The sequence below is a fragment of the Saimiri boliviensis genome, chromosome 13 (assembly GCF_048565385.1).
Source record: "Saimiri boliviensis isolate mSaiBol1 chromosome 13, mSaiBol1.pri, whole genome shotgun sequence".
Lineage (NCBI taxonomy): Eukaryota > Metazoa > Chordata > Mammalia > Primates > Cebidae > Saimiri > Saimiri boliviensis.
Window position 1 is genome coordinate 101,057,828 of NC_133461.1, and position 288,358 is coordinate 101,346,185.

The following is a 288,358-nucleotide window of genomic DNA, read 5'->3' on the forward strand; positions in this document are numbered from 1 at the left end:
CCCCATATACAGGGGCTTCCCTGGAGAAATGGGTCTTTGATCTTGTGTCACCTGCAGCTTATGGCTCAACCAACCAGGCAGCACAATTTGCCTGGGACAGTTAATGCTTTTTGTCATGTGGTATTTATTCACCTTTTCCCTTTTCACTCTTCAGAGTCTCCTAGTTTAAGCAATGCATTGATGTGCTTACCCTACTCACGGCAGCTTTGTTTGTGAGAAAAATGGCTGTTTTTAGGCAGTTGTAGACAAACGTGGACTTGACAAACTCTACCTGCTGGAGTGAGCAAACAGGCTGCTGGGGTCTTAGTTAAACCCACTTCATGATGGCTACTGTAAGTACTGCCAGGCACTAAGTAGGCATAGTGAGGCACTGTCACATTCAGGCATCAGTGGGCAGAAGTGTGCTTGCAGCGACGTGGATCTTAGACAGGACTTCAGGCTCAGAGTGTAGATGACATGGTCAGTGCATGATCTACAGAGCACAGAGGTGTCCTGCCTGCCTCGGCCCAGCAGGGCAGGCTCAGGCATCCTGGCCTGTTTCTTTGCATCATGTCTGGATGGGTGAAAAAATGTGGTTGGATTCACATGGCTTGTTTGCACATTCAGGAGTTCACCCCAAATTTGACTCTCAACTTGTTAAATATGTCAGCACTGACCCAAATTTTAGATGTTGGGACCCGAACTGTGGCTTATGCCGTCGATCTTTCTCTTTCCTTCAAATATTGCAGGTGCTCTGGCAACACTCAGTACTGGATTCTCAAAAAAAGCAGTCTGCTCAAAAGCCTGCTTTGGTGGCTGGGGATTTCTTGCAGTTCTGAATTTTGTGGAATATGAGGCTGAGGCTATAATAATCTGATGTGTCCTATTAACTCTTTGAACTCTTTAAAAAATGTGGCTCGTGGCAGGGAGTGGCGGCTCATGCCTGTATTCCCAGCACTTTGAGAGGCTGAGGTGGGTGGATCACGAAGTCAGGAGATCCAGACCATCCTGGCCAACGTGGTGAAACCCTGACTGTACTAAAAATACAAAAATTAGCCGGTGTGGTGGCACACCTATGTAGTCTCAGCTATTCAGGAGGCTGAGGCAGGAGAATTGCTTGAACCTGGGAGGCAGAGGCTGCAGTGAGATTGTGCCACTGCACTCCAGCCTGGGTGACAGAGCAAGACTCTGTTTTTTAAAAAAAGTATATATATATACACACACACACACATGTGTGTGTGTGTCTCATGAGAGGCCATGAAGGAGCCATACCCGTTCCCACAAAAGGCAGTCCAGGCTGGGGCTGCTACAGACATCAGACCCAGGCCCCCTGATACAGACTCTTCAGAACTGAAAATTGGGCCGGGTATGGTGGCTCACACCTGTAATCCCAGAATTTATGGAGGCCAAGGTGGGTGGATCACTTGGGGTTAGGAGTTTGAGACCAATCTTGCCAACATGGGGAAACCCTGTCTACTAAAATACAAAAATTACCCAAGCGTGGTGGTGAGCACCTGTAATCCTATCTATTCAGGAGGCTGAGGCACGAGAATCACTTTAACACGGGAGGTAGAGGTTGCAGTGAGCCAAGATCACACCACGCTTGCTCTAGCTGACAGAGCGAGACCCTGTCTCAAAACAAACAAACAACAACAACAAAAAAACCTGGAAATTGGGAGATGAAATTTTGGACATTGTTTTGTGTATCAAGTCACAGGAAAAAAAAAATTTGTGTAGGACTCTATGTTCTTTGGAATTTGAATCGTACATTAAGGAAATTTAACCTTGGGTTTTAATTCTTTGGAATCTAAACTTTGGACTTTCCTTAGAAGTTGTTTTGATTTTTGGATTTGAAGATCTCACTTGGAATTTCCAGATGAAAGGAAGTTTATATTCAAATTTCGTCTCCTCTGCGATGCTGGAATTCAATTACTGAGTATTTTATATTGTTATTTAATTACATTGCAGAACCTCCCCCCAAAAAATATTAGATGATGTAGCTGAACATTTTGGTGGCGAGGAGGGAGCAAATGACTAGGAAGTGAATTTGCCCTTACGTTAGTTAAATTAATGTATTCTTTGGATCCATCCAGAGGCTTCTGAGGGACGTTCCTTAACTGTCCAGCTTTAATCCCAGAAGGATTCTCCAGAGGAACTGTGGCTAGTGTCAGGGGACTGGACTTGGAAGGATGGGAGTGGCACTGTGAGGACAGAGTTCCCCCAGAGAAATAGCCACGATCTTGGGTGACCATAAGCTTAATGGTTAAACCCAGTGGGTTAGGAGAACAAAGAGCTGGGATGCTTTAAGAGAAATCTCCTTTTATCCTTTTTGTATGCTTTCATGAGTCATGAGTAACACTCTTGGCGCCCTGGCCCCTACCCGACGTCCCCGTGAGAAGGAGGGAGCTGTAGCCTTCGGCAGATAGGATCCGTTGGGCAGAGTTCATCTGGCAAAAGACTGTCAGCATGAGGGATTCGCTCTCTTCCCTCTTGTCTTGTGTTCTTAGTTCATGTGTCTGCTGCGGACCCACACTTGCACGTGGATGGGCCACCCAGGGTCTACGCTAGTGTCTGTCGTGTGTGCCTGTGGGGAGTGGGTTGGGTGTGGAATGTTAACAGGCTCATAGTGTACCTTGGTCATGCTCCCCAGTATCACGTATTAGTAATAAGGTCAGCGTTTTCCTCTTCGTTTGCCCGACTCCTGTTCTGCCTGCCAGTAGGTTCTAAACTTGAGCAAGAACTGGTGTATTCGTTGTTTCCTTTACAGAGCCCACAATGAACCTCATCTTTAAAATCTAAATACGCCACACTGCTACTCCCATCCTACGCAGCTGTATTTAAAGGTTAAGTAGATAGATAATGGATGTAAAAATACTCTGTCAATTGCTTCTCATTCTGTAGTTTGGTCTGTTTTCATTGTTACTTTTATTAGTTCTAAGATAACCATCACCTGTTTCGTAAATCAGAATTTAGCATGATGCTGCTCACTGCAGTGTACTCATAGTGTGAATAGCTCCCACATCTTGACTTCCTGTTCTGTGCTGGGAAGTAAACATTTCTCACTCTGAGCACTTCTTGCTTTATTATCAGTGTCACAATTTTTCTCAGAATGTTGGAAAGGATATGAAGTTCCTGGGGGAACAGTGCAGTGGATGCCAACGGGAGGCCCTGGGTGTCGTCACTCGTTACCATTTTTCATAAATCCAGAAAAGGAATCACCTTTGTTACGGCTATTGCCTTATGCAAGCAGAGTTGTGGGCAGGGGCTACCGCTACTCTGTATTCTTCTTCGAGGTTGGATGGGGGCATAGGGTTACCCGCTTTCTCTCTTCCAGGTGGATATCTCTGTGTGTCAACTTGCCATTAGCCATTCTGTCGACACCCCCAGTACAGTCCCAGCTGCCTGTGAACCCTATCCCCCAAGCAGAGATAATGAGACAGTGTTACATGTCTAACCTGGTCTGATTAGAGTCTTGGATCTTTGCACCTCACCAGCTGTGTGTTGTCACCAATGGAAATTTTTAACTCGTCTGCCAATTCCCTCGTTGCCCAAATAAGTGGCTGAAAGAGTGGCTGCTGTTTCATCGTTTATTAGAACGGAATTTAGGTTCTGATAAACCCTAATGCTGAAAATTAGCTCCGAGGACACTCTGGCTGCCGTTCTGGGTCTCTGGCTGATAGGAACACATTAGAATGTATTCAGGTGGGTTTTGTTTTTTTTTTTTTAAATCCTGTAGCCAGTTCAGCACTCAAATTACTTCTGAGCTATTTTTAAAAACGTAATAGGACCAATACTTAGGAGAGCCAGATGCAGTGTGAGGAGGATCAGAAAGCATCTATTACGGGCTCGACATTCGCTCTCCCACAAAGCCTCGGATGATATTGGAAAAGCTCTTCCTGGTCTTCCCGGCGGCTTAACCGTGTGGCTGGAACCCTCCGGGTGCTCGCAAGACTTGCCGTGGGTGGAGAAGCCATTTCGGCTCACGGAGTCATGTCGGAATTAGCCTTTTGACATCGGGAAAGTCACGGGCGTCACGGGCTTTTCGGACCGAGTTACATGAGATGTCGCCCCCGGGACTCGCGGTGTGCCATCCACCCTTTCAAAATGCGGGCACCTGAGCCTCCTTTTTGGTAGCGTGTTCATCTCATACCCATTTCAGACAAAGGCAGAAAGTGACTTTTCAAGTGCGTTGTAGGATTTTTCTTCTTGTTCTGATACCATGGAGCGTGAAGCCTCTTTTCACCCCCAGTTTCCTCTGATACGCAGGATTCTTGGAGGTTGTCTTTGGTTCTACTCCCTGGGCCTTTCCCTTTTCAGACTAAAATGAGCAACGGTCCGAGCAGAATACACTGTGTTCCCAGCGGGGGAGCAGAAAGGAAGGGGAGGGGCTGGCCATCCGGTGAATAAGTTCTTCCATTTTTCCCCCAGCAGGAGAAATTCTCTTTTTTCTCCCTCAGGCCGTTGCTCAGTTTGGCCATGACCTTCCCACACCTTTCCAAGTTCTCTCAATTCCTTCTTCATTTCCAAAGCTCGGCTTGACTCTCGTATAGAAAAACAATCTTATTTTAAAAGATTTTTTAATTAAAAAACGATAATCTTTTGCTTACGTTATTTTAAAATTAAAGTGGGAAGTGGGCATTGCTTGCGGGCAGGGACAGATTCTGGCTCTGTCACCACTTGGCTCCGAGACTTCTGGTGACATCCCTAACCTGCCTCAGCCTCCATTGCTGGTAAAACGTGGATAGCAATGGCCAATTTCGGGCTTGGTAGGAGCATTAGTGGCTAAGTGTGGGAGGCTCCTTGCACTTTTTTTTTTTTTTAAGTAGAAAGTTAAAAATATCTGAATCCTATTGTTTTTTTATGAATTAAAATGACACAGGTCCATGGTTTTCATCAACAGCAGTAGTGTACACAGTGCTGTGTCTGTTCATTTCTCAGCTCTTCCTAGGCAGGGCGGAGTCTGTCATTCCAGCTCCCACAGCCCCTGGCTCATGCCTGTTACCCAGGATGGGCCATCTTGCAGCCTTGTGTTGATAAAGCTGCCTCTCCCACGCACTGCAAGGCTCTTCAAGCATTGCTGAGCATCCCCGCCTCTGTGTACTTGCATGTTGGCTTTGCCGCTTATGAAGTGTGTTCATATGGCCGTAGAGAATGGTATGGTAAGATAATGGAAACTCAGAAGGGTGAGGAGGTAAGAGGGAGACAATGATGAGAAATTGATTAGTGGGTACAAAGTACATTATTCTACTGATGGATACCCTAAAAGCCTTGTCTTGTTCACTTCGAAATCTGTGTACACCGCAAAAGTGCACTTGGACCCCATACATTAGTACAAAATAAAAAATAAAGCATATTCACAGGCACCGTGACATTATTATCTCATTTCAGCCCTACAGCAATGCCAGGAGCTAGTTCCTTAGGCCCATTTCACAGATGACAGAATGAGCTGAGCAAAATCAAGTCATTTTTCCATGGTCAAAGAGCCCATGAACTAAGTCACTTGAATGTGAGTCTCAGCTTTTTTTTTTTTTTTTTTTTTTTTTAAGGTAAATTTTGTGTTTCTGTCACCTCTCAGCCCCACTGCCCAGGGGTTCTGTTTCCTGCATCTAGCACTGTCTCTTACATACACAGAGTCAACACCCTTCTCTGCAGTCAGGAATTTAAATCATCCTCATGTACTCCTGGGATGCAAGAGAAAAGACCATGTGAGGACAGAGTGAAGGGGCGGTTGTCTGCAAGTCAAGGAGCAAGACCTCAGAAGAAACTCACCCTGCTGACAGCTTGATCGTGGAATTTCAGGCTCCAGAACTGTGAGAAAATACATTTCTGTAGTTTTTGCCTCAAAAAAACCTGTCATCTCCAGGTAACCTGGAAGCTCCAGCAATCCCCAGGTTTGTGAATTCCTGGAGTGCCATTCACTTTGCTGCCAACTCTGATGTAGGAATCAGGGTACAAGACCATGACCTGCCGGGAGAGTGCCAGGTCAGCCCTAGGAGTCTGACCAGCCTCCCTTCTTATCTAACTCTGGGCACCAGAACCTCTTCTGAAATAATTCTGAGGGATCTATGGAAACATCCTGAGTGGTCTTATACTCCCAAACACCACGTGGACGAGAAAAGCATAACTAAGAATGGCCGACGCCACTCAGTGGAGCAGACTCCTGGTCCATGGCCGTGAATAAATCCCTATGGTGGCTCCTGACATGACGCTGTGCTTCCTCTTCCCCGCAGCTCTTAGCATGTGCATATGACAAGCCGGTCTTCATGCTCACCTTGACCATAGCTTTTTTGTACGTTCTGTTCTCCACTGTGTCTGTATCGTCCTCCTTGTCTTTCCTGGGACACACCTGGGTGCTTTTCCTTAGCCTTTGCCAATAGATGGACTTGCTCAAAGTTCTGTCTGAGCAGAAGCTTCCTGCCTGAGTTCTTAAAGAAGCATAGTTGACCCCGCTGTGCTGAGAAATTCTTTCTGCTTAATCATCTATCAGTGAGAGGGAAACAGCTCTTTCTTTTGACTCTTGATCCTATAGTTTTACATTTCGGTTGACCCTGGAAGCTTGTGTTCTCTGACCAGCTGTGCTTGTGCCACAGGAAGAGGACAGATGCTCTGTGTCCTACTCCTTTAGGACAAAACGCTGATTCCAAGATAAATTGATTCCCAGGTTTTTGCAAGCAAGGACACTGCGACATTGTTTCTGTCAACTTTCTTTCTGCTGATAGAAGGCTGGACCTTCACTGTTTTCCTACTTTACCTCTAGTGATGTATGGGCTCACTGTGTGTCCAGGAAGCCATTCCTTGCTGGCATCTTCACCTGAATTAGAGGAGGAATGGGATGCCTCCAGAATACTCAAGGGTGGGCCTGCATCCACTGGGGACGGGGTGTTTCTTTCCATTCCCTGATCTTTGGGCAGCCTAAGGACACCAGGGTAGAGCAGGAGGAAGAAGAACCATGGTGGCAACATAAGCCACATCTGTACTGAGGCTCAGACAGTTTCCCCTTTGGCTTTGCCCTTCTGTGTCTCTTGAAGAAAACACTTGTTAAGGTGAATCAACATATAATTTACACCTATGTAAAGTGCACACTTTGGTAAGTTTGGGCCTGTGTAAATGCCCATGAAACCATCACCACAATCAAGTGATGAATATATTCATCACTGAAAAGTTTCCCTAAGCCCACAATAGAATATAGAAAACTACATACTATATGATTGCATTATAATATAGAATGATTCTATATAATCGATACTATATGATTCTATATAATGGAATGATATAGTATGTAGTATTCTATATTCTATAGTGGGCTTGGGAAACTTTTGAAAGTGATGAATATATTCACCACTTGATTGTGGTGATGGTTTCATGGGCGTTTACACAGGTCCAAACTTTCCGAAGTGTTTTATTTTTATTTTTTAATTTTTTATATAAATGGAATAATATAGTATGTAGTGTTTTTTAAATTATTATATAATTTACAATAAAATTCACTTGTTTTAAGTATATATGTTTGTCAGGACTCTCGAGAGAAACATAACCAATTTGTGTGTGTGTGTGTGTGTTTATGCAGAGAGAGAGAGAGAGAGAGAGAGAGAGAGAGAAGAAAATATTCAGTCTTGTATAGGAATTAGCTGACAAAATTCTGTGGTCCGAAATTTGTAGGGCAGTCCAGCAGGTTGAAAACTCAGGCAGGATTTGCTGTTACAGTCTTAAGACAGAAAAGAATTTCTTTTCTTGGAGACCTCAGATTTTGCTCTGAAGACCTTTAACTGATGGAGTGAGGCCAACCCACATTACTGAGGGTGTTTTTACTGAAAGTTGTATGCCGCTGTCATCCCAATCTAATTTTAGAATGGTCCCATCACCCCAGGGCTTTAAACGCTTTTCCCTTTGGATTTATCTTTCTGTGTTTCTTTTATGCCATTAAGATCAGTACAAAAGGAACTAGACATCTCTAGTCTAATTCTTCAACTCTTATAATCTCATTTTTTCCCCTTTATTTCCTCTAAAAAAAAGGGGGGTTGGGGATACATGTACAGCACGTGCAGGTTTGTTACATAGGTACACACCTGCTATGGTGGTTTGCTTTACCTATTGACCCATTCTCTAAGTTCCCTCCTTTCACTCCCTACTCCCCAAAGACCCCGGTGTGAGTTACTCCCCTCTCTGTGTCCATATGGTCTCAATGTTCAACTCCCATTTATGAGTGAGAACACATGGTGTTTGGATTTCTGTTCCTGTGTTAGTTTACTGAGGATGAAGCATCATCCATGTCCCTGTGAAGGACATGATCTCATTTTTTAATGGCTGCGTAGTGTTCCATGATGTTTACGTGCCACATTTTCTTTATCTAGTCTATCATGGATGGGCATTTAGGTTGGTTCTATGTCTTTGCTACTGTAAATGGTGCTGTAATAAACATATGTGTGCATGTGTCTTTATAGCAGAATTATTTATATTCCTTTGGGTATATACCCAGTAATGGGATTGCTGGGTCAAATGGTATTTCTGGTTGTAGATCCTTGAGGAATCACCATACTGTCTTCTACAGTGGTGAAATTTATGTTCCCACCAAGAATGTAAAGCATTCCTACTTCTCTACAGCCTTACAAGCATCTGTTGATTCCTGACTTTTTAATAATCACCATTCTTACTGGCATGAGATAGTATCTTGTTGTGGTTTCGATTTGGATTTCTCTGATGATCAGTGATGTTGTGCTTTGTTCGTATGTTTTTTGACCATGTAAATGTCTTCTTTTGAGAAGTGTTCATATTCTTTGACCACTTTTTGATGGGGTTGTTTCTTTCTTGTAAATATGTTTAAGTTCATTATAAATTCGGATATTAGACCTTTGTCAGATGGGTAGATTGCAAAATTTTTCTCTCATTCTGTAGATTGCCTGTTCACTCTGATGTTAGTTTCTTTTGCTGTGTGGAAGCTCTTTAGCTTAATTAGAACCCATTTATCCATTTTGACTTCTGTTGCATTTGCTTTTGGCATTTTTGTCATGGAGTCTTTGCCCATGCCTATGTCCTGAACGGTATTGCCTAGGTTTTCTTCAAGGGTTTTTATGGCTTTGGGTTTTATATTTAAGTCTTTAATCTGTCTTGAGGTAATTTTTGTATAAGGCATAAGGAAGGGGGTCCAATATTAGTTTTCTGCATATGGTCAGCCAGTTTTCCCAGCATTATTTACTGGATAGGAAATCCTTTCCCCATTGGTTGTTTTTGTCAGGTTTGTCATAGATCAGATGGTTGTAGATGTGTGGTGTTATTTCTGAGGTCTCTGTTCTGCTCCATTGGGCTATATGTCTGTTTTAGTACCAATACCATGCTGTTTTGGTTACTGTAGCCTTGTAGGATAGTTTGAAGTCAGGTAGTGTGATTCCTCCAGCTTTGTTCTTTTTGCTTAGGATTGTCTTGGCTACACAGGGTCTTATTTGATTATATTTTAAATTTAAAATAGTTTTTTTCCAATTCCTTGAAGAATGCCAATGATAGTTTGATAGGAAATGCATTGAATCTAAAAATTGCTTTGGGCAGTATGGACACTTTAATGATATTGATTCTTCCTATCCATGAGGATGGAATGTTATTCCATTTGTTTGTGTCCTCTCTTAATTTCTTGAGCAGTGGTTTGTAGTTCTCCTTGAAGAGTTCCTTCACACCCCTTCTTAGCTGTATTCCTAGGTATTTTATTCTCTTTGTAGTGATTGTGAATAAGAGTTCATTCATGATTTGGCTCTCTGTTTGCCTATTGTTGGTATAAAGGAATGCTTGTGGTTTTTGCACATTGATGTTGTATTGTGAGACTTTGCTGAAGTTGTTTATCGCCTTAAGGAATTTTTGGGCTGAGATGATGGGGTTTGCTAAATATAAAGTCATTTCATCTGCAATCAGAGACACCTTGACTTCCTCTCTTGCTATTTGAACATCCTTTATTTCTTTCTCTTGCCTGGTTGCTCTGGCCAGAATTTCCAATACTCTGTGGAATAGGAGTAGTGAGGGAGGGCATCCTTACCTTGTACTGGTTTTCAAAGGAAATGCTTCCAGCTTTTGCCTGTTCAATATGATATTGGCTGTGGTTTTGTCATAAACAGCTCTTATTATTTTGGGATATGTTCTATCAGTACCTAGTTAATTGAGAGTTTTTAACATGAAGGGAGGCTAAATTTTGTCAAAGGTCTTTTCCGCGTCTATTAAGATAATCATGTGGTTTTTGTCTTTGGTTCTGTTTATGTCATGGATTACATTTATTGATTTGCATGTGTTGAACCAGCCTTGTATCCCAGGGATGAAGCCGACTCAATTGTGGTAGATAAGTTTTTTTTGATGTGCTGCTGGATTTGGTTTGCTGGCGTTTTATTGAGGATTTTCACATCTATGTTTATCAGAGCCTGAAGTTTTCTATTTTTGTTGTATATCTTCCTGGTTTTGGTATCAGGATGATTCTGGCTTCATAAAAGGAGTTAGCATTGAAAAGAAGAGAGGAGTCCATTCTCTTCAGTTGTTTGGAATAGTTTCAGAAGGAATGTTACCAGTTCCTCTTTGTATTTCTGGTAGAATTCAGCTGTGAATCTGTTGGGTCCTGAACTTGGTTTTGGTTGGTAGGCTATTAATTACTGTGTCAGTTTCAGATCTTGTTATTGTTCTATTCAGGGATTCAACGTCTTCTGGTTTAGTCTTGGTAGGGTGTATGCATCTAGAAATTTATTCATTTCTTCAAGATTTTCCAATTTATTTGTGTAGAGGTGTTCATAGTATCTCTGATGGTAGTTTGTATTTCTGTGGGGTCAGTGGTGATAGCCCCATTATTTTCTATTTTTTCCTCTCTCTTCTTTATTAGTCTAACTAGTGGTCTATTTTGCTAATTCTTTTAAGCTCCCGGATTTGTTGATTTTTTTGAGGGTTTTTATGTCTCTATATCCTTCAGTTCTTCTCTGATCTTAGTTATTTCTTGTTTTCTAGGTTTTGGATTTGTTTGATCTTGCCTCTCTAGCTCTTTTAATTGTGATTTTAGGGTGTTGATTTGAGATCTTTGTAGTTTTCTGATGTGGCATTTAGTGTTACAAATTTCCCTCTTAACACTGCTTTAGCTGTGTCCCAGAGATTCTAGTACATTGTCTCTTTGTTCTCATTGGCTTCAAAGAAACTACCAATTTCTGCCTTAATCTCATTATTTATCCAGGAGTCATTGAGGAGCAGGTTGTTCAATGTCTATGAAATTGTATGCTTTTGAGTGAGTTTCTTAATCCTGACTTCTACTTTGATTGCACTGTGGTCTAAGAGACTGTTTGTTATGATTTCAGCAGTTTTTTCATTTGCTGAGGAGTATTTTTACTTCCAATTATGTGATTGATTTTAGAATAAGTGCCATATTGCACTGAGAATAATGTATATTCTGTTGCTTTGAGGTAGAGAGTTTTGTAGAAGTCTGTTAGGTCTACTTAATCCAGAGCTGAGTTCAAGTCCTGGATATCCTTTTAAATTTTCTCTCTCGTTGATCTGTCTAGTACTGACAGTGGGGTGTTAAAGTATCCCACTATTACTGTATGGGAGTCTAAGTCTCTTTGTAGGTCTCTAAGAACTTTTTTTTATGAATCTGGGTGCTCCTGTATTGGGTGCATATGTATTTATAATAGCTTTTCTTGTTGAATTGTTCCCTTTACCATTACATAATGCCCTTCTTTTCTGGTTTAAAGTCTGTTTTGTCGGAGACTAGGATTGCAACCCTGCTTTTTTTGCTTTCCATTTGCTTGGCAAATTTTTCTCCATTCCTTTATTTTGAGCCTGTGCGTGTCTTTACACACAAGGTGGGTCTCCTCAATACAGCACACCAGTGGGTCTTGACTCCTTATCCAGTTTGCCAGTCTGTGTCTTAATTGGGAGGATTTAGCTCATTTACATTTAATGTTAGTATTGTTATGTGTGAATTTGATCCTATTATGATATTGGTTGGTTATTTTGCACACTGGTGGAAGCATCTCTTCATAGGTGCTTTTTTGTGCCTTATGCCATAGAAATCTGTATGTCCTGGATTTGTCAAGACAGCTCCAGTTTCAGATATATTTATACTTGTCATAAGTTCTTATTGTTGGCTTACAAAATACGATCACCTTGGTTACAGGTGAGCCTGTGCTATGTGAGGTCATTTTCATAACTAATTTTTCTTGGATGGCATCAAACACGACTGAGTTCTACCAAGCTGTATACTAAATGAGTCATATTACTGAGATGATACAGTGCAGTTACCAGGTGGTGCTGGTAATAATTAGAAACACATTTCTATATTTCATAGGACCAAGGAAAGGAAAACATCACCAGGAAAATGTTACATGTGGGGACAATTATTCAATAGGCCCTTGGCTGGGATTTGTGGATATGAACATAATTCAGAGGTAAAGTGAAATACTAGAATAATACCTGGAGATTTCTATTATTGGTACAGAACTGCAGAACACAGAAATCAACTTTCAGCCAAGTTTTGAGTATTCAAGGAATGATGACCCAATTTGTTGATTGCTAAGACTTTTCCTCCCTTTTCTCATTCTCATAGTTGAGTGCTCCTCAAATTTGAGTAATATATTTCAAAAATAAAAATCGAGAATTAAGAAAAAAAAGTCTAAACCTTTAAAAGACTAAGGTGTTTCTTAAATTATTTGTAAATTATTTGGAATTGTATTAAAATTTACCCAAAGCTAAAATTTAAGATGCAATTCACATGTTTTATATGTGCTTGTTTTAATAAAAATAATTCACAAAGTAAAAATCATCAAAACCACTAAATGAATAAGTTCAATATTAACAACATTAATTTGCAGTGATGGATGATGTTTTGGTGGAAGTTTAATCTTCCCATGTGATCAGGGGCAGAGGAGAACCAAATATTGCAAATCAGTGTTGGGGAGTCATAACTTCCAGCTCCTCCACTAGGAGGTAATATCTGTGAACCCCAGCTTGGGGAACATTGCTTTTGCCATTTATGTAGAACTGATTTTCTTCCTCCATCCCTGTATTCTAAGATCTTCCAGGGAAAGGAGACAATAGGAAACCAAAATCCACCAGATACCCTTGCTGTTGCTAAAGGAAATTTAGGGTTATTTGTAGGTTTCTATTAGATAAACTTTTGACCTCCTTTCTGGTTTCTCATTGCCATGGCTATTAAAGCAGGGGTAACCAGTCCCTGCGCCACGAACTGGCGCCAGTAATGAGACCACACAGTTGGAGGTGAGCAGCAGGTGAGTGAGTAAAACTTGGTCTGTGTTTACAGCTGCTCCCCTTGCTTGCATTACTGCCTGAGCTCCATCTCCTGTCAGATCCGTGACGGCATTAGAAACTCATAGGAGCACGAACCCTATTGTGAACTGCACACGTGAGGGATCTAAGTTGGGTGTTCCTTATGAGAATCTAATGCCTGATGATCTGTCCCTGTCTCCCATCACCCCCAGAAGGAACCATCTAGTTGCAGGGAAACAAGCTCAGGGCTCCTCTGATTCTACATTTGGCGAGTTGTATAATTAGTTTATTGTATATTATTAATACAGTGTAATAATAGTAGAAATAAAGGGCACAATAAATGTAATGCATTTGAATAATCGAAAACCATTCCCCTCTTCTGGTCCGAGGAAAAATTGTCTTCCATGAAACAGGTCCCTGGTGCCAAAAAAAGTTAGAGATCACTGTGTTGGCACATTATCCATCTATTGCCTCTTCAGGATTGCCTGACTACTGCATTGGACTGGCTGTAGCACAGCAGGCAGGCACATACCTTTTCCAGAGACTTGCACATTGGTTTTTGAATGACAGGAACACATCCATTAGGCCTGCCTTACATTGTAAGTGGATCCACTTGAAGAAGCAGCCAACTCGTGTATTGTGATGTAAATGGTGCTGTTCTGCACTCAGCACTTTCATCTTCTAAGTGTTTCACAAACACTGGCTAATTAATAATCTTCTTTTTTGTGCTGCCAGGGAGGAGTTGTAAGGAAAGAGTGATGGGTGGCTTTCCAGATAAACACATGTTAATTTTTATCCCAGGCTAAGGGGAAAGAAACATACATATACAGCCGAACACTTACTGTGTCTGCCACTATGACATTCATTATTGTATTTAAACCTCACAACAATCTTGGCAGGCAAAGAATCTTGGCATAAAGGTCTTCTTATCACCATTTTTACAGATGGTGAAATTGCAGCTTGTAAAAATAATTATAGGGATGGAGGTAGGATTCGAACTCATGTCTGCTGGTTTCCAATGCTCACACTCATTCTGCTACTCTACAACGCAAAGAGTGGAAGTTTAGGATTTTCACTGTATTAGTCATTATTATCAACAAGTATTATTAATATTTAATCACCATATTTCAAATTTATGTAGCACTAATTTTTGAGACACTTAGAGTTCTAAGCAACGAATTTGCTCTTTCTTAGTTCAAAAGTGGTAATATTTGGATTTTGTATTAGAAGTCATTTTGGTCTCATTCCTGTTATAAGAGCAATTTTTCATGGGTTTAAACCTTTAGACTTGTGAACATCTGGAATTTAAACAATGCTTGCTTTGTCCTCAAAAGTCATAGCCATGACACACCAGATGTTCTAGTCTCTGATAAAAAATTCCTGTTAACTTTTAATGGAAGAAAATGGACTGCTGGTTAGGACACATCCTTTTCTTCTTCCCCCACCCCCACCCCATATAATCCCTTACAAAGATATGGGACTATGGTTTCTTCTGGCTGTACCACTCACTTCCAAGCACCCTAAGTGTTTTAGAACTATTTCCTGGGTATGGAGCCCATTGTTCTAACCTAATTCTTACTGTTGGATCAAAGGATATCCATGGCCAAATAATGTCCTATTGCTAGTCACTTTTTTGTCCGCAAATGAACTGGGATGCAACCAGTATGTGGACTGCTTTCCTTTTTAGCACCCATCAAATAAGCAGCTGGGGCTACTGAGAGGAAGATGTTAACTGACCCCCAAGATAGGACCACGTGCTAAAGACCTGCCCTTTCAAAGATGATGAACAAGAGAATACCATGTCACTGCTTGGTCCATTTCTGTACTGGTACTGGCAAGTGGGAAAGCCGGGATCCAATTTCAAGTCTGAATCTCCAAAAACCCATGTTGAAGCTGTTCTTGTTGCTGAAATTACTGAACTGCTATCACAGATAGGTATTTTACATACTCAACAAATTGTCAATTTTTTGTTGTGTGCCTGTTTTTGTCAGCTATTATGCTATGCTAGGTGCTAGTAATATAGTAGTGCAGGAAACAGCCAGATAAATAAATTCAACCTTCATTGAGCTTAGAGTCCCTAAAGTACATGCACTTTTAAATTTAATCCTAATAACTATTTGTGTGTTTGCATGTAGTTATACGTATACACACATATGGATGTATCTAGACATATATGCATGTAGTTGTTCTTGTTTTGCACTTGAGAACAAGTATGCAGTGATTTATTCAAGATTGCTTAATTATGGATTGTAGAATTGAATTCGAATCCAGATCTCTGCATCCTGCATAGTTCCAGGTAATTACACGGTCTTCTGTTCATAAAATGAGCGGAAAATAAGGCCTCCCTCCCTGAGTAGGCGATACATAAACCGAGGCCTGAAGGATGAGAAGGCAACGGCCACGCGGAGAGTGAAGGGAAGAACGTCCTTCCAGACAGAGAGCTAGTTTACCCTGAGAAAAGCAAAAATGCAGTGGCTTTCTCAGTTCAGTGTTTGGAAACAGCACTGCATCCACTTATGTGAGGAGGGCAATCCATGTGGTTTGAAGATATCTGTACCCTCCTAAAGAAAAATGAGATAATCCAATTTTAAGTATACTTGTGAATGGAAAAATCACATGTAGGATCCAGTTCTCCTAAGTGTGCTTTGTAAATTTCCCTTTGCATGTCTTTATGTTGTCCTTCCTATCTCGAATGCTCACCACTAACCTCATTCCTCTACCGCAAAATTCCTGCTGCTCTTTGGAGGCCTGGTCCAGCCTTGCCTCCTGTGATGAAACTCTCTCTGACAGCTCCAACCTTCTGTGCTGGGTGTCTTTTCTGAGCCTCTGCACCTGCCTTGTCTTCCTGAGTGAGCTATTGCCTGTGTAGTATTTTCTTCCATGGGTACACATCTCACTTGTTTCCTATGATTTAAGAAGAGACGTGAAGTCTTTGTGTTCTAGCCTGCGATTCTTCACCCAGTGTCTGTTGGCTCAAGTTATAACATATGTTCAACAAGCAATTTCAAATCAGGGGAGACTGCCCACCTACCTCAGGAATTCTATACAGCCAAAATCCAACAGAGCAAATAGGATCCTTTCTGTTTTGAGGGTTTTTTTTTAATGAATTAATTTGAACAGATGGATATATAGATGAATAGGTACAGAAAAATGAACAAAAGTCATATTCTCTCCTTTAAGGGAGTAACTTACTACATATTCCATGTAAGCAAAATCTATAGTAAGATTTCCTCAAATAGAACTCGGGGACCAGTGTTATGAGAACATTCCTAACGTTAAGAACAAATCCCAAACTACCACTCCAAAAAACTAAAAAGCAAAGGTCCACTCATTTTTACAGTACAAAAATTTTATTTTTTTTTTGTTAGGATAATTTAAAGTTTAAAACTGAAGTAGACATATTCATTTTACAAACAAGATACTCTTTAAGTAAGACCATTAAAAACAGTAAACAAAAAAGCTCTTTACAAAAAGCTCTGTGCATAGCAACTTTATACTGTATATAACTGACAAAGCAAAACAATAAAATGAAACTGTACAGTTTGAAAATGAGACTTCACTGTACAAAAGGGTAGAGAAGTTAATGGTTTTAAACCATGCATATTGAAGTGTGCAAAGAAAAACAGAAGAATTACAATGCTATAACAAAAGAATGATATAAATAATGAAGTAAATTGTCCCTTTAAATGAAAAAAGAAATCTTACACAGCTCCTGTTACAAACATAGGATAGAGTTTGTAGTTAACTATAGAAATACTCATATTCCAAGTGGCACAAAAATAACCTGGGGAATGACTGAACAGCAATGGCTAATGAGGACAGGGTAGCTTTGTTTTTAATTTATTAGTACACTAAAAATAATCCTTACACACATTTGTACAATTAAATAGGTATGTTGCTGCCAGGGTTCTAGCTGAATGGTCAAGGATGTCTGGTATTTAGTTACACACATTTTTCGGTGTAAAGCTACCAACAAATTCTACAATCATTTTGAAGACAGTACTGCACTCATCTTCATGCAAGAGGAAAATTCACAGGTTCTAAAAGCAATGCTACTGAAAAAAAACATTTCCTTATGTTGGATTGGCTCAAATCCAGGGCTAAACATGCCTAATTTTGTTCTGCCTTCACTTTTGGAAGGTAACGTTTGTATTCCACACATTCTTCCCCTTCCATCAATCAGTCTCACTGGGGAACTTTTTCTCTTATGTTTCCGTGTATTTTGACGCTTTAAGCCCTGACTATGAGGGACTGTCAGCAGTAGTTACAAGCATGCCAGGTTTCTAAAACCTTGGATTCTCATGTGCGTAGAAATAATATAAGTCATACTGGGTAACTCCAGAATGGATTAAAGGCAAATAAGACTGGTGGGGCTGGATAGGTGTGGGGCTGCATCCATGGGTCAAAGAGAAAGTATGCAGAATTAATGAAGTCATCTAAAATTGGCTCAGATGCACTCATGATGTTTTTCTGTGAGTGCTGTGTCTGTTTCTAATGCTGAAATCCCAACCAAGAACCCCAGACTATCCGTGTATAGACTCTACCGTGGTGCTAATGAGTCGGGAGAACCCCAACGTGGAAACAAGTGACATCCTCATTGGCAATCCAGATATGCCTGGATATGTCTCTAGGATCACATGGGCTTTCAAGAATCAACCACTGTTAGCAGCTAAGGCAAGGTTCTTCCTCCCTAAGAGCTAGTCACAGAAAAACGAAGAGCCCAGCAAAGGGCTGGGTAACTGTGCTGCATAGAACACAGATGCCCCTAATCTCTAGATCTCCCCAAACCGGGTCTTCCCTTTCTTTCAACAAAAGAAGAGGGGATTAGGGCTTTTAATATCCCTCTCCCACACCCCATTTCATTCTTGACTAGAAACCATGACGAGTAGGATAGCTATGTTGTTCAAGAGAGTTTAATGCCATTAAAGAGGAAATTTACAGAGAGAGGAAAAGACCTGGATGTTCTGAGACTGACTCTTAAGAGGCCATGAAACAGAATTATCTTCTCCAAGTCCTGTTTCTGCAGTTCTATGGGGCTATGTACCTCTGTACTGAATCAGGCACCCAAAGAGGAGGGAGTGGTGGGGTTCTGGCAAGGAAAAATTTCCAAAGGGTCCCTTAGTTAAGAGTAGTCTGTGGTTTTGGCTCTGCTAGAAGGTGAGATGCTTCTTTCCTTGGGATGCTGAAAGCCTGAGACACACTCAGACATGGGAATTCTCTGGAATGCTCAGGGGAAAATGTTGAAAGCTAATAGGAATTAAAAAATAGATTCACAAAGCCTGTGGACAACTTAGAAATCAGACGGAGCTGGGAATGAATTGATGGGTTGGAATATTTTTTGCATGTGCTAGAGTCTCCTCTGTTATGTTGTTCTGTTCTTGGGTCAATAAAATGATGGCAATGGGGGGATGCAGGACAGGGGTAAGAATCTAGTAAGTAACTGCAGTAATAATCACACACCTTTAAAACTCGGTACTACATGTTCGCATCATTTTCATTTTACATCAGGAAGAGAAATCGCTTTCTCTTCCAAAAAAAAAAAAAAAAAAGGTCTTAATTTCTACCTCTACTTACAATAAGTTACACGTTTATTTATTTAAATAATTGTAAAACATTTTAAATTTTTTCCCTTTTTTTGTTCATTTTCTGTTTAAAGAGATTAAGCTATAAGCAAACACACATACAACATGTCATCATTCGATTCAGGTTTCGTTTTAACAAAGTCTTCCATGCTGGTACCCTGTTTTGTTCAATTTTTTTTTTCTGCATAAACTAAATTGGTATCTGAAAGGCTTCATAGAAAATAGAAACTTTCAACTTTTTTCCTACAAAGAAAAACAAATAGTATCCAAAATATTAAGCATTAATTGTTTGCCAATTTTTATCTTAAATATTTTACAAACATAGGAAGGTGGTTTTCATAATGTTCATAACAAAGAATTGCATTTCTGCTTTTAGCACTGACTACGTCAATGACATCTTTTGTCCTTGTCCCCAAGAGGGTCAGTTTGTGTAGCCACCATCAGAGCTTTAGGAGGACGTGGGACCAAGATGCCGGCTCCTTGCAGACCCAAGTGTGTCCATCGTGTTCATGTGGGGGCACTGCTCCCCACTTCAAAGAGCTGATAGTGCTTTCTTCATTACTGGTCCATCAGAGTAAGTAGTTTTGTGCTATAAGAAAGCAGGTCTTCTTTACATCGGGGGTACAACGAGTCCAGTCATGGCTGCAAGGAAAGAGTGGCACAGGAATGAGATGTGGTGACTTTTTATGATCGAGGCTATGACACAGAGTGAGGGACATGGGATGGGAATGATAGAGTCTGATGCCATCCAGGGAGACGGTGCCCTCAGCTGATATGAGGACCAGTTCTCCAGGTTTGGTCTAGCAGACAGCCCATTAAAGGCACTGAAGCATTATGGAATCACTGAAGTACCAGGAAACCTTATTGAAGTTTTGCCTGGGAGGCCAGGAGTTACACTGTGTTTTATATTAATGGGTTGTATAAATGAGAGAACAGATGTAAACATGTAAACTAAACTGTAATATATGCATGATATATTTTTTTATTTCACTAAAATACCAGATTATACTGCTTCAAATCACTTAGTTGGAACAGGAAGCGGAAGTCCACGTGCCGAGCCTGTTGATTTACCAGGGCATCATTTATAACAAATCAGGCTTTTTATCCACCCTACGCTTCTTCGGTGAGTGCTTTGCTTTTTTTTTTTTTTTTTTTTTTAAGCTCATCTTCCTTTGGTGCTCACTGCAGATGTGTGATGCTCGCTGCTAATGAATGCTGATTACTGCAATAGAAGACTTTATTTAGTTTATCAATTCCCAGTCTTTTTTTTTTTAGGCAGAACCTTGCTCTGTGACCCAGGCTGGAGTGCAGTGGTGCCATCTCAGCTCACAGCCACCTCCTGGGTTCAAGCAATTCTCCTGCCTTTACCTCCTGAGTAGCTGGGACTACAGGTGCATGCCACCATGTCTGGCTAATTTTTATATTTTTAGTAGAGACGAGGTTTCACCGTGTAAGCAATTCTCCTGCCTTTACCTACTGTGTAGCTGGGAGTACTGGTGTGTGTCACCATGTCTGGATAATTTTTAGTAGAGGGCGGTTTCACCATGTCGGCCAGGCTTGTCTTGAACTCCTGGCCTCAGGTGATCCACCCACTCTGGCCTCCCAAAATGTTGGAATTACAGGTGTGAGCCACTGTGCCCAGCCCCCAGTTCCCATTTTTCATCACCCTATATAAATGCAGTAGTCCAATTATTTCTCCCTCCATTGAGTCAAGAGGATTCGGACAATGCCCATCTGAAGGGAATGACTTCTCAGGGTTTTCCTAGGTGTGGTAAATAAAGCAGCACCAGCACAATGTGGAAAAATCCCACAGCAAAATGTATTCCTCCGACTTCGGCTTTCAGAACATGAGCCCGTGGGATTGTCATGTTCTTGGAAAATGGCAGAATAGTTTCCTCGCATCATAATCTTTAAAATCATATCTAGCGTTTGATTCTTTGCATTTTATTATCTACATTGCACTGAAGGAATTATTCGATATAATAGAAGCATTTTGCCGAGTGTTGCTTACTAAGCTTCCAAGGAAATGGCTGAAATTCTCTCTGTGTTTCTCAACCCTTCCCTCTCTCTCATACTCTGCCTCTCTTTTTCCACATGACCTAGTCCTCTCGGGCAAAATTGTCAGCCATCTCTTTCTCTGCCCATACAGCCTTTATTGAATGTTTGGGAGATCTGGATTAAGGTCTTACACAGCTAGCAAAGCCTTAATTATTTTTGCCTGTATTACTATATATTGAATCAATGTAACTTTTCAATAAAGGCGGTTCAATTCTGGACACTCCCTGATGATTCAGAGATACAGCAACCCTAGTAATAATTATCCCAGAGTGTAAAAGGTTTTTTTTTTTTTTTTCTTGGAGAAACTGGAAAATGAATCATAGTATGTAATATTATCTCAACGATCTATGCTCATCAACTGGAAGTGTCTGATAAATGAGGTAGGAGGTGGAACAATGAATGCTATATGTGGAGCTCTCTGGCAGTGGATTTCTGACTCAAATTCTGAACTTAAATTTGTCTATTCTATTTAAAACTCCTGGTTGGGCATGGGGGCTCATGCCTGTAATCCCGGCACTTTAGGAGGCTGAGGCAAGAGGATTGCTTGAGCCCAGGAGTTTAAGACCAGCCTGGGCAACATGGCGAAAACCCATCTCTACGAAAAATACAAAACTTAGTCAGGCATGGTGGCACATGCCTACAGTCCCAGCTACTCAGGAGGCTGAGGTGGAAGAATCTATTCCTGAGCCCAGGAGGTCAAGGCTGCAGTGAGCCATGATGGCACCACTATACTACAATGTGAGTGACAGAGTGAGACCCTATCTCAAAAAGAAGAAAAATCCTTACGCCATTCCTTTTTCGGGGTGCTCAGAGAGATACCAAAAGGGCTTATGAAACAGCAGAGATGCTCAAAGAACAAGATCCCCTATATAACCCTTTCTAGTCCCACATCCAGACTGGGTAGGCTTGAGTTCTGCTAGGTGGGGACTCTGACTTTCTGCTTGTAGAAATCATAGCCAACAGTCAGAAAGCAATAATCTCCCTTTGAACCAGGTGGAAAGTAGGTATGGGTGTAGGGTAAAGAGAAGAATTTCACTATCACTGTCCTGGAGACACAGTGGGCTGCCAGGGCACAGGCTCTGGAGTCCAGATGTCTGGGTTCGAGTCATCAGATACTTCCTGTGTGGCCTTGGGTGAACCGCTTAACTAGGAATCATGACAATGGCATGAGTTGAAAGAGATACTTCTTGTAAGACACTCAGTTTGGCACCTTGCCTGTAGTGCTCAGGATAGTTAGCAAGCTGCAGAGAGTATGGGCAGCACATGCCTTTGCACACAATGCTGTCTACAGAATGGCCCCTCCCCAACCTGTGATCACCCAGGCACTCGGCCCCCATTTTCACCCTCCCACTGTCTATCTCTAAAGAGATGGAGCTCCCTGTCCAGCAGGACTCTGAGAGCCCAGGAATTTTTTTGTTCAGTGACTGTGTATTAAACGTCAGCTTGATTTCTTCCCTCTACTCCAGGGAACTTCAAAATGCTGGACATTGAGCTTCCATGCACCTGGTCTAAAACAAGGAAGAGCAGAAGGTAAGATTTCTGAGGACATCCTTCATCAACCCATGCCTCCTCCCGGCCAGGCTGTGGGAAATATCTGTTGTCTTGCCTAGACCTTCACATAAATTAAGTCTGTAACAACCTTTGCGGATAGCTATTGATTTTCTATTTAACATACTGGGAAAATGAGGCTCTGAGAGGATAATGGCATACACAGATTCACACGGCCTGGAAAGAGCTAAACTAGAACTCAGCACATGACTGGTGACGTCATGGCCAGTGCTCTTCCCGTGGCTAATACCTTTACGGTTGTCCTCAGGATTCTCTTTTACTTCTCCACACATCGCTTAATATTTTCATACATTTTTTACAATTTCTTTTTAGGCTGTTGCCCTAAATTGACAGGTGCTTTTATTTCTCTCTTCCCACACCTCCTCCAAAAATTTTGTATTTTAAAAAGACTACATGTGGGGTATAGTGTATACTGCACAGGTAACTGGTGCACCAAAATCTCAAAAATCACCCCTAAAGAACTTATCCACGTCATCAAACTCCACCTCTACCCCCCAAAATTATTGAAATTTTCTTTAAAAATATGAAAGAAATATTTATCTTTTAAATTTGAGGTCTTGCTGTGTTGCACAGGTTAGGCTCAAGTGATCCTCCTGCCTCAGCCTCCCCAGTATCTGGGACCATAGTTGTGTGCCGCCACACCTGGCCGCTTCTTTTAAAGGTTCAACTCACCAGAGGAATGTGGAGGGAACGGAAGGACTCAAATGACGTTCGGAACCTTGCCGTGACTCTAGAAATGAAGCTAGAGCCTAGGGCCTGTGCCTACATGCAACTCACCAAATCATTGCTCCAATAAACCTATCCGTCAGGAACGTGCTGCTCAGCCCAAGCATCCCGAGGGGTGGTGACCAGAAGTTTGGGTAGCTGGGGACCCTGGAGAAGGTCTTCTGGCTGTTTCTGCTGCAGCTGCCCGCAAAGTGAACCTAAGACCAAGCGAGGTTTCCTTCCAGCTCTTTGGGCTGCTTCAAACCTGACTTCAGGAACACCACAGGAGCCTTGCTCAGGCAGGAAGAGGTGGGGTGGGTATGACAGGCCCTGGGAGTCTGTACAAAACTGGTCCTGGCCACCCTGTAGGCTGAGAGCCGGGCAAAACCGATGGAGAAGCTCTGAGAAAACCAGCTCCACCTCCCTGCGAGAGAGGAGGTGGGGAAGGGGTGACAAGCGGAAGTCAAGTATGCTTTTTCCCTTTAAGTGAACCTGAACATATCTGCTAAGTGGCCAGGAAGGAGGAAAGGGTTGCATCCATCCTGTCTTCCTCCCATCCAATGCAGAGGAAAGCCTTCACCCCTCCTTGGTCTGTTCCAATCTGCATTTTTGCCAGTAAGACTAGTTGGGTCTCCACTCAGTTTAAGGTCCATGAATAAAACCAGAGGACTTAAAAAGAGGAAACATCAACAATGAAACGATCGGAAAGTACAGTGAATGTTCAGCAATCATTTTCATTCCCCCACTTGGAGATGAAGGCATCATGGAAAAAACTCTGGGCACATCCCCTAAGAAGGGGATGGAAGCCACTGGTCTTTGATGAAAGACAGAGCAGGTGGAGACACTCACTCAGATACAGGCTCAGCCTGTTTCTCTATGAATTAGACATCTGGGGGAAAATCCCTGCCAACAAAAATCCATCAAATTTCCAGATGTTTTCAACTACCCACACACTGGGTGGCATATAGACCCAGCTGCTTTATCTAGTTAGAAAGGAAAGAATTATCAGCAATGTTTCTGAGTGCTGGGTTTTTCATTCTGGTTTTGACAGTTTCTTTATCATGTCACTTGACTTCCAGAAGACACCATCCTCTCCAATGCTGGGATGGCGCAGGAACCGAAGGTTACTCCCAGAGCTCTGCTCAGCCACAAGAGGAGAATGACCTCTTACAAGTGTCCTAGAATAGTCAGGAACTTACACTCTACCATCAAACCACCAGGCAGATGCCATTCCAAGGACAGCACAGCCCATCCAAGGTTCCCCATCAAGCACTGCTGACCTCACAGTCTTTGATTCATGGGGGGTTAACGAAATCTCTTCCCTTTTTAGTTTTACCCAACGCTGCTTGTTGTAAACGTTTTTGTGTCAAGACATGAGAGGAGCAGCCTAAAGGTAAAGTGGGTTGCAAGTTAGCCCCAGTCCTCAGCAGTTTCCAATTTGCTCTTTGGCTGTTGGCGCCCCTCATCCATGATGAGACGATTTGACTCTCATATACTCATTACATTTGTGTTATGTCATGCCATGTTATATTTTAGAACATTGCTCAAAAACGGGTTTGATAGATGACATTAATTTTTGTTCTTAGAAACTGTATGTCTTTTCCTCTTTTTTTCTCTACTCTCCACAGCCCCCTACTCAGGCACCTGCTATCAATTTGACTTGCATGTAACTAGAATTCGCAGAACTTGTTGGTTGCTCCTGCTGGCTCCTGTCCACATGTGCCAAGAGGACATGCAGGCACTGTGACAGTAAGCAGAAAGCACCACATGGCATCCTGTGGGGTGGGTGACTGAGAGAGAGCAGATTGGCTTCATGGACGGCATAGGGCTAGGAAGTCCAAACACTCCTCAATTGTATGTATGGCTCTACCATGGTTAATTCCATGACCTGCAGAGTTTGCTCATGTCTGTTTTCCCCCATCTTGCTTTGTGTTACTATTTTTTGAGATGGAGTTTTGCTCTTGTTGCCCAGGCTGGAGTGCAATGGCACGATCTCTGCTCCCTGCAACTTCCACCTCCCAGGTTCAAGTGATTCTCCTGCCTCAGCCTCCTGACTAGCTGGGATTACAGCACCCCCAGCCACAACCGGCTGATTTTTGTATTTTTAGTAGACATGAGATTTCCCCATCCTGGTCTTGAACTCCTGACCTTCAAGTGATCCATCGGCCTTGGCCTCCCAAAGTGCTGGGATTACAGGCATGAGCCACTTCACCTGGGCCCATCTTGCTTTTAGATGGAACCCTTGCCTGGCTGTGTGAGTCATTCATGTCCCATGGTGAGAAGAGCAAAGCATCTCTTTGGAGATAAATGGCTGGAGCTATACAATGATGTACTGTTGGCTCCTACTTTGCCAACACTAGGGTACACTGTGTGGTGTGTATCCCCAAAGTAAAACCCTCACCTACCTCTGAATCCATTTCCATTGCCACTGGAGCAGGCAGGTGAAGGGGAGCCTTGGGGCCTGATGACAGGGGCAAAGGCACTCTTCTGTTTGACAGCAGGAAAAACTGAAGAGGAAAATGGGAGGATGGAGGATGTACTGGAAGATCCAACGGTGGGACTCGATGACATGACTGGAAAGCAAACGCACAATCCTCATTTAGAACTTAAGATCTTCCTTCAGTTCACACATTTGGCATACATTTATTGAGAAATCGTTAATTTCCAGGCATTGTTCCAGATTGCAGGGATTAAAAAACAAAAAAAAGTTGAATGTGACAAGATTCCTACCCTGTCCAGTGGGAGGAATAGACACATAAAACAACTAATATGGTAATGATCCTATTAGCAGAAGGTACCCAATGCCCAGGAGATGCAGGCAGCAGAGGGCTCTTCCGCTTCGGAGAATTAGGAAGGTGTCTTCAGGAAGTGATGTGGGACCGGGTCTTCATTCAGGAGTAGAAGCTTGGCAAGAGAGAAGAATGACACCAAACATGCCTGAAAAATCATCAGATCTACCCAGCAATGGAAATCACTTTTACACCCTACAGAAAGTCCTATCTGGGAGCTATGTGCCTCCTCGGTAACTCCTAAGGCTCTAGGGGTTTGGTCTGTAGGGTTAATGTCTTCTGAGAGCGCCATCTCTGTGGGCCACTTCCTCATTAAATGTAAAAGTTTATTAACATTCATAAGATTGCCTTCCTCTCCCATACTTTCAGTGCTCCTGGGAAGTATAGCTGCAAGTCAGTCTCCCCTGACACGATGTTTAGAAAAAAGCACCAATATTAACGACATTACCATTAAAATGACTTAAGGGAAACCAAAAGCTGAGCGCTGTAATTTCCAAGAATAATAAAAGCAGTTTACATGATGGAATACTCCACCAAGTTACATCATGCAAGATGACAATTTTATGTTCTATGTTCAACTTAAGAGAGGGGTAAATACACAAGGGTAAAACTCTTAGATACAACACCTTATAGTATAAGGTCAAGTTTTAGGCACTTGGTTAGCATAATTCCCAGAATTTTAAACTGTCCACGTCACATGACCTGATAAAAGTATTCCTGGAGCATAATGGCAAAGCCCAGCGGTGCTAACTCTAGCTCTGTATTTTCAGTGGACCAGCTGTCTTTGAGGACATGGGCGAGACTTAGGACTGAAAGACCAAGTACAAGGTGAACTAGAGGTCAGATGTCCATGAACAACTCTACCCTAATTTCCCCTCCCTCCCTACAAAAATACGTTTTGGGCCACGTCTACCCAATTGCCTGTATAAAGCACTTAGATATCACACCTCCCATATGATGTCTTTTGTGGCTGAACTAAAATCCAAAGACTTCAAAAGAAGAGCTTTCTCTAAAAACTTCTTATCCTTAAAGTAGTCTTGATTAAAGGAGCTCTGCATGTCAGTACATAGGGGAGCATCACACACTGGGGTCTGCTGGGGGAGCTAGGGGAGGGACAGTGGGGTTGGGGAGGTTGGAGAGGGGATAATATGGGGAGAAATGCCAGATGTGGGTGACAGGGGGATGGAGGCAGCAAACAGCATTGCCACGTATGTACCTATGCAACAAGCCTGCATGATCTGCATATGTACCCCAGAATCTAAAGTACAATTAAACTGCAGACGAGAACAAAGTTCTGGAATAATCTCATACAATACTTGAACATGCAAATGAATAAAAGCATTGTTGGGCTAACAGGACACAGGGTTAAGCATTAGGAGTGGGGCTTATTCATGATTCTGAGCAAAATCTCTTCTAGCCTTGGGTTTGGCATTAGTGAAATAGAAAAACAAAAGACCAAAATAAAAAAAAAAAAATCCAAAGCAGAAAAGCCCCAACTAAGGCACAGAATTAGAGGCCAAAGAGAAGCTGAGGCTTAGTAGGCCCTGATTCTACTATGGTCCAATATCTGCGATACTACGTAATCCACGTGTCCCCCAAATGGTGCCTCGGTTTCTGTGTCATCAACAGCAGAACCTCCTCTCAGACGTCACCATGGAAGAGGTGTTTATGATGTGACTTAGGCATTCCCACACACTCCATTCCATTTCTATTCAGCAAATGACTCACTAGTACAGATAATTATTTTCTAATAACAGATTTCAATGGAAAGTAGGGCCCATTAGATCAAAATGGTTCCCTCGCAGTGGGAGGGGAAACACCTCAAGCTTTACTAAGTAGCGTGAAGGAATTGTTGCTGTGTTGAATAAATACTTGCCTGTTTTAAATATTTCTTACAACAATTTCATAAAAATGCCAAATGCATTCAAATTAAATTTTGATGAAAATATAATAAAACTAGTACAAGTAATTTGAATTTGTACATTTTGGTAAACACAATTACTGTGCTTGTTAACACTGTAAGAGACAGGAAGCTTTGTTTAAAAATTTTCTTACATAGTAAGAAAGCACTTATCTTAATCTGTGAAATCACAGTTGTACTAACACAGAAATAGTTAGATCTTTAGAGCACCACAGAGTTCAGAAACAGACCTGGGTATAGATGGGAATTAATACTTAAGGTGACATTTCATATTAATAGGAAAATAAATGCATGGAAAAATACACTAACCATTTGGAGACTAAGTTTAGAGTACTTCCTCATGTTAAACACTGAAGTAAAGCTGAATAGATTAAAAGGTTATTTTTAAAAGCAGAAAAAAGTGCTAGTAGAGATATTAGGATGGTTAGAAGTTTACAAAATGCATTTGCCGCATAATGAAAAACTTCGACCTCAAACGCAAAAAGGCAAATGACAGATTAAGAAAAATATTTGCAACACTTATTTAGATATGCTCATATCCTCAATAGCTCATAAGTTTTCATAAGTTAACTGGAAAAAGACCACTCCAAGAGAAAAATGGGCAAAGGACATGCAAAAAGAAAATCAGAAATAAAAATGACCAAGAGAGATCCATATAGAAACACTCAAACTGATTCGTAACAAAATGCTAAACAAGACAGTAACAAGATCTTATTTTCCACTTACTAAATACATAAAGAAAAAATTAACAGGGTGGAGAAACATACATTCTTTCCTTTCTGAGGGAAGAATTAACCTCTCTGAAGGGACATTGGCAATATATATCAACATATTTTAAAATGTGCACATCCTTTGACCCACTAATTCAATCCCTAGAAATTAATCCCAAGGAGATAGTCATGACTGTGCCAAAAATAATAGGTTCAAGGGAATTTTTATAATAATGAAAAATTGGGAAGTAAGTGACCCACAATAGGGTACATAATATTTAGTGTATGCAATAGAATGCGATGTCAATATTAAAACTAATGTTGTAGAATACTTAATCACATGGAAATAGACACCTCTTCAGATGAGAAAAACAGATTACATAACACACATATTAAGCTCCCTTTACTTTTTAAAAATAAATATAGCAAAAGTCTAGAAGGATGGGATACACATCCAAAATTTTAGCAATGGTATCTCTGACTGATGGGATTATGAATATCCTTAAATGTATTGCTTTCACTTGTCCATATCTTCAGAATTCTCTACTTGAATATCCTTAAATGTATTGCTTTCACTTGTCCATATCTTCAGAATTCTCTACAACAAGCATATTACTTTCAATACACAGTAGGAGAAACCAGTAAAGGCTATTACATTTTAAAAAGACAAAATCTCTATTTCTTTGGAAGAAATAAATAATACAATCCTTAGCAATAGGCATAATGGCATTTAAAAATAATTTTAACTTTTCTCTTTCACTTACTGCCTATACACAAAGTTGTCTGTTAAACGCTGTAACACCACTCCCCACCCCCTGCCCCCCACCAAGAAAGCAAGAGACAAATAAATCCTCACATTCCTGGAAAACGCTTGATAATTGCAGTCAACTTTTAAAAGCACACATCACTCCTCATATCTCTGTTCCCCATTCTTATGACCCGGGCCCGTATCACTGATGGATTTGATGAAGCCCAGCTTCCTCTCTGTGACTCTGGTAATTTTACTGCTTTTCTTCCACCCTCTCTTTCATTGATGTTATGGCAGAATCTCATTAGTTGTGCATCAGAGCAGACACTGCAATTTTCAGAATGTATCTATCTATGACTGGAAGGCTATCCTTTAAAAATTAACAATGGTTACCTCTGCATAGACACAGTGTGTCATTTTTCTTTCCTCCTTTTTACTTCTATGTGCTTTTCAAGATGTCTGTAATGAGAATATTACTATTTTATTAGGTTTTCCTTTCTGAAGAAGTAGAAATATATCAGAATTCAAAGAGATGGTTCTTACGGTGAGAGTATGCTTTCTTTTAATAATTATTTTCATACGTTCTATGTTTTCTATAATTTTACTATTTTACTATAGAAAAATGTCTTAATATTTTTGAACCTATAAAATGATAGAAGCCCAGAGCATGGTCTAAGCCTCTGAATGTAATGTAGGAATCTATGAGGACAGGTTGGATTCCTGCCTGTATGGATTCTGTCCCAAGCTCTGCATAGGCTTGGTGGCTATTCTGCTTTGGAAGAAGTGGTCCCCATGGGTGTTACAGGCTTGTTAAATAGACAATCTTTTGGGACTGCAGAGAGAACCATTTTAGGAAAGTTGATCGCATGTACTTCCAATTGAGAATTTCTCTGGACATCTATCTCTCTATGGATAGGGGCCAAAGTAAAGGCAAGTATGTCTGGCCCAGAAATCTGTGTGAACATGGGGAGTTAAGGAAAAACCACTTTTCTTTGCACAAGGATTGATTGGCTTGCATAGTCTCGGCTGGAACTCACCAGGCACATATCCTCCTTTGCATCCAGCCATTGCATTTTTTGGAGCTAAGGGGTCTGTCAGCATTTCATTATAACCCCTTATTGTCAGGAGTTTAGAATTCGGCTATAAAAACTTGCACTGAGCTGGAACTTGGCACACTGCTACTGCCAGGAAGTGAAGTTTGTATGTAAAATTGAAAAAACATCTGTTTGGCCATTTTGTGAAGTAGTGCAAGAGCAAAAACAGTAAAGATGCAGGTTTCTGATACTCTACATAGGCTGTCATGCAAGTCAAACTTGACCAAGAAGCTTGGCTCTATTTCTTTCTTTTTTTAGTGTCTCTGGCAGGTATTTGCTCTGTGGCACGGTCCAGCCACGTCAGATGCATTAAAAAAAAAAAAATCATAGAATTGTGTTTTCAGACACAAGCAACTGAATTGACAAAAGGTTTTCCCCTGGGCTTTTCTTTCTTATATTTCCCAGAGAAGTAAAGACTTGGCCGGCTAGAAATACAGGTCAGGTGCTATTGTAATGAACTCCACTGGGTATTCATGGAGTAGGGGAATTTGATTGTAATGAATGCACTGTTTGGAATTTCATTGCTATCTTGCAACTCCTTCAGACCTTCCCTCCAAAAGTGAAGGTGGAAGCCATCACACTAGATCCAGCAGGTACAGGGAGGAGGTCTTTTCCAGTCTCTCCTTCCCTCTCCCAGTTGGGCAGGGTGCCTTCCTCTTTTTTCTATTCTGTGTCCACCATCTCATTTTAATCGGTAATTTGGCTGTTAGTTTTCTTGTGGCAGTGGGTTTGAGTGATCATGAAAGAGCAGTAGAAGGAAGTTGTCACTGATGGGTGTGGAAAGGGTTTCTCTCTACCAAATGAATTATTTAGGAAGAAATATTAAGCAATTAACACCTAACTGTGCATTTTCATTCATCTTTTTTCTCTCCTTTCTTCCCCATTCTCTTCACTATCACACTACATACTGTATTATAAAAGTGATCATTTTTTATGTACAAGAACAATTGATTCAACCTCATTCATATATACATAAATTAGGAAATTTCCACTTTTGTAGACCAAAAATGGCCAAATAGAGGGAATTTCACATGGTTTAACCTAATATTACACTATAAATATGTTAAATATTTCTTATATTATTGAATAATTTAAAAACATAGTATTCTGAATGTGATGATGTATTCTAGTCCCTTTTTTACTGGCTATGAACTCTTAAGTTATTTAATAGCTCTTCCTCTCTTACAAGGGAAAATGATAATGATAATAATGATTGTATCGATGTCACAAGGTTGTTGTGAGGCTCTGACTGGACTCTAGATGTCAACATGCTTTTTAAGCTGTAAAGTGGAATGTAATTAATCTTATTGATGTCCCTACTGTAACACTGTTTACACATCATTTGTAGGAGTTGTTAAAGATGTGGTCTCTTTACCATACCAGACACCTTCTCCAGGAGGAAGCATGGGAAAGACCTCCCCAACATCTCAGTGACAGAAATAGCCACATTTCTCCTGAGTTACTTTGAAAACTAATGTGTGGACATAAAATCTTATAACAAATAGTGATTCTCTCTTTGCTTTAGCCTCTTGTAAACTCAGAATAAAATAAATGGCTCCCTTGAATAGACGAAATGGCATTAATGCTTGCCCTGGCATTTATCTAATTTCCTGAGCCACATTTGTTTCTTTTATCATATTTTCTTGTTAGATCCTGTTTTATACTTTCGTATTACCTATTTGACTGTGAGAATTCCCCCAAACACTTCTTGGAACAAGATAAGGTAAAAACAAATCAAGCAATCAGTTATTTGTCTAGAGTCTAGACTATTGTTATCTAATTAACTTGGGTCATCTGACAAGATCCAACACAGAACTCATGTCTTTGCAGTAAGAAGATTTTCATTGTACTAGAAGAACTGACCTCTACTACCTTTTGCTGCTTGGCTGTGACTTTATCTCATCGTGTAGTGTATGAATCCAACTGATAATCCAGAAATAACTCATACATGTGTGTCCCCAGGGAACCGAAAGTCCAAAGACTATGAAAGGCAGCTTCTGTGACATGTCAGTTCCTAGGCTATGGTGGACATGGCTGTATGCTGCCCTTGACATGTCCTTGCTCTTGGCACAAGGAAACCACTCTGGGCGAAAAGAGGGCAAGGTGCACACTTGCAACAAGACTCAGCATTTCAAGAACACTCTATTCAATCACTTCAGCCTCTCCATTTCAGCTCGTCCCCTGGCCTAAAGTATTCCCTGGGTAGGTTTGAGAACTGCACTCTCTCAGGCTCCTGGGACCATTGTGTAACTTCCCAGCATTACCTCCCAAGGCAAACCAAGTGGGGTTTTCACAACTTCCCAGAGCAGGGACTTTGCTACTAGACCACAGATTAAGATGAAGAGGTTCTGTCTCAACATATCACACGATTGCATGCAGTCAACTTCCACCTCTCTGGAAGTACTGAAGGGAGGGGAAAACCAGGTCGCAAAGTCAAAAAGAAGCATGGTGCGATATACAAAATAACTCAAAGTCATCGAGTCTATGCCCAAATTATTAACCTGCTCTGTTCTAGCTATGTGATCTTAAGTCAGAAAACTGCAGTGAAACCAAACTTCCTAGTCTATAGCATAAAGATCAAGTTCTTATCAGAAAGTTCTTATGGAGATTTAATATCACATCTGCAAGTGCCTAAGAGTACACATATTGTTAACTGAAATGGAATCTTAATTCCTTGCTCCCACTTACATAGGCCACACATGCTCGCTCTTTATAAAAAGGGAATTGTTTCAAACCTTTTCTTTCCCCAAAAGGCCTTGAGTAACCACGTAAGCCAAAGTCCAGCTAAGAGAAAAGAACAAAAAGCAGGAAGGACGCTTCATCAGGAAACTAGGCTGCTCTCTGACAAGTTAGAAAGATTTACAAATGCAGCTTTCTCCCAAAAGGCTGAATAGTCAAGCCCAGAGACAGAAAACCATGGAGGGCCAGAGGGATGGAGAGGTCACTTACTTCCATAAGGAGAACCAGTGGGTGAGCCATTTAGAAATCCTGGTGATCCTGGAACACCCAGGTTGGCCATGGGGACGTTGCTGTAGCCATTCATACTGTTGCTGGAGGTACTGTAATTAGACTGTTGAGGTGTGGAACTGGAAGAGTATCCCCGCGGAGAGATGCTGCTTGTGTTGCGGATGTATCCTTGGCAACAAAGAAAAAGCCCAGGTCAATCAACAGGCATACACCGGCAGGCCACATGTGGCCAGCACAGGTCCACGTTGGTCCCAGACTATAGAATGCCACCAGCTGCCCAAGGCAGTTGTGAGAAGTGTGCAGTCCGTCTTCAGCCTTTTAGACCTTCCTCTCTCCCCACATCTATGCAAGGCCATGCCCTTGACCCTCCTCTTCATTCAAACCTGCACGCAGCACCTCTAGCTCACACTAATGAGCAAATGGCTAATGGCAGTGTGGAGTTCCCTCTCCCAAATCATACTTCATATGACACTGGAGTCCAATGAGATATGATATGATTAGTGTCACTTAGAAAAGCATTCTGTGGTCAAGTTAGGCTGGGCAGATGTTACGCACTGTAGGATTTCTTGACGATTCATGCACAGAAGGCCTAGAGAATAAATAAACTGGTTTGACTTTGCTAGCCTAGTGTTTGCCAGATTTAACATGCCATAGCATCTCTTGGCAGGGCCTGCAGGGGAAGGTACCTTAACCTCTCTGGGGCCAACTGTATTCTATGGAACAGTTTTAGAAATGTTAGTTCAATGTAATTGCTATACCCTAGGTGCAAGTGGGGAATCATTTTCATTCAAAAAGTATTGATGAGTTTTCCTAAAATGTGCTACTCTTTGACCTAGAACTTTGGGGCATCAGCAGTGAGTGTGAGGGACCCAGTCTATACCTGGGAGGAGGAAAGGAGTGGAGAAACCACAGCACAGAGACATCGTGTCATATGTCCTGAAATAAAACCACTTCGGTGAACTGTCTCTAAAACAATTTAGGAAACAACCCAAATTTGTCACCAGATGACAAAAAATTTGATGTTTTGTCTATGGGCCCCATGTCTACAAAAACAAAAGTAATAATATGTCCTATCTACTTTTTTTTTTTGAGACAGGGTCTCGCTCTGTTGCCCTGACTGGAGTGCAGGGGCACGATCATGGCTCATTGCAGCTTCAGCCTCCTGGGTCAATCTCTCCTCCCACCTCAGCCTCCCAAGTAGCTGAGACTACAGGTAAGCACTACCACACCTGGCTAATTTTTGTATTTTTTGTAGAAATAGGGTTTCACCATGTTGCCCAGGTGAGTCCGAAACTCCTGAGTTCAGGCAGTCTGCCCACCTCAGCCTCCTAAAGGGCTGGGATCACAAGTGTGAGCCCCCCTACCTGGCCGACCTACTCTTTTGTAAAAACTTACCCTGGGCAAAAAAATGTGGAATTCTTTTCCAATGAATAAATAAAATTAGAGGGAGAAAAAAACTATCCCAATGTTAAGGACTTCATTAGGAACATTTACTCCTTTTAAAAATGATTCGTGACAGATTTAGACTTAGTGCTTCAATCATAAAATCAATCTCAATGCAAAGATCTTTACATGATCTGTTTCACATGTAAGAGCACAGCTGTCTTTACATTGGTTTGTTGTTATATATTTTCATATGAGATAATGCAAAATAGGAGTTACCAAATAAAACCAAGCCATTAGCCAGGCGCGGTGGCTCAAGCCTGTAATCCCAGCACTTTGGGAGGCCGAGGCGGGTGAATCACGAGGTCAAGAGATCGAGACCATCCTGGTCAACATGGTGAAACCCCGTCTCTACTAAAAATACAAAAAATTAGCTGGGCATGGTGGCGCGTGCCTGTAATCCCAGCTACTCAGGAGGCTGAGGCAGGAGAATTGCCTGAACCCAGGAGGCGGAGGTTGCGGTGAGCCGAGATCACGCCATTGCACTCCAGCCTGGGCAACAAGAGCGAAACTCCGTCTCAAAAAAAACAAAACAAAACAAAACAAAAAACAAAAAACCAAGCCATTCACTCTTGGTTACTAGGAAGAGAACTTTGAGTATCATAAATAATGGCAATAATCAGCTTCTTTCTAGTATTCAGTCTGATAATTACAATAGCAGAAGCATAAATTTCTTTTCAACTAATAGCTCTAAATCTGTTTTCCATAAGCTCAAATCCTTCTAAATTCATAATAGTCAATTCTTTCTTTTTTTTTTTTTTTTTTTTTTTTTTGAGACAGGGTCTTGCTCTGTTGCCCAGGCTGGAGTGCACTTTCACACTGTGTGTGTACTCACATTCAGCCTCAGCTCGTGCACAGGTGTGCCAGCACACCCCACTGATCACTATAATCTCCACTTCCCAGGCTCATGCAATCCTCCTACGTCAGCCTCCCAAGTAGCTGCAACTACAGGTACCCACCATGACACCTGCCTATTTTTCGTAGAGATGGATTTTTGCTATGTTATCCAGGATGGTCTCAAACTGCAAGGCTCAAGAAATCTACCTGCTTCAGAGTCCTAAAGTGCTGGAATTACAGGTGTGAGGTACCATGCTGTCATAATACTCAATCTTCTTAAATATTTCCAGACATTCTGCCTGGTACCTAAGAAGGTCAGACTCTAATAATGTATCATCTATAATCTGGAAATGATTGTACTGCCTATCTGTGGACACACTCTGTTGGACCTTTATGACTCAACCTCTGACTCCATCTGCTCCAGCAGAACTTACTTTTTAAATGAATCAGATATATTTGGATTTTGATTCTAAGAAAAGTGGTACCTTGATTATTTCCTTGTGTTGACTCTGAGATGCTGACCCCAAGCTGGCTGCCATAGGAGTTGATTCCCATCATGCCACTGTGTGCTGGGGAGCTGGAGAGGGCTGGAAGCTGGCTGGGATTCCTGGGGACACTGTAGAGGGCTTCAGCAATGTCTGCGGCTCGCTTCAAAATGATGTCCTACAAAACGTCAGGCTAATGTGAGCATTCTATCCAGCATAAAGTGCAAAACTCAATAAAGGGTAGGATGCGAGTATCTCACCTGGTTATTGTGTGGTGTGCCATAAAGGGCTTCCACTAGATCGGCAGCTCTTTTCAACAGCATTTCCTGGACAACAAGCAAGGGTGGGGTATTGTCAAAGGCAAAATCCAAAACGGCAAACAAAAGAAAATTATAGGCAAAAATGAGAAATCCACACATCCCTCCCAAAATGTAAGTAATTAGCCAAGAGGTCCTATATTTGGTTTGACAGGTAGAATACCATTTTACATATAAATCTCTCTATAAATACACGTCTTTAAAATTTGCCTCTATAAAATGGCACCATAAATGGATGTGTTACCAAAACAAAAAACAACTGAGAATGGAGTTGTTTAAAACAATTGAGAGTGAAGTTTGTTAAAATTAATAATGTCATGGAAGTTCTGTTAAGAGCTACTTTCAGCCCATTCTGTTTTAAAAATCTAGTCCTCTAATTAACCAAATATTCTTAAAATGATTGATGGATTTGAGTTTAGCTGCTTGCCAAGGAGTTGTCCAGAGTACTGAAATTATCTTGGCAATGCCTTCTGCAAAATTTTATTCTAATAAAGATGAATTCTTTCAATAATATTTCCCCCTGTACACTTTAACCAGAGAATTAGGAATCACGAATCCCTTTCCTCTCATTTTGCCTTTTCCACCTCCTGTTTTTTTACAGCCTTTGAAATTGCTATTAACCTACTTTCCAGATAGCATCTAATTTAATAGCGGGACTAGGGATTTTTCCAGGAGGAAAATAAAGGTGTGATGTAGAAGCAGCTGAGGTGCTTAAATTTTATTCACAGCATGGAAAAGAGAACACAGCATTTTCTAATTTGTGTGTTTAAAGTGCAAATACAAATGTGAAAATAGTCATCAGCTAAATGACAATAAACTGATACACTTTTTAAATAAAGCTAACATCGTGAGCCAAATTCGTAATTTTATAAGGAAGTTCACTTGAAAGTGATGTATTTCATAGAAATTTTATACAGAAGTATTTTTCTCCTCATTAGACACCTATGTACATAGTAGACCCTCAGTGAATAATATTGATTGTGGGTCCCTGCAATTATGGGTAAACAGAAACATTTAAATACAAAGGAGTGGAAGCTTATACTTTTAACCAATTATGCAAATATTTATTTTTATAAAGGTGGCCATGTTTTATAAGCTGAATACTCCTGTCGTGTATCTGTTTTATAGGCTCAACTGTTCAAATTTCATATTTCCTCAGAGATTAATAAATACAACCATAATATATTTCATAGTTAGCAGATATTTTATGTGCCTCTTGTATCTAAAGCTTAGCCAAATTTCAAGGCCTAATTAATTTTAATGGGACATAAATGCCGGGATTTGTCTAAGTTTGCTGAAATTCTACACAAATGGCTTCACATGTCAATTTCCAAAGCATGTTACCTTGGCTAATCTCTCAGGATCTCCAGGATGCCTGGGGATGACCTTCTGCAGTCTCTGGAAACCATAGTCTATAGTGGGTTCATTTAATGCTGAAAAAGAAAAATCCTCTCTCTCAGTTTGTATCCTGGCCATAAAGCAAACCTTCTTTTTTTTTTTTTTTTTGAGACAGAGTTTCACTTTTGTTACCCAGGCTGGAGTGCAATGGCGCGATCTCGGCTCACCGCAACCTCCGCCTCCTGGTTTCAAGCAATTCTCCTGCCTCAGCCTCCCAAGTAGCTGGGACTACAGGCACGCACCACCATGCCCAGCTAATTTTTGTATTTTTAGTAGAGACGGGGTTTCACCATGTTGACCAGGATGGTCTCGATCTCTTGACCTCGTGATCCACCCGCCTTGGCCTCCCAAAGTGCTGGGATTACAGACTTGAGCCACTGCGCCCGGCCTAGCAAACCTTCTAATTAATTCTTCCACAGGTGATAAGAAGGTTCTGGATGCATAATGGATGTAATCAGTTAGGGTTTTTGCTGTTGACACTGGTTAATTCACATCTAAATTTAGAATTTATAGTACTTTTATATTTTTCCATTAGAATATCATTTCAAAATTTCAGATTATTACAATGATCATTTCTGCTTTAAGTGTACATACTTAAACTTCTCTGTTCACTATCAAATAAAGAAATAACACAAGTAACCATATCTCAATTTCTTACGAAGTTAATAAACTATTTTTTTATTATTTGCCTTTTTCTCCTTCATCTCCTTCCTAAGTAGGACTGTATTGTCTATCACTTCTTCTAAATATCACTTTTCCTTAATCAGTCTCTTAAATATTTACATTCATACATATATAAACCTTCTATGAGCTTATTCTCATAAACACTGTTTTTATGCATACTATGATTCCACAATTTTCAATTATATTTAGTTACACCCACATCTGTTAAATGTCAGCTCCCCATCCCATCCCCACAAATACTGCAAATTTTATTCCACCACTATGCTCCCATTAAGATAGGGGCTGGCACATGGTAGGCACTTAGTGTCAGTAATTATAAACAAGTGAGCACATTAATGAATGGCATACTTTAGCATTCCCACTATTCTAAAGAGTTTTCAGCATGCTTTTTTTTTTTCTTTCTCCTTCTTCCCTTTATTTTTAAAAAGTTTCTTGTTTAAACTTCATGGTTTTAAAATTAATGCATGATTAAAGCAAAAGATACAAATAATAAAATAATATTCACCTGCATTGCTGTTATGCAAAAATAAACACAGTAATGTGTATTTCCTTTAATCTTTTTTGTATATATTTTATAATGTATGTATGTTGCTATTATTCTATCAAAACAATACCTTTTAAAAAAATATTAAAAACATTAAATATAGAAGAAAAAATTAGCATAAACCCACTTAAGAAATGAGCCGGATTAACATTTTTTGCTTATATCTTTTCAGATTTAAACCTACACATATACTTAAAATTATTCAGAGACATACTGTTCACACTGTGACATAAGCTACTGTTCATCCACTTAACAATATATCATAAACTTTCTCTCGGATCATTAACTATTCTTTTATGACATTATTTTAAATTCCTGCATATTTTTCTATGACATGTTCTATTTTATTTAAATGGCTTCCTAATATTGGGCATTTAATGTGACCCTAATTTCTCTCTATTATAAATATCAGAGAAATAATTATCCCTTGTGCATAACTTTAATTATTCCAATTGCAAAATTCCAAGAATTAGAATTACTGGACCAAAAATTATGATATATATTTTGGGCCTTTCAGACATATGGTCAAATCACTCCTCAGGAGAAAGGAGTTTAGTCTTCCTCCAGCAATGTGTCCGCTCATTTTAAATTATATTTTTTTACTTGAGGTTGAAGAATTTTTTCTTATATTTGCCAATCATGTTAATTTCTTCTTTTATAAACTGCTTATTAATACTTTCTGTACTCTTCTTTCACTTGTAAAAATATATGTTGAGATTTTTAATACTCTGGTATCATGTTGTAATATCATATCCCAATTTATCCTTAAGTATTTGATGCATAGAAAGACCACCTCTACTCCAAGAACTGGTAGGTACACAAACACACATACACATACACACACACACACACACACACAAATGTATATGTATATACACATATGTGTACACATATATGAATGCTTAAATTATTTAACTTAGGCCCAGCGCGGTGGCTCACGCCTGTAATCCCAGCACTTTGGGAGGCCGAGGCGGGTGCATCACGAGGTCAAGAGATTGAGACCATCCTGGTCAACATGGTGAAATCTCGTCTCTACTAAAGATACAAAAAATTAGCTGGGCATGGTGGCGCTTGCCTGTAATCCCAGCTACTCAGGAGGCTGAGGCAGGAGAACTGCCTGAACCCAGGAGGTAGAGGTTGCGTTGAGCCGAGATCGTGCCATTGCACTCCAGCCTGGGTAACAAAAGTGAAACTCCGTCTCAAAAAAAAAAAAAAAATTATTTAACTTATCTTTGCCACAACTTAAGTGTATTTCACAATTTATTGAATGATTTCTGGACATATATTCTGCTTTATTGATCTATGTTTCTATTCTGGGTAAAAAAAATTGCACTACTGTGGTTGTGATACATGTTTAATGTTTGATAGTGTAAGTGCCCTTCCACAAATACACAATCTTTTATAACTACATTTTCTCAACTATTCTGTTTTTTGTTTTTTGTTTGTTTGTTTGTCTGGAGACACAGTCTTGCTCTGTTGCCCAGGCTGCTGGAGTAGAGTGGTGAGATCTTGGCCTACTGCAACCTCCACCTCCTGGGTTCAAGAGATTCTCATGCCTCAGTATCCTGAGTAGCTGGGATTACAGGCATATGCCACCATGCCTGGCTACATTTTTTTGTGTTTTTTAGTAGATACAGGATTTTACCATGTTGTTCAGGCTGGTCCTGAACGCCTGGCCTCATGATCCCCCTGCCTTGGCCTCCCAAAGTGCCAGGATTACCGGTGTGAGCCACCGCGCCCAGGCTTCTCAACTATTCTTACCCATTTATTCTTTCCAGATTAATCTTAAGGAAATTTCCAAAAAAATTTCAGTTGCATTAAATCTACAACTAGAGAGAAAATGGATGGCTTTGCAATAGCAACGGTCCACCTTCCTCTTTAGATCCCTCAGTAAACTGTGTACTGCTCAACGTATAGGTGTTAAGTTTTTTGCTTTCCATTTTAATTATTTGCTGTCTATTTCACTGTGAATATGGCTGTTCCTTAATCATATTGTCCAAGAGTTTTATTAGTGTCTAGAAACACTTTTGTGTTTTACACATCTGTGCAGAAAGTCTACGGTATAGAGATTAAGACAATCAGCTTTAGAGTTGAGTAGATCTAGGGTCTGAATTCCAGCTCCACATTGTCTGTGAGCTGTTTAAAATCCATTTTATGGGTTGGCTGTCAAAATCAAATAATACTGTTTCTATAATGTTCCCAGCACTGCGCTTGGCATAGAAAATATCTTTTTCTTTTCTTTTGAGATGGGGTTTCACTCTGTTGCCCAGGCTGGTCTCAAACTCCTGGGCTCAAGAAATCTGTCCACAGCCTCCCCAAGTGCTAGGATTACAGGCGTGAGCCACTGCACCTGGCCCATAAAAGATCTTAACCAAAGGTAACCATTATTTTGTAACAAAAATCCCTGACAGATATCACTGTGTTTTTTTTTTCCTATTACTTCTGTTACGCCTGTACATTCATATTATCTACTTACAGTGATAATTTTGTCTCCTTTTGACACACATATTATCCCATTTAGTTCACTTAATCCTATTCTTGTGTTGACTAAAACTTCCCAAACAACGCCCCAAAATGAGGATAAAGTTGGATATTCTTGTTTTTCTCTGAATGGGAGTGACATATTTTACCACCAAATGTGATGTTGGCTATTTGAGATAGATATTATTGATCATGTTTCAATAAGGGTTATCAGGACTTCTTGGGGTTTTAGAAAATCACAGTCACAAGAATTTTCTCCTTTAGCCAAATATATATATATATACACACAAACTTTTGCTCTGTTGCCCAGGTTGGAATGCAATGGCACGATCTCAGCTCACTGCAACCTCCACCTCTCCGGTTCAAGCATTTCTTCTGTCTCAGCCTCTCTAGTAGCTGGGATTACAGGTGTGAGCCACTGCACCCAGCCTATATTATATTTTATAATATATTTTCCAGTATTTCAAAATTAAACATTAACTCATGGATGTAATATATGATTTTATTGGTATATATTTGAATTCAGTTTAATATTTCATTAACACAGCTGGCACAGGATTAAATCAATTAAGTTCCTAAGAACAGCACCTGGCACATGGTGAGCATGCAAGTGTCAGTTATTGTTACTGCTGTCAGGAATCTATGTGCACATATTAAAAACTAGGATCGTGTACCTGGCTCTGTCCAACTGATTGGTTTTTATTTTATACCAGCTTTGAAAACTATATTGAGAACTTTTCTATATTTTATCCTATGCTTTATGAATCCTATATAGCATGGATAGCAGCTCTTGGCTAAACACTTGAAAGAATGCTAGTAAACTTGTTCATACTAAAGTCGCCAATGGCATTTTTGCCAAACCAACAGGAACTTTTCCATTCTCTAGATGAAAAAGGAAGGATTTGAACCCCCAAAATTGGTTTCAAGCCAATACCATAGACCCTATGACTTTTTCAGCAAGATATTAGTAAAACAATTACATAACTTTGTCAAAGTTACATTATAGATCAGAAATCTATATATCTTAGTGGCAGCACCAGTTCAACTAGGCCTACAAAATGCTGCATCCCCCATTATAGAAGAACTCATCACGACCACGCCCTTATAATTATCTTCCTAATGAGCTCGTTAGTCCTATATACTCTCTCTCTAATGCTTACTACAAAATTAACCCATACTAGTACTGTAAACGCCCAAGAAATCGAAATAATCTGGACTATTTTATCCGCGATTATTATTCTTATAATTGCCCTTCCATCCCTATGATCCCTATGTATCTTATACATAACTGACGAATTTAATAAAGCCTACTTAACCCTCAAAGCAATTGGTCATCAATGGTATTGAGGCTACCAATACTCAGATTATGAGGACCTAGCCTTTGATTCTTACATTATGCCAACATACTTCCTTGAGCCAGGCGAATTTCGACTTCTTGAAGTAGACAACCGAACAACTCTGCCAATAGAAGCAGATATCCGTATACTAGTCTCATCACATGATGTTCTACACTCATGGGCCATCCCCTCATTGGGCGTTAAAACAGATGCGATTCCAGGATGCTTAAACCAAGTCATATTAGCTTCCATACGACCAGGACTATTTTATGGGCAGTGCTCAGAAATTTGTGGGTCAAATCACGGCTTTATGCCCATTGTACTAGAATTTATTTATTTCCAAGATTTTGAAGTATGAGCCTCATATTTATATATTGTATCACTGTAAAGCCATCTAGCATTAACCTTTTAAGTTAAAGACTGAGAGGACCTCTTCTCTACAGTGACTGCCTCAATTAGATATCTCACCATGACCAATGGTGATTTTATCAATAATTGTGACCCTCTTTTACATTATTCAACTAAAAATACTAAATTTTACCCCCATACCACTTCATTATCAAAATCAATCAAAATACAAGAACATAAAATAACCTGAAAACCAAAATGACCCAAAATCTATTCACCTCCTTCAACATCCCTATAGCCTAAGGAATACCCCTAACAACACTAGTTATTATATTCCCCTCTATACTAATCCTGCCCCCTAATAATAAAATCAACAATTGACTTTCCTCTCTTTAACAATGACTAGTCCAACTTACACTAAAACAAATAATAATGACCCATACCACTAAAGGACAAACCTGATCTCTTATACTTCTAACCTTAATTACTTTTATTGCTCTAAATAACCTTCTCGGACTCACACCCTACGCATTTACACCCACCACCCAACTATCAACAAATATTGGTATAGCAATCCCTCTGTGAACAGCAACTGTGCTCATAGAACTTCGATTTAAAACAAAAGCATCCCTTGCCCACTTCTTACCCCAAGGGACACCCACTCCACTTATCCCCATACTTATTATTATTGAAACAGTTAGCCTCTTCATTCAACCAGTAGCACTAGCCGTGCGGCTAACAGCAAATATCACAGTGGGCCACCTATTGATACATATACTAGGAGGTGCCTCATTAACTCTTCTATCTATTTACCTCTCTTCTTCTCTAATTACTATCATCGTTATTATCTTACTAATTACCCTAGGATTAGGAGTAGCCCTAATCCAAGCCTATGTCTCTATGTCTTTACACTTCTAGTCAGTCTCTACGTACATGATAACTCATAATGACACACCAAATGCATCATTATCATATAGTCAACCCAAGCCCCTGACCACTAACAGGAGCCCTTTCAGCCTTCCTACTAACTGCTGGCCTAATTATATGATTCCACTTCTACTTCACCCCCCTCCTTGCCGCTGGATTATTGGATAGTGCAATTACAATATTTCAGTGGTGGCGTGATGTAGTATGAGAGAGCACATACCAGGGCCACCACACCACACCTGTTCAAAAGGGCCTCTGATATGGAATAATTCTATTCATCATCTCAGAAGTCTTCTTTTTCGCTGGTTTCTTCTGAGCATTCTACCACTCCAGCCTAACTCCAACCCCCCAAACAGGAGGGCACTGACCCCCTACAGGTATCTTACCCCTTAATCCAATAGTAGACTTAATTCCACTTCTAAATACAGCTGTTCTACTAGCATCCGGAGTTACAATCACTTGAACACATCACAGCCTAATAGAAGCTAACCGAGAAGAATCAGCTCAACCATCGCACCAGGAATTTATTTTACCTACCTACAAATATCAGAATATTCCGAAACCTCCTTTACTATCTCCGACGGAATTTATGGCTCTACATTCTTTATAGCCCCAGGCTTCCATGGCCTTCATGTTATCATCGGAACCACCTTCCTTACAATATGTTACATTCGCCAACAACTGTACCACTTCACACCCAATCATCACTTCGGCTTTGAAGCCGCCGCATGATACTGGCATTTTGTAGACGTAGTATGATTATTCCTCTACATCTCTATCTACCGATGAGGATCCTACTCCTTTAGTATAAACAGTATCACTGACTTCCAATCAGTAGGCCTCGACAGACTCGAGAGAGAGTAATTAACCTAGCACTGACTCTACTGACTAGTATCCTACTAGCCCTACTATTAATTATCATCACATTTTGAATCCCCCAACTAAACTTATATGTAGAAAAATACAACCCATTTGAGTGCGGATTTGACCCTACAACCTCCGCTCGTCTGCCCTTCTCTATAAAATTCTTTCTAGTAGCGATCACATTTCTTCTTTTTGACCTAGAGATTGCCTTCCTACTACCTCTACCATGAGCAACCCAAACAAACAACTTAATGCTAACAATTAATATAATTCTTACCTTACTTATTATTCTTGCACTAGGACTAGCCTATGAATGGGCCCAAAAACGATTAGATTGAGTCCAGTGGGTGTATAGTTTAACCAAAACAAATGATTTCGGCTCATTAGATTATGATAAACCGTATACACCAAAGTACCTTTCATCTATATTAATACCGCACTAGCACGTCTCAGATCCCTGCTAGGATTATCAATTTACCGATCCCACCTAATATCATCCTTACTGTGCTTGGAAGGCATAATACTATCACTATTTATTATAACGACACTCAGAACTTTAAACCTACACTTAATACTAATGTACATAATGCCCGTTGCCCTACTAGGATTCGCCGCATGCGAAGCCGCGGTAGGTTTAGCCCTACTAATCCTAATTTCCAACCTATATGGCCTAGATTATGTACAAAATTTAAATCTACTGCAATGTTAAAAATTGTCCTACCAACAACCATGTTACTTCCAATAATATGACTCAAAAAATCACATATTGTGGATTAATATGACAGTCTGAAGTTTATTAATTAGCACTTTTACCCCTGTACTCCTACACATACCAAATAATTCACGTAACCTATCACTAACCTCCTTCTCAGACCCACTAACAGCACCCCTTTTAGCCCTAACAACCTGACTGCTACCACTAGCAATCCTAGCAACACAACAACACCTCTATCACAACTCCGCCCCACGGAAAAAACTATATATCTCAATACTAATCCTATTACAGATCTGCCTAATTATAACATTTACAGCTACAGAACTAGTCCTGTTTTATATTCTATTCGAAACTACCTTAGTCCCTACCCTAATCATTATTACCCGCTGAGGGTACCAACCAGAACGCCTCAGCACCAGCTCATACTTCCTATTCTGCACACTAGCGGGATCTCTCCCACTACTCATCACACTACTCTACCATCTAGACAACCTAGGATCCTTAAATGTACTAGCAATAATAATTGAGACCAAAGAACTATTGCCCTCCTGAACCAACAGCACTATGTGGCTAGGATGCATAATAGCTTTCATAGTCAAAATACCACTATATGGGCTTCACCTATGATTGCCCAAAGCCCACGTCGAAGCTCCAATTGCTGGCTTAACACTTGACACCGCTCATATTCTCCACTTCAAGAAACCCTCCCACCCAATGGCTTCCTGAACTCACACTGCCCCGCTTCCTTCCCATCTCTTTGGCCGTGTCAGATTACTTCGAGAACTGTTCTTTCTCCGCCTCTCTTGTAAATGACGCTTCTCAAGATTGTTGCCAGGCGGTCTTCTGCTTTGCTGCACATTCTCCTGGGCAACTTCACCAATTCCTCATGATTTTCACATGCAGCTGCATGCTAATAGTCATAAATCTTGATCTCTAGACTAGATGCCTGGCCTGAGATTCAGCTTTAAATATCCAACTGGTGGCTAGAAAATTCCACTCAGTTGTTCCATAGATCCCTCCTACCCAAGATACCCAAACTCAGGAGATTCTCTGTGAATTGCATTCTTATCCAGATGATTGACTGCCAATCAGAAACCTCAACTTCATTCTGTTTCTCAATATCATTGTATTTTTTCTAGAAAAAAAATCATCTATTTCATCAGGACTGTAAATGTTTTAGCATAGAATCTACGTTGTATTCGTTTAAAATTTCTCACCTATCTAGAGTTCCCCGACCCCTCATACCACTGAAATGTACACAAATTTATGTATATGTTTAAATTATTTAACTTATCTGGATTTTATTTTGTTGTGTAACATTAAGTACTTACCTTTGCCACAACTTAGCAAATTTCACAATTTTGTGCTAATTTGCTGATTAGTCTTATTTATAATTTTGACTTCCTTTAGTTCCAGAAAGAATATCCTAAACTTTCTAGGTAATTTAGTACTAAATTGTTAATTACTTACTGTAGTCAACTGCCCTGGATTCAAAAAGGTGTCCTTCGCAGTATCTGCCTTTTGGAATGTATTGAGTTTCTGTGAATTAGTACGTATTAGTTTTGTCTGCATTCCTGGGCAATGCTTTAAAGTCTTATTTCATATGTCTCTTTGATCACGTTATTTAACACATCCATTTTTGCTACTGTAAATTTGTCTTCCCACATTTTCATATTTCTAATAGTTTTAAATATATATACTTTTTTTTTTTTTTTGAGACAGGGACACAAACGCTGGTTCTGCCACCCAGGCTAGAGTACAGTGGTGTGATCATGGCTCACTGCAACCTCGCCTCCTGGGCTCAAGCAATTTTCCTGCCTCAGCCTCCTGACCGACTAGGACTACAGGCATGCACCACAAGCGTAATTTTTGTATTTCGGTAGAGATGCGTTTTTGCCATGTTGCCCAGGCTGATCTTAAACTCCTGAGCTCAAGCAGTGCGCCCACTTTGGCCTCTCAAAATGCTGGGACTATAGGCGTAAGCCACTGCCCCCTGTCTGTACACACTATTTTAATTTACAGAAGTGTCTTTAGATTTCTCTGAAAATGTTTTATTTTTCCTATTTGAGGTATTGAGTCACTCCATATAGAAGGGATTTTGCTTGCCTTCAATCTCCCCCCCTCTTTCTCTCCACTTACACATTTTTGTTGACAGTTTATCATTTCCAGCTCATTTATTATTCTTAGATTTTCTATGATCTGTACTTTTAGAAACTAATTTTCATGTTTCCACTAAGTCTCATCACCATATTAACAGTAATTTTTTAGACACTCTCTATTTAACTGCTTTCTCTGCCAACCACCAATCCTGTGATACCACAACTTTTCCTGTCTTGAATTCTTCATTGATTCAATTCTCCTGCAGTCAGGCGCTATCAGTAGGAATAAGACTCAAATTCTGTCTGGGCCATTGAAATAAGAGTATCTTTTTGTCTTTCTCACACATGAATGACAACTCTTCTGGATATAGAATAGTTAAGCACATTCTCCCATCTTTCTGCTTACGCCACTAGTTCTCTTTCCTTGAGGTGGGCACTAGGGAGCCCGAGGGTGGCTGTTGATGGTCTCCTCCATCACTTCCTTGCCCTAATGTTCTTTCCTAAGGGGGAATGATGAGGCAAGCTGGAGTTCACATATCCACCAGTATAACCCTCTCTGTACATGCCAGCACAATGGTGCAAAATTTCTCACATTTTAATGACTTTAGCCTAGCTTCAAGCATTAATACCGGATTTCCTTTATTTTTAGGTTTTCCTGAAAGTATCCTCTAATATATTCTGGGGCGGGGGCAAATTAAGCGCTTGCACTCACAAGACCGTCTTACCTAGAAACACAAGCAAGAACAACTGTCTGTTTAAGTAGAATCATTCTGTAAACTTCTTTTCTTCCACTTAGCATTGTCAGCAATTTGGGAAGACTTTTTCTTTAATAGTGTGATTTTTGGTGGTGGTAATATGCAATAATGAAAACCATTATTACCACCATTAGGACATACTGAAGCCTTACTTACGAGTACCCTGCTAAGCCTTTTGGATACAATAGCTCATTTGATTCTGATTGCAACCCTATAATGTGGGTTATATCCACAATTTCAGTGCAGTCTCAAGTGGTAAACGTGGGATCTGTATCCTGCTTCTCTAACTCCAAAACCTGTGCTCTTAACCTTTCCTACTGTGGAACCAGAGACGGTGATCCTTCCATCCCCCTCTGGGCTTCCTCCCCAGCTTCAAGTAAAGAGCTACAGATGCAAGAGCATGAATGAAGCCCTGCCTGGGTTGCCTGACTTCATCACTGAGACCAGAAGGAGACTCCATGCGGTATCAACCGGCAAACACAAACAGCTGCCTGGTGCTGCAGGGCAAACAGACTTGATGATGAAATTCTCAAAATTCATCATTACCTAATTTGTTTTTTTAAATATCCACCATTTCATTACCCAAAGTGCAGATTTTCTTAGAGAAAATAGGAAAATTGTAGATATGGGTACACTCACAACATGCTGAATACAAACTAAACAGATAACCCATTAGGTAGAAAATCTAACCCATCCCTGTCTCTATTTCTGTCCTTGTCCCTTTTCATCTGCGTGGCTGCCACCCACCCTGTCAAGTGCTCTACTTCTCCTAAAAGCACTGTTGGGGGACCAGCCAGGGACCCCAACCACCGCCCTCCTTATCCCTTGGTCCTTCTGGCTGCTTGCAGAGGAATTCTCTGGAGCTGGGCTCTAATCAGTGCACACAGGTGGGATGGAGATGAGTTTTTCTTTAATATAATTTATCACACATTTGCACTCATTTGTCTCCCGACCAGACTGCAAACCACCAGGATACAGGGTCATGTCTGGTTTCTCTTGCCTGCCCTTCCCTCCCCAGCTCCCAAATTAGACCTGGTAGAGTATTGACCACACTGGGTTAGCAATTCATGTTTTAAACTGAATAAATAGATAAGGCACAATTGTCTATTTTTATGTTGTTTCTTGGGAGGTCCTTCCCAGACTTCATAGGCATCAACTATGGGATACGTCTTGTGCATATCTAAGTGAGACAGGGGACAGTACAGATTATTCCCTGTCTGCACAGTTTTCTACGCAGACAGGGAATAATCACACTCACACATACACACACAGAGAATTTCATTTAATCAAATGCTCATTGGAAGTAGAAATCACGAAGGTGAACACACTCGAGCTCTGTTTAGCCAACACTAAACCATAAGAGGGACCTCAGCCTTTACGACATGATCGGGTTTGACAACTCTTTGGTTCCAGACTGACTTCCCAACTGACCAGTTGCTTTTGAGTCTTGTAGATTCAGCCTCACCTTGAATCCCAACTTCCTCCCTCCCCCTCCCCACCTCCCTGGGAGTTCTCTGCTTTTCAGCCCTGGTGTGAGCCAAGCAAAGCTCAATTAGCTAATGAGGTGCCCAAGACCAGCACCAAGACTGTCTCCAAGGGCCAACCAGGCCATTAACTGCCATCATCAGTGTAAATTTACAACCTTGCCTACCACATGGAGTGCAGGGATGCTGTGAAGTTCTGCCAGCCCTTTGGCTGACGGGGATACAGAGAAGTGCTGGCAAGCCAAAAACAGAGTAAATTAAAATATGCTTCAATCTATAGGCTCTATTTATCTATGTCTTTCTTTAGTAATATAACATTAAGGTAAAAGGTCATAGCCCCACTGAAATATAATTTATATTTACCTTTTATTAAATAATTATGGCATAGCATGAAGTTAAATATTACAGAAGCTAATCAAGAGGGAATTCAAGAGAGAAAACTCAGACATGAGAATTTCGTCTTTGCTATACATAGAATGTCTTAATCCTCCACTGGGAGTCATTCGGGTTTGCTTAAGGAGTTTAATAATACACATTTCAACTGCCACAGAATCTAAATCCCATTTGGATCAGCCTTGAAAAACTTTCATCAATACCTTGAGATTTCATAATATTTCTCTTGAGAGCCTGGATCTCATGTGCCATTTCTCATTTTGATTGCGGGTATAATATATGAGATTACTTACATATATCTTGGACCCAATAAATAAACTATAAGCAATGTGTGAATGTTTTTTTTTTAAGTAAATAGTATTTAAGTAAAAATATCTACTGGGAACCACTCTTTAAAAAAAATGGCTGGCTGGTGCTCAATATTAATTTTCCCAAAGGATTAGTGAGAGATAAAATTCTATATGGTTTTAATTTTCTTTCCTTAAGAGGAGGCACAGGGAGCAGATAATGCTTACCCCATCTTATGCTTCTACTTCTGTTTTACAAAAATGAAGGCGACACTGGCTAACATGGAAAGGGGGCTCTTTGTTAGAACCCTGCTCAGCCTTAACAATTACGGCCTTGACGTTGCAGGCTGGAGCTCATTGATGCTCTTGACCAGCAGGGATACTGATCACAAAGATGGCAACATCAAGTCCTGGTTGCTTTTTTTTTGCAAAAAAATATGAGAGAAGATGATGGATGAGGGAAGATCTGAGTTCTCAATGTGGCTGCCACTCTGGGGATGTTGGTGGGTCACACCACTGGCCTCGGTTGCAACTTTACTCACCAGTCAGTCTTCCCTTGGATGCTAGGATTACCATGGAGTCTAGATGGTCATCAGGAGGCCAAAAAAGTGGAAATTCTCATCCTGGCCAGCAGGGTGAAACCCCGTCTCTACTAAAAATATAAAAATTTGCTGGGCATGGTGGCATGTGCCTATAGTCCCAGCTATTTAGGAGGCTGAGGCAGGAGAACCACTTGAACTCAGGAGGCAGAGATCGCAGTGAATCCAGATGGCATCACTGCACTCCAGCCTGGCGACAGAACAAGACTCAGTCTCAAAAAAAAAAAAAAAAAAAAGAAAAGAAAAGAAAAAAGAAAAAGAAAAAGAAAATAAAGAAAAGAAAAGAAATTCTAAACCTAGCCATGTGTTTGTGCATCTGTGCTTTATCTGCAGCAAAGGAGCTTCATTTTATCAGATGTTCACAGAGCCCATGGCCTGGTCTCCTAAGGGTAACACCCACAGAACTGGAGGATCCCTACAGCCTTAACTCTAAATTCCAACTTTCTCCAAGAATAAGGAAAACCACTGAAAGGTTTTCTTTGCATTCTAAGAAACAAAGCAAAAAAAAAAAAACAAAAAAAAAACAAAACAAAAAAAAACAAAAAAAAAAACACACACCTTAAATCTGGATCATGTGACTGCCATATAAACACAAGACCAGAAGATAGACATTGACCAGCAATAGAAGAGAAAACATGCTTTAACAATACCTGCCACTGGCTTTGGCCAAGGAGAATTACTCTCTGTTGACAGCACAAGAAGCCATGAAACGATCTGGCTTTGGGAGGAGTTTAAATAAACACAGACGAGCTTCTGCCATCATGCCACTTTAGGACCTCTTCGTCCTCTTCCCTTACATAGTGCTTTGCTCCCACGTGTTCATTCCCACAGTCTGTCTTCCGTGTGCTGGGATTTTGGTTCCCTTCTCCCTCCCTCCTATTATCCTCCCAATTTCCTTGTCCAGTCATCTCCCTCCTGCCCTATTCCTCAAGTGTCCAGCATTCAAAGGCTATGTTAAATTCACACTTAAAGGCTTCTAAGCTTTTCATTGAATATGACGGTGTGATGGGATAAAGCTGGTCCTAGCTTGGGATCTGTCTTAGTTCCCAGCGCTAACAAATGACACCATCTTCACTGGGTCACTTGGCCAGGTAAGGCTTTGGTTTATTTCTCTGCAAAGACAAAGGATTGGGGTAAATGGCTTCAAAGACCCCTTTCAAACTTTTACGTTTCATGATTCTAAAGCTTTCACTGATTGGGAGCAGTGGCTTTCTTCTCTGAGGAGTAGAGATGGGTGGAGCTGAAGTCAAGGGCTGTGGAATTAAGTTGTCTTTAACCTTGGCTACATTGAAATCTCTCCCCACATCCATTTGTTTCAATGCAGTGAAAGTTCAGTGTCACCAATTTAAAAACAAAAAGGAACAAAGATAATATAGAAACGCATTATTAAGAGGCAGGAGCTGCCTTTGTGGACACAGGAACAAGAATACGAGAAGGGAACCGACAGTGCACAAGCGGAAGATTAGACCGAAGCCTCTGATATTTAATTTTAAATGAAATATTAATTTAATATTTAATTACACTTTGGTTTCCAGAAAAACTGCAGCAGCAAGACAGATTGTTTGAAGAAGGGAATAATATACATGGTTAAGGAGACAACTGTAAAAATTAAAGATAAATTTCAAGGGTAAATCTAAATGCCACAATGGAGCAGTTATAAATACGCTCTTGCTCTCTGTAATGTGTATTTAGAATATTATAGCCCAGCACGCTGGTCCATTAAGGGGCTGGGATGTCTCCAGTGAAACAACAGCCCCCTATTCTGGGGTAGCCATGGACACATCATTCTTCAGACTCAGCTGAATGATGTATCTGAATTTCACAAAAGGTGGGAGTGGAGGCAACGTGGTAAAAGTGCAGGCTGCCAGGAGGGCTATTGACTCAACCTGTCTCCACTCTGAACAGGGAATAGTTGTACTCGGGCCAGTTTCTGATGTCTGAATTGGGTATTTTTAACTAAAAATCAGATTCATTTCTTCAATGGGATTTTTTTTTTCCAGGATAATGCTATACTGGGGAAAAAAATGCGAAGTGGATGAGCTATTAACATTTGAAATCCAGTTTGCACATCTGTGCGTGCAGCTCTATGAAGGCAGGCCCCACGATCCGCGCAGAGCCCTGGGGAGGAGGCTGTTTGGGGTATGACTTGGGGGTGTGTGGAAAAACCCAGGCTTCTAACTTTTCCTCCCAGCTGCTGCCTGTTCTTGCCTTAATCCTGTTGATGAATACTTTCTCCCAAATAATGAACAGGAAAAAAAATTGTTTTTGCTAAAATAAAAGATCAGAAGGGGTTAGTTAGCATGAATTCTTTGGTTTCTTGGTGCGTCTGTTAGCAGGTTGTCTGTATAGACCTCTAAGCTCTCCTGCACACCTTGTCAAGTACCTACTCTGCGTACACCTGGGCCAGCTGGGGCACGGTCAATCTCTTCTACACCTTTGGTCCACCTTTTACTTTTTATTTACTTATTTTTCCTAAAAAGACCTCTGGGTTTCTTTTTAAATTAATTCTTTATTTAAGAAACAAGGTTTCCCTTTGTCATCCAGGCTGGAGTACAGTGGTACAATCATAGCTCACTGCAGCCTCAATCTCCTGGGCACAAGCCTTTCTCCCACCTTGGGCTCCCAAGAGCTGGGACTACAGGCCCACACCACCAGCCTGCCCTTTTTTTTTTTTTTTTTTTTCTTTTTAGAGAAAAGATCTTGCCTAGGTTGGTCTCAAACTCCAAGCCTCAAGTGATCTTCTGGCCTCAGCCTCCCAAACTACTGGAATTTTAGGTGGGAACCATGGTGCCTGGCTTCCACCTTTAAATACCTGCTTCCTTGTGACCCTCTATGTGAGTCCATATTCTCTCATAGCCTTGGACTTCTCTGTCTCCTGTAAAAACCTGGTTTCCAATCAAGATTGAGATACTCATGGCATGATGTGGTAGGTCTTTCAAGAAGAATCCACATTTTCCGGAAGACATACAAAGAAACCAGGCACAGGTCCAACAGCCATGAGAGAGGACGCCACCCAGAGCTTCCCAGAGCTGCATGTCTCTTCCCACCGGATGCTTACAACAGTGAATTGTGCTTGTATTTTTATATTGATATCCATAAATACCTTTGTATATGTATATAATTTTATCTTTCTAAGGGGTAAGTATATCCCCATGTTTTTACCTTAGAAAAACGGCACAAAGAACAGTTGTTGTTCCTGAAAGCTGGAATGCAAATCTCTGCCTCTTCACTCTGTCATCGGCTCTCTTCTATACAAGAGCCTGTCCCAGTGCCAAGTTCTCTCAAGTTTAATAAAAACGTGGAGTTCGTATTTCTCTGCCTCCTGCAACTTCAGTTATTCATGGAGAGTATAATTTCTATGACTTCTAAAGAATTCAAGGCACTTCTCAGACTCTGGGTCTAGCACATCATGCTGACTGGAGCCTCTCCTTCATGACTCCTGCTTTTTGAGTCTTCTAGAAAGTTCCACCTAAGAGCAAGCATTACTATTGTGTTCACAGTGAAAGGACCCAGTCTCATAAGAACATCCCCAGGAGTGAGGTGCTTTATAAGCCAAAAAGTCTCTGCAACAGCCTCAAAAGCAGAACTTTGGGCTTACAAACGTATTTCTTTGTTTAAAATACACATTCCCTAAATTAGTTGAATCACGGTGGAAGACAGTGTGGTGATTACTCAAGGATCTAGAACCAGAATTACCATTTGACTTAGCAATCCCATTACTGAGTATATGCCCAAAGGAATATAAATCATTCTATTATAAAGATACATGCATAAGTATGTTTGTTGAAGCATATTCACAAAAGCAAAGACTTGGAATCAACCCAGATACCCATCGATGATAGACTGGATAACAAAAACGTGGTATATATACACCATGGAATACTATGCAGCCATAAAAAGGAACGACAGCATGTCCTTTGCAGGGACATGAATGAAGCTGGAAGCCATCATCCTTCGCAAACTAACACGGAAACAGAAAATCAAACACCACATGTTCTCACTCATAAGTGGGAACAGAACAACGAGAACACATGGACGCAGGGAGGGGAACAACATGCACCATCTGTGGGGGGGAGGGGGGAAGGGAGAGCATCAGGACAAATAGCTAATTCATGCAGGGCTTAATACCTAGGTGATGGGTTGCTCTGTGCAGCAAACCACCACGGCACACGTAAACCTATGTAACATAACTGCACGTCCTGCACATGTATCCCAGAACTTAAAACTTAAAATGTAAATTAAATAAAATACAGATTCCCAGACCCTCTCAGAAGAGTAGCAAGAAATATTTCCATACTGCAATCTGAAAATCAGGGCCCAGGTAAGGCATCTTCTGCGACCCCTGTTCTCACGTGGCTCTCTCAGTTGTGCAGCACTAAGTTTCACGACAGCAAATTAGGGTTGGCAGAAAATAGACTCGCAAAGTCACATGTGCAAAGAAAATGTGTTGTTTTTCAGAGCCCTGACGTTGTTCGTGCTGTGGTTGGCAGCAGCAACCGTGGGGGTTTGGCTCATTAACCAGGTACACCTAATAGGCTTGGCTCTGTCATGGTGCATCCTAGGATACAGGAAATGTCAACAGCTGGACTATGGACCACAGAGTGTGTGCAGTGGGGCAGGGGTGGAAGGAGGAAAGGTTCTCTTAGGTAGAACTTTCTAGAGGCAGACTCCTGCAGGAGGCTCCAGAGAACCTTTACTACCACTACTATTATGTTCCTGGAGAAAGGACCCAGTTTCATAAGAACCCTCCCATGGGTAGAGTGCTTTATAAGCCAGAAAGCCTCTCCAACAGCCTCAGGAACAGAACTCAGGTTTCCCAAACTCATTACTTTGTTTAAAATACGGATTCTCAGACCCTGTCAGAAGAGTATGATTTGGTATTGTCTGGAATGGCACCAAGCATGATTCTTACGGTTAGCCAAATTAGGGAGGCACCCTTGGGTAACAACATAATTGACAGGAGAGCTTTACAGAGGATGGACATGAGGCTCAGAGAGGTCAGTGACCTGATGAACGTAGGCACGAGCTGTGGACCACACGGCCAACCCCTGAAGGCAGCGGTTTTGGCTGGTCCAATGCTCTCCTCTCAGACCCCATCCTGCTCACAACACTCACTCTGCACCTTTTAAAACCCTCTGGGTTTCAAGTTTGCCTTTTCCTCCAGAACCAGACTGACTGTTTGTCCACCTTGCCATTGAAGCTGAGTGCTCTAGGCCGACAGCAGCCTCAGAGCACTGTCCTGCAGTGAAGCGCCCCAGGCATCCAGAGTGTATGGGTCAGTGCGCCAGGATGGCTGGAAAGACAGGAGGGCTATGGCCTTCTCCTGGGGAAGAGGCCGTGGCTCTCCAGATGACCAGGGTGAGGATGCAGCTCTGAGGTGGAACAGCCTATGTGCAGGTGACTGCAGAAGCCACTGATTCTGGATTGAGACGAAATTGGCCTTTCGGGTCAGTAGCTGCCTATTCAGTGGGAAAGACAGGAGGCCACCAACCCATTTCCTCTGGGGTCTAGAACCTCCATGGATGACATCAACTTCCTGTTTCTACCAACCCCAGTGGTACTTCGCTCAGGAACAGCAGGGTGGAAGTTTTTCTAGAGACTGGCCAGACTCCTAGCTATCCTTCATAGCACTGGTATTTTTTGTTTCTACTTTCTTTTTGAACAAAGAAACTCCTGAGTCTCTCCCCTGCTCACTCTGACCATCAGAGAAGGCCTTTCCTTCTCAAAGGCAGTTTCTGGAAGAAGCACCATCAACTATCAGGCTGGAAATACTTTGGACCTAAAAAATCAAGTTCACTAATATGCACTGTTTCAATATTTAAACGTGTGACACTATACTGTGTCATACTTTATTCTTTAATTTTAAATTTAAATTAGTAACTAATAGAAACAAGTAAACAACCTAAAAAAAATTAAATAACAACACCACTGAGAAACCAACATTGTCAACACCTCGGCACGCAGGATTCTGTACCCTATCATGGTTGTTTGTAAAACTCGATTTTCATATACGTAAAAATTGGGTCATATTATGCAGACTATTTTAAAGCTTCTTTAAAACCCACGTCACAGATGCCTTTCATGTAAATAAATATCCATCCATGGCATTATTTTCAATGTCTTTAAAAAAGTATGGAAGACGTATAATTATTTGTTTAATGAATCCCCTAAGTACAGTGAGGATAATAAACTCCCATGAACAGTCTTCCAGCAAACTCAGTTACGTCCTAGGTGGACCTTCCTAGAAGTAGAATTGCAGAGTCAAAGGGTACATCCATCTTCAAGCTTAGTACTTTTCAGGTTTTCTCTTATCAAATTTACATTCCTTCAGTAGTATCCTAGAAAGTCCCCATTGTCTTTGAATGTTGCCAACAATGAGTATTTTCATTTGTTTAAAAGAAAATCCTTGCTAACTTGATAGGGGGAAAAAAAAAAGATGATCTTGTGGCCTCAATTTGCATTTATTGGATTATTAATGTGGCTGGGATTTTTTATTACGATATGTTTATTGTTTACCCGTCTTCCTTCCTGAATTTAACTCTTGATGTTCACTGCTAGCTTTCTGTTTGGGTATTCATCTTTTCCTTTTTAATTTCTAAGGTATCTAGAAATTAAACTGCATGCTCTCCTCTTTTTCCACAATGTACAACATAGGGGTTAACAAATCGTAGGCACAAAGTAAGTTTTTGCTGAATAAAGGAATAAATCTTTTTTACTTAAGATAATAGGTCACGCGGAGCAAATTATGCTCTCAGTTTGTCTTTTTCCCTTTAATTTCTGGCCCACTGACAACCACTTTCCTTTTCCGTAGCCACATCTTTTGCTGGATGGTGCCTGTCTTCAACCTTAATGTTCACAAGGCTTCAAACAATAATTATTTTTAAAATCTACCATCATTTGAAATGTCTACATTTTAAATAAAAAATATTTAATTTGAATACATTTTAGTTTATATGCTATGAAATTTAAAATCTAACTTTTAATGCTTGACTCGTTGGCTCAACACATTTCTTAAGCCTTCCTTCTTTTCCACGTTGACCTGACCTGGCTTCCCTCACCTACTAATACCCAAGTATTTATACCCTGAATGTGTGCAGAGTGTTTATTTTTTAAATTTTCTCTTCTGTTGCATGACATTTCTATACGCTCCTACAAAGCCCCATATTCTTTTAATTACTGAAACTTAAAATAGGTTTTAATGCCTGGCAGGGCAAGGCCCTCTCATTTTTCAAAATCCTCTTTTAGCACCTTTCCTTCCCAGGTGAACTTTTGGAATGTTTCCCCAAACATTTTGTTGGTATTTTGATTGGCACTGTGTTCCATGTATTCATTAATCGGCATCTTTACAATATTAAATCTTCCCACCTCTCCACCAGCTGGAAGTATTTTGTCCTTCCTCTGAACTCCCTTAGCATGTTATACCTTTAAAAAAAAAATTACTTTCTAAACTATACCCACCCAATTTTTCAACTCTGAAACCTGAGCGTCGAACCCTTCCCTGCCCTCCCCAACCTTCACCCCATCCAATCAATCATCAAGTTGTGTCAATGCTACCTCCTAAATTTTATCCACTTCTGCTTATCCCACTGCCAGCAGTCTGCTTCAAGCTACCATCATCTCTGGCCTGGACCACCCCACTGGCCTCCAAGTGACCTCCCTGCATCCAACCTAGCTCTCAAACCATCCTCTGTACTAGTTCCCTTTTAAAAGGCAAATCTGATGGTGGCAATATTCCCAAAGCTTCCCATGGCACTTGGGGAAAACAAGCCTTGTTGTGATCTGGCCCCTGCCCTCCCTTGCGGCTTGAATGCAGCCTCTCTTGAACTCATTCTTTCTGCTCTGTTCATAAAATATATCCCATGTTCTTGCCCACCCCAGGGCCTTTGCACATACTGTTTCCTCTGGTCTATTCTAAAACCTCCCCATCACCTCAGTTTAAGGAGGCTCAGTTCCCTGGGCATATATTCCCAGCATCCTATGCAACTCCTTTTAGTCCTCATCAGGTTTGCAATTTCTTCTTCAAGTCAGTCTCCATGCTGCTAAAGCTAATGGTAATGATATGGAAGTGCTAGGAAGGGAAAGGCACAGACCTTTAAACGATGTGGAAGCAGGAAGGGAGGTGCCGGGTAGAGGAGGGCGTAGTCCCTGGCTAGGGCTCTACCCCGGGCCTGTGCCCATGGACCTAGGTGAGGACAGGCATTTTTGTTTACCTGCCGAAATGTTGCATCTTCCAAGACCATCCTGGCCTTCCATGCCCCCATCCTGTGCCTACAAAAACCCTGAGACCCTAGAAGGCAGACAGACAGACATCAGCGGAGGAACACCTGGGCGGCTGGACATCCAGAGGAACTCACCAGTAGGCATCAGCACACTTGCAGACCACCGACAGGCAGAACAATGCAGAATTTGGCTGGGGCAGTAGTAGGAGAGCCCGGAATGCTGAGAGGCCGGAGGAAAACCATCTCCCTTCTGGCTTCCCCATCCGCTGAGAGCTACCTCCCCTCGATAAAACCTTGCACTCATTCTCCAAGCCCAGGTGTGATCTGATTCTTCTGGTACACCCAGGCAAGAACCCTGGGATAGGAAAACCCTCTGGCCTTGTGATAAGGCAGGGGTCTGATTGAGCCGACTAATACCAGCTGCCTATGGATGGCTAAACTCAAAGAGCGCCCTGTAGCACACACCAACTGGGGCTTCAGCTGTAAAGATTCACCCCTAGACACTGCAGTCTGTATGTTCCCCGAGAGATGTGAGCAGAGGGGCACTGAAGAGGCGAACCACACCCCCATCGTCTGCCCTGTGACAGGAAGGAGGGAACTTTTCCCATTTCAGTAATAATAAGAATAAAAACAATAAGCCACTTTTTGACTAATAAGATCTGAGCCATCCAATCCACTCTCTATCCCAGGTACTTTCTGGGAAGAGACCTGACTACCAGCTTGGGAAGGCAGGTGGTGACGTTTTCAGGAAGGTTGTGAGCTACTTGAGTGGTAGCTTGAAATCTGCCATGGTGAGAATATCTGACCATAGAAAATGGCAAATAGCATAAACCCATGTTTTAAAAAACAAAGTCTCCTCCTCCCTGGAGAGCCCCTTGTGAAACCTTTGCCCACCCACCACAGTTGCCATGGACTGTATCATTTCGTCCTTGGCTCTGTAGGTAGCCCATATTATAAATGAGGGGAAAAGGAGGTTAACTCACTTGCCTAAGATTCAAGAGCAATTCAGGAGGGAAGCCACGCTGTGAGTCAGGTCTCTAATTCCAGAGCATGGGCAGTTCGCCTTTATGTCAGCGCGGTGTGATGTCAGGAAGGTAGGAGACACCGGTCTGACTTCTCTCCAATAGCCCCAGCACAGAGCTCAATGTTGAGCACAGCGTGCATTGCTCAATAAATACACACTCCATGCAAAAGTCGCTAATGTCTCAGCACATGAAGAAAACGGGGCTATTTTCTAATACAACTTGCTAAAGTAGTATCAGAAAGACACCAGGCAGGCTGGCCAGAAGCCTGAATCTTTGTTCTAATACCATCTTTAATTCAGTGGGCAATTAATAGCAAATCACTTGTGCTTAGCTTTCAGTTTTCTCTTCTGCAAAGGTGGGTCTTTGACCAGATGATCTTCATAGTCCTTTCATCTCTAAAATTACTTGAATTTACATGTAGCTTAATATCAGTTATTTTCACAGGTGTGTGGGCTCCCATTTTGCTAGGTACTGTGTTTCCAAGGTCTGTAGACCACAGCCTCCTCATTCTGTCTGGCCAATTCCTACTTTGCTTCAAAAATGTCACCTATCGCTACCTCCTCTGGGAAGCCTTCCCTGATTCCCCAAAGCTAGTCACTCCCTGAATAGTGTCCCTATCACCCTTTTTTATTTTAGGGGCGGAATCTAATTATTTTCGTGTAACAGTAGCCATCTCGCATTCTTTCTTTATTTTTGTCATCTCCTATTTTAGAACTGTAGGCTGATAGAGGTGTACTGATATTATTGGTTTTGTGTGTTTAGAGCACATGCTTGCTGAGTAAATAAACGGCTAACACTGCTACCTGCGTCCTACCTTCAGAAATTCATATCTAGTTGGTCTGGGGTTTGACCTAGGCACTGATAACTGAAAGTGTGGCCAAAGGTGAGGACCTCTGGATTCACAGGAAGTTCACACATGCACACACACGCGTACATACACGTACACACACACATACACACGTAAGCACATGCATACACACACGTACGTGCGCATGCACGCACGCACACAATACCTGGCTCTGAATGTCTACATCTATGGCTTTACTGATTACTGAGATTGTTCTTTACTTCAATACAGAGTTGAGGATTGCTACAAATATGTAAATATGTAAGTGTTCTGATACCTATCCATCACCAGCTCCATCACCCACAGTCCAGGGGTGTCTTTTGAAACCCTAGAGACACCAGAAGCTCTGCATTCACAAAGTATCTACACGGCTAGTCTCACTCGCTACCTGACTTCAGGGTCAGCGCACGCTCCTGGTTTCCTCCTCCCCTGACCACTCCTTCTCAGGCTGCTTCCAGGTTCCTCCTGTCATCTTTAATCCTGCATGCCGGTGCTCCGAGGCGCCGTATTTGGACTTCTCCACCCTTGCATGGTGATCTCATCCGGTCCTGTGGCTTTAAATCCTGTCTAGATGCTGGTCGCTCCTCTGCTCAACATCTTCCATGTCTTCCCATCGGAAGTCCTTGCCCTGCCTGACTTTCCCAACTCATCTCCCAGCACCCTCTTCCCCACTGAGTCCTCTCCAGCCACACCAGCATTCCTGCTCTTCCCCAACAGCACCAGGCTCCCTCCCACTTCACAACCTGTCATCTTGCTGTACCCTCTACCTGGGACAACCCTGCACCCAGATTCATGGACTGCTAGGCAGTGTTCCAGTGAACACCAGTGTACCAACCAGAAAACCCAGCCCCAGGGAGCTCCTGGGATGGAGGAAGGCAGTGTGGATGGAGGGGAGAGGTGGACGGAGGAAGAAGGAAAGAAGCAGGGAGGGATTCCCACAGCTGGCCCCATCCTGGGATTCAGGTCTCCGATCCATGTCCCCTCCTCCTAGAGGCCTCCCTGACCAGACTGCCCAACCCTCCCTCACTCTCCTTCCTTTACTTCTCACTATCTGAAATTATATCACCTATTTCCTTTCTTGCCTGTCTTCCCCTCTATAATACAAGCTTTATGACGGGGGACTTTACCTTCCTCCCTTCTATACCTCAGAGCTTAGACCGGTGCCAGCCCATGGCAGGCAGGCCATAAATACGAGTTTGAATGAAGAGATGAACTATATCCCTTCGGGAGCTGGAACAGTACTTTCTTTTATTGTGACTGCAATAGAACCTCCCATCGATCTACAGAAAATAACGGAGATGTTATTTCTGTCCTGCTTATCTCAGGACAGAAAATTCAAAGGCTAAATTTTAAATAAATAGACCTAAAAATTACCTCTATCTACTCCTAACTGATAGCTATCCAGACACCGACACTTTACCAAGAGTAGGAATCTGAGTGCAAATGAGAGACTATAGTATCTACAACATAATATTATTAAAAATGTATAATATGCCTGCTATGTTTTCTTGGTTTATGTATTTCTTTCTCTATACTCTTTATTTTCTCTGTCAAACTATAATACCTCATTAATCTTCCTGCCTCTGGTTGTTCCCCCAATTAACGCAGTCTTCGTATCAACAGCATTTCATTTTTGGAAGACAGTATCTTTGAGTTACTCTTCCCTGCAAAGAAACCCTCAATGCCTTCTTATCTCCTGCCAAGTCAAGTCCAAACTCCCTTACAAGGCTTTTTTTTTTTTTAACTTTAAAAAACTGTGGTAAAACACACATCACATACAGTTTACCATCTTAATCATTGTTAAGTGTACGGTTCAGTCAGCCTAAGCTGTTCACACTGTTGTACAACCATCATCACCATCCATTCCAGAACTCCTTTTGTCTTGCAAAACTGAATCTCTGGACCCATTAAACAAATCCTCAATTTCCCCTCCCTTAACCCTTGGTACCCACCATTGGACTTTCTGTCTGTATGAATTTGACTACTCTAGGTCCTACCTAAGGCTTTTAAGCTGTTTTATGTTTCTTTCCCTCCCATGCTGATATGGTTTGACCATGTCCCCACCCAAGTCTCATCTTGAATTGTAGCTCCCATAATTCCCATGTGCTGTGGGAGGGACCTGGTGGGAGAGAAATGAGTCATGGGGCCCTTTCCCCCATACCGTTCTCATGGTACTGAGTAAGTCTCATGAGATCTGATGATTTTATATGGGGTTTCCTCTTTGGCTTGGCTCTCATTTTCTCTCTTGTCTGTCGCCATAAGATGTGCCTCGTGCCTTCTGCCCTGAGTGTGAGGCCTCCCCAGCCACATGGGACTATGAATCCACTGAACCTCTTTTTCTTTCCAAATTACCCAGTCTCAGGTATGTCTTTATCAGCATCATGAAAACAGACTAATACACATGCCTAGCATATCTAGGATAGGTTCTAGTCTAAGTACAAAATGCATTGCCACAATTGTCAGATGAGCCTTTGGTCCTGTAGGAATGTGCTCCCCTCACCCTGTGGCCTTTGCACATGGGAGTCCCACGGTGAGAACATTCTCCCGATTTCTCTTTGCCATCCAAATTCTCCCTGTCCTTAAATATGGTCTTCAATCTCCATCTCTTCCTTGACACCCCACCCCACTACTTTAGTCCACACTAAACTCTTTCTTCCTGAAACCCATATTCCATTCATCGGAAATACCAAACATTTGAGATTTATGAATCCACCAGCTGTTCTTTGCAATATACCTTTGACTTCTTCAAAAGTTTCTAAACTTTCAAATGGGGAAGGGATCATGTCTTATGTGTGATCTATACCTTTCACTTAGGAAAAGCAGTTGATACAAAGGAGAAATTCAACAAATATTGACTAATATGTGATTTTTACCTTCAAGTAGTTTAAAAATACTTTGAATCACTCTCCAACATCAATGGACAACTCTCTTGAATCTTTTCAAGAAAATGTAGTTACAGCTAATAACTGTCTATTTTTTTAACCTGACCACATGGATAAAAGGTGGTTCTAGCATGGTTTCAACAGAGTCATATTTGTAAAACCGTGTTCCTGAAATGAGCTGCTGTGACCATCTCCCAGATCTTGCGGAAGTTAAGTAAAACACTAATTGAGAAGTGAACCTTCACATCACCACTCAACACCTATCACCCAGCTCACTCTTTCTATACTAATAGAAAGACCTAGAAAAATCAAGACCATTATAAAGTATAGATACTGGGAACTAGCTCAAAGGCAAACCAGAAGCCAGCCTCTCTTGGAATCATTTTTTTTTTTCCACCTACCTGTGTAAATGAACCTGCCTGGGGCTCCCTTGCAGAACTGTTTGGATTTATAAGATAATGTCACCTCCACCACGCCAGGGATGTGCCGGGGAGGAGTCTGTACTCTGATGGCATGAGGGGTTATTAGCTGAGGAATGAACAGGCAGGGAAATAAAATACCCATTAGACAAGCTATCACCAAGGACATAAGGTGCACAGCATGTCCCACTATTCTCCCCGGGGGCTTCTCTCTGCTCTAGTCTAACTGAAGTGCTCCTAGCTCCAAATGCACTCTGAACATCACTGTCCTGTCTCTGTCTGTCTGTCTGTCTGTCTGTCTGTCTCTCTCTCTCTCTCTCTGTATATCTGACTCTCTCTCTGTCTCTATCGCTGCTCCCTCTCCCCTACCCCCTTGGAATTTTCTCTCAACCCAACCAACCTACATCCTTTATTTCCTACAAGCCCAGCTCAAGTCCCTCCCACCGCTTGCTGCCAACCCCACCTTCATCCTCAGAATCCTTTTCTCTGCTGAACTGCCATCCTGCTTGCAATTTAAATATTGATTTGGCAAGTTCCAACCCCAACTTAACACCGTCATTTATCTTTTTGTAATGTTTCATATGATGATGAAAGTAAAACACATCCAATTCAGAACACTTGGAAATTACAGAAAAATATTAAGAAAAAATATTAACATCATAGAGACAATCAATATTAACATTTGGTATGTTTCCAGTACTTGTCTATGGATGTGTGTTATATAACTACATTACATCCATAGGCACTGTTGTCCTTATTTTTTTCTGCTTAGTATTACAGTGTAAGCATATCATTTTTCCTGTATCATTAGAATTTTTTGAAAACTTTTTTTTTTTTTTGAGATGGAGTCTCACTCTGTTGCCCAGGCTGGAGTGCAATGGTGTGATCTCAGCTCACTGCAGACTCTGCCTCCTCGGTTCAAGCATTTCTCCTGCCTCTGCCTCCCAAGCAGCTGGGATTACAGGTGTGCACTGCCATGCCTGGCGAATTTTTGTGTTTTCAGTAGAGACGGGGTTTCACCATGTTGGTCAGGCTGGTCTCTAACTCCTGACCTCGTAATTTGCCAGCCTCAGCCTCCCAAAGTGCTGAGATTACACGTGTGAAACACTGCGCCTGGCCTTCAAAACCTTGTTTAACGGTGGAGTGATATCCCATCACTTTACAATTCTAGATTTCTAATTTTTCCCATTTTAAATAATACTGCAATGGATACTTATCTTCTTAAGGAACCCATAAATGAATTATTATGACTTCTATGCTTTTTAACCTTTGGTGTGTGTGCTGCTGATGCTCTAGGAATGACCAGTTTCCCAGATCAAAACAATCTTTGGGTCAAAGGAAATCAGAGTAAGCAAGATGCCTCTGCCTACCTCACTCCATACAAGCATGGTCCCAAACACCACCTGAAGACCATCAAAGAAGTTGTCCCCAATGATGATGACCATGGCTCCTCCTGTGGTCCAGCCCTCACTCGGGCTAATGGCTTTGATGCAGGGGGTAGCTAAGAGGATAGGAAAGAAAAAGTCAGGTTTGTTCTTTCATGGCTGTCCGACTTTTTGGCTTCCCACCACACTTGGAAGAAGAAGAATATAAAATACATCATCTATTTTACATTCTTGAATGTAAAATACATTAATGCTAATGATAGGTGATGAGCAGGAAAAAAAAAAAAGTCCATGCATAATTTTCATGCTATCCCCGCCGCAGATAAGAAAAAGAATCCTTGCATTCAAAGGATTGGGCACACCACCAATAAGCCAAAAAGTCCTTGCATTCAGAGGCTGGACACCTGTGTATGGTTGAAGTTTAGAGTTTTGGGGATGGGCTGCCTTCGAAAGCTGTTGGTCATTCCGAGGAGTTCAAGCTGAGATTTGTTGACTTGACATCATTCCCTAATTGGTTGTTGGTTTTCACCGAGTCATTAAAACCTAATGAGCTGACCATGACGTACGAAAAAGTAAAACACTTAGCTAATTGTGCAAAGGGCGTTTGAAAACCTCTGTTGTTTTTGTCCATATTTTTGTAAGTTGATCACACTGGAAATGTGTAAATCCCCTTTCTCTCCCCACCTCCTCTGCCCTAAGATGTTAAGATTTACAAGGCCTATTAATGCGCTAGAGAAAGAGAGAGAAGGAGAAAGCAAAAATCTATTGTAGATGAAGGTGTTTTTCAGCTCTATCAAGAGATAATTTCTAATCACCGTCCTAACTTTGTAGGAAGGATTTTCCCCACTTCTTCCATATGCTCCAGGCCTCTGGACTTTACATCCCAACAGGAACCCAATATGGTTTTCAGGCCATAACTAAAGTCAATCCATCACTCTATTTCCAAAGTTGACAGGGTCAAAGGCAGAGGAGAACTTTGGCAGGACTCCAAAAACATGAGCCCCCTTTGAACAGCCAGTCAATCACATCCAATCAGTCAAAAGAAACTGGATGGGTTCCTAGTCCTGAACTCTGGGATTTTCTTCTCCCCTTTCAGTTCCCACTGTGGGAGAATTAACACCACTCCAAATTCTTTACTGATTCAATCATTTTCTTTCAGTTCATTAATTCCTGTTTACAGTGATACAAGCTACATTTTCAGGGCTGACTTAGGGTGGGAGGTGGGGGTCCGGGGGTAGCGTATAGCAAAACATCACACTAGAATAGTAGTCTAATTTGACCATACATTCTGTATTACAAGGTCGTTGTATACCAGCGAGTTGGGAAGGGGAACAACTAAAATGGAATTGACTTAGGTTTGTCAGTTATCTTCATCGATATACTTTAATTTTTTGGACAACTTGAAGTTTAACAGTTACCGGTATTTCTAATTACTTTAATGCACTTGGAAAACTACCCAGAAAAGACCATGATTGCTTCTTGTCCAAGCAAACAAAAATCAATTAGTGTCAGTTTCATTCCGCACATTGTTTTGTTTTGCCTACAGTCTGTTTAAGGACACATCTGACACTTACTCATACATGTCTGGCACTGCAATGTTCCTGTTTAACTAAGATGTCATAGGCCTACATTTGCCTGAAATGCCCGTCTCGCAAAAAGGAAAACACAGCACGGAATGGAAGAGGCTGGGAGGCATGAGGATGTGGCATGGGCTGGTAGACATGTGGGACTTGCAATGGAGCAGGCTGGAGTCCGTGTTTACAACTTTGTTAAAAGAAAACCCACATGGTTCTGTGTACTTTCTCTACTCTGATTCCAAGACATAAATATGAAGTTTGAACAAGGAAATTCTTGGAGAACATCATGTGTCTACCATGCTGACTGGAGACAGACCTACCTTCTGATGGGTCAAGTCTTCTTGCTCTCCGTCCGTGCTTGGAGTTGTTGTGAACGAACATATTGTCAGAAACAGCCAGGACGTGTCCATCCACGTTCACTGTTGTTGACAACACAACCTGCATGTTTAAGGTAAAAAGGAGCAAGGGGGTGCAGTGGAATTAGTTTCACATAACACAGCAAATGCACCAAAATTCTGTTTTGCCACATTTCCATATGGCAAATGGGAGATGGGACAGAACGTGGAACTCATTCCTCCTTCTCTAATTACCTCAGAACTTTATGGAAAAAGTGTCTGTCCTTGACCCATGCATTGTCAAGTATTTTTGCTCAAGGCACACCCATGTAATGAAGTGGAGAAAACACCATCTGCCTGCTGGTTCCAGAAACCTGGTTCTCTATCAAAAGACCTGGACTACCATTGCCAGTGGAACCTCCACCACAAGAAGCTGGTTGTGTGCCACGTGGAAGCTGAGATCTCCACAGCAGCTGGAAGGTCTCTTCTTTCCAAACTCGGGAATGGCTTCCTGCACTTCAGATGGGTCCCGATGTCATGCTCAGCTTTGAGATCCTGACTGGTGAATTGTCTGTGTGGTGTTTGCTGCCCAGTAGAGAGCAGTGGCAGGGATGCCTAGACTTTTGCTGAGAAGATAAGGTTGCCATAATTCAGTGTTGAAAATATAGTGTCTTAGTATCCAATCAGGGTGAGGAGAGAGGTAGTGTGGAGCAATGGAAGAACATGAGTTTGGAGTCAGAGAGAACTGAATTCAAATCCCAGGCCTGCTGTCCTCTAACTTGCAACCACAGACAAATTACTTAACCTTTTCTAATCTCAGCTTTTCTTATCTGTAAGACATAAATAACAATGTGTATCCCGCAGTGCTGAAATGAGATATAATGAGAAACAGGCACACATCCCTAGTCAAAGAATCTGAAACCCAAAAATTCTACAAAATCCAAACCTTTTTGAGCACTGATATGATGCTCAAGGAAAACGTTCAGTGGAGCATTTTGGATTTTGGATTTTCAGATTAGGGATGCTCAACCCGTAAGTGCAGAATGCAAACATTCCGAAAACCAAAATCAGAAGCACCTCTAGCTCCAAGCATTTTGGATAAGGCATACTCAACCTGTCATACATGGAAAGCATCTAGCACAGTGCTTGGTGTGTGCCAAACTGGGATGAGTTCACGTCCTAATTGCCTTGCCCATGCTGCGCGTGAGCATCCCATAAGGCAGATGACATTTCCCACACACAGAGGTTCTCCCATGGTCTAAACTCTGGGGGAGGTCCTAGGAAGAGGCAGATAGGAGATAGGTACAGACAGTTACAAGGTATGGTCCCTAACCTCAAAGAGTTTATTTTCTGGCTGGAGAATCAGAATAAACACAGGAAATAAGTAGCGCAAAGACTGGCATTGAATTGAGTTTCAGCATGTGTACTGCAGATCATGGGTCAGGGAGAAGCTCAAAGAGGCGGATATCCGCAAAGGATGGCCAAGCATGGCAGAAGACAGCAGACCTGGGTGGACCTCCCACCGACTCACTTGACGCAGAAGATAAGCCACCCTAGACGTGGGTCTAACTTCTGAGTTCACATAAGTTATGCGTGGCCATTATTATTATTTTTTGAGAAAAAAAAAAAGAACTCGTTATATACATACTCGCTTTTGAGGAAGGACACTAAATAGTTAACAAAATAAGGAGTCATGTTTAAAACTGACTCATTCTGTCCATCCACTCCCAAATGAAAATGGTTGATAGTCTACTTGTAATTGTCCTTCCTTATTTATTCAATACAGGGCAGAAGGCTTGGTCCTGCCTTACCTCTTTTTTTTTTTTTTTTTTTTTTTTGAGACTCTATTGCCCAGGCCGGAGTGCAGTGGCACCACATTATCTCACCGCAACCTCCACCTCCCAGGTTCAAACAATTCTGCTTCAGCCTCCCGAGTAGCTGAGATTACAGAGGCTCACCACTACACCCATCTAATTTTCATATTTTAAGTAGAGACAGGAGTTCGCCATATTGGCCAGGCTACTCTCGAACTCCTGACCTCAAGTGATCCACCCCCTTGGCCGCCCAAAATGCTGGGATTACAGAAGTGAGCCATTGTGCCTAGCCCTACCTTACCTCTTAATATGAAGGAATAAACCAGCATTTAAAAAACTTTTTATTATGAATAATTTCAAGCAAACAAAAGAAACAGGATAGCATAATGAATCCCTTATACTTATCATCCAGCTTTAAGAATTGTTAAAATACTGCCATTCTCATCTCAGCTATGGTAGACCCCTTATCTAAGATGTCTATGGTCTAAAACCCCAGTGGATGCCTGAAACCTCAGAGAATACCAAACCTTATAATATACTATGCTTTTTCCTATACATATCTGTGATAAAGTATAATTTATAAATTAGACACAGTAAGACATGACAATAACTAATAATTAAAATTATAAAAAGCTATTGAAATAAAAGTATATAAATGTGGTTTCTCTCTTTTTCTCTCAACATATCTTATTGTAGTGTACCTTGGGTAACCGAAACCACAGAAAGTGAAACCTCGAAAGTGCGGGGGCGGGGGATACTGTATCCCACCACCCACTCCCAACCCCCTACTCAACAATGATAATAATCACAGGTTTGGGTTTTCTTGTAGGTGAAATTTCCATGCATTGAAATGCACAAATCTTAGCTGTCCAATTCACACTATGATCAGGATGTAGACTATTTCCATCTCCGCAGAAAGTTATCTCGTGTTCCTTCCCAGTCCATCCTACCCCCACTACCAGCAAAGCAAGAGTCTTCTGATTTTTTTCCTTTGCCCTAAAGAGTTTTTTTAATGACATCTTTTAAGTTATTATATATTTTTAGTATAATAGTTTTGGGAAAGTCCCTAAAACTCATGAGTCCACAAATCATCTCACAGTCTCATACTTTGAACACGGTGGTAATATATGCAAAATTTTACATGAATAAGTGAGTTTCAGTCATCCAACCCAACAGATAATTCGCTGATCTTCTAACATGTGACAGGGCCCAGAGATGAAAAGAATAAACTTAAAGGATCCTCAGCTGTCAATATAATTGCTCACAATTCAGGGGTGCAGCCTGTCTAGCTCCAGGTCTATTTTCAGTTGTGTCCATGTTAACCATGTTAGAATCTGGGAAAAGTCCTTCCAGAAAGTTCCTATCACACAGTGGCAAACGTAAGATGGCAGCATCCATCACTCCCCGCAGGTGCTCATATCCTTATCAAAGTGATCTCAGCAAAATACAAGGTCACCTAACAGTCGAAGAGAGAGACAGAGCCTCATGGTCACAGGGTTAAGAGGAACATGAAGGTTCTATTGCCTACCCTCCGAAATTAATAGGAGAAGAGAGAGAAGAAAGAAGAATCAAACTATTGTTACATATGTGTGTGAATGCATTTTCAAAGACATGACTGTCATCTCTGGAAATAAAAAACAGAAAACAAGGAGAGGGTACTTTAAGCTTTAATAATAATAATAATAATTATTATTATTAATTTTTTTTTGGAGACAGAGTCTTGCTCTATAACCCAGGCTGAAGTTCAGTGCAGTGGCCTGATCTCAGCTCACCACAACCTCCACGTCCTGGGTCCAAGCAATTCTTCTGCCTCGGCCTCCCAAGTAGCTGAGACTACAGGTAGCCACCACTACACCTGGCTAATTTTTGTATTTTTGGGGGTTTCACTATGTTAAACCAGGCTGGTCTAGAACTCCTGACCTCAGGTGATTTGCCTGTCTCAGCCTCCCAAAATGTTGGGATTACAGGCATGAGCCACTGTGCCCAGCCATAGGCATTAATTCTTGATGAGTGGTCCTAGACACACTAAGAGGAATGCAGGCCCTGTCTGAGATTATGTGGAGGTAAAGAGCCTTCTCTCTGAGGCTGCTTTAATTCACTCCACAAGCTCCTTGTCATACTGTCCATTAATACTCCTCACGCATTCCTGCCACAAAATATGGGGATTTCACGAGCCAGCTGATTTCATCATTGTCCATTTGGGTGGAGTGAGACTTAGTTCCAAAGTGAACATTTCCCGAATGACATACCCTGATGGTTCAGATGCACTTCATTATTTTCTATTAACAATAGAAATAAATTTTAATCTCTTGCTGGCTCATGCTGGCCTCTCATGACAGCTAGGGAATTAACCTGAATTATGTCAGTGTCTGCAAAATTTATTACAAGATTTTAAATTATGTCCAAATGTATGTGCGTGTGCATGTGTACGTATAGATATGAGGCAAATTCCGGGTTTAATATTCCAAATATCTTAGAAGGTGAGGTAGCCGGAATAGCCTGCCAATTCAACTGAATTTGCAAAATGCGATGGATTTAATTCATAAACTCCACAACGAGAAATCAGATCTGTTTGGTGGTTGTTTCTATACATAGAGAGACACACTTAAATACTGACTTTTATACACATTCGCTTTACTTCTGGAAGAATGAACTACATTATACAGGTGAAGATATATGTGACATAGTCAAAACTTCAAATTTAAGTTCTTTCACTGTTTACTGATGAACAATGACAACGCTGATATGCATCTATTTGCAGAAGTTAAGAGTTCTGAATGTTTTAGGACCAAAGGAAGTGGAAGGCACATTCCAGCATCATCTCACTCCCAGGCCTTCCCCTTCCACAAGCCAACTTCTTTCCCCTAGTGAGTATTTCCTGGGTCACGAAGGCTGACCCTTCCCATCTGGAATCAATCAGTCAACCCCTGACAACTTCCTGAAACACCTCACTCCATTTCCTGTTCTCTCCCCCTTCTCGGTTTCCCCCTGGTTTGCTTCACTCTTCAAAACTGCAGGCCACAGCAGCTTAATGTTAGAGGGTCAGGCACAGTTAGACTCCAAAACACTACACAAGGACACCTTTGACCTTCAAAAATCTTTACATCTTAGCTAAACAAATCAAGGTCAACATTTCTTACCATTACCTTGTTAACTATTTGTATGCATCTCTGCCAAGGGTCTTCTGATCATATAACCATCAATACCACTTATTCATCTAAGATCATACACTGATCGGCTTTCAAAGAAGCAAATGTAGTATGGATAAAAGGTGCCATTCGGAGGTGCCTGAAACTGAAAATCGCCAGCATTATATTACGGAGAGTATTCCATACAAAGGAACTTCTATGCCTCATCCTCTCCTGTCACCTAGACCTGATAACGTGTCTTTTCTAAGGCTGTCAGACTCTCTTGGCACTGCCATTCTGCTGGCATGGCCCTAAGGAATGCCAATTAGGAATACAGATGTCCATAATTTGTGTGGGACGGACCCCCAGTTTCTGCTGACACTGGTGACAGCTTTCATTTATTTCACAGAGTTGATGTATCTGTATTACAGCTCAAAGCTCTGGTAGGAAAGCCTGCAGACTTGAAAACTAAGTCATGGTAGATGATGCTCTCCTCAACTGGTAACATTTCCACACAAAAGCAACAAACAATTTATTTAGGACAAAGTACCCTGAAGCCAAGTTTCCAAGAGAGAGAAATCAGGATCAATTAAAATGGCTTGCATGTTTTTCTAAATAAAAGTGGTTTTTAACCTTCTGCCATTCCTTATTTTGCCTTGATGTGATCTCTCGTTTACAGTAAGACCAACTCAATGAACAGACCAACTGGAGAGCGACAGGGGTAGGTTCCATTTTAAATCATTTAATTATATGGCAGTGTTAGTTGGTTATACAGAAATGGAAACATGAATAAAAAGTCTGTATCTTACCCTGAAAAATACAAGAAAGTTTTAAAAACAGAATCTACAAATATGTTAGCAGTCTTCTACCAGGGCTCAAGAAAACTGACTGGCTTTCTCAAATTCTTTTTTTCTCCTCATTACCCACAAGTTCTCCCGTGTCCTCACTCCAATAATTTATACAAACCAGCAGTTGAGTTGTAAAGGAGCCCTTTCCTGCTCATAAAAGGCCACTGTGGGAGTCACCCTTCGGGTGGACACATCCGTTAATCTGCCTGAACAGCTAATTTTCCAACAGAGGAGTTACTTCTTTAGTTATCAGAATGATAGCATGGGCCATGGAGATTTTTACCAAACTGACTTATTCCCACCCTTGGGTTATTTTTATGCCTCACTCTGAAATATCCCTGGCTTTTTGGAACATCACATGTCTCTGTGTGTTTTAAGTACTTAGCCCTCTCAAAGCTCTAACTGTATGATTTAGTTGAATTACAGAAGTCAAAGGAATGGCCAGTTGGGCCCTACTCCCAGCTAGGCTTTTTCAGCTCCTACCCAGGTGTTCCTACAAAGACCCTAAGTCTCATACAAAGAGGCTAAAAGAAAAAGAAAAGTCAAAATGAAAAATGTGTGGAATGACCAAATGATCTGCTCTTTGAAACAGACGACAATTCCAATGTCTGCAGTCACTAGAGAATAATTACACTGGTTAGAAACCTCCCCATATGGGCCAGGGACCTTGCTTTGAAAACACACCAAATCCTACCATTAGTCAGACACAGTTCCCCACCCTTCCAATGAGGGTCATGCACCTACTAGCTGAATGTGGGGCCTTTGGTAGTTTAATCTCAGAAAGACTAGAACACATAGCATTTATAGCACACTCCACACTGAAGACTCTGATACCATACTTATGAATGTGCATACACTCGGCTAAATAAAATGATCTCGAAAATTCCTGTTATTTTGCCAAGAATGGGGGAAAAAAATTCTTTATGACATTTTACATCTGGAAATGGAATTAAATTCGTGATGTGCTTTTCCCTTATAACTGTTCGGTTGCAATATATGTTATTTCAGCTTTCCCAAAGCATAACTGTTATGTGGGATTTTATTTTCCACCTGTGGAAGGAGGAAAGAGACATAGAAACCATTAAAGGGACAGAGAAAATCGAGACAGACTTCTGGCTATGGCAGGCCACCAAGCCGCGAGTCCATATTGCAAGGAGAAATACATACTGGGTTTTCACACAGTGCCGAATTCTCACCATGTACAAGGTGAATCGAATGACACAGTTTTGCCCAAACCTCCATTAATTCAACCCAGGCTAATAACAAACAAATGGGTACTGCAGTTTGTTCCCCCCAACCACCACTTTATTCTTGGCACACACTACATTTTCAAGCCAGATTTAAAGCCCAGATTCTTATTTGTTACTGGACTCCAGAGTCTCCAAAATTACCTTTAAACACCTACCCCACGAGCATGGATTTTGTCATTTTCTTTAAAAGAAATTCCCAGAACTCTCAGCAATGGCTGTTGTTTCATATTCCCAAAGGTCCATTTTCTGTTCAGCGAAGGAACAAGTCCCAGACGGGAGAACACAGAGTTGACTGCCATAGAGACAGATGTGGGAGGTTCTGGATTGCTCCAGCAGAGAGAGGACTGGGCATTAACGGGATTGCTCCTGAGAAGATGTGTTCTTTTCTTTTTTAAAAAAAAAAAATACCTTTTTTAATTCTGTCAAGTATAAACTGATAGATTTGATGACAAAAGAATATAAACTACACAAACACTGGTCAATTCACTCGGTTTAAAAAAAGAATTTCGTTTAACTATTTTACTTCTTACTATTTTTTATTGTATAGTTTCAAGTTTTATTTTAAATTCAGAGAGTGTATGTGTGAGTTTATTACATGGGATGTTGTGTGACACTGGGGTCTGAGATACAAACGATCCTATCATCCAGGTGTGAGCACAGTCCCTAATAGGTAGTTTTTCAGCCCTCTCCTCCTTCCATTTCTCTCCCTGCTAGTAACCCCTAGCGTCTATTACCCCCACCTTTATGTCCATGGGTACCCAACGCTTAGTTTCCACTTACAAGTGAGAATATGCAGTGTTTGGTTTTCCATTCCAGCATTAATTTGTTTAGGATCACGGCCTCCAGATGTGTCCATGTTGCTGCAAAGGACATGATTTCATTCTTTTTTGTGGCTGTATAGTATTCCACGGTGTCTATGTATCACATTCTCTTTATCTGATTCCCCCCTGATGAGCATCTAGGTTGATTCTATGTCTGTCATTGTGAATAATGCAGCAATGAACATACAAATGTGCGTGTCTTTTGGGTAGGACGATTTCCTTTCCTTTGAGTATATACCCAGTAACAGTATTGCTGGGTTGAATGATAGTTCGATTTTATTTTTTTCATTTTAACTAGAGAAGATACTTTCTTAAGGAACCAGACAGTACTGTGCTTCTCTCAATCACTGAGTATTTACTGAGACCCCCTAGGGACTCTGCTACATGCCACAGAAGCTTATAGAAAACATTGTTGCAGCCTGAAGGAGCCCTGCAGTGGACAAAGCATAGCAAACACTAGACATAATCAGAAAATATTACTGCATGTTAATCTGTCATTGAAGATTGAACTTCCTGGCCACTGTGTTCTCCAGGGGCCAAATGGTGGGAAGAATCAGCGTGAACTGAAGGCAATCACAGCCATTTTCATTAAGAGAGATTTAAGAACAGAGCTTGAAGAACTGAGGGAAAAATGAGTTACACTACTTGAGGTTACTAAGATGATTATTCTGGCTTTAAAAAAAAAAAAATTCTAATTGGTATAAAGGAAGTAGTATGCCCAGGAGCTCTCCACTGGTGTATTTTGGCCAATTTGGCTTTAGAGCAAACATCTCATAGAGCTTGCTTTTAAAAACCTAGTTGAAAAATGTGGAGAAATCCAGTGGCAATTTTTTTAAAAATCGGCTTTTCATGTCATTGAGGAGTGTGAAGATTGCCCATCTGCTTTGCAATACTAAATGTCCCTTCATCCTAAAGGCCACACATAATTGCTACTCCCACCCTACCTTATTTTATTCCATTGAACCCATTACTTTTCTCATCTAAAATTTGAGCCACGTAAGATGGTTATGGTCAAGGGCAATATTTTACAAGCTAAAGTTCTGAAAGCCACAAGGGAGCCATAACATATTTGATACAGTTCTTTATTCGGCTCAGCCATTCTGGTCTACGAAGCTCTAGCCTCAGGGACAACCTAAATCACCTGTGGCCTATCAAAAATCAGGAGCACACAGGCCCTGGAAGCAGCTGAGGAACGACGCACTCTTATTGCAGGACTAAGAACACTTTGCTTTCCAGGAAGTTCTGCATTAGCCCTGGAATGGGTTCAGGACAGGTTTGTGTCCAAATTAGAGTCCCTTAAAATATTTGAGCATGGGCCAGGCACAGTAGCTCATGCCTGTAATCCCAGCACTTTGGGAGGCCGAGGAGGGTGGATCACAAGGTCAGGAGGTTCAGACCATCCTTGCCAACATAGTGAAAACCCGTCTCTACTAAAAATACAAAAGTTAGCTCGGTGTGGTGGTGGGCACCTGTAGTCCCAGCTACTCAGGAGGCTGAGGTAGGAGAATCACTTGAACCCGGGAAGCAGAGATTTCCGTGAGCTGAGATCATGCCACTGCACTCCAGCCTGGCAAAAGAGCGAGACTCCATCTCAAAAAAAAAAAAAAGCATTGAGACTGTGTTTCCAGCTAACTGAAGTCTGACATATTCTCTCCCAAAAGTTCCCCAGGAAACTACCGGTTTTCACTTCTCACCTTGTTCTTTTACGAAGAACTCAAAACTCATGTCCTGGGTGAGTTGATCAAGATTTCTGTCACCCTGATTCTTGTCCCCATTCAAGAGAGCAACATTCAGGGATGGAGGCAGCCAAAGGTTCTAACACCAGAGAAAAGCTTTAAGTCGCTCAAGAAAGCCATCCCCAAGCTTATAGCATTGGACTGAGAGAAAGATCCTCTGACCCTCTAAGGCTTTTTTTTTTTTTTCCCTGACTCCAAATAGATAATTATGATTTCTTAACTTGGACTATCTGGTTTGTTTTATCATCAGATAATGGACTCACCTGCTGATCAGAGAGGCCGTAAGTCAAGTGATTTCCATTATGTGCCTTAAAACTGCTGCTCAGTAGCACTGCAAATTTCAAATGGTAGAAGAATCACAGAGCAGCTGGAGCAGCTCTCACACTGAAAGATGTGAACTGAAGAAACCTGCAGGCAGCTGGAGCTGTATTAAATTTTTACCATTTGGAGTTAATTTAAACTCTCGTTTCCCTCTTCAACGGGTGTGAGAGAAACATTCAACATTTTTTATTTAAGGAAAATAGATGGTGGTGCCATTAAAAGGTTTTATATAAGAGCTGGGGGTTTGAAAATCGTAAGGGGGTGGTGGATGGAGCTTGGCTCTGTTCCAAGATATGAGTAGCCGTGCCCTTTGCTCTCGCGTCGTTTAGTAAACCCGACGAATGGCTCGTGCCCAACTGTGTGGACGAGGTGTCTTTGTCGGAGCCATTCATTTCCCCATCGTTCTTCTGCACTTGTCGCATCCAGCATGTTGCAGCGACGGGCACGAGGCCTCTCACATGATCCAACCACCCTGTGGACGCCAGTCAATCCCAACGGGGCCTCTCTTCCTTTCTCCATTCCCCTCTGGCAGATCTTTCTGACCTTGGTTCCCTTCTTTCCCCTACTGTGTGTGTTTTCTTGCTTTCTCATTGTCCTGTGAGACATGTCAGGTGCGTTTTCAAAAACCTCCAACCCCTTCCCTCGGTTCCTTCAAATCCCCATCAAGACGCACTTCCAGCAGGCCCATGCTGGGCTTGTGTGCAACCTGGAGCCAACTCAGCACCGATGCCTTCCCCCGCCTGATGCCTGGAATGATTTTTCTTTCGTTAGAAATGTGTCTGACTGGCCAGGTGTGGTGGCTCACATCTGTAATCCCAACAATTCGGGAAGCCGAGGCAGGTGGATCGCTTGAGCCCAAGGGTTCGAGACCAGCCTGGGCAACATGGTGAAACCCCGTGTCTACCAAAAATACAAAACTTAGCCAAGTATGGTCACATGCACCTGTATTCCCAGCTACTTGGGAGACTGAGGCAGGAGGATCGTGTCAGCTCAAAAGACCAAGGCTACCTTGAACCGATATTGTACCACTGCACTTCGGCGTGACAGACTGAGACCCTGTCTTTAAAAAAAAGACAGCAAAGGAAATATGTCTGTTCTTCCAAACCTACTGACATATCTCTTGAGGCCAAGGATGGCATGACCTGCACATGTATCTCAGTCCTCTCCCCAGCATGACTTTATACATTAAAAATGATTATTCTGGTGGACCTAATCTAAAAAAGGAGTAATTTAGCGGGTAAATTTCTGTCACCAAACGGTCTTCCAGAAAGGTTCAGTGAATGGAGGTAAGCATCTTTATCTTAATTACAAGCAAGCTGTTGGTTGGCATGGAATTCAGTAAAAATGATAAGGGCTGGGCATGGTGGCTCATGCCTGTAATCCCAGCACTTTGGGCAGCTGAGGCAGGTGGATTACATGAGGTCAGGAGTTGGGGACAAGCTTGACTAACATGGAGAATCCCAGTCTCTTCTAAAAATACAAAAATTAGCTGGGCAGGGTGGTGCATGCCTGTAATCCCAGCTACTTGGGAGGCTGAGGCAGGAGAATCACTTCAACCTGGGAGGTGGAGGTTGTGGTGAGCCGAGATCGAGCCATTGCACTCCATCCCGGGCAACAAGAGCAAAACTCCATCTCAGAAAAAAAAAAAAATGGGCAAGATGAAGAGAGGTGGGATAATGGGTACAAACACACAGTCAGATAGAAGGTTTAAGTTCTAATAATTGATAGCAGAGTGGGACGACTACAGTTAACAGCAATGTATTGTACATTTCAAAATAGAAGAGAGGACTTGAAATATTCACAGTATATGGAAATGATCAATTCACATGTTGATGGATATCCTAACTACCCTGACCTGATGAGTACACATTCTATGCACGTAACAAAATATCATATACACCCCATAAAGATTACAAACATTATGTATCAATAAAAAATTTTAGGCTGGACGTGGTGGCTCGCATCTGTAATCTCAGCCTTTTGAGAGGCCAAGGCAGGTGAATCCCTTGATCTCAGGAGTTCAAGACTGGCCTGGGCAACATGGTAAAACCCCATCTTGATAAAAAATACAAAAGTTAACTGGGCCTGATGGCACACATCTGTAGTCCTAGCTACGTAGAGGGCTGAGGTGGGAGAATGGCTTGTGCTGGAGAGGCAGAGGATGCAGTGAGCCAAGATCGCAGCACTGTACTCCAGCCTGAGCAAAAGAGTGACACCTTGTTTCAAAAAAAAAAAAAAAGATTTCAATGATTTTGAGGTTGGAGATGTGTCAAGGTTACCAATTCCAGAATGCTACTAAGTCCGGAATGCCCTATTGTACAAGCTGGTGCTGCCCATAGGATACAGAACACCCCGGTGATCATGTCTTTTTAAAATGAAGTCCTTTTGAGGCAGAGGGTAAAAACTTGGCATTCAGGCCTCTAAGCTTCCCAGTCTCAAGTAGATCTGCTGGCATTTGTGTCCTATAACAAGTGATGCTGTGGAAATATCAGAAAGCTATTGAGAAGTGCATCAACACTTGCTGTTACTATAATGGTGGGTATCATTTAGCTCCACAAACATCTATACTTGACCAAGCTGCTGAGTTCCAGCAAGCACCACAAACACAGCTGGCACTATGTGGAAGCCCACTGCTTCCAGGAAAGTCACCTGAATGTCACAGAGAAGCAGACCTGGACTATGCAAACCACTCATTTAATTTTTATATCCTTCAACTAGGATGCAAGCCCCTTGAGGGCAGGAATTTTATGATTTGCCCTCTGCTATATATCTCCAGCACCTACAATAGCGCCTGGCACACAGTTTCATTGGTAATATTGGCTGGGCGCATGAATGAGTGAATGGGTACCTCCATGTTTTCACTATGACTTGGAACAGACCCAGTCAGCCTTTCTGTAACAGTGAATTCGCAACAATAAGCTCTGAATTATTGTCAACTCCTAGTGATTTTTAGAATCTGAATGTGGGGAATGACAGTGTGCCTGACTTCCTCCTCCTGGCTCCATTTTCCTTCGGATTTTACAACTGCCTGCCCTCCACCCACACAAGCAGAAAGAAAGAAAGAAAGAATGGGATTCATTATGTCTTAACAGGCCTGTCAGCTTAAACTAGACATACATTTCTTTTCCTTTCCTTCACCGAGCTGTTAATCTGGGGTTTCACCTAACTGTTCCATTTCAAGGAGGGCAGAAGTGATTTTCCACATGCACGACCCATGGATGTAGATACTTGGGGAGCCCTGGAAATCTTAAGCTTCTTTTCTCTTTTTTCCTTTTTTCTTTTGCTCTCTTACAAATTTATTTAATAGTAATCTGTTGAGCCCTACAGAATCCCTACCATTGGGCTACACATTGGCGAGAAATACAAAAATAAATAAAACATATCGATTGCCCTCAAGCAGCACACAGTCTACTGGAGAGACAAGCCAGAACTGCAAGATGATGTGGTAACTGGCAGGGTACGGGCCCGCAGGGAAGGGTGTGTTGGCATGGACCAGGCACCAACAGCTCCACTTGGAAGAGTCAGAAAATGCATCACTAAGGCGGTGACATTCAGGTGTAGTCTTAAAGCAAGAAAAGGAGTCACAAGTTAGAGAGAGGTGAGGAGTTCTCAGGCAGAGGGATGAACATACGGAAAGCTTTCTAGATAGAACAGAAATCAGAGATGGGTGTGTGGTGAGCAGCAGGCAGATGAGAACTTCTGGGACAAGCATGGCAGGTTTATCAGGGTAGAAAGAGGCTGAGTGATCTTCTCAGCTGTCCCTCTTTAAATCCAAGCTTTGTGTCTATGAACAGTTGATATCCATGACACATTTTAGTAGGTGTATATATTTATTTTTTATGGATATGTAGCAGGTGTATGTATTTACGGGGTTCATGAGATATTCTGATATAGGCATGCAATCACATCAGGGTAGATGGGGCATCCTCGAGACATTTTGTTTGTATTTTTTTATTTCTTTATTGTGCTATGTTCCAGAAGCAGGTCTCAAATCCTGGGCTTAAGCTATCGTCCTGCCTCTGCCTTCCTAAGAGCTGGGATTACAGGCATGAGCCACTATGCCCAGCATCATGACATATTTTAAAAGGTTACTCTGGCATTCATGCTGAGGATGGGTTGGGTTAGACAGAGAAGGGATAAAGACAGGGGCTATGGCAGCTTTTCAAAAGAGAGGTGGATTTAACAGATGCTTAGGAGGAGAAAGCAACACTTTGACAATGAAAGAGCAGGGAGTGAACCAAGGAGTAAGCACTGAGTTCTGTTTGGAACACGTGCTCATTAGTCATCCAGGGAAGATGCCCAGGAGGAAGTTGGAGCTCTATGCCTGCAGCTCTGGGGAAGGGAGAAATCTGAGAATATGGATACAGAAAACATCCAGGAACAGAGGGCGTTTGAAGCCAAGAGAGCGAATGAGAGATCATCAGGAAAAGTCCTAAGTGAACAGATCCCGATTGTTAAAGGTTACCTTGCATGAAGGATGCCTATTGGGCTTTAAATGAATTTCATTTTTCTAGATTAGGGTTTATGGAAGCTTGAGATGTTTCAAGAGGTCTGAAGACCACTGAAATTTTAATTAAAACTTTACATGTTGTATTTTGATGGGATACAGACTATAGCTTTCACCAGATTCTTAAAGGGATCTGGGCCAAACACACACACACACACACACACACACACACACACACACACACACGCGAAAACCCAGTGTTAAAAAGGGTTAAAAGGGTTATAACCATTTGTGCTTCACTAAGTATTTTTATGTCCTATACTACTTAATACTTGAATGGAATTAAAGATAGGATTTGGTTCAAGCTTGAAAATAATCTTGATGTAACCATTTTGGTCTCTGGATTTTTGTAAAAACAATCCAGGTTCCATCAGTGTTTGAGAGATAAGGGAAGGAGGAAGGAGAATATTATCGAGTTCAGGATTTGGTTAGAAAGGTCTTGTATTTCTATGCCATTCAGAACAAATCCTCACAAAAGAATTCTGCATATTAAATTTATTATGTTTGATCATATCATAAAAGTAGAGAATTGGAATTGTGTATATGGCTCTAAATGATTATGTTTGTCCTTCTGAGTGAGATATCTATTCCAGGAATTTCTGAAAGTCACTATCCATTCAGATCACTGTCCCACCACCAGGATTATGTACTCTCTCTGGTTTTGTTTCATATTTGGAACCTGAATTAAGTTTCTTACTTGACTATGATAGCATAGAGCCAAGTCTTTCTTCATAATAACCATCTATATGAGAGAGCTTTCACTGAAGGTTATACTCTTAGTAGAATCTAAGCACAGTATAAAAATTGCTGATTCTTTTGTGTATCAAAGAACACTATAAAGAAAGTGAATGACAACTCATGGAAGAGGAGCAAATATTTTCAAATCACATGTCTGGGAAGGAGCCAGTATCCTGAATGTATAAAGAACTCTTACGGCTCAACAATAAAAAGATGAATAATGCAACTAAACTATGAGCAAAGGAGTTAAATAGACATTTCTCCAAAGAAGATATACAAATGAGCAATAAGCACATGAAAAGATGCTCAAAATCACTAATGACTAAGGACATGCAAATCAAAACCACAATGAAATAACTCTTCACACCCACAGGATGACTAGAATTTTTTGCAAACAGAAAACCACAAGTGTTGGCGAGGAATTCATACCTTCACACGTTACTCGTGGAAATGAAAAATGGTGCAACCACTATGGAAAACAGTTTGGCAGTTCCTCAAAAACTTAAAGAAACAGTTACCATATGACCCAGAGATTCTGTTTTTAGTTATGTACCCAAGAGAACTAAAAACATGTTCACACAGCAAAACTGTACACAAATATTAACAGTGGCATTGTTTGTAACAGCCAAAAAACAGAAACAATCCAAATGTCCACTAACTGACTAATACATTTAAAAATGTGATATATCCATACAGGGGAATATTCAGCTGTAAAAAGGAAGGAAGTATGGATACGTGCTATCACATAGTTGAACTTTGAAAACATGCTAAGAGAAAAAAAAACAGACAAAAAAAGCCACATATTGTATGATTCTATTTATATTAAATTTCCAAAATAGACAAACCCATAGAGACAGAACGTAGATTAGTGGCTGTCAGCAAATGGGGAGAAACAGGAAATGGGAGACGTGAGATTTCTTTTTGGGGTGATAGAAGGTTCTGGAATTAGATAGTGGTGCTGGTTGCACAGCACTGTGAATGTACTAAAAACCACTGGACTGTAGACTTTTAAATGGTTAAAATGGTGAATTGTATGTCATATGAACTTTATCTCAATAAAAATGCAAACAAATTGACTTTAGCTCCACCCAAGAAAAAGACTATCATAGAATCCACAAAGTCTAAAGCATTCTTTTTGCCCTTGTCTTTGCAAAAGGTCAAATACTTTCACATAGGATGAGAATTATATGCCATTTTGAGATCAGTAATATTTATTCTATGCCAGTGAAAAACTCAGGTACCATGCAAACCCCACTTAAGTAAATAACTAAAGAAGTAGAGGAAATATTCACATGCATTTGCTTTGTGAACGTATTTATAAAATTTGGGAGGGAGAAAATGACAAGGTATTCTACTCTAACAGAAGCCTCTTAACATTTACAAGAGGATCCTCAAATTCTCCAATTTAAAACTCTTTGAAAGTGCTGGTAGAAAATAAAATGGAACAAAAATCCCAACTGCCAACTCTCTTTTTCCCTGCCTCTGTATCTTCTGGAAATGAAGCTAAGCTTTGGTTATGGAGGCACTTGGAATTCTTTTGAATTTCACTCTCTTTTGGACTGAAATTATTTACATTTCTGTTTGGAATACTGAGCACAGCCAACTTCCACCATGCACGAGGTTCCTGTTTGACCCCCAAGAAGGCTGATTTTATCTATGTTTATCTTCACACAAGAAAGCAGGGCCAGGAGCAGTGGCTCACACTTGCAATCCCAGCACTTTGGAAGGCCGAGACAGGCAGATCACTTGAGGTTTGGAGTTCGAGACCAGCCTAGCCAACATGGCAAAACCTCGTTTTTACTAAAAATACAAAAATGAGCTTAGTGTGATGGCATATGCCTATAGTACCAGCTACTCGGAAGCCTGAGGCAGGAGAATCGCTTGAACCCAGGAGGCGAAGGTTGCGGTAAGCCAAGATCATGCCATTGCACTCCAGCACTCCAGCCTGGGTGACAGAGGGAGACTCCATCTCAAAAAAAAAAAAAAAAAAGGCAGGGAAGGAGCCTGCCCAAGAGAAAGACAGGCTCCAACTTTTTTAAGGGAAGTTGGTAATACTGTTAAGTATTATAATGAAAAATGTTCCTGACACAGCAAGATTGATAGCCATGATGGGGTTAAAAAATACTATTAGAGTTTTTTTCAAAGTAACTCTCAATAGCCTTCTATATGGCCATCTCCCCTATTAACTTTTGAATGGCTCTGCTCCTCAACTTCTGTCTGATTGTGGCTAAACCACAGAAGCTCTCCAAGTGACAGGCAGGACCAGCTACATAATTTGTAGGGTCCAATAAAAAATGAATGTCACACTCCTTGTTCAAAAATTATTCACGGTCACATATGGTGGCTCACACCTGTAACCCCAGCACTTTGAGAGGCCGTGGCGGGCAGATCACCTGAAGTCAGGAGTTTGAGACCAACCTGGGCAACATGGCAAAACCCTGTCTCTATCAAAAAATACAAAAATTAGCTGGGCATGGTGGCACATGCCTGTAGTCCTAGGTATTTGGGAGGTTGAGGCATGACAATCCTTGAGCCCGGGGGGCAGAGGTTGGAATAAGCTAAGATCTCACCATTGCTCTCCAGCCTGAGGGACAGAGTGAGACCCTATCTCAAAAAAGGTATATATATTCATTGTTTCAAGAATATAACACCAAAACATAAACCTAGCAGCTAGAACGTGTCACATGCTCATAGTTTGCTGGAAAGAGTTTGATCAAACAAATCCTCCCAGCTCTGGCTCCCGACTCTACCACCTACTTACTGTGTGATAAGGGGCAAGTCATTTAACCTTTCAGAACCTCACTTCCCTCACCTGAAACTTGAGGCTAACGATCCCCATCTCTCTCATGGCTGCGAGAATTTATTTTTTGAAGTCTCAAGCTTGCGTGTGATCGTTTAATATGTTTTTAATTTTTCTATGGAAAAGGAGGTGCCGCATATCTAGCACAAGGTGTGAGCGGCAGGAAAGCCATTTGGTGAATTAAGTATGGTCCTTCAAAGCTCAAGGAAGGGGGCGGGAGGAGCTGTTCTTGCTCTCGTCTTTAGCCTGATACTCTTTGCCTCGGTCTGTTTTTATTAGCTTGTCTCCTCAGTACATCAGTGGCAAGGGTGATGAAACTGGTGGCAGATTTAACTGCCAGGCAGCTGGGTCACTGTCCCGTGGGTCTTGTTGTCACGCTGCGATCTTAAAGTGACCACGCTGCTTGGGCCGCTGCCTTCCAGAAGGCTCAGAGAGAGACCACTGAATAGTTAATCAGTGGAAAAGGGAAGACAGGGGCTGTTGCTTGCAGAAAATACAGAGAAGCTGCTTTGAAAAATCCCAAGGTGGCTGAATACCAAGAACGCGGTTCCTGCTGTGGGCAGCTGTATGTGCAGTGGGCAGCCCGAGGGCTTAAAATCAAATCTCCAGCACCGTTTGGCGCCTCTCCCCATAGGGCTTTGGCAATGGGGGCAGAAAGCTTAAACACTACAGTGCTAGTGGCTGAGGGTCATCGTTTACCATTATCTTCTGTATTGTTAGCAGTAGCAGTGAATAATAATTTTTAAAGAAAAAGAGTGAGAAGGAGAGAGAAAACAGGATGACTTATTTAACAGGAAAAATCTGCAGGGCCCCTTACCTGAAACCGTCTCATGTCCCTTGGGTTTCCTGCTGTTTTCAAACAATTCTGATTGCACTTGAGGAAAAATTTTAAAAAGAATCTGTGAAAAGAAAGCAATGTGTTACATTTTTCAGTAAACATCTTTTAAGGGAGACTATAGCTGCATTCGACTAGATTTGATTTGAAAGAGATTATATTTCAGATCTGGGAAATTTCAACCTACCCTGTCTGTGAAGAAACATTGCTGACCCTCTGCAATTTGCAAATTTGGATGTTTTCAATCTCAAGCCCAGCGCCCCCTTCCCCATCACTGTGGGGGATTGTTAAGTGGTTCACAAGCTGGGCTTTGGTTTGTACATTGGCCTGAGGAGTTTCTAGAGCATTCGTTTTGGGGCGGGGGTGGGTAGAAAAAAGGCTTCAAATGCAGCAGTGACCCCTGCTGTACAGAAAGTCTTGCTCCAGGGTTAAAAATGGCAGGACCTGGCCTAGAATCCCAGGGCATCTCGTCTCTGTGGCTCTCCACTGGCCCCAGACACCATCACACTCATACGTGAAGGTTGCCTGATATATTCAATGTTTACAAAATCAGAAAACGGTATGTTACTCTCCAAAGACAAAGTCTGTCCATACGGGTATATGCCAGGGTTTTTATGATTAATAAAAAGTGTGAATGTCCTCTCAGATAGTGTATAGATTATCCAGAGAAACATGAAAGCACAGAATAACGGTCTGAGGTTAGCATTTGTCAGACGTATTTCTTGAAGCCAGTATCTTCTCTTAAATGACCTATCTGTGCAATGTTAAAATTGGGCTTCTTTCATCGGGCAACTAGGTTAACCAAGAAAAATGGCAGAGGTGGTCTTTCCAGCAATTCACCTAGTCAATGTTTGAAATTTGGTTTCAAAATACAGTAAGTTTTTCATTTATTTCACTTGCAGAGTCCTTTTCCTTAAAAAAAAAAAAAAAAATCCAGTTTTTGCAGTGTTAAAGTCCCAGGTGAGCTAGGCCTATTTCCCTTTCTGTTACTATGACAACGAAATTTTACCGCAGTCCCAAAGTCCCTTCAGAACTCTCACATCCATGCCTTGAATTAGAACTTTAAAGGAAAAGATATACATTTTCCCCAGGATTTACAAACAAAAATAAGTAGAAATCAACAATGTTTCCAAAAAATTCTATTCTAAAGCAACGGTTGATGAAATGCTCACATTGCAATGTTCTAAATCTTATTTTTTGTTCAACAATCACACAAAAGAATTAGCTCTCCAATGAAATGTATTTATCACTTTAAAAAACTGATGAGGAGATAAACAGTAAATGATAAAGGAGGGGAGAAGGGGAATTGGCTCTTCAGAGTATTTTCTGTATTCAAGCCTCTTTTACTCTGTTTGCTGGAAATATTGGGCCACATGCTCCCATGAATAAGGTTGAGCGTGATTGGAAGCAACAGCTAAATATTGTTTTCATGATTTTATAACATCTGCTTTTCCCTTCTCTCTTGCAATCTTTTATAGGGTGGGTGGGAGATTGGGCTTTTGCTTCCTGTGCCCAGGAGGTGTTGGGGTCTTTACAGAAGAGATCCGCGGAAGGACAAGGCAGAGAAAACGTTGTGCGAAGCTCTCCGACCACCGTGTTCAAATTCACAACCTGCTGCTGCTCTCTGAAGGGCAGTGGCATCTCTGCCCAGGCCATCAGAGGGCGTCAGAAAGCACAACTGCTTTTATTTAAGTAAACATTCATCAGAATTCAAACATTTTATTTCCTGAAGGGTAAACATCCCCTCCATTTGAACACTGGTAGCAGAGTCAGCCACGGACCCTCACACTGCATGCTAACGTTGCCTTTTTCCACCCGTGAGTGTTTCTAAACAATAGCCCCCACCGCCACACCACACTGGCCCTCAACCACTCCCAGGGGCAATTTGCAAATTACATTTTCCCCTACTAAACCTGAATAGAGTGCTTTTTCTCATTGACTCCTTGATTTCTGGAAAGTTTTGCCACAACTGGACTCATGTAATGTGTTGTGTGTGTGTTAGACTACCTCCACTCCCTTCTCCAAAATGTATCTGGTGAAAACATTAATGTTCTTGAAGGCATTATTATATGAATGGTGTGGTAGGTGGAAAAGTGCAAAACAGATAATTGTTTACATAAAATCAAATTGATTTAGGGAACCATGCAGCCTGCTGAAAGGCTTTATTCATTTTAAATTAGGACCCTTAACAGTGATTTGAATGGAAAACATCTACTTTGACTCTTTGCTTGTCTGGGGTGCTGAGTTTGTAACCCACACAGCCCCCTGCACTCTAAGGACTTAGCATTGGGCTCATGAAGGAGAAGGGGAGGTTAGTGTAGGAGGGAAAGGGAAGGTGAGTGGGAGAAGAGAGAAAGAGGCAGAAAGTTCTCTTGCTACTTCTAAATGGCTTGCATCAGAAATTATGGCCTGGATTTTTAAATATATGGATCTACAAATTAATTAAAAGAAATACTGGGGCTTACTGACATCTCCAGTTTTTTTCTCTTCCATTTACTGGTGTCTTCTGGGTCTCTGCCCTCCATCCTCTCCATCCATCGTGCTCAAGGTCTTGAGACAAAACCTTCTCTAACTATACCAACGACATAGCCACGGGGTAACTTCAGGGAACAAATTCTCTCCAAATCCCCTGGGTTCAGATCCCTCGGAAAACAGAGCTGCCTGGAAAATGTCAGCACTCTCCACTAAGAAATGGGAAACCCAAATAAATGATGAGATTCAGACCAAATGTGCAGATGCTCATCAGTATGAATTCTATTTCCACTTTCTCCAAACAATGTTGACGACGTAAACATCATCACCATGGAGCATGCTACACACGACAAAGCTTCTGATCTCTCAAGAGCAAACACGAACAACCACAGGTTTTTCCTTGTGTTACGCACAAAGAGGATGGGGAGGTGGAGTCAACGTGTGAACTCAGACCTTCGGAGGGCAGTCTGGTCCTGAGGTCAGTGGGGCAGGAGAATGCATCTGCCCCATTGCTTTGCTCCACAGATCTGTTGGAAATGCCCCAGGGGTTAACCTTGACCTGCAGCTACCAGCTGACCACGACACCAAGTTGCCTCACGATCTTTATCTCTTAACAAAGGAGTTGAACAGGATCTCCAGGGTTCTTTCTAACATTCAGATTTTATGAATGCAAAGAACAATGTGCAGAGTTGAGAACCTTCCAGAAAGGGTTACTTTGGGGAAAGAAACCGCTGAAAACAAAAGGCAATGACTTATTGAAATCCAAGTGTGTATGGCAGAGGTGGGAGTGAGGGTTTCTGAGAGGGAGGTCGAACCCACTGAGATAAAACTGTGAAAAATAAACGAGTGAGGACAGCTGATTGGTGGGAAATAGGACATCCGGGATGACATCATGCCCAGAGTGGGCGGTGCCCTGAGGCTGATGGGCAGATTGCTGGGTGAGTTGCACTGTCCCGTGAGGACCTTTCTCTCTGCTTCTGAGGCAGGGAGGGTGCTTCAGGAGTATCACACATCGGAGCCACCTGTGTCCCCTCTAACCATCCTGCACGTCCAGCAGCTGAAGGGTACAGGGGTCACGGAGCGGAGGGAAACACAGTTTGCTGAGTAGCCACTCTCTGCCTGATACACAACAGCACATTTCGTTCTCACAACAACCCCGTGAGTGACAAATCGTCCCACGGCTGGGAAAAACCAAGGCCTCAAGCATTTAAGAAATTTGCCAAAGATCACAAGCTTGTAAGTGGTAGACACAAGGACTGGAGCCTGGATCTTTGTGGCAACAAGCTCCACGTGACATTGCACGCTTCCCGCACCAATGGCACTGCTGCACAGCTCGGTGAATACAGAGAAACCACCCCATTACACACTTTGAATGGGTGCCTTTTATATTATGTAAGTTATATCTCAATAAATCTGTTTAAAAATCACTTCAGAATGGTCTATAAAGGGCATGCACGCGCGCGCACACACACGTAACAGGAATAAATCACGAGGAAAAAAAAAAAGGTGAAAGATTCTGACTTCTTGAAGAGACTGTCATGTTCCAAGTAGAAAACAGTAGGTCAAAGACAAATGGAAACGTGGAAACAAATGCTTCAGATTGAAAGCTTCTGCTGAATTCATTTATTTTTGAATTTGATCAATATATATTGTGCTCTGTATGCAAAAAGGTTCAGGCACAGTGGCAAACAAAGCCCTTGGCCCCAAAGATCCCCCAACCGAACTATTCAAGTATGTTTCTCCAGCTTCTGAGAAGAGTCTGAAGACCTCTCAATCTATTACTGGGTACCCTCCCCTCCAATCTCTAAAATACTGGAATATTCTGTACTATTCAGGAATGCAGTAAAACTGTCTAAGTGGTTCCCACATGTCTTCCCCCATCCCACCCATCTCAAACTAGATTCACAAATACAGTGCAGAGTTAAGGTTCAGTGGTGCGGGACAGGAGGCCTGAAATCACAGGAAACGTAACTACTTAATATTCTTGCCAGACTCTGGAATTCTCACCAATGGTCTGACTATCACAAAACCCAGCAGAATATTTCTCCAGGATTTATGGAAGAGGCCATTCAATGTACCTCCAGATTGGAATGTAAGATCTAGTCTCTCCTTAAAATGTTTAATACAAGAAAAGTCCATAAGGCCGGGTACAGTGGCTCACCTCTGTAATCCCAGCATTTTGAGAGGGCAAGGCAGGTGGATCATGAGGTCAGGAGTTAGAGACCAGCCTGCCCAATATAGTGAAGTCCTATCTCTATTAAAACTACAAAAAAGTAGCCGGGTGTGGTGGCAGGCACCTGTAATCCCAGCTACTCAGGAGGCTGAGCAGGAGAATCACTTGAACCCAGGAGGCAGAGGCCAGTAAGCCGAGATTGTGCCATTGCACTCCAGCCTGGGGCCATCTCAAAACTAAAACAAACAAAAAAGTTAGACAAGAATGCACATCAAAGGAATATGAACTTAGCAGTCGTTAACAGCAACCATTATACAGAGTCTCACTGTATACCAAATAATATGCAAAATGCCTTTCACTTTGAAAACTTAGTTCCTTACTCCCCTAAAAAGAATCTAATTCTGCCTACCCTGAAAACAACTTCTGCTATAATACGGCCACATCTTATACACCACAGAGATGAGAACACCCCAGACTCTCCAAAGACCAAGAGAGGGGATGCTGTATCCGGTTCTCTTTCTCTGCCATGATGGTCACATAAGCAGGCTAGGTCACTAAAGGCAGAGCCAAGCATACCGTCGATATGGCCTCACAAACCACATAGGGACTTAATCACGTGTGTTCGTTGATTTGGGGAAGGTACTTCTTGTCTGGATTAGCTATTAAACCTCCTTGTTTTCAGCCCAATAAATTAAAATACAATTGAGTTTCACTGTTTGTGCCTGCTTCTGAAAAGGAGATAACCCATTTCCCTTAAAACACTCTCCTATCATTTCTGAAAACTACGCAAAGTAGGGACAGGCTGGGTCATAGAATCACATGTGAAAGGAATGGGCAGCTGCCTTTCTTCTCCCAGGATCCTCTCCACAAGTTTACATCCTTTGAGGGATTAGGCAATCCAAGCTCTCACACCAGACTGGGAAGCCTACTGGGTGGCCACACCCATGAGTTCATTTTCTCACTTTGAGAACGGCACTCATAACAGCTCACTCAGCTTTGCATGGTAGGAAAACTCCCAAGTGATTGGTTTCCACTTAAGACCAGAGAAAACCTCAATGATGGTGTTCTAACTGCAATCTAGATCTTAACTGTAATATCTTCTTTGAGCCTTCCAACAGCAGAGAACATACTTTCCTCCTTCAAGATCCCCCAGCAGAATCTCACCTAGGCAGCCCTAGGGAAGGTGAAGGTAGCAGTGGGACCCAGCCTTGGCGTGGAGATGAAGTGCCCTGGATATATCTATTTGGTTGTTGAGGTGTCAATCCAGGCTAGAAAGGGCCCTGAAGCTTTAAGGATCTTGTGAAGACTCTGACTAAAGTCCACAAGAATGAAGAGACTCTGGGAGGTCAGGCTCCCAATGGGCTCTTGTTACACCCTCAGTAACTTGGGGATGACGCATCTGAGAACACTTGGCTTAGTATTTGAGATCTGCTTGGCAAGATGGCGATGGTTGGCAGAGAAGCCCTGGAAGACTCATGGAAAGGAAAGATGATTTAAAAGTTTTCACTTACTGGCTTCTTTAGGCTTAAACGAAATACTCATTTTTGTAAGCTGATGTTCTATCGAATTCATTTAGTTAAACAACCCTTCAAACTGTAAAAACAAACACATGAACAGAAGAGGCATAGAAGCTTTAACTCCACAGACATTTCTAAGGCAGGGATCTGTTACTGTTAAGGCTTATTCATCCAGATTATTTCAATAAAAGGCCATTTCAGATCTGAAAATTTTAACTTTACAGAAATGTTTTAAGTAATACATTTTCTTATTTCCAACTACACTCAACTTCTCAAATTCCTCTTGGCTAATAGACTATGATGGAATAATAACTATCATTAATAATAGCCTATATTCATTGAGCTCACATTATTTGCCAGGCATGATTTCCTGTAATCAATCCTCTTAACTTTGAGAGTAGGAAAATGAACATCCCCATCTTAGAGAGGAGAAAAACAAGACTCAGAAAGGTTAAATGACTTGCCCAAGGCAAAACAGCTAGTAAGCAGAAAAAACAAGAGTGGAAGTCAGGCTTTCTGACTCTTAGCAAAATGCTGGTCTGGTGGGAGCTTGGCCAAGCTTTGGAGGAAAAAATAAAAGTAAAAAAAGCCTAACTGTGTTGCCAAGCTGCACTGTTTCACAGGACCGTGCCCTACTCATCCACATGGGGGATCCTGTCATTTCCTTCCTCTTCCGCTGGAATGAGAGAGGAGTCCTTCATATTGCAAAACAAAACAAGCAAACAAAAATGTCTACCATTCCTGTCAGGGACGGCACGCTCTAGAAATTCTGTGACTATTTTGGAGGACGCAAAGGAAAAGATAAGCAAATCTATCAGCTATTCAGAAAGCAAAACTTCTCAAGAATCCAAATTGTCCAAAGATGCCATAGCCCAAATAGCTGCAGCCTTTAAAAAAAAAAAAAAATTACTCAAGTGGATGAGAAAGATTTCAGAGCCATTTGTCTATCAAGATGATGGAAGGGAAAAAGCTGAAAATCAAACATGGAATAAAAGTAGTTGAATTAAATCTTGGAAAACATTTTTTGGAAATCCAGTCACCAGGGCTAAATTTTGAAAGCATTTACCCAAGCGACAAAGCAGGATCCCCATAATGGAGATTTTTAAACAGATCAGCAAGCTAATGCATTTGGTAGCAGATAACTTCAGTCCTCTATGTAGTAGCTAACTGGGGTATTCATATCAAGCCCACATGATTTCAAGGCTTCTGCAATGATGATGATACAGTAAAAATTGTTAAGTTACTGTAAAAATTAGGGACTTTCAGTAAAAATTAAAGACCTTATGGCCAGGTGCAGTGGCCCACATCTGTAATCCTTGCACTTTGGAGACCAAGGCAGGCTGATTTGTGAGGTCAGGAGCTTGAGACCAGCCTGGCCAACACGGTAAAACCCAGTCTCTACTAAATATACAAAAATTAGCCAGGTGTGGTGGTGCACACCTGTAATCCCAGCCACTGGGGAGGCTGAGACAGGAGAATTGCTTGAACTTGGGAGGTGGGGCTTGCAGTGAGCCGAGATCATGCCGCTGCACTCCAGCCTGGGCTACAGAGTTGTGTAGCCCCATCTCAAATGAACAAACAAACGAAACGAAACAAAACAAAAAATACCTTTCAAGGCCAGTAGTGAGGACTAGTTATTCAGTTATTCATGCGAAATGTTTGGGTAAATGCCTGGTACAAAGTCAGTCAGCTTCTTCACCTTTTGCTACACACATGCTTATGATCCCTTCCCACGTATTGCCCCTTTCTCCCTCACCAAATTTCAAAATAGCCCATTTTCCAAACCAAGCTATTCCAGAAGGAGCTGCTACAGATTTAAATCCGGTCCTCTCTGCCCTGCTTATCTCTCCAATATGCACAATGTACTCCACTGGAAGAACTTCCCTTCGTTTTCAAGAGAGAGACAGTAAAAGGAAAAGAAAAAAGCATGCAAGTAATTAATCCACTCTAACAGATAACGGGGGTCGGTGGGGGGGGGGGGGGAAATGACAACAACAACAACAACAAAACACCAAAAAATGGTGGATGGGAGTCCTCCTTCCTGTTTTCGGCAAACTCTGGCCAGCCAAAGAATGCAGAGCTACACACGCAGTATGCTGGCTTCTGACTGGCAACAGGCCCCATCCAGTCACTTTCTATTCCATGCTCAAGTCCTCGGAAGTGGTGTTTCGGCTCGGCAATAGTTCCTTCATTACAGGGCACACTGCCTACAGAGTAGAATCTGCTGCATTCATTTAGACACCAAGAGGGAGCTACTTCCCCCACCATGTAAATCTGACTCCCTGACTCCATACCGATAGACTTCATTTCAAAGGAATTTCATGATTTCGTGGCAAGCATTTGACTGTTAACAGCCACTGAACGGCAAAACAAGGGGCCACTTTGATTCTCCACTTATTTCTGCCGAGGACCTGGGGTTAGCTGTCGGGAGGTTTTTGTGTGTTTGTGTATGTGTGTGGGTTTTTTTTTTTTTTTTTCTTGCTTCTATATTCAGAAGCATCTTCATTCTCCTGAATTCTATTCTTTGACACCATGAGGCTCACAGGGAAAAAAAATCTCTAAGGAATAAAGTCCTTGTTTTTACACTCAGATACAAATCTGACACCACTAATGAAAATAATAATTGAACTCTTTGGGCTTGAATTGGAATGAAACACACACTAAGAGCACACTCGTAATTCTAATCGTTCTCATAAACTATCTTTCGAGGGCTCTTTGCAATGCACAAGGTTCTGTCTTTTTCTTTTAAAAAAAGAAACAACCCATAACTTCATCTTTGCCCTTATCCTTTCCTCTGTCTTCTCATCTAGAAAAGAAAAAAGAACTAAGCAAAACTGAATCATATTACAGACTTCCTTGAGAAAAAAACCTTTCCGTGAGACTTCAGAATCAGAATACAAATCTATTTCCCTTTCCAGTACCATGACTCCTCCGTTGAAGGAGAAATGAAGTTATTAGTCAACCATCAGCTTAATGGGTCCTCACCGTTCCATTTCCTCAGCACCCCTTCCCCATCCTTCCTTCCCTATCCTTCCCCTCCCCCTCCCATTCTCTGCCCTCCCGGCAGAGCTCATCTATGCTAGGCTGAGCAGTGAACACCAATTACACCCAGAGCCCTTTGCTGCTGCCTGGTCTGCTGGTTTTACTGTTTTGCCAGATGGTTGAGGCCAATGTGTAAAACTCTCTACCCTACCATTAATTCATAACTCGGTAATAACTTTCCCACGACTCCAGGAAATTGAAGTAGAGTGCAAATGTGGAGATGTTGAAAGGGAATCAAGGTTGGCCAACTATTTCACACCTGCCAGAACAGATACCAGGGAGACAAAAAGATACCCCTGTTTACCCAGCCTGGAGCATTACTTTCCCTGAACTAAGGCAGAATGATTCAACATGCCATGTTGGAGAAAGTGGCGGACAGAGTTCGGAATGCGGACTTCTCCTAGCTTCGCCTTCTCTCTGCTCTTTTCAGCTTTATATACCCCTATCGCACCTACGGGTTCACTCTCTAATGACCTTGAGATTGTGTATCAATGTAACGCTATATTCTTACGACAGATTCATAGATTAGCAGATATGAGTACATTCTCTTGCTAAGACAGGACACCATCCAATGTTTGTTAGCATCATTAAACTAAAACTGACTTTTCACCTGCTCCCATACCATATGCAGCTGCAAATTTTTAAATTAAACTATGAAGCCATGCATAAATTTACATATATTACAGACTAGCCTCTCCATTTAACATGCAAATGTACTCCAATGTTTCAGAACACCTTCTGTCGCTAATTAATTTGCTGAATTATAATTAGACTAATCCTGCATAATTAATAAGCACAGATTTTTTTTTAATTTGTAAGCAGCTTGAGGAGATCATTCACTTCCTTCTATAAACTGCTAAGTAAGTGTTAAAAAAAATCTGGAAAGAACATGTGTGAAAAGGTATGTTTGATGTCACATACAAACTCAAACTAGCGTGGAAGATACAGAAGTCAGTATTGATAAAGGTACATATTTGAAGCCAACATTCAAATAATCAAAAAAAAAAAAAAATTGCATCCAGAGGATGGGGACTAATTCTCCCTTTGTCTCCTTGTATATAATGTTTTATTCTTTGCCTTCTATCCGTCGGATCTTCCAAGATCACAGAGGCGGGAAAGGATTAAAGTAACCGTATGTTGTATTAGGAGAGATAATGATATTAACACTCCACTGTATATCAAAACACTCTGTGCATGCTGGGTGCTTATAAGCTCCTTTGATGGTATTTGGAATCATTTTCATTTTGGCTGCCAAAAACACCCGAGATCCATCTAGTGGAAACAATTAAGTTCCATTAGGACTGTATCCATTCGGTAATGATTACAATGAAGAGTCCCTCTTTAATGCTGGAGAGTGGAATCTCAAAGAAAAGTATGCATCTGTACACTGAAAAATGTGAAAACTATAGAGTTTTTCAACCAAGCACCAAGCTTAATTTTGACTCCCAAAAATAAACCAGGATCGGGAGAGCTTAAGGTTTGGGTTGATGACTTGTTTGAAAATTCAGAGCAGGGTGGGAATCTAGAAGAGCATGGGAAGTTTAGTGGTCATGAAAGTTGGGGAAGACTCCAGAGAGAAAGTGGGAAACGCATGTTCTGGCAAGAAGAAGCCAGTCAACCTTCAAAGAGAGGAGAAATACAACTTTAGAGCAAATAGAGAGCTCCCTGGCCCTTCCACTTAGCAAAATCACTGTACTATCAGTGGCCAAAAGATTGTTAAGTCAAAAAGACGAAGCCACTTGAAATGTGTTTAGCTTTCCATTAATTCAGTTGTTTATAGTGAGTCTATAAATAGAAACTTCTGAAGAATGGAAACCATTTTCCCAGGCTCATTACCGTAGTAAATATACCTTCTCAATACCATGCAGCCCAAAAAAAGAAAAAAAAAAATTTAAACAAAGCTACACGATAAGCTAGCTAGCTTGGGAATTGAGAAAGATGAAAAGTACCAGCACCTCGGAGGCTGTTGGCCAAAGCTGGGAGCTGATGCCAGGGGCACTGTTTCTGCTTCTTCCCTGAAAGACATTCATGTGAGCTGCCTCTCTTCTCCTTATCTGGAAGGAGAACCCGGGACAGCTACCTCCTGGGGCTATGTATTGCAACAACGAACTCAAGTGCGGAAAATATTTTCAAAGCACCTGGAAAAGGCTGTCATAGTTTTTCGGGGCTAAGCAATGTTATTACTTGAGTAGTTTGAAAACGTAACACTTTTGGAGACTTTTTCTTTTTTTTTTTCTTTTCTTTTTTTGAGACGGAGTTTCGCTCTTGTTACCCAGGCTGGAGTGCAATGGCGCGATCTCGGCTCACCGCAACCTCCGCCTCCTGGGTTCAGGCAATTCTCTTGCCTCAGCCTCCTGAGTAGCTGGGATTACAAGCACGCGCCACCATGCCCAGCTAATTTTTTGTATTTTTAGTAGAGACGGGGTTTCACCATGTTGACCAGGATGGTCTCGATCTCTTGACCTCGTGATCCACCCGCCTCGGCCTCCCAAAGCGCTGGGATTACAGGCTTGAGCCACCGTGCCCGGCCTGGAGACTTTTTCTAAGTCAATTCATACCTCTTGTATCAGTCCCCATCTAAAGGGATTTAGAGTTTTTTTAGGCCTCAAGGAAAAATAGCTTTCTGTGCTTCTAAAGTAGCTCCTCGGAAGGAACATGACAACAGCTGGAATAATAAGACTAGTAAGAGGCCAAAATTATTTTATCTCAAAAATATGTGAAATCTCATGGAAATCTTTAATAACGTCCTCACCTTTCAAGAAAAATCATTTGAAAGTATTGTGCTTTTTTTTCAGATTCCTCATCTCCCGTTTTGAGTGGTTATAATAAGAGGCCTGGTTTCTCTGTAGGCAGGAACATGTGTGTGTCTGCTTTTATAAAGCAAGAAAGTGCCTAATGGTGAAACTCACAGGGTGAAATGGATGCTTTCATCACTTCCTTCATAAAGCACCGAGATGGGACCAGAATTGAGAGTCAGAAAGAGCTGGGCAGGTCCTTCAAGCAAACCCCACCTAATGACAGGCAAGAGGTTTGGGTTGGGTTTGGGGCTAGGTTTTGTTTGGTTATTTTCTTCAGCTTTTCCTACCCCATTTCAAACTACATGCTAGTGAGAGCGGGTCCAGAGAAAGCGATTGTGACCCATGCAGAGTTAGTCAGCTTTTGAGTAATTCCTAATTAGCTATGAGGGAGAAAGAGAAATTTGGTGGCATTTAAACAGTAAGGTATAAAGCAGTTAGTTCACAAAGCTGTACTTTGGCTAATGGATTTTTTTTCACTGAACATACACATTCTAGAAAAATTCTCTAATTTTATATTTTGGCAGGAGGATTTTCCTCCGTTCACCTCACTTGTAGGTTGTCCTAGTGATTCAGTCTCTCCGCTTCCTTCTTTCTCGCCTGTCTTGCTCTGTCCCCAGTTTCTAAATTCTGAACGATGTGTTGTGCTTTTTATGTGCTACTTAAAAGTCAGTGTTGGGATGGGAGGGGGGCAGTCAGTGGGAAGAAGGGATGACTGAAATACAGAAACTGAGATGGTAATTACAGGTAAGCAGCTAGGCTCAATTTCATCTGATAACTCTGACGGCTTCCCTCCACTTCAGCCGTGAAGATCCACATTCACAGTTCATGTAACCTTTGTGCCGAAAAAGAAAGAACCTGTAGCTGTAGCGTTAACAGGGAGCAGTTGGTACATACGGAATTATCATTGGCTATTAACACCAGGTCAGGTATCATATTATCCTCTTACAGACTACATTTGCCAAACCCACATAAAAACATAAAATCAGGTATTTCAACATTCTGTCATTCCCTAAGCAAAAGAGGTTTTCTTATAGTACTCATAGTAGAGTCAGCCGACTTTCATTAGAATTTTTTTAACTTTTTTTCCTTAAAGAAGAACTAAACCTAGATGATATAAAAGAGAAACTGGGACAAAAATCAGGTCAAGAATTTGATACGAAAGGCATTCAGATAAGGCTAATAATATTCCAGAGTGTAGTCAATATCGCAGACAATGATCAAATTGGTCTAAGCTCTACCCAACCCCTATGTCTATACAAGGTTCCAGGAATCAGTAATCAGTTGTTTATTTGCTCTTTTTCTCATTCAAACCTTACTGACTGATGTCTCAACTAACTTTATGGGAATTATCAACTTTTTGGAGGTTTCCAAAGCTTAGTACCAAAAGTGAAATCTTTCTTGTAAATATACCCACCACAGAGAATGGTAACTGTTTCACATTTCTTTATTCTCCGTAACACCACTGCATTCTGTGCTAACTCTGGTCATCTTTCAGAAGACACTACCTAATTAATTTTCACTTTGCTCCTAAGCAGATGTCCAGGATCTCTTGTTTCATTTTCTCTTTAGAAAATTGCCGCTCAAACGAAAAGTCTCACGGGAGAACCAGAGCCTACACCAGACCTGAGCATGCTCCCACTGAGAACAGGCACAGCCTCTGGGCACTGCTTCTGTGCCACCTGGAATTCCTTATTCTTCTTCCCACGCCATATCACACTGTTACTCATAAATAGGATGTAGTCTTAGAACAAGGTGAAATTGAACATTTTGAAATCTGATTTCAAAAATGAAGGCGAGGCACAAAATCTCCCATCCCATTTGGAGTCACTAGGATTTCTCACTCCAGGTTCAAAGAAAGGCTAAATGTAAATGGGGCAGATTCATGGGACTCCCATAAATCGCCCCCACTTTGCTGAAAACCAGAACCCGAGTTTATGTTGAAGTTTCAAAAGTACTTGACTGAGCCCAGCCCAAACTTTAGCTTTCCAAATAACTTCCAAACCGATGATACTGTTTTTACTTTTAAAAAAACCAAACTGGTTTTATGTTACAAAATGTCTTATAAATCTGTATTATTTCTAAAAATTTGCATTTATTTTAAGTGCTTATTTCTACCCTTCATCAAATGAGATCGATTCTCAAAGCCTGGTGCAGTAGAAATGTGTTTCTATACAGTAGGTTCACTTAAGATCATAAAGATGAGTCAAATAAGAAAATCTTTTTTGGGGAAAAGAATGTGCGGATTTTAGATATCTACAAAGATCCTAAATTTTAAAATAGTTCAGAAACCCACTTCCTCTGCCAGAACAGATATCATTATTAAGTCAGCACATCCACATCGTTATATGTATTAAGAGTCAGAGTAGCACAAAAAATATAAAAGTTACATCGAGTCCCCCAAAGTTGAGACTTTCAGTGTCTTTGGCTCTGTCACCTCTACTGCCTTTGAAAGAAGTGCTGATAAACCAAATGAGCCTTCTCAAGCTCTTTTTGGAATAAGGCAAAGAGTTAAATAAATGACTAATATTTTAACATCAGTGTTGGGGAAAAGCTCTAATTGACAAGCTCAGTATCCAATCATCTGCAAAAGCCAGAGACGGTTTTACTGACATGATTCTTTCTGACTCTGGAGTTTAGAGTTGGGTTTGTGGTTTCTCCCTATGCCAGTGAATAACGGAATACAACTACTAAAGAAAAAAAAAAAAATTTATCCCTTGGAGAATCAGCAGCTGACCTGGAAGTAAAACATCTCAGCTCTTCACTCAGAGGCCGTAACAGCCTGTTCCGCTTTCTCAAGGAGTTGCCAGGCCTCAAGTGAGCAGCAGGACAGGGTCCGGAAGCATGGGAAAGAGACGGTCACAGGTCCCTTGGGACGGCGCACAGTGGAGTTGCCCCAGTCGCACTGGGAGAAAGGCCGCTCTGCAGGGATCTGACATCAGGCTCTCCCTGGCAAGCCCATAGACGGGATAACCACTCCCAGAAATGGCCCAGAGAAGCCCATGGCCCAACACCATGACAAGGAAGTCATCTAGTCTCATCCATGAGTCAGAATTTATGGGCTGCTCATTGAACCCGAATTGAAACTACAATTCCACCATTCCTCCTGGTAGCACCCTGCCCTGAATTGAGACAGAACTGAAAAATCAGGCCCGTTTTGTTTTTTCTTTTTTGTTTTTTCTTTACCATCTCTCAGCTTGCCAAGGTGACCACATCAAAATCATTTTGAACAAACCACCAGGCATATAAGTTTATATGTGTATATGTGTACACATATACGTTATATGTGTTCATATGTGTAAACATATATACATATTTATGTCTACATAAACAGATTTCATCACTCCTAGTGATATGCCTGCTTCGAGTTTTATTTAGGTTTGTTTTCTGTTTTACAATACAAGTTCTAAACTGATCAAAAGATGTTCCCATCTCCCTGCTTTGTTAGCTAAGGTTGTGGGCTCAGGAGCATTTTTCATTCAAGTTTGATATAATTCAGCCAAAAGGCCCAGCGAAGTCCATTTCATGGTTTTACACAATCTGTCCTCATCTGGAAGTCTGTTATTCTGTTAGGAATATATTCTAACCCAAGACAATAATAACAAAGCCTTTTATGGTAAACAAAGCTAGGCTGATTGACTTTGATCATGTTTTTAAATGATAAAGCAGTTAGCAGATTAATTTTGTTCTTAACTCTTTTAACCTGGGCTGAATGTTTATGCTTCTCCTAATGAGATGATGCATTGAAAAGTGAAGATAAATGTCATCTACTTTCCATGTGATCTATAAAATTAATCTCCCATGCTTATGTTAATACCGATAATGTAATGTAGGAGGCAGTGTGACCTAGAGGATAAAACTTAAGAGGAAGCACTCATGTTCAATTACAGTTTATATTACTGACAGTATTTTCACCTCTCTCTCACTTGCCTACTCTCGTCCCTCATACAAGCTCCCTCACATACCTTCCCTGTAAAATTGGGTAATGCCTCTGAGAGATGCTGGGAGAATTACTTAGGTGCTTTGGGAAACAAAACGCCTTTTAAAACTTTCTTGTGAAATCGCAGATATTGTTAATGTTTCTACTGTAGAATCAGCCTTTGGTAAGTAACCCTGACACACTTCGCAATTGTCTTCCTACTCAGTAAAAGTGATCCTCCCCAGAGCTTAGGCAAGTGACCCTCCACCCACAGGGTTCTGTTTATTTCCAGAAAATAAATGACAAGGAAGGAGGGCGAGATGCACGGTGATTAAGTCACCGAGTTAAGGAGGGATCAATGCTTACACTTTAGGGGTTAAACGAAAAGCTGATTACATCAGGAAGGAATTCAGGTTCTGTATTCAGCTGTAAAATAAACTGGGAGTTTTGTGTTTGGTGTCTGAAACATCTTTGGAAACACTAAATCAATTTAATATCAATAATTGCCACATATATGCTAGATTAAATGAACCAACACAGATAGCTTTGTTCGCAGAGAAACCAGGGCCAAATGGCTTTCATTAGCATGACTAATCCCGAAGTTCTGTGGTTCGATAATCAGATGTCTAAACCTGAATTTTGATTCTTGCAAAGATAGGATTTGGTACAAGACATTGCAAATCCAGCTATTCCTGCACCATTAACATACATGCCGAATATCAGAGCAGCAAAGTGACACGTCAAGTGCCCATACAGCTACAACTGTACCCACTGGCGCTGGGAAACACACCAGATGCACTAAAAATTAAAGAATTCACTCTTTTACACGGGACTGAGCCTTTACCCAAAAAACCTGTTTTTGGGTGCTTTGGAAACACTTGCTTTGGCCCTGGGGAGACAATCTTAACAGGAGTTTCAAAAGCCTGTCCTGTGCTCACAGCTCCCCAGCAATGACCTGTAACCTGTGACCCTGGTCATTTTCTTATTGTTGGGATTACAGAACCGAGTGGGGCAGAGAGTTGGGGGGTGAGCTGGTGGTATTTTCACTGGAGTCCTGAGAATATTCTTCTCTTTTTTTTGGCGATTCTAATATATCTTTTCCCTTCTAACTCTTGCAATTTTGAAGAGCTATACTTCCGACAAATTTTATCCCTAAACAGTCCTGAGAACTTCAGAAAACCCAGGGTGCACAGAAGGAGCTGAGAGGGGTCATCAGAGTGACTTACGAAGGCAAAAACGGGGCAATGGTCAAGAGTCTTGGGTTCTACCAAGAACCTGAAGTAGCTTACCGTGAGTGTATCCTGCAAACATACAGCAAAGTACCTGAAACCTTGCAGAGGAAGCTCTGAGGAATTTAGCCTTTGTCAGCCTTCGTTTTTCTAATCCCGGAGTGGACCCTGTCACCCCCCAACCCACCACCACATCACTTCAACCAGTCCTTGTGAATGCACTTCAGCTGCCTTTCTGCAGTGCGTGAATGTGTGTCTATGCATGTGTGTGTGTCAACTGCCAGGAACACAGAATCGCTCTTCAGGGCCTAATCACTGGGCAGCCGAGCCCCTGGACGGTCTTCTTTGGAGGTCTGTGTAAGTCTTGGGTCAGAGCAGCTGCCTGTGAGTCATGATGGGCTGTGGGGCCTCAAATCCTTTCACAGCCGATTTGTGGCAACGGAGAAAGCATTCAGCTTTTCATTTTATGATAGAAAGGAAGATTTTTTGCAGAGCCTTTATAGCCTGGGTAGGGGATGTCTCTTAAAGGTCAAATGTGACTATCCCTATATGTGGGTTTGGAAATTCACAGACTGTGGTTATAAACGTTGCTGAAGTGCAACTGATATGTGCAGGTACTAGCCATTTCCTTGAAATGCCCCATGTCTATTTCTTTGCTATCCCTCAGCCAGTCCCAGTAGCTGTTGTTGCCTCAAACACATGATCAGCTCAAAGGGCTTAAGAGAAGTGAGCGCTTCTACCATGAAGCAAGACCACCAGCTGAGGGCTCTTTGTCCCCAGGTACCAGTGGGCCACAATACAACGTAGGAGGGGGATCTTGTTGCTCTCGCCATATGGTGACCTGGTTGAGAAGTCAAGGGTTTCTCTGTATTCTCTGGCTGTGAATCCAAGGCAGGCTGGCTCCCCCATGTTCACTGGTGCCATGGGGAAAAGGGTATTTTGGAAACATTGTGTCTGGCCTGGGATGTGTCTCTTCCCACCCCTACCTTTCTAATAATCATCCCAAGTTGGCTAAGAAATAATAAACTAGGCCGAGGTGGGCAGATCATGAGGACAGGAGTTCAAGACCAGCCTGGCCGACATGGTGAAACCCTGTCTGTACTACAAATACAAAAGTTAGCTGGGCATGGTGGCGCATGCCTGTGATCCCGGTTGCTCAAGAGGCTAAGGCAGGAGAATTGCTGAAACGAGGAGCCAGGAGGTGGAGGTTACAGTGAGCCAAGATCACGTGACTGCACCCCAGCCTGGGCTACAGAGCGAGACTACATCTCAAAAAAAAAAAAAAATAAGTAATAAAAAGAAAGAATAAACTATTGCTTAGATGAGATGATAATCAAGTCTCTTAGGAAATAGCCCAGAAAGACGAAGACTCCTCTTTCTGGGGATCAGTTATTACACTTTGACAACGTGGACATATCTTTGACACTATGTGTCACTTTCTCTGACTCAGAGTGTGCAGTATTGAGGATGTCCATTTAGTCAGAAGCTCTGCAAATGATCCCATCTGTATGACACTCATTGATTCCTCCATATATTCCACTTTGTCAAAGTCCAGGTGTAAAAACTCACGGACGCATGCATCCTCTCCACATTCCCCAGCTCTTTCCTAAGAGATTTTACCACCACTCAACACAAAAAGGAGCTGAATTATTTCTCAGCAAGACTTCAGAAGTACATTAGAGAGTTCTATTCTTCACCTTTGAGGCAATTTAAATTCACCAGACTGCCCTGAAGTTCTGAGCAAAGGATCTCCAACAGATCAGATGATCTCCCTGGATTAAAGGAGGAAGTCCATGTGATCTTTTCTGGGCCAGCAAGAGGATTCAGAAGTCCAAGGATTTCACAGGTCAAAGAGAGTTTCAGGATTGTGATGGTTAGTTCTTGTCAACCTTGCTGGGTTCTAGCACCTAGTTACTTAATCCGACACTAACCCAGGTGTTATATTGAAGGTACATCTGCAAATTGTTTGACTCTAAGTAGAGGGACTACCCTTGATAATGTGAGTGGGTCTCATCCAATCAGTTGAAGGCCCTAAGAGCAAACACTGAGGTTTCCTGGAGAAAAAAAAAAATTCTTCCGCAAAGCTGTAGCACTGACTTCTGCCAGGGTTTCCAGCCTGCTGCCCTGTCATGAATGCCAGACTTGCCAACTCCAACCCCACCCCACAATAAGCCAATTCCTTATCTCATATATATCTAGATATCATATATTATATATATGGATATCATATATATTTGTATATAATGCCTATCATATGTATATATCATATATAATATATACATGATATATATTATATCACATATTACATATTATATATTTCCTATTGATCCTTTTTCTCTGGAGAACCCTGGCGGATACAAGGACCTACTGGAAATTTCCTCTCTAGAGAGAACTTCCATCACTATAGAAACTTGGAAACACAGAAACACCTACAAGTACCAAGTAATGTGGCCCTTTCTGCTAGGGTGGGCAACTCCATTGGAGTCCCTGGTGCACATTAAACCTCATAGGACCTTCCCTCTGAGTGTAAGAAGAGGGGACAGGGAGAGAATGACAGAGGAGTCCAGTGATTGGCTTGGCCTTAGAACACCCTTATTTTTACATATCAAGCTAAAATGTACTAAATTGGAACTTCAGTCCTAAACAGTGTGGGTTTATATGATATTGTTATTTTAACCCAGAAATGATTAAAGTGAGTCAAGTTTTGTGTTTTTTTTAAATCTTCTCTGAGAAATCCCCTACTTTTCTATAAGGATTACATAACTCTAATAAGAAAACCTTGTCAAGAATAAAACCTGGCCTACATGGCCTCAGGAAAAGCCCAGAATGTATTTATTCCACTTGATGAAAATAGAAATATATATATATGTACATATAAAAGCCCATCAAATAAGGAACAAGCCTTGTCTCCTGTCCTGTCCTCCACACAAAGGTAGCCAAAATTTCAGATTCTCTCAGAAATGGGTTTCCCCTGATTAAAACGGAAATGGAATAAATTAGAATGTGGTAAAAGTTTTTCTTCAGGTGCAATTCATACTGAAAAAATTAAAAGTGCAGTTAGTGTGGATTCCTGAAACACGCACCGCTCTCTTTAGACTGTTGGCACCTAAGGTACGCAGGCTGGCTTTCCACGAGCTACAGGAAGAGAAGAATCTCTTAGAAACCTGGTCTCCATAAACTTAGGACTTACCTGAGTTAGCTGCAAGAGACAGCAAGAGAGCTCATGCAGATCCTTGACATGCTCCCATCTGACCCATTCCCTGTCCTCCTCTCCCCACAACCACTCCTGCCCCACCTTGGCCCAGAAACCAAATGTGAATTTTCTGTTTCCCACATTAGCACTAGTCCATGCCAGGACACCAGCTGACAATTTCTTGGTTTTATTGTCAATAACTATACCATGTGATCAATTACTGTCCTCACTTAGAACAAAGCCTGAGCCCAAGAATATTTATAGTTTACCAATGCAGTATATGACTGTTACAAGAGAAAAAAAATGAGTTATTAACTTTAACTGTTTAATGTGAATTCAAAGTTTACTTATCGATGGAAATATGCACAAAGAAGCTTCAAATGGAGTATTTACCGACGTTCCTTATACATGACAGGAGATTGGCGACATAGAAAGATGACATTAATAATAAAATGATTTTTAAATGGAAAAAAAAAAAAACAGGGAGATGAAAGAAAAAAAACTAAAGGACATTCCTTTCCACCTTCCACCAGGAAGTGGACCAGGCTTGGCCAAAGTACAAACAGACAAGGAAACAGTCCCTACTTTCCAAGAGGCACTTGCTACACAGGAGGGCCCTACCATGCAGAAAGCTTTCGAGGATTAAATAAAATCTCATGTATTAAGTGCTGACTTAGGGAGGTGCCTCTATCTCCACACTCAATAACCAGGAGTGGTTGGTATTACATTATTATCAGTTCAAAAAGAACTCCACAGACAGACTTCAATGGAAAGTATATTAAAACTAATAACAGTGACTAATACAACTAATGCTTCTTGAGTGTTGAGCAGCTATCTGCTCATGTTGATTCATTTAAATGCTCACGACAGTCCAATATCCCTATTTTACACAGATGTGGAAACTGAGGTTAAGGAATTTTCACAAGGTCATGCAGCTACCAGATGGTGGAGATGGGATGTGAACAGGGCATCCCAGCTCCAGACTTGACTTATTTAAAACACACTGTCCTGATCCAACTCCTGTTAGAGGGAGAAGTAATCAGTGCAAATTTTTTCCTCCCGAAAACATTTTATCAGGGTCTATGATGACTTAGGGCACTTAGTATGATGCTTATGGAGAGCAGACACTCGACAAGGCTTTTTATTGTGGACTTATTCTGTTTTTAAGGCAAGGAGCTTCTCTGTTTCAGTATTTTTTCGCTTTGTGCCTTCACTTCTTCCTACTGGCTACTTGTTTTTTTCCTGCTTTTGAAATCTTCCTTAGTAAACATGTGTGCTTACAAAATCTTCTAAGTTCTATTCCTCTTTCAGAGCACACACAAATTACATCTTCTTTTTCAGTCAGGATCCTTCAGTCCGCAATGACTCCCTCCTTGGGACATCTAAACACACGCAAGGATGGTAATGTTGATCCTGGTTGAGTCTTCACAGCTACCTTGCTCTCTACACACCCACTTCCCCACCACTGAGCTCCCAGGCCTGGCTCAGATCCAGATGTCAGTGGGAAAATGGCAGAATCATGGTAGACAGAGCTAAGGTTTACAAAGGAGAGAGGGAGAAAAACAGAAGGGAAAAGGGTAAGAGGGAGACCTGGGGAAGAAGACAATGGAGAATAAGGGATATAGACTTTACAGTGGCTGATGTGGGAGCCAAATGGAGAATGAGATAATGAGGCAGTATCTTATGAAGTGTGTTTTCTATAATTACTTCAATGCTCTTTGGAAAAGGCAGAGAAAAACTAGAACTGCTCTCAGTTACTTTCAGATGCTGAAAAGTTTGGGTGTGATATCATGTTGTGTCAGGGACATGTGGACTTCTGGTTTTATTCGGGTTCTATCTCCAAGGCTCCTCCAGAATCAGGTATACTTCTTGACAGTATTATTCATTTGGGACACAGCTATCTCCTTTCCAACGAAATGAGGACACTTTTAAGTAAGCTGGCTGGTCATCTTGGTGTGACCTGAACTGTATCAAGTAACATAGAAAAAACAGTTCTGGAAATCTGAAGTAGAGCCTGTTACCTCATAGCTGTGTGACTTTAGAGAAGTCACTGAGCCTCTCTGAGCCTCACTCATATCTACCTGTATGAAAATCTACCTACAAGACGATACATGGGGAAAGCATGTTGGCAACCATAAAGTGCTATGTAAATGTTACCACTGCTTAACGCCTTGCAGGGACTCATTAAATCTTGTTGATTGATTGGCTGATTAATTAACTCCAGCCAGCTTCCTTAAAAGTGTCCTCATTTAGTTGAGAAGGAGATAGCTATAGAAGTCAATGATGTCCAAGAAAATCCACTTGGTTTGACAGCAGCCTGATCCAAGGGATTTTTAGGTTTATAAATGTACTTGCAAACAAACCTCTTTCTGTTGCTCAGGGACTGACTTTGGTTGGGATGATGACATCTGGCAGAAGAAATGAGACTGTCATTTTGGCTACCTGAACATTTGAGGATGAAAGAGGGCTGATTCCAGAAATCCAAGAGAAGAAGTCAGGGATGCCAACCTCCAGGCCAGCTCTGGACACATAGTAGGCATACAGGAAAACACTGGGGATGGGATTGAGTCTTAAATCCAGCGATCCCCCTCTATCACAGAGTATGATGGACTGCCTGGTGAGGTTTTCATGAAACATCTCAGAGATTACACGCCCTCAGAAAAACAAAAATGACTTGAAGTTGAATACAGTTGAAGCAAATGAAACTTCAAACTAAATTTTTATTGAAATTCTCCCCATTGTCAGCCGACATATTCAATTTTCATTTCCCTGCTTCAGCCCATTTTGCCATAGAAACTCGGATGTTTTCATTGAACAGCAGCCAGTGAACACTGGACTGAAGGGGCACACTATAAATTTGGAAAAATAAATAAATGCTTCAGAACTTCCACTTGAAAACCACAGCTAAAAATGAAATCAAATCTGACCCACCCCTTTTCTTTTAAATTGTGGGAACAGACTCAGTCTGACTCAATCTTTAAGCCCATATAAAATTCAGTATTAATATAAGCACCTTAGAGATCAGCGTATGATCTGGTCTAAAGCAATTGTGGAACCCTTGACTCATGCAGCAAGGTTTGGACGTCTTGAACCAGAAGGTAGCATCCTTCCTATGCCATGTTCCTTAATAAACATGTGTGCTTAAAAAATAAACAGGGAAGAAAAATTGGGTTTATGGGCACAGAGAGAATAATTCACTCCAAATTACTCCTTTGATGAATGTGAACAAAAGAATAAAATTTGTCACTCAGCTAATATTACCATCAATATTTTGTCCAGCTACATTCCTTCCAATTTAAAAACAGTTCAATATCCCTTTTACCTTCAAGTAGCAGCACTTAATAAACAGTGATGGATGGTTTTTATTTTTGTTCACTTTTCAGTCTTCCCTGCTTTGGTACAAGGGGACTATTTTGCTTGGGGGAAATGTAGATCTTCCATCTTGCGTGCATTGACATGCACCCCTCAAGGAGAGACGGCCATATTTAATTCATAACGCCCATCGGCTACACAAACATACAACTTCCCATCAATTAGGCAACACAGAGATGTTGTTAAAAATCAATGAGCTTATTATTAAATATATTTTTTCATGTAGTGATAATAGTTATTGCTGCACTATTGTTATCACTGCAATGTCAGCTGTTTAGGTGGCTTTCGGAGAGCTCGATTGGCTTTGATCTTGCTAGCAAGGCATTCTAAGAAACGAAGGATTTGGGTGAGGCTACCCTGTTCTGCCTTCTGCTGTATTTAGAAGCCCCCAAGAGAAGGGGGAAATGTATTCTGCAGTGGAACCAGCCTTGGACTGGAGGCAGAAGACCTGGGTTCTAGTCCCAGGTCTGCACATAACTAGTGCGATCTTAGGTAAGTCCTTCCTCCATTCTAAGCCTTTGTTTTCTCATTTATAAAAATGAGAGGGTTATGCTAAATGATCATGAGGACGCCCCCCATTCTAAATTTTCAGACTCTTTGAGAATTTCTTTTTTAACTAGAAAAGGAAACAGGTTGAAATTGACGCAATTCAGCAACTCTCAATTGTTCTTTATCAAAAGTCTCCTGATTAAAAAGAAGAAGAAGGGGCAGAGTGGGGGATGCTACAGAATCTGGAGCAGACATTAAATTGATCCAAAACCCAAATATGCTACTATTTGTGTTTTCATCTTCGTTGTGTGTTTATTAAAAATAATTTTGATATTTTGACACATGCCACTACGGCGGAAGCCTCCTGCCTACAAACAGAGATGTTAAAACTGTGCCAGCACATGCAAAGGTTAAAAACAACATTGCACAGACTTTGGCAACTACATCATATGCTGTCTGGCCGCAGCTGATCTGAACTGAGTCCCCTGTAATTACAGGAGAAGGTGGAACAGGTTTGCTGCTAATTGGAAAATTCTGCAAATGGCAGCACTGAAGTAAATTGACAGTCGTTAGAATATTAGCAAAATGAGAGTGCTGATTAGTAAAAAGCTCAGAAGCAGACTTTTTTTTTTTTTTTTACTGCTGGAATCTACTGGCAAAATTGATAATAAAAGCTGAACTTAATAATAACAGCTGTTATTTGACCTGGTAATATATTTTTTTAATCTGTTGCTGTTCCCAGACCAATAACACATAAAGAAGGTCTGTATCCAGTGTTGCAAAATTATTTTGAATCCCAAAAGGTATATTCAAACTCAGTGAAAGCAAACTGTGCTTAAAGGGGCAGCCCATCAATAGCACATTCTGATGGAAGCGCATTCACTGGAAACGTTGTGAGTTGTTTTGTTTTCTCCCCCTTCCAACAGGTCTTGCAGGCATGCTGGAGTGTTTGCGTGTCCTTTTTTGAACTGGTCCCGGATTCTATTTCCAGTTTGTTTTAAATCTGTGACTGCTAAAAATGACAAAGTTAACTTACTTTTCACTCTAAAGTGGACAGGAAGGAAAGTGGGACATTGCTGGACTCTGAACTCTATCCGCACTCAGCTGTTGGTATTTTTCAATCGCTGCATGCAGAGAAATACAGGGAAAGCGTTAAGAATGGACGTGTTAATTAGAGATGCTGCCAGGAATCTATGGAAAAGGGACTGTAACTTCACCACACAGACTTCCACCTTATGGGGGCACACAGGAATGTGCCCTGAAGACTTCTATTTTGGGTGCTCTGATCCACTGCTGCTGGTTATATAAATTAGTACAATCTTTCTGGCTATACGGCAATATAGATCAAGTTTTAAAAAGGCATACACCCTTTGACCCCACAATTCTATGTTAAAGATTTGTCCAAAAAAAAGAGAGCCATGGATGTATCCAAGGCTTTATCTACAAAAGATGTTCCTTGCAGGATTGTTTATAATAAATACAATGGTGGAAAACATATTTATCCCAAAATGGATAATTGACTATGATATTCAAAGAAATACTATGTAATTATTTAAATTATGTTGTAGAATAATATCAAGTGATACCAAAATGTAGTCTAGTATTAAAAAAAACACTAAACAGTAAACATAAGATAATCACATTTTTGTTTAAATACAGACAGAGAGAGACAGGAGGCAAACCTGGAATGATTACCAATTATTTCTGAGCAGTAAGTTAATGGACCATTTTCATTTAATTTCATTTGTCCATATTTTCTAAATTTTCTGAAATGATCATACATTGTTTGGGTCAGAAGAAAATACATAAATTATTTTTAGAAATAAAATCTCTCTAGAGGGTTTTGGATGTTTTAAGTGAAAATTCAATCTGTGGCAATGGGAAGGAAAGGCCACATTCCTGAACGGTGTGCTGGCTTCTTGACTTAAAGCTCCACTGCCTTGCAAGATGGAAGTGCACCTCCCTCTGAGGGAAAAAGAACGGCCAGCTAAGGGCAAATCTTAAAACTCCAGGTGAAGAACCAGGCTGCTGCTTATTGTTGACTTTCACATGAACGTGCACATGCGCACGCACATACACACACCCTCCCCCCGATCTTGCTTTTGATATCTGTTCTCTGAAAACATAGGTCAGCAACCCTTCAGGCCCTTAGAGAGACAGAATTCCCTTTATGACTTTTGACTTCACCCTCTGATAATTCTGCTACTTGCTTTTGCCCTTATTATGGTAACCCAGAGCCTCATTTATTCCGAAACAGTACAAGAGGACATCATTGCTGTTTTCCAATTCTGTCTCTCCGCCAGTCTTTTGGAAGAGAAGAGAGCTGCAACACTTGAATCCAAAGTCAGCCCACGGCCTCACAAGACAGACTCTGTCCATGTTGAAGCACAAGTCAAGTTCACTGCTAATAGATGCGATCCTGCCGCACAGGGCCCTGTTCACGGATGTCTGTAGGCTCAACCGAAGGGACAAAACGCGCGTGGCCGGAGCTCGCACGACACTCTCTGTGCTTGAACATCGCCCAGGAAGTTGAGTAAAACTGCAACAGTTCAGAGGTGCCTTAGAGCACCCGTACGTTTGCTGGGGCAATGACGGATGCATCGCGTATCCCATCAGGTCTGCTTTTTAAAAAAGTCCTTATTAATATCCTACAGCGCCAGTACCAAAAAACACCAACTCCCAAAGGCAAATCCCCTGAGTTCTAGCACTGCCAGAACTAGTACCACCAGGCTTTGCTCAGGGACTGCGAACTGCCACAGTTTCTCCCAGCAAGGAACACAAAGCCCACCCCATTAGCTTCAGCCACAGGACCAAGCGACTTGCAAGCTGTTTCTCGCCAGGAGTGTGGGTGGGCAGCGGGCAGGATCCCAACACGACAACTAGACTCAATTGACTGTAACCCAGAATTTTTTTTTAAGTGGCTTTTTTGGACAGCGGTATCCAAGGCCCCCCATCCTTCATTCATTCCTAACAGTTACGCATCAGGAAAACAAAGCAGCGATGAGGAGGTGGGGGTGTTGCTGCAGCCAGTTGGTGCCAAATACAGTTAAGGGTGGAGAGGGAGGTGGCATTGGAAAGGGGGGGAAAGCAAGTCACTTTCAATCAAGTGTCACACCTTTAAATAGTGGTTAAATCTTTGCATTATGCAGCTCATCCCTTTACAACATGGGGTTCCCTTAGAGAGTTCCCTGTTTACACTGGGAATTCCTCCAGGGCCGCATCAATAAAGCTGAACAGATGTCAGGGTGGAATGCCAGCGGCAGTGGCTGTTGTCAGGGGTACTGGGGAGGGAGGCACAGAACAATAAGAGACGGCATCTGCTACACAAAGCCCTTGCGCGTGGGTCAGGTTCTGCCAGTGTGTAGAGATTCCACCCTACCCTTTGTCTGGGCACATCGCCTTTCTTGTTTCTCAGTGACAAGGGTTGACACATGTCACCCGGCCCTATCAGGAGTGTTATTTGTTTGCCACTTGCATATGCACCAGTGTTCCTGACCTGCCCCGCATCTCCGCTGAGTGCACCCAGCAAAGCTGAAACTCTCCAGCTCTGCCCCAATCTACGATTTCATTATGCACTTTGAGTCGAAAGCGGGATGTAGATGTCCTTCTTTTTAATTAAAAACATGATTGATGAGATTTAACTGACAGTAGGAAATGCAATTTAAATATTCCTTAAAGAGGCACTAACCCCGTTTGTGTGGTGAGGCTTGTGTGGCTCTCCAAAGTTGCGAGCGGCAGGAGAAAGGAAATTGAAATAAAAGCCCGTTCAGGTCCCCTCGGCTGTGGAAGGGTGGTAATGTTAGACAGCAACTGCACCCTTGTAACCAGAAACTTCTGCGCATTAGGAGCTCATGTGAAGTGTTACTCGGGAATAGCAGCATTCAGTGTGGTTAAAGGCAGGCAAAGAGTAGAGAAGAGTATGCTATGAAATCATGTGGAAGCAAGAGCGGCTCATTCACCACGTTTTAAAGCAACAATCTGATTCCAAAAGACCTTATACTAAAACTCCTCCTGCTCTGCAAAAGTGGTTTTGCTCCTCACTGCTGTGTTGCTGAATTTCTTAATCTCTGGCTCCTCTATGGAGCTTTCCTTAAACTGAGCTTTTAAAATTAAAAAACTGAGCTTTATAATTTTTAAATTATAGGAAAAGTCCTCAGCACCCCCGATGCTCCAGGATGTGAGCTGCAGTTCTAAGACAAACAGGAAAGTGGGCACCCCTTCTCAGAAAGGCCTTCTCAGATTTGTTCCCTCAGCGACTGCTAAGTTATTAGGGAGAAATTATGTAAGCCACAGGATAGAGCAACATCCAAACCATGGGAACCCCAAATTGTAATAATCAGAGGCAGGAGTAAGTTTTCCTAATGACCAGGACTTTGCACTGGTATTTTCAATCTAGAAATATTGGATGAAGTTGAATATTGGTCTGCACCAAAACAGTATAACTTATATACCAACAAGAGCAGTTTAAATTTTATTTCATAACTAGATCTCTGTTCTCTTTCTTAGTATAATTTCCAAGAGGGTTTTGTTGTACTTGTTTTGTTTTGTCTTCCATGGAAGTAGTTATTTTCTGAGAAGCAATAACTGAATTTAAAAAAGGTTAATACTTTCCTAAATGTATATGTAAGAATAGCCTTGTCTATACTCTAAAGGCTTACTGAAAGTATAATCTTCACCTGTGTTTCACGACTAAAGATTTTATTCTAAAATTTCAAAATCCCTTAAAAAGCAAGAGAGAGCACACACAGTATAGTTCTTCTGCACTTAATTCCTACTAAAGACAGATAGAAAAGAGTTTACTGAAATGCTTGGGTCAGAGGGAATGGGATTACAATTGGAGGTGATTTGGGGTAACTATTTAACTAGCAAAGGTTAATTAGAATTGTAGCAATGGGATGTAAGAGAACAGATTCTGATCAATTGATTAATGAGATGTCAGAAGGTATAAGAATCCACCTTTGGGAGAAATATTAAAAACGAAATGTATTTGCAAAGCCATTCTGCCTTTTCTCTTGGTTTATTAACACAAGCAGCAACCGTGGATGTTTTTCCATGAGTAACAACGTACAGAAAACTACGATCTTCAAGTCGACAAAAAGCAGCACTAGCATGTTATCCAAGTTTCTGCATTCCGAAAGCATCCCCTGCACCCATACAAGGGAACAAACTTTCTAGAAGACGTCAAACCCTCGGCAGTCCTCCCTCTAGTGACTTCCTATCTCCCTTCCATTCCCTCTATGTTGTGTATTCAGATTAATTTAATAAACAACTCACTTCAAAATCCTGCATTTAAAATTATTACAAGAGGACATTATGAAATGCCCATTCTGGATTTGTTTCATCAATCCAGTATCAATTTCACTATCGACATGGGTGATGGGGGGGAGAGGATACCGTACACATTTTTCCTTCCTCGTCTGACTACACTAGTGAGCAAACACATCTTCCTATTTGTGGCATAGATGTTCTTTGTCACAATAAACCACAGTATATTATGTTTATATACGTCCTTCAGGCATGTCACAACAGTTTGCCATTCTGAGTGGCTCTACCACTGTGTACATTAAATAGTCATGTAGTTACATTAAACAGTGGGGAGTTCACACTTCACAAGCACTCAGTGTTTTAAAACAGATGTGGGCTGTCTGTTGTCAGACTCCAGTGAAAAAGCTTAGAAGAGACTTGGTGGGAACACAATCTTCAAACACTGAGGGCTCCCCAAATTTTCCACCCAAGTTCCCTTTACCTCCGTACTAGAGGGCGTGGGGGTAAAAGAGATGTTGCGAAAAGGAAGAGAGAGGGGAAAGAAAAAAGCCAGCAACTTTTATGTCTTACACTGCAGAGATCTGGGGGGAAAAAAAGGGATTCAGAATTCGGAATAGTTTGTGGCATAGAATATTTTGAGCGGGGTGGGCTCGCTGGGGTATCGTGGGATTTACTGACAGGAGAATTTTTGACAGTTGATGGACAGATGAATTCCATCATGGAAGCGTTAGTGGAAAGCAGCAAGGCCAGATGGAAACTCACAGCTTGTCTTTAATATTAATTTTCCTTTTTTTCAAGAGATCAGAATTCCCTAATTCCCTAAAATGTTTCAATGCATCTTGAGGTATTATTTTTCAGATGCCTTTCTCCACCTACTCTTAGTAAGAATGTTCCTTTGTGTTAATGTTATTTTTCTTCCCTTACTTTGAAAAAAGAAAGCTTAGTTTTTTCTTTTCTTTCTTTTTTTTTTTTTTTTTTGCCTACTTGGACAGCTGTTAAAATCCTTCCTTCATTTACAGCAAATATAGAAGACAAATACCTTAACAGTGTAAGGTACTAAGTCTGAATAGGAGAAATACATCTGAAATCATTGTGACTTTGAGCTATGATCATTGACAGGAATCATAATAAGATTTTCTTTGTGCCTGAATGAAAGGCATAATTCTTCATGCTTTCAGAAGGATGGAAGCGACCACTGTTTTTAGGGTGTCCATCTTCCCGACAGTAAGAAGGAAATCAAATACTCTGCTCAGGGATGCAGTAAAAAGAGCCCTGGACTAAGACTACAGGGCTGGGTTCTAGTCTCGGCTCTGCTGAATGGTGGGTCACAAGTCCCAGTGATTTTGGGGGCCTCAATTTCATTGCATGTAAAATATGGTTGGTACTGGGGGGAGCACAGGGAGTCCTAAGTCACCTGCACACCTCTCTCTCTAGGATGCTATGAAATCTTCAAAGCGCAAAGCTCACCATTCACATCAAGGAATCAAGGACTGCTGCTCTTCTGCCTCTTACAGCTGAGCTTCCCAGAGTCCTGGGAATCTCTCCACGGACACTTAGGAAATGGGACAGTCTCTCCCTTTTCCCTGTTGTTCTACAAACTTCACCAATGTGCATTTTTCTATGTAGTGACCTCATGCTCAAGACAAAAATCAAAAACTAAAAAATCAGCAACCAAAGATGATACTCCATATACTACCCAAACAAAGCTCAAATTCTATAAACGTTTCCATTCTGTGAGTTTTTTTCTTAGTTCCTTTCTTTTACATCACTGGACTCACTTGAGTTGAGAACATTGCTTTAAAACTTAGAGATATTTCTTCTATGTTTACGTATTATCTGTTTTCCTGATATTGTTTCAAAGTTAATGGAAAAAAGTTAACATTTGACAGCTTTTCCTAGAGTTTCCTGACATATCACTCTGGTTATATGTTAGGTCTCCGTGTGTGTGTGTGTGTGTGTGTGTGTGTGTGTGTGTGTGGTGTGCGTGTGCACACTTGTGTGATAGTGAGTCAGTCTCGGTCAGCCTGAAAAATCTTTTACAATTAATGTAATGAAAACATTTGGCTAGTCTGGGTGTGGCTGCTCATGGCTGTAATCCCAGCACTTTGGGAGGCTGAGGCAGGTGGATCACAATGTCAGGAGTTCAAAATCAGCCTGGCCAATACGGTGAAACTCGTCTCTACTAAAAATACAAAAGTTAGTCTGGCATGGTGGTGGGCACCTATAGTCCCAGATACTTGGGAGGCTGAGGTAGAAGCCTCAAGAATTGTTTGAACCTGGGAGGCAGGGTTTGCAGTGAGCCGAGATTGCGCCACTGCACTCCAGCCTGGGTAACAAAGCAAGATTCCGTCTCAAAACCAAACCAAACCAAACCAAACCAAAACAAAACAAAACATTTGGCTAAATAGTATCCAAAACAAAGCAACGAATAGTGGTTTGTTGGTAAAATCGAACAGGGACTTCTCTGCATAAGTTCAAAGACTATTACTACATGGCTCAAGAGGGTTAAGAACCCGAAACCCCTAGAGCTCCAAGTTCCCATCATACTCCAGTATGCCCCTCTATGTGACCAAGGACCAATCACTTAACTTTTGTTCCTTCTCCTTCTCTGTGAATCAGGGAAAGAATAATTAATCATGAGAGGAGTTTGGGATGGAGCTGATTACTGATTGCTTTGGAGTGTTCACAGTTCCAGAGACCAGAAATGAGGGCCAGTGGGTAGGATTTACCAGGGAGCAGATCTGGTTCATTATGAGAAAAACCTGTGAAAGCATGCTACTGCTCAAAATCAAAATAGACTGCCTTGTTAGGCATGATTTCTCCATCATGATAACAAACCCATTGTCAAGGGTGTCATAAAGAGAATTTCTGCATGACTTAGCAGGCTGGACCACATGATATATAAGCCCCTTCCAATATATTATACACTTGTTGATTATAAACGCATAGCTAGCCAATAGAGTATTTCACAAAAACACTTGGAAATATCACGATGAAAGAGCAGACTATTAGAACTGGAAGATACCTTAGGGAAAAAAGATCTGGGCAGCCCCTACATTCTGCTAAAGCTAGTGGCAGAGCCAGGGTTGCCATGACTTTTTGAAGAGTATCTTACAAAACAGTTTTTCATATACGTTTTCTGAGCCTGACAATAATCTTCTGAGGTAGGAATTACTAGCTGCACATTTTACTGATGCAGAAAAGGACAGGGAGTTTACGTGACTTGCCTACATCCCCACAGTTAGCAAGCGGGAGAGTCAAGGCTGGAACTCAGGGCAGACCCCACCCAGGAGGCTTGCTCCTTTGACACTTTTCTTTCCAAGATCTCTGAATAGTTCTCCCTTCATCTTAGTTATTTCCTGCCACATCCCAGAGATATGTAACATTATTAGCCATAAAGGTTCATCAATTACCAGAGATAGAAAGGAATCTCTGTGATCATTTCCTCCCATCCTCATTTTACAGAAAAAAATAAAATAAAATAAAAGGAAACCAAGTCTTGAGGCAGTTGTCTTCTTAGTGGGCCATCCAAATGAAAACTTTGATTTCTTCTTGATTCCTCAAAGATCTTAAAATAGGCAACCCGCCCACTTGATCTGGCAGGTAATGATTTAAACCAGGTGAGTGCAAGAATGATTTCATTCATTGCATTTTCCATGTGCCTCCTGAGGGAAGGCGTGTGAAATATGCATATACAGAGAGAGACCCCCAGCCACCAGCGCCTCCCCCTCCCCAAAACACGGTAGACTAGTAAATGTTTGCTAGCTATTTGCAAGCCTGACGGCGGGGATTATTTTTCCCATGTGTCACACAACTTCATCCTACAGGAAATATTTCACTCTGGCAAGATTTTATAACAATTATAAGGATCATTTTTACTGAGAGGGCACTCTATGTCTAAAACATATATTCATGTATTATTTCCAAGGTTTGTTGATGGAGTATGACATCAAACCTCATGGGTGGGGACAGTAGAAAGGCAGCAGTAGTGACCACTCCTCTGCAGTCCCTGGGGCCTCCCCGCCCCCATGCCCCAAAGCGATTGCTCCTCCTCCACCTTTTTTCTTTTTATTTATTTATTTATTTTTTGAGACAGGGTCTCGCTCTCTTGCCCAGGCTGGAGCGCGGTGGCGTGATTTCACTTCACTGCACCCTACGCCTCCCAGGTTCAAGTGATTGTCCTGCCTCAGCCTCCCGAGTAGCTGGGATTACAGGCGGCCGCCACCACACCTGGCTAATTTTTGTATTTTTAGTAAGATGGGGTTTCGCCGTGTTGGTCAGGCTTGTTTTGGACTCCTTGCCTCAAGTGATCCACCCACCTCAGCCTCCCAAAGCGCTGGGATTACAGGCGCGAGCCACTGCGCCCAGCTGTGCTCCCCATCCTTTCTGCTCATCTTTCCCATCTGACTCTTTTTGGGGAATGGAATGATAGTACCACAGAGCAGCAAAGGAGTCCAGAAAAGAAAGGGCAATGGGAACCATGACTCCCCCTCCATCTGAGCCCCTAGTCTGTGCCCTAAGCCAATGGAGGAGCGTGAAAGACACACAGACCGACCAGAAGGGTCCCTCAGCAGTCCCGGACCACTGGCTGCTGTCAGAGCCTGACCCACGCCCATTCCTGCCCCTACAGGTACTGCTCCTCCTCCTCCTTCCCTGCTTTATAAAATCTCCTGCTCTCACCAAATCATTGTTTATGACACCCTGATAAAGGCATAGAAATGCAGTGTGGATGTTCAAAATGAACCATTTCCATTCCTAAGATGGCCCAGGGTTCTCCATTTTAGTCCATGCTGTGGCTTAATAATGGATCGCTTCTTCAGCCAACAAACATTTACTGGAGTATCTATTACTTCAAGCACTGTGCTAGAGGCTGGAAATAGAAAGCCATGTTCCTGTCCTCAGGGAACTCCCTGTCCAGTGAAGACGAACACTGTGGGGAAATTGTAAGAGGATGATGTACTGAGTCCCTAGACAGACGTGGCCACAGAGGGCACCAGAAACACGAAGGGGGAAATGCAAGCCCCATCTGGAAACATGTAATGGTTCTCACATGCCTTCCCATTGGAAAACTAGACATTTAAAATCGACTTCCAGCAACCTGTATGCCTTACAAAAAAAAAAAAAAAAAAAATCATTGGCATAAATGTATAGAGTACATGTGTAATCCTATGAGATATGAATAATGCATAGGGATCAAGTCAGTGTATTTAGGGTACTTAGAATGTCCACACTGCTCCTCCCAGCAAAGAGCAAGTCTTCAGGCTGCAGTATCCTGAATATACTGTTTTCCCTCTCCCTTTGCTGTGAGCAGCATTCCTCCAGCACTTGGGATTTTCACAGCTTTTTACAGTCATTAGTAAATGGACACAAGGTCCCCATGGGGCCTATGCCTCTTAAAGAGAGGCTCCGTGGAGATTAACTGCTGTCTTAGGTCACTGGGGCAGAGTCGAACCCCAGACCCCTCCTCAGGCGGCTTTAGAGTGACATATATGGCAAAGTCATTCCGGCAATGAAAACTGAAAGGCTGGTCCAACTTGACTTCAGCCTAAACTGGAGATTCTGCACACATCTCCTTTCCTCAGCAGTGAAGTGAAGGGTCTGGGGTGGCAAAGGCGCAGAGCAGCTGTGAAAACTGGAACACCCTTCACCCCTGCCCACCGGCCCACCTTCCCACCTCGGGGCTGCTCCCTCCTTGGCACCATAGAACTTCAGGAGCATTTTCATGCTCTTCTGCTGTCCACAGGTCTCTTTGCAGATTTCTGCATGGAACGAACAACAGGACATGTCATGAGGGGTGTGTGGTGCACAGTCTACCTGAGAGCAGTGGTAACCTCCTGGAGCTCAGGATTTCTCTGTGAAACCTATGCAGAAACGAGAGCTTATCCTTATGAGGAAGTTCCCAGGTCTCTTCTCCCTTCAAGCCTAAGCACCATTGTCTCAATTCTGCACGATCTCAACTGAGCAAATAGTTAAATATTTGTTTCTCCTATGGAACAAAATTATTAAACCAGAAGAAACTTCAGAGGTCACCTCTTGAAATATCTCATTTGAAACAAGGCCAGGCAAGATGGCTCATGCTTGTAATCCTAGTGTTTTGGGAGGCCAAGTTGGGAGGATCACTTGAGACCAGGAGTTCAAAACCAGCCTGGGCAACATAGCAAGACCCCTGTCTCTACCAAAAAAAAAAAAAAAAAATTAGCCAGGCATGCTGATGCATACCTATAGTCCCAGCTACTTGGGAGGCTGAGGTAAGAGAATCCCTTGAGCCCAGGAGTTTAAGGCTACAGTGAGTTATGATCATTACACTATATTCTAGTCTGGACAACAGAGCAAGATCTTGTCTCTCAAAAAAAAATTTTTTTTTTTTAAATAAATGTCTAAAACCTGAGGGTTCCTGACTCCCAGTTCTGTGTCCTCTCCTCTATATCACCCTGCTGGCACAGAATCTGGCACCTGGTTCACCCTCAGAAAACATGGTCACTGCTTCAGTTCCGGAGACCTTCCCCATGGGTAAGGTTACAACTCCTCATCCCTTAAAACAGCAACTGTGAAGGTGAGCTGGGGAGCCTGAAAACCCCAGAAAAATACAGTTCTCCCCAGTATAATTCTCAACTGAAACACCAAAACACTATTAAAGGGGCTTATTTTGATTTGGAACATTCTTTTCCTCCCTGAAATTTTTTATAAGAAATACAGAAAGCCAAATAAGATACTAGATAATCCCCAAGACTACCTGATAGCTTGAGGCCTTACAAATGTGTGCGTCAGCTTTCAGCCAGAGGGAGAAAACCTAGGTGACAACAGGGTCCCAGTAGTGTCCCAGACTCGTGGTCTCCAGCCATCCCCAATCCCCAGAAAAGGGCTGTGATCTGAACTGACCAGCTTTGTGAAAGAAGAAATCTCCATTTTAAAAAGTCAACTCCTTATAATTTTCTATTTCAGTTATGCTAAGCACTTGTATATGGCTCATATTTGGTACTTTATGGAGATAAGAGAAAAGGCATAGGGCAGGGTTCCAGCTCTGGAAAAATCTATGAGCTAACAGAAGCAGAAGACATAGATGACAGCGAGCTATAAACAAACTTATATCCTAAAGTTTATAAACATCTGTTTATGACCTAGCATTCCACCAAAGTGATCTCCTTCATCTCTAGACCCATAAGAGCATCTCTCACCTACATCTTCCTTTAGACAGCCATTGTCTTGCCTGGTGGAGCCTGCCCATTCCTTGTGGGTCTGTCTTCACTCCCGTGATAAGACTAGAAGCTTTCGCAGGCAGAGGCCAAAGTATACGGTTGGAAACCCCTTTGGCATCTAGCACAGGGCTTTCTACATGGTTGGCTTTCAAATAAATAGATATTTGAAAATTATATAATGTATATAATATAATATATACAATAATGTAATTAAAAGATTGTATATATTATATTAAATATGGTATAATTATATTACTGTATATAATATTCAATACATAATCATATATAAATTATATGATATATTAATATACAATTGTATATTTATATATTGTATATATAATATATATAATTATATAATTTATATATTTAATATAATTATATATTTTATAAAAATACAATTGTATATTAATATGTAATTATATATTGTATATGCTATAGAAAATATATAATTATGTTATTGTATATCATTATAACATATAACAATTATATATAATTATATATTATATTGTGTATATAACTATGTATACACACACACACACACACACACACACACACACACATACACATACATACACATACGGTGATTTAATTATTACATGCAGTTGTATACCCAGTTACGTAGTCAGTGGCATTCTGATCAGTGGCCCTGGGTAGGACAGGATACCAGTGTTCGGGCCTGCTCTTCATAAAGTTATTTAACCCTCTGGGCTTCAGATTTCTCAAAAACAAAGCAATGGACTAGATTTTAAGGCCAAACGTTTGGTGCCTGCTCTTACCATATGGGACAATTACTGAACTATGAAAAGATTGCTATGTTGCCCCCCCTTTCTTCCCACCCCAGACTCCTATGTTCCAAGCTTCTCCAGGCCTTGTGACCTGAGCTTCGGTTCCTGTCACCTGACTTCATGGCCTACGTGATCCCAACTGCTCCCCCAATTTTTCAGTATTCTGCTGTATCCCCCAAGCTGAATTCAATACCTGTATTTTATTTCACATCAGTTTCTATTAAGCTATATCTCCCCATTCTGTATTTACGTAGTACTATAGTTCAGACCAGAAAATTTCTAACATTTCTTCCCCTCTGCAACTCTGTGGGTAACTGGGCTAAGGGAACCCAGGCAAAGATGCCTCCCTCACCTGCATTTTTTCTCTATTTTTTTCTCGGGCTCTTGGCCTGAATGAAGCATCTTGCATCACCTGGTTAGAGAAGTAAAAAGAATCTCCCCAGGTTCATTCTATACCGAGGGTGTCTTTTGTCCCAAATATCAAAACATGGGAGGAATGGCACCATTCACGTAGAAGCAACTATTTCTTCCTCTCTGTAGGCCTCTTCTGTGTGGGCTGTTTGGTTTCAGGGGTACAATGAGAGCCTGTGGAATTTGTTTCTGATAATGTAATCACTTGAGGGCCCTTGAATAATAGGTCTGTCACTAAAATTATGAAAAGAAATCGCAGACTTCGAGAGAAGGTGTATCTGGTTCCAGCTCTGTTAAATTTTTAATGCTGCTGGAGGGTGGCGAAATTGATCAGGGGAGAAAACGCTTTTGGAGCTTCAGAAGCACTCCGGATTCCTAAATCTACTGAAATAGTCTTTCTTTTATTCCAAAGCTGGGAGAGCCTTTTACTATTCATAAAGAATGCTGAAGTCTGGTCTCAGAATGATCAAGGGGTTGCAACTGGAAGGCCTGTCCAGGGTGGCAGAGTGGCTACCACCTAGGCAGTCTGCCTGTCAGAGCAACAGGAAGTCCTCCCAGACCACAGCCACTTCTCTCACTGCCTGGCACGATGGGGAAATACCTCCATCAGAAGTAATCATTTCTGATGAAGAGTTCTTCAACTTCTAATCTCCTGCTAAAGCTCGAAATTCAGAACAGCCAAATTTCCCACACCTTTCTCATCAATCGCTTCTTCCTATGTGGAATGAGGCAATAACTAAGAAGAAAATCACTTTGGGAGTGGGGCATGGGAGTGTGCACACAGATGAGCAGGCCAGGGAGTGTGCATGGGAAAGAGACCAGCAGGCAGACACCATGGGAGCAAGGCCTGTACCTTCTTCATTACAGTATGCCTAGCATCATCTCTTACCCCAGACCTCAATATGCTTGCTGAGAGAGAAGTGACTAAAGAGAAAATGGAAAAGCACCAAAGACCTCCCAGTTTTCCCAGCAGTCACCTGGTTAGGGGCAGGTTAGGGGCAACTGTCACTAATGGAAAAGATGGATTCTTCTGGATTCTGCAGAGGTCACATCATGTTTACCCTTCTCTGCCCTCCATGCCCCTTATCTCCATTACCCAAACCAGCTCCCGCTCCTAAACTGTCCTCAGTGAATGACAACACCCTCTTTGACCACCTATGCATCACAGGAGAAACCTAGAAGGTAGCCCGGACACCTCCTTCTGCCTCCCTTTCATATCCAGTCAAATCCTGATGATTCATCTTCAAAACCGCTTTCAAACTCCTCCCCTACTCTCAGCCCCTACTGCTACTGTCTTTGTTCAGGCCTCCATCATTTTTGTTTTTCAGTAAACGCTATTGCATCGATTTGAGGCTTACAACATGATATTATGGGACACGTAGATGGTAAAATGGCTACTGTCGTGGAGAGGAGTTATCATCTCACAGTTACTTTTTTTGTGACTAGCACCACTGAATTCTACCTATTCAACAAAAATCCCTAATACAGTAATGCGATTTGATTTGATTCACTTTATTCATCACACATCTCTCCTTGCCTGGATTAGTGATGATGGTCCCTAGCTGTTTGTCCTGCCTCCAGGCTATCTCCCCCATGCTCAATCCATGATCTGCTGATACAAACGGTTTAACTGTGTCTCCACCCAAATCTCATCTTGAATGGTAGCTCCCATAATCCTCACGTGTCATGGACAGGACCAGGTGGGAGGTCATTAAATCTTGGGGGTGGATCTTTCCCATGCTGTTCTCATGATAGCAAATACATTTCATGAGATCTGATGGTTTTATAAAGGGAAGTTCCTCTGCACATGCTCCCTTCCCTGCTGTCACGTAAGATGTGATTTTGCTCCTCCTTTGTCTTCTGCCCTGATTGTGAGGCCTACCCAGCCATGTGTAACTTTGAGTCAATTAAACCTCTTTAACAAATTATGCAGTCTCAGCTATGCCTTTATTAGCACTGTGAGAACAGACTACTACACCCATACTAAAGCCCTTGTCAAAGCGAAGTTCGATCAGGTCACATCACCATGTAGAGACTTTCAGTTCTTGACCACTCACATCCAACACAACTGCATTCAGACCAGCATCCACACACCTTTGCTTGGCCCAGGAGTCCATTGCTGGTCTGGTCCCTGCCACCCTCTGCAGCCTCAGTGTTCTGCGTACCCTTGACTGTACCCTATTGGAAGTGTTGCAATGCAACACACTTCCCTTTTCTGCACATGCACAAGGACAGTACGTTTCTTCCCCAGCTTGGTTCCCTTCTTCCCTGCCCCGGTAACTGTTCTTCATCTTCACCCAGCCTGGGCATCATCCACTCTGGAAAACTACCCAGGATTCTGCTTTTTATAAGCAGAAATGGAAGCCCTTCTTATAAATTCAGTGCAGACCTTGATAAACACTGACATGCTCTTTTGCCGTTTTCAGTTCCTTGTCGGCTTCCCCTGGTCTGTTTCCTCTACATTCAGTTTTCTGTAGAGCAGAAGACAAGGATACACAACTTCATCCCCAGAGCAGAGTCTGACACATGGAAGATGCATAATATATGTGTCCTAAGGCCATATGTGATGCCAGAAGATTCCTTCAAAAGGCTTAGGTGGCCAAGCATTCATTCATTCATTCATTCATTTTTGAGTCCATGTAAGTCATTCATCCATATGAGTCATTCTATAGGCCTCCTGTACATTGGACATTGGATCTTATCAAGGGCTAATCCTAAGGAACAAGTTTCTCTTCTCTTCTTTTCTCTTCCTCTTCTCCCTCTCCCTCTTCTCCCTCTCCCTCTCTCAACAGAGTCTTGCTCTATTGCCAGGATGGAGTGCAGTGATGCAATCTCAGGTCACTGCAACCTCCACCTCCCAGATTAAGCGATTCTCCTGCCTCAGCCACCCAAGTAGCTGGGACTACAAGCTCGTGCCACCATGCCCAGCTAATGTTTGTATTCTTTAGTAGAGATGGGTTTCACCATGCTTGCCAGGATGGTCTCGATCTCTCGACCTTGTGATCTGCCCTCCTCAGCCTCGCAAAGTGCTGGGATTACAGGCATCAGCCACCACGCCCGGCCAGGAACAAGTTGCTGAATGACTTGATTGTTCCTTGGTCTGTCTTGAAGAAACCAAAAACAAGAGAAGCACCGTCTCTCCTGCAGCATACCTCCACCCCAGCACGAGGGCTCTGTGGGTGAATGAAAACTCTAACTTGTTGTTGCTCTGGGGAAGCAAACCAGTTCTAAGGCTCTGAGCTTAGAAGATGCATCTCCTTTTCCAGATGTCCCTCGGATCCAGAGGAAGCAGAACAGCTCTTCGCTTCCCCTTCCCCAGTTACAGTGCCTGGTGAGGGATGGGCCCAGAGTCCCACTCTAATTATACCCTGTTAGACTAGGAAATGGAATTCCTGATCGGATTCCTAAATCTCCAAGTGACACGACATTTATAACTACATTAAAAAGGAAATGCGCTTTGCTGTGTGCCTTCACTCAAGATAATTGCACAGTGGTGATACTGTTGAGGGGCCTGAGGCCCTTCCCAAAATGACAGAACAGAACCATGACTCATAAAGTAAAGGAAACAGTGGTTCCCTCCTTGAGCCCCTGAACCCAAGGGAAATAAACGGAGCCTTAACTGAAAGATGAATATATTTTGCCAAACTCCCGGGTTTGGGAACTCTGGGAACTCCAAAGTCTAATCCTACGTTGACGCTGGCTGCCTCAGCTTTTCCTTATCTCTGCAAAATGAGGCCAGCAAGGGCATGGCTTTAATCCAAACTCCAGCTATGGTTGCAGACCCCGGGCAGCTGTGCGATACTGCGTGTGAGTCATCCAGGAATCCAAATACATGCCAAAAATCATTGGCTGAAAAACTAATAGGCCTTGCACAGATACACACTTGTACTTTTCAAATGTTTGCCGTCATCATCATCATCACCACCATCATCACCAATACCATTTATTGAATGCCTACCATATGCCAAGCAGTTCTCAAACACTATCTACCCATTCACTTGGTTAGTCCTCATAACCACCCCATGAGATTCATTACCATTATTGCTTCTATTTTACGGAGGAGCAAACTGAGGTGCAGAGAGGTCACGTAACTTGCCCACAGTTATACAACTAGAAAGAAGTGGAGCTGTGAGTCAAGCCAGGCCATCTGACCCCACCATATTCTGTAACTACTACGTCATGCTGTCTTTTCCTTTTCAGTAAATGGTTACTAAAAGTACTCCCATAATCACATTGGAAGTTTGATCGCTTTTTAAAATAATCGTTAAATTTAACATAGGTCCTCTTTTGGTTTGGGGGAAACAAACCACTCAAAGTTTAACCGTTCATTAACTACTAATTGGGCTAGATAAAAAGTTTGTAAGAGGTATACCCTGACAAAACACCCTTTCTGCTAATGCTCAAAAGTTACCCACCAAAAATCCCTTCCATGGATTTTGAAGGTGGTTCTCCTCTCCATGAGGTCCTTTTAAAATGCAAATATCCCTAAGAAGGACCATGTAAGAAGACACTAGTACCTCAGTATGAATGAGGTTTCTTTTTTTTTTTTTTTTTTTTTTTTGAGACGGAGTTTCGCTCTTGTTACCCAGGCTGGAGTGCAACGGCGTGATCTCGGCTCACCGCAACCTCCGCCTCCTGGGTTCAGGCAATTCTCCTGCCTCAGCCTCCTGAGTAGCTGGGATTACAGGCACGCGCCACCATGCTCAGCTAATGTTTTTTATTTTTAGTGGAGACGGGGTTTCACCACATTGACCAGGATGGTCTCGATCTCTTGACCTCGTGATCCACCCGCCTCGGCCTCCCAAAGTGCTGGGATTACAGGTTTGAGCCACCGCACCCGGCCTTGAATGAGGTTTCTAAAGCATTCCTTCATTACCAGGAAAAAACAAAGTAAGGACATTAGAAAGCTAGCATTGGAAGTGGAGGGAGGGTGGTCATGAGGGTGAGGGAGAAGAAGGAGAGACAGGTGGCCTGAGAAAATTGAAAAGTGACCACTTGGGGAGGCAGTCAGGAAAGTCAAAAATAAACTCGGCCTACTTCACAGTTTGGCCTCGAGCTGGCCTGCAGGCATTCATCAGTACCATACAGGATGACATTTTTGGTAAAATGTTTTACATCAGGTAAGGGCTAAATGATTATTTCTAGCAATATTAACCTCATCACCTTTAAAACTGAAAACTGTACCCGCAAGCCTGAGGCCAAGCAGATCAGGGATTCTACTTGAGGAAGACAACACTGGCAGAGCTTGTCAGTCTAGAATTCTATTAATGAACATCATCTGGAGACCAGCTTTGGTAAACCATGGACCCCTTAATCAGAGCATCTGAAATGAGGTGGCCCACTGAGCTGTTTCCTCCTTTTATCACTCACTGATGAATAACAGAATGTTCACTAGATTAGATTACTTTTGCAAAGACCTAGCTTCTTTCCTTCTCTCTCTCTCTCTTTCTCTCTCTCTCTCTCTCTCTCTCTCTCTCCCCCTCTCTCTTTCTTTCTTTCTTTCTTTCTTCTTTTTGAGACAGTCTCCCTCTGTCGCCCAGGCTGGAGTGCAATGGTGCAATCTTGGCTCACCGCAAACTCCACCTCCCAGGTTCAAGCGATTTTCCTGCCTCAGCCTCCTGAGTAGCTGGGATTACAGGCATGTGCCACCACGCCCAGCTATTTTTTGTATTTTTAGTAGAAACAGAATTTCACTATGTTGGTCAGGTTAGTCCCGAACTCCTGACCTTGTGATCCACCCTCCTTGCCTTCCCAAAGTGCTGGGATTACAGGCGTGAGCCACAGCACCAGGCCACACCTCTCTTCTTCTAAGCTCATGCAGCAGGCTCTCAAATTCCACATTTTCCTAAAACAAGATGGCTACCATTACTGGTGCCCACCCCATATTCGATTTATATACTTTTACTAAAAGTAATGGAAATGTACAATGAAATTGAACTCATCTCTCGATTCTGGTGAAAGGCTAGAAAGCGCAAGCGGAGTCTTTGCATAAAGGATGCATCTACAATGCAAAAGCCCTCAGAATCTAAATGCTTCCAAGCTCCAGAAAGTTCCTGGCTGCTGAGGCAGATACCCAGGCCGCCATCGGCCACTGCCTTGAGAATCTCATGCAGCTGCATCAAAGACGAAACAAAAGGACCCACCGTTGCACCTCGGTGTGGTTGCACAGGAGTAAGATTTACTGGAGCCTGACTGAAAATAAAAAGATTGGGTCTCCTTCAAGGAAGAATGGGTTAAAGTCTGCCCAGCACTGACCCAGGGTCAAAGGCTTCCCCCAGTCATTCTGTCAAAGGCATGGAACCGCAATCTCAAGAGCTTGGGCAAACTTTAGACCCTCTTTTCATCCCTTGGTGCTTCAAATTATACTGTAAATGCATCATTCACAGGCCAGTAAAGTTGTTTGCTAATGAGGCAAATCCTCTACAGTTTTAACACAAATTGATTAAAAAAAAAAAAAAAAAAAAAAACCGCTGAATTTTAAAAAGAAGTAAAATTTGAAATAAAATGAAGATAAAAGGGCTTCTCCTCCACTTCCTTTTCATGAGCTCATACCTCAGCCCAGGACAAAGTAGTATTTATAGATTTTAAAGGACAAAAAATAAAATATCTCTATAGCTTTCTCCCCAAATGAAAATAAAAAATAGATGTCGTTTCTTGAATCCTTCTGATTTGAAAATTATTTGGCATTTTTAGAAATTAATTTTTCCAGGCCATTAAATTAGCCAGTAATTTGATACCCCCATCTTTTTTCATTATATAGAACGCATGCTGAAATGACACACGAACTCATTTTCATGTATTATTTTTGCAAATTTAGTCCTCATAAATAGGTGTTGGATCAACAGTGCCAGCGACTAGAATCTTCCCTGCTGGCTGGACAGAAGCCGGAGGAGTAGTTATGTGAGCTGGAGCCCAGGCCTGTCCCAGCTGAGATTAGCAGCTGGGAAAGCAAGATCAAGTCCCACAACGTACAGTCCTTTATTCTCTGCTCCAGAGTACTAGTTGGCCCACCCAACTGAACATGATAAATGGTGGCACCACTGGATAGAATCCGCCCCCTCACTTCCCAGTGGCCACCTGGTATTTTCATGACGGCTCTGTCCAAAGAATTTTGAAATACTTTCCAAGTCACCCAACTCAGTGCTCCAATCCTTTTAGACAAAGAAGACTCTCTGAGAACCTGGAGATTCACTTGGAAGGAGAGAGGATACACACACTTAGCTAGGGCAAAGATCAGAGAGTTGTTAGTTCTCTGTAGCTAAGGGTATTTATAGTGTATATTATATATTGTTATTTTCTACCAAGGAAAAAGTGAGCTTGAAGATGTCTTTCGGCTCCATATGTTCCCAGGAAGAAGTGAAGGCATCAATCATTCCCCCCCATTTCATAGACAGGTAAGGAAAGGCACAGAAAGGAGAAGCCATGACTTCAAACAGGCAAGGCCAAGCTGAACATTCAGAGTTCATCAGAAATCATTTTTTGTTAATCATTCATTAATGATAAATATCTTATCGATTATTTTTCAATCATATTAATTATTGTTAGATATGAACATGATGAAAAGTATTCAAAGGAGACTCTGCTAAAAATTACACAAAGGACCAGGTACACTGGCTCATGCCTGTAATCCCAATCCCATCGGAGGCCAAGGCAGGAGGATTGCTTGAGGCCAGGAGTTTCAGGCCAGCCTGGGCAACATAGTGAGACCCTGTAGCTACAAAAAAAAAAAAAATGTTATTTAATTAGCTGTGCATGATGGCGTGTGATTGTAGTCCCAACTACTCAGGAGGCTGAGGCAAGAGGATCGCTTAAGGACACAAGTTAGAGACTACAGTGATCCTTCATCAGCCCTGTACTCCACTCTGGGTAACAAAGGAAGACTCCGGTATGTTCACATGCCTGTTGGCCTACCATAATTATTTATTTATAAATTTTATTTATTTGTTGGCCTAATAATTTTATTACTTTATTAATACATTATTCATTCATTTATAAATTACCCATTTATTTTAAATAAATTTTAAAATATAATAAATAATTTATAAATAAATAAAATAATTACGGTAGATCAACAGGCATGTGAACCGGGACTGTCCAAGGTGAACAGAAACACGTACTCACCTTGTCTATACGGGGATTTTGCAAAATGGCCAGGCAGTCATTAGGTTAGGAGCTCTTACAAATCATTTCACCTTCTGGCTCATGTCCAAGCTGCCCCGCTCACCCCTTTTTGCAGGCTTTGCTAATCTCCCCCTCATGCTTCATGCCTAGACATCCTCCCCGATCAGCACTTCATCTATGCAAGTTTTATGCTCTATTTCAAACCCAAGTGAATGTCCATCTCTTCAACACAGCTCTTTCTGCCAACTGCAACTCATTCTACTTTTCCCACTTTCTGAATTTTTTAGTATCTATTGTACGTATCAAATAACATAGCTTTGAACTACAGAAGAAGGCTGTGGGTTGTTTTTTTTTTTTTTTTTTTTTTTTTCCCCTTATTCTGTAAGTATTGGGTTCTTTTCCCAATTAGGCTTTCAACTTCTGGAAGGCTGAGATATTTCTCATACTTCTCTCCTATCCTCTACAGAACCGCATCACACCTTATTCAGGATGTTAGAACAGAAAAACAAACAAACTTCACAGAGACCATTTGGTCCAGTTACAGATCAAGAAGTTCATCTCCAAAAGAAAGGGGCCTTTCCTAAGACCCACAGCTCTAACGCAGCCTGGAGTCAGGGCCCCTGTTCTGTGCCTCTGTGACACCATGTGTGCTTCACAGCTCTGCACACACTGCTGTGACATTCTTGACCATGGTGACTGGACTGTAATGCCTTGTTTACTTAGCTGTCCATTCACCATATTGGAAATCCCTGTTGGATTGATCATCACATCCTCAATGGCTGGCACACAACAGGCACTCAGTAAATGTTAGTTGAATGAACAATTAAAGGAACGAATGGAAACGTGGTCTTCCTTAAGGTGGTAATATAGGGTTTTATTGGATTTAGTTGCATTTCTAAGCATTGATCAGGAAAGAAGAGAATCTGCTCCTCCCTAGAGAAATCAGGAAACCGATGGAGTGGTTGATTCCTGTCTTCTGCTTGCCTCACAGACTGGGTAGTGGAACCCATTTCCACTGGTCTTCCAGTCCCACACCACAGAGGAAAAAGACAGTGAATGCATTCAGAGTAACTGCAATTTGGGAGCAGACCCTCCACTGAGTTTCTGTGTCACCATCAGCAAGACACTGTGCTTTGAGCTGCAGATTTCCCATCGGTAATAAGAGAAGGCTGACCCTAAGGGCTGCGGAAGCTCCCTCTGGCTCCACTGTCCATTGGCTCCAAAGCCCACTCACCCAGCACTCCTCCAGGTGAATGACAGTCCCCCATTAGGGCAACATCCCACAGAGCAGGATACTCAAAGGCTCTCCAGAGATCAACAGCTTAGTACACAGACTCTGCTTCTCCCTTCAGCTGCCAGGAAACTGAGCCTCCCAGCAGCACATTAGGTTGCATATTAAACAGATGGGATGCAGATTTGGGACCTGCTAAAGGTTGGGGCTTTCCTTTTTTTTTTTTTTTTTTTTTTCTTGTAGGCTGCTGTCAAGGTGTGTTAGTATCTCTTTATTTACACAAGCTCCTTAGTCTTGGTTACACAGTGCAGGGGACTCGGAAAAAAAAAAGTGAGTAGAATAAATAATCTATCATGCTAGCAACATAATTATAAGAACATATGTTAACTCGAACTAGCTATATTCTAGTCATATTAAGGGTATGTGTGGGAGCGAGAAGGATGGCGTGAGTATCTCAAAATAGTTCAGGCGGAGGAAGAGTGGTATCGGGCTACGTGGGAACCCAAACTGCTTTCCTGGAGCCTCCATTCTGGCATCCACAGCATCCCAGAGGGCTGCCGGTTGGTGGCTTCCTGCTGCTAAATGCACCACCTGAGTCTGGAGAGCCACAGGGCACCTTGTCGCTCCGCGGCCCCACCTTCACGGGCAGGGAGATGAGCCCCTTCCTGCTTCACTGGGTGCATCCCTGCCAGGTACAGAGAGCACAGGTCCAAAACGAAAGACCCCTGGAGGCCAAAGGCAATAGGTCTGGGCTCTCACAAATGCTTCAAGCTCTGAGGCACTAAGAAAAAAAAATCCACATATTTGGAGGGCCTTCAGTACAGGGAATCAAAACAGAGGCACCGTCCTGTTTCACCACCATTTCCCACCTGCCTATCTGGATTGTACTCACCGTTCAAGGCTCTTCTCAGGGAATGTACCCCCACTCGCCTCCAGCATCGCCCCAGCCCCTTCCCCCAGGGGGCCTTCAGGACTCTCATCCACATCCCTCCCTTGGCACAGAAAGTCCTCCCGGCTCCCCAGGCCTGTTTGGGTCCCCTAGTTATTTGCTGCCATGGCACCCTGCAGTGCCGGGACACGGATACTCATTGCGCTTTTAATTATACCACAGCTGCCTTCCCCGAATGGCTTGCTGCCTCCGCGAAGGTAGGAGCTGTGCCTGATTTGTTCACCACAATGACTGCGGCTGGCTGGGGACCCGGGGTCGGTGCCGTGAGGACGCAGGCGCAGCGCGCCAGGTGGTGCAGCCGCTGTAAACAAGGCGCCCGGGGTTGCCAGCGCTGGGAGGATCAGAGAGGGTTCGAGGAGAGCACGAGCGCATCCCAAGAACAGCGTGGACTGCAGCCGACACCAGAAACCAGGGCTGACCACAGCGACAGGAGCGTAGCACGCTAGCGCCACAGTCCCCGGAGCCTGGCCGGGCTCACAGACAAGGACCCGTGGGGACTGCTGCCCGCCGCAGGAGCTGGGAGCGGCTGCCAGGTATCAAGCAGAGAGTTAAGTTTGTGCTCTAAGAAGTTAATTCTGGAGTTATAAGAAGGGCCCAGAGGCAAACCGGCTTGGAGGCCATTCTATTCACCAAGGTGAGGGAAAGGCCCTAAATTCGGGTGGGGGCCTTGGGCATGAAAGGAGAGGGAGGAGATCCAGAGGTTCTTTGCGGTTAGCGTTATGTATTTTGTGAGACTCTAAAAATTTTAGAGGGGCCTAAAAATTAATCACCTAATATTGATTTTACCAATATATAAAATGTATATATACTCCTGTGTCCAGGCACATATAAAAAATGAAAATGGTTTTCTCTAAAGGTAGTCTTAAAAGATTGTTATTTTAACACGTTTTCTATACATTTATATAGCCTGTTGATGTTCTTAAAAGAAGAAATAAAGGATTTGAAGGAAGGAAAAAGGAGAGAGCTTGGGAGAGTCGCCTGTTTATGCTCCCAATAGCTTGAGCCCACAAGCCACGGTTAGGGGCACTTGTCCCTAACTACAGATGTGTCGAGGCTTATGCCTTCGAAGTCTCATTCTGGCTCACATTTAAGTGCTACCTTTTGTGTTTGGTGAATATAGTTAACATTTTGGATAAGATTACCTTCTGTGTTTGGAAACATAGCTTGTCCCCAAGGAAACACTACTCTCCCAAGAACTGAGGTATTAGTCGGGTATAGTGGCTCACACCTGTAAGCCTGAGGACAAGAGTTCAAAACTGGCCTGGGCAATGGAGCAAGACCCCATCTCTATTTTTTAAAAAGAATTGGGATATGAATGTACCTTTTTTCCTCCAAAGTATGTGTAGTAACGAATGGGCAGGTGTGTAGGTCTGCCCAAGGATAGGGAGGGAGAGCATGATTTCTTTAAAAAAAAAAAAAACAACTGAATATATTTAAGGTTTGCAAGTACTCGTGTTACATGGATATAATGCAGAGTGGGAAGTCTGGGCTTTGAGTGTAGACATCATCTCAAGAGGTACACTGTATGCATTAAGTACTTTCTTATCCCTCGCCCTCTCCCACCCTCCCAAGTCTCCAGTGACTATTATTCTATACTCTATGTCTGTGTGTACAAGTTATTTCGCTCCCATGTGTAAGTGAGAACAGGCTGTATTTCTTTTTTTTTTTTTTTTTTTTTTTTTTTGAGACGGAGTTTCGCTCTTGTTACCCAGGCTGGAGTGCAATGGCGCGATCTCTGCTCACTGCAACCTCCGCCTCCTGGGTTCAGGCAATTCTCCTGCCTCAGCCTCCTGAGTAGCTGGGATTACAGGCACGCGCCACCATGCCCAGCTAATTTTTTGTATTTTTAGTAGAGACGGGGTTTCACCATGTTGACCAGGATGGTCTCGATCTCTTGACCTCGTGATCCGCCCGCCTCGGCCTCCCAAAGTGCTGGGATTACAGGCTTGAGCCACCGCGCCCGGCCCAGGCTGTATTTCTGATCCAAAATCAGTGGAGAAAGGAGACGGACAGGGACAGAGCCCTACAGGGCAGGTGGGGCTGTTGTGATGGCAACATTTTAATGCTCACCCACCCTCCACGCCTCACCTCATTTTCATTATTCAACGCTAACATTTAAACAGTATTCTCTCCCAAGATGACACACAATCAGAACTGAATATAATCCAGACTATTATGTCAACAGCATTGATATAGAAAACATGACATTTGTGCTTATCCCCAAGGAAACACCGCTCATCTAGGAAAGGGAGCCAGATTGACGCATTACCTACCGCTGTGTACCTACCAATATTCATACTGATAGATTGAGAATATTTGGCAAGGGCCACAGTTAGTGCTGTGCCTTACGTTGCTTTTAAAACCCCGGGACAGACAGGTCAGAGGTGTGCATCAAAAAGCACCCACTTTTACGGTTTGAAAGAAGGGTGGCCATGGAAACTTTGCGTCCAGACTGCCTTCCGGCCTCGAGACACCTCACCTCTTTGCTAACACTGCCATTTCACCCCCAAGAGCAAATCTTTCTTTCACGTAGATAATGAAGATGATGATGCTTTGCATGTGTTAATACAAGATATTCTGCAAAGTGGTTTTAAACCCATGTCCTTACAAGAGTTTCACCAAACAAACAAAGGCTCTAAAATACTCTGGGTAGGTGTTCGTCTTGTTGGGAAAATGAGAAATCGATGTCTAAGGATGGCAGAGTGACTTGGGCCGGCATCCCATCTGCTAGCTCAGAGTTAAAGACCTTTTCCCCTCCCCCCCAGGCCACCTCTTCACCACTTCCCACTGCCTGTGGAACAACAGTGTTTGGAATGGGTCCCTTGAGTCATTTAACTAAATCCAAGGCTAGACATGAAACAGAAAGGACCAGCCAGGTGCGGTGGCTCATGCTTGTGATTCCAGCAAGCTGGGAGCTCAAGGTGAGTGGATCACTTGAGCCCAAGAGTTCAAGACCAGCCTAGGCAACATAACAAGACCCTATCTCTACAAATTAAAATTCACCGGGTGTGGTGGCATGCACTTGTAGTCCCACCTACTCAGGAGGTTGAGATGAAAGAATCACTTCATCCCAGGAGTTCGAGATTGTGGTGAGTTGTGATTGCAAGACCGAGGTACAACTGGAGAGGCTAATTTCAGCCTTCCTGTTACCAAGTAAGATGACGTTTAAACACAAGGACTGCCCTATGATGCACAGACCCTCTTTAGCCAAAGAGAAGTGTAACTGAGCCTTGCCAGACGGCAGTGAGGAAGGCAGGCAGAACCTAGAAGGCCAGGCTTCCTTGCATAGCCAAGGGAGAGGGCACATGTATGCAAGGGGTCAGATCTCTGCTGCATGTCTTCTCATGAGCCTCCTAGACAGATAACAAACCCACACAATGATTCAAGCTTTCTAGAGACACCCCAGTTATTTCTAACTAAAGAGGAACTGAGGGCCACAGTCCCTAAGCAGACTCCAAACGGAGACTCACACCTGGAATCTGCCTGCCCAGAGCCTTCCGGCACACACAGCCCAGTCTGCCCAGACCAGAAAAAGGTAAAAGTAAATAAACGTGGCCTTAATCTCTCCAGTAGATTGGAACAATCTGAACCAACCTGTAATTTCAACCAGACACGCGGGGAGAATAATTTTTAAAGTTTTGCTAAACATAAATGCACCTCCACTCATTATGATTTCCCCGGCATTTTTTTTTCCTTCCTGCCCCTTTCTCCATCTGCACTTTATTCAATGAACACATCTGCATTCCTTCTCTCTTTTCTTGGCCAGAAACTCTATACAACCTTATCACTGACACCTCTCTGCAGTTTCAAATTCCAGCTTTGTGCCAAATCCCCATTTCCTGCTGCTTAATTTCCATTCATTTACTCTTGTTTTTGCTTCTTCTGCCATTCCCAGCATGGACCAACTCCAGCCCAGCTTCTTCTAATTTTTTAAGGAAGGCTCCCTGTTGAGTGCTATTGGAATCCGAGCCTCTGCTCCATGCCAGTGACCGGCCATTGTTTATACTACCTCATGACAGTTGCCAGTGGAAAGGCGGCTTTCCCTTTCTTTATTTCCCTCCCTGAGTGTGTTTACTAAGACCCAGGAGAACTTTTCCCCACATATGGTGACCCAGTGGGTCTAGTTTTATTATGACTTCAGTAGAATCTGAAGTAGCCTCTTTCCATTTCTTTTTGACAGGACAAATATAATCGAAGTCTGGAAGCTTTGTTTACCCGGCTCTAAGTGCCACCATTAGCCTTAGCAAAAGCCGAAAGGCTGCTGTCAGGACTAGGGCTTTGGAAGCCGCACCAGGTGAGGCTCAGCCAAAGGACAAGGACACAGATCCTAGGGTGACGATGAGCTGAGGCCAGACTGCTTGTAAAGGTAGAGAAATGGCCATGCCGTATTTTTGGTGCTCAAGGATTTCTTCAGTATGTTGGGTTATTCTACAAAGCCAGGAGCAACATCAGGTTGGTTTTCTGGCTTCTAAGGAGAAACCATGCTTGCTTAAGTTTTTTTTTTTTTTTTTTTTTTGAGATGGACTCTTGCTCTGTCACCCAGGATGGAGTATAGTGGTGCGATCTCGGCTCACTGCAACCTCTACTTCCCAGGTTCAAGTGATTTTCCTGCCTCAGCCTCCCGAGTAGCTGGGATTACAGGCATCCGCCACCACACCCAACTAATTTTTGTATTTTTAGTAGAGATAGGATTTCACCGTGTTGGTCAGGCCGGTCTCAAACTCCTGACCTCAGGTGATCCACCTGCCTCAGCCTCCCAAAGTGCTGAGATTACAGGCATGAGCCACCGGGCCTGACCTAAGGTAGCTTTTTATAAGCAAATAAATTGCGGTATAAAAAGGTAACTGCCATTTTTCTTCCCACAGTGGGACTGATTCTTGTTTGCTGTTTGGGGGAGGGTTTGGTTTGGGTTTTCTTTTTCCTAAATCCATAGCTCAGCAGCCAGCTGTGTTGGTACTGTAGCCATTTCACCACAAATATCACCAGGTCCTGATGTGTCCGCCCACAGGATCTGTTCCTCATCCTTTCCCTCTGGGTTTCATTACCAAGAATTACATCTCCAGAGTCTCACCCAAAGCATGGCATCCAAAATGGAAGGGCTTACAGTCAGGAATGCGGAGGTCTCAGAAGAAAATGTCATCCAGGGGCAACAAAAGAAAATCATCCCAAATGCTTAAAGGACACTGATATTTCTGATTGTTTCTCCTTCCAGCTGGCTCTGCCATGGACCCCCAAATACAGAGAGGCCTCTCAAAATCCCATGCCACCAAGATTTCTTTGCCCTTCAGGTCTTTGACTTCCAGACCCTGGGTTCTCCTGCACTGCCTTCCTACTCTGAGGGTGTATTCAAAACATTTTGTGGCCATGAGGAAAGTTTGAGTCCACAAAGTGTGCAATGTTCTCAAACACCTTCTTCCTTTCTCCAGCCTGCACAGCAACAATATTACATCTCAGGCCAGGCCAGCAGAGGAAAGCCAACTTCCGTTTTTTTTTTTTTTTTTGAGATGGAGTCTCACTCTCATCAGACTGGAGTGCAGTGGCTCCATCTTGGCTCACTGCAACCTCTGCCTCCTGGGTTCAAATGATTCTCCTGCCTCAGCTTCTGCAGTAGCTGGGACTACAGGCATGAACCACCATGCCCAGCTAATTTTTATATTTTTAGTAGAAACAGGGTTTCACCGTGTTGGCAAGGATAGCCTTGATCTCTTGACCTAGTGATATGCCTACCTAGGCCTCCCCAAAGTGCTGGGATTACAGGTGTGAGCCACCATGCCCAACCAAAAGGCAACTTCTTTTTTTTTTTTTTTTTTTTTTTTTTTGAGTCGGAGTTTCGCTCTTGTTACCCAGGCTGGAGTGCAATGGCGCAATCTCGGCTCACCGCAACCTCCGCCTCCTGGGTTCAGGCAATTCTCCTGCCTCAGCCTCCTGAGTAGCTGGGATTACAGGCACGCGCCACCATGTCCAGCTAATTTTTTGTATTTTTTAGTAGAGACGGGGTTTCACCATGTTGACCAGGATGGTCTTGATCTCTTGACCTCGCGATCCACCCGCCTCGGCCTCCCAAAGTGCTGGGTTTACAGGCGTGAGCCACCGCGCCTGGCCAAAAGGCAATTTCTTATACAGTTTCAGGGCACAGCTATGCAATGCACTTCAAAAACATGACTTTTCATTTATTTACTTTGTATGCCTTTTAAGATCAAAGTTATTCTTCTCATAGAGCAGAACTGAGTTATCCTCCAAACCCAAAGCCAGCCAACAGTCTCTTAAGTGGTATAATTCACACTGTATAACACCAAAGACCTGAGGACATTTCAGGTCTTTGGAATGCTCTAACCTGAAATACCCAGGTTGGTTGGGGGTAGGCTGGGTAGTTCGTCTTGAGAACACAAACAAGAAGGACTAGGGGCTGGGCGTGGTTGCTCATGCCTGTAATCCCAGTCCTTTGGGTGGATGGGGTGAGTGGATCACCTGGAGTCAGGAGTTGGAGATCAGGCTGGTCAAGATGGTGAAACTCCATCTCTACTAAAAATACAGAAATTAGCTGGGCCCGGTGGCACATGCCTGTAATCCCAGCTACTTGGGATGCTGAGGTAGGAGAACTGCTTGAACCCAGGAGGCAGAGGTTGCAGTGAACTGAGATCAGGCCACTGCACTCCAGCCTGGGTGACAGAGCAAGACTCTGTCTAAAAAAAAAAAAAAAGAAGAAAAAGGACTAGGTAGTACAGTCCCATTCTATGGGTGAGAAACCAACAGCTCAGGGGTATATCTAAGGATAAACCTGAGCAGAATAAACACAAATAATCCAATTCCCAGCCTATTTGCTTTTCCTGGCTTCTGGTTGGGCTACCTTTGAATGTATCTATTTCCCTAAAGCAGTGAGTGATCTTCACGTCTCTAAGGAGGGAAGGAACAGGCAGAACTTCACTGGCCACACAGAGAAAATTAGCACCCACCCTTTCTTCCTCCTGCCTTGGGGGTCCTCTGAGTTAGGACAGGCAGACTTCACCCTTGCTCAAAGAGGCAAGAGTCCTCAACATCACGGCTTTGCTTGAGTTCCTGAGTGAAGGAGTAATAGTCAGATGGGCAGTCTATTTCTAAAGAAGTGAGATTCCTACTGAAGAACCGATTCTGCCCTCAGGGCCAGCGGTGGCTTTCTTCACAGAGCTCAGCACAGAACCCCTAAAAGCAAGCTTGTAAAACACGCAGAGCTGGCCATCGTCCCAACCATGGGAGGCAGGGTAAAACCACTGCCTTGGAAAACAATCTTTATGTACAAATGAACAAAGAGCCAGAATAAATATCTATCAGATCTCCCCAGATACTGAATGGGGGATTAACACTGTAGAGGCGCCATTGGTTACATCCACAATCAATATGGTCCCCAGTGAAAATGTTCAAGTTACTGTACATTTCCTGCTTTGCTGGGGGCACATGTAGACTGGTCTCACAGTAGAGGAATCAATGAAAGATGAAATGGCCCACTGAAACCGTTTTGCATATTCCGGAGCCTTTGCTCTTTGATGCTCGTTAGTCTCTGGAGCACCGTTGAAAAGTCTCCAGAGATGGAGCTGTTGGGGTGGCCAGAATTCTTTCTCACAGCTATAAATCACTGCTAGATTCTTCAGAAAACCAGAATCTAATATGTAATTAAGTCCACTTAAAGGTATCTTCCTCATCTCTTTCAATTTCTGTGTTAGACTGCTAAACTTTTGGGTGAGAATAATGCTACTGATAAAAATACATACACATAAATATAAAAATGTGTTTATCCATATGTGTATAAAAGTGTTAAGTATATGTGTATTCATAAGTACCTATATTGATCAATATAAAAACATACCCCAAGGCTCTGCTTTCATTATATGTATGGCACATGGTGAGGAAGAGCTGTGTATTATACCCTATATTGCATTGTACATATGCCTGAAAAAGAAAAATAGCAGAAAGTTACAAGTAAAAATCAAAAAGAAGGTGTGTGAAACATACTAGAATTATATGGTACATATAATTTATATTATTCTCTCTACTTTTATGTATCTTAAAATTTTCTAAAACAGAAGGCTTAAAATTTAAATGTAAAAGATAATTCCATTTCCCTGGTGTAATTAAAATAAATTTTATAATTTGCTATTTATGGGACATTTCAAACAATCTCACTTCTAATATGAGATTTCTGTTGTTGCTGTTTTAAGATGGAGTCTTGCTCTGTCACCCAGCGTGGACTGCAGTGGCACAATCTCTGCTCACTGCAACCTCAGCCTCCCGAGTAGCTGTGATTACAGGCATGCACCGCCACTCCGGCTAATTTTTTTATTTTTAGTAAAGATGGAGTTTCACCATCTTGGTCAGGCTGGTCTTGAACTCCTGACCTCATGATCCAGCCACCGTGGCCTCCCAAAGTGCTGAGATTACAGACATGAGCCACCGTGCCCCAGCCCTAATATGAGGTTTTAAGAAAAAAATCAAATAATCACTAACTTAGAGATGCCCCCTCATAATGCTGGTTTTCCTAAACTGAATTTTTCTTTAACAGAAATGAATTCTGAGAACTTTTGGAAGGAGCTCATGCACCAGGGGCACCCACAGTTGAAAATGAACCAAATGACGGTATTTATTCCCTTTCAGGTGGAAAATACATTTGCCATTATTCTTATCAAGTTAAAAGCTCATTTTTAATAAAATTATCTTTCTGGAAATTACAGCTTCTCCAAACTGTTCTTCGAAAATATATAAATCAAACCATATTTTCCACAGTTGGAGAACGTCCTTCTATGCATTGCCCAACTAAACAATTCATTAGAGCAGCCAAATTTAAACACAAATAACAAGGAGCGGGTGGGGGAGAAACGTGCATTCTGAATGCCACGTACAAATCCTGTTTGTTCTCTTCTCCATTCAGACACGTATTTTGACTTCATGTGTTTCTTTGCATGAAGAGTAAAACAAACAAGCAAAAACCGGGTCCAAATCTTGATTCCAAATCCTATCCAAGACCCACTTCCTTGAAGACTGTAAACAATAGGAGTGCAGGGTGTTGGTAGTGGTGGCTCTCTGACGCACCTGGTTTTTTGTGGACCTCAGTTGCAAAGAGGGCTGTCTCAGATAACAAGTCCGTCCAAGAATAACAATCCCCTCCAGAAGCAAGAAGTATCAGTCCTGATGTAAATATGCTGGGTCCCAAGAGACAGCTTCCAACTTCCAACTATTATCCAGACATATCTGAATCTAGCCTCTGAACCTAAAGCCATCCATCTATTACGGGTAACACCACACACTTTCTTGAATCCACACAGCCTGACCAAAATTTTTAAAAAAAGAAAAGAAAAATCCTGCAAGTGTGTGACATCAACATGTTTTCCTCAGCTAACAAGCTTCTCTATTCACCAGCAGCCAAAAATTTTAAGTGGCTCTTAAACAAAGACAGTCCAAGCGAAGAATAATGATGTCAAACCCAAGCCATAGTTGTGGTGTGAACACAAAATCTACAGGACCCAAGTTAAAAATGATTTACAGACAGTTTGATCAGAGTCAGATGTAACATGGTGTCTTACTGGAGACAAGCCAGTGGCTATCAATCCAAATCCCCTACAACAAGTTATGTCATTAGTCAGAATCAATACATTATGGAGACAATTTTCTCTTTTGTCTCTTGGCCCAGGGAATTTTCCGCGTTGAGTTTCATCACCAGATTGCAAGGTACTCGCATTACAAAGTGGCTGACAGGAATCACAACCGCTAACTCCCTTGTGCGCTCTTCGGGAGGGGCAGGGGAAAAGTTTAAGGAATAAATCCAATTAGACATGGGAGTCTCCGAATCACAAGTCCAAGGCCTTTATTGGCAGGTTTATGTTGAACTTGTGTAGCCCATTCCTGTGGCTGATATCCCTCTCAAGGGCATCAGTTTGGACTCTCAGGTGTGAAACAAACACAGTGAAGAGGTGCTTAGTGCCAGGTCCACCCCAGGAATTACCTGGTCACCTTGGCTTAGCCAACGCATGGGGAAAATGACTCACTGATAATGGCCAACGTCTAGCCTTTGGCCTCTGCCTCTTATTTTTCCCCTCCCTGATACCAGACAGCCCCATTTGGCTGTAACATCTTCACATACCTGCCCTCTTCTTTAATTCCTAAAGAATGGCCATTGTGTTTTTAATACAAGGGCAGTTCTGTAAAATTCTTCCCAAGTGCCCACAGGTGCACAGTACTTTTTCCACCATTAAATGCTCTCAAGGAAATTTTTGCAAAAAGGCTCTGGTGCTATCCTTGTAGGACCTTCCAAACCCTCTGACGGGGTGTGATAGAGAACAGGAATGAAAACATTCAAAAATTAAACAAAATGAGGGTTTCAGTTTCTTACTGCCATCAAGCCCTTACAAAAGAAAAATTCTCTACTCACTCCCATGTGTGACTACAACACAGGATATTTTTCCAGCTCACTGGTATTTCATAAACACCATTTGTTGTCATGTGGTTAAATTAAAACTGAGGATATCAAACATCAAACAGTATGTTAATGTCAAGTATGCTTGAATAAATAGTAAGAGTTCAGTTGAATGGAATATGTGGATTGCTAGCTAATTAAGCAAGAAGCAGGTGTGAAAAAAATCTAATTTAGGCAATTTTTTTATAATTAATAATGTTTACTTGTAGTACCCTTCTAATGGGGCTCTAGTTTAGCCTCTTGTGAATTGCTAGGAGTTTACTTCAGTATTTTAAAATTATAATTGAATGGAGAATTTTACGAGATATCAGGTTTCCTTCCTGCTGATGAAGCGCTGCCTGCAAAGAAGGTTCCTAACAGTACTTTGTATCAATAGGATCAATTAGCAAATCATCCCAGCAATTAAAACTTAAAACACACACGGGCATACCCCACACCTAAAGGTTCTCTTGCACACCCCAGTACAAGGGGAGGTAGAAGTGAATTTGGAGAAATCAATTTGAATGAGAATATGATACTGAAACAATCACTGGACAGGAATGGTGAGAGCTTCGGAGAGTGTTTGCAAAGAACAGCAACAGAGGACATTCTGTTGGGACTAGAAACAAAAAAATTAAGATCATATATAAACTGTCCTGGCCAATTGCATAAAACCAATCAATTAATCCAAGTATACATTTAGGGTGGGTTTTCTTTCCAAAAAGCCAAATGGAAGGAGAGGAGGAGAAAATGACCACAGATGTGAAAACAGACCTGGAATATTTCATGGACATGACATCTCCACTGTATTTAATTAAAAAAAGAATGTATGAGAACAATGTATCCTTCTCAATCCGGGTCGAGGGAACAAAACAGGACTGGATTAGATAGGACAACTGTAATCTCCAGAGACAGTTCCATGTTTAATGGGAGCGCCACATGTTTGATATGTAGGGAAGTAAGTGGGTGTCCTGGACACGGTCCACTATTCATCGTAATACCGCAGCCCCACTCATTCCCAGAGAGGAGATTGGAAACCATGAAACCATATGTAGAATATTAAAAATCATTTAAAGTTAAAATGCACATTAGGAAGGCATGCACTTTGGACAAGGCCACAGTCTAAGAGCTCTGAGAAATGTCCAGTTGTTCAGCAGATAATTGTTGTAAAGGTAAACTGAGTTATCTGTATGTACACACACATGCAGATGTTTCCACACAGGCGCATGCGTGCACACACAGAGGGACTGTCATAGAATCTCAGTCCTCATCTCTTCAATGCTGCCTTTCATCACTCTGTTTTCCTTACTGATTTCTGTAGTGAGGTCAGTATCAATAATTGATGGAGCTATGATATCTAGAGCATCAGCACATTAATTTATAATTAGAGACAAGAAATATCAGTTCTTCTCCCACCACCCATCATTTGGCATTAAAACATATATATCCACATATATATTTAATACATAGCAGATATTAAATTGTTTCTCAGAGTCAGTAACCTTACTATATTTTCATGGACTTTTCATTGCCACTGAATTAATCACAGCCGTGCTCCTAACCACACAGAACTTTATTTCCCATAAGAGCCATGTTTACTTTGCTTTACTTTGTTGGAATTTGAAGTACCTAGTCAGTCTATAAAGATTTTGTGTAACATATTTTGTTAAGCAACATTAAAAGCACTCACTGACAGATCTTGGTTAGACTGCTTTGCTTATATGCAGATTTGGGGTGCTTTTGATCTCATCTAGCTCACCAACAAGGGCAAGCCTGAGTCTAGCTCCTGTGAGCATGGAAATGCTAACGACTTTGGAGATTGAGAGTTCTCTATATTTTCTCAGTTGCCAAAAATAATATATGAAGAGAAAAGTGAATGTAGCAAACGTTAAGCATGCATCCAGAGAGAAATCTGTCAACTTCCAGCAGGAGAGGACAGACACCAGAGATGGTATCAACTCAAACTGACTGTGGGTAGTCTGATTCCTACCATTCCAATTAAAGACACAACAATGGACCACTGCTAGGAAGGCCACCAGAGGACATCAGGGTCCCTTGCTGAAGGGGATGCACCTCACCCATGAACTCATTGTAGGGCCCTAGTGTCACCTCTTGAGGCAGTCCCCACAGCTCTCCCAGGGCGAAAGATGGGGAGGACATTTAATAGAACAGCAAAGAGCAGATCAAGTAGAGGAGAGTGAACCCCAACCATCTCTACCTGGCCAAGGGCAGCAAAGCTGCAATTTCTTCTGCCAGGGCATCAGCAAAGCGCATCCTGCCCTCAGTTGTCCTGACTGCAGTTGGCCTCTGTGCTGTATGAACAAGGAGCCTCTCACCCAGGATTGACTAAATGTGGAGGACTGTCACCTCCCCAGCTGAGCATTTGGGGCATAGATTGTAACAGTGCAAGGTGGAAGAAGTTGAAGGGAAAAAAGGACAGGTAATGTTCAGCTGTCTAGCCAGAGGTACACATTCGACCCAACTCCGGACCAAGCTGGCTCCTTCTCAAAGGGCAAGAAGGCTTTGGCTCAAGGCCCGAGGCTTTAGTGACAAAGAATCTAAAGGCTTAGAAATGATCCCTGCTTGTCAAAGTCAGGGAAGGGGCTGCCTCAGCCTTTGAAGATTTTGATTCATCCCCTGGCACTTTAAGAACAGGTGTATTTGGCATGAGTCACTCAACCCTGCTCCTGAAGGAAGGAGAGGTGCGGTGGCAATGTCTTGCAGGACACTGCTTTTCTTCCCTTCTCTTCCCACACCATCCCAAGCCTGCTCCTAGAAGCTCCTGGGACTCAGAGGAAATCACTTCCTGGACTCTGCCCTCATCCATACCCTTGCAAACAATAGCATATCTCCTTAGGCAGGAAGAAAGGAAACTGTAGATGCGAGAAGGCAAAAGCAACCTGAGAGCCTTGCTGTTAATTCCAAGGGGCCTTTATTCTATTACATAAAGTATAGGGTGGAGGTTTCTGAACTGTCTTTATGAACAAGCTCTGGTTCTTTCTCAAAATCCTAATGAGACAGCGCCTTGGTCCATCTCCTGACTTCCTCAGAAAGACTGAGCCTGACCTTCCTGCTTTCTCCTGTTGCAAACCTTCTTGCCATTTGGGCGATGAGAGTCAGTAAGGCCAGGCGGCCCGCATACCTTTCTCTCCAAACCCAGAGAGCCAGCATGCTGGCGTGTATAAGGAGGCAAGGAGAAGTTCTCCGGACCCAGGCAAAAAAGGTACAACTTTAACAAGCTGTGGTGTCCTTTCTGCCACAAGGTTGGCCAGAGATCCTTTTCTTTTCTTTCTTTCTTTTTTTTTTTTTTTTTTTTTTTTTTTTGAGACGGAGTTTCGCTCTTGTTACCCAGGCTGGAGTGCAATGGCGCGATCTCGGCTCACCGCAACCTCCGCCTCCTGGGTCAGGCAATTCTCCTGCCTCAGCCTCCTGAGTAGCTGGGACTACAGGCACGTGCCACCATGCCCAGCTAATTTTTTTTTTTTTTTGTATTTTTAGTAGAGACGGGGTTTCACCATGTTGACCAGGATGGTCTCGATCTCTTGACCTCGTGATCCACCCGCCTCAGCCTTTCCCAAAGTGCTGGGATTACAGGCTTGAGCCACCGGGCCCGGCCTATACAGACTGTCACTAGAGGGCCTGCCAGACACCATCCGTGAACACAGATAAATCCTACAGCCAACGTCAACAATGCGTAGAAGTAACCATGGAAAAGCCGCCACGGACAGTGCTACAATAAATGGAGATAAGGAGGCTATACACAAATCCATCATCGGAGATAATGCAATGAAATGCAGATGGGTCTATGTATTTGGGAAATCAAAGCTCCAACTAATGGTGCACACAGCATGTTGCCAGAGGGAAGCTGACACTGGGAAAGGCGGGAAAGGAAAAGAAGAAATATGTTTGTTAAACCATTGCTAAGAACAGAGGCTAAGGCAAGAGCTTGAAAATCTGAAGTTAAGCTTTGGAAGATACAAAGAAAAACAGAGCTCTTTTTTGAATAGAGAATTGGGATCTGTGTACGGATACTCCTCAACATACAATGGGGTTATATCCCAATAAATCCAACGTCAATTGAAAATATCACAAATCAAAATGCGTTTAATACATCCAACCTACTGGGCATCATAGCTTATTCCCCTAAACTACTTTGAATGTGTACAGAACACTTGCATTAGCCTATAGTTGGGCTAAGTCATCTAATACAAAGCCTATGTTATAATAAAGTGTTGAATAGCTCATGACATTTATTGAATACTGTACCGAAAGTGAAAAACAGCATGGTTGTAGGGGACCTTGTATAGTTTCTATGGAATGCATATCACTTTCACACCACTGTAAGGTCAAAAAATCATAAAGGTATGTGTGTTGCGGGCAAGGGTGAGGATGCGTTGAAAGATGAGGTTTCTCAATGAGAACCCGCGGACCCAAGAAAGGGAACACCACACACTGGGACCTATCGGGGGCTGGGGAGCTAGAGGAAGGAAAGCAGGGGGTGAGGGGATAGGGGAGAGACAGCATTAGGAGAAATACCTAATGTAGATGATGGGGGGATGGATGCAGCTAACCACCATGGCACGTGAATACCTACGTAACGAACCTGCACGTTCTGCACATGTACCCCAGAACGAAAGTATAATAATAATCATATTCATAATAATAATAAAAGAAAGACTAGGTTCCTTACTCTGTCTCCATGAATGCAGCAAAGAGTAGCAATTCAGACTGCATTTCTGGAGTCAGAATGCCAAGCTTCGAGTTTATGTCCCTCCACTTAAATCTGCGGTAAATTTCTTAATTTGTCAGCCTCAGGACACTCACATGTAACATAGGGGTAAAAACAGAAGCTGCCGAATAGGAGTGTCACTGAGAAGATTAAATGAGGTTGCCAGTAGCCAGGTAAAGTACTTACTATAGTGTCCGGCACACACAGCACATACACGCACAGTATGTACTCAAGAGTATGTACACGCAAACAATATGCACTTACAATATGCAAATTAACAAAAAGAATCAGCATAAAAATGTTTTAAATGTCCACAAAACACAGGCTGTAGGATTTTTTTCTGCACACCAGTGGGTTATTTAATGAAGGACAGGATACTTCAAAGCTACTTAGGAATCTTGGTGAATCATGATCCAGCAATTCCATTTGTGGGTATGTATCTCCCCAGAAGAACTGGAAGCAGTTTCTTGAGAGTCATGTGTACAATGCTCAAATTCACCATTGCCAAGCAATGGAAGCAACCCAAGGTGTCCATCGACAGATGGAAGGATAAAGAAATACACTATAACCATATAGCAAAATAGTTTTCAGCTTTTAAAAGGAAGGAAATACTGACACATGCTACAACATGGATAAGCCCTGAGGACACTCTTGTATAATCTCACTTACATGAGGTTCATAGAGCGGTCAAATTTATAGACACAGAAAGCAGAATAGTGGTTGCCAGTAGCTGGGGTTATGGGGAAATGGGAGTTGTTGTCTAACGGGTACAGAGTATTAGGGAATTTTGTTTGTTTGTTTGAGACAGATTCTCACTCTGTTGCCCAAACTGGAGTGCCGTGGCACGATCTTGGCTCACTGCAACCTCCACCCTCCCTGGTTCAAGCAATTCTCTTGCCTCAGCCTCCCCAATAGCTAGGATTACAGACACGCACCATCACACCTAATTTTTGTATTTTTACTAGAGATGGGGTTTCACCATGTTGGCTAGGCTGGTCTCAAACTCCTAACCTCAAGTGATCTGCTCACCTTGGCCTCCCAAAGTGCTGGGATTGCAGGCGTGAGCCACTGCGCCTGGCAGAGTGTCACTTTTGCAAGATGAAAGTTCTGAAGCTGGATGGGGCTGATGGGTGTGGAATAATGTACTTAGTGCTACTGAACTGAAAGTTAGAGATGGCTAAAGTCGTAAACGTATTTTATCACAAATAATTTCTTTAAAAAAATTAAAATTGTAAAAAAAAAATTTAATTTAAAAAAAAAGCAAAGCATCTCGGTGAATCATACAATCAAAAAGTCCCCTTCAAATGGAGATTAACAGTCATCCATCTCTGGATTCTCTCTGTACTGGAGACCCCTTCTCTTAGGACATCCCAAAGTCAAACCCTGAAGAATAAGGAATTGCCTATAAAGATTTAGGTTCAGGTCTGTGTAATGACGAACTCCATCAATGAGAGTTAGCAAATTCCTCTCTGTCCCATTAGTGAATTCCTTCATTGGTGTCTAAAACTGGCTCCATTTCTTATGCACAGTCTAGGAATCAATAATAAAAGAATTCATGAAGCCCCAAAGGCTAGAAAGGAAGGCTCTAAGATCAATCACCTGTTTGAGAAAATAGACGACAATGGAGACTCTTGTCTCCACGGTTCTCCTGTGCTTTTGAGAACAGGGGTGCAGGCCTGCTGACCCTTCTGAATTCCTCCAGGTCTGGACTCCCTCCTGGGAGACAGGAAATGCAGCACCCACATCTGTGGAGCACCCACCCTGGGAAGATACTTTCTAAACTGAGAGGGTAACAAGGCAAAGAGCACATTCAACGAGAACCTGTTTGCTTCACCAGAGCCTATCTCAGGCCATAGTAGATTTATCATTTTATTATTTGGAATTTCTTTCTCACCCATGAGTCTCCTCTGAGGCAGGGTGGTTCAAAGCTCAGGTCTGGAGTCAGATGGATGCAGGCAAAATCTCTCCTGGCACCAGTTTCCTCATCTAGAAAATGTGGAGGACAGCATTACCTGTTTCTTGGGGCTGGGGTGAAAAGCCCGCAGGATGATTTGTAAGGCAGGCTTAGCACAGTGTCTGACGCATGACAAATATTAGCCATTATAATTTATTATCCCTACCACAGAGCTTTGGAACAGATTTTATGAAAGGGCCATCAAGAGACGCAAGTGACTTGGTTAAGGTAATGCAGTCCCTTTATGTCATTTGCTCTGCTTGATCTATTCTTTCTGGTCTGCTTAGAAAGAGAAGAGCCCTCCTGACCCAGCGAGGCAGTTGCAGAGGGCTCTGCAGCCAGGCAGGGCTGACCACAAGCTCTGGTTTCTGGATAAACCAGGACGCTGCCTCCAGGTTACTTGCTGGCATCCCCATCCTAGGCTGGTACCAAAGCATAAGTGCTCTTCCATTCGATTCGACAGGAACCTTCATCTGCTCTGCCTTCTGGGAGCGTGTGTCGGTCTCAGAGTCTGGCGCTGAAGCAGGTGCGGGCATATTTTAAGCTCCAGCAAATAACTTTAATTGAGCTCTCCTTAGACTTACGAACCCACGGAGTGATTTTTTTTTCTCTCCTAATAAAAAAAGACCCACAACAAACCAGATGGGTCTCAGTCCCTCCCCGACGTCCCCTCCTCACTCTTCAGGCTCCCCTAATAAATCTCTTAACTCTAAAGAAATTACATTCCTTGAAGTGGGCATGTTATTTGGTTGCGTGACTGTACCCAACCTGCCTCTGTGGGCCAGAATGTGGGTCAGAAGGATGCGGGCTGCCGAAATGAGGCCTCCTGGTTCTGACCAGGTTGGTGCTTGCCTTATTCCTTGTCCAGAACTTTCTATCACCCCTTACTTCCCTGTGCCTGCTCCCCTCATGCTGGGTCACTCACTGCTGCTATTCCTTTCCCTCTCTGTTCTTGAATCTGCAACCTCCACTTTATTTGTTTGTTTATTTATTTATTGAGAAAGGATCTTGCTCTGTCACCCAGGCTGGAGTGCAGTGGCGCGATCACAGCTCACTGCAGTGTTGAAGTCCTGGGCTCAAGCGACCCTCCCACTTCAGCCTCTGAATAACGAAGACTACAGGCACACGCCACCATACCTGGCTAATATTTTTAATGTTTTTGTTTAAAAAAAAAAAAGTGGGGAGGGGGTCTAACTATGTTGCCTAGGCTGGTGGTGAACTCCTGGGCTCAAGTGATCCTCCTGCTTCAGCCTCTGCAAGTGCTGCAATTACAGGCACGAGCCACCGTGCCCAGCAAACTGCGCTGCTGGCAGTTTGACCTCAACAAAAATTCCCATCTTGGAGTGGACCTTCCAACACACCTGGCTAATGTGGAAAAATCTAGATGGAATTCCCTCTGCCAAAAGCCAGCTTAGTTCCTTGGCGGCGTGTCCAGAAAGAGTGATGAAAAAAAGCCAACACCTCCTGTCACCAGAAGAAAGTACAGAGGCATCGTGGGCAACGGAGTTCAGCCTCACTGTGCAGACCCGTGTCCTCTTTAATGCCCCGTGGGAAGGTGGCAGTGGGGACGAGAGGGAAACACAACAACGTGAATGGATTCCAGACCCCGCCCCCGAAAAAAAGACCTCAAGAATTGCCCAGGGCAAGAGCCAAGCACGGTACTCTGGGTTCTGATTTATGAGCGCTGAATTATTGGTAGGAGGGCCCAGAAGGAGTCGTTTACAACAGAAATTATTGCAGGCAAATGTTGGTTGGTATTTTAAATCACTCACTAATATTGATAGGTTAATGCCTGTCACACTTGCTTAAGAGTCATGGGGAAGAAATAAAAAAACCTTTACCTTTGGTTTGTTACTGGCTAAGTATAATGATAGATACACCTTTGTGTGTGTGTGTGTGTGTGTGTGTGTGTGTGTGTGTGTGTGTGTTTGTCCTCGAGCTAAGCCTGCTGTATTATTTATGGTTTTCTGAGTTACTGGCTATAGCCTGCATCTGGATTTTAAAAGGTTGATTTGCAAAAAAAAAAAAACAAAAAACAAAAATAGGGCACCCATCTAAGGAGGCTGGTGGGAATCCGCTCTGCAGCTCGAGGCAGCCCCTCCAAGAACCCTGGGCTGCGAGGTCGGGCGCCTCGGGCTGCCAGGCCAGATGGCCAGGGCGCATTGTTCCCCTTTCGGTGAAACTCCTGCTGTGGCAAATAAAGTTAAATCAAAAGGTTAGTGCTCTGCAAGGGGGTGGCAGAGCTGGCTCCAGATGACAAGGGCCGAGGATCCTGGGCATAGAGTGGGGACTGTGCGGCTGTTCCCCGGAATGCAAACAGAAGAGCTAGGCTGCTAAAATCAGCAGAGAGGAGTATGCTGACCTGAAGAGGGGCTTTCCAGGCCTCTCGTCAGACAGGCTCTCCCTGATGACAGCAACCACAGATCCATAATGTCCCCTCCTTTGCAGAGCCCGAGCAAGCCAAAAATTACAACCTTGGTCCACCCATGACCAGGGATCGAGGGAGGCACCGTCCCTTGCCTTGGGTCTGAGACAGGAAGAGCCACTTCTGACTTACCCCAGGAAACAGCACCTTCCTTCGCGGGTGGCTTTGGTGATAGATTCTGAAGGGGGATGAGTGTGGTTTGGGAGGATCAAATGACCCACCCCTGTCATCAGTGGAAGCAAAGTTTAGAATCTGGGTGGCCAGCGTAGGATTACTCCTAATGGGCACATAACGGCTTTTAAGCCTGGCGCAAAATCCCTGGATTATTTCAGACAGTCAGAGCAAAAAAAGGATTTAAGAGACTATCGAAATTCCTGCCTCATTTTACAGACCAACACAAAGGAGGCCAGAGAGGCAAAGTGATTTGCTGCGGGTCACACAGGAAGATTACGAAGGTGGAACCCACGCACAGTGTCCCCAGCAACTGTGCCCCACACTCTAAGTACATGTAGGGGTGCTAGGGGCCGAGTGGGCCACGGTGTATAAAATCATGGGCAACACAAGCCATGTTTCAAAGACCAGGGAAGATGATATTTCATACGAAAACAAGCAGGTACAATATGCGATACGATGCGGTTTGGTATTCTTTTTTTAATCACCTTTTCTATAAATCATGTTTGAACTTGCCTTACATTTCAAAATAAGCCCCTCTCTGCCCAACTCCTACCCACCCTTATCCCACTCCGAGGGTGGGAGCTTTGGGTTTCCTCGGCAGGCTCTGCCCTGGGCTCTAGCTGGACGGCAGTGTTACTTTTTCACTGCGTTTCCAAAGCACCGTATTTACCCAGGAGGCCTGCAGTTTCCAGGGTATGGAACACAATTAGGCAGCCTACAAAATGTTTGCTATTTACCTGAGAGAACCAGGCTGCCGTTAGGTGCCAACTGGTCTCTCAGGTAAACATGAACTTAGGCAGACTTAAAAAATAAAAATAAAGTGCTGGGCACGGTGGCTCAAGCCTGTAATTCCAGCACTTTGGGAGGCTGAGGGGGGTGGATCACGAGGTCAAGAGATCGAGACTATCCTGGTCAACATGGTGAAACCCCGTCTCTACTAAAAATGCAAAAAAACTAGCTGGGCATGGTGGCGCGTGCCTCTAATCCCAGCTACTCAGGAGGCTGAGGCAGGAGAATTGCCTGAACCCAGGAGGCGGAGGTTGCGGTGAGCCGAGATCGCACCATTGCACTCCAGCCTGGGTAACAAGAGCGAAACTCCGTCTCAAAAAAAAAAATAAAATAAAATAAAATAAAAAATAAAAATAAAAACTTAGCATTAAGATATATATTTAGGGATTTTTAAATGCTGATTCCACCCTTTCAGCTAAGTACCTTTCCTTCTCCCGTCTGGCCTCAGTCCCCTAAACAGAATATTACTGAAGCCATTTCAGTGCCTTTGACCCTGTTCTGATCCAGATCATGTTTACAGGGCAGACCTTTTGTCACCTACCACACTGGACTGGCTTGAATGCACAGTTAAGCAATATTTTTGACTTTCCTTTGAAAATGTACTTCGGAGGAGGTGGTGTTTCCAAAAGTGTGCAAAATCAGTGATGAAGCAAATTTAACTTTTTAAAATGCAAGCTACATTTCAATGTAGCTTTAAATTTAATAAATTGAAAGTCGATTTAAAAGATAATAACTCTCAAATCACATTTCCATCCTTAAATCTGTCTGCTTTGTTAGATTGTTTTTCCCCTTGAAGCTTGTCAGTTTTTCTTTTGTTTTGTTTTTCTTTTTATTTTTCTGAGACAGGGTCACACTCTGTTGCCCAACTGGAATGCAGTGACATGATCATGGCTCACTGCAGCCTCCACTTCCTGGGCTCAAGCGATCTTCCCACCTCAGCCTCCCCAGTAGCTGAGACAACCAGTATGCGCCACCATGAATGGCTAATTTTTGTATTTTTTATAAAGATGGGGTGTCACTATGGTGCCCAGGCTGGTCTCCAACTCCTGGGTGCAAGCAATCAGCCACCTCAGCCTCCTGAAGTGCTGGGATCACAGGTGTGAACCACTACACCCAGCCTAAGCTTTTCATTTCTATTAGAAAACTCATAGGGCTCTCTGCTCATTTCCAGAGAATGTGAGGTCTGAGCACCACATCTCTGAGAATTCCAAACAGAAACAACTCCAAAGATTGTACAATTCTTACCAAACACGCACATTTTAGAGGAGGAAGAGGTCGGTGAGATCATGTTGTCTAACTCTGATTTGACGGATGAGCTCACTAAGCTCTGAGGGGAAGAGACACCGGTCACAGCTGGAGTGGGCAAAAGCAGACCAGGCTCCAGGACCCAAGCCTCCTCACCTAGAGCTCTTGCCAGCATTTCCCACTGACTTCCTGTCATCCCACTGCTGATCTGAGCAACCAGTGACTTCATCCTGTAGGCCTGGCCATCCACAGAAAGAGTAAGTGAGCGATTTCATCCAGGTACGATGTATTCTCCTTGTACTGACTCCAGCTGAAACAATCGCTGGAGAATTAGCCCAGTTATCACCGTGAAAACTCCCAGCCTTTTACCTGATTGAGAGAAGCCGATTTGGATATCAATTAGTGCCTAGAGCCAGAAAACCTGGTAAAATCTTACTTTGAACTTTTAATGTGCTGTGGACTAAACAAACAACGAAGTTAGAATTTTGCTCTTCACTTAAGTGGTTTAAAACATATTATAGTTAGTATTTTAAAAAATATTTCTGACAATATACAAATATAATAACCATAAAGACACTCCAACTTGGACTGCTAGATAATTACCAGCCCCTCCTTTCCTTCCTGCCAAACTCCCACTGCCCCCCATCTTACTCTAGCCAAAAAAAAAATGCAGTTTTCCAAGAACTGCATTTTTCTGACATCCTGTGCATTTTGAGATCCAGGGAGACTTCCCATTTTCCACACTCAGCACTTTGAGGGCCATTGGGGTCAAGGCACCAGTATTCCCAGCAGATCCCTGGTAGCTCATCCAGAACAATCAAGCTACTGGCTGCCCCACCCCTCTTGTTACGAAGCTGACATCAATTTCTCAAATAAGCACTACCTTGGCGATGGTGGCGTTTTCTACCAGGGACACAAAGCAAAAAGATTAGTCAGAGACCACAAAGTTAAAATAGTTACAGCCTCGGCTGGAAATCCCACTCCTAAAACACCATACACCCAAGTCACAAAAAATAAAACGAAACTTCAAATCCTGGCCTCAGAAGCTTCTGTTAACACAGGAACTACTGCGCTGAAAATCACATCCTCTGCTCAGCCCTGCGAGCAGGGACTACAGGGGAAAATGAAAGAAACGATACGTTTCAAATTTTACAGCAGTTTACATCATGCAAAACTGAAAAGGCCTTGGAGGTTTCATTCTCGATGAAGTTTAGTTGGTACAGAAACAACAGCCTCAGTAAAGCACACCATAGGCACCTAATGCAATGTAGACAGACACTGAAAGCAATATCAGAATCCTTATGGCTTCTTTCTGATCGAATTCAGATGCATATTTTTCCAAGTTAAACAGTGCGACAGGGTTAAGTAGATATCTAAGCCTCTATAAGTTAAATAATATGCTTTGCAAGTTATTAATATGCTGATCATATACACTGGCTTTATTAAATGAAATAGTTGAAATGTACAGAGCCTGATTTCATTTTCAGTTTTAAAAACTGTGCTGTAAGAAATATTTTTATATCAACAAGATTCTAAGAGTCTTTCATCTTTTGCTTGCCTAACCCAAACCTGCAGGATTATGTTAAATGAGTGTTATGTTCCCAAGCAACATTTTTAAAAGTTTTATTTTCATTTCTACGATAACTCTACAGTATTCTGAGTGGTAAAAAAAAAAAAAAAAAAAAAAAAAATGACACAGTGCACATGATTACTGGGGAGGGTTAATAGGCAGAAAATTATCCTAGAATCTGAAAATTCTGTTTCAGCAAAGCTGGTAACTGGTGATTTCAGATTTGAATTTGCACAGCTGCCAAAGGAAAGTCAGAAATTACATCTTAAGGATGAACAGCTGTGGTCAAAACTACGCTGCAATCTTAATCTTTATGAACTTCTTTGATAGGATTCAAACAAATGCCAGAAACATCCACAGAAATCCCTTCTGTAGAGTCAGAGTTACCCATGTTCTTAGTTTGGGGTCTTCTTTAAAATAAAATAATATTAAATTTAATTACTATGAAAACCCTCCTCCAATAAAAATTAAAAATTCAACTCTCTTGCATCATGCTTTTTATGAAGATGAATTGAAATGCCTTCATCACTTTTCATGGATGTGGTTGGAATTACTAAATTATTATTGAATCTAGGTCTTGAAGCCACTTGCAGGCTTTTTCCATGTTTTTTCACATGCTGTAATGGAGATCCGTAAAATTCTGCCAATTTAGAAACAGGTCCAATATACGGTTATTAAGCGCTGCTCAACTGTTAAGCTTTCTAACTTCCATAATATTTTGTAGCCCCCTATAGAACCCGAACTACCATTCACCGTCTTTAGAGTCACTCATAACATTCTGGGCAAATCCTTAGGAAAATGACAGAGTTGGGGTGAGCTGCCAAGACACAATATATTTCGGCTGAAGACTAATAATATTTGGAAACGATTTCCTGTATTCCTTCTTTACTTATTTGTTAATCTGAGATCGTTTCCACGGTGTGCAATGCTCACGCCTTTTGTATTCTAAAGAGATGAGGGGCTTTCTGAAAACAAAACAAAACAAAAAAGATCAACTGTGTTCTCTAGCCCGAGTCTCACTTAATGAGGAAGGTCTTTTAAACCTTCTAAGTAAACAGAAATGTGTATACATTCGGGTTGCTTGTGTTGGAAGAAGAAAAAAAATAAAGATTGGCCTTTTCCCGGTAAATACCGACTCTTAAGCCTCTAAATGATTTGCCAAACTGAATCGGATAATAAAGGGTTTAAACTTTGCCACTTTGGGGTTAATGTGAAAGGCTTGTCAACATCAGACTGTTTAGACATTAAAAGGAACGCGCTGTGCACCTCCTTTTAAACTCCATGTTCTCTTGAGTTGCAGCTCCCAGTGAATTTACCCAGCTGTAAGTGATTCCAGATGTGCAGCAGTGACAAGCTTCAGTCTCAGGGTACTTATTCATTTCACATTAAAATCTCATGTTCCCAGGTCTGAGCTGTTATCTGACTGAGATCTGATTAGGGAATACAGCAGAGGCATTTCCAAACCCAGAGCCTGCCCTCATTCCTGGCACGGATCTCTGACTATCAGGCACCTCTATGCAAGGGAGAGAGGTGGCTCTGGGGTGCAGTGAAGGGCAGGGTGGGGTCTCAGAGCTGTCCCCTTAATACATGCACATTGCATGCTCCCCATGGGTCCGGTACTAGGCCAAATGCTTCCCCATAGACTATCTCATTTAATCCTGAACAGAGCAGTAGACACTTCAGCCCAGCTGAACCCAATTCCTCTATCAAACATAAGCTTCCTTCCCCCAGTTAAGCGGGGTAGGGCCTGTGATTTTGTACATTTTCTGCACAGCACCCCACATGCAGAGGGGTTCTTGATAAATGCATGAGGATTGAAGATTGATTTGCCAAGCCACAAAACCCTCCATTTTCTCTCTTGCTCCCAGCTATGTTCAGACCACGACAGAAGGAGGCAAGTAAATTATCAAGAGGAGGAGGAAGAAGAAAAAGGAAGCCAGGAGCATGAAGAAAACACCTTCTTCAAGCAAGCTAGTTACGCCTTTGTTCACGGGCGAGGCAGTGGCGGTCCTCTCTGACCCCTGGCGTGAACAGGGTTCATTCCAAGTCAGCTTTGACTTCCTTGCCTGAAGTGCAGATGTACAAATGCTATTGGCTGATAGTTTCTTCCATGACACACATCAAAGCCACATTTCTCTGGCTACAGAAATATAAGGTGAGTTGGAGACTGCAGACAGAGACTAAAGATAACATAGAGTACCTCCGTGATGCCCACAGGAGGGAGAAAAGTTAGGGATCATTGTTATTTCATTATTTTCTCCTCTAGCTGGACTTCTGGTTTGATTTGGGCTTTACTGTGATTTTTTTTTTTTCTTGGTCCAATCCCGTTGTCACTTTGAAAAGGGACATAGCACCACGAACCACCCCCCCCCAACCCCAGCTGATCAACTGTGGTCACAGGCTGTTGGGCAGCCCCAGACCCGTCAGAAGCTCCTGTCACCGAACCCTCGTCACACCGGAAGCCCCAGAAAACAGGCACTGAAAACTGAAGCCCCCTCCCCATGTGCTCCATCTCCCCCAAGAGGAACAAGAAAGAATCACTCAAACCCCAGATTCAAAACACAGAGGATTAAAAAGTCAGGGAAGCCCCAGGCCCGCCTGGAGGGGGCTCAGATGGGGGAACCGGCCACATGGAGGGAGAGCAGCGGCATTTGGTTTGGTGGTGGGCAGATTTTCTTTTATGACTGCTAAACGCCTGCTTTTCTCCCCAGGCAATTATAGTGCTGTTTCCCATCAAGATGGCTGTTAGCAGCGGATCTCCAAGTCGCTGCAAATAAATCAGGAATGCTATTGGCAGCTGGCTAGAAGAGCGGCCAAGATGGTCATCCTGGTTATCCCACGATGGGGATGAGAGGCATGGCAGCAATTGTCCAAACCAAGCTGCCTCTGGGAGCTAAAGAAAACAGGGTGCAGCCCTCCTGAGCCCCACATGAAAGAAAGAGGAAAGGTGCGCTTAGCCCTCTGGCTGCAGGTTCAAACCCGGAGCGCAGCTAGGAGATATGACCCCCACCCTCACCCCGGCCATGGCATGTACTTTGCCCAAGGAAACATAACCAAGGTGCCTTCCTCCGGCACATGGTGCGGTATCAGATGATGTCACTAAAGTTAATCAGAAGCAACACAAAGGGGCCCTTTGGTGTACAGTGGACACAATCCATGCAGTAACGAAAGCTTGTAAAAGACGATGCCAAAGACATGCCTTAAGACATGGAAGGTAAGTAACGGGTTTAACGTTAGTGGAGGCTCACAGCGCAGCTTGCAGCGGCTTCAGGCTCGAAAACAGGCTGCTCAAACCATGCGGCACCCTGAATCTTGGACCTGGACGGTTCTCCAAATACCACGGCCCATCTGAACACACACCCACGTGAAGGATCCACATAGAAAATGGTGGTGAGATTCCTGTGTGGTTGCACGAATCTCTCTGTTGGCTCTGTTGCTGTCACACCCAAAGCCCACAAAACCATCACAAGTTGCTGTGTGTCCCACAGATGCAAAAAGCATTTCTTCCATGACAGTGTTTGGGGGTAAAAGGAGAGTAAATGATTTGGGCAGGCTGCCAGGGGTATGTGGAGGCCAGGTGGGCTGTGTCCTCCGAGGGAACCGCATGCTGGGCTAAGAAACGGTCCCTGCACGGGACAGGCTCCGTGTGGCAGCTGCAAACCCTCGCCCTGCCCCTGGCCCTGAAGTCACATTGTGTCATGCCACACGGCATTTGGATCAGGAGATGGCTGTGGCGTGCTGCGTAATATTTTTAAAAGCCCATTTCCCTGTTAAAGGGGGAAGCAGGTGGAACACAGGACCCCTGAAGGGCAGATACTCTGAAAGGCCCCATAGGCAATTCTCCAATAAAAGAGCGAGCCGGGCTGGCATATCTCCCAAACTTACAAATTGACCTTCTCTCTTGATCTGGGACTTAATGCCTCCAAACCAAACTAATTCCAAAAGTCACCTTCTCAACTTCTCTGCACAATTTTTTTTTTTTTTAAACAAATGAAAGCTCAGGTACAGCCTCCCCTTGCAGCCCTTCTGACGTCCTTAGCCGCTCAAATTAAATCTGAATGGTTCGTCTCTTTTTATTATACGATGGGCCATATGTCACCAAAATAAAAACCCAGCTGAAATCCCAGTACAGATAAAGGGCATGAAAGGCTGTTCCAGCCACAAAATAGAGACCCTGTTTAAATCTTATTAAACAATAACACCCACCCAACCATCCCCTCCCCCTTCTAGAAAAAAATTCAGGAAGGAAATTGTGGTTAAATCATCTCATAGTTTGGCAAAAACTTCTACCTCTGAAAAATGAAAAGTTAAAAAAAAAAAAAGGCTTCATTCTGTGCTGGACTCACACAGGCTAATAAAAAGCAGGACTGTATTGCTTTGCACTGTAGCTGTCAAATTCTCAGCAATGAAATACAGATCCTGACTCTCTCAGTCCCTTGAGTGCTACCCCCTCAGACCACCAAAAAACAGAGCAGCGGGGGTAGAAGGGGCATCCTTTATCCTCTCCCATTCCAGAGCGAGCTTTATATGTTGCTCTGTTTTACTTTGAATTTTTCTTTCTCGACCTGAACATCTCTCTTCCTGAATAAAGTTCCCACTGTTGTTGTAAACACAGTTAAATGTGTAAGGAGGTGTTGAGGCTGCTGCTTTAAAGAACTATGATTCTTCCTTCTTTTAAAGAAAGTACGCACTGACATTCAGAGAAGTCCAGACATTGCAACAACATAAGCATGCTGGAAAGAAGGAAGGAAAGAAAAAGAAAAAGAAAGATCAAAAAGAAAAAACATTTCCATTTCACAAGGTCCCCCAGTGGCCTCCAATGCTCCTCCTCCACCATCAAAAATTCATAAGGGGGATCAGCATTCTTTACCGAATGGATCCCAGTGGCACCATAGACCTTGTTGGGGAGAGAGGCAATAAATATCGAATTATACACCTCATGGGAAGAAAGCATTGAAGACTCGGCTTCAAGCCCTCCACATGGTCCCAGGGGGAGCTGCTCCAGACTCCAGGTCCAGTGCAGAAAGGAAATGGGTCAAGTGTGTCAATTTCTAGACTGATGACCTTTGACTTGCCTAATGACACTGGGAGGCCACCACCAAAAAAAAAAAAAAAAAAAAAAAATGCCAAATGCCTTAAGGAAAAGCAGTGGGGGAGCGGTATTATTGGGAAACCATGAGAAAACTGCAATCCCAGCACTGCGGTGGGGGGCGGTCTCCTCACCCCCAGAGTAACTGCACCTTGTCCTGGGGAAGAAGGCGTGACCGGCTCAGTGGTAGAAAGTCCATGAGCAGAGCACATCAATTACCACACAATTTTGGATCCCAGTTCCAGGAAAGGCTCTGCTTCTGCCCCAAACTTGAAGACCATTTCTTGTTTGTTCCTCTCTAATCCTTGCTCCTCCCTGCTCTGCCCGCCACGTCTCCTTCCTCACCCACCCCCTCCCCCCGCCCCGGAGGACCCCTGGTTCGGCTGCCGCCACCTTGTGCCAACCACGCAGTGCGGTCTCAGTGCTCTGCTGTCTTGCATTACTCTTTTTGCACATGCGTTTTTTTCATCTCCTTGCTTCTAACTTCAGACCAGAAGGAGTAGCCTAGACCTTGGCCAGATTCCTGTCCCCAACCCATCTTCCCTCACCTAGCACTGTATCAAGGGCACAAAGTCGATGCTCTGTGATTCGTGTCAATTGTTGCAAAGCAAAAGGGAGCATCTGGGCTCCAAAATGGAATGGACAGGGCAATGGGAAGTGAGGGGGAAAAGCACGAACCACAGTGGTCAGATAACATGCATCTGCATTTCCCAGTTTAAAAATCTGTGCAGGGCCCAATGTGGTGGCTCATGCCTGGAATCCCAGCACTTAGGGAGGCTGAGGTAGGCAGATCACCTGAGGTCAGGAGTTTGAGACCAGCCTGGCCAACGTGGCACAACCCTGTCTCTACTAAAAACACAAAAATTAGCCAGCCATGGTGGAGGTGCCTGTAATCCCAGCTACTAGGGAGGCTGAGGCAGAAGAATCGCTTGAACCTGGGAGGCAGACGTTGTAGAGAGCTGAGATGGTACCACTGTACTCCAGCCTGGGTGACAGAGGGAGACTCCATCTCCAAAAAAAAAAAAAAAAAATCTGTAGTTATTCATCCAGTAAAACTGGAATAGATGCCCAGTTCTCCTTTCCTTAAATGGAAAGATCTAAATGTAAACTTTCAAAATAATCTGACAATTAAATGCAAATTAAGAGTGTCACAATTGGATAATATAGTAACATTTTATATGAACCAAAAGCTGTCTGCTAGAGTCTAACACAGCTCATGGTCTAAGCTTTAAAAAGGGTAGCTGGCTGCATTTGTCACAGAGGGAGGTTTCCTGTGATTTCAGCCCCTCAGATTATATATAAAGTTGACCCAATTAGAGTTTGGATTGGGATAGGCATTTTTAGTTCTTTGCTCTCAGACACCTGGGCTTCAGTTCCCATTTATGCTTCAGAAACAGTCGAGGATCTTCTCTCCCATACTCTAATGTTCTGAACGCCACTGCCAATTCTGTGAGCTATTCCTTCAGACATTTGCTAAATGGGAAGCGGTGAGAAAACTGCCTAGAACACCCACACTGAACGGCTGATTCTCCCAGTTCCCAGAACGCTGGCTGGGTGGGACTGAGCCTGACCACTATGTCAGCTGGAGTCCACAGCACCGGCCCCAGCCAGGGAGCTGTGGCCCCACACCCTCATCCCTTCACCCTCCTCCTACTCCTTGCCCCTTGACCCTCCACCAAAAAGTGGTCATGGTGAGTGAAAGGTGAAACTCAGATCATTTCCAGGGGAAGAGTTTTAATCCAAGACTCCACGGGCAGAGTCTTTCAGAAAGAAAAGGAGTTCAAAGAATTGCCTGTAGATTTCATTGGTCTTAGTTTATACCACCTTCCAAGACCATTAAGGGTTCTCTGTGGCCCCCTAACCTTTTAAGAATGGTAATACACCAGTGCTGTCTGATTTTCCCAGCACCTTCTCTCCCCTCTGCCTCTGGGAGGTGGTGGAGGAAAGTGTTATATTCTTTTTTTAAAGTTCAGGGTGATTTAAATTATATTGGTTTTCACACTATAGAACACATCATTTAACAGAAACACACAAGAGTAACATATGCAAAAATTTGTGCTCTATTATTTTATAACATACATAAACATAGTATATCCAAGTGTGTAATTATATATCAATACAGTTTTCTATAGTATTAATATGTTAAGTTTATAAATTTCTATGTGTAAGGCTTATATTTGTCAGTCAAATAGGTATAATAATCTCAATTCTCTAGTAAAAAATAAGATTCGAAGCAGTCCAATGGCTTTCTACGAATCACATAGCTAACCTGCAGCAGAATCAGGAATTACAACGCATCTTCTCCACGTACACGAGCTTGTTCAGGACAACATGTTCACAGGTCAAAAACAGAACTCCCACATATCAAAAATAGCACAGAAATGGTTGCATACATTATGTCACAGCTTCCCACCCAATGGAAGAGTATCTCCCATTTTAAAAAGACGAAGAATCTATGAGAGCATGGAAAAAGTGCATCATTCTATGTGAAAGTTAAAATAACCCCACAAAATCATGTGGACTTGAACATGTGTAAAAATACGCCTGTAAAAAAAGACAGAAAGGGACACACAAAAGTAAAAATAATTATGCTAAAGGGCTGAAAGTTACAGCGACTTTTTTTCTCCTATATTCCAGGTGTTTTTCTTTTGTTATTTCGTTTTATAATTTAAAAGAAAACCTTAAAGAGAGGTTTCCTGACTCGGGCTCAGCGCTGCCTCCAAAGAGAAAATGTCATTCATTATCTTGCCTTCATCCCCAGCTGTCTACTGGGAACTAATTTGGGACTGGGTTGTGGGTTCCTCACACTACCCAGGAAGCTGGAATGACAGGAAAAACCAGGACTCCCAAGTTCAATCCCCAGCATTTACCCCAGCCGGCCCCAGCTTCCTCAGCACAACCCCGGGCTCTAGCTGTGTCTACTCTCTGCTCATCAGGGGCCTCTCTGCTTATGAATTATGAAAACTCGCTGGGTGTGCCCACCGGTGCATATGGATCAGCTGACACCCGAGTGCTGAAGACATAACAAAGGACTGCCCCCCTCCGTATCAATGTTGATTTAAAAATCAGAAGCTTTGCTTTGCGAACTTTATCCTTCCATGTCAGTAGGGTGCTATTTAAAAGATAGCCCCAAGATAACTGTTCAATGATGGCTTCCCAAAAAACGACAAGTAAGCGTTTCTTTAGTAGCGGACAGTGGCATTCCTTCCACGCTGGCCACCCTGCCACGTGCCGGCCTGTCTCCTCTAACAGCACATGCTTGCAGTTCCCAATGTCAAAGAGAGGAAAGCGGAAACCAAAACGTGTGTACCTTTGTGTGAATCCATGTGTACTTATGTGCAAACTAGAATCCAAATAAATTATTTCTGGAATGTGAAATTGAGAAGGAGCTGGGTCTCCCAAATTTAAGAAAATTGTAAGAATGAACCACTGTTTTATGGGAACAATACTGGCTGACTTCATGTGAATGTCAGATCAACACACGGTTGCATTAACTATATAATTAAAAGCATATGTAAATATACCCCCGAAATCCAGGTTTTCCAACATTTACAAGTCACAGAGCCTGAGAAAAATCCGTAAGACCCATTCGCCTGATTGCACCTCAGAAACCCCCAGCTTCCAGGCAATGAAATTTGCCAAGTGTTCTTTGATATCTACATTTTGGGACCAGCCCAGGGTTTTTCCTTCCAGTGGAGGCCTTGAGATTTTTAGATTGAGATCTGCACAGCTCAGACCCGCAGCTACTCTTCCTGGGTGTTCTCAAAGAGTTTTATCCACCCACATCCTGAAACTGAGAAACGTCTTTAAAAACTCAGCTTCTGAAAAAAATAAAATAAAATCATGGCTCTACACTAAGCAAAGGAAAAGGTATCTTTCTTCTCTCTCCAGAAGATCTTAAGGACCGTAAACTCTGCTCTTAAGGGAGACAAGGGGATTGTTTTCTATTTGAAAAGTGATAAAACAGAACTGAACAAGGCATGGGGTGCAAACAAGAAGAACCCTACCAAAGTGGAAATTAACCAGGATAACTCAAGCCTCCAACGAGCTCTCAAAGCCCTCCTGGGCTCCACGCAGCTAGACCTTCCCTCACTTCTCTGCCAACACCAAATGTAAGAGTGCCCTTTAGAATTAGCTGGGAATTTAGCTGCTGCCTTCACTAAAATACCCAGTGGCTACATATAAAATATACAATGCCACAGCAGATTTCCTTGCACATGATATCCACATAAAATTTCCCCATCATAAACCCAAGTGGGAGGCCTCCAGACAGCAAGGCAGAAACAATGGTCTGGGGAAGTAGAGAGGTTTCCAGAGTTAACCTGGCCCTAATGACAATGCCAGGCACATACTTGAGAAGCCAGATTTCTGAACAGAAAAAAACACTCTAGTCCCGTCACTAAATGGCTATGTGACCTTGGGTAAGTCACTTAACCTCTCTGGGTTTCCATTTTCTCTTCCGTAAAATGAAGTGTTTGACCAGATACATAGTAAAGGTCATTCTCAAATCCCTGACATTCACCGAAAGATTATTCGTGGTCCAGCCAGGAGAGGAGAAACTGAGTTGGACACAAAGTATGGGAATCTTGCTGTTTAAACAAGTAAGTGAGTTCAGACACAGTGGCTGACGCCAATAATCCTAATCCCAACACTCTGGGAGGCTGAAATAGGAGTTTAAGACCAGCCTTGACAACACAGGGAGACTTCCATCTCTACAAAAACTACAAAAATTAGCCAGGCATGGTAGCATGTGCCTGTAGTCCCAGCTACTGGGGAAGCTGAGGTGGGAGGATCACCTGAGCCTAGAAGGTTGAGGCTGCAGTGAGCCATGATCACACCACTGTACTTCAGTCTGAGTGACAAAGTGAGACTCTGTCTCAAAAAAAAAAAAAAAAAAAAAAAAAAGACCAAAAAAATGTACCTGAGGTGTTGGGAGAGTTTCATGAGCTTAATGATTACATGTGGCACAGCCTTAGGATATGCATTCCTTCCTTCCTTCCTTTCTTTCTTTTTTTGTTTGTTTGTTTTACAGTGGTGCAATCTCAGCTCACTGCAACCTCTGCCTCCCAGGTTTAAGTGATTCTCTTGCCTCAGCCTCCCAAGTAGCCAGGACTACAGGTGCACACCACCACACCCAGCTAATTTTTCTATTTTTAGTAGAGACAGGGTTTCACCATATTGGCCAGACTGGTCTTGAACTCCTGACTTCAGGATCCTCCTGCCCTCAGGATCCTCTTGCCTCAGCCTCCCAAAGTGCTGGGATTACAGGCATGAGCCACCACACCCGGCCTCATTTCTACAACACATATTTGTTGAGCAACTATTATATGCTGGGCATATACCATGGTTCTTGCCTTCTTAAAGCTTAAGGCTCGGATAACAGTTGCCTCTGACTCTATCACACCTCTTCTTGGATGCTTAAATCTATCAGGCTGGGTTCACCTGCCTTTCTTTTGTTCACACAGTAGCCCCTACCTCGAGTGCCTTCCACCTACTTAAATTCTACCCCTGTTCAACTCCCAGCTCCTTCATGAGGCTTTCCTCTACTATTAATGCAGTCTACTCTGACTTCTCTCTCACTGGGCTGTAGTATTTACAGAAGCATTGTTGACTGTGAAATCATGTAACTTTTGAATTGCTGTTAAGTGCCCCAAACTATCACCCTCCCTAGATTATAAACTCTCAAAGACAGGGGCAGTTCCATCATGTCCACCGTGGCACCAAGCTCACCAGTTTCTCAGTATATACACCTTGCTTGATGCTTGACTGGGTGAAAATCTTGGCTAAACAATGGACTGTTTGCTGGTCATTCAAGAGTTCATTTTTACGTCAACCTTTATTTTGTAAATCTTTTTCAATTGGATTATTCTACTTTCCTCATATGATACACCAATAACAACAACTTTTTTTAAAAAAAGAAAAAAAACAAAATAACTTTTGAAGGGAGATGCCACAGTACTCTATGGTTCATCAATATCACCAACTATACTCAGTTGCAATAGAAATGGGTAGAGACGGTTCCTAAGATAAAAGCTGAATTGATAAGACTAGAGTTGATTGTAAGCCAGCAGGTTTCAAGTTTTTAAGAAACTGAACTCTCTTGTTAAATAAACTCATATAAAGAAGCCCAATGTGGACCAAGTCTCTGCCAAAGGCAAAATGGGGAGCCCAGGCCCCCACCTGGCCATCACATCCTCACCCCCATCAACTCTGTGACACTTTTCTGTAACCCATGAGGCTCTGCTGAGCACAACTCCAAAACAACTGGTCTAGATTTTACCCTGGAATTAAAAAAAAAAAAAGATAATTTGCATCTTTCTCATAAAAGTAGAAGAGGAAGATGAGACTAAAGAAGCAGAGGTGAGGGTAAGGAAAGAGAGAGCAATAATGTTGGAATCGGACTTACCAAAGAGTCATATTTATTAGATAATAATCTTAGTTATAGATGATGTAGATAATACGATGTGTATATGAACATCATAGATATAGGAGTGTTTTTATATTAAACAAAACATGTATTGAGATTTTAACTGTGTACTCAAACACTGGTTGGTACTGTTATTTCCTGCCATTTTACAGTCAAGGAAACTGAGGCACAGGGAGGTTCAGTAGCTTGCTCGAGGTCACACAGGTGGTAAGAAGTATGGGAGCTGACCCCAGGCAGTCTCAGGAGTCAGTCTCTTCATCACCCTACAGCTGACTCTCCAAGTCATTTATGCCTTCAAAACACAGCCATCATATCACCTTTTATGTGCTCAACACTTTACAGATTTCTTTAATTATTTTTAATTTTTTTTTATCGCATTTTAGGATTGGCGGTACATGTGAAGAACATGTTGCACAGGTACACACATTGCAATGTGATTTGCTGCCTTCCTCCCCAAAACCTATACAGATTTCTAAGAGCTTCTATGAGTGGCATCACATCCATGCTTTTCAACAACTGTGAGGAGGATTACTGCCTCGGCTTTTCAGCTGAGGAAACTGAAGCATACAAAGGTTAAGTTTCATCAAGAATAATACAATCAAACCAGAACCCAGATCTCCCAACTTCCAGGTTGAACGCTTCTGCATCGTGCTACTCTTCTCTCACACAAGCTGTGCAAGAACCGACCCCCATTCCAACGCCCTCCAAAAGGCTTTCAATGTGCTCCCTAGAAGCCGTGCTCTCAGGGGCTTCGAGCATTCATCTGGGCTCCAGATAGTATAGCTGCGTGTCTGCAGACACATAACCACACAGGTATATACTACAGTAACATATAAAACTCATCCTTATCTTCATTGTCATGTCTTGAGGAGATCTCCCAATTTGCTAGGTTTTTTATAGAGACTCGCATAATTCACTGAGTTTTTTCATAACACAGGTAGGTGCCAAGGACAGCTTAGTGGTGTTCAAGGGTTTAGCAAAAGATCTAATTCCTCAGGATTGCCAGTCTCTCCCAGCCTGGCACTTCTTGTCCATGGATCCATCTGGTCACTCACCATATAGAAGGTTGGGGAGTGTAGATAGAAGGGAAATAGAGAGGGTAGAGCACACACTCCCACTCTGGGGCTCCTAACACAGTTCTGAGAGCCCTGGGCTCATCGAAGAGCTGCCCACAGAGCCACAATGACCAGAGACAAGCAGAGAAACTTTGATCTTCCCAAGGCTCCATTCGTCCCTATGCCCCAGGCATTAGTGAGCCCCTAATAAGGGTGAATTCCCCATGCACATGTAGAAATATTCGAAGTGATCACACATGCACATGTTAAAATGAGTTTTGTAAGTCCATGGACACAAATCTGAACGTTGATATACGTATTGAGGAGCATAGTTTAATCTGCCAACACTTGTCTCTGGGGTGTTACCACATTATGCACTGGGGAGGAGAAACAAGGGAACTAGGAGGCATGATCTCAGCTTCACTCAATGAATAAATCATCGGCTCATATCTATTGAATAACTTTCATGTAGCTGGCATTATGTGAATTACAGAAACAGAAAAGTAGTGTGATCCAATCCAGCCAGGAATCTGCAATCTAGTTGACGAAAGAGTAACCTTTTCCATTTCACATAAGATTTTCTACTTTTCTAAATGCTTTCTCAAACACGATCCTCCAGCATTCACAAGACATTTGCTACTAGGCCCATTTTGCGGATGAGGAAAACCGAGGCTCAGAAATGATTTGCCCCAAGTCGCATGAAACTAAACAGTGGAAGAGCAAGAACTTCTACGCAGTTCTTTAGACTCCAAATCCACGGCTCTTTCCAAAAAATCATGTTGGTTCCACAAAACAAGACTAATAGGTGAAAACTAAACTAGCAACATTGTACCATCCAATTATATTAAATTAATTATCTGATATTCAAATATAAGGGATGGCAATAGTGTAGAGGAAAGAACACTGGGCTTAGAGTCAGGCAGCCTAGACTCTGTCACTTGCTGACAAAACACTCTGCTTCACACAGATGCCTTAGCCTCTTTGGGCCTCAGTGTCCTATAAAATGGGGCTAACGTTAGCTCCCCTAGAAGGTTACTACAGGCATAAATACATGTGAGAATGCTTTAGAAACAGAAAAGGATGAATTAAACGTGACTCGTTAGGAACGGGTAGTGACGTAGTAGGAACGGGCCCCTCTCTGCTGGGTGTTGACAGATAACAAACTTATAGGAAGGGCCAATGCCACATCACAGCAGCTTTCACCATCTCCCCTGTGACATCAAGGCAAGATTTTGGCTCGCAATACATTCAAATCTGGGTTATAAAAATCTGTGTCATAGCAAACTTATAAAAGGGCAAGACCTCATCTAATCCACTCTAAAGATGAAAAAAGACATGATTTATAAAGCATGTTATTTGGCATAGGCCACTCAGATTCTTTAAACAAATATCCACTTAATCACGGGGTTTGAGAGACTATAGACATGTTACCACTTGGCCTCATATGCCGGAGGCACTTGGGAATCAAAATGATTCAGATATATGACAACGCAAATGGCTTGCAGACAACTCTCCCACATTTACAAGTAGTTTAAATTTCTGACCCAGTCTCTTTCTAGTATGCCTGTAATAGAAAGACATTGTGTATTCCTTGTAAATGACAGGAAGATGGGCACACAAGGCTTCCCTTCCATAAGCTAAGTGGATTTGGCTTTCTGGATAAAAGCCATGGGTGGACTGGGCGAGGTGGCTCATGCCTGCAATCCCATCACTTTGGGAGGCCGAGGCAGGCGGATCACCTGAGGTCGGGAGTTTGAGACCAGCCTGACCAACAAGGAAAAACCCCATCTAAAAACACAAAATTAGCCTGGCATGGTGGTGCATGCCTGTAATCCCAGCTACTCAGGACGCTGAGGCAGGAGAATCTCTTGAACCCAGGAGGCGATGCTGTAGTGAGCCGAGATTGCACCATTGCTCTTCAGCCTGGGCAACAAGAGCGAAACTCTATCTCAAAAAACCAAAAGAGAGCGAGCCATGGGTGGCCTTGCTTCTATACTCACCAGTGAGTAAACATCAGAAGCAACAGCAGCAGCAAGGCAGCCTCACCAGGAAGCCTTCCACTGAGGGCTAATGGCTTTCTTCTCCGCTAGTTCACTTGGCCTAGGGGTCAACTTCTAGAGCCTAAAGCTGCATTAGGATTGGCTTGAGGAATTCAGCCCCTAGTGGCTCTCCCCTGTCATCTCCTCTTCCCAGCCCCAATGGTTTCAGTAGAAAAGGAAACCTGAGATCAGGAAGCAAGATCTACTTTGCCTGCACATAGTAGGTGTACAATGACATCTTGCTGAAACTCTAGTTTTACACAGCCAGCCATGTTACATAAATAAATGTCCTTATACCCCTGCATGTATATAATAAAGAGCTACGGGTTATACAAGCACACAAATGCACACATATAATCAATAGACCCATTTCTACACCATTTCCTCTAAGTTCAAAATATCCTATTTATAGATGTATTGTTATATTACATAATAAAGAAAGATCTATTAAATCAAAACTTTACAAGATTATATGTAATCTTGTTTTAACCAGAAAGCTTAAAATGAGCCATGTTGAGTATAACCCAAGAATCCTCCTCAATGTCAATCTGGGGTGAAAAAGTAAAAGCCTGATTTAGCCAGCTTGGGGCCAAGCACTCGTGTACAGATTCTAAGACTGTGCTGTAAAAAAAATAGCCTGTCCCTCTTATCCCAACAAAATTTACCAGCTCCAGCACAGAATGCAAGTCCTCTGTGCTTTAAGCCAAGAAAAGGGATTGGGGCTGTCCTTATCACCACAACGGACCAGCCTGGAAATACTGAACTGACTCAGCCCACGTCTTTTTAGACACAGCTTAACAACTCTGAGTTTACAAAACTCAGCCAAACAGCATCAGGCTTCAGCATAAACTTTTGCTAACTAGCCCACATAGTTCCCATATGTTATGCGATGTTGTTTGAGCCAACTCAGTACCTTATAATTATAAACACACGTCTTTCAGCTCTTCTGTGTATTCTTCCCAGGCAGAACGGAAATATGTCACTTAAATTAGCACTTGGAGTACAGAGTGGATGCCAAATTTGGGTTAGCACAAACAGGGTAAATAAAGCAGCACCAAATTAAAATGGTAAAATAAACTTCTTTATGCTCCAGTGGAAACTGCTAAGTCCTAGCTGAATGGCAGCTAATGGGTCTGGGAAAAGGATATTCCTCAAACTGTAGCTCTTGGCTTTTGAATACAGTTTTCTCATCCAAGGATCTCGAAGCAATTTCTTGCAAAACTCGAGTAGTGTGAAAAAAAAAAAAGAGGAGATGCTATTTCTTTTGCAAACTCTTCTGCCATCATTTTTCCTCAGCATTCTCTTCCAATAATACTGGGAAAGTTTATATTTTTATCCTTATTTAATTCATGGGGAAAGGAGAGGTTTTAGAGGAATAAATGAAGGCACATAGGTATGAGATCACTTGGCAAAAGCCAAGGAGCAAAATATACCACAGAAATCCAATTACAGTAAGTCTTGCAAAGAGAAGCCTTTGTACCTATTCTGTCTTATCAGAACCACCACCTATTGAGTGCCCACTGTGTGCCAGGAACTGATGTGGAAGCCTTTTATAAATGATCTCACTCTCTTCCCACCACAATCCTGTGAGTTGGAAATTATCACCTCCATTTTACTCACACATTTGGAAGGTATTCTGGGAACAAAGAGAGGAGGGGGCTGGAAATGGGGGCAGAAAATAAAGGACTGCCAGGTGCAGTGGCTCACACCTGTAATCCCAGCAGTTTGGGAGGCCAAGGCGGACAGATCACATGAGGACAGGAGTTCAAGACCAGCCTGGCCAGCATGGTAAAACCCTATCTCTACTAAAAATATGAAAATTAGCCACACGTGGTAGGGGGCACCTGTACTCCCAGCCACTTGGGAGACTGAGGCAGGAGAATTGGTTGAACCTGGGAGGCAGAGGTTGCAGTGAGCCAAGATCGCACAACTGCACTCCAGCCTGAGCAGTAGAGTGAGACTCTGTCTAAAACAACAACAACAACAACAACAACAACAATAAAACAAGGGCTGGGTTCAAGCCATTCTCCTACCTCTGCCTCTCAAGTAGCTGGGATTATAGGCACATGCCACCATCCCTGGCTAATTTTTTGTATTTTTAATAGAAACAGGGTTTTACCACGTTGGCTAGGCTGGTCTAAAACTCCCGACCTCAGGCGATCCACAAGCCTTGGCTTCCCAAAGTGCTGGGATTACAGGCACGAATGCGCCACCATGCGCAACCCCCAATATGATGAATCTTAAAAACATTTAGCCGAGTGAAAGAAGCCTTGCAGGAAAGAATACAGGTCTGTTTGGTTCCATGTTTACAAAATTCTAGAATGAGCAAAAGTAGTCTGTAGTAATAATAAAATACCAAAACAGTGGTTATCTCTTGAAGGGTGAATGGGAGTAGGAATTCGTTAAGAAGGGACATTAAGGAAATTTCTGGGGTGACTGAAACATTCTCTATCTTGATGGGGTGGTTACTCAGGAGTACTCATTCATTAAAACTCATTTGATCATACACTTAAGATTTCTGCAGCTCATTGTATGAAAACTTTACCTTAAATAAAAACAGACTATAAACAAATCTTGAATTCTATTTAATGACCTGCATGCTGAAATAAGGGAGTGTACTGATGACTGATACCCGAAACTTGTTTTGAGAGCATAAAAAAAATATCGATTGATGAATGGCTAGAGAGATAAACAGGTATGTATAAAGTACGTTTAGGAAAATGTTAATAAAATCTGGGTGGTAGGTATAAGGCAGGCGTCCCCAAACCACGGCCCCCGGGCCGCATGCAGCCCCCTGAGGCCATTTATCCGGTCCCCCGCCGCACTTCAGGAAGGGGCACCTCTTTCATTGGTGGTCAGTGAGAGGAGCACAGTATGTGGCGGCCCTCCAACGGTCTGAGGGACAGTGAACTGGCCCCTGTGTAAAAAGTTTGGGGACGCCTAGTATAAGGTATCACTGTAAAATTTATTCAGTACTGTGTATTTCGGTATCTTTGTAATAAAGTATTGAGAAATAGCAGAAGAACAGGAAGAGAAGACAGAATGTGAAGGAAAAGAAAGAATAGGAAAACGGGAGAAGAGGGAAGGAAGATCGTGGACAGAACTCAAAGACAGGAAGGAGGGACGCCAGAGAATAAGAACAGAAATGATGGAGGAAAATAGAAAGGCAAGACTAAATAAAAAGGCAAGTGGACAATATTTATCACAAGAAAGCAGCAAATTCCAGGGAGGTGAAATGAAAGACAAGAAAGGGAAAAGGCAGGCTGAGCGTGGGGGCTCACACCTGTAATCCCGGCACTTTGTCAGGCCAAGGCAGGTGGATCACCTGAGGTCAGGAGTTTGAGACCAGCCAGGCCAACGTGGCAAAATCCCATCTCTACTAAAAATACAAAAAAAATTAGCTGGGTGTGGCAGAAGACAGCTGTAATCCCAGCTACTGGGGAAGCTGAGGCTGGAGAATTGTTTGAACCTTGGAAGTGGAGGTTGCAGTGAGCCAAAATCACGCCATTGCACTCCAACCTGGGCAACAGAACGAGACTGTCTTAAAAAAAAAAAAAAAAAAAAAAAAAAAAAACTAGAAAGAGGGAAGGAAAAAGGCAAAGGCAGCATATAGGCCAAGGACAGATGCAGACCAGGAGTGGAGAAAGTCTCTTCCAAACACCAGCTCAGTGGAGCTGAACTAGGAACTGCACAAAGTGGCTCACGGTTGTCACGCCACCTCCGTTTGGTGGTGCGCTTGGTTAGAATCTACATTAAGAGTGTGCAGAGCGTCAATGTGTAATCACGTTTGATACTGATATTCTTCATATGGTTATGGGGACAACTTACATGTAGTTAGAGATTGATAACACAATTGTTACATTGAAATAGTTTTATGTTTTATTAAAAATACATGCACTGAGGTCTCAAAAAAAAAAAAAAAAAAAAGAGTGTGCAGAGGATTCAAGCGCCTTTTGTATTAAAGCCACAGACCCATCAAGCCCAAAGGTAACAGAATTTCTTTAAATCAAAAATTTCATGTTTAAGGCTAGGCATAGTGGCTCACACCTGTAATCCCAGCACTTTGGGAGGCCAAGGTGGGCAAATCACTTAAGCTCAGGAATTTGAGACCAGCCTGGGCAACATGATGAGACCTCAACTCTACAAAAAATACAAAAATTAGCTGGGCATGGTGGCACATGTCTGTGGTCCCAGCTACTTGGGAGGCTGAGGTGGGAAGATGGCTTGAGCCCACGGGGCAAAGGTTGCAGTGAGCCATCGCCCTACTGCACTCCAGCCTGGGCAATAAGAGTAAGACCTTGCTGCCAAAAAAAAGTCATATTTAGAAATTAAAAGAATATCACAGGCAAAAGGGGAGCTGTGCTGGTCAATGTGTGGGGGACGGAGGACGGGGGTCCGCTTTGTGTGCTGAGGTGATCCACCACCTTTCTCTGCCACCACCTCCCTCAATGATATAATAATTCCAAAGTCCCTCAGACACCAAAGGCTCTAAATACACTGGGATAGTGGGAAATCCACTGCTCTGAAAAAGATAAGATGAGGTCATTATTCTTCCGCTAACTGGAGGCTTCGAGCAAGTCAATCAACAACCCAGAACCTTAGTTTTCTTAGCTCTGTCTGCACTGTCAACCACTCTCAGATAAGAGGTGCAAATTTTCAAGCACTTTACAAATGCCCAGCTATTAGGACTCCTCTTCCCTGTAAATTTGCTGTATCTGTTAGCAGACTTCCAGTTCAAAATGACCTTCAGCTAACAGACCCTATGCAATCTCCCCTGGCTCTTACTACAAGACCTAGAGAGGCAATATAAAGGAAAGATGTTCATAGCAACCCTGAAAATTACTTCTAAAATGCATCTCAATTTCATCCACTTCTTTCCATCTGTTCTGCCACCCTCCTGCTCTGAGCCATGTTAATTTCCCTTTTGTGTCTTTTTAACAGCCACCTTAACTGCTCTCCCAGTTACATTTCTGCTACTTCCTGTCTCAAGCTACTTTCCAGTCCATTCTTCATGCAGCAGCCACGGGGAAACGGCAACCACCGTGCGGAATGCAGGCTTGAGATGCTCTCCCAGAACACAGAGGGGAGAGACAAAGGAATGTAATAGAAGAAGCATAAAAGAATGTAATACAGGAACATTTTTCTGAGCTGAAGAAATGTATGCAAATTTTAAATGTCCATTATGTATTTTTTAGAGGAGCAACAGAGCTTTTTATGTTCCAGGAATAATCGATGAAAATCTGGGTATCCCCAAACTTTCCTATCTCAACATTAAATGCTAGAATATGCTGAACAATGTCTAAATAGTTAGAAAAGGGTATGACTTAAGAGGTTTATAGCCAATATTTCATAAAGGAAGACCTCAGGGGAAGACTCTGAGGTATTCAAAGTGTTAGAAAACATAGCACCTATATACCCTTCTTGACAAGATTATTAAAGATGCAATCCAACACCAGAAAAATAAAGCAAAATTAAAAGCTTAAAATGCAGTTATCATAATATGAAGGGGACTAGTGAAAAACACTAAAACAAATCAAAACAGAGGTAAGCCTAATAATCAGTATGACTATAAAACTTAAAAATTAAAAATAATGATCAAAATGGAAGATATATAAAAATTGATATATTAACCTGGATATAGTAGCCAAATTTGTTATTTTAAAAGACCAAGAAATGGCAACAGAAGAACGAAAGAAAAGGGATGAGGTAAGGCAAAATTTTACAAAACTCTTTGTGTCAAACAGAAATAGGACTTCCACTTATGACTGACACTAATAGAAACACAGGCTAAAATATACTTTTTGGAAAAAAATTTCAGAGTAGTATTAAGAAGATATATATTCTATTCTACCGTAAAGACACGTGGACGTGTATGTTCACTGCAGAACTATTGCAGACACTGAATCAACTTAGATGCCCCAAAATGGTGAACTGGATAAGGAACGTGTGGTACATACACACCACTGAATACTATGCAACCATAAAAAAAGAACTAAATCATGTATTTTGAAACAATGTGGATACAGCTGGAGGCCGTTATTCTAAGTGCGTTAAAACAGGAACAGAAAAGAAAATACTGCATGTTCACACTTAGAGTGGGAGCTAAACATTGCGTATATATGGACACAAAGAAGGGAACAGCAGACACCCGGGCCTGCTTGAGGGTAGAGGATGGGGGAGAAACCTGCCTATGGGTACTACGCTCACTACCTGGGTGACAAAATAATTTATTCACCAAACCCCAGCAATATGCAATTTACCCATGTAACAAACATGTACATGTACCCTCTGAACCTAAAAGTTAGAAGGAAAAAATTTAAATAAATAAATAACTGGAATCCAATTTCAATTCCTTGTAATGCAAGATTATCTCCTTAAAAAGAAGATGTATACATTCTAAAATATTTTAAAAGATTTAAACCAAACACCTTTATACAAAAATACAGCAGATAAAAGAAATGAAAAACAACAAAAATGGAAGAAGACGACAGATTCATGACCAAAAATATAACTCTCCTATTAAAAGGGGATTGAATAAAACATTCATTTTAGATCGGAAATACGTATGCTATTTAAAAGAACATCAGATGTTCCGTAACTCCATGAATCTATGAAAAATCACGGAAGTACACACAGAAATGGATGGATTTTATGGTATGTAAACTACACCTCAATAAACTATGTTTTTAAAACACTCAAATCAAAAATTATAAGTAAAAAGATGTACAAGGGATGAGAAAAAAAACAAAATTAAGTAGAGTTCACAAAACTAATAGACAATGTAAAGTTAAAAGTAAAACATGCATTAACTGGTAAAAGAGCTAATTTTATATAAAAAGAGCTAACATTTATATTAATAATAATACATAGTAATCATAAATATATCAAAATATATAAATTTTAAATTATTAGAATTCCAAAAAAAATTGGCAGAAAAATAATTATAGCTAGAGATTTTAACATGTTCCTTCCTCTTGCTCTTTGGCAAATAAAATAGACTAAAAAATAAACAAGGTGGGGCCAGGTGCAGTGGCTCATGCCTGTAATCCCAACAGTTTGGGAAGCCAAAGCCTGAGGCCGGCAGATCCCTTGATCTGAGGAGTTTAAGACCAGCCTGTGCAAGATGGCAAAACGCCATCTCTACCAAAAAGTAAAAACATTGGCCGAGCATGGTGGCACGACTGTCATCCCAGCTACTGGGAAGGCTGCAGCGGAGGATGGCTTGAACTTGGGAGGTGAAGGCTGCAGTGAGTTGAGATTGTGCCACTGCACTCTAAGCCCGGGCAACAGAGTCAGATCCTATCTCAAAAAATAAACCAAAAAAATTAAAAACCGAAGGTTGAAGATGTAAAACACATGAATGAATTTCTTTCCCCAGCATCCCAAAAGGCAAAAATTGTTCAAACCACTTTTTCTAACCAAAATGAATAATTTAAGGTAGTCTCTTAAATTTTAAGAAATTAAATTAAAAAGTCAATCACTTAAAAATCAGAACTGCAATTTGAGTACTTACAGAAAAACGACAATCAGAAAAAAATTAACACTCATGAAAAATCATGGCCAAAACTGCACACAGAGGAAAATGCATAGCCCAAAGTGATTTCTTTGTTTAAAAAAAAAGAAAAACTGAAAAAAAAAAATCCTAAGAATTTGATCAAAGAAACTTAAAAGTGAAACAAACCCATAGAAAGCAGAATAATGAAATTAACAAAAATGAAAGTAGACCGTAATTAAGCAGAACTCACAATAAAATTAAATAATTGAAATATAAACTAGAAAAACTTCTGCCAAGAAAAAGAGGAAGGAGGATGAGCAAGTGAGAGAATACAAGAACACAAAGGCAATTACCTCATTAAAAATGAGGAATATTCAGAATTTATACCTAAAGGGCAGATTTTTTAACTTGTGAATACTATGTATAATCATATGCTAATAAGTATGAAAATGTTGACTAAATCCACTATTTTTAGGAAAACACTAAATTTCAGAATAAAACTTTTTCAAGATGTTGCAATAATTTTCATAAAACTAAAAGAGTTTTACTTGGCAGCCTATGGGCAAAGATTCTGTGCTGCAAGCAAACAGAAAAAAAACAAAAAACACAGGAGGTGGTGGAGATGAGTCCCCATGAAATCCTGGAGAACGCACAGCTGGAGCACAACTTACAGGTGGTGTTGTGTGACTCCCTCCCTCCTGCCCACTCTGTGCTAAAATCCACTGCATTTCATATTATGTTTTCATTCCACTGAGGCTGGTAAGTCCCAAAGACACATTCTCTCACATTATCACCATTGTTTATGCAATATTTAAGAAAAAAAAACAGGCCACGCTGTTTTTACAGGCTCACGCTTCTAATCCCAGCACTTTGGGAGGCCAAGACAGGCAGATGGTTTGAGCTCAGGAATTTGAGACAAGCCTGGGCAACACAGTGAGACCCCATCTCTATAAAAAATACAAAAATAAACCAAGCATGATGGAGTGCACCTGTAGTCCCAGCTACTCAGGAGGCTGAAGTGGGAGGATCGCTTGAGCCCAGGAAGTTGAGGCCGCAGTGAACCAATATGGTACCACTGCATGCTGGCTCTGGGCGACAGAGCCAGATCCTGTCTCAAATATATATATATCAAACAGACCCATTCTAAGCATCTCCATCTGACATGGGGTATAACAGAAAGAATACTCAAATTGGGGGCTGGAAGCTAGAGTTCTAGAACTGTTCTACCATTAACTATAGTTTCAATGCTATCTTGAAAAGGCAGTTTCTCTCTCTGGCCCTTAATGGATATATAAGGTGCAATTAGACTATGCTGCAATCCCATACAACCAGTTTTCAAACAACTTTGAGAAAAAGAACAGCAATGTTGGTTCCAATAGCACTTTCTTCTGCATAAAACTGGGTTAAAAAAAAACTAATTTTACAATAATAAAAAGAGCTAACATTCATATTAATAAAATACAGTAATCATAAATATTAATAAAAATATATACATTTTTAAAGTATTAGAATTCCAAGGATAAGTTGGCAGAAAAATAATTATATTTAGAGATTTTTTATTTATCCCTCTTGCTCTTTGGCAAACAAAAGGTACTAAAAAATAAAGTTTTTTACTTAATGGACTAAAAAATAAAATTTTTATTTAAAAAATTAAAAAAAATAGAGAAGATGTGAATAACATTAATGAAATTGGTTTTTTAGACCTTTGTAGGCCTTCTTCCCCGTCCCTCCTAGCTGCCATCACTAACCCTTGGCCATGGCACACCTACTCTACGAAATAAGAACAAGACGTAATTCTTCTCGCTAGCTCACAATGCCATGAAGGAGAGATGACTTACAATGTCAGGCAGTGGGAGGGAAAACGAGAGAAGTGACCAGATGGGTGGTTCAGGCAATAGGTCGGAAGGAAACAGACAAGGATATCAGTGTCAAAAGAAGAGAGAAGCTGACCGCACAGAAGCAGCAAACTCAATCTTCCTCGCGCTATTTCAAGCCAAACACGGAGAAGGAATGTCCAACTCTGAGACACCAGCCATAGAAAGAAAGAAAGATGAAGGAAGTGCATTTTAGGTGGTTGTGTTAGGGCCAAACTGTAATTTGAACAATCTCCACATGGTGATTCAGAGAGATTCTTCCATGTAAACTCCGGTGGTGACGTTCTACTTTCTTCCCATTTATTTATAGTACTTTCTGGGTTGTGTTTCAGAGTGTCATTTAATGTCATTTTATGACTCCCTGGTTGTAAGTGTCTGAGTATTACCAGGGCTTAGAGATTTACAGCCTATTTTAAACTCAGATAATGATGTTTAATTTGTTATTGGCTGTGTAAAGGTTAACAAAGAAATAACTCAAATTATCATCTCAGGGATAACACATTACAAGAGGGCAATTAAGCACACTACCTGGCATTACACAAAAGATTGATATCTCGTTACAAGAGCGCAGATGAGTTCAGATTTCACAATACAGGAAATACACTCGTCACCACCGTCCCTTTGAATAAACAAATGTCAGGTCCCACTTGCCAGCGCCACTGAGTAACTAGCAGGGAAAGATAAAACTTTTCCAGAAAAGGAGAAGATTGACGCATGGCCAATTTCTTGTAGAGGAGCTGGAGAAGAAAGAGAGAAACTCAGGATCCTAGAGAAAATTAGGTTGATGTTACTGAAGTGAAAGACTGGGTTCCCTCTTAGTTTTAAACAAGCTTAGAGCAAAACACACACGCACCCAATAGGCCCTTGAGAAGAGAAAACAAAATAAATGAAAGCATGGGAGCCAAATTGTTATTAAATTGTCTCTGAAATGGAAAATGGAAAACAATCTATTGCCACCACCACTTTTGTCTATTTTCTTCTCCTCATGACACATATTCATGATGATTTGATTCGCATTCTGTGGATTTGGGGGCCACTGAAAATATAAATAAATAATAGGTTTAAAAACTCATCAGATAAAGATGTATTTGAATTTTCCAGCTGCCTCTTTCTGGAGTCATTTGTTAAGGCAGCATGTCTCATGTGAAGTCTCATCTGATGAACGCCACGTTCACCTCCCTCAAACAGAACTTGCAGTGGGTTTTTTTTCCCCCTACACTCATTTTTCTTTCCCCTTTCTTTTCTTCCCTCTGCCATCTTGGTCTCTCTACATCTGGGTTTTTAATTTCCTCCCGCATTTCCCTACATATCTTCTGCTTTTTTTTTTTTTTTTTTTTTCATGTTCTTACTCTGGATCTTAGCATTCCCCTTTTTTTTTTTTTTTTTTTTGGCTTTTCCTCCCATCTTCCCGAACCTTCCCCCAGTATCCACACACACCCCGTCCTGGGAAAGTCCTTCCCCGCCATTCTCTCTTTCTATGGTCATGTTCAGTCTGTCCACTCAGCTCTTCTGTTTAGTTTTTCTGTCCTCACATTTCAGCAGTTCTCTATTTCCTCATCGTTTTCTTTGAGGCCCACCTTCCACTAAATTTCTCCAGTACAGCTGTGTAGCTCAAAATCCTTCTCCACTTGGACCAAGACATCAAAAGTCTCTGAAATGGATCTTGCCCTAGTCCATGGGACCTCAGAACTCAGTGCAGTAGCACCAGCAATTCAAGGGGCCTGACTACTGTGGCAGAAAACTCCTGAGCAGCCGGAAACTCCTAATAGCAGGCCATGGAAATTGTAGAAATCACAACTTCATTGGAGTCCTAGAACTTCCTAAGTTACAGTTAAGTAAGAGTCTTCATTTGAGTCCTTACTCCCAAATCCTCCTTCCACAGGGGAAGTGGGACAGACCCAGCCTTCTGTTTGGCTTTCTGTTGTCAAGGGGGAATATGTCTATTTGTCTTGGGGACCACAGTTTGGCTTGCTCAATGACAAAGCAATGCAGTAGCGACACCATCATCATCAATATCGCCAAGTGACCTTTATGAGGCTCAACCATATCGTGGGTCCAGTGGTAAATCTTGGGGCAGATGGAGAAGACACGGTCCCTGCTGTTTCTCCGCTTACAGCCTGGAAACCACCAGCAGCGGCCACAATCACCAGTACTGAGGCCATATTGCATGAGAAAAAATAAGACAAATTCAACAACTAGCCCCTGTTGACACATAAATAAACCCACTATTCATTTGTTCCTTTAATCAACTGGCTGTATCTTGGTTCTGTAACCCCTAATAAATGGAATTGTGAGTATTTCATAAAGATGTGTACCTCCTCGCAAGTCCTGAATGTCACACGAGGGAGCCAAGCCCAGACAGCACTGTCATATGGAAGCACCCGGGATCAGGGATAATGCATTAGTTAAGCAAACTAACCTTGAGCCTTTGGAACTGAAATATCAACAAAAGGATAAAATAAATTTGCAAATTGTTCTTCCCTGTGGACATTAGCCAGACGTTTGTTCTTTAGCCAACAACAATCAACAGGCACGACATAACCGTAAAAATGCCAGCTGAGGAGCTAATCTAATAAATAAAGGAAAATCCTTGTATTACGGATAGACTGCCAATGGTCATGCTGCGGGAAGCAAGCAAGGGATTCAAATTAGACAGCGGAGGTTGGAGCAAAAGTCAAACCTACCTCAACACAGGGCCATACTGCTAACAGAAGCTTGAGATACAGTGCAGTCTTTAGCACGTGGGAAGCAACCTTATGGCCTCTGGGGTACCTAAAAAGATGATGTGCTAACATATAACCCAATGAACACCAAGTACATGCTAAGTGCCAGGCACTGTGCTTGCCAATGGCTCCCTGGGCCTTCAAATGGTGCCATCCTGCCAAGACATCCATCCAGCACTGGAAGGGGAAGAGAAAGTACATATAGTCTGTGTCTGATCCTACCTTTGAAAAAAACTTGAGAGGTGAAGGAGGAGGAGGAATGAGACAGAAAAAGAAAAAGAGGCGATGAAAAGAGATCTAACTAAACGGATTCTTGGAAGACATCTACGAAGACGTCAACATCTAGCTGAACAGATATCTACACATTTGCCAAATATTATTTACAGTTAGTCTTAGCAGGTGTGCTTTCTTTTCTCTTACAAGATCTATAATTCCAAATAATCTCTCCATTAAACATGGCGTACATATAAAGGAAAGTAAGTTTATTTGCATTTTTTTTTTGAGCTGGAGTTTCACTCTTGTCCCCCCGGCTAGAGTGCAATGGTGCGACTGTGGCTCACCGCAACCTCTACCTCTGGGTTCAAGCGATTCTCCTGCCTCAACCTCCTGAGTAGCTGGGATTACAGGCACATACCATCAGGCCCAGCTAATTTTTGTATTTTTAGTAGAGACAGGGTTTCACCATGTTGCAAGATGGTTTCAAACTCCTGACCTTAAGTGATCCACCCGCCTTGACCTCCCAAAGTGCTGGGATTACAGGTATGAGCCACCAGGCCCCACCCCCTGCATTTTTTCTTTCTTTATTTTTTCTTTTTTTTTTTTTTTTTTGAGACAGAGTGTCACTCTTGTTACCCAGGCTGGAGTGCAATGGCGCGATCTTGGCTCACTGCAACTTCCGCCTCCTGGGTTCAGGCAATTCTCCTGCCTCAGCCTCCTGAGTAGCTGGGATTACAGGTACGTGCCACCATGCCCAGCTAATTTTCTGTATTGTTAGTAGAGACGGGGTTTCACCATGTTGACCAGGATGGTCTCCATCCCGGCCCTGCATTTTTAAAAGGAACTGCTCTACCTAAGTTTCCTCCCCTGCACCCACTCCCACACAGCCTCCTGACCCTAACAGTGCTGCTTACATAGGGATCCCAGCATGGGGATGACGGATAAAAAGGAACTGAAATGCGCTGAACTCACTAGGATTGTGATAAAAACTATGAGAGCTTCCTTTGCTGAAGCACAATAGCCAGAAAGGCCTCGGCACCATCCAACTTTAGCACAGACAAAGGGAGCAGAGAGTTCGGGAAAAGGAACGTTTGCTTGCCTGAAAGTGGAATCAAAGGTTCCAGCCCAGGGCCAGGATCCCACTTCTGGGGCTGAGCTTGTGGCCATCTTGCCTAAGGCAACATGAAGTCTGCTGGTGGGGTTAGGGATGGGTAGGACTGTACAGACAGGGATTTTATTTTGTTGGGATGGGAGACGAATTTTATTTTGTCGCTCCATTCTTGGATAAGGGCATAAGGGGAAAAATTATTGATGAACTACTTTGTCATCGTTAAGAGTATTGCTGACACACTCCCAGCAGGCTCACTGCGAGGCAGCCAGCACCGAGCCTACCCAATGCCTTTTGTAGCCCAGACATGTGCTGTGCATTAGGGAAGGTGTGTAAATTATGACAGCGCCAGTTGTTTGCCGAAGGCCCGGGGCTGAGCACTTCTCTGCCTCCTTTTCCCTTTGTGTTCTATTCCCCCACGGCCCCTGCCTCAAAGCAAGTGGAGTTCCTCAGAGAGAACATTAACAGGCAGAGGCTCAGGCTTGGAGTAAATATTGCAGGCTGGAAATGCGGAGGGAATTAGACTTCTTTTCCTTGCAGGCTTTGGAGTGCTGGGTGAGAAATAAATAATGAGGGTAGTAATGGCCCAATTCTTCCCCGCTGCATCTCTCCCCCTGGGTGTGGGGCATCTTCTGAAGTCAGAATGTGGCTGCTTGTGGTTGCAGATTTGATCCTGAAGCCAACGGGATAGGCAGGCAGGCAGGCAAGTGGCCCCGGACAGCTCCCAGACAGCTCTTATCTGGGGAAAGTCTCATCCCTGTTTTCAGCCTCACTTTGCCGACAAGGAGCCCAAGGAACACAGGAAGTTCCTGACTGGTCATGGGGAAAGCAGAATGGGTCACTTGTCCTCAGAGAGGCTATCCAGAGTTGCTCCTCTGCTCCCACTCTGGGAGTCTCCGGGAGCTTTGGGTAGCATTGGACTGGGAGGGTTCCATGGATACCTAAGTATGTATCAGGCACTGGGCCTCTGAGAAAACTTGCAAAAAAGTGGCCAGAACTTCTAGACCCTTTTAGAAAGGAGTTGAATGCCCCCTGAGGGCTGCAGCTTCTTCCCCATCCCTCTTCCGTCACTGCTACTTGATTATTTTCTGTGATGCAGAGTTTCCGAATGCTTCTTACAGCTTCAACTTTTCTTGTTACTCCCAACCGTCTCCCCAGAAGAGGGGGATGAACGTTGTTTACAATGACTTTCATGTTGGTAGGGCAGCAGGGAAGTAGTCTCCTGCAATGGAACTTCTGGAATCAGATCTGGCTTCAGGACAATGGAGCTTGTACTGTGGTTCCTGTGGGAGCACTGGTGGGGTGGGGGCTCCTCTCCCTGGCCTGAGGCCAGCTCAGGTTGAAACCTGATGCCATCTAGGAGGTGACCCCTATCTGAAAGGTGTGACTGAGGAGCTGTGAGGTCATTATGCTTAGAACACTGGGCCATGATTCCTCCAGCCCGGCCACGATCCCCCCCTGGGAAGAGGCGATGGCCGGGTTTGCTGAGAACCAAGAGGGCAATCGTTACTGACCCACTCCACCTAATTCATACATCCTTTGAGCTGAACCATTATATTCTTCTCCTGAAAAATCTCTCTGGTGAAGCACCAAGAGAACAATTAAGGATTAACCAAAGTGCTCTCTCCTGCCAGCAAGAGTCTGTGCTCTCAGGGGACCAGGGGTCGTTTGTAGCAAAGCTCTTTGTCTCTGGAACTCTATCATCTTTGTTTCCTGTCTCATTAGTAGAGGCGTTTTCCTTCCACTTTGTGGAGGAATTCCACTTCTTGGTGTCGTTTGATTGTTAAATTTGGATTTTCCCCATGTCCAAAGATCTTAGGACAATAGTGACGTGTTAAAAAAGGAAAAAAGGATTAAAACTTCTCAAAGTACAATCTCTATGTGGAATTGGTTGTTACCATTCATTCCAGTATTATAAATCGTTTAAATGATGCTTTTCCTGGACCATAATTTCAAGCCCAGTGAATGATCTGTCTCTAAACTGGTTACATTTGGTAAAATTGCTGCAAGAAAAATGAGCAGAGTAGAATATATCATGAATTACATCAATGTTCAACTTCCAAATTGTACTCAAAATGTAATTTACTTTGACTATTAAGATAGGGCTAAAATAAGCCAAGCACAGTGGCTCATGCCTGTAATCCCAACACTTTGGGAGGCTAAGGCGTGTGGATTACATGAGGTCAGGAGTTCAAGACCAGCCTGGCCAATATACTGAAAACCCATGTCTCTACTAAAAATACAAAAATTAGCTGGGTGTGGCGGTAGGTGCCTGTAGTCCCACTTTTTGAGAGGCTGAGGCACATCAATTGCTTGAACCAGGGAGGCAGAGGTTGCAGGAAGCCAAGATTGCCCCACTGCACTTCAGCCTGGGGACACAGCAAGACTGTCAAAAAAAAGGGGGGTGGCTAAAATCAAAGTGGTCACTTCTATAATGCTATCTTTAAAAACAACTCTACAACCAAAATTTATCACATCATCTAAAAAAATCTAACAGTCCCCTTAAAGGCACCTAAACCCTTCGACTTCCAAACGGTAACTTTGTAACCAGGGCTGAGAGATGGGTGCCACAGGTCAAACTGAGCCCCACCTCATCTCATAAAATACAGTCTATTCCTAGAGGATATAACAGAATTATCTTTAATGTATTCATTTATCTAGAACAACGGGGTCCATACAGAAAAGTCCCATGAGGTGGCTAGTCTTCCTTTGAGGTAGACAAGAAATAGGAAGAAAATTGAGGCACAAAGGGAAGAACCACTTGCCTAGAAACACAAGTTCTATGGCAAAAAATCAAATTAAAGTACAGGATTTTCTTTTTTTTGTCTGTTGTGCTTCCTACCAGGTCATGGAAAAGCCTAGAGAACACTGCTAAGAAGTTACTTAGATACTTAGATATCGTGTGTGTGTGTGTGTGTGTGTGTGTGTGTGTGTGTGTGTGTGTGTAGAGACAGAGAGAGGGAGAGGTATTTTCTATATTGATGTCCACAGATGGAGGGGGCCGTGACTCACATCTGTAATCCCAGCATTTTAAGAGCTGAGGCAGGAGGCTCGCTTGAGCCCTAGAGGTCAAGACCAGCCTGGGCAACACAGTGAGACTCTGTCTCTACAAAAAAAATTTTTAATAAGCTGAGGTGGTGGCTGCAGTGAGCCAAGATCATACCACCACACAACCTGGGCAACAGAGCAAAACTGTCTCAAACAACAACAACAACAAAGAGTTTAAAAATGATAGAAAGACTCACGCTTTGAAGCACTGACTTCAAAGCACAAATCATTCCCAAAGTAGCAACAGTTTAATTGGTGGTTTAAAAATGGTCAGGGCCTCCACGTATCATGTCTCCACTGGCACTCTGCTCCTTCCCGAGCACAAGAAAAAAAAAAAAAATCCCCTTTCTGCAGAACAAACATTCATTTTCACAAAGAGCCAAACATCCTCAGATGGAGACAAATGTAGAGTGGGAATAAACACTTAAAACATACTCTAGAGCAGCTCCTCAAAAAGCTGATCCAGGTGTTCTTTCTTTGAAACATAGGGATGGAACATAAAAACAGAAAGTAACATACAGATCCAGGGCCATCACCACACCACCCTCACCGTTGACTTTTTTATTTTCTCTGCTTCCTGCCTGCATGTACGTAGGCACATTTTAGAGGAGTGTCTACAATAGAGATCAACGTATATTCTAGTTTTTCCCCAAATATTTATTTTTCCACATTGCTAGATACTCTAGAATTCTTTTCAATGACTGTGTAATAGCACTTCAAAATCTCTGTGCTAGCACTCACTTAGTCATTCTTCTCTTATGAAATAGGTTGCTCAGGTCTTTGCTATTCTGGATAATAAGCAATACAATGAACATCTTCCTGGATGTGGGGCTGTAGTTTTCTGTTGCATTTTCCCTTATGAGCCTATATTTAAAGAAACAGCCTTCTATATTGTTGCTAATGAGAAACTACGTTGTCCAGCTAACCACATTTCCCTGACACTGTCTCTTTACCAGTGCCCAGCAGGGATTTTTTTTGAAGCAAAAATCAGAAGCCCACTAGCAAGGCTGATGATGTTGGCTACAGTGGGACAGGGTACACTGCCAAGTTCCCAATCCCTCCTTTTAAAGAGACTAGAAATACAACTTCAACTTCTGTGTTGTGTCTCTGCAGAACCACAGTAACGTATTTTCCCTTTAAAGGCCATGGGACTGAATTGTATGAATACAGCAGGACCCATCTGGCTTATACTTTTTGGTCAATAATCCAACGTAGCTACTATCAAAAACACTCCTCTGGCCATATTTACGTTTTCACCTTTCTGTCAGATGACAGCATAGTCTTCCTCACTAGAAGGGATAAATAAGTTTCTGTTACTGAAGGAGCGGGTCCTTCTAGACCGTCACAGAAGTAAAGAAATTGATGGAGGTAATATACACAATCCTTAAGAAATATTCTCGCTGAGATGAAGCATGATTTAAAGAGAACTGTTGCTTCTCCTGGCTCTTTGGAGCCACGTTGCTTCAGTGAAGTTTTCTTCTGTGCTCTGGTCATTTACATCCCTGATGTTTTAAAGTATTGGGTCAACAGGGAGAGAGCCTGGCCTCTTAGTGAGTGGACAGGACGCCAGGCTGTGTATACTGCCTTCAGCACTGACTCACTCCACAGCCTTGAGGGGGCCCCTGAACACCCCCTGTGGCCTCTGACGTTCTTCATTCACGAAACGTGAATCATTTTGGTATCGGGTCCCATTGGGAAACTAGAGATGCAATTTGCTTCATCATGTTTTCCTGCCAATATTGTCATTTACTGCTTGTTCTCCTCTATTTCACTTGAGTTGGGATTTTTTTTTTTAAAATCATCGAATCCAGGGTCTATTTGTAAAACAAACAAACAGCTAGAAAAAGAAATGGATAGAAATTAAAACAGTCTCATTTAGAAAGCAAAAGCACGAGTCGATGCTGCTGGGGAAGGGTTTCACTGAGAATATGGAGAAGTCTAAAAGACAATAATGTTCATCATCCCTGCACGAAGCTCCTAGGCTCACACCAAGCCTTCAAACCACAGAGCGGGAGCCAGGCTGCAATACTGGGATCACCCTGGATTCCTGAATCAGACACAGATTTTGACCCCTAAAGAACCATCACTTTCCCATACACTTGCAACTTTTGCATATGCGCGCGCCGACGCACGCTCTCTCGCTCTAGCTCTCTCTCGCGCGCGCTCTCTCTCTCTCTCTGGAGAAAGCAGCTCGCAATTACAGATATAAACTAGCCTTATCTAACTTGAAAAGTACAGCAGGTTTCCCAAAAAAAAAAAAAAAGAAAGAAAGAAAGAAAGAAAAGAAATTTACCAGATATCTCAGCATTTTTCCCGGAAAAATAAGACATCACTGCATAGTTTCCAAGTGAAATAGTTTTAATGTCCTACATTTGGGCTGTTCACAGAGGCTAATATTTGAATCCACTTGGGAGACTCTGTCCCCAATTCCAATGCAATCATCATGACCGGCAGGGCCTGGGAGATCTTCCAGGTCAGTATTAGTTTTTCACCAATTGCATACAAGATGGACTTCAGTGATATACGGGTACGGGTCTATTTTTCCCAAGCAGCATTTACAGCACACAACTTCTCCCCAGCTATAAGTACAAGGCCAGTCCTTAGGAAGTGTATGGAAAAATCACAAGCATTCCCCTATTTCCTCCCCATTTTACTGCCGTTCCCTTCACGTTGGTTCTATTCTGCATTTGACCAATCATACTGCAAAACACGTCCTGCCTTGGTCACTGTGAGAAGCCTCAGCTGGGAAGGACTTGGTAAGGTCATGTTCCACACCCATTACATTAATGTTAAAGTGGCTGTTTAAGAGCAAAAAGTCAGCCTGGTGGTGCCACAGAGACACACAGTGGTTGGTACCCAAGGACTCCAAGACAGGTATTCATCCCATCAACCTACGACGTTAACCATCAAAGTACCCACTGAGAGCACTGTAATTAATAGGGAAAAATGCCCTATTGCAAAGTGCTAAGTGGAGTTAGAAGAATTAAGGCTTCCCATTTGATTTTTTTCCTTTTGCCTGAAATTTTACTGCCAATATTAAATTAGCAGCATTTTATCATCTTTGCTTTTTATATCCCAGGCATTTGTTTCCTTAGCAACTAAACAGAGAGGAGGAAAAAAGTTACTCTGCAGAGAAATACATAGTTAACTGTCCATGCCGAGAATAACCAAACTACTCTTACCCCTATTTATCAAGCTCTCAGAAGAAAAACAAAAGTAAAGCAGAAATAAAAACAATAACAACACATGCTATGTGTGTACAAAATTGTAGGAAAAGTCATTAACCCAAAAAGTTTGTGATGTTTTCTGCAGCATGCTCACAAACTGAAAACAAAATTTTGATTGCTTATATATTCTGAAGTGTTTCCTGCCTACATATCCTCAGAAGTCCCAGGAGCTTTCGTGGACACATGGAAAATTTCAAGTTGAGCCATTTTTAAGTTATCCATGAGTAAAAGCGAAAGAAAGAAAGAAAGAAAGAAAGAAAAACATGGAGTGGGTGTATGACTTTGTCATAAAAAAGGAAAAAAGTTATTTTTCTTTCTTTCCTTTTCCTTCAGTTACTTCACAATGGCTGAACATACTTTGCCTACTTTTTCTTTTTCTTTTCTTTTTTTTTTTCCAGAAAGAAGAGAATTACCTTTGTGCTAAAGCCAAGTATAAGCAAATTCAGCATGTTCTATACAAGTGAGCACCAGGGAATTCTTAAGGCAGATCTATGCGTAACCATAAAACTAGCATTACCAGACACAAATCAGATCACACATCATAATGACAAATAACTCTCAGAATAAGAAAGCAAGCATGTACTTAGTACTCATCAGCCAAAAAGAATTATATTCTTAAAATTATTTGGAAGAATTATGCAAAAAGTTGATAGCCTTTACTGAAATGCAAACACTGCAAAATACGGGAGCTTGGGTATTGACTCTATTTTGCTTTCTCCAGCCGTGATTCTCTAAGAAATACTGCCCGCAAATTAAAAGTATCCGAGATTCTTGGCAAACGGCATCCGTGTGGTATCTAGTATATTATAGCGATCGCGTGCCAATAACAGCTGGGCAGAGAAATTCTGGAACGTTTAAAGTAGAAGAGCTGAACAAGTTAGAGGGTAGAAGACAAAACTGTTTTGCAGGGAAACACCCCAGTTAGAAATTCAGTGACTGGCTTCATTTCATGAATCTCCCATAAATATCTGAGGAGACTGCCGACATCCCAAGCCAAGAGGAAAAACACGCATTTAAAGAACAAGAAGAGAAGCCAGGACATGGAATAATCATTTCACTGGACGCCCTCCACTTCAGATACCGTTGGCTCGGACTCCTGTTAAGAAGGAACGGAGAAAATGGATAAGAGAGACTGCCTAGCCAGAAAGGGAAGAAACTTTGCTTTCATAAATAACCTTGTCACGGAGATAGGCCACACATCAGAACGGAAAGTTGGGGGGACCAGAAAGAAGAGGAGCCTGAGGTCAGGGAGTCCTCCTGTCTCCTATCTGGGCTGGTACAGAAAGGAAGGAGAAACCCAATATTAGCATTGTCTGGCCATGGCATTTTTTTTCTCCCTTCTCATAATATAACTTTGTGAATATGTTTAAGAGAGTGTCTGCTGTTATTGGTCTAATGAGCTAACTCTGAAATCTGAGCTAAAGACAGCTCCCTAGTGGCTGCTCACTGCTCCACAGACCGAAAGGAAACTCCTTTCAGGGGCCCATCAGGGCGAACCATTGCTGACAGCTTGGAACGGCACAACACACAGATTTATTTCACAGACAGCCACAGACAGGAATTTAGCACCCTGTGCTGGCCTCCTGCTTAGTGGAGAAGGTGTTAAAATGCAACCATGCAGAGCTCTCCGTTGAACAAAACCCAGTAGCGGCTAATCAAGCGGTCACCCGTTCCCGGCAGAAAATACCCAGCGACGCGCAGCTGAGTACGGAGAGGAGCACAATCGTGACAGCTGCTCCCGGGCCGCCGTGCTGCAGCTCAGGAGCTGCCTCGGAAAGCTCTAAATATTTTGCATGACCTTTCAACTTACAAATTAATTGATTTACAAACAACGGCAAATGTTATTTATTTATTTATGACATCTTGGAATGCCTTCCCTCGATACAGAGGGCACCTCGATACGGAGGGAACATTCCCTGATGCCTGCAGATACATCAGACCCAAGGAGCGGCCCTTTCTGCCCCTCATCACTGAGCGTTCCGTGAATGGATATTTATAAGATATTGACAAACATGGGCACGGATGTGTAGCTACTTACCTGCCTGCACTAAAAAAGTCCATAAACATTATTAAAGTGCATAAACTTTTGTTTCATATGTGTGCATATGTGTGTGTGTGCAAATACACACACACACACACACACACACACACACACACACACCCATATCTCTAAGGTAGTCTTACCTTCATATTTGCAGCAAAAGTTAATAACTCCACTGCTTCGGACTCTAAGCAACCGCTCCACAGTTGATCAGCTTAGCACTTTATGGATAAAGGCAAACCACATTTATCAAAGCAATTGAAATTGCATCTTGGTAACTTGGGGTTGTTCCCAAGGAAATTGCATACAGTTGGAAATATTGTTTATATTGATTATGTTGCTAATCTTGCTCTCACTCATACACAATACGATTTCTTATTTTTAGGTTGTGTTTATGAAACAGCTAACTTGTTCTAATAAAAGAAAGTGATAGCCACGACCAAGGAAGAGGAGGAGGAAGACAAGAATCATTTTCCTTTCATTTTTCTGTGTTGGAAACATGCCTCTAGTTCTCTGGTTTTAAATTTCATTTTAAATAGCTTTAAATGCTGTCCTCACCTATTGGATTCCCAATAAACATATCTCCTTAGGTGGCTTTTTTTTTTTCCCTCCCTGCCTCAACTTTTCAAGTTTGCCAATAATAAATACTAATGACCAGGTATTCCTTCCGTCTGATGCTGTGACCAGGGCCATGTCACAATGTCAAAGCCAGAGATATCAGCTAAAATGCAGATCCGCTTCCCAGGAGGTCTTTAGTAAACTCACACAGAAGCAAACATGGGATGGTACCATTGAATAAAAGGAACCTGAGCAAGACCTGGAAATGTGTCTTTGCAGAATGAAGTCTGCATGCACTGCTACCACGCTGTGGTCCTCCTGGGATGATTCTCCAACCGTCAGCAGTCTTAAGAGAGAACGGCATTTACTTGGACTTTTTTTTTTTTTTAAGCAATGTGTTATCATATTTCTGGGACACATGCACAGCCAGGAGCATGGTGACATCAATCATAAATGGATGCCCAGGCAAGGGTCCCCTCCTGGAATGCCTCCCTCTGAGTGAGTTAACCTTTCCCACCTCACTGCCATAACTTAACAAAGAGAGCCTTGAAAGGCCCGAAGTCTGAGAACACTGAAATGGGGAGAGAAACTTTATCACCTTAGGAAGCCAATCCATTCGTTCCTATTCTAAGTCGAAAAAGAAAAAATTATGCCCTGCTTATCTTTTCACTTCTTTGCAAGCATATCCTTTCCCTAGAGTTCTTGTGTCACAGATTTTAGTTAAAGGAATGAGATTTGATTTTGTCCTTAAAGTCTAAAGGTGGGTTAGAGGAGAGAAAGCCACAGGTAAAACATAACAAAGAGATTTTCTATGGAAAATTGCCTTTGCTTAGTATATATAAATATGCATATTAAGGTTCATACTGTACTTACTAGCATAGGGAACATCAAAATAAGTGTACTTTATATGAAAACAGGGATGTATAGAAATACTACACAAGGAAAAATGTAACCAAAAACAACTAACTTTAAATAGCTGGAGAAATATGTCTTAACCCAAAATTAAAAATCATTTCAGTAATTCCTGATACATACTAAGCTTATTTCTCTCATTCTCATTCTTGCCTTCTTCCTAGAGTGAGTATCTCCTATATAAAGCAGGCCCTTTCATTTATACTAAGTGTTTGCATTCCAAGAAGAAATCTATTAAGACCGAGATGAAGTGTTAGCCGAGACGGGCAGATAAGGCTCCTTGCTTTTCCACTAATGGACGGAGTTACCATTTTGTGCACGTTCTGCCTCTGAGACATTTTCCGTATTCACGGTGTTTGCCAGATTTCAAACAGGTGATCCTAGCGAGGCACACAGATGAAGAAAATGCTGTCCCTGTCTCCTTGCTCACAGCATGTGCCATGTATGCTCAGCAGCCCCATACCGCTGACCTTTTCTGTGGAGCATCAAGCAAAGTCTTCCACGGTGCAGACCTTCCGTTACTCACTCGTTAAACAAATACCGATACTTACTAGGTGTTAGGCATTATTCTAGATGCCAGGGATAAACAGAAAGACAAAAATCCCTGCTTGCCTGTAGCAGAGTAGTAGGAGTTGGTGAGGGTTTGGAAATACAGACAATCAACAGGTAAATGAGTAAAATATATGGTATCTAAGTTGATGAAGAGTGTTAGGAAGAAAATTAAGTCGGAAAAGGGGTTAACAAGTGCTGGTTTTGAGAGGACTATCTCCCTGACATTTAAGCAAAGATTCAAAGGACCTCTGACCCCAGACTTCACACTGAAACATACAGTCCCAGTTAATAGATGTGAATTAACTGATGACGATGACTTTCCCATTAGTGTTTATGACTTCCATCAGAGCCAGGGGCAAAACAGCTCTATTTCTTCCCATGTTTCTTCAAGAGACTAGATCACACCTTGCCACACTCTTTTCTGCTGCTTCTCCCACTGACTCTGCCCTCATGAGTTCCTGTGGTCTTCCCAGGGGCTCCGTCAGTCCTTTAAATAATACGTGCTGAGTGCCTGCTCTAAGTGGAGTACAGTGAAGAAGGAACATCAAGGCGATGTGGAAGCACTTCTGTTATGTCAGGCGGCTCTAACCATTTATCTTTCCCCTCCATCCTGCAACTCTCTCTCCTCTCCTTAATTAAGGCAGAAACATTCAGGGCATCCCAATTCAGTACATAGAATTTTTCATTTCAGACACCCCCAAATAGCAAATCAAGGCACTCCAGTTATAACAAGGCGGATTCCCGGGCTTTCTCATCCACCTTCCCCTAAAATCACATTTCCACTCACCATTAAAAAAAAAAAAAAAAAATCAAGGCAAGACACAACAAGATGACTCCATGCAATCGTGTATCACAGGTAAAAGAAAACCTTGTCGATATGAAATCAGACAGTGTAAAATTCTCTCCCCGAGGAATCTGGCATTATTACATCCCCCATCAATCACAGCATTGTTTCTCCAACAACTGTATCGGAGGCAGCTTCCGGATATTGCTGTAACACCCCCCCCGGACCATCAGGCTCTTGCCTTCAAACCATGGAAGTCAGACACCACTACAGACAATACCGGGCCCACCAAAACCTAAGCCCTTCCAAAAGAGTTCAAAGTCCTCATCTGTTTCCAACAATGATCAACTCTCAAAATTCCAGGACTTTCATATTAGGTGAAATGAAAGGTGACTTACTTCTACATTAATGAATGACCTGTACCTACGTGAGAAAACTCTGTGAATTTGATACGGCATATGTGGAGAAATAACACATACACATATACTATTATTTAATGGCATATATTTTAAATCTTAACTCATCAAGGATTCACTTCCAGATACTCCATTTAATAACAGACAACAACTCCCTCCTGCTTGTATTATAAATCTAGGCATTGTTCCAAGTATCCAGGATATGATAAAGAGCTACACCAATGGATCCTGCAAGGCTTTTACCCTCTGATTTTAATATTATTATTATTATTATTATTATTATTATTATTATTTTGGTGAAGACTTTTTGGTTTTGTTTCTTCAGGTACTCCCAAGGTAGGTAAAAATCACAAGATCAAAGTTAAGTTTAAATACAAATACTGGCTGAATGTGAATTTGCCTTTTCTTTATTCCGTTGCACCATTAAAAAGAAAGCATTTCGTTCTCTCTCAGAAACACAAGTATACTGAAAAGTTGACTTTGAGGATTTCAATTTCCCTTAACATTTTCTCTTTGTCCTTGCTACTGATCACCCAAAGCAAGCAACGAGAGGAACCTTCTCATGGCCCGGCACAGAAAACGCCTGCAGTACATTCACCTTGTACACCTTATTTATAATCCTCTGTAAATTTGCCCAAAAGTCATGAACTACATAATACTAATTCTTATAGGTTGACATATTTCCCTGATCTTTCATGAGCCACATGGGGAAACAGTTTTCTCCTGATCTGAATGAAGAAGAAAAACAGTGATCCTAATCAACCATTTGCCCTTAGTGGCTTCCCTAAACAAATCTGGGAAAGCGCTTAAAGGCTTGGGAATAACCATGACCCTGCTTGATGCACTGTAATAACCCTACCTAATTATACTGATATAAAAACTAATTGGAAAGATAGCAAATGTCAGGGTAAGATGCAAATCGTAGGGTGTTAATTGCTGAACAGGTGCTGGAATAGAATTAAATGAGCATTCTGATTAAAAGAGTGGAGGAAACAAATGTGGACCCCCGATACAAACTTGGCCATGTGACTTCTTAAGCAGTCCATTCCACCAGGAAAAGGTCATGGTGCTGTGACCTCTGTTTTCTGATGGGTAGGCCAAGAAAATACTAGTGACCACAGAAGAAAAAACAATCCAGCAACAATATCAACATGACTTCTAGAACCGACTGCTAAGTTTGAGCCCCAGAGACATGCAATGTGTCTTAAGAGTTCATAGAGACAAAAATAAGCCTGGAGAGAATCAAGAATGCGTAAATACTCACCTCTCCCCTGTGGTAAGGCCGTGCCCTTTCATCTTTAACCAGCAGTTTTCACATTGTCTCACCACCCCCACATTGCTACCATAGTGCTGACTGCGACTAGGTGTTCACTATACATTTGTGGGTTGACCGAGCAGTTGATTGATTAACTGAATCAGCAGCCTCGTTTGCCTTCAATAACTTGGGATGGTATGAGAGTAAGAATATTGGGATAGGGTGACACAGAGATTAAATCTAAGCCTCCAACAGCTATAAGCTAGTCGCTCTTGTTGCAAATGGTATAAAGGATATTTATTAACGCTCTAGCAATCCAGACTTTAATCTACACATGCAAAGGAGATGTCCTCTCACCCTGGTCTCTAATGAAGGCCGCTTCTTCACAAACTCCTGGTGACTCGGTCAAGCCTTTGTCCCACCATCATTACATTTCCTGACACATGGCAAAGCCTAGGCCAGTGAAGCCTACATTCTCAAGGGAGAAGAGACCCTGAGGGCAACAGCTATAAGCAGATAAAGCAGATAGCAGCTCCTTAGCCCTGCCCTGCTGTGGTGGGCCCTTCCCAACATCCCAATACCCTCCCTCCTCCTGCTGCCACCTAAAGATGACCCACTCCAAAAAAAAAAAAAAAAAAAAAAAAGGGCTGTAGATCAAGGCCTTAAGGTTTTTCTCAACACACCACCTCAGACAACCTAGAAAGGTTAAAATTATTTCATTCCCAGGTAGGATGCTGAAGCTTGAGTGTTCTTGTCTCCCAAAAGTTCACAGGTCTTTGAGATTTATGATGCCAGAAACCTAAACCAGCTCTTTAGTGCAGCGAGAGGGAGGTAACACAGTCTGACTCTATTCTACTGATTTTTCTCACTCCACCCCATCTGAGCATAGAAAAGCAATTCATTCACTGTGCTCATTCCACTCGGAGACTCCTTACCCAGAGTCTACCAACCACACACCACTCCGTCTTGTCATATTTGGTTTTAGTGATATAGATATCAGCAACGTTAATTCTTCTACCTCAGACCTATGTCTACTAAAACGGGATTGCAAACTATTCAACCCAGTTCACATTTGTTCATTCATTCACACACTCATTTACTTTTTAAAATTTACACCAATTTTCCCTCTACTTATTGGGCCAAAGAAAATAATACAATAGTTATGTTAGACAATACTCCAACTCAGCAATCCAATTTCAAAGTGCAGAGGAGGGCCTGAATGCTTTCAGAGGGAAATGTGGCTACAGGAGGCATGGGTGAGATTTCACCTTGTTTATTTATGCTTTTATAAGGACACTGAGAATAATAATACAACCGGATGGGAAAGAGAAAAATGTTGCTCCAGTAAAGAGATGGGTGGGTAGAACCTCTTCACTCTTTCCCTTCCTTTGATCTCAAGAAAAGCTCGCTCACTCTTGCTCACTCTCTCTTTAAGGAACAAAAATAAACTGTCTCCTGAGTAATAAAGTCAAGACACTTGCCAGTAAAAATTGGTTAAGGTCATCACTTTTGAAGGTTGAACAAGTTTTAGACAAGATGTCATGTGGGATCGCCATTCGGCACATTTCATTAAATGGTTAAAAATAATAAAAAATAATGACAATAGTGGAGTTATATTTTTTTAAAAGGCAGAAGTCAGAGAGAAAATGAGAGAACCAGATGTCTGGAAGGAATGCTGGGAAATGCTGATGAGAAGGATTTCTGCCCCCACCCCAAACATAAGCTTCCCCAAGGAGCTTTCCAGACTCACTGTCAGTATCTGATGCCCATGCAACACTGTATATCTTTTTCCCTTGTGTTTCACCATGCAGTCCCCTTATTTATTTTATTTTAACAAAAAAGACCCAATAGGGAAAACTTTTTTTAAAAAGGATTACAATTCATGTTGAACTCAAAGTTAAGATTTCCCAGGTCCCTCGTGTGCCCACCCTGTCTAAACATCCAAAAGATCCCAGAAGTTATATTGCTCTGAGACTAGTTGGGAAGACAAAGAGGGCAACCTGACAGTCAGTTTCTCTGTAAGTGATACCATTGATTTTAGTGAGATGCCACAATCTACCCAGTTTCTAGAGGAAGATCCCTGATTTTTATGAGATAGAGCATGAATGAGTCAGAGCAAAGGGGCTGTTATTGGATGCAAGTGAGCTCTTATGGGAGGTCTCTGGGGCCCAAAAACAAACGCAGAATCCGTGCTGACAGTTCGGTCTGAGTTCCAGGGCATGTTACATCCTCTCACAGGCCCACGTGGGCAGCCAGGCCTCGTCCTTTTTATAATCCACTTGCTTTTACCGGCCACAGCACACCCATACAACCGAAAACTCTCCTATGCCAAAGGATGCTTGGAAACTCCAGCAAGGCCACTGCTAGACTCAAGTTCCAAGTATTGCTCATTACCAGTGACAATTAGAACAATCTGAAAACGTTCCTCCCAGAAAAATACACTCTTTTTTGTTGTAACAGGGGTGTAAACGCCAGCCAATCTCTCTTGGCACCTAGAGCTATAAGAAGTGGTTTCACTGTGCCACCTCTCGACAAAAACGCCCTCAATGAGCATCCTCCAAGGACGGGCTCTGAAAGGGGGTTTCGCGTATCAGGTTAATGCATGCACTTGGCACGGCCCAACTTTCGCACCAAGGCTCTGGGGTATGGGGTGATAAGAGCCAGGTTCTGTTTGTTAACGATAAGGCAATTATTTCTTTGGTACTTCATAGAAGGGAAGAAAGAAATCTTACAGCAAAGATTCAAACAAGGATCCCTAGGGAGACAACGGACCTCGAAGGTTGGAAAAGTTTTTTTTCCCCTCCCCTTCGCAGGAGCAAACAAATGGGCCATTGAGAGCCGCAGAACAGCCAAGGCTAAGTTACTGACAAACACGCTGTCAGTTGGCTCCCCTAGAAGCTCTGGATAACTTAGGGAGGGGAACATGGGAGCCAGAGGGAGGAGACACAGAAGAAGAAGAAAAAAAAAGACAGATATAAAATGAGAGGAAAGGAAAAAGAGAAAAGGCTGCAAGTGGAAGGGAACAGAGAGACCATGAAGAAGGGAGAGAGGAACAAAGGGCTGGCAATGAATAGGAAGAAAGAGCACCACGTGCTCATGTGTGGTTGGTAGCGCTTCCTATGTGTTTGGAGTTTGAAGAGGTCCACGAACTTGGATAAACACTACATCTTCTTTTCACTGACCCTTAACCAACATTTACCATTTCCTTCCAGTTTAAATACAGACAAGCCACAACTGTATTATGGGTCCATAGGATTCACAGGACCATCAATGGGAGTCATGGCCAAAAAAAAAAAAAAAAAAAAAGGCAAAGAACCCCCAAACACTGGGAAGGTATTAGGCATCCTCTTGCTTCGTAGGCAACAAACCATTTCAGAGGATAGGTATGCATGACTTTCAGTTTGGAAAGGAGAGACTTTCATTTACTCCCTGGGTCGGGCTTTCTGCCTTTAGGCCAAGGTTTCTTAACTTTCCCTGGAATTCTCTAACGTGCAACAAGTTTTGGCATCAAATGCCAAGAAACTTTGAGGAAGCATTTCTCAAGGTCATCCCATTTGATTAACAGCTGAGAGTTAGTTCCACAGCTCTGCGGGCCAGATCCAGCATGATAATTTTGCTCAGCAGGTTCCCTCTGGGCCTGCAAAACTCAAAATTAAACAAAACAAAAAAAAAGGTTGGCCGTGGCGTCCCAACAAAGCATGTTTCTGAAGCCTCGATTTTAGTTTTTTATTAGGGAAAACACTCTGAAGAGGCCCAGATATTTTACCGACTAAATGGATCTCAATCCACGCAACTCAGCTTCTGCTTCTTCCTTTTTGTTCTCAGAATTACATCATAGAATCTCGGGTCCACGGCACTACAAATCCCGACGTCGAGGTAGACTAGCAGCCAGAATCCAATGGACCATTGGCCCCAGGACCCACAGGGTCATCAGCTGATTATGGTCCAGTACAGATGTGGGTAGACAGCAGCTGATCCCAAGCCCTCAGAAATTCCCACCTCTTGTTCCAGCATCTCAGGTCTACCTGGTCAACGGATGGTAATCATGCAAACTCACTGACAGCTCTTTCTCTCCTGGTCTCTGGGTGCTTAGTTATATTAGTTTATGACAGTCACTGATCTGTGTCTGTTTCAGAAGCTTCTAAGCCAAAGCCATCTTCCACCCCAAAAGGCAGGGAGACCTTACCCTGCAACTTGGAGCTACCTTTAGGCTGGATTAAGTCAAAAATCTTCGGAATGGACATCACACTCAAAACTGCCTGCTTTTCCAGGGGTTAAGAAGTGAGGAAGCACAGCCCCACCTTCTCTGCGAGAAGGAATGCTTCTGCCTAACATGAAGAGTTCAGGGGACTCAAAGGATAAGATATGCCCATGGGCAGGCAGGTGCCAGCCATCAGGGGTGGAGCAGGTCAGGCACAGGATGGAGAAAGTTAAGAAAGACATGCCTCAAACCAAACCACCCTCACTCAGGCTTTCCTCACTGTCTAGTTAATTTGCTTCCAGTCTCAGTGATGGGAATTAGACAATTGCTTTAAAAACTCAGAAGCCACCATAAAAATAGAAAATTACTGCTTCCTGTCATGATCAAATATTAAACACAGTGCACACCTAATGACTCTATCCCTCCCCAGGGAAGAAGCTTTATGAACAATAAAATCCCAGCAGACTTCCAGTGTTTGGGTTTGGAGGTTTCATTACGGGCTCACTGATCCAACACAATTTACAAGCTCAATGGACGCCACTTGAAGTGAAAACCACCAGCCCAGAGTTATAAATGGGACACCTACAGTGAAACTAGGGTTTCATTCTTCATCAGGGAATGAAAAGAGGAAAGGGAGGTCTTAGGAGAAAGGCATTAGGGTGCAAGTTGCTAAGGGAAATGTTTCTGATTGCCGGAGTAGGAATCAAGGTTAGACACCCTACTAGAAATGCAAGACAATGGACAGAAAGCAGAGACACAAAAACATAAGACAGGAACAGAAATGATAAACAAAGAAAAAAGAGGGGGATGGAGGCAAGGGTGGTGGTTTAAAGGGAAGTAAAGGAAGCAAAGATGGCGGTTAACTGTGCCATCCCTTTTTCTACATAGGTTGAATCTATGTGACATCACATTTTCAAAGTCAGATTTTTTTTTTCTTCAGTTCACTACATTATCCAGATACACATCTAAAGGGTGGTTACTCTTCCTCTTAGGCCTCACCAGCTGGAGGATAAAATGCATTAGCCACTCTACATTTCCCTGGGCAAGCATCGAGCGGACTGTTAGCGTTAAAACGAAGTCAAGTCTGGCTCCTGTTCAAGCGTCAGCCACAACCAAGTAGGGAGAGTGGAGCTTCTCCTTCACCTTTAACTCTGTGCAATTTATCACTCGAGCCTAAACAATCCCACATGTTTAAAGTGGTGGAGAAGGAGACTTAGGGAATGCTGAACAAAGGCTTTTAGGGAAGTCGGAATGAAAGTGCACAGGAGGTGGACAGCGGACACTAAGCAAAAGCAATCCAGGGGAGGTGACAAGTCCATAAAGCAGGGTCTAGACAGAGCATGAGACCAAGGCACTGAGAAGCGAATAAAAAGGAGGGAAGAGACTGACCATGAGCCTGTGGGGAGAAACTGACAGAGAAGAGGGGAAAGGCCAATGGATCCCAGTCATGCTTTCTGCTCACCTGACTGCCTTTTCGTCAATCTCCTACGTGTAAGAATCGGCTTCCTTATAGACCAGAAGGCAAAAGATATAAACCCCAGATAAAGATTTAAAAATCACTTTAAAAAAAAGGAATCATATCATGTGCTGATTGCCTCTTGAGGCCAGTATGGCTACACAACGTCTCTCTTCCCCCTCTGAGCACTAAGAAAAGGCCATTGTTTTCCAAATACTCACCTAAGAAACTAGGATTCAGATAGGTTTGCCAGATAAAATGAAAGATGCTCAGCTAATTTTAAATTTCAAATAAACAATGAATTTGTTTTTGTATAAGTATATCCCAAATATTGCATGGGAAAGACTTATGCTGAAAAAGGGATTCATTGTTTATCTGAAATGCAAATTTAACTTAGACATACATTCTTTAAAAAAATCATTCATGCTTATCTGATATTTACATTTAAGTGGCATCCTAGTTTTTATTTGCTAGATTTAATGAGACGGAAGAAATGAATGGATGGATGGATGGATGAATGGCAGAGGAGTGAGCAAGGCAGTGCTGATGGCAAATTTTACTACAGTTATTACCACACTACAAGAACAACAGTCACTTCCAGTTCTCAGCCCGCAGGTCATAAATCTATTTCCTACGTATATCTTCTGCAGTGAGAAAATGCTTTTTGCATGTGAGAAACGGGCTCCACACAAAATCACTGACTACAGTAAAGTCAAAAGCCACTGGTTTGCCCCAAGGCATGTGTCTGGAAGGTAATGAATCCTCAAGCCTTCAGTAAATCCTCCAAGTCGTCAGTCCAGTTAGAAGCTCTGTAATTCAGCCACAATCTATTCTATGTGAATCCCACTGTTTCTCTCTTCCCCTTCCTTGCAGAGACCACCTCAGTTTTCTTCTGGGAGCTAGAGACCTTGTCTCTTATCCCAGTTGAGTCTTTGACCCGCTACACGGCTCCTGAAATTGTTGATCTTCAATTGGGTTTTCTACTCTGTAATGTGGGATAACATTTCCAGTCTGTAGCTAAAATGAATTTTGTACATCGTTTTCAACTAATTAGAAAAATGGCCTGTACAACTGTGCATAAAGCACCAAAAAGGCTACCCTTTTGTCTCTGTAGAGACTCACCTTGGGGCTTCTTTGGAGGGGCTACATGGAAGTAGCAGCATTCAGAGACACAACAGCCCCAGCCCTCATCTCACTGTCATCTTGTGAGTTCTCTGCTTTAAAAGTCTTGGCTTCTTACGGGCTTTTTAAAAATAAAGACGTTAGTCCCAAAGTGTTGGTTCTAACCCTGTGAATTCCTCCATTTCTGTTATCACATCAGTGGAGTTAGGAATTTCTCCCCTTAATTCCCTTTCAAAGGCTCTTGTAAAATGGGGTTACCTGCTGCATTTCTCAGCAGCTCTGGCTCCTTGGTGGTCTCTAGGGGAACAGGAAAGTTTGCCTTCACTGGAAGTGTTGAGTTTAGAATAGAACTTGGAGGACAACCATTTCATCAATGACCCAGTCCAGACTGATGAAATGGTGACTGCTTGCAAACTTTAGTCTAGGCTGGCTGACAAGCTTGGAGCCTCTCATCACTCGGCTACTTCCCTTTCTGATCAAATGTCCCCTCCAATTGCAACTCTAGGTCAATGTGAAGAAGACAGCAACACAATTCTTAGGAGACTCTAATTCACAAACAAATCATCTCATCAATCCCAAGTGGGTAGAATACTAAATCCGCAAATCACCTGTGGATGACTTCTTTCTCTCCTTCGTATATGTGTCTCATTTCCCAAGCATTTGGCATGTCAGTCTCTTAGCTGTGTCAAACATAGGCCCAAAGAACTAATTCAGCACTGTTCACTCAAATAGAGGAAGGATGATAACCGGCAGTTTTGAGAGGTCCTCTTTGGGTAAATATGTAGTGTTATCTTAATCTTTCCCAGGCTCCGGGATCTCTGTTTCTCCTAAAGCCAGCTGGATGAGTTTGCAAAGAGATTCCTTTTCATAAAACAAATACCTACTTCTTATTTCTAGCACAGCGCAATTCTAGAGTAATGCTCTTCTGCTCCTCTTGACTCATCCCCTTCCTAGAAAATCTGCTATTTAATCACACCACACAATTTTATAAGGAAGAAGCTGAAAGTTGAAGCATGCCATCATCTGTTCTGATAACCATATATATTCAGTTGGTCCTCTGATTTTTACTGAGAATTGATCCAGAGGTCTTGGGCAAATGCTTTGAATGAGAGAATGCTAGTCATGGTGAATTGGTTTTCATTTTTCTCCCTCTTTTCTAAAGAATTACTTACAAATGGTTTGGATTCTGGCCTCAGAGTTTCTGCTTTCTCACAAACAACCAGGCTACTAAAAAATTCACAGATTGCCAGATGGTATAACAGCAGTTCCCTGCAACGAATCTGAGCTTCCCAGTGAACAAAGAAGACACGTACTCATGGGGACAAGTGGCAACATCAGCGAAAGCTTTGGAGTGGGGAGTGTACTGGAGGAGGGGAAGTGGGGTGTGAAGAGGTGAGAAAAAGGACCTTTTCCCTCCAGTGGCTGATAGCAGAATATTTGGCAGGGAAAAACTGACTTTCTAGCACATTCCCCTACTTCGATTCTCCATTTTCCAATCCATCCTCCAAGTTCTCTCTCCAAAATACCAGCCTGGTCATGAAATGGCACAACTCAAAGTCCTCTACATCTTCTATCACCAACAAAGTAATTGCAAAATACTTTTGTATGGGGCATATAAAGTCCTCCAAAATCTGGGCCCAAATAATCTCTCCAGTTTCTCTTACTGTCTCCCTGCATGCATATCTACCATGTACCTCTAAAACTATGTGCAGGTTTGGGAAGTTCTTCTTTTCCACCTGCCTTTTCCAACACACTTTCTTCCTAGAAGGCCATTCTGCCCCAATTGGTAAATATTCGAGGTACAGCCATCACCCCACCTATCTCTGCCACGATGGAAATCATCTCTGCACTTCAGATCTTCCAGAGTGCGTATCCTTTTCCCTCTTTTACGGCACTTTTCACATTCTGCATAGCATCATAGTCATATCTACATATTCTTTCTTTTTCCATATCAATGGCAAGCTCCTAATGGGAAAGTTTTCTGTCTACTCAGTCTTAGTATCCCTCAGACCCCCTTGCAAGGTCCATGACATAATAGGCCCTCGATATTTACTAAATATAAGTAAGAATTTAATTCTGCTTTACAACACTAGATATCTGTTCTTGGGCCTGTTCTGTACTTATCTGCCACTGGGCATTAGATTGCTAAGAGGCTGTAGAATGCAGGAAGTCACAGGAATGGTCCTATGTGAACTGCCAATAGACTCAGTCACCCAAACTCTTCAATGCTTGGCAGTCAGAGATTAATCTGTGAATTAATATCTATGGAGTGTCTGTAGCATCCGAACCACTGCAAAGATGCAATGTGAGACACAGGATCATAATTGCCCTGCCTTGTTTTAAAGCATCTGTTCTATCATGCCTTATTTGGGTGCCTTACTTTAACATATATAACACAACAACTCAAGGGGAGAGGCAGTATTATTAACACCGTCTCACAGCTAATAAATATTGGCATCAAGATTTAAATGGTATGTGGTATCTTGTATCTGAGAATTACAAATGGAAATGTAAAGCAAGCATGAAATAGGTAACATAAATAAACAAATCATATAAATGATACCCATACCCCTGAACAAGAGTAAGCATTTGTGATAAAAGTCAAGTGAAAAGATTTTTGCTATAAGAATTAGTATCTCTGAGGAAGTGGAATCTGAACTAGGTCTTGAAAAAGGGACAGGATTTATCTTGGCAGAGTGTTTGGGGTAAGTATTCCAGGTGGAAACAGTGTGTACAAAGGGAGGAAAGAGAAAAAATTCAAGATCTGTGTTCCAGACAGGGGGATTCATGGAGAAAGACAGGATAGGCTTCAAATATTGGAACCCAGCTACCATCCATTGACCTACTCTTCAGAGCAATTTTTATATTCTGTAAATATGTATTTACTGGCCAGGTACGGTGGCTCATGCCTGTAACCCCAGCACTTTGGGAGGCTGAGGAGGGCGGATCACCTGAGGTGGGGAGTTCGAGACCAGCCTGATCAACAGAGAGAAGCACTGTCTCTACTAAAAATACAAAACCAAAAAAAATTGGCTGGGAGTGGTGATGAATGCCTGTAATCCCAGCTACTCTGGAGGCTGAGGCAGGAGAATCACTTGAACCTGGGAGGTGGAGGCTGCAGTGGGCGGAGATCACTCCCTTGCACTCCAGCATGGGCAACAAGAGTGAAACTCCATTTCAAAATATGTGTGTGTCTATATTTATTTATTTATTTATTTATTTGGGTGATTATTTACACTGTATGCTCCTTAAGAGTGGGAACCATACCTGTTATATTCCCTGATCTCTCACTGCCATTCACAAATATTTTTTTCTTGATGACTGAATAACGCAAGGACTTACCAAGAGAATGAATGATAGAACAAGCCCATTTATAGACGACTCGGCTAGTTTGCATCATATCCTAAAGCTCCAGTGTCAGGAAGCTGGCCAGACAAGCAGAATAAGTGTAATTCTTACACACGAATCCAACTACATGAGTGAATTTTGCAGCACCACCTCTCCATTCATGAAGAGGAGTCATTTTTCTTGAAAAATTTTGTTTTTTTACCACTTGGCTCCAGTGTCCTAGAGTGAAGAGCTTCAATCCATAGGGACACTTTTTCCCAGCTGCAGAGTTCTTTATCTTACCTGTAATTCCCTGAAAGTCCAAGAGTCTAACAAATGTTTTGCTACGAAATAACAGAATGAGATCATGAAAGAATGATGCATTCACACTGGATAATCTGTGATTTTTTATTGAGAAAATCTAAACCCTCCCTGAGGGAATGAAATTTTCCCTTTAAAAAAGAAATGCATTGAGTATAGCACCCCAGGCCAGTAATCTCAACACTTTGGAAGGCTGAGGTAGTAGGACTGTTTGAGGCCAGGAATTCCTGAGACAAGACTGGGTACAGAGTGAGACCCTGTCTCTACAAAAAACTGAAAGTTTAAAGATAGCCAGACATAGTGGCATACCCATAGTCCCAGCTACTTGGGAGGATGAGACAGGAGGATCACTTAAGCCCAGGAGTTTGAGGTTGCAGCAAGCTATGATTGCACCACTGCATTCCAGCCTGGGCAAGAGTGTAAGACCCTGTCTCCAAAAAAAAGCTTTTTTAAATTGCGTGGGGCCAGGTTTCTGTGGGCTCTTCACAGCACTGGGTTCTCCCATACTGGAAATGAAGAGTCTCGACAGAGAAGATATATATATATTAATAACTCCAGTAAATTATTGAGGAACAGGGATGAATTAACATCCCTGATCCCCAAACTTGAGGCCTCAGTAAGAATCAGAGAAAGTAGAACTGGAAGGTAATATATTAGTCCCCCATAAACCCAAGGTACTTCATTTTACAAATAGGGAAACTGAGGCTCAGAGAGGAGGCTCTTGACCTCTGTAACATTAGACAGCTAACTAATGAATGTACTGTGGTCCAATGCAGTCTCCTGGTTCTAATTTGGGGCCCTTTTTGCTACACTGCACTGCCCACCCCTCACTCATACTAAGGACTAACATTTTGTCAAACCTGTCACACAGTTGTATGTGACTCACACGGTCTCAGAGTTAAATGCTACTTTAGAGGCCAGCGGGGCCCACTCCTTCCCCAAAACCAGGATCCCCCTCCAGTGTTCCTATCAGTTCTTCCAGGTCACACCCACCAGGCCCTTCCATCTTCACGGCTATTAATTTTGCAGTTTTTTCCTATTATACCCAACTCTTTATCTCTGTAATTTCCACCTGTTGACTAAATTCCAGTTTAACAGGCAAACTGGCTATGTGACCTTGGCTGAGTTCTGTAACTCCTTAAGGCTGATTTTTTTTTCCTTCAAAGTTGAGATTTTTATCGACCGTTGAGGATTAACATTATTAGATTATTTTAGTAACACCAATGTCACGGTACAATGCCCAGCATACAGTAAGTGCCAGTTAAGTGTTAGATAAATGTTATTATTGGTTTTATTATGTATCTGCCTCTGAGCCCGAAGTCTTCATTCAGGAGATATCACTATCAGTAGGTCTGGTTTGCCCATTTCTGAGGGGAGTGAGGCAATGGTCACATTGTAGACATGAACCTCACCTGCAGCTCAACTCTAGCTACTACCCAAATTCCATCTCTTCAGTGATTCTCCAAAAGTTTCCATCCCACAAATCGCACTTCACTGGAGCTAAGAAACACACTTGAGAGAGAGAAAGAGCAAGTACGGTCCAGGGGAAAGTAAACCCAAACATATGCTCCAGTAGAACAAGGTACTCCATGAGGCAGAGAGAGGCAGGAAAAGGCTGCACCAGACAGCAGGAGAAGGGCCAATGGCCAGCCTGGACAAGAGGCACGACCAGCAGGTGACAACACCCTCACCAAGATGATGGAAGGAGAAAACATCATCAAAGACAAGAGTCACCCCTTCGGGATGACTACAACAAAAATAAGAAATAACAAGAACCAGTAAAGATGTAGAGAAGCTGGAAGCCTTGCTTGTGCTTACGTACAATATGCAAGAACAATAACAAACTGCCATATTGTTTCCTACAGCAACTGTTCTATTGTACGTTACCACCAGTGTAAAATACCGTTGCTACTGTACATGGCTACCAATGCAAAACAGTACACTGCCTGTAGAAAACAATATGGAATGAAAATATCATTATCATCTAGTCTACCAATTCCACTTCTGGGTATATTCCCAAAAGAGCTGAAAGCAAGGACTCAAACAGATACTCATATTCTCATGTCCACATTAACATTATTTCCAGTGGCCAAAATGTCAAAGCAACCCACTGCCAGATGAATAGACAAAATGTGGATCATCCATACAGTGAAATATCATTCAGCCTTTAATAGGAAGGCTATTCTGACACACGCTGCCACATGGGGAGTCCCTGAGGTGATGCAAAGTGAAATAAGCCAGAAACAAAATGATCAACACTACCTGGTTCCATTCACATGAGGAATGCAGAGTGGTCAACTTTACAGAGACATTAAATAGAAGTGTGGTTTCCATGTGCTGGGCAGTAGCAGAGGGGAAGTGGGAAATGTTCAATGGGTACAGAGTTTTAGTTTTGCAAGATGAAAAGAATTATATAAATGAATGGTGGTGATGGTTGCACAACAGTGTGAATGTATTCAATGCCACTGAACTACACATTTAAAAATGGCTAAGATGATAAATTTTATATGTATTTTATCACAATTAAATTTTTAAAAAAAGAGAAAAAGAGAAAATGGTGTTAGGAAAACCCCTCATGGGCAACTAAACCTCAGTTTAGTCAGATATTTTTGAACCAATCTTTTGAATGAAGGTCATTCTGTTGTTTGGTTTCTCGAGAAAGAAAATAGGCAAAAACACATCAACACTTAAAACAGACCTCCTGGGAAGAGAGCTCAGAAATACATGAGACCAATGTTCCCAAACAAAAGACTGGAATTTTTAGCATGTGAGAAATAGGTTGGACCTGCTTTTTATTTATTTGCTAGAAAATATCCTACCAGTATGCACATGGGCAGCCTACCAAGATTCAAGAGAAATTCTTGCCCTTCCTGTCCATCTGACTTTCTATGTGGCTGATAAGGACAGAAACCACAGGGACTCATCTTCCTTCTCCCACATGAGTCAGACTATCCGTAAAATCCTCTTCTCACAGATCACCAGGTTATCCTGAGTCCCCCAGAAGCTCACTGGATCATCAGAGAAGCTTCCAGATAAAGAAGAGCCTTTGAAGAGAACACAGCCCCTAACAACCAAGTTTGAATTACAGCTTCCTTTCAAAACACAAATGCAAATCCATTCAAGCCTTTTATTTTTATTTACCACACAGGTCTTTACAGACAAGAGCTCAGCTGAAGACCACAGTAAGGATGATGTTTCATGATTGTTTTGTTTTGTTCTGTTTGGGGGCTTTTTCCCCATGATGGGGACTTTGGATTTTGACACTAAAAATTAACAGGGAGACCCTTGATTCCCCAGCAAGTCCTGCTGGGCTGCGTTTTGGGCTGGTCTTTTGGAGAGGGCTGTAATTGTCCAAGAATTCACAAAAGCATACTGAAAAACTGAAAATAAAAGATAAATTTCTATTTCTAGAGAGAGGAAGGCCAGGAGTAATTTCGTATTGGGGAAAAAACTCCAAGTCTGGGGCTAAGTTTTGGGAAATGGAGAACTGAGTCCCTAACGGCGGATCCCCATTTGTAAAGTCCAGTGGTTTTCAGTTAAGGGGCCACATGGTAGCAAAAGCGATTTTTCATATTTCAAGCAGCCTATTGGAAACAGAAGATCTGCCGGGATATGGTCACATGGGCTCACCGGGAAGACACCTTGTTTAGTGTTTGAGCTGGAAGCCTCCCAAGTCAGTGTGGTAACACTGGTTATCTCACCCTGATCAAAAACTCTTTAAATTGGCCGTTGACCATATCAAGGACATTTCTGAGATGAGATGTTTTTCCTTCCCATTTTGTTGTATGTTTTTGATTAATAAAATGAAATCACAGCTGTATTATTACTTGTCCAAAGCAGTTTGGAAGGAAAAATCCTGCCAAACCCTGTGTTCACCCAGGAAGAAGCTTAAGGGGTCCTTAGAGTTGAAAACTTGGGAAACCATCCTCTCCCTCTTCCCAGAACATGTATATTTCAAGGGACTAAACAGACCTGTTCCGAGCCAGAGTGGAGCGTGCCTGTTGTGTGAGAAAACGCAAAGACAGACAGTGTAAATTAACTGCATCTGGTAAGGTTAGGTGAGAAGGGGGAGGAGATAATTAGTTGGCATTATAAGAACAAGGGCAAAGAACAGAGTTCTATATTTACACAGAAGAAATCCAAAATAGACTGCTTTGCACCCATTTGGGGCTTGTGAGGGAACTCCACATGTCCACATTGGCGGATGGACGCAGAGACCAGATGCAAGGCTGAGCCAAACCCCTGGATACTCTAAGCACCATCCTCACCTTCAACAAATGGAAACCTGACTTCATGCCTTTTTTTTCCTCTCTTTTATTGGAGACAGGTCTCGATCTGTTACCTAGGCTGGAGTGCAGTGGCATGATCATGGTTCTCTGTAGCCTCAACCACCTGGGTCCAAGTGATCCTCTCACCTCAGCCTCCAGAGTAGCTGGAGCCACAGGTGTGCACCAACCACGCCAAGCTAACATTTTTGTTTGTTTGTTTGTTTTTTGTATAGATGGGATCCCACTATACTCAGGTTGCTTCCTGCCATTTTACTTCTGAAAATGAAGGCAAGAAGGCTAAGGTAAACCCAAAAGACACTCAGGAGCAATGAGACAAGGTTTCAGTGAGAGAACAGTTATCTTCAAATGAGAGCCCTACAGTAAGCAAGCCAACAAATGCATCTGTTTATACTAAAGTGGGCACCGTTAAAACCTGATACTGGGCAATTGACAGTACCCTTTGCTACGTATGTTTCCGTGTGTAGACATGCAACATTTCGGAAGTAACACATCTTTCAAGTGATGCAGAGACATCACTGGGCTATTGTATTGTGCACAGGATGGTAAAAATAAATGCCACAGTCACATAGAAGTCGTAAGCTGCAGCCAAGACACAATTTCCACTTTCTCAGAAGAATTTAAAGCATGCTAGCACAAACTATGAAGGCACCTAATATGAAAATCTTTTCTTTCTATAGATGCAAGGATACTTTCTTTTGTACATGTGTACTTTTTTTTGTAACATGTGTATTACACAGGAAGAAAACATGAGCATAGTCAGCTTTATCTGTGAATGCAGTTCGATATAGTTCTTTAAAGTAGGAGCTCCTGTTCAATGCAGAGCCATTAAGGTATGCACTTATGAGATCCAAGGTAGAAGTGAGTATTGACAGGTTTGCAAACATTTCTAAAGCTGGTTTAGAGGTATTTATTACAAGAAAGGATATAAATCATGAGGTTAGAGTACCTTCTTAAAAGAGAAACGAAAGATGGTGGAAAAGACTAGATAAAGATTAGTGAGCTCAGTCCACAGGCCCAAAAAGACAGGACCTGGTCTCGGCTTTCTCACACGCTTCCGGTCTCCCGGAGAATCCCTGGGAAACAGAGAAATGAGCAGTTAGGGCAGAGAAAGTGGAGGACGAGGCTGTGGCCATGAAGAGAAGCACAAGTCTGGAAGTAAGGACAGCTCTGTGATTTTTTTTTTTTTTTTTTTTTTTTTTTGAGACAGAGTCTCGCTGTCTTGCTCTGTCGCTCAGGCTGGAGTGCAGTGGCATGATCCTGGCACTGCAATCTCCACCTCCTAGGTTCAAGTGACTCTCCTGCCTCAGCCTCCCAAGTAGCTGGGATTACAGGTACGTGACACCATGCCTGACTCATTTTTGTATTTTTAGTAAAGACAGGGTTCCACTGTGTTGGCCAGGCTGGTCGCAAATGTCTGACCTCAAGTGATCTACCCACCTTGGTCTCCCAAAGTGCTGGGATTACAGGCATGAGCCACCACACCCGGCCTGGAAGGAGAGCTGTATTCCAGCGCCAGCTCTGCCCAACCAGCTGCACAACCACGGGCAAGTCATGTCACCATTTAAGGTTCAGATTTTTCATCTATAAGATGAGGAAGATGACTGACTCCAAAGAATCCTTGCAACTCTGTATAATTAAGCTTCTCTGTACTTTCGAAAAGACCAGAACAACCCTGAATACCTCCCTAAAATACAGCTCACTGGAACCTTCTAAAATGGCAAAGACACAATACACTATCCAACAAACTTTTTTTTCTTTTTTTTGAGACAGAGTTTCGCTTTTGTTATCCAGGCTGGAGTACAATGGCGCGATCTCGGCTCACCGCAAACTCTGCCTCCTGGGTTCAGGCAATTCTCCTGCCTCAGCCTCCTGAGTAGCTGGGATTACAGGCACACGCCACCATGCCCAGCTAATTTTTTGTATTTTTAGTAGCGATGCGGTTTCACCATGTTGACCAGGATGGTCTCGATCTCTTGACCTCGTGATCCACCCGCCTCGGCCTCCCAAAGTGCTGGGATTACAGGCTTGAGCAACTGCGCCCGGCCCCAACAAACATTTTATATCTGCCTATCATTCTCTTTCAAGCATCTCAGAGAACATTGCAAAGCTCACACTGATATTTCAGTAGCCTCTTGAAGCCTGCAGCAGTCACAGAACCACCCCCAACCCACCTTTATACAACTGAAGAACAGAGATGCTGAGTGCGTTGTCCAAGGTCAGAAGCTAAGACAGGACCAGAATTCCAGCCTTCTTAATTCCTAGGCTAGGCTATACTTTCCACGAAGAAACCAAGCTGGCTTTCTGGGAAAAATGCCAGAGGTTCCATTCTCCCAACTGAGAATTTGTTGGGATATTGCAATAACAACTTTGGAGACTGTGGTCTCTCCAATCCATTTCAGGACCTGGCTAGAAATGTGAAAACCCAAAGAAAGAAGCAACAGGGAATTATTCCGTTTTTTAACGAAAGAGAAAAAAAATTAGGGGTGGGAATATGGGGTTTCTTAAAAAATTACATGATTGCTGGAAGTTAATTTGGTATTTCTTCGATGGTTTGTAAGTTCTGTTTCCAATCACAAAAACAGGCAGCAGAGGATGACTAAGTCACATTTCGGTGAATTAGTGTCTTGTCCCAAAGAATCTTTCCCATTCTGAAAATGTAGAACCCAGAATGCAATCCTCCACGGTAGAAAGGAATCTCCCTCAACGCCACAGAGTGCTTGTCCTAATCCCCTAAGCCATGCTCTAAATTGATAATCTTCCAGCCCAGCAGCAATCATGGAGAATAATAAAGCAGATGCCACTTAACTGGGGGCACACCGCCTCTTCTAGCAAACTGACTGAGACCATCCCCTGCCCCAGAGGAGAGAAGCCATTGCTTATATCCTTCACCACACATACTACTTATTAGGCTGAAGTTGGTTCACCTGGAAAAGACTCCACCACAGATTTAGAAACACATGTTCCAAAGGAAGATTCTGGCTTCTGCCAAGAAAGGCCAGCATGAGGAGGACCTTGTTGGATGAGCTCAGTGACTTGAAATAACATGAAACCAACCTGGCAGCAAAGCTCCACGGATGAGTACTCAGAGTTGAGGTTCATGAAGAAAAGAAACCAAAAATGATGGAAAAATCACTTTCTCCCCTACCTGTCAATTATGACCGGGTCCGACGGAGTCTCATTTCGGTTTCCACAGCTTTTCTTTTCGCAGCATCGACTGTAGATTGGGAAGGAACCAAAGGAGTAAAAGAAATTTATTAAATCAAGAAAACACAATGTGCACCTAACAAACAAGAACATTCTATTTTTTTTTTCCTCCCCCACCAAGACAAAGTCTGGCTCTGTCACCCAAGCTGGAGTGCAGTGGCTCAACGGCTCAATCTCAGCTCACTGCAATCTCCACCTCCTGGGTTCAAGCGATTGTTCTGCCTCAGCCTCCCCAATAACTGGCACTACAAGTGTGCACCACCACGCCCAGCTAATTTTTGTATTTTTAGTAGAGATGGGTTTTTACCATGTTGGCCAGGCTGGTCTCGAATTCCTGACCTCAGGTGATCTGCTTACCTCAGCCTCCTAAAGGTAAGCCTGGGATGACAGGCATGGGCTGTAGTGCCTGGCCACAAGAACATTCACAAAGATGCATCTGTCTTACCAGGAACAACACTCACTGGGACCTGCTGCAGGGGCCATGCTGGGAGGGAGAACCTCAAGAAGAAAAGCTAATGGATGCTGGGCCTCATATCTAGGTGGTGAGATAATCTGAGCAGCAAACCACCATGGCACTTGTTTACCTATGTAACAAACCTGAGCATCCTGCACATGTACCCCTGAACTTAAAATAAAGGTTGAAGAATAAATAAATAAATAAATAAATAAATAAATCTGTTCAAGGTACCTTCCCAACTGTAAGCTGCTTGAGGGAAGGATTTATGACCACATTTTATAAAATAAAAAATAACAATACTGAACCTGAATCCAAAATATACTCAAATTCTCACTCTGGGACTTACAAGCTGGCTAATTCTCAGCAAATCAACTTTCCCATGAGCTGTATTTGTAAGCCGAACCATGGAAGGTTGGATTTTAAGATCAATAAGGTCACTTCCAGATTGATGCTCAATGATTTTATGATATTTTTGGTCTTTGTGGCTTAATAAATATTTGAAGAAAGAAGAGGAAGGACAATGTATAAAATAGGCTGTCTGGATTACTACAAAGCTTTTTTACATAACATCTTTCTCCAGAGATCTTGGTATACTTTGTAAACATTTATTCATTCACTCATTTCCGTCATTTTTCAAAGATGAAGGATGAGGACCAGAACTATGGTATGCATTTTAAAACAGGAGGAAAATGAGGCATGGAGCTGTGGGATGATATCGCCAAGGATTTTCACCAAGTCTGAAACAGAAATGATATCCCACTGTTTGTAAGTGCTATTCTGAAAACTCCACTTCCCAGGACATCCCCCATGTGCTGGATACCTGGTAGAAAGACCTCAATAAATGCTGATGGGATTAGCTGAGAGGAAGATAAAGAAGATCCCCTAAGACAATTACAAGAAACAGAAAGTACTCCCTAGGACCTGAGAGGGGGGAGCAAAACACTCCAGTCCAAAGGTATCTATTCAAAAATACCTAGACAAATGTAAGAAGGGCAAAGGAAGCTTGCTGGTAAGAAGTACAGGGAATTCACTCCCCTTACCACCAGGTAGCCCATCTGCTGCTTGTCAGGGCTACAGACTTCTGAATACCTCTCTGCTCATCTCAGGCACATGGTCCACTATCAGCTACAGTTGGCTAAGAATGTAGCCTTGACATGGCTTTTTAAAAAATCCTTACTATCCACACTGGTTGGAGAATATGCCTAAGAAGTACAATCAAATTATACATGAGCTCTGCCCTTCCCATGGTAGTTTTTCTGTAGCCTAAGTTTGATGTGATATCTTATGAAGTTGCTGAACTGGGAATCGGTGTTCTGGTGTCCAAGCCATCAACCAGCTTCACAAATTGAGCCAAACGTCTTTAACCCCTCTTGGCTTTTTGTTTCTTATGAATAAAGTGAAAGCGTTGGATTTGATTTTCTCTAGAGTCCTTTCTAGGTTTAAGTCCATGAGGCTAGGGGATTTCATGAGCACCCTTTGAAACTGGCAATAACAAGAGTTAAAAAGCAAGTCATGTGATAGCAGGAACCCAAAGGCCTAGCACCAACCCGATGCTTGTTTTTGTTTTTTTGAGACAGGGTCTCACTTTGTTGCCCAGGCTGGCACGCCGTGACATGATGATGACTTACTGCCGTCTCAACCTCCCAGCTTTAAATGATCCGCTTTTCTCAGCCTCCCATATGTAACTGAGACCACAGGTACACACCACCACACTCAGCTAATTTTTTATTTTGGTAGACACAGACTGGTGTCATTCAGGCTGGTCTCGAACTCCTGGGCTCAATCTATCTGCCCACCTTTGCCTCCCAAAGTGCTAAAATTACAGGCGTACGCCACCACTCCAAGCCCCAGTCCTAGCTCTGTGGCTCTCTGCAGCTCATTTACCCTCTCTGGTCCTCCACAGAATTAAACATAAACAAACAAATAAATGTCTTAAAACTTTTTAAACCCATCTCTTTCATGCAGGATGTGTGGATTCACCAGTGAATAAGTCTACCATCCTCAGAACGTAAAATGTACTTAAGAGATGCTAAAACATTTGCAGGAAATGGGCACAATGAGGTTTTAAGAAATTTAATCAAATTAGTAGGAAGGAAAAGAAAAATAATCTCAACTTTCTTAAATACCAGAGTTTGCCACTGGGACTTTCTGAAATAATATTTGGCCTTTGAAATTATATTAGATCTTAACTTTTAAAATTTCAATCCATCCCAAGATTAACACCAATAAAAATGCAGGCCAGCTGCTCTCCCACCTCCTAAAGCCCTTGTCTGTCTTCCCAAATCCCTGCCCTCCCACCTTTCCTGTTTCTACAATATTGCTTATGTCAACGTAATACCTTTGCAGCTCAGGCAAACCATTTTTCTTAGCAACACAATTTCAAAAGACCCATACATGCTAGTTACCTAAAGACCTTCAAGCAAGACTCTCCCCTTTGACATCACCAGCCAGTCAACCTAACCCCAAATATGTGTGCAATGCCAGGTACAATTTAATTACAAGAGCGCGCACTGTCAGAATGTGCCAATTTGTTTAGTTAGGGTAGGAATTATTCTGAGGGGGCTGAGTAAGTTTGCAAAATTGTTCAGCTGAATTCAGCTGCCTTCCATGGGGATTTCCTCTGGAGGAAAAGAAAAACAGATAAAAATGTAAGCCTGGTGCCAGTGTAGTATAACGTAGGGAATGAACTTGGGAGGAAATGATATTCAAAGAAAAATGCAGAGAAACTTTAGGATCCAATCCTCCGTTTTCCAACAGTAACAAATATCATCTCTAACATTGATATTCAGCACAGAAAACACATAGAAGACACTCACTTGGCTGAACTGTAACAGAAAAGGTATAAAAATAATAGAACTTGGTTGAATTAGCCCCATTTAAACCTGTCTTAAGATTTTCCTGAGTCTGTAAGTTGGCCAAAGCAAACCGTTTGTTGTTTTTTTTTTTTTTTTTTTTTTTTTTAGAGAAAAGGTTTCAGTAATATGTTCTAGTTGTTCTTTATTTTGTTTTTTAAACGGTGTTCAGTCCTCCTGCCAGCAGTATCAGTACCAGCAATGGGAAATGGGGAACCTGAGATGTTTGTGAACCTACACTCTCCAAACAGTGTGGAACAGCTCAGAAACCAGGTCCCTGAATTACTCAGAAGACAAACTCAATTCTCCCTTCCCTTTGCTGTGTAGACAAAGCCTGGATGATCAGCTTCAGATTCAGCGACTTTAGTTAAAAGGCTTTTAGGGTTATTCTCCAACATGCAAGTCTAAAGTTCATGATAAGTGTTTTCTAAAACTGAAAATGACTCTAAGATTTAAAAAAAAAAAAAAAAGAAGTAAAAAAATAAATAAAGCAAAGAGAAGAGGAAAGTGAACTTGGCAATAGGTTAAGACTGTGTTGGTAACAACCCCAGAGAGACTCAGAGGTGCTCTTTTTTCCTAATGAATGAAAATGAAAGCTGCTCCACTGCTTCTCTCTGCCTTGGTTTGGTTTATTTTATTCTTGTACTTATTTGGAGAACCTTTTATTTGAAACACTCTCAATTTATTCTCCCCATCTCCACCCAGAGCCTTCGAAGGAGAGAGAAAAAAATAAAACAAGTTGGAAGTGGGAGGTGGGGAAATATGAGAAATCTTATCACGATCCTGAATCATACCTGCATTTTTCAGAAAGGGAATAAGAAGAGGGATAAAAGATGGCTGGGGAAGGGAAAAAATTCCCAGCCATGGACAGAGGGCGTCCAGTCAACCAGACTCCAGCTCACGACAAGCGAATGTGTCCCTGTCCCCTCCAAAATCGTTTTTAAAATTCAACCTTCAACTTTCAAAAATCTGTCTCTAATTTCAAACTCAAATAAGCGCACAGCATGGTGGCTTTTGTTTTGTTTTCTTCTCCCCAACTCCTCCCTGCGATTGCATAACAAAAGTGTCTAAATTCACACCATCTGGCCGATAAAGACACTGGCCTCACTGCCCGGCTGGCCCATCTGATTAGGGCCCTGTCTAGCCTGCGCCTTGTGGCGAAAAGTCACAGCTGTGGGGTTTGCTCGAGCTCAATACAACTCTGTTATTAGCCAGCTGTAGGCCTTGAGACGACTTCTGTTCAAATTATAATATCTTTTAACCCTCTGAGCATTGAGGGCTCAGGGGTGGCTGGCAGCGACATAACAACTAGATTTCTTCTTGCTAATAACTGGCAAAATGAAGCAAAGCAGAGAAGAGAGGAACAGAGACCATTGGGGAAGGGGGGAAAAAAAGTTATTTCTAAAGAGATTTATTTTGTCTCTGCTTTGTTCCCCGTTTAAAGCTAAACACCAATTTATGAGCCTTTTACTAAAGATTATAGAACATAAAACCATCTGGGGAAGCACCCAGGTATGCCAGATAACACTATGCAAATGAAACTAAGTATATGCAATAACCCTTGAGAAATGGAGCACCTGATTCTGATTCCTCCCTCAATCATTGACTGCTACAACTGGCTCGTAAAATGTAAGAGAAGAAACTTTCCCCCCTTCCTGGAGAATCAACCAGCTCTAACTGGTAGATTGAATGATAACTTTCCTTTTGGATACATTTAATATTTGCCATCACACATCTCATCTGTACACATGTACACATACATGCGCTGCAGACAGTATCCATCCAATGGATCATTTATTTACACATAACTAATATTTATTTTAAATTCTAGTTTGGGAAGAAAACAGCAGAGCATCTTCCCAGGTCTCCAATGCAGAGAAGTTACAGTACATTAAATTTTTATATTGTGTTACTAATGCAGACTAAACTAGAGGCTTTAAAAATTGATGCTGCTACTTAAACAGCATAAAATGAGGAGGATTTGATTGGGCTTAAAAATAAAAATGTCAGTCTTAACTACAGCTGGATGCAGCATGCAAGTATTATTTAAAATGATAGGTATAATTCATTAGACAATGGATGCGTTTTTGGTTTGGTTTTCTTTCCTTTTCAGAAGGTAATCTCTCCAAAGAAAGGCAAAATAACAAACAAACAAAAAAAAATCCTTTCAACTAACGACCTCATCAAAGCATCCTGACTGTTTACATCGAGGTATTATATGAAGCACATCTTAGAATTGTATTTTCTTTCTGAACAAAGTTATCAAAAGTCCCTGGGATACTGGAGTATCTATCGTCTTACTCCTCCCAATGCCTTCCTCCCCCCCTCCCCCCCAGCTACTCCAGTAAGGAAGCCTTCATTGCTTTCAGCTGAAGCCACTGGCATTTGGAAAGTTTGTTTTTTTAATACTTGGTCAAAACCAAAACAAACATGTCTGACTGTTATGGTTTCTTCCTGACTGGGTTGGGGAGGGAGACAGGGCTTCAGGGAGCTGCCCATAAAACAGTCCACACTAAATCAGATAGCCTGCAATTACCCTAAACTAGTAAGTCTGGAGTTGGGAGACACTCACCAAAGCAATAGCCAAGTAAGGAAGGATTGAGGCTTTCCCTCCAATCAGAGCTTTTTGGAGGAAGAAAGGCATGTGTGGAATAGGCATTTAAATTTTCATGATAAAATAACCACACTCTTTCCAGAGTTTCCTATTTATATCCTTTCTTGTTTGCGGTGGGATCTCCAGCACCCAGCCAATACCAGGCACATACTAGGTACTCAATAAACATTTGTAAGAGTAAGTGTGAATGCAATTTCCTCTGATTTTTAAAATTTTCTTCTAGTCAGGCAGAAGAAAGGTGGATAATACACAGGGCTCAAGGTGGAATGGATTGGTCTCTGAAAAGAAGATGGGAAAGGTGCAGAAACGCCAGTAGACAACCTTTCGCGACGCGAACGTCAGAATTCAGCTGCTGCTCCACACTCCGATCTCCCTGCCCCTCCTACGCACTGGTGGGAAATGGACTGATCTTTCTTCCAGGTAGTTCCTTTTGACCTGAGAACCCACACCCCCACTCCCCCCCCAACACACCCGCACGTGAATTCCTAAGAGAACAACTCCCAGGGATGAAGAAAACGCCCCCGCATCAGCTCAGGTTCCTGGGTGCCAGGAAGCGCCCCGGAAATGAGCCGCTGGACCCTCTGGCGGTCCCTCGCCCAGAGTAGGAGTCCTTCCAGGGCTCTGACTCAGTAACTCCACAAGTGGCCCGCCTGGAACTCTACTACGAAAGGCCCGGCGGGAACTCCAGCCGAAAATCCCCGATTCCAAACCCGGCCCGAGTTGCCCAGCCCACTTCCAGCACTACCACTGACCAGGGGACAATGGAGACTTTCCACTGGTCAGAGGAAACTCCTGCGACATCAGAGACGTGGAATCCCGAGTCGTTCTGGGTTTTCTTTCCAGTCCTAAGGGCTATACTCCAAGAAACTTGCATAAAAGGGTTTCCGTGAATCTGCACCCTGGACTCGCCCGTCTGCCCGCGAAGCCGCCCAGCTGCGCGCCCTTACTCCCGAAAATTAGTCCCTGGAACGCGGCGCGCCGGGCGGGGCTCGAGCACCTGCGGGCTCTCCCCGCAGGCCTGGGGAAAGGCGCCTCTTACCTACACATCACTTCGTGCGTCAGGAGAACTCGGCACATTTCCGGATTCTTATTCTGTCCCTCGTAAGCGATGGGCTGTGAAGTAGGTGGGGGCAGGAAGGGAAGATGTGGAGCGGGGTGGGGGCAAGGAAAGAAGGGACTTCAGAAGGCGCACAACATCGCTTTTTCTCCCACCGCGTGCCACCGCGATAGGAATTCCCGCTAGCAGCACTACCTGCGCGTATGAGTTTGGACTCAACTGAAATCATAGAGAAGTTTGCCCCAATGAGAACATCATTCTTAACAAAATGGAATGATTGGGGAACTGCATCTCGCAATAATTGTTTCCTCTCCATCCTTTTTGTTTGCCTCCCTTCACCCCCAGAGTTTCCCTGAGCCAGACAGAACAGGACACTTGATGAGACAGAAAGAAGAAAACATTTTCCCGTGGAGGGGGCTGTGGAGTCTGACCCAGGAAGTCGTGGAGGACAGGCAGTCAGAGACAAACTGGGAGGTTTGGGGGAAGGGGGGAGGTCAGAGACAGACGAAGAGGAATCAAGTGACTTCGGGCTCACCTGCTTGGTGACTGAGTCGATGAGCCTGACGTAGAGGTCCTGTTCCGTACGGACACCTGTGGGGACCCGACAGGCAGGAGTTAAGGGCCGTGGAGCCCCTTCCGGGCACCCCAAACCCATCTCTGCCCTGTGGCCAAGGCCCAAGCAGCCTCTCCAGACTAAGCCGCCCTGGAGACAGTGACCTCCCGATCCCCTGTCCCGGGTAAACCTCCCGCCGCCCTGGTCTCCAAGCCATTCCTGCGACTGATCATAGCAAGGTCTCCGTGTGCGTCCAGGAAGCCGGCTGCTAGGCGCCGGCTCAAGGTTGCTGTAGACAAGCTCACCGTTGCTGTAGAGGAGCTGTAACTTGTAGTGAGTGCCATTGTTGGTCTTCTCGTTGCCTTGTTCCTGAAAAGACAAGCAGCGTTCGATTCCCCTGCCTTCCAGCCCCCTCAAAAATGAGGGAAAGAGGAGAGAGTGAATCCCTACCCCACGTCCCTTCTCCCCATCAAAAGGCAGCTTTGAACAATCACCTGTCCTACCCTAGGTCAAAGGGCATGAGCATCTGCTTGTCCTTGACCACCCTCGGAAACCTGCCAAGACTCCTAGCCACTTGACCTTTTCTGGCCCTCTATCTCCTTTAAAAATGTCCTCAGAAGAGAGACCCTTGAGTTTCGACAACCAGACAACTCGCCAAAGCTACCTTTAAACAGGTACCACCCAACCCATCAGGCTCTGTCTGTCCTTAGGAAGCCCCAAGGCTTCTCTTGGCAGAAAAGTGAAGGGACTTGTCATTTGGAAGGGCAGCATTCGGGCCTATCCTGTGAGGACTGCGCCTGCAGGGCCAGGAGCTCAGAGACTGAGGTCCAAGTTCAGGAGGGACTTTGGGAAGTGCCTGCTCTAAAGCTCATATTGTACATCTGGGGACACTGAGGACCAGAAAAGGGCAAGAGATTTTCCTTCAGTCACACATGGGTTTCGGAAGACTGTCCTTCATTTGAGATCGAATCCAGCCCCCAATTCCAGGCTTGAATTTAGAGGAGGCTCTGACTTGGAGGAAAGAAGGCACAGCCTGAAGGCGGGCCAAGGTTGGGCTGCCGGCTTCCATTTAGTTTTGCAACCCTGCTGGCTCTCGCAGGTGCAAAATAATTAAAATTAACCCCGAGAAGGGGAGCAGTGGCCTTGGGTGTACTTTTTAACTATGGTCTAGTCCGAAGGGCGTTTGCTCCACCGTCAGTCTACAACCAGGCGCTACTACGGGCGCCAGGCTCCCTGCGCAGAGCGGGGAGCGCTCCTTCAGTACCCGGTGGGGAAGTGGGGGTGGGAGGAGGTTCGGGAAATAGACTAATTTAGAGGCTCGGGGTGAGAAGCCTCGATTTGTCATCCCTGATGGTGTGAGTGGAAAAGTGTCCCGAGAGTGACAGATGGAATCGTTAGTGCTTCGCAAAGAGGGAGTTATTAGGCCGCGGAGTTTGGGGGGTAAGTTCCGCTTACTTTGTCGTTCTCCACAAAGTCCACGAAGGCCGTGCGCTCGATCTCCACCGGCTGGCCCTGCCTGTCATAGAGTGCCAGGACGAAGTGAAAGAAGTTGGATTTCCGCAAGTTGGAGGGAGGCTGCTTCTCAAAGTGGGCCCGGGACAGGGCGACCCCGCTGCACAGGGAGACAAACGGGGGACACAGGACAGGGGCAAGGACAAAAAGACGATGTTACTAACCGCTCACAACACTGCAGAGGGGTAAGAGGTCTACTTCTGAGGTCCAGAGTTCTGACCCTTAGGCCTTTTCTCCAATTCGGTTAAGACAGAGGAGACTCCTTAGCGGAGTCACCGTCGCCACGGGGTCTGGGTGACAGGGCTGATGCCTGGGGTCTCTGACACCACCCAGTGATCTGGCATCCCACCGCTGGGCCACCCACCATCCCGTCTTTAGGGGAAACCGAAAGACCAGGGCTGCCCATCGAGGCCCAGATTGGTCCCCTAAAGAGGTGAGCCGCGTCCTACACCATGGGGATGGCTCCATCCACTCCCTCAGGTGGTACTGCTGGGTGTATCAGGATGCAGAGCTGGGACCCAGAGTTAGGAGAATAAGTGCCTCCTTCCCTTCGGAAGAAGCGACCCTTTTATTTCGTATTAATTCGAGTGACCCGTCCTGGACCCAATGCCCACAAGGCCCACAATGCTAACTGGGAAAGTAGTCGGTAAGAACCCCAAGGTGCAGGCAGGAGAGTAACACAGAGTCCACGTCTGGATCCTTGGGCTGCTTGCCTCGCTCTTCCGAAAAGCTGTGCCTGGGACAGAAGCAGCGGGGAATCCTCGAGACCAGCCCCGGGGATCGCTGGCCACCCCAAATGAGATGACCGACATAAGGGACCCTCGATCCCAGAGGTGCTAGGTGGGGAAAAGCTAAACTGTTAAAAGGCGAGAACCTCCTTTCCTGGGGCTGCCGCAATCCCCGCTCAAGCTGCGTTTCCCCTCGGCGCCAGCGGAACCCAGTGACTGTGAAACCCAAGTTAGGGGGCCCTCGAGCGTGTTGAGTGTGTGCGCACACTTCCCAGCCCACGGGTCGCAGTCAAAGCCGACCTGGCCATCAGATCCCATTTCACCGAAGACTTGGGGCGCAGGGGCGCAGGCGAGCGCATAGATTGCGATGCTGGGGTCTCCCAGCCTTGTACCTCGGGGCGCGAGCACCTTCATTCATTCTTTTGAAAGGGGTAACATTTTGGCTAGGATCTCCCCGACTGAGTCTGCCCGTTCCAGCTTCAACAAACTTTGATCCCGGGAAGGAAGGCAGGCGAGGGAGGCGTCTTTAAGGAGCCCGGCTAAAGAAATGCGCGGCGCAGCCGGCTCTGCAATGCCGCCTTATTTCCGTCTGCTCGCCGCCTGGCCAGTCCCGGAGCGCTGCCACGGCAGCCGCCGCCACGCAGTGCGGTCGGCGGGAAGGAAATCCTCGTGCCCCGGGCCGCGGGAGGAAGGGAACCGCCGCCGGCCCAAGTCCGGGAGCGATGAGATTTCTACTTCCTCTCCTCCAAGGGTGGAGACCGGTTCGCTCTACCCGGGACACCTGGACAGTTTGGGAAAGGGATACTTTCTCCGAGTGATGTTGGCAAGTAAAAGTGGGTGGGTGGCCAGGAGGGCAGACGACGAGACGAGGGTCGTGGAAGAAGTTCATGGGCTCTTTGGGGGTAGAAGGGCGGCTTCTCTCGCAGACAAGGACCTGGAGACCGCAAATCCCGACCCAGTCGTGGTGATGATGGAATGGGACCGTAATGTCTTCGTAGGGTAGCACCCTGGACATGGTATTTACTGTCCCAGCACGCGGACGCCTAGACACAAAGTCAACCTCAGGGATCCGCAAAACCAGAAGCTGGTGACGCCTGCGCCTGCCTGGCTGCCGGTCGCCTTTCCTCGCCTCTTTCTTCTTCCGCAACTCCTTCTACCGTGACTCCGTCTTTTCTCTTCTTTTTAATTTCTTCTCTTCTCCAGCTCCCCAACTCCGTGCGTCTGGCTCACCGTTTTACCTTTAAGCCAGGACCCTCCAGCCTGTCCCCTCTCCCAGAGCTCCCGGCCGCCTCGCCTTCCCCGGCAGCCGCTCCGGCTTCTCCCGCTTCTCTCGCCGCCGCCACCCTCTGGCCACGGGCTTCCCGGGCTCCAGGAATCGCTCAGCAAGATGCGGGAGGCAGGCGCTCGCAGGCGGCGTGGCGAAGCCGGGAGTGGCGGGGAAGCCGGCTTTCCTCCCGCGCAGCCACTGCCAGAGCGGGTCCTTACGCTCCGCTCCGGGCCAGGCTGGCTCAGCTCGCAGAACTAGGGACTGAGCTGGGAGATTTGGGTACTACTTTGTCATTTTTCCTTGCAAAGCATGGACTGAGGTAAAGGAGTGGGAGAGAAACGCCAACGACCAGGCAGTTCAGAAACTCCAGTGCTGGCTGCCCGGTGAGCGTTCCCCTGACTGCGGCGTTCTGCTTGCCCGAGGGCGAGCCCCAGCGCGCAGGGCCTGGGCGACAGATGGGGGTACAGGGAGAGAGAAAGCAGGGGAGGGGTGCACAGGGAGAGACAGACGGTAAGAGCGAGAGACCGAGAGCATAATAATTGCGCGGCCGTGTCGTTACCTCTGTGCGGCGACGTTAGCGTCCACCACTCCGACATTCCGGACCCAGGACCTGACCGAATCCATCTCTGCGCCCAGCGATTTCTCTTTCAGAGCTGGTCCTCTTCCTAACGTATCTTGAATCCCAAACATTTAAAAAGTCTGATCCTCTACTGTCGCTTTAAAAAATGAGTTACAGCAATACAGTCCTGACTGTTTCCAACGTTGCCAGCAAATCGTCTCCTCCAAAGCAATCCAAGAAAAGGGATCAAGTACCCAAGTTTGAGTCTTAGGGGAAAAAAAAAAAGATAACCCGTCCTTTGCTTCACTGGCGAGGTGCGGACCGATGTAGCCAAAGTTTGGGTTCTTATCCTCCGCAAGTTCAGATCTGCCGCCTCAGCCCCTCCACCCTAGGTGGCTCGCATCCTTCCAGCTGCAGCGCTGCCTCCTGAAAGTGATCACAATTTAGAAGCATCACCTGTTCTGGGAGAAGCTGGAAGAATTTGATGGCTGCCTAATCTCTCCCCTTCCTCCAGGTCCCCCCTCCCTGCTCCTCCCCACCGTTCCAATTTAGAAAAAAAAAAAAAAAAAATCCCCAACAGGATCAGTTGTAAAAGGAAGGGGAAGACCCGGAGCCGAGAGGAGGCGGTGGTTGCGAGCGCCGCGGAGCCGGGCTCGGGCTGCAGCCGCGCGCGGGCCCCATGAATGGGTTACTACGGCCCTGGCCGCGGGAGGCGGAGCCGCGGCCCGTTAAGGAGCCTCATTTGCATGGACGCTCGGGATTGGCCGGCGCCGGGTTAGCCGGTCCGACGTCCTCCTGCGGCGCGCGGCGCGCTCTGCGTTGCCGGGAGTCCGGGAGGTGAAAGGGGACAGAAAGCTGCGGACGTCGCGTCCTTGCACGAACCCCGTGTGCGTGCGCAGGATTGGGGGGGCCCTGACACCCTGCACTGACTTAGGGTAGCCGGGCTCTGCGGGCTGGGGACGCACGGGCTCGGCCTGGCTGCGGGAAGCCTCGGTGGATCCTGCCTCTAGATGTAGGTGTTTGCAGCCTGCCGGGAGGCACGTCCGTTCCCGGGGTTCGGATCTGTGTGCATGCTTGTGAGCGTGGCCACGTGGGCTTCTGTTTTGTGCAAACGTCCCCCAGAGCACCCAGCTCCCCGAACGGCTCCCGCAGGTCTCCTGGAGTTCCACGGTGATATCAGATGTTGTGTGCGGCTTGCACGAGGCTGAGAGTGGAGGACTAGTGAATGAAGGCGGGGGACGGGGTGGGGGGGACGAGCGGGGCGCAAGTGCTGCTCAAATAAATACAGTGCCGGGGAAAACGGTCCAGGAGCTAAGGAAAACACTGGCGGGCGGGCGCGAGCCGCAGTCGCACCCGTGCGGAGGAGAGGCTGCTGACAGATCCAGGCGGGTTGCGTGCGCGAGCGGCCGGGGCGTAGTCCCGCGGGTCCCCGCGTTCCCGCCCCATCTCTCTGTTCCCGAAGCCCCCGGGAGTGGCGGGGTGGGGGGCACGGGGGAGTCGCGGAAACTTCGCCCACCGCGCGCAGAGGCCGCGGTGCTGGCCGCAGGCTGGTGGCCGGGAGGCGGTGGCAGCAGCCTCAGCGAACAGCTGAAACCCTAGACGGCTTTTTAACTGCGCTGGGCAGCTCGCGGTGCCTATTAAACATCCTCCGGGCTGGGTGTCATTTTCTTGCTTCTCCTTTTGTATTCTGATCTGTGCATAGATCTGCTGCTGAAATCTAGAACACCAGCGCGAAAACAGATTTGAAGACAATGAATGCAAATCTGTGCTCAAAGACCATCTGCTGTGGAGGAGACAATCAGCTCTTCGCAGTTCGAGCGATTGCGCCCGGGTCTCCCGGCCTCATTATGGAGAGGGCATTTGCGAGGGCCTGGGCTGCGTTCAGGGCACTTTCTCCCGTCTTAGGTCTCAGATTTGAGAGACAAGATCCCTTAGGTGTAGGTGAGCGCTCGCAAACGAACTGCGAGGGTTTGCCGCTAGAGGACACAGCGCCTTGCAACTCGTTTGCCCGGGCGGACAGGAAGCTTGGACTTAAAGAAAACCCGGCCCTCCTGAGAAAGAGACCGGTGCGAGCCTCCACCTCCGCCCCCGCGGGACTAACCACCGCGGCACCTTGTTGCGCGCGCGGGATTACTACTATAAATCGCTGCTCCCAACTGCGGAGATTCCCTTGAAAACTGATAGGGGATTAGGGAGTTTGGGGGGTGGGTGCACCGACTCTCTCTGCACAGGCCCCGGGTTCCAGGAGCTGGGGTCATTGATTTGGGGGTAGGTAGAGAAGGTAAATCCCCCTCCTCTGGGTTGTGATGACTCTGGTACCCGGACCCCAGAGCTCTGGCTTGGTCCTCCCTGTTGGACTAAAAGGGGCGGGAGAACAATACAGGGCGATTGGGAAATGGATTGGGTGGCTTGTAAAAGCCAAGTAAGACAGGAGTGTCCTCAGCAAGAAGGGGGAAAGTGGGAGGGAAATTTGTAGGGATGAGATTCACTGCCCTGTTTCAACTTGGCAATTTCTCTGTTACATGCAGGTTTTACGGAAAAGTTCGGTCCCAGCGAAAACTAACCACCCGGAATCTTCTACCATCTCTCTTTATAAATCTCTCCGAACCTCAAGCAACTACCCACCCTCCACCCCCGCCCACACTGCCTTCTTCTTCTAGGGTCTGCGTCCAGCAGGGCCAAAGCCTTGAGTTCCTTGGCAGAGAGTGTGGAACAGCCGTAAGCCCCTTCCAGACAAGCTGATGAGACCAGTGATTTTTTTTCAAGGGGCCTCTGATCGGCTGCACCTCCACATTGCCCGGGAAAGATGCGCAGGGCACCCCAGAGGCCTCTGATCAGCAGTGGGCCTGGGCCCAGCCCCAACAGTTTACCCCTCAGGCTCAGGTTGGCTGGGGTTAAAGGACAAAGTCAGGGTCGAGGGCGCCAGCTTTTCTTGGCGGTAACAGCTGCCACCCAAATTATGCCCCCTCAGGATGCGAATGAATTGTTTTTTTCTCCCAGCTCCCTGCTGCCCGCCCCAGAACAGACAGGCCGCACTCGGCGGGCGCCCCTCCTCCCAGCCAACCCCCAGAGACTAGAGCCAGGGCCGCGGTGCCCCGCTGGAAGGTAATTTAGGGGAGCCTTGGCCCCGAATTTTGACAGAGTGGGGCCATCCCCCTACTCGTGGGCTGCGTTAAGGGCAGCCCGTGCAGTAGTGCTGCTGGGGGTTCCAGGGATGGCTCCCTGGTGGCTCACTGTGGGCGGTGAAGTTCCTCGTTGGTCAGGCTGAAGTTCCTTGGGGAACCTGAGGGGACAAGGGCTGCCTTGGGCCCAGCGTGGCAGCGTTTCGGCCCACCCAGTTGGGCTTGTGTCCTTAAAGGATTTTGGGGGTAATGGAAGCTGAGTCCGACACCCGCACCAAAAACACCTGGGTTCCGGGAGTGAGTGTCGGGAGCTGTGCCTGGAGGGTCGCTCCCACCTCTATCGCCTCCAGCTACACGCAAGCAAACCCCCTTTTCGATCGCGCAACACAAAACCCGCCCCGAGCTGCGCTGGGGCCCGGCAGGCGCAGCTGCGGCCCCGGGAAGCCCAGTCCCTCGGGGCTGCGGAGCCCACACGCTTCTCTGGCTCCCGCCAGCGAGCTCGCTTCTGCTCCTCCCCTGGGTCAAGAAAAATCCAAAATGAACTCTATGATTAAAATTATTCACAATCTATTTATACAAAACTCGGGGTGTCTGTCTTTGACCCTGTCTCCTTCTTCATTCGCCCTTCCCGAATGACCCCCACCCCTTTTTTTCTATGTTTCTGTTTCACGTCTGCAACCCAGTGCAAAATGTTCGATTTCTCTTAATTGGTTTTAAGGCCACTTTGCCCAGTCTCGTCCGGTCCAGTCATCTGGGCGCCGATCAAAGGTTCAGAAATTTTACTTAGAAACTGCTCTCCTTGCTGTGTTCCTGTCCGGCGGGACGCTGGGGTGAATTCAGGGATATCAGAACACACCCCTAAATACGGCCTTCAGCCCCATTTCCAGACACATACCCGCTGCGCTGAAGCACAGAGCCAGACCAGTACCCGGGGAATCCGATCCACAGGAAGAGCCAGCCTGGGTTCTATAAATGGAAAAAGTGGCCGTCCCCGTGGCCTCTCTTCAGAACGGGATTTTCCAATTTTTTTTTTTTAAGCTGGAATCTTTATTCTTTGCCCGACTGCAAAGAAATAGATTTACTCTGCATATCAGAGACCTGCAGAATATTTAACTCAAAATTCTTCGTGAAATGATATTTTAAATATCTAGCTTCATTAACTCTCACACCAAATTGCAACTTTGGCATTTTCTTCCGGAAACTAGATTTGTATGTTCTATAAATGCGAATTCCCTAGAGAGGGTGGGAGAAAATAAACTATTCATAAATGCACAACAGATATCTCAGGAGGCTCTGCCATCGATACCAAACAGCTCCCTTATACGACAATTTGGGTAAAAAGTGGATTCGCTGCTTTTGTTTTCACATAGTGAAGGAGATTCGAGCAGGAACAGCTGCAGAAATACTGAGGCGTGGAGGAACGTTTTAGAGACACTTGATGTCGATTGTGTCCAGGCCAGTCGGGGCACTGCAGTGATTTTACCCAAAATAGATTGGAGGAGCCAGATTCAACTCAACCCTAACACTTGGCAATTCATGAAAGTCTTCCTCCTCGTCCTCCTCTCCTCTGCTCCTCCTCCCTCTAGTATTCTCCTTCAGAAATATCCCTCTTTCCCATCCCCTTATTCCGGGTGCAGAACGAGCGAGGAAGCAAAGCGGAAAGGTCAGGAGAACAAATTCTCCAAGCCGCCGCCGCCGCTTGGGGAGGGTGGGTGTCCGCGCGGGAATGGAGACCTGGGAGGTGTGTGTGCTGCAGGGCAGGCTGTCTGGATAGAGATGTGATGGGGGTGGCTTCCACGTGAAGCTGGGGACCTGATTTCCCGGGTAGGAGGGGTGACTTGTGCGTGAAACCCCTGCTGGGGCCCGTGCTGGGGTGTACAGCAGGGTGGCAGTCCCTTTCAGGAAAAGGAGGCGGTGGCATCTGTCACCACTGCTTAATGGTAGTGCAGCGGATCGGGACCAAACGGACCCACATTAAGAGGCTTGATCACGCTGGCTCCGTGAAAGGGAAGACCCAGAGGAAGGTACTAACGATTGGAAGCAGGACTTGCCCAAGCCCTTTCTCACCCTTAAACTTCACATTTCAAGTGGAATTTGTAGATCTGTTTGCCCCCATTTTACAGATTAGCAAAATGAGGGTGGGAGATAACATTTGGCATCCCAGCTGCTAAATAGGAAACAAGGATCCTCCCCTATCTTCCACTTCTAATACTCCACAATGGTGTGCAACAGAAGGCCTTCAGAAAGAAAAAGTTACATGCGACTTTTTTTCCTTTTTCACCCCCTGCTTCTTAACTCAGTGATAACCGAAGAGCTACTCTGAAATGCCCCCCTTTTCCTGGCGGTGCCCGCCAGCCAGCAGGGGAAAGCCCGTGGGACCTCCCTGCTCCTTCCCAGCTCGCTGCGGAGGTGTGAGCGATGTGTTGATTATTCATATTTTTTGAAGAGCGTACACTGCCGCGGCCGACGCCGCCACATTTCACACGTACACTGACGTGCACACATGCACACGCGCTCATACGGCCCCCCGCACGCGCGCACCGTCCCCCGCGTCCGGGGCCCTCCTCGGATAAGGGATGGGTGACAACAGGTTCCCACTCACCGACACCCCGCCGCCTTTTCCTCCAAGCCCCCACAAACACACCCTTGGCTTTCAGAGCCAACTTTCTTCTCCATAATATACTAGTCTCCGCTACTCCCGCCTCCCGGATTTGCAGGTGGTGGGGGAGACTTTGGGGGCGGGGGTCGGCTGCAAATATGGCACCATCTAGAATTTCATTCCATTTAGCACTAGGCAATCTCCTCCTCCAACACAGACACGCACTCTCACAGCGCTACGACCACCTCCACCCACACTGGCACACCTCACTCAGGTGGCAAGAGAGAAAATCCAGGAAAGTCACTTGGGTAGAGTGCACAGATTCAAGTCGTTTAACGTTTAGTGCCAGTAACGGCGCAAACTGGACTTCTAATCATGGGATTTCCCCAAACACAGCCCAAGGCCTAGAAATTCCCTTTCTGGCTCACAGAACCCTCCACCCCCACCCCTCACCTGCCGGAAGCCAATCATTTCGGGGCTAGTGGGTACAGGGAGCTCGGGACGTGGCACCCGCGGAAACCCTCAGAACCAGCCGGGAAAACAGAAATCCCTCTCCTGGCCGGGCAGCTCCGTGCCACCCTCGAAGGAGGGACACAACGTCCACTTACTCTTTTCTCCCAAAGGAGAGCAGACGGGGGTCACACGGCTTTCGGGTGACCGCGTTCAGACAGTTCCACACCCCCGCGCGCAAAGCTCTTAACAGCAACGTTTAGGGTAGCGCTGGCCGCGCCGCGCAGGGGGCGCTGGACTAAACGCCCAGAAACCCTCACAACCCGCGCACTTTCTGTGGATCTGACACCGGGCAAGTTCGGTCGTTTCTGTTGTCCTCACTCCAAGGAGCAACTTTTGCGTCCGCAGACCCGGGTTAGAGGCTGGCGTTTACTGATGAGGTCTCTGGCATTTGCTCTTACTCCTCTGAACCGCAGTTTCCTAGCCAGTTAAACGGGAATGTTATTCCTCTGAATTTCAGCTTCCTTACTGGTAAAATGGGGATATTTATTCCCCAGAGCTTTGCTTGCCTTAAGAGTAAAACAGCTGAGGCGAAAGTATCTGGCACACAGTAGGTGTTCAATAAACACTTGCTTTCCTTCAGCATCTGCAGGTGTAAGATGAGCATGACCACATCTGCTTATGGAATTCACTGGGTCCTGAGTATCCTATCGGGATGGGTTTCCTCTCCCCGGACCCCTGAGCTCCTGAGGCAGGGATTCTGACTCGGTTGTCTTTGCAGCTCCTTGGCCTGGCGCAGGGACTGGATCGCCCAGTGGGTGCTCAGTTTTTTGTTTGTTCTCATGGAATTATATGTCGGCAAAGTGCTTTGGAAGCTGTTTGGTGCCCGCAGGTGTCAGAGGGCACCGAACGGGGCCTTACTCACCGAGCGGGGCCTTACTCCGGGAGGGAATTCGACTTCATTCCCAGGATGCTGCTCTGGGGGCTCCGTGCTGCGCGCGACAATAGGTAGGGCGCACCCCGAACGCCGGTTCGGTTTGCTGCGCGGCCGCGTGCTGGAATGGATCCTGGAACTCACCAGAGAATTGAAAAAGATCTTGAGGAACTCTGGAACGGTCCTTCGGTTTCTACGACAACCCCCCCGCCCCGGCGTCAATGAGTGGTTCACAGAGAGCTTGGGGAGCTCCTCCCCGCCCTGCGCCCTTCTCAGGAAGAGAGGCGGCTCTCTTAGCACTACAGGTCTTGGTCTCCGGAGAGCCGAGCTCCCGGAGCGGCGCTTTCCCTAGCCCGCATTAAACGAAGCTGGTAGGGAGGGAAGGTGACGGTCGGAAGAACAGAGACAGCACACAGCCAGCCAGGAGGTGGCCGACTGGAGGCTGGGGGGCGCCGGGGGGAGGGGTGGTGGTAAGGGGTGAAGTTCCAAAATTTTCCATTCCACAGAAGCCCTTTTAAAATTTGCATCATCTTTTATGCAAAGGCAATGCATGTTCATTGCAGAAAAATATATACAAAAAGAAATTTATAACAGACTCCAATAGTATCAACATAAATAACTACTGCTAATATTTGGATTTTCTCCCAGCCTTTGTTTTATGCACATTTCTATATACATACTCTAAATGGGAGCATAGACTATTTGCTGATTTGTAACCTGTTGACTCTCTTAATATAGCATATTTTCCTATGCCATTAAATATTTTTCTACAGTAACATGTAATATTGGCATAGTATTTCACTATCCATGCCATAAATTGTTTGATCAGTCTATTGGATTGGATATTTAAGTTGCTCCTAATTATTCACTTCTATAAACAACACTATGCGGAACATCTTTGTAGATTAGTTTTTTAATGATTCTTGCCTTAAGATAAAGTCATAGAAGTAAAATTGCAAAATCAAAGACTTTGCATATTTTTACACCTTGATACAGATTGACAATTTGGCCTCTTGAAGATTAAATGTACACTTTTGTCAGCAATACCTGAGATTACCCCTTCTGCCCTCACCCCTCAACCTTTCTCAACCCTTAAAGTTATGAAAATTTGCCAGTTTGGTAGATTGGAAACATCCTTTGGTATTTTTATTTGTATTTTATTTATATTATGTCAATTTCCAGTAAGGGGAAAATGTTTTTTATACACTTTTTGACCAGTGTGTATCTTTGGGGAGTTAAACATTATTTTATTAAGGAATTTGAATTTTAATTAATCATATATGTTGAAAATATTTTTTTCCAATGTTTGCTTGCCGGTATTTTTATGTATGATAATTTTTTTGGTGGCAGAAATATAGATGTATTTTAGTTACAATGTTTTTGTCTGCAAGAACCAAAATAAGCGACTAAAAGCAATTTAAGCAATAAAATCATTTCATTATCTCACATACCAAGAAGCCTGGAGGTAGATGGCCCCAAGTTAGGTCCAGCACTCACTACTGCCACAAACAACACTGGTTCATTGACTCTTCACCCCACCATGCTTTGCCCGTTGAGTTTCAATCTCACCTCTACTGCCTCCTAGGAGCGGATACAGCAGCAATCATGGTGCACGTTCAAGGCAGGAAGCAAGAGAAACAGAGCCACCAGCAGCTTTTGTCCCAGTGGACTGCAAAGTAGCAGCTTTCCAGAAACAGCCCTTATGCCTCAGGCAAACAGTCCTTTGCCATAACTGAGTCATGTGACCATGCATAGTCAGATGTTAATCTGGAAAACCAAGTGCCTCCATTGTGAAGCACTTCAGGGCTGGTGGAAAATGGCCGTTGGATCAGGCAACTAGACAAGCCCTTTTTGTGAAACCCGGTCTTGCTCTGTTGCCCAGGCTGGAGTGCAGTGGCAACATCTCGGCTCACTACAACTTCCACCTCTGAGGTTCAAGCGATTCTCTTGCCTCAGCCTCCTGAGTAGCTGGAATTACAGGCACGTGCCACCATGCCCGGCGAATTTTTGTTTTTGTTTTTGTTTTTGTTTTTTTGTAGAAATGAGATTTTACCATGTTGTCCAGGCTGGTCTCGAACTCCTGACCTCAAGTGCTCTGCCTGCCTTGCCCTCCCAAAGTGTTGGGATTACAGGTGTGAGCCATCATGCCTGGCCTTAGACAAGCCTATTTTATTTTATGTCCTGCAGTAAGTAGGTCTTTAACTTGTATGTAGTTAACTCCACCCATGTTTTTCTTTATAATATCTTTGTGTATAATTAAAAATAAAAATTTTTAAAGAATATCCTCCTTTTGTGTTGTTCACAGGTAATTCTTCCCCATTCCAAGATAAATATTGATGTATATTTTCTTACTATTTCTTTTTTCATTAAAAATTTTGCCCTATGTAAGTAGATTTGTTCATTACGGTCTTGGTTCCCTTTTCAACAATAAAGACTAAGTTTTAGAAGGCTAATTTAAATAGAAGATTAGCCATAGTTACTGAAATATCAAAATCTCTTTTCGTGTGTGTGTGTGTGTGTGAGACAGAGTCTTGTTCTGTGTCCAGTCTCAGCTCTCTACAACTTCCATCTCCCTCCCAGGTTCAAGTGATTCTTGCTCCTCAGCCTCCCAAGTAGCTGGGATTACAGGCATGCATCACCATACCCACCTAAATTTTTTTGTTTTTAGTAGAAACTGGGTTTTGCCACGTTGCCCAGGCAGGTCTTGAACTCCTGGCCTCAGGTCATCTGCTCACCTCCCAAAGTGCTGGGTTTACAAGTGGGAGCCACCTTACCTGGCCCATTTTATTCAAAACATTTTGATGTTTATTTATCAACATAGTCCCTCTGGAATTTATTTCTGTTTAAGAGGTGAAAATCAATTTTCTGTCACTAAATTCTTAGTTGTACAAATAGCATTTATTAAATAATCCTTAATTTCTCCCAAAATATGAAATGTCACATTCTGGGAGAAATTAAGGATTATTTAATAAATACAATATATTATATATATATATTATATATAATAAATATAATTATATATTATATATTATATATATTATATATAATAAATATAATTATTTATAATATATATATTACATATATAATATATAAATAACATCTATAATAAATATAATATATAAATATATAGAGAACTATGTATATATAAACTATATAGATATTTTTAAATTAGAACTGGAAATTTAGGACTCATTTAGAAACTAGAGAAACCACATGCTTTTTAGTTAGTACATTTTATGTCTTCCAGTAAAACTTGTAGTACTGAGTGGTCTTGGTGGCTGATGTCTGTAATCCTAGTGCTTTGGGAGGCCAAGGCAGGCGGATTGGTTGAGCCCAGGAGTTCAAGACCAACCAGCAGGACAACATCATGGAAGCATGTCTCAGTGAAAAAACAACAACAACAACAACAAAAACCAAATAACAACAACAACAAAAATACCTGTAGTTTTTTTATATAGATTCACCACAAATTTTGTTTGAATTATTCCTAGGTAGTTTGTATTTTTTCTATTACAGTTCCTAATTATTGCATATAGGGAAGTTGTTCATTTATTATACATTCATTACACACAGAGAGATCTTTCTTGGCTCTTATTAATTGTCAGTTTCTTAATTGATTCAGTTAGACTTTTCAGACAATTATATCACCTACTTAATGATAATTTGGTCTTTTTCTTTTTAGTAAAGTAAACTTGATGTCCTTGTTAAGTTTCATCGGATAGAATCTCTCATACAATGTTGAGGAGTAAAATATCAGAGATAAACTTCATTTTGTATAAACTTTTTAATGGATATTTTTATAATGTGTTATAAAATATATATTAAGTTGATGATTGGTATCCGATATTATAAAGTACAAATCTATCTCAGGTTACTGAGAACTTTGATCACAAACAAATGTTGAATTGTATCAAATATATTACTAGCGCTTATTAGGATGATTACAGACTTTTCCTCATCTTTCTATTATTTTTATTAAAGATGTTAATATATTTACTAATACTGAATATTTTTTAATTTCTATAATAAACTCAACATGGTCATTTAATTATTTATGCATTCATTACAAATTTATCAGACACTCACCTTACCAAGGACATGGTGGTAAATACCACCAAGTCCACACCCCTGTGAAACTTATATTCCAGGAAAAGAGGATGATTGATCTGCAATTTTATCATGTAATTCTGTCTCTGCAAGTGTGTTGTATATTTACTCACCTGACACCCATCACTGATGCTCGCACCCTCTTCTGTGCCTTTTTCTCCTGGAGATTTACTTTTTCAGTGTTCGGTGGATCATTTCAGAAGGCCCTGCTTGAAGTTTGCCTTGCCAACTCTTCCAACAATTTTGCAAACTCCAGATTCCCTCTTTTTTTTTTTTTTTTTTTTTTTTTTTTTTTTTTTTGAGATGTAGTCTCACTCTGTCACCCAGGCTGGAGTGCAGTGGTATGATCTCAGCTCACTGCAGTCTCCACCTCCTGGGTTCAAGCGATTCTCTCACCTCACCCTCCCAAGCAGCTGGGATGACAGGCATGTGCCACCATGCCCAGCTAATTTTTATATTTTTAGTAGAGATGGGGTTTCACCATGTTGACCAGGCTGGTCTTGAACTCCTGACCTCAGATGATCCACCCACCTTGGCCTCCCAAAGTGCTGGGATTACAGGTGTGAGCCACCCAGCCTGGCCCAGATTCCCTTTTTTAAATCTCTTTCTTCTATGATGTTTGGGAGGATTTCTATTTATTGCGCCAAATCTGAACTAGCGCATCGGCTCTTGGTATCAGGGTTACACAAGCTCTGTAAGAATAATTTCTATAATTTTAATATACATGTTTAGTTTAAATAGCATAGGATATATATTTTCTTTAAATTAACAGAACGTGACCAAGCACAGTGGCTCACACCTGTAACCTAGCACTTTGGGAAGCCGGGATGGGAGGATCGCTTGAGATCAGGAGTTCGAGACCAGCCTGGTCAACATAGCGAGATCCGCATCTCTATTTAAAAAAAAAAAAAAATTAACAGAACTTGCCCATAGAGCCTTTGATAAGTTATCTAATTTATTTGATGGTTAATGATTTATTCAGGTTTCCTATCTCTTATTGAGTATATTTGGATACTTTTTATTCTCATATAAAATAATCTATATTGATATTTTAAAATGCATTACCATAGAGCTGCACCCTGTATTCTGCTATAACTTTAATTTTCTATATCTGAAATAATTTTCCCATTGCCAGAGTTGAGTATTTTGATTTTGTGTCTTATTTGGATTCCTCCAGACTTTTCTATTTATACTCCCATCAACAGTGCACCAGAAACTTGGTATTATCTGACTTTCTAATTTTGGCAAATCTGATGGGCATAAAGATATATCTTGCTCTTGTTTTAATGTGCATTTCTTTGATTGCTGGTGAAGTTGAGCATCTCTTCAGACAATATTTAACCATTTTCCTTCCTTTCCAATTAACCACTTGTTGATGGCATTTTTCCACTGGATTTTCAGCCTTGGAGGTGGCTGTTGCTGCTGCTTCTGCTGTTGCTGATGTTGATGACTAGCAGAAGGATCTTACATGTTTAGATGTTAATTTTTAGATGTTACAGACATTAACTCTTAATCTGTCATTTGTTAATAACTTGGTCAGTGTTGTCTTTTGCTGATTGAAAATGTTTTACTTTTTTATCTGGTCAATTTCATTCATTTTTGTGCTTTGGAATCTTACTTAAGAAGTCTTTCTGCACCTCAAAATCACACAAATTCCTATACTTTTTATTTTATTTTATATATCTACATGCTTAATCTCATACACATGAGATTAACCTGTGACATAGTCTAAACTAGTGGTCGAGATTCTGTTTTCTCCATTAAATGAGCTATAACTGAACTATTACATCACCAAATGCTTTGTAGCATGGCAAGAAAGAAAATTGTCCTAAACATGGCCTGGGACAGTATTTTCTTTATGTATTTGATGTAATTTATAATTCCTTTTGGAAAATAATTAGCATTCTTGTGTGCATTTTTTAGTAGACTTTATTGAGCTCAAGAGCATCTTCTGCGGAGCTGTCTGTTTTGAGAAGGGTCTGATAATATTAACTGGCACCGCCTTATTGTATTTTTCTATAAACTCCTCTTCCAAGAAAAAAAGTCTGCAATGGCTGGCTCAGGACCTTCTTTCCCCAGGGCAAATCTGAAATAAAGCTTTGACATCAGCTCGTAATAATTTTCTCAGAAAGGCTGCTTTAACAACAGCCTACACGGTCTTCAGTTCTTCTAGATAGCACTAAAGTTCCATATGAAATAATTTCTTTTCCCATTGCCAGAGCTGAATATTTTCATTTTGTATCCTATTTTATTTTTATTCCTCTAGACTTTCCTAATTTATACTCCCATCAACAGTGCACTAGAAACTTGGAATTCTCTGACTTTCTAATTTGGGTGATGGACAGATGAAGACTGTGTGGATGTACCCCCTCTTCAATCGATTCATGCCTGTACTATGCCTTAGAGAAATTCCTTGAACTTTATTATATGAGAATGGCACCTCTCTCTAGTTTCCAGCAAAAATGGGCTTTAAAAAATCATATTTCTGAGTATTTGAGAAGTTTCTTAGAAATGACATTATCATTGGATATTATCACTTTATAACAATATCACTGCTTCCATTACAGTTCTGTTTAGTAACAATTCCTGAGAATTATTTAGAATCTTTAAGTGTTAGTTCCCAGTATTTTTATTCTCATTGAAATGACCATTTTTAAAAGTTGTTTAAAGTGTTATTTTTCCAGTAGTTCCACGATGGTTCGTAAAATTGGTCTGTTTCCTTAAACTGCCAATTCTCTTTCTATGTCTAAGGACTTTGCATATTCAGTGCTCCCTCATCCTACAGAAGGGAGTCAGTTGAATATTTGGTGTGAGCTACTTAACATCTTCATGCTTCACTGTTTTCATCTATAAAATACGATGATGATATAATGTAGCAATTTTTTATTGTTTTTCAGGTAATGGGAGTTGAGACTGAGTTCCAGACGGATTTTTATTGAGATGCTCCAGGCCTCAATGAAGAAAGAAGAGGAAGCTTCAGATTATTGTGCATTTTACTTTTCTATATTTAAGCTCCAGTGGGCTATAGAGAACAGGAAGGCAGCTACAACTACAAGCAGCCGTACAAAGGAGCTTCATCTTCAAGTCCAAGCGTTTTGTTTTGTTTTGTTTTGAGATGGAGTCTCGCTCTGTTGCCCAGGGTGGAATGCAGTGGCATGATTTCACTGCAACCTCCACCTCCCAGGTTTAAGTGATTCTCGTGCCTCAGCCACCCGAGTAGCTGGGACTACAGGTGTGCACCACTATGCCTGGATAATTTTTGTATTTTTAGTAGAGATGGGGTTTCACCATATTAGCCAGGCTGGTCTCAGACTCCTGACCTCAGGCGATCCACCTGCCTCAACCTCCCAAAGTGCTGGAATTACAGGCATGGGCCACCATGCCAGGCCCATGTCTGAGAGTTTTGTTTCTTAGGACAACCTAATGTTAACTGGAACAGTGATGTTTTATTTAGGTTTCCTTTGCCCTCCTTAGGGCCAACCTCTGTAGTGCCCATACCGTGTTTAGATAAGTCCCCAAACAGATAAATATACATGTCAGAGTAGGCTCTTACCCTGAGCTTCTCACTGTGCCTTGTGCATAGCTGGGAGGCACAGGTAGAATTCAGCTCCCCACGCCATCTCCAGATCCACCTGCTCTGAGTTAGGGCATGCTGGTGGAGTGACTCCCCCTGGTCCCTGGGTAGCTTCTCGCCTGTAGAAAACGCATGAAATGAAGGAAAGGAAACACCTGTCTAGGCAGACCCTCTCCTTCATTCATTCATGCCTGTAATATGTCTTAAAGAAACTCCTTGAAGTTTATGATTTGAGAATGCCACCTTTCTCTAGTTTCCAGGAATAATGGGCTTTTAAAAATTATATTCTTTTAGCAGTTTCAACAGGAATTTTAAGCATGGGCTCAGAGGATTGGAATTTCATATTCAACTCTGCATTCCCAGCACCTATTAAAATGTAGTAAGTATAAAGAATGATTCTGTGATGAAGAGATGAATTACCAGGATGGTCACCTAATTTATAGTCTAAATCAGGACCCTTTTGAGAATAAGAGGGGATATTGGCCAGGTGGGTCAACAGATTAACAGGAGTAAAATGGGACAGTGTCCAGACAACCATGGTGTGTGATCACCCTAGCACAGGGAAACAGAAAAGAAAGACAAGTGATAGGGTGAAAGAATGATGGAGGAAAAAATATGCCTCAGCCAGGTGCAGTGGCTCATGCCTGTAACCCCAGCGTTTTGGGAGGCTGAGGCAGGTGGATCACTTGAGGTCAGGAGTTTGAGACCAGCCTGGCCAACATGATGAAGCCCCATCTCTGCTAAAAATATAAAAATTAGCTGGATGTGGTGGCTGCACACCTGTAAGCCCAGCTACTTGGGAGACTGAAGGAGGAGAATCGCTTGAACCTGGGAGGCAGAGGTTGCAGTGATCCAAGATCAAGCCACTGCACTCCAGCCTGGGCAACAGAGAAGGACTCTGTCTCAAAAATCTAATAGTAATAATAAGAAGAAGAAGCCTGGATTCCCTGGGAAACCAACTCAGAGCCAGAGACTGGCATGCAGGAAGTTTACTGTGGACTAATCTTGTCAACAGTAAATAAGAGGGAGTAAGAGAAGTCAGGTTGGGCAGAGGGAGAAGTGAACTGTGATGGACCAGAGAAAACTGAAATGGGGATGGCCCTGCAGTGAAATTCCAAATCAAAGCAAGAAGCCTAGACCTATGTACTCCTGCATCAACTGGTCACAGGATGTGAGCTGACCAGGAGAAGGCAGCTTAACCCTGGGTGAGGCAGGCTCCTTCCATGGAGGTCAGTTCCCTCCTAGGGAGGAAGCTACAGACCTTCAACAGCCAACACACCCAGCAGCTGGAGCAATGAATGCTCAGGTCCCCACAGAGCATCAGGGGAGCTTACTACAGTGTCCACTACAGTCCACCCCTTGTGCCGCTCAATCACCTCTTTCATGGAACGAATTCCCCACATTCTGAGATTCAGAATGGTCTCCATTTCAAGGGAAACACAGAAAGAAGGGGAACGAGTCAAACAATAGGCCCACTACTACGGCTGGTCTCAAGGCCACAGCTGACACACGTCATCTCCCTGCATTCACACTGCCAAGTGTGTACCTATGCAACAGTTTTGCATGTTCTTCACATGTACCCCAAAACCTAAAATGCAATTTAAAAAAAGAACAAAAAAATATCTCCCTCCATTCTAGGCTCCCTCTACCCTCAAATAACATTTCTGATCCCAGCACTTTGGGAGGCCAAGGCGGATGGATCACTTGAGATCAGGAGTTTGAGACCAGCCTGACCAACATTCTACTAAAAATACAAAATTAGCTGGGCATGGTAGCGCATGCCTATAATCCCAGCTACTTGGGAGGCTGAGGCAGGAGAATCGCTTGAACCCAGGAGGTAGAGAATGCAGTGAGCTGAGATAGTACCATTGCACTCTAGCCTGGGACACAAGAGCAAAACTCCATCTCAAAAAAAAAAAAAAAAAGAAAGAAAAGAAAAGAAATTTCTGCATTTTGGGGTGTCTTACACAGTGGGTGACTCAGAGCATGATCCACGAGAAGCTGGAGTCTCTGGAGACCATGCTCTCAGAGCATGTCTGTGGCTGCTGCACTTTGCCAGTTGCCATCAGAATTGGGCAGGGAGGTCCCAAGAAATCACCCTCATTGTATCACATGGGAGCCAAATACATTCCTCCAGCTCCATTACCTAACAGCAGCCCACCTGCTCGCAGGGACAACTACCTAGTTCAGGATGATGACACCTTTCTTTGGCTGTTAGCCTCTTGGCACAGGAAGCCTAGAATAGTCTCACAGTAGCACTAGCTTAAAGTTTAAAGGGATTCTTTCTAGGTCTCTTGATGGAAGTATTTCCCTATCTAGAAATCAGGACCTCTAGGCCCACCTAGAGTTTCACAGAAAAGAAGCTTAAGTTCGTCACAGGGGTCACTGGGAATGAAGAGTATGGTGCCACTCCTGCTTCCATGCCATGTTTTCCAGCCCTATGTGCTCTATGTATTGGGAATGCAGCACCACTTAATGGTTGATTAGAAGGCCTCCCGAGCCCTGGAGGATGGCACCTCAGTCACTCTATAAGGCCAGCAGCTCTGGACGATGGAATGTGCAACAGGGCCAGTGGGTTCCATGCTCAGGCACCCACTGCGATGTCTCCTCTATTGGAAAGTAGGTCCCTGGCCAGATGTGACGTTTTGCAGGAGCCTGCAAAGAGTATTGGTGGATCAATACTCTGTAAACAATCAGAGAGCTGTGCTGATTTTAGCACTACGGGCAGGAAAGGCAAATCCATACCCCAATTACGTGTTCTTTCTAGTCAAGATGAATCACTGGCCATTTTCTACCAAGTGGTTTGGTCTACCTGAGGGCTGCTGATTGGAGGCTCACCGCAGGTCTGTTGTTGGCAGGCAGGACATCCGGCAGTGGCAGTGGCTAGGTCAACCTTCACGAGTGGACACTCACACTGTTGAGCCCATGCATCGCGTCCACCATGGTCACACTGTTCACGCACCCACTGTGTCAGCCCTGTGGGAGCTGAATGCAGAGGTTGGTTGAGGACAACTGGCTGAGTCATCACATATGCTTGGTTGTTCAGTGCCTCTTTCACAGAAGATGCTCTGAGGTGTGCATTCACATGTGATCCAGAGAGCTTCACCCTTCATACCCATTCCATTAGGTCCAACCACACGCCTCCTTCCCAGTCCTCTTTGTTTTCAATCTTTCTCCTCCCAAGCTTCTGAGAAATGAGCCAGTTCCTTCTACTTACAAGTCCATGTATATTTCTCTTTAAAGGAGCTCCTTTTTTCTACACACGAAATGGATGCCCAGGTACACTGCCCACAGCATTTCCTATTGAGAGGATTTCTCCTGCCAGATTTTCAGGGCCACCCCTGAGTGGGGCCGTAAGGGAGCAGAAGTCCATTTTTGGCTTGTACCACATGCTATGCTGATCCATCTGTGAGCCACACCTGGCCTTTTTCCTCCCCCATCAACTGGTCATAAGGAACCACCCAACCTGATGCAGCTAGAGGTGTGAGTTCAGGAGAGGCGATGGTACAGAAACAGTGGGGAGTTCAGCAGAGGTTGGAGATTTGGGCCATTGGCCCATGCAGCTTTCTGATGCTCTCTGGCTTTGTGTGTGCCCGCCTGGATGTACCACTTCCATCTCACAATATGGTGCTGCTGGTGTCTCCAGATACACGATTTGGTGGGTCTAACAGAACCAAGCTCATAATAGGCAGTTCTGGCTGTAGGATCACTTTTGCTTCATCTCTCTAGGGTCCAGAAACATTCTAGAAGTTGTTTCTCAAACATATAATTCTCTGCTATCGATGGCATTGACCTCACTCCTAAACTCTAAGGGTCTGTATTGTGATTCTCTTGTTAGAGCTTCCATAAACTTTACGTGGCAACTTTTGACCCCACAGATACCACTAATTCCACAGGGTCTGTTGGATTATAAAGGACAATTATTAGCACAGCTTGAACCTCAGCCTGGACCTGCTATAGAGTTCTTTCCAGTTCTGGATACTCCAGAGTTACAGCTGGTGGGAGAGTGGTATTCCCAGTGTGAAATACGCTGCTTTCAGAACCTGAGGCCCACCAGGCCTTGTGCTTACTTCTTAGTGGTAGGAGGTGCAAGATGCAATAATTTGTGCTTTGCTTTGAAGGAGATGTCCCACTGTGCTCCAGATCACTGGACCCTTAAAACCTTTCCTACTGTGGCAGGTGCCTGAATCTTCCATTGGGGTTATCTCCCACCCTCTGGGGCACCCGTCTTATGAAGGCCTTCAGCTCACTTGCCACATCTTGTTCAAGTCATCTGATGAAGGTGAAGTCATTAATATAGTTGGCCAATGTGATATTTGTAGGGACGTCCAGATTGTCCAGGTCTCTTCAGCCTACGTGTGAGAGATGGTGGAAATTAAATGTAGCCCTGAAGCACTACTGTAAATGGATACACTGCCTGTCCCACATGAGTGTGAATTGTTTCTGATCCTCTTTTCTAATGGCAATGGAGAAGAGAGTATTTTCCAGATTAATAGCTGCATACTAGGGCTCAGGTTATCTTAACATGCTCCAGCAAAAGCAAAGGTATTATACTATCTCCAGTGAAGCAGCTGGAACTGGGGCTACTCTTTTAGTGGGTGACTGCCCATTTTCATCCTAAAGGGTGTCTGGTTTCTGTAGAAGCTGGGCTGATGCGATTACCTAGGGATGTAATGGGGACCACCAATCTTCTATCTTTTAGCTCTTTAAGGATGAACTCTCTCCTCCCAACGCAGGATGTGATCTTGGTTTAGATTTACTCTCTTGGCCAGAGGAAAGGTGGAATTTCAGAGGCTGCTGTTTGGCTTTTTCTCAAGCACACACACTGCCACGCCTCTCCCCCATAGGCCAGGGAACCAGTGTGGGACTTCTAGCTCCTAAATATGTCCATTTTCATCAAACATCCAGAGGCAAGGGAGGTGACACCAGATGACTGATGGTGAGCCACTGTGAGCCACACCTAGGACAGAACTCCACACATTACTGGGCTCCCAGTGCCTTCTTGCTAACAGGGGGGGTCCATGCTGACACCTGGGGTGCCCAATCAATGCCAACTTGGAACCTGTGTCCAACAATCCTCCCAATTTCTGAATTTTCACTCTTCCCCAGGGAACAGTTACTGATATAAATGGCCATCGATCTCAGAGAAGGACTTTGAGATGATTATACACTTGTCAGAGTGTTGTAGGACCTCTTCTTCTGAGGATCTTTCATCTGCTTCAGTCAGTAGGCTCCCTTCCTTTGTAGGTTCAGTCAGTAGATTTGAAAATTCGCTCAGGTCTAGAACGTAAGCAAGGAACATGACTTTCATCTGGATGGCTGCCCTCCGCCTCCAGTCACCTCTTTTCGGTTTCTGTTTATTCTATAGGCTGAACAATACCCTTGTTGGCTACTCATCTATCTTGGCTCTAGGGATGCCCATTGTGAATTCAGGAATTTGGAGGCTGATCAGGGAAAGAGATATGACCACTAGATGATAGCAGCACACAATGAACTTGATTTCGGCAATGCTTTGAAAGGACTATGTGTGAGAGAAAGTCCTTCACAGAATGAAACCTTCCCAAAACAAGAGGCCATGCAGAAGGAGAAGAAGGTGAAAGAACTCGGGTGGGAAAGGGGAGTGGCAGAGAAACCTCATGTGTCTAGGCAATGTCACTCAGGGAGTCTCTGGACTGGAGAGCTCCCGGGAGCAGCAGTGGCTTAGGGTCTTTTATAACCCCAGGGCTTGTCTTACCTATGGCTAGCGAATATTGCATACAGATATTTTGCAAGGTATGCAAAGCAGACAGGCTGTAATTAAGTAAAAATCTACTTACTGGGTCTCTATTTAAAGCAACAGGATTCTCTGAAATGAAAACTTTGGGGTTGCCAGGCTTTTGAGCTAATGGTCCCACCCTGCTGCAAAGAAACAATGTAGGGCCAACATACAGGGGCCATGTTTGGCTCCTCTGTGTAACATCATGTTCTATTAGCTGTCTCTATATCTCTCCCTCAGCAAGCCACTGGCTGCCACTCTGATTTAGCTCCTTGTTATACTAATTGCCACCACTTGCCTTTAATGGCCAACTGCTTCCACTGTTGTTAGGGATCCTATCGTCCCCATTGTCGATCCTATCGACTTCCATACTATGGAAGTCCAGTCACCCAACAGCATCTCCTGCCATCTGCCCTGGCCTGCAGAGGACAGCCACTCTTGAATTTCTCAGTGATGTTGGTGCCCCTCTGCCCAGCTCATTTCTTGTGGCTCTCATGAAAAGAATGCCCTCTGGGTTCTCCAGAGGAACAGTTGTCTGGTGAGTTTCCCAGCTATACGTAGCTTTCTGACGTTACTGAATGAATCCTCTGAGCCCTTCTTCTTTTGTCTTTCATGAAAATTCTGAAACTTCCAATTCATTTAGCATCAGCTACTAAGTGACACTAGTATACATGTTTCTCTAAATCATACTTAGTGTGTTAGCAGCATCTCCTAGGATCCCAGAGTCCTGAGGTGCCAGGGTCCTTGCTAAGGTTTAATAATGCAGCATGCCCCCCATATCCACAGGCTCCCTTTACCCAGCTTGATGTTGTGCCCTCTCTACATCTGGCACCCTCAGGAACCATCCCCCTACAGTCTCTCCTGGCATTTGCTAGAACATTTCTGCAAGTTCCAGCTATTCCTTTGGGGCGCAGTTTTCTTCCTATCTTACTGGGTCCAGCACCTCCCTGGCCAGGTCATGTTGGAACCTGATCTTAGTTATTAGTCTTACGATCAAGACTGGAGGTGGGGTCAGAGCCTGAAAGGCACATGACATGGTTTAGCTCAGTGTCCCCACCCAAATCTCATCTCAAATTGTAATCCCCATGTGTCAGGGAAAGAACCTGGTGGGAGGTGATTGGATCATGGGGGCGGTTTCTCCCATGCTGTTCTCATGATAGTTCTCATGAGATATAACAGCTTTATAAGTGTTTGGCAGCTCTTCCTTCCTCTGTCTCTCTCCCTCCTGCCACCTTGTGAAGAAGGTGACTGCTTCCTCTTCAACTTCTGCCATGATTGTAAGTTTCCTGAGGTCTCCCAAGACATGTGGAATTGTGAGTCAATTAAGCCTCTTTCCTTTGTAAATTACCCAGTCTCAGGTATTCTTTATAGCAGTGTGAAAGTGGACTAATACAGGGCATGAGATATCCTGAAAGGTCTAGAGGCCTGCACATTATCTTCAAGCCAATGGGAAGTGCTGACATCTATCAGGGAAGAGTGGCCCACTTCCGCAGGCCCAGAACGTTCAAGGGGCTCGGGAGATCCAAGTTGTTCAAGTGTAGACACTGTCATTCCATCTCTCAAGGTCTCATTTTCGCCAATCAGGGCCCTGGACATCTGAAGCTCTTGTAGGCATCTGCAGGATTTGAGTGTCTCTTGATTTGCTGCCAGAGGACCTCTGGCTTCTGCAGTTAGCTTTTAGCTGGTGATGAATTTCCCTCAGCCTTTCATGGATCTCTAAGGCCTCTTTTGCTTTCAGCAACAGTGATCCAATTCTGTAGACCTTATAATTACCCTACCCTCATTGTTATGGACTGAATATTTGTGTCCCATTACCCACACCTAAATTCATATGTTGAAACCCTAGTTCCCAATGTAATGGTACCTGGAGATGGGGCTTTGGGGAGATAACAAAGTTTACATGAATTGATGAGTGGAGTCTTCATGGTGGGATTAGTGTCCTTATAAAAAGAAGCCAGAGAGTGCTTCTCTCACCAACACCATTTGAGTGAAGGCAGCAAGATGGCAGCCATCTGTAAACCAAAAAAGGAGCCCTCACTAGAAACTGACTATGCTGGCACCCTGATCTCAGACTTCCAGCCTTCAGAACCATGAGAAATACATGTTGGTTGCTTAAACCACCCAGTCTACAGTAGTTTGTTATTGCAGCTGAAGCTGCCTAGAACACTGGTTCACCCACCAGTAACACTGCTCTCACTGTTTTTACTACCAGAGAAAGTTTTAGCAATTGCATAACTGCAGGAGGACGGGGACTCTCTGTACTCCACCTGCCACAAACATGATGGTCCTCACTGCCAGCCTTCCAGCAGGTGATCTACCTCTCCAGCTCTGTTTTTAAGGGTTGCTTCCTAGGACCTCTCCCAGTACCACCTGTTATACATCGTGTTCCCAGGGAAACAAACCCTGGGACTCTAAGAACTGTGGGAACAAGCACTCCATTGGGAAGTGTTCTCAAAACCAAAGCTGGTGAAGAAGCAAGAGAAGTAGACTTGGGTGACAAAGGAAGTTGAACTGCTTCAAGGAATGCGGGATCTGGGATGGCCCTTCAGAGAGGTCTTGAACCAAAACAAGGGGCCTGGCCTTAGCAGTTTTAGGTAAACCAGTCATGGAATGCAGGGGAGAGGGCACAAACTTGGGCAAGATGGCTTCCTTTGACCAAGTATAATTCACTAAGAAGGGCATAGCTGTGAGCTACCATCAGCCAACACTCCAAGCATCTGGGAGCTTGAAGGATGGCACACCACATTATCCATGGCAACCTAGGTCACAGCTTTCCTGCCAAGAAAGCACAAATTCTTCCTTCTCCTGTTCTACTAGGAATTGCCAGGAGGAGTTTATTAGCATATCCTCTAACAAAAAACACGCCAGAGGCCAGGAGTAGGAAGATAGCAGGGACACCTATAATCACCTATCACACCTATAATCCTGTAATAGCAATCTTTGGGAGGCCCAGGCAGGAGAATTGCTTGAGGCCAGGAGTTCAAGATCAGCCTGGGCAATATAGCCAGACAATATTTCTATAAAAACGTGTTAAAATTAGCCAAGATATGGTGGTGCACGCTGTAGTCCCAGCTACTAGAGAGGCAAAGGCTAGAGCAAGCTTGTCTAACCAGTAGTCCACAGGCCACATGCAGCTCAGGTTGGCTTTGAATGCAGCCCAACACAAATTCATAAGCTTTCTTAAAACATTATGAGACCTTTTTTGCAATTTTTTTTTAGCTTATTAGCTATGATTGGTGTCCGTGTATGTTATGTGTGGCCCAAGACAATTCTTCTTCTTCCAATGTGGCCCAGGGAAGCCAAAAGATTGCACACCCAACGGCTAGAGGCTCTCTTGAGCCCAGGGGTTCTAGATTGCAGTGAGTTATAATTGTGCCACTGAGCTCTAGCCTGGGTGACAGGGCAAGGCCATATCTCTAAAAAAAAAAAAGAAAGAAAGAAAGAAAGAAAGAAATGAAAGATGCCCTAACCCTGCCCTTGGGCAGTTACCCTGTTTGTATCTCTTTCTTCAAACGTCCTTTGGATATACCACCTCTCTTCCACACACTCCTTGGCCTTACTCCTCATCTCTTCTCATTTTTTTTTTAACCGTCTCATACCCTTGTTCCTGACAAACATAATTTGCTTGAAGACAAGTGTTATGGGTGAATTTTGACCCCTCTGCCCCACTCTCCAATGTGGTAAGTATCTAAATCCCTAGTATCTCAGCATGGGGCCTTTGCAGATATAATTAAAGTAAGGTCATAAGGGTAGGCCCCAATGCAGTATGGCTGACGGCCCTATAAAAAACAGAAAGAAATGTAGATACGGTGATGCACACAAACACAGGGTGAACGGCAGGTGAAGACGAGAACGGAGAGTAGAGTGGTGCTTCTGCAAGCCAAGAAACATCAAGGACTGCCAGAAGCCAGGCAGGAGGCACTGAACACATTCTCCCCAAGCCTCAGAAGGAACCAGCCCTGCTGATTCCTCGATCTTGGACTTCCAGCCACCAGAGCTGCGAGACAGTACATTGCTGCTGTGTAAGCCCCCAACGTGGTACTTTTTTATGGCAGCCACAGGAAATGAGTACAGCAAGACTGCAGCAAGGAAATAAAGTCAATGTAGAGGGTGAGGAGGGAGCAGATCGGGATGTTTCCCCAGTGAGTGGCTCCATCAAAACTGGAGGCCAGAGGGAGGAGCACAGTTTCCTCAATTTTATGTGTCTGGTTTGAAATGCAGAGTAAGAGGTAACTGTGCCCAGGGCGTGTTTAATAGAGTGGGCCACCCCAGTGAGTCTGTGGGACATCAGTCTGGGACATTCTCATGACCCTGAGTGCTTTGTAAGCTGTGGGACCCTCAAGAATGCAAAGATTTGTGGAAAAGAGAAAGAAGGAAGGGCAGGGCAGGGCAGGACCTTAACACTCATTAAATTCTCTCTCTTTTTTTTTTCTGGAAGGAGTCTTGGACCATCACACAGGCTACAGCACAGTGGCATGATCTCAGCTTACTGCACCGTCTGCCTCCCAGGTTCAAGCGAGTCTTCTGCCTCAGCCTCCTGAGTAGCTGGGATTACAGGTATGCACCACAACACCTGGCTAATTTTTGTATTTTTTAGTAGAAATGGTGTTTCACCACATTGGCCAGGCTGGTTTCGAACTCCTGACCTCAAGTGATTCACCCACCTTAGCCTCCCAAAGTGCTGGGGTTATAGGAATGAGCCACCACACCTAGCACCCAGTCTCTCTTTTTTTTTTTTTTAAGTAAAGTTAGGATCTTACGATGTGGCCCAGGCTGGTCTTGAACTCCTGGGCTCAAATGATCCTCCCACCTCAGCCTCCTAAAGTGCTGGGATTACAGTCATGAGCCATTGCACCCAACTCCCTCTTATCGACACATCTGTGGCCAGCATGTTACTACCTTCGAGAACCAAGTCCTCAGACAGCACTAAGCGTGGAGTTTGCCTGCCCACCAAGTTCCTCGGCTCTCTCCACCATTGAGAGGGTGACATGGGGGGCAAGGGTTCTATGAAGTCAACAGCCAGTACAAGCTCTTCATCATAGAAATGAGAAGGCACCAGCACCAACTCAGCTGCTGTCCTTTCCACCCTCTCCACCTTCTCCAGGTAAAACACAGAGCCATCCGTATTCCCAATGACAGAAAGAACCATTTCTTAGATCACCATTTGTTAAGTAACCAAGAAGCATGGGTGATACTGCAAAGCACAGAAAATTGAGAACAAATTTCAGTTGTATGTGGGTTGCAGGTTCTAATGTAGGCAGAGCACTTCACTTTCATCTGTTATCCCATCTTGACCTCACAATAGCCACATAAGTTATAGAAGGAGGAATGATTCCCATTTAGCAGATGAAAAACTGGATCATAAAGAAATTAAACGGGTATGTCAGACCTAAACAACGAGCAGAACTAGGCTGAAGGAGTTGAACAGTTTTTTAGACCAGCAATTCTATACCCCAACAATGGGTCACAACACACTGTCTTATGAAATAATGGCTTCTGGAATTCATGTTAAAATATTTGTGCTTGCCGGGCGCGGTGGCTCAAGCCTGTAATCCCAGCCCTTTGGGAGGCCGAGGCGGGTGGATCACGAGGTTGAGAGATCGAGACCATCCTGGTCAACATGGTGAAACCCCGTCTCTACTAAAAGTGCAAAAAATTAGCTGGGCATGGTGCCACGTGCCTGTAATCCCAGCTACTTAGGAGGCTGAGGCAGGAGAATTGCCTGAGCCCAGGAGGCGGTGAGCCGAGATCGCGCCATTGCACTCCAGCCTGGGTAACAAGAGCGAAACTCCGTCTCAAAAAAAAAAAAAAAAAAGTTTGTGCTTTCTGTCAACCTAATAGATGTCAGTTAGAAAGGAAAGAACAGAATCAATCATTTTTATAATCTATGATTCCTTAAAGGTGTATTTGGTATTTAAAACACATATCCAAGCCAGTTTTTATTTCTAAACATTACTGGTTTTTTGTTTTTTTTTTTTTTTTTTGGGGGGGGTGGTTTGAGACAGAGTCTCACTCTTGTCACCCAGGCTGGAGTGCAGTGGCAAGATCTCCACTCACTGCAACTTCCGCCTCCCAGGTTCAAGTGATTCTCCTACCTCAGCCTCCCAAGGAACTGGGATTACAGGCATGCACCACCACGCCCGGCTAATTTTGTATTTTTAGTAGAGAGGGTTTTACCATGTTGACCAGGCTGATCTCAAACTCCTGACCTCAGGCGATCCACCTGCCTTGGCCTCCCAAAATACTGGGATTACAGGCATGAGCCACTGAGCCCAGCCACGTTACTGAGCTTTTAAAAGGCTTATGTGTCAAATTTTTGTCTGTAGCAAAAGGTATACCAAAAGGTATTTTAGTGTTTAAAACATAATATCTAAGTGAGTTTTTATTTCTAAACATTACTAAGCTTTTAAAATGTTTATGTGTCAAATTTTTATCTGTAGTGAATATTGCTAACCACATTTTTAAAGGTCAGCAAGAGAACTTTCAGTATATAAAAGTTCATACATAACATCACTTCTTTTATATACAGACAGCAGTTGCAAAGACAGATCTAACTACCTGCACTGTGTTAGTTCCGTCTTTGCAACTGCTGCCTGTATATAAAAGAAAATGTGGTCACTGGGAGTTCATGGAGTCTATGATTCTATTTTGAGCCTTTTCCAAAGGTAATGAAGAAAGTCAGCATTTCTTCAAACTGCCCCAGCAGATTTAACTGACTAATAACTGACAGCCAAAAGAAACATAATTTTGTTCCAGAATGGATCAGGGAAAAGATTCCCCTCACGGCAGTCATGCCAATACACCCTGGCCCACAACTCTATATCCTAGAGGAGATAGGGACGTGGCGCAGATATATTTTAACCACAGTTGAATACACTCCACAGTATTTGTCCCACATTTCTTCTCAGCTGTGTCCTTATGGCCAACAGTCATGACTCTAGCAGACTCCACAAACCCACTGGCTAGCCACATTACATTCTGAAACTTCAGCAAAGCAGTTCTCGCATCTAGTTTGGGTAACAGATGAACAATTCTAGGTGTGGGTAGACGGATGGATGGTAATCATTTCCAACTGCCGTAATTTGGTCTTTATTTAACCAGTGTTAAATAAAGAAAAAATCAGAGTCCGTGAGAGTTATTTAAATAAAAAGTTTGACAATTGCATTTAGTAATGGCAAACTTCAGATGGCAGTCAGGATGGTTAAAACATCACACTCAGGGAGGCCACAGGCCTGAATTTAACCCTCACTGCCCCTGGTGGTTTTCTTTTCCATCAATATTGCTTATAATTCTCCAGCCCTTCTGCCACCTGAAAATGCCAAGTGTCTGGGTGAGAGGTGCCAGGGAAGTCAAAGCAAACCCACCAGGGTGCACGTTCTGCTAGCAATGGCATTTTCCCATACCACAGGAAGAGGAGATCAGGATTTAAAAAAAAAAAAAAAGTCTTTGATTTGAGGTTCAGGGGTACACATGCTGATTTCTTAAAAAGGCAAATTGTGTCATAAGAGTTTGGTGTACAGATTACTTCATCACCCAGGTAATAAGCATAGTACCCAATAGTTAGTTTTTTTGGTTTTGGGTTTTTGTTTTGTTTTGAGACAGGGTTGGACTCTGTCACCCAGGCTGGAGTGCAGTGGTGTGATCTTGGCTCACTGCAACCTCCACCTCCAAGGCTCAAGCAATCCTCCCACCTTGGCCTCCCAAGGAGCTGGGACTACAGGCACATGTCATCACACCTAGCTAATTTTTGTTTATTGTTTTTTTGTTTGTTTGTTTGGTTGGTTTTTTTTTGTAGAGATGGGTTTTCACTATGTTGGCCAGCCTGGTCTTGAACTCCTGAGCTCAAGCAATCTGCCCACCTCAGCCTCCCAAAGTGCTGTAATTACAAGTGTAAGCCACCGCATCCGGCCTAAAGTTATTCAGTCCACATCCTCCTCCCACCCTCCACCCTCAAGCAGATCCCAGTGTCTGTTGTTCCTTTCTTGGTGTTCATGGGTTCTCATCATTCAGCTCCCACTTATAAGTGAGCACACACACAGTGTTTGGTTTTCTGTTTCTGCATTAACTTGCTTAGGATAATGGCCTCCAGCTCCATCCATGTTCCTGCAAAAGACATGATCTCGTTCTTTTTTATGGCTGTTTAGTATTCCACAGTGTATATGTACTGCATTTCCTTTGTCCAGTCTACTGCAGATACACATTTAGGTTGACTCCGTGTCTATGCAATTGTGAATAATGCTGTGCAGAGGTCAGGATTTTTAATACTTTATGCCTATCATAGGTTAAGACTAACTATATAAGAACTTAAATCTCCCCTATCTGATCCACAAGAGGGGCAGGAAGTAGAAACATGGGAGTGACTACCGTGGATTAAGGGGTAATGAGGAGGTAAGCCACACTGTCCAAGATGGTAACCATCAGCTACATATGGCTTTGAGCATTTGTTGTGTGTCTCACACAACGAAGAAACTGAATTTTCAGTATTATTTCATTTTCATCCATTTAAATTTAAATAGACACCTGTGATGGGATAGCATTGAGTTTGAAAAAGAGAAATAACAGAATCAGCAAAATAGTTCACGTTTCTCAGAGACCTTTGATGTAGAGTTTCTCATTTGAGCCTCATAACATCACACGTTGGGCAGGATGAGCAGGTGATATTACCTGCATTTTAAGTAGACATAAAAAAGATAAACGGACTCATTTATAGTCATTAGGTAGTTTATGAGAAAAGCATGCCTCCAACTCACAATTTCTGACAACCCACTCAGAGCTTTATCCATGCTATCTGTATAATAATGATGACAATAATGCATTAAAGGCATAATTAATATTATGGACTGCTTGCTGTACACGAGGAAGCTCGTCACATCTGTGGCTCTGTGCTTCCCAGCCGTTTCCACATTGCGGCTCTCAAAGAAAATGAAACCAGAGATACAGCACACCAGGGTAAGCTGGGGTAAACTACACCCCTCCAGTGTGCCATCCGAAACAATCCATTACACTCAATTTACATTTTATAATTAAGACAAAAATAAAATGCAGTGTAACAGGGTAGATATTCATTGTTGATTTTGTATAAAACTTCCATATGTTTCAAACCTGAGCTTGCTTCTTTGACCATGTCTTTTAAAAGTTACCTTTTACGCTGGAAATGGCTATTCATAGCCAGGCATGATGGCTCCCGATCGTAATCCCAAAACTTTGAGAACCCAAGGCAGGTGGATCACTTAAGGTCAGGAGTTCGAGACCAGCTTGGTCAACATGATGAAACCTCATATCTGCTAAAAATACAAAAACTGGCCAGGTGTGGTGGCAGGCACCTGTAATCCCAGCTACTCAGGAGGTCAAGGCACAAGAATCATTTGAACCTGGGAGGTGGAAGTGCAGTAAGTTGAGATCGTGCCACTGCACTCAGACTAGATGACAGAGTGAGACTCTGTCTCAAAATGAAAGAAAAAGAAAGAAAGAAAGGGGGGGAAGAGAGAGAAGAGAAGAGAACAGAACAGAAGACAACAGAAGAAAAGAGGCTATGCACAATCTCTGACCCAATTTTTCCTAAGGATGACCACTTGAATTTTTTTTTCAGATGGAGTCTTGCTCTGTTGCCCAGTCTGGAGTGCAGTAGTGTGATCTTGGCTCACTGCAACCTCCACCTCCCAGGTTCAAGTGATTCTCCTGCCTCAGCCTCCTGAGTAGCTGGGATTACAGGTGTCCACCACCACGCCCAGCTAATTTTTATATTTTTAGTGGAGATGGGGGTTTCACCAGGGTTTGTCAGGCTGGTCTCGAACTCCTGACTTCATGATCCGCCCGCCTCAGCCTCCCAAAGTGCTAGGATTACGGGCATGAGCCACCGCGTCTGGCCAATCACTTGAATTTTTCATTTTGATGTTCACCTTTGGAGAGAAATTTTGTTCACCCAAATAGGTCACATAATTTTTATACCAGTTTTTACAACCATTCAGAAATGTACACATCGAAATAATAATCTAAAGAAATTATAGCTAAAGAATCCATCAGGTCTTTAACTGACAAATATAACATTGGAATTTCTGTAAGAATGTTGGTTGTATTTGTCTGTTTGCATTGCTATAAAGGAATACCCAAGGCTGGGTGATTTATAAAGTAAAGAGGTTTATTTGGCTCACAGTTCTACAGGCTGTGCAAGAAGCATGGTGCATGCATCTACTTCTGGTGAGGACCTCAGGTGGCTTCCACTCACGGCGGAAGGTGAAGGGAGGTGGTGTGTGGAGACCACATAGCAAGAGAGGAGGCAAAAGAGAGAGGGGGTGATGCCAGGCTCATTTCAACAATGAGGAGAGAACTCACTCATTCCCTGACCTCTGCCGCAGCACTATTCACAACACCAGAGACACGGAGTCAACCTAAATGCCTATCAGCAGTAGACCGGATAAACGAAATGCAGTATATATACACCATGGAATACTAAACAGCCGCAAGAACGAGATCACGTCCTATGCAGGAACATGGATGGAGCTGGAGGTCATTATCCTTAGCAAATTAACACAGGAACAGAAAACCAAATAGCACACGTTCTCACTTATAAGTGGGAGCTAAATGATGAGAACTCATGAGAATGGCATTGAGCAGTTCACGAGGGACCCGGCCCCATGACCCACACACCTCCCTGTTGACTCTACTTCCAACGCTGGGGATCAAATTTCCACATGAGGCTTGGTGAAGCCAAGCAAACCATACACAAATGACGCGGCTATATATGCAATGCATTTATCAGCAGGAAATGTAAGAAAAGATTCAAAGAGCTGCTCTGAAATATATATTTCGAAACACTATCTTGATAAGTTGAAATTCAAAAGACTTTTCTAGTTTTCCTAAATATAAGACACAAACTAAAACACATTCTGGCATATTCATGGCATCTATAAAATATTAAGCATGAAAAGGGACCCGTGTTGACAATTTTTGGCTTATGAGCAGCAGAACCCCATCAAACTTTTCTCAAAGAAAAACTTCAGAATCATGACAAAATTCTCATTTGCAGAATGTTCGTGCATTTTTGGCACGGATATCCTGCAGCTCGCTTAGATGACACTTTAAAAGGGTACCACAGACAGACAAGCATCTGATTTGCAAAAGCAGAGGTTGTGTTTGTTTGTTGTGTTTTGAGTTTGGAGTCAAGGTCTCGCTCTGTCACCCAGGCTGGAGTGCAGTGGAGCAATCACAGCTAACTACAGCCTCCAACTCCTGGGCTCAAGCAATCTTCCTGCCTCAACTTCCTGAGAAGCTGGGACTACAAGTGCACATCATGACTGCCCAGCCAAGGAAGAGGTTTTTGACTGTCACCTGGAACTGGGCACACCAGGGATACCTGTGTCCCCTGCAAGGCTACCTGCAGGACACTCACGTCCCCTGCCTGCACCTTGAGCACCTAGAGCACAAACGCCATGTGGCCCCTGGGGTCCCTGGCTAAGAGGGGCGGAGGAGCCTTCAGCACCTGGCTGCTGTCATCAATTTCAGGTCTTCAGCCGGCAGGACTGCCCTCAGCACATTGCAGCGAATCCAGTGCCTACATCCCTCGCCACGCTCCGTACCTGCAGGCAGGGCTGGCTTCATGGGCTTGCAAGTTGTGACCACACAGGGCCATATGCTCAGAAGGGCTTTGCAGTTACTTCATGCTCTGTTGTCACTGACTTGAAATTCCTGATGATTTTTTTAACAACAGAGCCTGCATTTACTTTTCACCCTTGACCCCGTAAGTTATGCAGCCAGCCCTCCTGACACTGCTCACAACCTAAAACTGGTACCTGGGGCCTTGAAGCAGACCCTGTCCCCTCAGAGGGCTGTGTATCTCACAGCAAAGTACACATCAGCATGTAGGCTGGGAAACTCTGCAACACCTCATTTAATCCTCATGACAGTCCTGTAAGACACCCCCATTCTACAGATGAGAAAATAAACATTTAGAATAGCCACGTAACCTCTCCATGGCCAAACAGAGTCAGCAACGTTTGCTGGGCTCGAGTCGTGGGAGCTTTCACTGACTTGGACACAGCGCTGTGAAGGCCTGAGATAAGATACGCAGACATGGATGCACCCAGTTCCATTCCAACACCACTGTCTGGCTCAGGGACCACATTCTGAAGCCTGCCAACCTTTAGTCCTGGGCTTCATCCACTGTTTCTATTAATAATACTAGAAAAAGTAGCAAAAAAGACAGCAAGCTATTAGCTGGAAATGTGAGAAAAGACTTAAAGGGCTACTCTGAAATATATATTTTGAAAAACTATCTTGATAAGATTGAACTCGAAAGATTTTCCTAGTTTTCAAAAATATAAAACACAAACAAAGATGTGTTCTGCCACATTCGTGGCATGTCTAAAATTTTCAGCATCAAAAGGTGACCGGCATGGCCAGTTTATGGCTTATGAGCATAGAACAGCTTGTCCACCAGTCTTCCAGGGAAGGGACCATAGGGCTCTGACCAACCAGGGGCAGCCTGTCTCCACACCAACCCAGCACACATACCCCTGTGCTCACTGCCACATCTCACAGTCAGCAATATTTGCTGGGCACGAGTCATGGGAGGTTTGACTGACTTGGACATAACCCTGTGAAAGCCTGAGATAAGGCAAGCAGAGACGTAAGCCTCCTCTAGCCATCCCCATGCACGCATGCACACACACACACACATACATGCATACACATGCCCACATACACATGCATGCACATGCATACACACATACATAAAAGCCACATACAGACACACATGTACACAAAATACCTACACACGTGCATGAATATGCATACACATGCATAAACCACACACATGTACACAAAACACCTACACACATGCATGAACATGCATATACATACAAACTACATGCAGACACACATGTACACAAAACACCTACACACATGCATGAACATGTATATACAAACTACATGCAGACACACATGTACACAAAACACCTACACACATGCATGAACATGCAGACACATACAAACTACATACAGACACATACACAAAACACCTACACGCATGCACGAACATGCAGACACATACAAACTACATACAGACACGTACACAAAACACCTACACGCATGCATGAACATGCAGACACATGCATAAACCACACATGTGTACACAAAACACCTACACATGCATGAACATGCACATGTATGTACACACTCACGCGCACACACACACAATTCTGATGGAGGTCAGCCTTCCGCAGGGAGCTGTGGTCAGGGCAGTCGCTTGCCGCAGAGCTCAGCACTCTTACCCTGACCATTGTTCTGTGTACAGAAACAAACTCCCGGCCAACTTTGGCCTTTCTTTCATGCCTGTAACTCCCAACTGAACGTTGTTAGACAGACGCTTGGATTTGACAGACAGCAAGTGTGAGACACTCATGTCACTTCCGCTGTGAGAGCTTTGATGTCCTGAGTGTAGGTCAGTGGCACGGGCCACCGTCAGAGGCCCGAGTCACCCTGTTCCTCTCTGTGCAGCCCTAAGGGAGGAGCAGGCTGTGTGGCAGTGCAGGACTCCGCTCCCTGCTCTTCGGCTCACAGAGTGAACCTCTGCTCTCCAAGCAGCCCCCTCTCCCCGGGCTACTGTTCAAGCCTCCAGACTCTTTCCCAAACTGCTAAACCTTGGGGGAACACAGGCTTTTATGACAAGTTTTATTAGTGATGCCTCCTGTGCTAACTCTCTGAGATGGGTCAATGCTATTAACCCCATTTTACAGAGAGAAGAAGAGCCCCAGAGAGGTCAAACGCTTCCCTCAAGGTCATGCAGCATGTGTGGGGCAGAGGTAATTAGCCCCAGCCTGTCTGTTGGGCCAAGGGACAAGGAGGGTGTGTGATGCAGGGGTCTGGGGAGGCCACTCTTAAAGGTCCTGGAACGTGGACTTTAGGAAACCAGAGCTGGGCATGGAGGTGGCATCCAGCACCTTTGTGGCTGTGTGACACCCTGCCTGTCCCACCTGCTCTGTCCTGCCTCCTGCCCCCAGCCCCGACTTGCCTTTTGCTCTGGAGAATGTCTCAAAGCAACAATGCAAAACTACAAAAGACAAAGAGAACTAGTTTGAGGCGAGGGTAGTAGACCAACTGCTTAAATGTAGCTAGGCTGTGGCTTATCAAAAACTTCAGTGGTTTGGCCAGCCCTCATGGCTCATGCCTGTAATTTCAGCACTTTGGGAGGCCTGGGTAGGAGGATCACTTGAGGCCAGGGTTTGAGACCAGCCTGGGCAACATAGTGAGAGCTTGTCTCTACAAACAAAATTTAAAAATTAGCCAGGCGTAGTGGTGCATACCTGTAATCCAAGCTACTCAGGAGGCTGAAATAGGAGGATTTCTGGAGCTCAAGAGTTTGAGGCTGCATTGAACCATGATTGTACCACTACACTCCAGCCTAGGCAAAACAGCAAGACCATATCTCTAAAAATAAAATTTAAATTAAAAAAAAAAGACAGCTTCAATAGCTATGGGAGCTTCTGGAACCATCAGCCAGAGTCCAAAGGAAGAAGAGTAAGAAACTGGGTTATTTCCATCCTGATTTTCCTCCAGCCGCTGCCAGAACACACAGGTCTCCCCAGACGAACGGCTTGCCCCAAGAGGGCGGGGCGGGGGACGCTGCACTACCCACTCTAGGCTTCTCTCTGCCAGTCCCCAGCACTTTGCATGTGGTTGGACACACAGGAGAGGCTTGTACCTACTTGTGGAAAGGGCATGAAAGAAGGCGGCCAGGCTAAGACTACAGACATGCGAACTGGGAAAACCCAAAAACCAAAGGCCACAAACCTCAGCTCAGAAGGCAGGTCCCCTCCGCCACAGCCTGTGTTTATGCCTGGCTCTCCCCGGGACACTGTCAACCGGCAAAGCTGCGAGCATGTGCCGGTAACAGGGCATCCTGGGAGAGAGCCCAGGCCTGAGTGAGCGCCACTGAGCTTGTGAATTTCGGCTGCCAGAGGCACGTGCCTTTGCCAAATGCAGCTGGCCCCTGCCAGTTCTGGAGGTTCTCAGGAATAGACAGGCCCCAGATTCCCGGGCTTATGGCTGTGCACATATAGGAGCCAATGGGAAAGCCACCTATGGGGCAGGGAGGAGCTTGATGTCTTCCTACTTAACACCGTCCTTCCTCATCCTCCTGGTCTTTCTGCCCAAGGATCCTACTCTTCAGCAAGTCTTTATCCTGCAAGCTGGAATGCAGCTTTATTTTCCAGCTGATTTGAGTAACGTTTCTGTTACCTGCAACCTAAGAACCCCAGTGATTCACCTCCCAGGATCACTGGGAGGTGCAATTGCACACAGAGCACTCAGCACAGAATCTGATACGCGGGAAGCACGTGGTACCTGCCCATCGTCATTGTCTTCAGATTATTATGAATATTGCTGTTAAATACACGTGGATGCATCAAAAAAACTGCATATTGACCGATTCTAATTTTCTGGCTGTGCGCACACACCAACATTCGCTTTAGCTAAGTTCCACCTTCCTATTACAGGGCCAACCTCAAATCAAACCACCCGAGGAGCCCTTGAAAATGACTGTGCCCTCGCCAACCCCTCTCCACTGAACTCTCATCCTCCCTCCCCTGCATCCCAGGTTTACCTAGTGCAGCATGTAACTGTGATAGAATCATGCTGACCAGGGCTGCTGTACATGGATGTAGAGCTGGACACAGCACAGCCCTCTCTGCCTTGTGGAGTAGGCCTGTACGTTCTACCTGGGCTTTCTCTTCCCAGCTAGAATGTGAGCATCCCAAGAAAGCAGAGCCCACTTGTTCTTTTCTTTTTAAAAACAATTCATTACTTTTTTATTTTAGAGACAGGGTCTTACTCTGTTGCCCGGACTACAGTGATGCAATCATACCTCACTGCAGCCTCGAACTCCTGGGCTCAAGTGATCCTCCCACCTTAGCCACCCAAGTAGCTAAGACCACAGATGTGCACCATTCGGCCCAGCTGTTTTCAAAATGTTTCGCTATCTTTCCCAGGTTGGTCTCCAACCCCTGGCCTCAAGCAATCCTCCTGCGTTGGCCTCCCAAACTGCTGGGACAACAGGTATGAGCCACTGCACCAGCTGTATGCTTTCTTTTGTTCCTCTGTAAGATCTAGGGTGATGCTGACAGCATGATAGAAAGGAAACTGATATTTACAGAGCATCCCCCATGAGTCCGACACCAAGCGGATGCTTTACCCATTTTCTCACATTAACGCTCACAGCAGTTCCTCAACAAGGTCATTGTTTATATCCCTCAGGCCACACCAGGGTGGCAATAAAAATAGTCACAGTGAAACTCTTGGAAAATTGTCATCCCTGGCTTCAACCTCACTGCAAACCCCAAACCATGTCAGATGCCGCCCTCCCCACATAGTTTGGAGATCCCCCACGATGCGGCTTACCTGTACCCTGCGGGCCACCGTCTTGGCACTTGCCATCTTCCCTGCCACCACCCACGTCCTAGTGTCTGTCCACTGCTGAGCCTATCGTGGAGTCCCCCGATGAGATGGAGAGCACTGGCCTGCGTGGCTGCCGTCACCCCAGACTCCATGCTTCAGGTGCCACCCCACGGCCCACGTCCTTCCCTGCTGTCCACCCGAGTGCACTGTCTTCCTTCTTGCACCTTCCAATCCCGTCGCTTGTCTCCTGAACTCACTCATGTCTACACCCCACCCTTCCTTGTTGATGACTCTCAACCCAGGGAAAGCCTCTGGAGACTTACTTCATCCCCTCCTTCCCTGGCTGCCTCACATTGTTGAGGAAAAGCCATAAAACCCTGCCGCCGTGACCACCCCCTGCCCATGCTCACCTTAGCCAAGTGCTCTCTGATGCTTGGTCATTCTTTTATTCATTTCTTGCCAACTATTAAACTCTTCCATACCCTGTCCCCTCCTCCAGAGGCACCTGCCTCACCCTTAGGAGCAACTTCCTCTTGTATTTCATTGATGTAGATGGATCTTGCTTTCCCCATTCCTCTCTCCAGCCCCCGAGTCCTTACCCTCCAAGTCCCACATCCCTTTCTAGCCTTGTAGACTTGGCCAAGATGACAGCATCCTCTTGGCCAAAGCCAGTCTCACCCAGCACTTTCTCCTCCTCTAGGACCTCGAGAGCTGTTAACTCTCTGCCCCGCCTCCTGTGCCGCGCCTCACCTGATTCCACCTGGCCCTCTTCACATCTGCAAGGGAGTAGGTTTCCTCTTTGCTTTCATGCGCTCCTTCCAGCTTCTGCTCTTTCCCATTCAGCTTCCAGAAATGAATCACTCTCCCTGCTCCCTCCCTCTCCTTCTTGCCTTCAATCGGGCCTCTCCCCAACGGCTCTCCTGAAACCACTTTCACAGAGGCGTATGACCTCAGTGCAACCCACCTGCCTGTTCCCCAGGACCTGACCCCAGGGAATGACATCCCTTGGTGAGCAGCTCTCCCCGCTGCCCATGTGGCCGTGGCACCCTGCGCCCCTCTAACACGCCTCCACTCTCCCTCCCTGATCCTCTCCTTCCGCAGCAGGTGCCTTCAGAGAAGTGCCTCTTCCCACCCTCAACCCCTTCCCCTCTCCACAGAATCCACAGGTGCCACTCTCTTCTCCCCAGGAAGATGATGCCTGGCTCGGATCTCCTGTCTGACCTCCGTCTCCAGCCCCAAAGCTGCAGCCTGGCCCCTTCCTTCCTGAAGCCACTGCGCTGGTGCCACGTTCCTGCACCTGAATTTCACCACGTTCCCCTCGTGCTCAGTGACCTGCAGCTCTTCCTGTCAACCCACAGAACAGCGTGGGACTGTGGAGTCTAGGAACCTGAAGTTGGAAGGAGACTTTAGGACTCTTATCTTGTTGAAACTCTGATCCAGAGTAGGGATGCCCGTCACAATATTCCTGGACGGATTTCATCGAGTCTTTGCTTACATGTCTGTACCGATGGGAAGCTCACTCTTTCACTAGGTGCCATGTTCTATTTTAAAACAGCTATTAAATGGGCCTGGTCTGGTGGCTCACACCTGTAATTCTAGCACCTTGCGGAGCTAAAGTGGGAGAATCACTTGAGCTCAGGAGTTTGAGACCAGCCTGGGCAACATAGTGAGACCTCATCTCTACTAAAAAAATTTTGTTAAATTATTTTGACCAGGCATGGTGGCTCATGCCAGCACTTTGGGAGGCCGGCGGATCACAACATCAGGAGTTCGAGACCAGTCTGACCAACATGGTGATAACCTATCTCTACTAAAAATAGAAAAATTAGCCGGGCATGGTAGTGGGCACCTGTGATCCTAGCTACTCAGGAGGCTGAGGTAGGAGAATCATTTGAACCTGGGAGGGAGAGGTTGCAGTGAGCTGAGATCATGCCATTGCACTCTAGCCTGAGCAACAGGAGGAGACTCCGTCACACACACAAAAATTATTTTTTAAAATTAGCATAGTTATTAACTGGTTATTAGGTCCATCTCCCACTGGTCCTGTAAAGCAGGCTCCCTTGGCGTCATGTGGTCTGGTTTTCCTCTTCTCCTTCACATCTTTCCCAGACTTCAGCCTCAATGGTTACCCACTGTTGCCCGGAACCTGCCTCCCCTCCTGCGTCCACACTCACACTTGTGCTGATTCTCATCAGCAGTGTCTTGGGTCCTCAGCTCAGCCTTTCCTCCCCTCCAGACAGTGGAGACAGCAGCTCCCCCAGGGATTTTCCCAATCTCTCCAACAAAATTCCCTTCCTTCTCTTTTGAAACCTCTAAGAACTACTTTGCTTATCCTCTTATCTACTTATCCCTCAGTCTCCTCCTCCATTCATTCACTCACTCGTTCGTTCAGTCAGCCAGTCAGTCCACAACACTTCTTGAAGCCACACACTGGCCCAGGCTGCCTGCTGGGCACCAGAGACACCACAGAGAACAAGACATGGAGCCCCTGCCTGGGGGAGGGAGCCTGTAGACACCCAGGGAAGGTAGGTACTCAGTGCCAGGCACCATAAAAATGAGTTGAGAGTTAGCAAAGGAGAACCCCAGGAAGCTCCAAGAGCGTGCGCAGGAGGGATCTAACCTGGCCAGGTCCAGGAGCAGCTGCCTGAGGAAGCACTGCTACCCTGAGACCCAGATGACACAGAATAAGGCAGGTCATCGTTTAAGGGTCTGAAGGAAGTTCTCCATGGCTGGTTCACAGAAGATGAGAGGGACCAGGCCAGGCACGGTGGCTCATTCCTATAATCCCAGCACTTTGGAAGGCCGAGGTGGGTGGATTACTTGAGGTCAGGAGTTCGAGACCAGCCTGGCCAACATAGTGAAACCCCATCTCCACTAAAAATACAAAACTTAGCCAGGTATCCCAGCTACTAGGGAGGCTGAGGCAGGAGAATTGCTTGAACTCAGGAGGTGGAGATTGCAGAGAGCTGAGATAATGCCATTGCACTCCAGCCTGGGTGACAGAGCAAGATTCCATCTCCAGAGGAAAAAAAGAAAAAGAAGTTGAGAGGAGGGACCACAGTAAGAAAAGATGGAGCTCGGAGGACTTGGAAAATTATGCTAAGGACACCATTTTAAACTCGACAGTAACTGGAAATCACTAAAGTGCTTTACTGAAAAGTGGCAGGGTCAGTTTATTATGTTTGAAACATCTCTCCTATTTGGTTTTAACTTTCCTGTACATTGGTCTATGCTCTTTTTCAGCCCCTATAATGTCTGACCTAATGCGTAGGGTAAAGCAGGTGCAGTAATTAATAAATGTTTGTAGAACTGAATTTAGGAAATAAAATATCTTTAGTCACTGTATTCTGAAAGATGAAAGCTAATTAACTCTGTGTGATGATAGTCTCTAAAGCCAAAAATGATAACAATAAGTTAAAGGGACACATTTGTTCATTAAAATAGTAAAAACTAGAAAAGGAAGCAATGTCGAGATCTTAGAGAATGAAAATCTGTCCTGGATCAAAGGTAAATGTTATCCAAGAATGCAGGTATCTATTAAGAGGGCTGATATTTTGAAGCATCTAAATTATTAAAATCAATTTTTCCTCATTGAAAAAAAGTATTAACCCTAGGAAGCACTTCCTTAAACCTCAAGGTATTGGGGGCACATTAGTTAGACTCTCATGATGGGTGTCTATTGGAAGCGGCTCCCGTCTGAACATGAAACTTGGGGTACTCATGTAGGGCCATCCTTTCGGCATCTATATCTCTTGTTTCTTAGTTTTCACAAACATGCAGGATAACGAGAGATGTCAGCGATGGGAGAAACTGCCTTTTCGGGAGGAATACAATGTAACTCACCACTATCTTTGCAACTTTTCTATAAATCTCAAATTAACCCCCACAAAAGTTTAACTTAAGAGAAACAGAAAGGCTGGCAGATCGGGGACCCCCAGTGAGGGCAAGACAGCATTAAATCACAACACAGGATATAAGATCGGCTGGGCCAGGATAGGCAGTGACGGAGTCCTCGGAGATCTCAGTCCCAAGACCCCAGGAGCAGAATGCGAGGATGGCCCTCCTAAGGCCTGGAACCCACTGGGATAGCCAGACTGGTCCTGTTCTCACCTGAAGAAGCAGTTCAGTTAATGCTTAGTTCTTAACCACTCAGTTCATCAGCATGTTTACATTTGGATAGGGTCATGCCAATGGTTTAAAATTCTTGTTGTTTTTTTTTTTATATAAAAGACGTAAACAAATGATTCAATAAATAAGTGCTTGGGAAAGAAGGGGCACCTCTTCCTTAGAGAAGAATTCCGAATAGCACAGGCAGATGCCATCACCTCTAGGAAGCAGAGCTTAGCTCTCCATGATGTTGAGAATGGACTGGAATTAGCGACTAACTTCTGAAGTAAAGGAGGAAAGAGTCACTTGACATGAGAGAAACTTGCAGATGCGACCTCGGCCAAAGGATGCTATTAGCATCACCTGTGATGCTGTGTGGCTGTCACCCCTCAACCCCCGATGTACACTGATGAGAAAGGCACTTCATCTCACTGGTATCTTTTCCGAAATCCCATAACCCCAGCCAAGTCATGACAAAAACCTCTGACAATACAGATCGAAGAGCATTCTACAAAAAACCTGATGGGTACTCCTCAAGAACGTCAAGGTTAAAAAAAAAACAAACAAAAAAAAACATGGAAAGACTGAGAGACGGCACATCCCACCAGAGATCGAGGAGACGTGATGATTAAATGCAAGGTGGTCCCCGGGACTGGATCATGGAACAGAAAGAGGCACGAATGGAAAAGCTGGTGAAATTCAAAGTCTGAAGTTCAGTTAACGGGAATGTACTAAAGTTGGTTTCTCAGTCTGGCAAAGGTATTGTGGTCACATAAGATGACAGCATTGGGGAAAGTGGGTAAAGGGTACGCGGGAACTCTCTGCTGTCATTGTAGCTTTTCTGTAAATCTCGGATTAATCCAATATAAAAAGTTCATTAAAAATAAAAATAAAAAAAACAAGATAACTGGACATGGTTGCTCATGCTTATAATCTCAGCTACTCAGGAGACTGAGGCAGAAGGATGGCTTGAGATCAGGAGTTCAAGACCAGCCTGGGAAACATTGTGAGACCTTATTTTCAAAAAATAAAAATAGGCGGGGCATGGTGGCACGCATCTGTAATCCCAGCACTTCAGGAGGCCAAGGCAGGCAGATCACCTGAGCTGAGCATGGCCAACATGTCAAAACCCCATCTCTACAAAACAAAAATTAGCTGAGCGCAGGGCCATGCACCTGTAGTCCCATGTATTCGGGAGGCTGAGGCAGGGGAATTGCTTGATCCTGAGAGGCAGAGGTTGCAGTGAGCTGAGGTCAGTCCATTGCACTAAAGCCCGGATGACAGAGCGAGACCTTGTCTCAAAAAAATATATAAAATAGGCTGGCACAGTGGCTCACACCTGTAATCACAGCACTTCAGGAGGCCAAGGTGGGTGGATTACCTGAGATCAGGAGCTCAAAGCCAGCCTGGCCAACATAGTGAAACCTGGTCTCCACTAAAAATACAAAACTTAGCCAGGCGTGGTGGCAGGTGCTTGTAATCCCAGCTACTCAGTAGGCTGTGGCAGGAGAATCACTTGAACCCAGGAGGCGGAAGTTGCAGTGAACCAAGATCGCGCCACTGCACTCCAGCCTCAGTGAGAAGAGCGAAACTCTGTCTAAAAAAAAAAAACTATATATATATATGTGTACGTATATATGTGTGTGTGTATTTTTACACACACACACACACACACACACACACATATATATATTTGTGTGCATAAAATAAAAACAAAACCAAGATGTAGAAATAAACAGAAACAGAATGTGATGCTAGGTGTTTTTTCTTTTAATTCTGAAAACGTCAACTGTTTGTAATTAAAGGTCTTTTTCTTTTTTTTTTTTTTTCAGAGGAGACCATTCTGGAGTCCTAGTGAACTCTCTCCTCTAACACCCTGGTAGCAGTGTGACCAGGATTGTCCTGGTTTTGAGTTGTATTTTTTTCTTCAGATGATGTAAATGTTTGATGAAAGTATCTAGTAGGTTTTAACAAGCAGGACGGGAGCTCAGCCTCACTAAAGCCTGTATTTGCAGCCTGGTATCATCCCAGGAGAATATCCTGGTTTCTAAAGCAGAGGCGAGCTGTTTAAGAGACCCAAGGTGCCTCTTGTGAGGAGACGCCGATAAGTAGGATGGCTGAGGATGTCTGTAGTGACACTGTCCCCACCGCATAAATGCCTTCTGACCTCAGTCTCTCTACTTTGCATTTATAAAATTCACAGTTCAAGGAGGATCATTCTAATTGGCAAAAGGACTTTTCTTTACAGAATAAATAAGTGTAGAATGAGCGCCTGTAATGCATTCGAAAACTCATTCATGGATGCAGTCAGCATATGTGCGCTGGTACTCCACCCTGCGCCGGGCATTGACACACAGCCTCTACATTCTAATTGGGGAGGTGGATTTAAAAGTAGAAATAAACAGCCAGGTGCTGGGGCTCACGCCTGTAATCCCAGCACTTTGGGAGGATGAGACTGGTGGATCACAAGGTCAGGAGTTCAAGACCAGCCTAGCCGACATGATGAAACCCTGTCTCTACTACAAATACAAAAATTAGCTGGGTGTGCTGGCAGGTGCCTGTAGTCCCAGCTACTCGGGAGGCTGAGGCAGGAAAATCACTTGAACCCAGGAGGCAGAGGTTGCAGTGAGCCAAGATCACACCACTGCACTCCAGCCTGGACGACACAGCGAGACTCCATCTCAAAAAAAAAATAAAAACAAAAAGTAGAAATAAGAAAGATAATTTCTGGGTATACTAGTCTGCTCAGGTCACCAGAACAACATACCACAGACTAGGCAGCTCTAACAACAGAAATGTATTTTCTCGCAGTCCAGAGTCTGAAAGTCTAAGACCAAGATGTCAGCAGGGTTGGCTTCTACCAAGGCCTCTTTCCTTGGCTAGCAGATGGTCACCTATTGCTGTGTCATCCCCCAGTCCTCCTTCTGCGCGTGTATTCCTGTCATTTCTTTCTTTTCAGGACGGTGCCAGTCTTATAAGACTAAAGCCATACCATTACAACCTCATGTACCCTTAATTACTTCCTTAAAGACCCTACTTCTGGCTAGGCCCAGTGGCTCACACCTGAAATCCTAGTACTTTGGGAGGCCAAGATGGGTAGACCACTTGAGGTCAGGAGTTCAAGACCAGCCTGGCTAACACAGTGAAACCCCATCTCTACTAAAAATACAAAAATTAGCCAGGCATGGTGGCACACTTCTGTAATCACAGCTACTCGGGAGGCTGAGGCAGGAGAATTGCTTAAACCTGGGAGGCGGAGGTTGCAGCAAGCTGAGATGGTGCCACTGTACTCCACCAGCCTAGGTAGCAGAGCAAGATGCCACCTCGAAAAAAACAAAAAACAAAAAACAAAAAAAAAAACAAAGACCTTATTTCCAAATGCAGTCACACTGAGGGTTAGGGCTTCAACCTACAAACTGGGGTTGGAGGGTGGAAGGTACATGACACAGTTCAATCCATAATGCTGGTAGTTATAAATATCATGATAAAAATAAATACAAGATCCCGAGTGAGGTCATGGGATGGAGTTTAGACAGGGTGGTCAAACGAGCCCTCTCCAAGGACAGCCGAGGCCGGGCCCGGGGGACCTGTGTTGGCTGGTGCATCCCTTACAGGACAGGCTGGGAGTAGAAATTCACACAAATTACATGGCCAAAGAGTCGTGCAGTTCAGTTAGCCCGAAGCCCTGATTCTGCAGACTACTGAAGTCAGAGAAGATGAACAGTAACTTATCATTGTTTAATACTTACAACAACAAGCATCTAGTGGAAGTATTTAACTTTTTATTGCAGATTCTTTTAAACATACACAAAAGTAGTCTCCATAAGATCATAAACCTTCACTCATCTTTAAAACTTTACTATTTTTTTCCTATCTCCTTTTTTTCCCCCCTGGAATTTTAAAACATAAATTCCACATCTTGTTTCACTAGTCAATATTTCAGCCTACATCACTAGCTAATGAGATTTCTTTGCTGGCATGTTTTTTTTTTAATAACTAACGAGGTATTGTTATTACTAACTTCAGTGAAGAAACTGAGACCACCTCCCCTGAACTTTCCTAAGACCCAGCTAATGTCAGTACAGAAAAAACCAAGTCCCCAGACTGCCTTCTCAACCCTAACGCAAGGCTGTTTCCACTCCGCAGCTAACATGATAGGAATCACTGCCAATAATGTAAAAATAAATTCCCTAAATCTGCTGTAATTAATTTAAATGACGTTATACACATCTTTTTAGAAACAGTTACATGTGAAATAAATGAGGGAATGTCGATATTTCTTTTTCGCTGCCTTTTTGGGGAAAAAGAAAAGCTAAGTAGAGGGTGTCAGAGAGAAGGGAATTATTCTAGCAGAAACTGAAATATCTAGGTGAAAAATCAATAGGACTTGTGTTAATTAGCCTCCGGGATATTGGCATTAATACCAAAATCTGTCTCTTTGCCAAGACTGGAGGTAATTTGCCTGGGTTCGGGCGCCATCTAGTGACCACTTCCACATCGTCGGTGCGCGCGCCACCGAGCCCAGCCCAACCCTGAACGCAAGATGGCCTGATTCTCCAGGAAGGGCTTTTGCGGTAAAAACGGATTTTAATGGGAAAATCCCATTCTAGTATTTCTTTTTATAACTTCGAAGATACAGCTGCATAACCTAGACCATTTGGATTTGCTTTCCTTAAAACTTCAGTTATGAGTTCTAATTCCTGAGTTTTGTTTTTATGTGTGTGTGTGTGTGTGTTTGTTTTGCAAGAAGTGCCCGTTGTTCCTAGTACAGCAGTTGCCAAGTAGCTCTGAGTATGCACGTGCACTGAGGGCAGAGTGACCAGGCGGCTACCGCGCCCAGAGCAGCTCCTGCAAACCGAACACCCCAAGACAGCCCACCCAGAATGGCGGCTGTCCCACCCAAGCATGTGGCTGGGATGTGTTTCACTTGCTCAAGCCAGGGCTGACGTGGACCTAGCTGGATCTTTCCAGAGGCTCATGCATCCCCTGCAATGGTTGTGGCACTGCCAGGGACTGTGTTCACAGAAGAGTGTCACCTCAGAGGGAGGTTTCCGGACATTTCTAGACTACAGCAGCAGCGGATTACAGTATACTGTAAACCACAGTGTGACTGGAGAATAGGTGATGCCTCTGGCTGGTTAATCAATCTGGTGAATTTTATTAGCACAGATTCTCCATCCAGGGTGATTTTGTAGCAATAACTTCTGAAGCACTTGAGAAGGGAGTAATAAGCACTTTTGTGAACTTCTGAAAAGAACCAAGTCATATTTCTCTAAACCCTCTTGCCTTTCCAAATCTACGTTGTCAGGAGTCATTCAGTGAATAAAATGCTTGCTTGCTTTTTTTTTTTTTTCTTCCGCCAAATCCTATTCAGAGGAGTACATTTGAGTAAAAGGAGTGCTTCTTCTTAGGAGGAATGCAGGTTTTAGAATCTTCTGAGAGTTTGATACAAAATATGGACCCTCTCTCTAGAAAAATATGCTCAAATATATAACATTTTGGTTCACCGCTTGCCCCAAAAAACTTCAAAACTCTATTACTGGAGAAAGAGTGTAGGTAATGCTGAGGTTCACAGCCTTTTCGTCACCCAGAATTTCTTTTCAATTCAATTTTATTCACTAAATCACGGGAGTGCCTGCCAAGTGCCAGGCACTAAGTGAGGTGCTGAGTACAGAAACATAAATAGACATATTGAGAGAGGAGAAAGTAAGAAACCAGTCAGGCAGGCAATTAGGGTGGGTCCTTGGTAAAACTTCAACAAAGAAGAGCCTGAAAATCAAACTACAGGCCCCAAATAAGAAAGGGCCCACTGGCCAGGTAAAGTGACTCATGCCTGTAATCCCAGCACTTTGGGAGGCTGAGACGGGTGGATCACCTGAGGTCAGGAGTTTGAGACCAGCCTGATGAATATGGTGAAACACCATCTTTATTAAAAATACAAAAATTAGCCAGGAGTGATGGTGGCCACCTGTAATTACAGCTACTCAGGAGACTGAGGCAGGAGAATTGCTTCAATCCAGGAGGTGGAGGTTGCAGTGAGCCAACATTGCACCACTGCATTCCAGCCTGGGCGACAAGAGTGAAACTCTGTCTCAAAAAAAAAAAGAAAGAAAGAAAGAAAGAAAGAAAGAAAGAAAGAAAAAGAAAGAGCTCACATCCATCCTTGAATGGAAATGCTTACTCTGTGAACACAGATGAACAAATTACATCCCTTTTTGGACAGATTCATCTCTCCTTGGCACATCTTATTCTCTTACTTTTCACCTATTTTACATATGCCTGCCTTTCTGTAACTGTCTGGGGCTAAGTATTCATTTACATAAGATGAATCATCACTTCAGCCCCTGATTGGTCCTGGGCCAAGCCTTCACCTCTGCTTCTAATTGGTTCTTTACACTATCATACCTCTTTCTGAGTGGTGCTTTCTCCAAGATGGCTGGCAGACCACTGAGCACACTCTGCGCCATCCAGTCCATAAAAAACCCCAGACTCAGCCTCATACCTGACAACTCTCTTGGACCCCCTGTCCACTGAAGAGAGCTTTCCTTTTTCACTTACTAAAATTTCACTCCAACCTTACTCTTGGTGTCCATGGTCCTTAATTTACTTGGTCATGAGACAAAGTGTTCAGTTAAACCCTCAGACAAGGAGACTCTTCATTGACTCTAGACTTCTTCAACAGTCCATGATTTCAAGAAACCTCATAACATTCTCTCATTTTATTACTTTTCCTCCATAGATCTTGTGTCTTGAAAGAAGTTACTCATAAAACTTCAATTGTTGCTTATTCTCTAACCAATGTTACTGCCACGAAGAATCCAGGGCTTTGCATAGAACATGGTACATAGCTAATGTTCAATACATGTTTGATTAGTATATTGAATTGAGTCAAACGAATTCTAATCAAAAGAAAAAAAGTAGCTGCTCCTTTGAGTTTTATCATGAATAAACTTTTTAAATAAATAAACTGCTTTTTCTGATAGGTCTTTTGAAAAATTGAAACTAATCTCTGAACACTCTGTTTAACATAAGAATACCGGTTGTCAAGAGCCATGAACCAGAAGCTCAGAATTACTCTTTGAAAAAAGCTCTTCATCTTTTAAGGATTTTAATTATTCAATAAAAGTTGCTAAGATATTGTTTGGTTAACAAAATTAAAAGCTCATATAAACCTTTCTCTTATGTCATAAGCCAGAATCAATTCTGGAAAGATTAAAGAGTTAAATGTTTTTAAAGAAAGAGAAAAAGAAAGTGAGCCAAGATTGTACCACTGCACTCCAGCCTGGTTGACAAAGCAAGACTCCATCTCAGTCAATCAATCAATCAATCTAGATATCCCTGTATATGAATAGGAAGATCCAATATTGTCAAGGTATCAGTTCTTCCCAACTTGATCTGTAAATTTAATATATACTCAATCTAAAACCCAGTAATTTATTTTGTGGCTATCAACAAACTGATTGTAAGGTTTATATGGGGAGGCAAAAAACCTATAACAGCCAACACAATATTGAAGGAGAAAAACAAAATCGGAAGACTGACAGATACTACCCACCTTGAAGACTTAGTATAAAGCTATGGTAACCAAGATAGTGTGGTCTTGGTGAAAGGACAGACAAACAGATCAACAGAACAGAATAGAAAGCTCAGAAACAGACCCACATAAGTAACAGTCAACTGATTTTTGGCAAAGCAGCAAATGCAACATAATGGAGGAGACTGTGTCTTCAACACATGAGCCTGGCATCACTGGGTATCAACAGACAAAAATAAATTCAATCTAGACACAGACCTTCTACCCTTCACAAAAAAATTAACTCAAAATGAATCGTAAACCTAAGTGTAAAATGCAAAACTACAAGATGTCTAGAAGACAACATAGGAGAAAACCTAGATGACCTTGGGGATGGTAATGACTTTTTAGAAACAATACTAAAGGCATTATTCATGAAAGAAAAAATTGACAAGCTGGACTTCATTGCAATAGAAAACTTCCGAAAGACAATGTGTAGAGAATGAGAAGGCAAGCCACAGACTGAGAGAAATATTTACAAAAGACACACCTGAGCAAGGACTTACCCAAACTGTACAAAGAACTCTTAAGACCCCAAAATAAGAAAACAACCTGATTTTAAAATGAGCAAAAGACTTGAACAGACACATCATCAAAGAAGATATACAGAGGCAAGTAAGCATATAAAAAGATGTGCAACACTACATGTATGAACCCCAAATCTCTGAGACAGGTCTCAGTTAATTTAGTCTATCCTGCCACGGTTGAGTATGCACACTCATGACACAGCCTCAGGAGATCCTGATGACTTGTGGCCAGGGTGGTCAGAGCACAGTTTGATGTTATGCATTTTAGGGAGCCATGAGACATCAATCAACACATGTAAGATGATCATTGGTTTGGTCCAGAAAGGTGGGACAACTCGAAGCAAACATGGGACAGCTTGAAGATGGAAGAAGGATTCCAGGTCATAGGTAAAGAAGAGACAAATGGTTCCATTCTTTTGAGTTTCTGATCAGCCTCTCCAAAGGAGGCAATCAGATATGCATTTATCTCAGTGAGCAGAGGGGTAACTGAATAGAATGGGAGGCATTTGCCCTGTAAGCAGTTCCCAGCTGGACTTTTCCCTTTAGCTGAGTGATTTTTGGGGCCCCAAGATTTATTTTTCTTCTACATGTGTCATTAGAAAAAGGCAAAGTAAAACAACAATGAGTCACCACTATACACCTACTACAATGGCCAAAATCCCAAACACTGACACCATCAAATGCTGACAAGGATGTGAAGCAACAGGAACTCTCATCCATTGCCTGTGGGAATGCAAAATGGTACCACCACTTTGGAAGATGGTTTGGTAGTTTCTTAAAAAAATGAAACATACTCTTATGATCCAACAATTGTGTACCTTGGCTTTTATCAGAATTACTTGAAAACATATTTTCACCCAAAACCCACACATGTATGTTTATTCATAATTGCAAAACTTATAAGCAACCAAGATGCCCTTCGGTAGGTAAATAGAAAAACACGGAGGAAACTTAAATGCATATTACTATGCAGCAGAAGCCAATGTGAAAAGGCTACACACTATAATCCTAACTATAGGACATTCCGGAAAAGGCAAAATTAGGGAGATAGTAAAAAGATTAGCAGTTGCCAGGGATTACAGGGAAGGGAGGGATGAACAGGTAGAGCACAGAGGAATTTATGGGCACTAAAATTACTCTGTATGAAACTATAATTGTGAATGCGAGTCATTATACACTTTCCCCAACCTATAGAATGTACAACACCAAGAATGAACCCTAATGTAAGCTATGGACTTTGAGTAACAATGTGTCAATTAATTGTTCATTCATTATAACAAATGTACTACTCTGGTGGGGGATGTTGATAGTGGGGGAGGCCATACCTATGTGGGGGTAGGGGAGCATGTGAAAAATGTCTGTACCCTTCCCTTAATTTTGCTATGAATCTAAAAGTCCTCTAAAAACTAAAGAGAGCCAGAGAGAGACAGAGACAGAGAGAGAGAGAGAGAGAGAATATCTTATTTCTGAATGAAGAGGAACTTTCTAAGCATAAAAACAAGTAAAAAGAAATCCCAAATTCATTTTGTCAAATGGTGGGAAAAAAAATTCACCATATGACTTTTCAAAAATCTAAAAGGCAAGTTGCAAACTGGGAAATACGTTTACAATTACAACAAACGTAGAATGACCTTAATCAGAGGATCAAAGCCTTCCATGACTAGAACAGATAATCAGGCAAAGGAGATACACGGGTGTGGAGACGCTGAGGCTTAACCTCCCACGGTGCCTCCTGTCCACAGAGATTAGAATGCTGGAAACTACACTTTCTCGACTGCCTTCCCAGAAGGTGTTCATCCAAACAATATATGTAAATGCAAAAAAAAAAAAAAAAAAAAAAGCAAACTACTTAAACGTTCATTATTAATGGATGAATTAAGTAAATTCTAGTGCATCTATAAATATTCTATATGGTCACTTCAAATAATGTTCAAGAAAGGGTTTTGATAACCTGGAACTGGGGAGGCCCTCAGGAAAACTATTGCCATGTAGAATATGATCTTCCCCCAACCTCAACTCCAAAACAGAAGCACCTTTTCTTCTCATGAGAATCAAACAAAACTGATATAAGACTTTGAATATTGTCTTTTCTTCACCATAACTCTATTTTTCATTTCACATTCTTTATTTAAAGGAGCATAATGATTTTCAAGAAACCAACTCAGAAGCCGGGTGAGGTAGCTCACACCTGTAATCCCAGCACTTTGGGAGGTCGAGGTGGGCAGATAATGAGGTCAGGAGTTGGAGACCATCTGGACCAACATGGTGAAAACCCATCTCTACTAAAAATATAAAAATTAGCTGGGCATGGTAGCATGTGCCTGTAATCCCAGCTACTCAGGAGGCTAAGGCAGGAGAAGCACTTGAACCTGGGAGGCAGTTGTTGCAGTGAGCTGACATTGCATCACTGCACTCCAGCCTGGATGACAGAGTGAGATGCTATCTCAAAAAAAAGAAAGAAAGAAAGAAAGAAAGAAAGAAATAAACCAATTCATTTTGTTAACAGTGATTCAGAAATATATTTATGGTAATATGATGTGAAGTAGAAAAGAATAAGAAAGCAACAAATTGTGCTGGAACATCTACACAGCCATATGAGAAAATAAAAGAATTTCGATCAATAGTTTACATCATGCACGAAACCTGAGCTGCGACTTAGTGCTATATAAAACTATAAAAACTAAAACTATAAATATTTTAGAAGAAAATGTGATCTCGTAGTTGGCAAAGATTTTAGATAGGACACAAGAAATCCATACAGCAAGTCCTCGGATAGTGTTGTTTCATTCAACATCACTTTGTTGTAACATTGATGAGAAAAAAGAAATGATTCCTGGCCAACGCCACTGTCTGTGGAGTGTGCACATTCTTCCCCTGTCTGTGTGGGTTTTCTCTGGAAATGCTGGTTTTCTCCCACATTCCAGAGAGGTGCACTGAGTTCATTGCTATACCTAGATTGTCCCAGTCTCAGTGAGTACGAGTGAGTACAGGAGCATGGGTGGGAGTGTATGACTGCTCCCTGCGATGGAATGCTACCCTGTCTGTCCACCGTGAGCTGCTGGAATAGGCTCCAGCCACCTATAACCCTGAGCTGGAATAAGTGGGTTGGAACATAAATAAAGGAATTAATACAAGTTATTGTAAAATAAAAATTCAGGCCAGGCACAGTGGTCCACGCCTGTAATCCCAGCACTTTGGGAGGTTGACAAGGGTGGATCAAGAGGTCAGGAGTTCGAGACCAGCCTGGCCAACACGGTGAAACCCCATCTCTTCTAAAAATACAAAAACTACCCGGACATGGTGGTGTGCGCCTATAGACCCAGCTACTTGGGACACTGCGGCAGGAGGATCACTTGAGCCCAAGGGGTGGAGGTTGCAGTGAGCTGAGATCACACCACTGCACTCCAGCCTGGACAACAGAGAGAGACTCCATCTAAAAACAGAAACACAAAATCATGAAGTCTGTGATTACACAAATGCGTAACAGCATGGTCTGAAAGCACTCAGCAAGCCCTTTGGATTTGCTGTTGTTTCTGTCCTGTGTGGTAGTAGGAGTGCTCTCACAGTGTTCACTTTGGAAACACTTATTCCTAAATTTAACCCTCCACCTACACAACCGTCACCCACTGATTCACGAAACATCAGGTAAATAATGATCTTGCTTGTTTTTATTAATCTTTCTTAAATGTATGTATAGCTCACATTTATTTCAATGTTTAATACTAGAAGTGTTTGGGGTCTTTATTTAGAAGTGTAGTGATCTCTTCCTGGCCAGATACATGCTGTGGGAGCTTAACTTTTGTTACTATCAATTAGCCTCTAGTAAAATTGATTTCCTTTTACATCACTTTGCTTAAAGTAGAAGCATCTATTAACAACAATAAGAACTTACTTTAAAAGGAAAAACCTGATTGAATCAGATTTTTTCAAATTGAATGTCTTATTCTTTCAGGGGAACTATTAAGAAAGAGTAAACACAAGCCACAAACTCGAAGATAATATTTGTAATTCACAAAAATTTTATGTCCAGAATATACTCTTACACCTCAATTTAAAAAACTCATTTTTTAAAGGACAAAAGATTTTAACAGGCACTTAACAAAAGACGAAACATAAGAGATCAATGTCCATATGAAAGATGGTCAATATCAGTAAATCACAATGAGCTCCCAGTACACAAAATTAGAATGACTAGAATTTAAGACTGACAATTGCCAAGTGTTGGCAAGGATGTGATGTGACTGAAATTGTTATGTATCAGTGGTGGAAATGTAAAATGGTCAACTACTGTGGAAAACGGTTTTGTAGTTTCTTCCTTTCTTTCTTTTTTTTTTTTTTTTTTTTCATTTTGTGTGCTTGTTTGAAACAGAGTTTCACTCTTGTCACCCAGCAGGCAGACAATTGCAACATCTCCACTCACTGCAACCTCTACCTCCCAGGTTCAAGTGATTCTCATGCCTCAGCCTCCTGAGTAGCTGGGATTACAGGGGCCCACCACAACACCTGGCTAATTTTTGTATTTTTAGTAGAGATGGGGTTTCGCCAGGTAGGCCAGGCTGGTCTCGAACTCCTGACCTCACATAATCTACCCGCCTCGTCCACCTCTGCCTCCCAAAGTGCTGGGATCACAGGTGTGAGCCACCATGCCTGCCCTGGTAGTTTCTTATAAAGGTAAATATACAATTTACATACAAGCCATTAATTCTACTCTTAAGTATTTCACCAAGAGAAATGAAAGCATATATGTACACACAGACCAGTACACAAATGCTCACAGCAGATTCATTCATTATAGGCAAAATAACGGAAACAATCCAAATTTGCATCAACCGGTGAACGAATAAAAAAAGTAATATATTTCTACAATGTAATACTACTTACCAATGAAAAGGAATGAATGATACACACAATATTTATGAGTTAAAGAAGCCAGACACAAGATAATACATGCTATATGATGTTATTAATACGAAACTCTAGAAAAGGCGAATCTATGGTGTAGTGATAGAAATCAGATCAGCCTTTTCCTGGAACCAGGATTGGGGGATCCCCTGGAAACAGCATAAGGAAACTTTCTGGGGTGATGAAAATATTATAGATTTTGATAGTGGCTACAGAGGTGTTTAAATTTGTGAAAACTCATTAAAATATAAATAGGTGAATATTGTTTCTGGTAACCACACCTCAATAAAGTTGATTTTTAAAAACTGTAATGACATCCAATGTCACACCCACTATAATGACTCTAAATGGAAAAACCGACTGTACCAAAAGTTGGCAGTGATGTGACGTAGCTACAACTCTCGGACGATTTTGGTGGGAGTAGAAAAAGAAAAACCACTTTGAAAAACAGTGTGGCAGTTTCTTTTCTTTTCTTTTCTTTTCTTTCGAGATGGAGTCTTACTCTGTCACCTAGGCTGGAGTACAGTGGTGTAATCTCAGCTCACTGCAGCCTCCGCCTCCCGAGTTCAAGCAATTCTCCTGCCTCAGCCTCCCGAGTAGCTGGGACTACAGGCACCCGCCACAACACCCAGTTGATTTTTCTATTTTTATTAGAGACAGAGTTTCTCCATGTTGTCTAGGCTGGTCTCAAACTCCTGACCTCAGGTGATCTGCCCACCTTGGCCTGCCAAAGTGCTGGGATTACAGTCATAAGCCACTGCACCCAACTGGCAGTTTCTTATAAAATGAAACACATTTACTCTATGATAGAGTAATTCCACTACCAGATATTTACCCAAGAGAAATGAAAATATATGTCCATTTAAAGATTTATTAAAAATTATTTATAGCAGCTTTAATCATAGGATTCCCCCAAAATGGAGACTACCCAACTGTCTGTCAATAAAGATAAGGATAAAAAAATCATGGCATACTAATACAATGAACTACTCTTCAGGAAAAAAATATATACAAGTGATATACTTAATGATATAGACACATCTCAAATACATTATATTGAGTGAAAAAAGCCAGATATATATCCAAGATAATATACATAGCCAAGAGTATATCCTATGGAGTAGAAAGTAGAAGATGGAGAAGAGCCTAGTAGCCATCAGCCTGAGGTTGGAAGACCTGTTTGTTTTAATTACAGTATTTTTTATGATACTCAGAGTGTACCAGTTCTTTGACCTAAGTAGACAGAATACCTCCTGAACATTAATTTTGTGTTGTTTAGTTTCTGTTCTAGAAATAAGGTGATGGGAATGCCTGTGGTACAATGGGAGGATGGAACGTGGTCTTCTGTGATTAGGGGCAGGGAGAAGCAGGCTGGTTGGTAGGGCTGACTTTTGGGGTGTTAAAAGTCCAGGCCCATCTCTTGAGACAATCATGCTCTACCTTCTGAGATAAAGTAAGGTCAGCCTCATGTTTGAGAAGACTTCAGTAGACAACCGGCTATGTCCTGGGGCCAAATCAGGAGAAGGCGTATGGAGAAAGGGAACTCTGGCCCTTGAGCCCCTTCCTGAAACCCCAACTCTGATCTCTTTCTGCTTCCCAGGAGGTGCCAGATCTTTAAAGGACAGTTAGAAAGAAGCATCACCAGGTGATTGAGGCTCAGGATTTCCAAGGACATTTGCAGGTTGTGCACTGCTCAACTTTAGGAGACAAGATTTCCGCTGCAGTCTGTAGAGATGCTGCTCCCTGGACAGGTACAGGGCTGGAACTCACCATCATTTGTAACTACCTAGTCAGGGCAGTGGCAAGGGCAAATGCCAGATTAGAAGGTTCCCTTTCTGGGAGATGACTTGCCCAAGCAGATGGCCATTCTGCAGTAGGATATTGGCCTCTTTCTGATATCTAGAGACCCTATTAGCTAATCTGTTATTCATTGCAATATTATACACCCCAACATTGGCTCTTTTGACTTATAAACTATTGGGACCACTATAAACACAAGTAACACAGAAAGGCAAAACTGGATAGCTGGGGCATCTTACCTGGATGGAGTCAAATTATATATATGGAAGCAGCAATGAAACATGACCAAATAATGTGGCAGGAAGGTCCAAAGAAACCATGGCAAGCTCAGCTGTAATTAAGAAAAACATTAACATTAGGAGTATGGGACATGGACACACCGTGGGGAATACTGGAGACACAGGCAGAGCAGTGTGGCCATTACTTGGCATGAGTCAAGAAGCTCCAGATGACTAGCAAGGGACCAGGACTCCAAGAATAGCATCAGATCCAGCCTTTTCTTACTCCACCTACCTCGAAGCAAGGAACTCACAAGAACTACACAGGGAATCAGGACAATTACCAAGTATTTTTGCTTCTAGAAGAAACTAGCTTCTTCAGGGAGTTTGAAGCAGTAGGTAGAGAAATTGAAAAAAAACTATGAAAAATGAACCAATACAGGATCCCAATAGCATGAATTGGGTCAACACTGGGAGAAAGGAGTTCTGTGAAATGCAGCATGGGTGAGCACCCTGGGCTTGTCCCCATAGAGTGGATTAGATGTTGGGGATAAAGTTGTGAATATAATTCTTGAGTTAGGCCCAGACCTAAGAGGGGAAACCATCAGTCAATCCAGGTGCTAGCAAAGAGAGAGCCCAGGGAAAGGAGTAAGAGAATGATACCACTCATCATTTGGGTAAACACACAAATAATGGACTCAAAGATAAACCTCCAGAGAAGGAAAATGTCATTCGAGAAGGAGGCACAAGAGTAAAAAGGAAGTGGGCCAGGTGAGGTGGCTCACATCTGAAATCCCAGCACTTTGAGAGGCCAAGGTGGGAGGATCGCCTGAGGTCAGGGGTTCAAGACCAGCCTGGGCAACAAAGCAAGACCCCCATCTCTACTAAAAATAAAACAAAATTAGCTGGTGTTGGGTGCGGGCCTATAGTTCCAGCTACTCAGAAGGCTTAGGTGGGAGGGCTGCTTGAGCCCAGGAGTTTGAGGCTGCAGTGAGCTATCATCACACCACCACACTCCAGCCTGGGGGAACAAAGTGAGGCCCTGTGATGTGGTTTGGCTGTGTCCTCACCAAATCTCATCTTGAATTATAGCTCCTGCACTCATAGGCGGGTGTTGAACAATGAGAACACATGGACACAGGGAGGGGAGCACTACACACTGGGGTCTGTTGGGGGGAAATAGGGGAGGGACAGTAGGGGGTGGGGAATTGGTGGGGGATGGCATGGGGAGAAATGCCAGATATAGGTGAGGGGGAGGAAGGCAGCAAATCACACTGCCACGTGTATACCTATGCAACAGTCTTGCATGTTCTTCACATGTACCCCAAAACCTAAAATGCAATTTTAAAAAAAAGAATTATAGTGCCTATAATTCTAACATGTTGTGGGAGGGACCCAGTGGGAGATAACTGAATCACAGAGATGGTTTCCCACATACTATTCTCATGCTAGTGAATCAGTCTCACAAGGTCTGATGGTTTTATAAGGGGAAATCCTTTTGCTTGGCTGTCATTCTCTCTTGTCTGCCAACACGTAAGACATGCCTTTCGCCATGATGGTGAGGCCTCCCCAGTGACATGGAACCATGAGTCCATTAAATCTCTTTTTCTTTATAAATTACCGAGTCTTAGATATGTCTTTGTCAGCAGCATGGAAATGGACTAATACAACCTGTTTCAAAAACAAACAAAAAGAGAAGTGGAAATATCCATGAGAAGAAAGCATTCCCTGTGAGTGTTCATTGCCCTGGAGGGGAATCACAGTATTCTAAAAGAGGAATCTGACTAGAGAGTTATCCCAGCAATTTTAACTGCAAAAGAGGAGAGGAATCAGGAGAAGGGAATGAGAAAGGTTAGAAGGAAAGGAAAGGAAAGAGGAGGAGATGATGGAGAAAAAAGGAGGAAAAGGAAGAGAGAAGAGATGGGAGAGGAGACAGAAATGGAGAATACACATGGAAAGAGATGAAGGCACTCTCTTACACACTAAAAATCTCCCTCTCCTGAAGCCACAGTTGATTTGGGCACAATTCAATGTGGTGTTTTGAAATTCTGTGTATCCTGTATTTTTTAAAAAATAATTTCTTTTAAAAGTTAAAAAAAAAAGAAAAAGAAAAAGAAATATTGTGAAGGCTTCATCGGTTGACACTCTTTTCTTTCCAAATCTCTGAAGCATGGATTGATACTGCTTACAAGAGGTCTACTCAGCCACTGAATGCAACGAATCTCCAGAGTTCCTGGAAGGTGTTCCAGTCCAGCAAAGTGTGACAGCAGATGCTGTGACCGCACCCCACCCCCCGCCAGAGTCCTAGAACATGATGTCTGCTTGGTCCATTTGCTCGGGCTTTGGACTTAATTCCCATTTCCCGTGACTTTCACCCCATTCGCTCTCAAGGTCTGTGTCCTGCGCTAAATGTTGCCTGCTTGGCCATGTTCCCAATGCCTTTGCCAGCCCCTATCATTTCCCTGGGTGCCAAAGCTCACTGCCTACTTCCTGTCATCAGCAGCCTTAGATGGGATGCAATCATGAATGTATCACGTATTCCAGAATCGTGCCACAGTTCTAGCCAATGCCACGGTGTTGCTTGCTGTCTGGAAACTCCAGCTGCCATACACCACCCTGTGGATTAGCTATCTGAGCTTTTGGTTCTTAGCAGAATCAAGCCAGAAATGGCCAAGCATCTGAAATCTGACACCTTACCCTCCGTGTCTGTGTTTGCTGGAATGGCCTCTACAACTGGGCAGGTGCTTCTGCTAACCTATAAGCTATACCTGAGGAAATGGGGCACCTTCCACACTAGCTCACCCCCACCTCTGTGGTCTTGTCACACTGTTCCAGTTCTGTTCTAGATCTCTCTCAAATCATGAGAGCACAAGGGTTACATCTACATTAAATGTTTTTGGCCAGGTGCAGTGGCCCACATCTGTAATCCCAGCACTTTGGGAGGCTGAGGTGGGTGGATCAAGTGAAGTCAGGAGTTTGAGACCAGCCTGGCCAACACGGCAAAACCCTGTCTCTACTAAAAATACAAAAATTAGCCAATCACGGTGGTGGGTGCCTGTAATCCCAGCTACTCAGGAGTCTGAGGCAGGAGAATTACTTGAACCTAGAAGGCAGAGGTTGCAGTGAGCTGAGATTGTGCCATGGCACTCCAGCTTGGGTGACGTAGTTAAGACTCCATCTCAAAAAAAAAAAAAAAAGGAAATAAATTTTAAAATAAATTAAATATGACTTTTTAACAACAACTCAAAAAGTCCTCAGAAAAATAAACAAACGCAACTCATAGTGCTGTATTTTTTTCTGATGGGTGACAATTTCAATTTGGCCAAGTGCATTGATAAGAGAGCACCAGCTGGCAGAAAATGAGCTGCCTATTATGGAGGTGCAGAAAAATAAAATGCAGAGGATGGAATGACATCCATTGCTGTTCTTAGAGATGTCTGAGATTTCATGAGAACAAATTACTCCATTTAAAAAAGAACAGAAAAAAGGAAATCAGGCAAACATACGAAATCATTTGGGAAAAACGATGTTGGAACCTTTTTGGAACAAATTTATGAAGACATTTTCAGATGGACACCATGCACTTGTTAGGATATTAGATAATTGAAATTTATACCCCGTATTTTAAAGGCTAATGTGCAAATTAGAGGTTAAAAGCT

The 288,358-nt window shown here is 43.1% G+C and overlaps 1 protein-coding gene across 1 annotated transcript; it reads right to left on the reverse strand.

Moving 5' to 3' along the window:
• Positions 1–18,811: 18,811 nt before the first annotated feature.
• On the reverse strand, positions 18,812–229,343 carry EBF2 (EBF transcription factor 2). Its single transcript, XM_003937186.4, has 16 exons — positions 228,643–229,343; positions 226,032–226,188; positions 224,882–224,945; positions 224,559–224,614; positions 224,006–224,079; positions 216,985–217,053; positions 86,822–86,903; positions 68,027–68,144; positions 66,115–66,245; positions 64,727–64,853; positions 37,782–37,870; positions 36,381–36,446; positions 36,121–36,298; positions 33,338–33,523; positions 25,532–25,699; positions 18,812–19,436 (listed from the first exon to the last, which is right to left on the reverse strand). Exons 1-16 carry the CDS (start codon positions 228,771–228,773, stop codon positions 19,405–19,407), a joined length of 1,728 nt encoding a protein of 575 aa, XP_003937235.1. The 5' UTR covers positions 228,774–229,343; the 3' UTR covers positions 18,812–19,404.
• Positions 229,344–288,358: the final 59,015 nt, after the last annotated feature.

Coding starts and splice junctions, on each gene's coding strand:
- EBF2 (XM_003937186.4), bottom strand. CDS start 228,773: ATGTTTGGGATTCAAGATACGTTAGGAAGAGGACCAGCTCTGAAAGAG. Junction 86,904..216,984: donor GACCCGGTCATAATTGACAG/GTAGGGGAGAAA, acceptor TTCTTTTCACAG/ATTCTTTTTAAAATTTTTCC. Junction 36,299..36,380: donor GCACACCACACAATAACCAG/GTGAGATACTCG, acceptor GACGTTTTGTAG/GACATCATTTTGAAGCGAGC.